The 235,107-nt window shown below is 39.7% G+C and overlaps 7 protein-coding genes and 1 long non-coding RNA gene across 12 annotated transcripts; 4 read left to right on the top strand and 4 right to left on the bottom strand.

Annotated features, from left to right (window-relative positions):
- Positions 1-27,252: 27,252 nt before the first annotated feature.
- Positions 27,253-88,801, bottom strand: tns3.2 (tensin 3, tandem duplicate 2). 2 transcript variants are annotated; one of them, XM_042513506.2, is made up of 27 exons: positions 88,659-88,801; positions 83,488-83,662; positions 82,179-82,229; positions 81,970-82,092; positions 81,811-81,875; positions 78,696-78,779; positions 77,348-77,460; positions 77,003-77,063; positions 76,839-76,914; positions 75,865-75,994; positions 75,570-75,635; positions 73,668-73,772; positions 66,806-67,756; positions 59,612-59,742; positions 58,215-58,323; positions 58,060-58,128; positions 37,530-37,686; positions 36,851-37,305; positions 35,358-35,441; positions 35,073-35,204; positions 34,514-34,609; positions 33,303-33,380; positions 31,827-31,904; positions 31,394-31,562; positions 31,243-31,311; positions 30,541-30,570; positions 27,253-29,670 (listed from the first exon to the last, which is right to left on the bottom strand). In XM_042513506.2, exons 2-27 carry the CDS (start codon positions 83,653-83,655, stop codon positions 29,529-29,531), a joined length of 3,792 nt encoding a protein of 1,263 aa, XP_042369440.2. In that variant the 5' UTR covers positions 83,656-83,662; positions 88,659-88,801; the 3' UTR covers positions 27,253-29,528. The 2 variants fall into 2 exon arrangements, with proteins under 2 accessions (XP_042369440.2, XP_042369452.2); XM_042513518.2 differs by lacking the exons at positions 82,179-82,229; positions 83,488-83,662; positions 88,659-88,801 and having other exon boundaries at positions 78,696-78,774; positions 81,970-82,026.
- Positions 88,802-91,706: 2,905 nt separating this feature from the next.
- Positions 91,707-116,595, top strand: LOC121963152 (PH domain leucine-rich repeat-containing protein phosphatase 1). Its single transcript, XM_042513482.2, has 17 exons — positions 91,707-93,689; positions 99,037-99,233; positions 100,745-100,870; positions 101,057-101,205; positions 103,802-103,948; positions 105,155-105,382; positions 105,600-105,802; positions 105,903-105,963; positions 106,067-106,162; positions 108,816-108,971; positions 109,093-109,293; positions 109,545-109,707; positions 111,327-111,457; positions 111,582-111,698; positions 112,287-112,481; positions 112,604-112,841; positions 113,767-116,595. Exons 1-17 carry the CDS (start codon positions 92,081-92,083, stop codon positions 114,946-114,948), a joined length of 5,199 nt encoding a protein of 1,732 aa, XP_042369416.2. The 5' UTR covers positions 91,707-92,080; the 3' UTR covers positions 114,949-116,595.
- A 450-nt stretch (positions 116,596-117,045) lies between these two features.
- On the bottom strand, positions 117,046-123,017 carry LOC121963162 (MARVEL domain-containing protein 3). 2 transcript variants are annotated; one of them, XM_042513497.2, is made up of 4 exons: positions 122,810-123,017; positions 122,267-122,372; positions 120,639-120,757; positions 117,046-118,449 (listed from the first exon to the last, which is right to left on the bottom strand). In XM_042513497.2, the coding sequence occupies exons 2-4, from the start codon at positions 122,365-122,367 to the stop codon at positions 117,791-117,793; spliced, it is 879 nt and encodes a 292-aa protein (XP_042369431.2). In that variant the 5' UTR covers positions 122,368-122,372; positions 122,810-123,017; the 3' UTR covers positions 117,046-117,790. The 2 variants fall into 2 exon arrangements, with proteins under 2 accessions (XP_042369431.2, XP_042369425.2); XM_042513491.2 differs by having other exon boundaries at positions 122,267-122,369; positions 122,810-123,016.
- A 1,203-nt stretch (positions 123,018-124,220) lies between these two features.
- Positions 124,221-128,329, top strand: c5h8orf82 (chromosome 5 C8orf82 homolog). Its single transcript, XM_042483626.2, has 3 exons — positions 124,221-124,686; positions 124,791-124,839; positions 125,756-128,329. The coding sequence occupies exons 1-3, from the start codon at positions 124,522-124,524 to the stop codon at positions 126,232-126,234; spliced, it is 693 nt and encodes a 230-aa protein (XP_042339560.2). The 5' UTR covers positions 124,221-124,521; the 3' UTR covers positions 126,235-128,329.
- Positions 128,330-129,273: 944 nt separating this feature from the next.
- Positions 129,274-144,056, top strand: naprt (nicotinate phosphoribosyltransferase). 2 transcript variants are annotated; one of them, XM_088077431.1, is made up of 14 exons: positions 129,274-129,354; positions 129,600-129,948; positions 132,260-132,387; positions 132,487-132,569; positions 134,266-134,396; positions 135,413-135,528; positions 137,411-137,607; positions 139,898-140,035; positions 140,160-140,244; positions 140,333-140,413; positions 140,504-140,606; positions 141,898-142,055; positions 143,376-143,483; positions 143,587-144,056. In XM_088077431.1, exons 2-14 carry the CDS (start codon positions 129,702-129,704, stop codon positions 143,671-143,673), a joined length of 1,662 nt encoding a protein of 553 aa, XP_087933557.1. In that variant the 5' UTR covers positions 129,274-129,354; positions 129,600-129,701; the 3' UTR covers positions 143,674-144,056. The 2 variants fall into 2 exon arrangements, with proteins under 2 accessions (XP_087933557.1, XP_042369399.1); XM_042513465.2 differs by having other exon boundaries at positions 129,278-129,354; positions 139,895-140,035.
- Positions 144,057-144,851: 795 nt separating this feature from the next.
- LOC121963117 (1-phosphatidylinositol 4,5-bisphosphate phosphodiesterase gamma-1-like) lies at positions 144,852-192,268 on the top strand. Of its 2 annotated transcripts, XM_088077429.1 has the most exons (33): positions 144,852-147,354; positions 149,154-150,522; positions 162,892-163,041; positions 164,232-164,325; positions 165,672-165,719; positions 167,345-167,429; positions 167,579-167,659; positions 169,490-169,524; positions 169,931-170,003; positions 170,084-170,179; positions 170,278-170,396; positions 171,135-171,220; positions 171,338-171,458; positions 172,310-172,478; positions 175,372-175,491; positions 175,574-175,681; positions 175,776-175,960; positions 176,571-176,771; positions 176,880-176,999; positions 177,135-177,318; positions 179,599-179,676; positions 180,898-181,001; positions 181,107-181,203; positions 181,310-181,376; positions 182,417-182,583; positions 183,435-183,531; positions 183,619-183,843; positions 184,393-184,538; positions 184,925-185,039; positions 185,150-185,311; positions 185,533-185,621; positions 188,773-188,957; positions 189,822-192,268. In XM_088077429.1, exons 2-33 carry the CDS (start codon positions 150,252-150,254, stop codon positions 189,880-189,882), a joined length of 3,939 nt encoding a protein of 1,312 aa, XP_087933555.1. In that variant the 5' UTR covers positions 144,852-147,354; positions 149,154-150,251; the 3' UTR covers positions 189,883-192,268. The 2 variants fall into 2 exon arrangements, with proteins under 2 accessions (XP_087933555.1, XP_087933556.1); XM_088077430.1 differs by lacking the exons at positions 144,852-147,354; positions 149,154-150,522; positions 162,892-163,041; ... (1 more) ...; positions 165,672-165,719; positions 169,490-169,524 and having other exon boundaries at positions 167,346-167,429.
- Positions 183,727-204,817, bottom strand: LOC148189513 (uncharacterized). The gene is made up of 5 exons (XR_015776575.1): positions 204,580-204,817; positions 188,737-188,981; positions 184,890-185,013; positions 184,399-184,543; positions 183,727-183,857 (listed from the first exon to the last, which is right to left on the bottom strand). It is a non-coding gene; the product is annotated as an uncharacterized LOC148189513 (long non-coding RNA).
- A 447-nt stretch (positions 204,818-205,264) lies between these two features.
- On the bottom strand, positions 205,265-233,603 carry LOC121962888 (plasma membrane calcium-transporting ATPase 1-like). The gene is made up of 20 exons (XM_088077428.1): positions 233,235-233,603; positions 229,518-229,755; positions 223,581-223,778; positions 222,019-222,276; positions 220,612-220,737; positions 219,814-219,942; positions 219,181-219,324; positions 217,305-217,519; positions 216,827-217,069; positions 215,395-215,636; positions 215,071-215,308; positions 213,482-213,661; positions 213,021-213,108; positions 212,083-212,189; positions 210,401-210,592; positions 210,081-210,294; positions 209,295-209,506; positions 209,093-209,200; positions 208,455-208,634; positions 205,265-206,267 (listed from the first exon to the last, which is right to left on the bottom strand). Exons 2-20 carry the CDS (start codon positions 229,663-229,665, stop codon positions 206,019-206,021), a joined length of 3,471 nt encoding a protein of 1,156 aa, XP_087933554.1. The 5' UTR covers positions 229,666-229,755; positions 233,235-233,603; the 3' UTR covers positions 205,265-206,018.
- Between the last annotated feature and the right edge of the window lie 1,504 nt (positions 233,604-235,107).

The following is a 235,107-nucleotide window of genomic DNA, read 5'->3' as shown; positions in this document are numbered from 1 at the left end:
GGTTCCCGATGGAGTCAGTGTGTCCAGCCAAAAATATCATAATTTGGTCTACATATCTTTTGTGACTGCATTCTGCTTGTTTGTGCTTGTCTTTTCCCATGGCTTCCTCCAGCTATGAATAATGCTCCCACTACCGCTCTAGTATGTTGCCGCATTTGGTTTGCAGCAACTCCAAATCTGTTTTCTGCCGTCTTGACCAGTAACAGGTCTACCTCATCGTCAGTCCAAGTGAAGAACTTGCCCTCTCTGTCATATTTTGGCTTCCACCAAACACTTTTGGTGTAGTACCCTTAGAATGAGTACATAACCTGTATGGACACGTACCTAAACCCTAGATTTCTTTAGCATTTCCACCTCAGAACAACTCTAAAATATCTAAAATAACTAACTAAAATATAGACGGGGTTGTTGTTTCTCACTGCTTCATTCAGCTCTTGCTGATGCAAAGGGTCTGCACCTATTTGATCACCCTTTGAAAATTTTCAGACATTTTCAGAACAAAACAAGAACAGGCTTCAGTCTTGATAGTCTCTGTCAAAATCCATGTTTAGAAAAAACAGGTTGTGCACTGAAGAGCAAGGCTGATGATTCTCTCTCAACCATCAACACACTGCAGTGTTTCCAGCTCCACCTGTACCTCAGCAGAGGGATGACAGTTGTATTGGTACCAGCCACAACTTTTTACAATAGAAATGCAAAAATAACTGTTCCAATAGAGTAGTAGAGTAGATTCTGCTCCTTGCACCAGTGCACGCATCCCCAGGTTACAAGATGGTCATGTGATATGTGTTTCAGGTGTGTTAGAATAGACAGAGACTAATTCTTAAATTGCGCTAAAACCTTTGTGAGTAAGGAGATTGTTTTCGTGTTAAAATATTGTTTTAAAATGCAAACGTACTGGTCTAGGTGTAACCTGAGTAAGACGAGACAGAGGTCGTCTGAAGATTTGCGAACTCTTCCACGGAATAACCTTCATATTCGGAGAAGTGTTAAGAGGGAACTTTTCAAGGAGAGGGTGACAATTTGCCAGTCACCCTTTCACGGCAAGCTGAGGGGGGTGAGAAGGGAAGTGTGACAGTTCTACCAAAGTGCTGACATGAGGCAAAGGAGGAGATTAATATGGTAGGAATGCAAAAAGGCCTCAAAATGTAAAAGATCCACCACGACTGAATGCCTGTGCCACTTCGACCCAACACCTCCCTGCCTCTGCATATCCACAGTAGACAGAACGTTTCAGGCATGCACACAAATGCCATGGACTGCTATAGAGAGTGGAGGAGGGCGACAAAGCAGGAGAGAGAGAGAGAAAGAACGCATAGGGGTTTCGACAGTGCCATTTATAAAGCATGGCCCTCTGCTTGCCTCATAAACTGTGCATTATTCTGGGAAAGCAGGAAACCGGCTGGACTTCAGGAGAGAAGGAGACAGAGTGAGAGAAAAGAAAAAAAACATATATAGCCCTTTTCTCTCTGTTCTCTGTCTTTCCAGCATTCCCTATATCATTCACCTTCAACGGCTTCAGAGTATTTCATAATCTCCTCTTTCCTAAACCTTCACAGGAGAGATAAGACACAAGAGTATAGCCATGACCTGTGATTGCAGTGCAGAAAAAAATACTGCAAAAAATGCTGTGCAATATAAAGTAATATCGTATAAAATGGCAATGGACATACAATTCAGGCCAATTTAATATTATCTAATCTCAAACTAGTAAAACTAAGAGACTCAAGATAAAAAAAAAATCCTTGAAACAAATATATCAGTGTTTTAAGTCAGCGCAGTCTAGTTTTTGAATGAATACCTCCTCTTACAAGTAATCACTTATATGTCAATTTCACACCCTGCTTTGTGTTGAATTTGCATGCTTTCATGGTGACAGAAGTACCTAAAACTGGAAAAAAATTCTAGGTTCATTGAAGTCATGGGAGTCCAGGAGCAAAATTATATCAAAACATTTGTTTACAGACTCTAACATAACTTGTTAAGCAAATTCCAGATCTCATTTATCCAGTTGTATGCTCAGTGTTTTTTGTCAAAACTGTAATATTTAAAGACTTTTTAAATTAACAGTGCAGGAGTTGGACTTGTCCATGCATGAGACTGTTTTTGTGTTTAAAAAAGTAAGTTTTTAATGACATTGCATGTGTAGGGGGAAGTACTGAGCATACCGTTGGATAAATAAGACTTGGATTATACTGAATGAGTTGTGTTTGACAATGATGTTTTGATATATTTTTTTTTGTTGTTTATGTGGAACCCTGTGACTTCTATCCATCATATATGTTCATCTTTTTTGGATTCTTTGTTGACCATGGAGGCATGCCAGAAAAAGAAAAGATATTTTGCTTGAACGCAGTGTAACACAGGGTGAATAATTGACATACAAATATATGACTGGGGATTGATATTTTAACTCTTAACTCAGATAGGTCTTAGATCTCAAAGGAGCTTGGGTGAAGCTGCTGCTCTTAAATGTTAAAAGTACAGTGAACAGCATCTGAGACCCCTCCCCCTCACACCTCTCTGGCTCAGAATTTAAGAGGGCTGTGTCCACAAATTTCTGTAACTTTATGAAACCGTCAGTCTGACAGTAATGTTCATTTCAAGCAGTGAGTGGACTTATAGAGTCCTTCCAGGAAAGACTGTCTAAAAATGTGCGCAGTTATCCCCATATTCTTGTTACTTGTCACGTCCCTCTCTATGACAGAAGACTTTTCCCTCCAACTTTGAGTGTGGCCGCTTGTAACAGCTGTAAAACCTTTTGCCTTGTGACGTATTGGGATGACCGGTTACTTTTTGAGTATGAACTAAGTTTAAGCAGGCTGCCATCCCAGCCCAGACCAGAATCAATAGCCGAAGTGTGGATAGATGGATGAAATGCCCTTTTGGCAGTGCAGAACCTTCTTAATGCCAAAAAATCTTCATCTTGTCAAACAATTATGCCGACTAAAGAAGTCCTAAAGGTCATGTTGTTTTCAGTTTTAGGCTCTTGAAAATTTTTAATACAGATACCATGACAACGAATGTAACTCAGTCAATGCTATCTTTGAGTACTTTTTTCAATACTCAAATTTTTAGTGATACATTGTGGTTGGAAAGTTAGTCTTTAGAATAAGTCTGACACCTAGCCTTGAAGCACTGATTGTATTTAGACAAAAATGACACCATATGATAGCAATTTTTAAATACATGGGAAAAATCGTAGCAATAAATTATCAAGAAATTCACTGTCACAGCCTAAATAATGAGATAATGGCAGGAAAAGAGAAAGGCAGCTGATCTCCTCTTCTTTTCCCGCTCCCTATCTTTCTCCCTCGTCTTCCCCCAGTGCACCAGGAGGTCTATGTTTAGACAGGATACAGTTCTCCAGGGCCAACATGGGTAAAGCTCTGTCTCGTCTCTGCACGGTGAATGTGTCAGTGGAGAGAGAGTTATAAGCCCTGCTCTCCCCGCCACCCCCACCTACTCCTTGGCAAGTGGCAGTCAGTCAGCTGATTTGTGCTGCTGAGGGGATTTGGTGTTCCACGTAGACTATTTAAAAGCACCAACACCCCCCCCACCCCCCACCCACCCTCTCTGTCTCTTTCTCTCTTGCTCTCTCTTATCCACTCCCTCACTTTTTCACTATCTTGTGCACTGGCTCTCTTAACACCTCATAACATACCCCTCACCCATTCCCCTCTCTACACTCCCTTCCCCCATCCCCCTTCTTTTCAATCTGTCTTTTCTCCTGCTCCCTCCTGCCTCCACACTACTGCTGCATTCATTCTCTCTACTGTATCTCTCTTTTGGTACAGTACTTCAGATTCATCACATCTTCTGATTGGGGTAATGGATGATTTTAAATGGCAGGTTTTTCTGTCGTGTGAAGGTGTGGGAATGAAGTTACGTTCAGTCTAGGATTCAACCAAATTATTATTGAAGACGCCCTTGAATCTAAAGGGCAATATAGATGGTTTCTCAGTGCCTTCTAAAGCTATCCGTATGACTCTTTCCACTTAAATGAGCATTTTATGATCTGCCAACTCCATGCTTAACGTCTGGTTGCATTTAAGAAACTAAATCCTCTTGGGGACAGTGAGAGAAGATGTTGAAAATAAACTAATGGTAGGAAAATGGTAAGAAGTGGCACATCAACCGCAGTCTCACTTGTCAAAGTCTCAAGTTTATTCACGAAAGTGCGACACATGTCGGCTACACACATCCACATGCATTGGTGAGATGCCAGAGGGATGGGGCTGCCACATAGTCAGCGCTTCAAGCAGTTTGGAGTTCCATGCCTTACCCAAGGGCACCTTGGCAGTGCCCAGGCAGTGAACTGGCACCTCTTTAGCTACCAGTCCACAATCACATAATGTGGTTCGTCCTGGACTTGAATGGGCAACCCTCTATTTCCTAAGCCAGCTCCCTACAAAGTAAGCCGCACAGAAGCAATAGTCAGTCAGCTGTAGTCTGGATGTGTCAATTCAGGAAGCACATTTGATAAAATTGCTGCTTTTCTGGACAAGTAACGCATGTTGATGCTAGGGAAGAACTCAGTGGCGTGTGCTGTTGATGTCAATCTGTTGGTGGGGTTTCATACATCACTCTGGACGAGAATATTACTGAGGACCCAAAGATGTACAGCATTGAGTATAAGCTCTAAAGATCTTCTGGATATATTTAATAGTTGTTCAGAGTTGGCATGTGCCAACTTTTGGATGGTATCACATGCAGTTGTCTGGCAGATGAAAATATCAATGGCCAAAATGTCCTTTGGGAAATATGCCAAATAAATAAAATAATTACACCTTAATATGATATTAAATAACTTAATATTGTGTGACCTATAACATGACAACTGAAATATAATTTCATATTATGCAGGCTAGGTTTTCGACCAACAGATCTATTTTTCCACAGTGTGTGTGTCTAGCTCTCCGTGACACATGCATGGCAGTGAAGGTCTCTTAGTGTGCTTGGTGTAGTTAGATGGGGGCATTACAGATCACGGTCTTCAGAATTACTTCCAAGACCACCACACTTCAGGTCTCCTGGAGGAACAGACCCAAGACACACTATACTTCACATTGGCAAGCCAGACGATGGACAGAAGGCTCCGGGTTTCACCAAGCCGGCCCCGAGCAGCAGGTTTGCAAGCCCTCGCCTCATGCTCTGTGGCTGGCTCAAGATCTGCATCAATAGTTTTGGTGTGGGGACTATTTTTTTCGCGAGCTGTGAGCAAATATGGCAGGAAAACACACAGGTAACTCACCCACTCACTCACTCACCCACTCACTCACATAACAGAGAGAGACTAACTTAATACATGTAATTAAAAAACAGCATAGTAGCAGAACTGTTTGCTTACCGGTGCAGAGGAGTGAGCTTCTGGTGTGAAGGGCCAGGCTGCTGCCAACCACAGACTTTAATAATAGTAGCTGGCGGCTGCGTGACAACATATTGGGGCGCCTCGGCGTCCAGTGTGGCACATGACATGTATACTAGCAATGCGAGGGAACATAATGTTGTGGCAGGTGTATTACTCAGTATTGAGTTTGGAGTTGTTTGGATGAGCAGTTCGCCAAAAAGCTGCAAGCAGCAATACTGGAGGCCAAGCAATTATCCCATTCTGGACCGGCACTATTTGTACTTGTCATGGTTCCTGCATCCTCCTCCCCCTCACTGCCAGTAAATTTCCACTCACCTTCCTCTGACCTGCTCTACCTGCAAGCCCCGCCCACTGCTGCAGCCTGCTCTCCCCACAGCTGCAGCTCATCAGCAATCAACCCGGTATTTAAGACACTCCAGCCCACACACTCATTGCCAGATCTGCCTCTGCAGCATGCATGTCTTTCCAGCAATCGCCAAACAGATTCTCCGTTGCCGACTTTGCCTGTCCCCGACCTGCTCTCCTCGCCTGACTCCTCGTGAACCTACCTGCCTTCTGTCCCCGACCACGTGCTCAGTTTCGGCATTCCGGAAATCTGACGGATTCCCTGGTAAAGACCTCTCTGCTCTGCTTCGACGATTCTCCTGCCTGATCCCTGCTGGTACTGTTGTTTCCGTGGACGGACTTCCCGGTAACCGAACCCCTGCCTGTCCTCGACCACTCCTCCGCTCGATCCCCGACAACGCTCACACACGTGTTGTCGGCTCGCGGAGCTACGGGGTTTCCTCATCACCAGCCACAGTGGGTACAAGCTTCGTGTCTTCGCTTCGTGTGATTCCCAGAGACATTGCTTGGGCTCACAGCCCGAAGAACGAACTCTCAGTCTGTACCCTGTTTACCATTCGTGTTGGTATTAATAAAGGTTATTACCAACTGCCAGTGAAGCGTACTGTACTGCATCTGGGTCCTCCATACAGCCGTTACAGTACGATCTGGCCAGAAATGGACCCAGCAGACTCCGGTGCTCCTCAGTCCCGCCTAGCCCGGGTTGAGGGAATGCTTCAACAGCACGAAGCACAACTCACCTCGAACGCGGCGGAGGCTCGCCAGTCTGCTTCAGCGCTGGAACGGGCGCTAACTCAGCTAGCCACGCAAGTACAACAGATGGCTACCACGCTGACTCAACACGCCGCTCCAGCTCCGGTTCCTGCCCAGCCCGTTCACGCTCCTACGTCATCATCCGTCGCCGCTCCCGAACCCCGGGTGGGGGCTCCTGAACGCTACAGTGGAGATCCTGAGGGTTGCAATCCGTTCCTTACAAACTGTTCGATCCTGTTTGCATTGCAACCCCACACCTTCGCCTCAGAAGCAGCCAGAGTTGCCTTCGCCATTAACCACCTCACGGGTCGAGCTCACCTATGGGGAACGGCAGAATGGGAGAGGGGCACGCCAGCCTGCTTGTCGTTTCATGCCTTCGCTGAGGAATTACGCAAGGTTTTTGGTCCGATTCCTGTGGGTCCAGACGCCACTGGGGGGCTCCTGAATCAACGCCAGGGTAATCGATCCGTTGCGGACTTCGCCATTGAGTTCCGTACGACGGCTCGCCTGAGTGATTGGAACCCAGCTGCCCAGTGTGACGCTTAACTGAACGGTCTCGCCCCATACATTAAAGATGAACTGGTTTCGTTTGATCTTCCGCATTCCCTAGACGGCTTGATCGAACTCACCACTCGTTTGGACAGACGAATCCTGGCGAGGAGAAGAGAACGGCTCCGGGAGGGGGAGACTCGTCGGACTCTTTCCATTCAGCCTGGTCCTTCTTCCGGTCCTCCCTCGAACCCCCGTACAGGGGACTGAGCCCATGCAGGTGGGTCGCACCCGGCTGACAGCTGAGGAGCGGGAGAGACAGCGTCGGGGCAACTTATGTCTGTACTGTGGTCAAGCCGGACACTTCATCTCCAGTTGTTCGGTAAAAGGGACGGACTCAGCAGTAAGAGGGGGCATTCTGTTGAGCCGATCCCAGAACTGCCCCCAATCCTCGTCCCCTGTTTCATGTCCAGCTCCGGCTCAAGGAGGGGCTCCACACCCTCGCCACGTTCATTGACTCTGGGGCTGATGTGAACCTAATTGACGAGGAGCTCGCTCGTCAATTGGGGGTGCAACAGGTCCCTCTACCTCGTCCAGTGCCGGCCAGTGCCTTGGACGGTCATCTGTTGGGAACCGTCACGCATCAGACCGCTCCCATCGCCATGCAGTTAGCGGGGAGACATCACGAGACCATCCAATTTCACGTTTTGAGGTCTCCGAACCTGCCCCTAATCCTGGGGTATCCCTGGCTTCGACGACATAACCCTCATATAGACTGGTCTACTGGTTCGATTCTGAATTGGAGCCCGTCATGTTATCAGCTCTGCCTTAAACGGCAGAGTGAACCCGCTCCATCCCCCAGTTCCGGTCCTTCCCCGGATGTTTCCATGGTGCCCCCTGAATACCACGACTTCAGGGAGGTATTCAATAAGTCAAGGGCGACTTCTCTTCCCCCTCACCGAGCCTATGACTGTGCCATCGACCTCCTTCCGGGTTCTACCCCACCCAAGGGACGTCTCTACTCCCTCTCCAGGCCAGAGAGGGAGGCTATGGAGACCTACATCAGAGACTCTCTGGCTTCTGGCATTATCCGGCCTTCCTCGTCTCCGGCTGGGGCCGGTTTCTTCTTCGTGGGGAAGAAGAATGGCTCCTTTCGGCCCTGCATCGACTACAGGGGTCTGAATGACATCACTATTAAAAACCGCTATCCCCTCCCTCTCATCGCCTCGGCCTTTGAACTGTTGCAAGGAGCCACTATCTTCACCAAACTGGATCTCCGCAACACATATCACCTGGTCCGAATCCGAGAGGGAGATGAGTGGAAGACGGCGTTCAACACACCCAATGGACATTATGAGTATCTCGTCATGCCATTTGGACTTACTAACGCCCCAGCGGTTTTCCAGGCTCTGATCAATGACGTGCTGAGAGACTATTTGAATAAGTTTGTTTTCGTTTACCTCGACGACATCCTGATTTTCTCCCAGTCCCGACAAGACCATGTTCATCATGTCCAGACAGTCCTGCAACACCTGTTACAGAATTCATTGTTCGTCAAGGCAGAGAAATGTGAATTCCACGCCGCCTCCTTCTCCTTCCTGGGCTACATCATTGGGCACAACCGGATGGAGATGGACCCTGCCAAAGTCTCTGCCATCGCCGCCTGACCTGTTCCCGACTCACGCAAACAACTACAGCGTTTCCTGGGCTTCGCTAATTTCTACCGAAGGTTCATCCGGGGCTACAGCACGGTGGCAGCTCCACTCTCCGCACTCACCTCATCCAAGACTCCGTTTCGCTGGTCCCCGGCCGCAGATGAGGCCTTCCAGCATTTGAAGAAACGCTTCAGCTCGGCACCCATCCTCCTCATCCCTGACCCCGATAAGCAGTTCGTGGTGGAAGTTGACGCCTCTGACGCTGGGGTAGGGGCCGTCCTTTCCCAACGCTCGGCCGAAGACGGGAAGTTGCATCCCTGTGCCTTCTTCTCCAGGCGACTTTCCCCAGCCGAGAGAAACTATGATATCGGGAACCGGGAGCTGCTGGCGGTGAAGCTGGACCTGGAGGAGTGGCGCCACTGGCTGGAGGGTACCCAGGTTCCATTCTTGGTTTGGACTGACCACAAGAACCTGGAATACATCAAGTCAGCCAAAAGACTGAATTCCCGCCAGGCCCGGTGGGCCCTGTTCTTTGCCCGGTTCCTCTTCACGCTCTCCTACAGACCTGGTTCCCGGAACGTCAAACCGGATGCGCTGTCCCGGCAGTTCCTGGTGGGGGAGGATGAGGAGGTTTCCCGTTCCGACAGCATTCTCCCTGCTTCCCGTCTCCTGGCCGCTCTCACCTGGGAGTTGGAGGAGCGGATCAAGACAGCACTGGAAGAACAGCCGGGTCCCAGCTCCTGCCCACAGGACCGTCTGTTTGTGCCACAAGAATTCAGGTCTGAAGTTCTGCAGTGGGCCCACGCATCCCATCTGACCTGTCACCCAGGGGTCGCTCGGACTAGGGAGGTCCTGCAGCGACGTTTTTGGTGGGCAACTCTGGACCAAGACACCAAACACTTTGTAAATGCCTGCCCGGTCTGCAACCAGAGTAAGACGTCTCGCCAAGCTCCTGCGGGCCTTCTGAAACCCCTTCCGGTCGCTCATCGCCCCTGGTCACACCTCTCCCTGGACTTTGTCACCGGTCTGCCACTGTCAGACGGCAACACTGCCATCCTGACGGTGGTGGACCGGTTCAGCAAGATGGCCCACTTCATCGCTCTGCCCAAGCTCCCCTCCGCTAAGGAGACTGCAGAACTGATGCTGCTCCACGTCTTCCGTCTGCACGGCCTGCCTACTGACGTGGTGTCGGATCGAGGGCCTCAGTTCACGTCTGCATTCTGGAAGGAATTTCTGCCGCCTACTGGGGGCGTCCACCAGCCTGTCTTCAGGATACCATCCCCAGTCCAACGGCCAGACAGAGCGGATGAACCAACATATGGAGACCACTCTTCGCTGCATGGCATCCAGCCAACCCGCCTCCTGGTCCTCCCAGCTCCTTTGGGTGGAATACGCCCATAACTCGTTGGTCAGTTCTGCCACCGGACTCACACCTTTCCAGTGTGCGTACAGTTTCCAGCCTCCCCTGTTCCCTGCCCAGGATTTGGAGACTGCTTACCCGTCTGTGGAGAACTTCATTCGTCGTTGCTGGCGAACCTGGTCTCAAGCCCGATCTGCACTCCTGAGAACCGCCACCCGTTACACCTCCTCAGCCAACCGCCGCTCCCAGGCCCCTCCATACCAGTGGGACAGAAAGTGTGGCTCTCCACCAAGGATCTTCCCCTGAGGGTGGAGTCCCGGAAGCTGGCTCCTAAGTTTGTTGGTCCCTTCCCGGTCGAGAAGGTGGTGAATGAGGTCGCGGTTCGCCTCAAGCTGCCCCGCTCCATGCGCATTCACCCGACCTTCCACGTCTCCAAGTTCAAGCCTGTCAGGGAGAGCTCTCTGCAGCCCGCCGCCCGGCCTCCTCCTCCTCCTCGCCTCATCGATGGCGCCCCGGCGTACACCGTTCGGCGCCTTCTTCGCTCTCGTCGCCGGGGACGTGGTCTGCAATACCTGGTGGACTGGGAGGGATACGGCCCGGAGGAGCGGTCCTGGGTCCCGGCTCGGCAGATCCTGGACGACCAGCTGATTAGGGACTTCCACCGTCACCATCCTGATCAGCCCTCCCGTGCCGCTCCTGAAGGTGGGTCTTCTGCCTCTGCTCCTCCTCCTTCTCCGGTTCCCGGTCCATCTGGTGTGGGGTCCTGCACGAGGGGTCTCGACTCGCCGATGAGGGTTGTTCCGTCTTCGGATGACGACAACGGCAACGACGACGATGACGACGACGACGACGACGTTGCTTCAATGGGGTTCGAGGAGTTCTAACCCTCCTCCTGGCCCCCTCCGCCCACCCGGTTTCTGTGGACTTGGTTTGGGACGTCATGGGCAGTCCCTTGAGGGGGGGGTTCTGTCATGGTTCCTGCATTCTCCTCCCCCTCACTGCCAGTAAATTTCCACTCACCTTCCTCTGACCTGCTCTACCTGCAAGCCCCGCCCACTGCTACAGCCTGCTCTCCCCACAGCTGCAGCTCATCAGCAATCAACCCGGTATTTAAGACACTCCAGCCCACACACTCATTGCCAGATCTGCCTCTGCAGCATGCATGTCTTTCCAGCACTCGCCAAACAGATTCTCCGTTGCCGACTTTGCCTGTCCCCGACCTGCTCTCCTCGCCTGACTCCTCGTGAACCTACCTGCCTTCTGTCCCCGACCACGTGCTCAGTTTCGGCATTCCGGAAATCTGACGGATTCCCTGGTAAAGACCTCTCTGCTCTGCTTCGACGATTCTCCTGCCTGATCCCTGCTGGTACTGTTGTTTCCGTGGACGGACTTCCCGGTAACCGAACCCCTGCCTGTCCTCGACCACTCCTCCGCTCGATCCCCGACAACGCTCACACACGTGTTGTTGGCTCGCGGAGCTACGGGGTTTCCTCGTCACCAGCCACAGTGGGTACAAGCTTCGTGTCTTCGCTTCGTGTGATTCCCAGAGACATTGCTTGGGCTCACAGCCCGAAGAACGAACTCTCAGTCTGTACCCTGTTTACCATTCGTGCTGGTATTAATAAAGGTTATTACCAACTGCCAGTGAAGCGTACTGTACTGCATCTGGGTCCTCCATACAGCCGTTACAGTACTGGCATTGCACCACTGATTAATTTCAATGAGGCCAGAGAGACCTTCACTACATCATGCAACCTAAAAACCTTGAAACTGGCTTATCTTTTGCCACAACACACTGTAATAAAACAATGTTCTGGTTGACAATAACATACATGCCAATTCACATTCCTGGTAGACTACTCTGTAGCATTATTGCTGTATTTCTACTGTTGCCTTGCAGTCTCCACAACTAAAGATCAAATAATTAGCGTCATAGTAACGTTCCAGAGTTATAGTAAACTCTGTGCAGTTATCTGATATCTTCAAAGTCATGGAGATACTACTCAAATCCTCCTCACACCCTGAATCATATCTAAAGTAATCTCCTCATCTGTACTTGTAGCAACATGCCCACACCAGCGTAGCCTCGGTGCTATTTTCGGTCTGACCATCCTCCAACAACATGACATTATTTTCACCTTTGTTACTGTTATTGGGTAATCATTCACATGACCTCAAGATGTTGCTTTCTCAGGAATACGCAAACCCAAGTCGTTACAAACTTTGGAACAAAAGACCAGTGCTATCATCCTTCTGATTAGGAGTTTAAATGTAGTCCCACTGCAATACTGTATGAATGTGTCATACGTTATTAGGCCATATTCTTCATAAAGTCATTAAGTTTACTTTGTTGTATTTTACACGATATAAAGCAAAGCTAACAGCAATGCTGTACGACTTTGCCAGATCACAAAACATACTTTGTCTAGTGTTAAGCAAACAGAGAAGTTCAACTTCTATTATATCATTATTAACAATCTCCACCTCCTCTGAAAAAAAGGGGAAAACAAGAAACCCCAGTTCACATATAAAAGTTCTTGTGGGCTCTGTTTAGTATCTTCATTGCCCTGACATGCAGTTATATTTTTAAAGGAGGTGCGTGTCAGCTCCTGTAGCATCCGCAACAATCTGATCCGGAAATATAGATTAGCTTTCAGATACAGAGATGCACATATCAAACTGATGCTGAGATACTATGAATGTGTTTGGATTTACATAGCAGGCATATATGCATGCACACAGACAAACTGACAAACACACACACACACACACACACACACACACACACACAGATATAGATACATCACACACACCGTAACACACACCCTTTCCAACCAGTGAGCGTAACCATTCAATACTGCAGGCTTTACATTCTGGATTCCTCTGTCAGCAGCGACTGCATTTACCCTGTTACATTCACAACGGAAACAAAAACATGGCCTTAGGACTTCATGGTAATATATAACGCAGGAGTGTGCCTCAGTGTGTGCATGTGTGTGTGTGTGTGTGTGTCTGTGTTTGCCCTCTCCTAATGCATGTTTATAGGTAGGTCTTTAAGGAAAAAGACAGAGTGAGTTATCTGTTATTTAGTTATTTAGTGCAGATTCCTCTGAGCAAGAAATGTAGAAAAACTAGGCTAAGAGGAGATACCAAAAATGGACTAAGAAAACAAGAGAAAATGAGTGGCAGAGGTAGATTAGCAACATGACCCAGCAGGGAATGAATGCCTAATACATATTGCACTGTTATTGGTCCCCTGAGGTTCAAACATTAGGCTTTTTTTTTTTTTTTTTTCTTTTTTTGCAAGTGACTCTTTTATTGGCTCATTAATAGTGAATAGCTCACTCCTTCCATCAACAAAGGATCCTTCTTAAATGCATTGAAAACTCAGGGTTATGGGCTCTGTATCCTTATATGGTGTGGAGCTGTGCAGGGGTGTGGTGAGGTTTATCTGCTTGTGTTTTGGCTACTGGCAAAAGCTTTCTGCATCTAACTCAAGTCACAAATTTGATTACTTCAGATTTGAAAGAACTGAAAAAAAACTCACTGACTCATGGCTTTTCTTGGACATGAGTCTCATGACTTGAAAGCTGTGATTTACTCCCCAAGCACAAAGAAGAATTTTGAGATAGTGCCAGCAGCATTCAGAGACTGAACAGTTGGGTAGATGAAAAAACTTACTCACATAATAATTACATTAGATACAAGAGTCAGATTTATTGGTCAATGTAAGTCCATAACTCAACTTCAGCTCTGGGTTAGGGATTTTTCACACCGAACTTGATTTATGCTTTTAATCAAGAAACTACAAATGACAAAGAAATTAATCAAAACAAGCTTTGCTTTTATTTTAGCAATTAAAAAAATTAACAAAGGCAAACTGAAAAATGTAGAGGGCTTCAAGCCAGTATTGCATATTGCAGTTTTTCATGTTGTACAGTTTTGTAGTTACAATATTATTGTTTGTATTGAAAATGACCAATTCTGAAATCATACAACTGTTGTTCAACATTAGTTCCATGTTGACAAATAATGTTATTAGTTGTGTTCAAATTACTGGACCATATGTTTGTTGTAGTGATCTTTTCATTTGTACAGATGAGGCAGGGCAACTTCAGCAAAATACTTGCAGCTTGGTATCACATACCTGAGGTTGGATAGTGTTCAGTGTGTGGATAAAGCCAGGCTTTTCCAAAGTATATATGGGCACCATATCTTTAGCAATATGCAGCGCAACTGCATCAGTAACACCGGATTTCCACCACTTGCATGTGCGTTGCGTTACGGCTCCGCTGTGGTTTTGCTCCGTGCTCCCTCATCCGTCAATCCCACCAGTTACGTTTTGAGTCCGGCACGGTGCAGCACTGCCGGATCAGCTGGATGGGCAGGACCGAGGAGTTCCCACAGCCATTACAGAGTCACGCACATTATATCGGTACAGAAGAAGATATAATAACTCCACTCATGTCGATTCACTCCCATAACTCCCAATAAGTTGCTCCACGCCATTTCCTTTCTACCGTTGTCCTTATAAAAGGATGTGTGGTGTCATAAATAATCTTGTGATTTTCCACCTCCCAAATTAGCTTCTCCTCATGCATGTTGCCGGCAATGACCTCCGTAAACCTCTGACCTGTTGAATCCAGGCCTGGATCAGCTTATTGTGACGTTTTATTCATGTAAGTGAAATACAATCAAACTTAAACACGGAGTGTTTTATTCTGAAAAGTAACTGGATGTTTTACTGTTGTATAGCTGTCTGATTTCCTGTCTGCTCTGTGTTAAATTCAGCTGAATTTATGCAAAGTGACCTGCCTTGCATATCTGATCCACAAGCCTCCAGACTGCCGGAGCTAAGACAGAGTCAATCCACAAGGCAGCGGAGCCAGTGGAAATTCACGAATTGACTAGAGTGTAATCTATTTGCTCCGTCTGCTGTGAAAGAGTAGGGCCGGACTGCACATGGATCAGGTCGAAATTCAGCGTAACAGCTTTGCAGCTGGTCACTTTCCTGTCATACAGGACACAGTGGGAAAATTATTTCACTAATGTCGGCTGCTTTTTACCCAAAGTTTGTGGGCTGACGCCGTCTTGTCCATCTTGAAGTGAGACACATTTCTCCCACTCTGCTGCATGTCTCTGTTTGAGATGTTGAAATAATTGGTCGTACTGCTGCATTTGGTTACAACAGCCTTTAAACAAATTTTGCAGCGGACTGTGGATGTCCGAAATCTGACACCGCAAAAACAAACTAGTTCCGAACAACTGACGAAACTGTTCCTTGTTTGGGAACATACTCTTTATCGTCATTAACACTTGTTGTAAACCACAAATTCGCATTAATTAACAAAATTGATTTTATCGCCCAGCCCTGCTCTCTATGTACACCTCTAGCTTCAGTTTTGGACATTTCAGTTTCTATATCAATTTCCACTCATTCCATGCCAAAGTGACTTTCAATATGAACTTGACTCAGAAACTACTTCAGGCATTTAGGCAACAAATCTACATGTTTTTACGTCTAGAGAAACGATCATGGCTTGGGTGAACAAAAATGTGTTTGTTTCAAGTATGTCATTTGACCACTATTTTATCTGACAACTGTGTCATGTGATGAATGGCCTGTAACTGTAACCTGTAATTACATAGTTTTAAAAACTCAAGTTGACTTTGAGTTTTGCTGAAGGCATGAAGAGTGGTCTCCTGCATGGGTTAAAGTTGTGTGTGTGTTATATACATCCAACACCTTTTCCTCCCACTCAGCCTGCTCGAACATCTTGCTTTTTGTATGACATTATTGCAGTGGAGGGGATTATTGGAATCAATTGAAAGCCTGATGCATCTCATACAGATGCTGTAGGGTTCTTTGTGAGTTGGTATCAGAAGCCGAGAGACACTAGAAACAGCTTCCCTGCTGCTGGAAGCACGTCTGATGAGACTGGTGAGAGTGAACCAAAACTGTAAATGTGTCAACGATCTTAAACAGTGGCCAAAAAGTAATAAATATTCTGTGGAACCACAGTGTTGGGAGATGATTCTCTGTGGGTTTGTTACTGTGAGCAGTGTCTTTCACATGAAATATTAATTAATTAATTAAAGTAAAGGCTTTAAGTTCTTTTCTTATGTCTTCCTTTTTTTCCCCCTTCCCTTTTGCCTCCTGTTTTTCCTATTTTTGTCACTCTTCCTTTATTTTCTTCTCTACTCTCTCTCCCTCATACCTTTTTCACCCCCTCCACTCTTCCTCACTCCTTTCCCCTTTCTTTTACTTCTTTCCCCAGTCTTCTCTATGCTCGAACTCTTTTAATCTTTTTTCCACTTTCGCCCGTTCTTCTCTTTGTTTATTTCCCCATCTTCCATTTCTCTCCCAATTCTCTTTCCATTTTCATCCCCTTCCCTTTCCCCATTTTTTCTCTTCTACTTCCCACTTCTGCATCACTTACCATCTCTTCTTCCTCAGTTTTCCTCCACCTTTTTTTCAAGTTCACACCATCTTATTCTCTCTTCTCGATTTCTTAGTCTCTTTCTGCCCTTCTTCTCTATTTGTCCCACTCCTTTTGAATTCACATTTTTGTCCATTCCTCTCTTCCCCTTCTTGCATTTTTCCTCCACTTTTCTCTGCATTTTCTTCCATTTTTATTCTCTGTTCTGACTTCCATATTCTTTTCTTCCCATTTTATTCCCACCCTGTTCTTCTCTTATCTATTGTTTCTCTCTTTTTCCCATTTTCAAACCTTCTTCTTCAAATGCTGAGGTCTGCCTTCTTCCACTTTTCCAATTTGTTCTATCTCCTGTTCTTTTTTCTTTTTCTTCTTCTTTAATGTACCTTACACTTCTCTGTCTGCCATTAATTTAGTGTGATTGTTGACTTCACGAAGGAATCTAAACATTTATTGCACACAACAATGCATTAATGGTAACTTTAAGATGTAAAGATAGTCTTTCCCCCACCTCCCTCCTTTTCTGTCTTTTGTTTTTGCCTCTCACTGTTTAACTGTGTGTGTGTGTGTGTGTGTGTGTGTGTGTGTGTGTGAGAGAGAGAGAGAGAGAGCCACTGCCTCCGTTCTCCATCGTTGTGCTGGGCAGAGCAGCTGAATAAGCTCATTGTCAGCCTGTGGAGAGTGCAGGTGCACCTCTTCTTCTTCACCTCCGACCCTCAGCCCTCGACCCCACAAAGCCCTTTGTGAACTCTATTTACTAGCGACTCCTATGAAACTGCAGTCCATTACCAACATCTCCTCTCTCCCTTTCTCTCCCCATTTTCTACTCCTCTCAAGAAACCAATTAGCGACAATACAAGTAGGTTAGACTCTCTATTCAGAGTGGGCATTGTTAAACACAATACCAGGAAGCATTGTGAGCTAACAATTACCAGCAATGGGGCAGTGTAGAGTGTCACTGACATTGTTGGGAGTTGCACAAGGCTGGGTTTGTTCCCAAAGAGGGAGTTAGACAGGGGTGGAGGAAGAGAGCGGAGGGGTTCCCAGGTACTGAATTAGCCCAAACTCCGCCCATGTGTCCCAGTCACACAAGACGCTTATCAGTGGCAGGGCTCAGGATACAGGAATGTGTCCCAAGAGGGTGTGTTGCTTTCTTTGGGTGTAGATGTTTATGTTAGAGGTAACCCTACCTGGATAGGATTGTGTGTGCATGCATGCATTCATATATTTGTGTTTGAATGAGTGTATGAGCTGAAGTGTGTGAATGTGCATCAGGTTACCTGTGTTTTTCTCTTCTCATCTTTTGTTTTTGGTGCAGAAATTGATTGGGCTTTGGATGCAGGTATGAGCACACAAAAAAAAGAGGTGTTGGCTCAGGGTCTTCCCCCGACCCTCTGGCCTTGAGTTCGAGACCTCAGGTCTGTAGCCCACGCTAATGCTAACAGCAGGCTAGTCGTCACGTGAGGGTTCTGCCCCCTCTGCCGCAAAGAGGTTTCACCCGGCTGGTGACTCCGTGCTAGAAGGTCACGACCAGAAGGTCAAGGGTTCAGCCATCATTGTTATCCTGCCCCCGCGCCTTCCACTACCAACACCCCAAACACACCCCTAAACACACCCCCAAACACACCCCCGCTGCAGAATGACATCATAGCACTCACAGCCAGGGAGTCTGGAGGAGGAGGGCCGGGCCAGCAGCGTGGAGACAGAGCCACTGACAGCTGACACTGGCTGGGCTCGGCCTGAATACTAACCTCTGTTTAGTAATGAGAAAAGTAAGAGGGCTGCGAGACGTGAGAAGGTGGATTCTCAGTAGAGGTCAGAGAGAGATGAGCTTTAATCCAGTAGCCTCATATAAGACTTTGTGAGACAAATTAGCCATTTCAGGAACACATCTGGTAATTATCATGGTAAACCTCAGTAAGCTCAACGCTCCAGAGCAGCTGACAGCAGAATAAGGACACACTCACGCCTGCAGTTTGTTTTCTTTGATCTGAATCATGCTTGAGGCCCGTCTCACAAGGCAGGATTATTAACATAGCTGGAACCCAGAGCAACTATTTTTACTTCAGAAAACTTAATTTAGAGTCTGAGGGAGTTTCGTAAATTATCTTGGTAATTTAGTAATGCTAAATCTAGTCAACCTAAATTTAGTTATCCTAAATTTGTGACATAAGACCCACTTTACATTAACTCTTTACAAAGTCATGTGGACAGGCAATCACTTTATCATTTAGGGGGTATTTTGGTGACCTGTTTGCTTGTACACCACATGACATTTCAAGAGGTATATGTAAACAAATTAACAAATCGTGCCTTAACTGTACTTAGCTTACATCTGATCTTCTTTCATGGTCACATAAGGAAAACCCTGCATCAGCTGAGACTGTAGCATAACAACTGCAACATGATGAATGACATGACAGCCGTGATCAGAGCATGTATGAGATCAGTTTATCAGTTTTATGGCTATATAATTCATAAGTGAAAAACAAAAATTCTGTACTCATGGTGATTATGATAGACAGTGGTAGTAGATTTTTTTTCTTTTACGTTCTTGAAATTAAAATCAATTACCTACAACACGAATGCGTGAATGACAGACTTTAGTTTAACTGCATCGTTCTGTCCAGATCCCTAAAACTGAACTAAAGAGTCTCTAAGCATCTGAACCTATCTTTACTTTCTCAATCCCCAAATCTATCGAGAGATAAGGAAGGCAAAACTCTGTGAGAATGGAACTTGACTCTACAGAGTGCTAGAGGCAAAATCTGAACATCTAGCCACAGATTAAAACATCAAAAAGTTTCCATGGTAAAGAATAATAAACATGCACCTCTGACATCAAATGCAAAGGAAAAGGTCATATTTGTAGTCTACTTATGTTTGATCAGATGTCTCCTGTTTTAAATCAATATTTGGTCAGTTTCAGACTACTTTATTTAAGAAATGCTCTCGCGGGCTGCTTATGCTCAGATGTCATGTTTACATTTGAGAACTCTGGCTCCTTTAGTTGTAGAAAAAAATGAACTCTGTTTTACCATATTAAAGAGAAATATTTTGTTTTGGTATACGCACCAAACCTCAAATATCATCAGTGCTCGGATTAAAAAATGTTGTAAATTAAATGCAGCCCTATTGCCAGGATCATGCGATGAACATCATCCTTCAATATGAACTACACTCACATAATACAATGTATCCTTATGTATTGGTTAACAAGGTATTGTACAAAATATATGCACAGGATTATATGATTTCTGATGAATTAGTGTCCCTGCTGCTTCGGTTAGGTAAAGGAAAAGACACTTGGTTGGGTGTCGTCACATAGCACATAAATGCAAAGTATTTAATGTAATGTCCTTAACGTAACGCACGTAACGTAACACACTCAACGTAAGATACTAGCCGAGGCATGATCAAGTTATGTGACTGCTATCATTACGTATCTATGTAACTTAAAATAACTCAACGCTGACCTTTGATCTCACACAGGACACAAACAGCCATCCTCTCGGTAAAAGTCCCTCATTTGTTTGACCCATCTACCACCGCGACTTTCCTCCCTGTGCAGACTTTGTCGGTCATTCACCGCTCTCTGTCTCCTCACTTTCTCCTTTTTTTCTCGCTTCATATGAGGGAGGACAGTTGGTAGTGCAAAGGTCACATGATCACAGCCTCCTGACTCACAATAACATTGGTTACATATGAATAATAGGGCATTACTATTCGTAGGTGTAAGTAATATCAGTGAATGAGAACAGCCTGCGAAATGTGTCTTGATTGTACCAGGAGACGGTGTGACAGTGGAGGCTTCTGGGGGTAATCAGATGCCTTTCGTTCCTTTGCTACCCACTTTCTCGTTACCCCTGGAAACCCATGGTTAAATCTGAGGGGTGTGACAGCAACATATTGCACAGATATTGGAGCCTCTTCACACTGGTGCCCATTGTGCAGCCATCCCAATCAACCCTGTTCTATTTCTGTCTGACCCTCTCATTCCATCTTTCCCTCCACTCACTTTGTTTGTTTTTTGTTCATTTTCTTTCTTCAGTTAATCACTTCATTGATTTCATTTGTTGATTAGACTCTGAGTCCCCCTCTATCCTGGCCCCCTGTTTAGGCTCTGCTTTCTTTACTTGACAGCAGACAGAAAGAAATCTGGGTCATGGCATCCAAAAACTCACGAGGTAGAAATGCTGAATGAGAACACTGATGGGGCAAAAAAAGAGAAAGAATGGAGCAGCAGAAAGTTGGACGCAGAGGGCCGAACGGCTAAGGCAATGAGTGTCTCTCTCCGCAGGAGACACACGTAGACTCACTACTTTGTTCCCACATTCTGTGAGGTTTTTAAGTGCACAGACAAATCCAAATAAAAGACAGGAAATAAAAGAGAAAAGGAGAAAGAATGAGGCTGAAACTGAAGATGGAAAAAAACATAGTTGAAACGTGAACCAGAGGTACGTCGAGTCTAATAAAACACTGTGGAGAGAGGCAGGAAACAGCACAAAGAGACACACAAAAATACTATTCCACTGACTTTCTTCACACAAAACAAAACTCACACAGCACGCTAACGTGTAAGCCATGTAGTTATTCAGGAGAGTTCCACTTTATTGCAGCTACTTTATTATTTTCATAGTTTGTTCTTCATCATTTCTGTAAGTGAAGTGCACCTGAAATGTTAGAAAAATTCCCTTCATGCACACACACACACACACACACACACACACACACACACACACACACACACATAAATTGGTGCACAACCACAGTAAGTACAGCAGGTGAGCCAGCAAGTGGTTCTGTAGATGTGATTGATGTTTACCACAGACAGTTTGGGTCATAATTCAGTTTTTATTTATTTCATTTAATCAGGCAGGTCGTTGAGAACAAATTCTTATTTACAAAGCAGTCGGGCAGACCTTTATACTCTCTTCCAAATAAGGTTGACTAACCCAGGTGTTTGTCTAAAACCATGATTGTCTGACAGACTTGTTTATGGTCCTGTATAATGTCCTCAGAAATGAACTCGGTGAGGACAATCTGAGGACAGAAGGGAATTAAGGTGAGACCCTCTTTATAATCAAACTTTAAGATTGTGTTATTGATTTTTTTGGCCACTTTGGGCACAAAATTGATATAATTGCATAAAGTCGATGTAGTGAATGTGTTGGCAAACTGTTGCTTATTCATACCTTTAAGCAGATGTGTGCCATTAACATTGATTTGGAGTTGGGTTTGCATCTATCTGATGAATTTAAGTCCAATATTCACATATTTTTAGCTCTTTTTTGGTCTCTACCAACTCCTAAAGGACATAGTTGTTTCTTTACTCCTAGCTTGCACTACACAGCTTTAACCTTGATTTTCCACTCACTATAATTTTAGGAGCTTCTCGGCAAAAGCCCCAGATTAGAGGCAAATCAGCATTGGCTAGGCACTCGAGTGCCATGTGTGAACAGTTTAAAGACACAAGCTGAGAGGCTTGCTGATGCATCGTAGACGGACCAAAGAGATCTAGCAGGCTACATATTTGGCCCTGTCGGAGACCTGTCAGCGAGTTACAGCCAATAAAAGGGCAAGACACGTGTTGAGGGGAAACCTGGCTGACACATCCATGATGCATCTACTTTATACATCCATGGAGTGGTTGCCTTCAACAGTAGAACTTTACTGTATAGCCCCTGTCCCACTGCACAAAAAAACCCACTAACACCTGCAAACATCCTGCTTTTTTATTTAATGGGAAAGGTGACAGTTGGCATTCACACTCGGGTCAAATGAGTCTGCGGAAGTCACAGGTTTTTATCATCAATTTGTGTAGTGTTAGCATTTCAGCGATCTGACAACTTCGAAAGTGCATGAACTGCCAAATGCTTAGCTGTGTTCACCAGCTGGTTTCCGACTGTGTCTGTGTGTTTGGTGCCGAGCAGGTGTTGTACAGTGGGTTAATCAGAACTTTTGTTTTCTGTAAAAAGTTCCTGCTGGAAACTTTGAGTGATTGCCATACAACCAAAAACACTGAGCTGAAAGACTCTAAAATGCTCCGCAGAGCTGAGGCAGCAATAATCCTCTGTGGGTTTGTCACTATGGGCAACACCTTCAACATCACACATAGTCATCTGATCCATCGCTAATATGGAAATATTGATGAAAGCAGCTTTAAGGAGGCAAAGATGGGTCCCCAAACACGTCTGCTTGCGCAGCTGAACGCACACTGAATCAGCAGAAGTGAGTCATCGCATTTAATTAGTGATGCAATGGCATGAGAGCCTACACACACACACACACGCACACACACACATAATCCCTCCCTCATTAGGTGTATTGTGGGGATGCTGATGTAATGCAAGTTAATCTGTTGGCCTCTGGTTGGCTCTGTGGCCCAGCGGGAGCTCTTTGTGTGGGACATTACCCCGGCCCCGCCCCCTGGAGACAGGTTCATTAAGACTGTCGCTGATACCCAAGTACCCAGGCCTTTTTTGTGTGTGTGTGTGTGTGTGTGTGTGTGTGTGTTTCAGTCAGTTATATCAGAGACAATGCAATGAAGAGGCCCGCCATAAAGGCACTGCTTTCTCAGCATGTGCTTGAGATCACGTAGGCCAGAAACCCTGATTGGTGTGCAAATGTGTTGGTGCGTGTGTGTGTGTTTTTTGTGTGTGGTAGGCCTACAGCATATATGTGTGTGTGAACTTTGTGAAAGTTGTTTGCCACACTCACAAACTATGTGAGTGTGTGAGTTTTTCATGCCGCGCTGTATTAAAACCATATTTCTGTGGTGCGTTCATGTTTCGCTGTTGTTGTAAGTGTCTAATACGAAAATCTGAAACAGTCTGTTTCTCTGTGATGTTAAGCAATGCTGATTTCCTGTGTGTGTAAGTACACATACAAGTGTATGTGTGTGTAAGGGGTCAGTGATATGTTTGTTAAGAAACAGTTAACTAACCACAGAGGAATGTCATTGGCTAAATATCTGACGAAATCCATCACTCACACAAAAATCCTGCAGATCCAATTACCATATAGCAGTCCTGGTCAATGGTCGAATACAATCAGAGATATTTTAATGTAAACTGTACAGGAATCTCCCATTTCTATCATTACACAGCACATTTTGTAAAGTGATCTAACTTAAATGTAGAGTAATACATTAACTCTGTCAAAAAAAGAGAGATTTTAAATGGCATGCCTTAAAAGAAAGCTATCAGTGAAAAGGTATAAAAGGTTTAATGGAATAAAAGGGTTTTTTTTCTCTCTTCCTTCTGCTTCATGTACTGAAGGTTAACTGTTGGAAATATCATCTTATCTGATTTTGTATCAGCTTGTCTCATCTCTTCATTGTAATATTTACACACAGAATTTTTTATTTAAATATTGAGGATGTATTTTGTACAAGGTCATATTTCATATACAAGGATTCCACTAAAATGTCAAGACATTTTTGGTGGGTTTGGCTGCACAGCATTAGTTTGCAAAAGTTTGAAAATGCTTTAAACCTCTGGATGCTCTTCTCTGTTGTATTTACTTTACGTTATATCTAACCTAATATCTTATCACTAAGTGCTCAGACCCCAGAGGTATTGACTCTAGTCACGACTTTGATCTAGTCTGACTTGAGTAACAAATTTTATGACGATTGATGACTCTGCTTGACGAAATTGAAAAATGACTTGCAACTCCACTTGGACTCGTGACATTACTTGGACTTAAGCTTTTTGACTTGAAAATACTCATTACTTTCCCCCAAGTCCCAAAATGCTAAAGTATTTTATTTGAAAAAAGTGTGCCTTAAATCAATTATTATCCCTTCATTCCCTAAATAAATTAAAATTAATTTTATTCAGTCCCAGCAAGTTGACACTTTATTCCCCTTATACACTTTATTTGAACCAATATGACAGCACCAAATCAAATTGCAGGAGAGAAACATGAAGCAGTAACATTACGTTACTGGGCAGCAGTTTGAAAAATGATGCCAACAATCATTTCATTTGTATACAAAAACTATGTGGTTGTCTACAAAAAATCAATTGCAGTATGCAAACATGCGGGCCAGTAATCACAGACAGAGGCGCAAGAATTGCTAACAAAGTTGTTTAACTAGTAAGTACAAATTTTAAAAAGCATTCATGATTTGTCAAGACTTACTGTATGATAAATATGTTGTTAGAATGGCATTACAATTGGTGAAGACATTATTTGTTTAGGACTTGAAACTCAAAGCTTAGGAGTTCAACATTTACTTAATATACATTTATATGTGGCAGCTTATCACGATCAAAACATCTGCCGGCACAGATAGATTTTCTATTTTGAGGGCCAGACTGTTCATTAGGAACCTTATTAGAATATATATACAGTTTGGTTTTGCAGTGCAGCTCACTCTTAGAGTACAGAGTGTGCTGTTGTCACAAATGAAGCAGCAGAATGGTAGGCGCATTGAAAGTGAAAGTTAACTGTTCATTGTGCTTGGTCTAAAAGTTTAGTTTCTATTGATCTGATCAGCTCTGACTCCATCAACTGATCAATTATCCATGCCGCTACTTAAAAAAAAACAACAAAAAACTTGAATTGTGAATGAATTTCAACTGTGCTGCGTTTTTGGACCAGCAAATACATACACATTTAAAGAGGGGGCACAGAATGTTTAAACAAAGGGACACATGCACACAACATACCCCCCTCCCACCAAAATTAATGCATGCACATGGGGCTTTCAAACACAGGTAAATCCATTAAATATAGGTTATACACTGCATTCCCACTGCCAGTGAACATACCCCTGGACCACACGAGTCTGCCTTTCTTTCAGCTTTTGTGTGTGTAAGTTGTTTTGTTGGTGTGTCTGTGTGACGTCACAGACAGGCAGGAGATAAGGTAAACAGACTGCTGCAGGAACAGAGATATTCAGTGGTTTCTTCTCTTTATATATCTCTTACTCTTTCAGTGTCTATCAAACTCAGTGTAGATGTATTTGGATCGGTGTTTTAGCGTTGTTTAGGAGGCAGTGGAGGGTAATTAGTGATGTTGCTTCATTGCATCTTGCTAGTTAAAGAGCTGAAATTACAGCATTCACCCAGGCATGTTCCCATCAATGCTGATGCTGAACCAGAGGTGATTAAAACTCATGACTACTGCAGAGTCATTTGACTTGGGTGTAAATGCCGATAGTACACATTCTTATTGCATGAAAAAGCCAGATGTTAGCAGGTGTTATCGTTTTTTGGTGCAGTGGGAATGAAGCTAGAGATTTTAATTTTGTAGGGAACATTGGATTTGGGACTTGACTTGCAAAACAATGACTTAGACCCACCTCTGTCCTAACTTGAGGAAAAATATTGATACCACAGTGCAAAAAATACTCCATTACAATTAATGGCCTGCGTTCAGACCTTTGAATTTGCCTGTTCTACTGAATTTGAGCTGACTGATTCTGAAAGATGGAAACTGTTGAAACGCAAGCTGTTGGAGACAATTTTGTTTGATATCAATTAAACCTTTTCCCTCTAAAGTGTAGTGAGGAAGTACAACGTAAGGAATTAATCAAGTACCAGTGCCTCAAAGTTCCTCTCCAGTAGTACATGAGAAACAATAAACAGTATAATTAGTGATGGCACTAATTTCTACCGCTATATATCATCATACCTCTAAAAGCTCACTGCATACTAACCATATTTGGCGCAGTAACGGAGCACCACATGACAAATAAAAGAAAATCACTACGTTTGTCGGCCGGATCGCAGTCAGCCCTGCAGGCTGTGTCCCTTCAGCCCACCAAATTAAAAATAGGAGAGGGATTATTTGTGGGCTAGTGTGGTTTTAGTGTGTGAGATGGAGTGTGTGTTTGCTCCCCTGTGCAGCCAGAGCAGCAGCGCACTTAGCATGGGCTTTAAATAGCTAACTCAAATAAAGTGAGAGGAGGCCGGGGATCAGAGGCTGAGAGGGACTCTGTGAGGGAGGCATTCCCAAACGGAAGCCAGCCTTTGGATTTCCAAACAGCATTCGGAGCGAGCAATGCCAGGAATGTGATGTCGTCCAGCAGCAGCGGCGGCGGCGGCGGCTGTGAAAACCGCCGGGCCACCAGGTGCTGGTGGGCCGCCTGACAGGAAGTACAGCAGGAAGTGCAAGCAGAGGTCCAGCTAGGGGACAAAATGGCGGCAGGTGACTCAGCAGAAAGACAACAGGAGCCAAACTGGAGGTTGCCTCTGAGAGCAGACTCTCTCTCAGGCCTTTCTGAGCTTCTATCAAGCCTGAAAATCTGTGAATCACTGAAAAGGGAAGACGACTCCCCCTCCGAAAGAGCCTCATTCTCATCGACTAACCGCTCTTCCACACTTTGCCTCCTTTTTTACACACTGTGTTAAATTTCTATTCTTTCTCATCCTTTTTACCTTTTGACGGCCTTCTTTGTGTGCAGGCTGTGGGAAAGTTTCCCGTAATGGTGAGGTCATCCACCACCGACAAACCCCCCACCTCCATCACCCCCACCCCCCACGCAGACACACACACCATCACTACACCCCCCTCCACCCTCCATGCTGTTCCCCCTTTCTCCAGGCCAGGCAGGACTGCAGGACTGGGAAGTGTCCCCACGTCTCTGTCCCACTTCCAGTTCCTTAGCTCTCTCCACTGAGACCAAAAACCTGAATAGAGCCTCATTCAAAACTGCTATCTGATGATCTGGCCTCTAAAAAAAGTCTCCACCAGCACACAGAGGCTGGAGACAGAAAGATCAGCAGATCTCGGAGGCACCTGGAGGCCTATCAGTCATTCAGAGCAGCTTTTTCTGTCATGTGCTCCAATGCTTTCTTTCCCAAACACACACACATACACGAGCTTGGACACACTTTGACATTGCCAAGTTTATTCAAGAGGGTGGTTCTTCCTGCATGTGGGGACCTGCTCAGCTCCATCTGTAACTGTTTGTTGGTATAAAACTTGTGTGAGAAGCAAGAAGGAAGAGAAGAGCTGAAAATCTCACACATATCATTCAGGAAACTGATATTTGTGAAATACCATTAGTTCTGTGCATTCTAGTGAGAGCTCAACTCATCCGGACTCGGATTCAGTTTACAGCATGAAATTTGGTGGCTGATTACTGCCATCTATTGGGCACACTGTAAATCACAACATCAAAATTTAAAGGGTCAGTTCAACCCAAAAATCACTCCTTCACCTCCTGCTTATCCAGACATGTATATAGCTTTTTGGTTATTTGTCAAGGTTTTGAAATATCTACATTACAATTACATGACTTATTATAAAAACATTCAACAAAAAGTCTGCTGTGTACCCAAAGTCTAATATATCTGCTTCCTCTTTGCCATTCAGCTCATTCAAAAACTATTGAAACACTTCAGTCAGCCAATGGGTTACATGTTCATTCAATACCATGAACACACACACACTGCAGTTTATTTTAACTCAATCCCACACACCATCCTGCTGCCCCAAATAGTCACTAGAGCACCAAATGTGGATTAATCTACTGCTGAAAATAGTCCACAACAAATGCACTATGTTTGAGTAACATTTGCTAGAAACTACAGCACCCAGTGGTTTTGGAAATTTAAGAAATTGACATTAAAGAACAAATAAAACAGATTTCTGGTAGAAATCTCATGTTGATATGTCAAAACCTGGACAAATATTCTTGAATTTGGATCCTACATGGATAGTATGGATTGTATACATTACCTCCATTGTTAATCATTTTTGCTTTAGTCCTAAAGTTTAGTCCTGAGTGCTTGTGAGAAATGCCGCATGATGCAAATGAGTGGTAATACTGTGTCACTGTGACTGTGACAATACTGCCTTATTTGGAGGTCTTGTGCAGAGTATGGGGAGGACTTGTGTGTGTGATATCGGCACATTTTTTTCTGTGGGTTACAAATCAACATTAAAAAACAGATTAGAAAATAAATTATTTTTTGTTTTGGGACGTTGGCGCACCAAAGCTTTAATAAGACGTCAGAATTAGAGATATCTCTAACTGATCAATGCTCATTTACAAATCAATGAAACAACATGACTTTAATGACTAGAGGAGAGGAGCTGGGAATGGAAAAGAATGCTTATCTAGACTGAAAGTTTGACATCTCTTACAGTGACTGTATTTAATATCTTTTCAGAGCAAATCAGAATGACGTATTCATGACACGTTAACTGTACATCAATCTGTATTGAAGTTACTGTAAAAGGAACATATTGACATCTATATTAGTAATACAACACATATACATGGGCAGTTTATGTGGTATCTGGTATGTGAAATACTACAACAACATGTGACATAATTGTACAGTTTCTGAGGTTCACTGCCTTTAATCCTAATGTACAGTATGTTAATATACAAAAATATATGACAAGTATATTTGGGAAAAAGAAAGACTTTTACACATCTGTAAAAAGGGATAAATACTATAAACACAACACAATAAATCCATCTTAAGTACAAGGCAACCACATCATTGGCTTTGTTATGTGACAACATTGTAGATTTTGTTTTCACTCATAAAAATGCACCTGTATTTTGCACAAAAGAAATGTTGAACCTGATTTGCACATTTTTACTGAAAACAGAAGTTTTTGAAATTATGCTTTAAAATATGAGTTCATGTTCAGAATTTTAGATATTCTCCAGTTTGAATCAGAGTAAATATGTTGTATTTTTCGGCTGTGACCACTAGCAACAGGCAAAGTCAAAGTGTAATATGGTATATTTAGGGTAAGTTTGAACATACAGGTCAGTTTAAGGTCAAAATCTGGTGGTCAAAATCTGATTTTCTCTCTAAATTCTCCAGAAAAAGTGATTAGGATTTTATAAAAATTTTATTTAAAAAACCCCAAAAAGCCCAAGGATGCATCTTTAAGTAGTTTCAGCCTCCTGCTGAGAAGTTTAACTTTATACGTGACAGTCTGGGCTCCCTCTGATGGCTGCATCCTGCAGTGCAGTCAGTACAAAATACACAAGTTTATTTTGCAGGATAGAGCACACAACTGGGTGCTGGAGTGTGTGGGAAATAGTTTTTGGCTCTTGGGAGAGCAAGTTGTTGATGTTGGGGTTGGAAGTTGATCCGCCATCCATTTTCTTTATTCTGCATTGAGTCTGTTTCTCCTTACTTCTTATGTGACCCAATCATGACTTTTGAGACAAAGTTGACGATAGCGCTTGCCGGCTGCTCGGGGTCATGCTCAGCAAACAGATGGCACATGTTTTCAGTCTCACTCTGTGATTTCCTGGCTACAAATCCAAAGATCCTGGACGAAAGGGACAGAGACAGACAGGAATAATCATACAAGAGAAGGGAGATTTTAGAGCTTAACAACAGTTTGCAAATTACAAACTTGAGTAGGTAGTTGAGTGTGTTGTGTAAGTTCTGTTTCCTTTTTAACTGATATTTTTTTTTTGTGGCATAAAAAAAAAGTCTCAGACCACACTTGTAGCAAAATTCACTTCTCCATTGTCAAACAATATTCTCAATATGCTGCATCAATGTATTTTAGCTGTGCTAAGACTACATTTGGAGCACTCTTGTTGTACCACAGATGGCAACATCCAGTGGCCTTTGTTGCATTCTCCATCTCTATCCCTATCTTGATCCTCTCATCTTAAGTTATCCCTCTACTTAACTATCTTAACTCTATATGTCCCCAAGTTATGACAGATATCAGGAGCTTTTAAGGGGAACACTTTTAAATTTGCTACAAAATCTTGGCAGCATAGAAAAATACTGTAATTGAAGTGCATTCAAACTAACCATACTTCATGAGGAAAGGAATCACCATTTTTTTTCAACTGTGCAGATGGAAAGTTGAAATTAAAAGACAGATTTTGGATGGATGATAACTTCAAGGCCCCATACATTTACAGTATTCATAGTCTTTTTTTAAAAACGATATAATAGTGATATGTATTGCATCAACTCATTGCATGATAATTCTTTCTTCTTGCAGTCCTTGAGAAGACTTAAGACTATGCACTATTAGTGTTGTCAATGTGAATTATGATGCAATTTGTGTCAGCAACTTTTTGACTGATTTAGAAAAATAGGAATATGATTAACCATAACAAAGTGTGAATAGAGCAATGAACAAAACAAGACTTGCAGCAAAGCAAAGGGGACTTACTTTGCAGTAGACCCGCTGCCTCTTGTCCATCTGTTTGGGACAGAATAAAAAAACAAAGTTGTCATATCATTATAAGGCATCACATACATATTTGTACATCACATATATACACTTATATCACATATAATGTAAATGTATACATAACAGTCTCTCCTCTTTTTAAAATATGGTGAAAGCAGGACAAGTATGTATAAAATAATAACATACAGGATTCCAATTTTAGCACTGCAATCATCCTATAGTGTATCATAAAATATGTATTAATTGTATCACAACTCCTCTATAGACTTTTTGTGTTTTTCTGTTGTTGTTTTTTTCATTTTTCATTTAATTTCATTTTTTTCATTTTTCATTAGAGAACAATCACCGAGACAGACAGGTTGAGACTAATACTATTGAACAAACATTTTCACATCAGGTTTCTTATTGCCGATGAATGTCTCATATATTCAACAATTCAGTATATCTGAAAATAGATATTCTTGACTGTAAATTACCTTTTTTCTGTAACTGTTTGTCATGTTGTAGGAGAGGCCATCAGCTAATCACATTGTTTCTTATGTCTCTGTGTGTCTTTTAATTTTGCTTTTATTAAAAAAAAAAAAAACAAATTAGGAGGACTGTACAGCCTAAGTGGAGACATTCTCTCACCAGTGTTTTCTATTAGAATATACACAAATATTACTAATATGTGATACTCACTTCCTGCCCTGTGGGTCCAGAGAACAGAAGATGACAGTGTTGACAGCGTAGTGTCTCCTGAAGAACAACCTGCAGGAACAAACAGTCTGTGGGAACATGTTGACTAATGTGTGTATGTGTGTGTTTGGACTGCACATGTTTGAACACTTACTTTCTCTGGTTGTCAGTGAGCGTGATTCCCTGTGCCGACACTTTGAAGTGGACGACGGTGCACGCCGGTGGGGGGTCCATAGAGAGCGTCTGCGTGGTCGCCTTCTGAACCGCCTGATGTCCCGTTAAAGACTCCAGCTCGACAGAGCCCAGGTACCACACATTACACGCTGCACAGTAACACATAAAAAAAAGGGTCAACAACACTTTAACACAAAATGAAAATTTAAGATATCTACTTATTTTGTTTGCAAAGTTTAAACTGAGCTTTTTGTGTAATTTGTCACAGATATAAACTTCATTGGGGTTGTAAATGACGCAGAGTTTGTGAACATAATAGATAAATGTGCAGTACACGCACACACACACACACACACACACACAGGTCAAACAAACACACAGATTTGTGTACATATTTGGTATCTGTCCAGTACCTGCTCCCTGTTTGAGGAGCTCAGCTGCTGAGTTTGTTGCCGTCTGTGCAGACGAGTCATTCAGTTCCTCCACTGGGTCTGCAAGCAAAAACACACAGTTTGTTAGCCTGCATGTAATTATACTTCATATGAAGACTCTACACTAAAATATTTGGTTGTCATTGTAATCCAACATTATTAATACTTCTGATGGAGGCCAGTATTATATAGTTGTGTCAGTCCCAAAACCAAAATTTTACTTAAAAAAATACCATGGTGCTATTAATATATTTTCCAAAATAAAAGAAAGAAAGAAAACTTCTTAGAGGCATTGGTGAGGTGTGCAGAGACTCTTCAGGTGACATACTTAAATGTCCTAAACAGGGGTTGAAGTAATAATTTACATTTATTCTTGTTACTGTATCATGCATAGTTTAAAAAAACTCTTTGTCATATTTTTATTTATTACTAATCTATTTATGTGTCTGCATGTTACTGTATGTTATACTATGTGTGCACAGCAAGCTGTTCAAACAAATTGCCCCTAGCAGGATTAATGAAGTTGTCTGAATCTGGATCAATTACTGATGTAATGCATCACCCGCTGAGCACACTATGTGAACAAAACCAAACATACTCACAAGGAACGACAAGTGCATGAGTCTAACATGCTAACATGCCAAAATGCTCATGTTGAATCCTCCAGCTATGACTTCTGAGTTGACTGAGGAACAGTTCCTTTTAATGAGGTGTGTGAGGCCTTTAGTTAAGTAATACTGGGACAGAGAGGCTCAGTGGACTGCTTATATTTGCAGATTGCGGAGGACGTCATGGTGCACGAGAATCACAGGGTGATGTTCACACTGGTGAGTACAAAACCCTTTGTCGACTAGAAATGCAGCATTGCGTGTATTACAGTACATGGTGTGTACACGCTGTGCAGGCAGTCTTTTTGCATGATATGAGTGTTTGTGGCTGAAGTTTCTGTGGAGTTCATATTGTTGTTGTTGTTGTTGATGTTGTAGTCGCCTTGGAGATGCTTTATTGATTCTATAAAATGTGTCAGGTCATTCAATTTACTGTTTGTGGCTTAATAATGCTTGTTGCGCCTGCCGTGGTGTCCATAGCATTTTTAGTTTTTCTTATTCTTTTATGGTTAGTTCTTGTGAGGCTGCAGGTGAGGTGGTTGTATCTTTATAATTAATAGATTGATCAGTTGCATGCACAGGCTGCAAAGGGCTGTCTATTGAAAAAAAATAATGTTTTGGACATAATAAGCTCCTGTTGCTGATATTAATTCAGGAGTACATATGTGGGCATTAATGCAATGATGCTGACACACAAAAAATAAGAACTCAAAGGTTGATGACTGAGTTTTGATTGATTCTAGGGTCTACCTCTGATGCTGTTTCAAACACGCATAAACGCACACGCACACACAAACGCACGCACGCACACACGCACGCACGCACACACACACACACACACACAATTTACCTCTGTCAGGCAGGATGAGTTTACAGGGCAGAGCTAGCGGGGTGATGGAGTGCTGACACACCAGAGCTGTGAGACTTCCTATCAGGAAAAAATTTAAAAAATGTATTCATAACGAACATTTCACAAACAAACAGCTACAGCATCCAGACTGATGCTGAGTGGAGCCAGATGCACCTCATTCCACTGACCAGTAGATGGTGGCACAGTTAACACATTATAATCCTGGGATACTGCACTTTATTAACCTTAGTGGTCCTCACCGTGGACAATTAACAGATGGATATGAGGAAGCTACGTGCTTTCTGGACTGATTTAAAATGCTGAATACAGTACTTAAAATGTTAATCTCAGTTTAAGAATTAGATTATACCTAGATTATGAACATCCTGGACCTGGAACCATTAGTTTTATTTATTTTTTTTATACTATTTTGTACATTTCTTCCACTACAATTTAGACAGACATATAGTTCTTTTTACTCCTCAACATTGTCCCTGCAATGCTTTATTTTACAAGTCAATAACTTCCTGATAAGACAGACCTGTGAAATAAAGCATCGTTCCTCTGACATAAGTCATATCTACTTACTATGCTGATAAACATTTTATAACACGTGAGATAAGTTTGTTAAATTGTGGTGCATTTCAGAAGATTAAATTACTAATTATTTACTATAATTATTACTATAATAATTAATTACTAATGAATTATTTTTACTTGTAATCTCCTGGACCAGTTTCCAAATCAGAATACTGCTTACATTCATTTTACTTTGGCAAGTTGAAACTGTTTAGGGTTTATTGCTTCCAGCTCTTACTTACTTGTATTTTCAACTTGACTGACAGGGCACGCCACTGTAATTACCAAAACAAGACTGTCTGATAAAGTATATCAGTGTTTTATTGTGTATGATGCTCTGAAGAGGTGATATGATCACATTCTGCTATAATACTCATAACAACTGTTTTTTTTTTTTTGGGCAATACTTGAATTACAGTATCATTGCAGCCAGTTTTTTTTATCCATAAGCAGCTTCTCAAATGAATCCCTAGAAAACCTACAATATCCCAATCCATGTTCATATCACGATACCAATTTACATATGTGTACATTTCTTTTTAGAAATGTGTAGATTTAGTAATTAGATAAATCAGCACCAAAAAGAGTGATAAATGACCTAAAACACTATTATAAAGTTTTAATAATCTCACCAAAGTATGGCTCGTTGGGGCAGCCCTTGAGACGAACTCCTTTCTGCGTGCACTCTATCAGGAAGTGTCTGACCAGCTCATTGGACAGGTCCCCTACTGCAGATACAGAGAAAATATCAATATATTTTAGTATATTTTGTACATATATGTCATTACTGACTGGTAGATTGAACTTTTTGGAGACTTAAACATGACAAAAATGTGTCTATCCCCTTGAACTATCTTTGTGTCAGTGGAACAGAAATTGAATTTAAGAGAAAATCAAAGTGCAGAAATAAAATGCAGTAATTGACATTTTATGACCTATAAAACAGTGTGTTTTTATTGAGCTCCATTTAAGTAGGAGGAGCTTTTTTGTGTTCTACTTGTAGATGTTAAAAGGTGTTGGTCAGACCTTTTGGAACTTTTGATGATGATTCACAGAGTTTGAGTAGCTATAAAAATTGTGTAGAAATCACCACCAGAGGCATGACATATTTTCTATTCATGTAAGGCAGATTCTGTAAAACAGCTTGTTGCAGGGATCATAGCCAGGAAACACTTGACATTTTCAGCCTACCTTTCTTACTCTGTTGTATCACAGACGGAGGAGGCGTAGCCACCTTCATAGCCAATCCATACGCCCCACGAAATGAATGACTGTCTCTGACAATGAAGGAGCCGGGCTCTTTGTCCTTCAGCACTGCGATGGCTGTTCAGTAGGTCAACAGCGGGGAGGGAACACAGATAAGCTAAAGTTAGAAACATCATGTTCATACTGTACAAGGAGCAGAGCTTTGCACAAGGGCTGCACTATGTGCCTGTAAGTGTCTGTTAGGCTCTCCTGTCCAACACTAATATTTACCTTGGTCTCTAGAGATGTCGGGCTTGTACCAGAACTTGGACGTGTCCTGAACAAACTTCACAGTGTCTTGCTTACTGCCAAAGTCTGCGAAACATAGATTAAGACTCAGGTCTCAGGCTTTCTCAGCTTTGGCTCAAATACGAAAAGACAAGGCAGGAAAAAAAAAAAGAGAGAGAGAGAGAGAAACTTGTTTAAGGGTTAGCACACCCAAATGACAACTAAAGTATTATTACTCAACCTTATTTATATCCAGTTTTTATTTGTGGTTCTAAAGGATTGAGGAAAAAAAAAAAACTATACTTGATGATGATCGATAATCTACAGTTGCAGGCAGTATGATGGAATATTAGGTTATTCTCAAACAGTAAATGTTATGTTCCAAAATACTAAAAACCATTTCATGTAATATCAAAACTTGACACTCAAAATGTAAACCTTTTCGAAAAATAGAGCGTTACTACTTAGTCACGTGTGACTTTTTTCTTGTAAAAACTATTACTTTATGCTAATAATGTTTCTTTTTCTTTTTCCCTTTTTAAATCACAGCTTTCTTCTCAAAATTTCAGACATGTTTTATTGCCAAACATCCCTTCAATACAAGAAATACAGTCTTTTTTTTTTGTCCATGGTATTGAGATTTTGTTTCATTATTAGATGTTGAGAGCAACAGACTTAGTTTAGAAGTGCGACAGTCTGCGTCCATGTAGAAGGGAAGGTGGATGAGTCAAACAAACACAGGAGAACAACACTGGCTTCAGCCTTTGAGCCAGTCAAAGTCTTGAGTTCAGTAACACACCGCTGACTTTTTAGCTGCATTTGTGATACCAAAGACCCCCTCTGCAACAAGATGCAATAAAAAAGGCTGTCCCCAGCGTCACTATAGTAACATCGGACTCATATTGTGCTGCTCCAGCAGCACAATAAGATGAAGTCAGCAAAATGTATTTGCAGCAACTTGCTTGTGACTCATTTTTGTTCTCACCTTAAATAAAGTCTATGGACTGCCAGCACAATAAGTTCTGGAAAAAGAAAGTCCTTATTTAAAGTCCTTAACTACTAGTGTAGTTAGAAGTTCTTGGTAAGAACTGAATTATTTTCATGGTCTGATAATTGGAAAAATTGACTGGCTTTCTATTAGTTTGATAACATTTCTGTGGAAACATTGTGGCGTTCAGAAAAAACAGCACGCTCTCTACAAGAATGGGAAAGTTAGCTGAATTTGCTTGATTTAATTGATTGGTATCACTGGCCATTTAGGCCAAGGCTAGAGATTGCTTGGTGAGGTTTTTCTTTGTTAAATAAAGGTTAAATTATTTCTTAAAATTATGAATGCACTGGATAATGAAATATTTGTGGGACTTAAGAGTGACCCTGGAACCAGATCAGTGCTTTTTGATGTTTTGGTAAGCTGGCTATTTATAAGAAAGAGATGGAAAAAATATTTGTGCCATTGACAGAAAAGGGAAGAGAACAGTCTGGGATAGTCAGTGTACCTGCTCCGGGCGACGGGGCCCCACTGAGTCCTCTGAGAGGGTCGGGGGTCATGGAGGATGAGAAAGGGATGCTGATACTGCTGCCACTGTGAGGGCTTGAAAACCCACTTAAAGAGGGGGAGCGGGAGCCAAGCTCTCCCACCTCAACCCCTCTCCTCTTCTCAGGCAGCAGTGGAGGGAGGCCCCCGTCTCCCCCGAGGTTCAGACTCCCAAGGCCCTCCATGGCTTCCAGCAGGCTGTGCTCCAGGCCACCATTCCCCAATAACAACGAGGACAAGTCTGTGCTGTCTGTCTCTCTGCGGTCCCCCACACCTCCACCCAGGCCTCTCAGAGCCCCCCGGGGAGAGCTGTGGGCATTGGGAGTGTTGAGGGAAAGAGGAGGTGAGGGCTGGGGGGGATACGGGGAGTTCAGGGAGTTTGGAGTCCGGTCGTGCCACACAGGGGGCGGAGTGGAGCTGCAGAACAGAGACAAAGAGACAAAACATTGTGTTTTGTTTGTCCAAGTTCTGTGTGACGGGAGAGGGTGCATGCAGTACAGAAGTCTTGTTTTTACATTATTGTGGCCACAGTTTTTTTCAGATATTGTAGGAGTAATACAGCATGCAGCCCATTAGAAAACCAGTACATGATACACCATTGTAAGCAGAGGCAGAAGCAGACCACACGTGTGTGTTTGTACCTGTCTGTGTGAGGGAGGGGGCTGTCTGATGACATGGAGCACATGGAGCCAAAGATCCTCTGACAGGAAGCAGGAGTGACCGACACTTCTGATCTGAACAGTTCTCCCTCTGTGGAGCCGCCAGCGTGGTTCATGCTGTCTAGGAAACTCCGGGAATCTGAAAGAAAGAGGCAAGTTCTCAAATCTCGCTCTCAAATACTCAACCAGATGTAATATAAAAACCCTAGGATGAGACTTTGTTCCATAAGCTATAATAACTGCCTACTAACTTACGTGTTTACTTTCTCTTGGACTCGACCTTTGTGGGGATTATAAAACTATCAGCTGATTTAAAAGACGAAATAAGGTTGATTGAGGGGCACTGGCGAAAAAAATAAAAGGTACCAGATTAATTTCTAGAATGTATGGCAGCCCATATGGCATGGCATCATAATTTCTTCATTTTAAGGCCACTCTAAAGGGCACTTCATCACACATTGAACCATTGGAAGGGCAGCCTATCATGTTTTATCTACCATAGGACACCCAGGGTACTTTTGCTGCTTGTTCAAACATTCAAGAAATAATTCCTGGTAGAAAGTGGAAGTTTTTGTCAACAAGGAAATTGAAGTACATTGCAAACCTTATCCTTTATCCTTTACACCATATTTTCTCATCTCATGTCTGCCTCTTGTCTGCAGCTTTAAAGTGTCAGAGTGCTAGGACTATTTTCATAGCAGTACTTTAATAAATATTTTTAAAATATTTTTAAAATATTTTTTTTCCAACTTCTTTATCAAAATCTAGAAATGTCTTTCCCCAAAAGAGGCCCTAAACCCTTGCTGTGTGTTATAAAATGTATTTATGTCCACAGTCTAGATCAGTCTGAATCATTCACAGCTAATAATAGAGTGTAGTAATTTGTCATCTCAAAGGTACCAAAGATATATTTGTTGTCAGCCATGTCCCTGCGCCTCAGACAGCCTGAGTCTACCACTGGAGGCACTAGTAGCTGTATATATTTGATTTTTGGACGGAGCTAGGCTAGCTGTTTCCAACGAACTTCAGTCTTTATGCTAAGCTAGGTCGCTGCTACAGTTCCATAGTTTAAGAACAGACATGACAATGGAATCTGACTAATAATTTCATTAATAATAAATAATTTCTTCTTTAAGCTTACATTAGACTGCAGGAAAGCAGAGATTGACAGCGGAAAAAAGGAGCAGAGGTGTGTGTGTGTGTGTGTGTGTGTGTGTGTGTGTGTGTGTGTGTGTGTGTGTGTGTGTGTGTGTGTGAGTGTGACATAGGAAGGAGGGCACTCCAAACATCCCAACATGACATCCTGACATTCTGACAACACAGTGTGTCATTCAGCAAACACAAGGGCAGGCCTCCTCAGGCCACAGACGGGCCTGTGAAGTACGATGAGTCACCGTGTAAAGAGTCAATCATTATAAAGAGCTCCTTGTTTCGGCCGGCTTGCTACCTCCCCTCCCCCTGCCTCCCCCTCCTCTCTTCCGCTCCTTCGCTCCATTCAGGCACACAGAGATGGAGGAATTCAGAGTTTGGTTGCGATCATATTGGACAAGCTGCATCATCTCGAGGGGATTATATAATCGCACGTGTACTGTTAATGATTTTGAGGGATGCTTGAGTGTTTGCATGATGCACCAGTGACACAAATACACACATATTGTATGTCCTGTGGATGTGTGACAGGAAGTGTATCGAATACAGTACACCTTTTGAGTATTTCACTTCAGTATTTCTGTTTTATGCCACTTTTTACTTCTACTCAACTACATTTCTCAGTGAAAATTGTACTTTTTACTACACATTTTTAGTAGAAACATATTATAAAGTAGGTACTTGTCAGTTTGCAGATTAAGATTTTCCATATGTATCCCATGCTCCCATGCATGTTGTTATAGACTAAATGGCAGTTTACAGTATAAAATAATTAAAATTAGCTCCACTTTGACTAACAAGATTAAAATGTTGTATAGATGTTCATGATCATATAATAACATAAGATATGATATAAAGCATGGTAAGGGGGCACTCTACTTAACAATAGGAGTGCAACAATACATGTATTTGTATTGAAGCTTTTGGTACAAGGCTTTTGGTTGGGCACCAGTGTTCTGTATAGAACCGAATGGTGAATTTTTTCATACTTTTGATATTTAACAACAATCTGTGCTAAATATTTAAATGCTAACATTCTGAACATTTTACTGATAAGTCCCCCAAAAGCCCCAGATTCAGTGTGTGTCAGTAGTAGTGCTGACCCAAATGCTTTGAAGTTTCGAAATTTTTATTGTTGCCACGGCAATTGATGTCCAAGTCAGTATTAAAATGCTTCATTTATATCATGCATTATCCCAAAGAACGAAAATAAGCCATAAATAGAAAAAGAATACTCTAACATTATTCACTGTGCATCAACATTTATTATACCCACTTAATCTCATATCAAGACTTTAAACTTGTGATGGTTTTGTGACTCTGACTCTCTCAGCTAACATCAGTCATCAGCAGTCCAGCAATGAAACTGGTACAGTCTGACTATACGTGACAGGCTTAAAGATATGTCAAAGAGAAATTTGTCAAAAAAGTTCAGGAATAGTTTCAAAATTGACCAAGATGACCCCAAAAAAGTCAAGTGCCAGATACACCAGGGGAATCAGGGCATCTACATCGAACTTAGCAAATCACCTGAAAACCATGAGAAACACCTTAGCCATGTTGCAAAGTAAAAGTATCCCTTTTTCTAGCTATAATTTGTGGCTAATGTTACTGTGACCTGCATGCAAATAAAGTTGCTAATTGACGCATTATTTTTTGTGCATCGATTGAAATCTAATGCTTCAAAAAGTCAAACCTATGTCCTGATCTTTCATTAACCCCCACCTCTCTGAAGCTTTGATTAATTGCAGATATTTCTCTACTAAGGCTTTGATACCCAACACTGCTATTAGGTCATTTGAAACAATTAAGTCCAATATCAATTTACTCTTGGGCGGCCCCGTCATTATTGTCTCATTTGTTTTAATGTGAGACTTTTACTTGTAATGAAGTACATTTTTATTGTTGTCTTGGTACAATTATTTAAGTAAATGATCTGAAAACATCCACTGCCGCTGGTCAAGGGTTCAGTGTTTAACTTGACTTTCCCACAGCTGAATGTTTCCCACGCACATTTCTATAGTGCCTACATTATGCACGGTGTATCAGATGTCTGTAAGTGTGAAGTTGCTGGCAGCTGCTGTAAGCAAAACTCATTAAACAAACTGAAATCATGTTTTGTTTCAATTTATAGGAATGCACAATATACTGATCAGTTTAACAGTAAATGTAGAATATAACTTACTCTTACTCAAGATATGAGGATACTTGTACTTAGCTTGAGTATTTCCGTTTTTGTTTTTCTGCTACAATATGGTTGAAATTTCGTTAAAAAATTTTTCTTTTGAGCACTTTATTACATTTCTTTGATTTAATTTGGCTGAAGTTACACTGAAAATTCAAGTGTTTACATACAAAACATTTGATAAGTGTATAAAATATTACTATTTGCTGAATGTTAAATGGTTAGTTTATCTTTGCTTTGGTCAGCTACAACATTGAAATGCTGCTTAAAAATAATTTAACACTCAGAAAGAAGCCGTCCTCAAGAATGTGTACTTTTGCTTTCGTATGCAATACTTTCTACACTTCTATGCTTTTGAATCTACTCTATCTCTGTTGGACAATACTTTCTAAAAAAAAAATGAAGTGCTATTAGTATCTTTATTATGCCTGGTATATTATATTGTTTGGGATTTTATGCATTAAAATAGTGCATTTTCATTTATTTCAGTAATTTTGGTTGATATCAAACTTTGTCATATATAAAAACTTTATTGATGATTGATTTGTCCGTTTGGTGCCATCTGATATCTTGCATAGTGTGACACACAGGCACAACTTGGACACTCAACTTGAACTCTTCAAGTTAAAGGGGTTAGAGATCACAAGCACAGCGCAGATTATATTGTGGTCTGCCTTTCATTGGACATAAACCTCTCATCACTGGCACACAGACACGTACACATACACAGCTCAGGAAACAAAGATAATCCATAGTTATAGTTGTTGTTTCTGCTTGAAGCAAACAAACACAAACTGAAGGGACAACACAGAGGATTCGTCAAACATTCCCACAGTCCCTGTCAGTTTTTCTCCCTCGGGATGATTCCCAGAAAGCAGCCAAGGTTCATCTCTCTCTGTTCCCACGGCTGACTCTCCTCGCTGTGGTTTGTCACATCTGCTGCTCTGCAGCTCATCCCGACTCATCCAGCTTAATTACAGAGCAGCCCAAACTGTGGCAACACCAGCTGACCCCACTCTGACCTCTGACCTCAGACCAGACTCTGCTCTATGAGGCTCTGCTGGCCGTTATTACACCCTGATACACCTTTCACCTCCTGTATCCATGCTGCACAGTATCCATAGCTACTCACTTTCAGCCAGACTTTTATTAATGAAAAAGCGTTGAGAGAGACAACAGTCTGTGTCTGCTGTTAAGCACATTTGGCAACAGAAGTAAATATTCTTAATGCCCAAATTATTAAGAAATCAACTGCAAAATTTTCCTTTCAAAATTTGGACTCTTTCCATTCAAAGTAAAAGCTTTCTCTCTCTAAAACTCTATTTGGTAAAACTGTTAATGTGCTACAATGAGGGCTGGGTATTAAAGCTATTACTTATTAGTTACCAAGTTAAATGCACTTGTGGCACAGAATAAACAAAAAAAAGTAATATCGGATAAACAGTAATCTTTTTTAATACATATAACATATGTCTTGGAAACAATAAATCATTTGTTGATGCCTCCGAACGAGTCACAGTAATAACTCATGTCAGCTCTTATAATGCCAAATGTAGGCATTAAAGCTTGGTTAGGGTTGGAGAAAAATAATTGATTGGGTTAGAAATAAACTCTATTGTCTGCCTGCCACTATGACTGGTGGATTCAAAAATCCGTCAGCCACTCAATAGATCACTGTTTTTTTTTTTTTTTGGCTGGTGAGTGAAGCAAATATTTATATATAGTAGCTGGTGCTAACTTTCAACACTGATAATATAAGTAGTTATGGGAAGCTTTGTCTGCCTGGTGACAAAATAAATACTTGGCTAAAGTTAGAGAGCGATTGTGGTTAAAGGAAACAGACATTGGCTATCAGTTAGAAACTATAAAACAAACAACGGCCTCTCGTGTTGATTCATCCAACCACCTCTACCCGTCCCTCTAAAATAATGTCACACTACCTTCTCATGTTTTTTTGTGATGGACACGACTCATAATGCTTATGGCTGTGAGAGGATGTAATCACTATTAGGTATTTGCTGAAATAGGTGATACTGATAATGTTTGTGGGAGGACAATCTAATCCAGGTACTACAGGAGAAACAGCCTTTTGGATAACTCTGGCACTGTTAGAGTAATGTTTATTCATATATACGCTCCAAAATGTCTGATTTATATCATAAATTTGGCAATTTTAGATTATTTCATTCTGGCAAAGCACTTGTAAGGCTTATTGTGTTAAGACCATCCTCCGCCCTTTTCCACTAATTTAGAGCAGCTTATTTTGAACTGTTCGGAGCATTTCAAACAAAAAATAAATTGGTTTGGAACCTGAAAAGTTGGTTTCCAGCGAGAACCAAAAAATAGGTTTACCAAGTGTTGCATTGGTGGGCATAGGTATTATTACAATTTATGCCCTCCTCTTTTTCTAGCCGTTTACAGTATATCCACCTATCAGCCAAAAAGCCATAGAAAAATATAGGTGAGTATACCCAATTCCTTGTCAGTGAGCTACCTATCTACTTAGTAGTACACCCACCTCATCATCTACCACCACACCACTGGGATTTCCTTGATCTGAAGTGTGAATAGTGATGGGATCAGTGGGTATGTTATATTCTACAGGTTGGAAAGAGAAGATGCTGAAGGCTACAACAGAAAGATTGGTTGAAAAATGACTGGGGGAAAAAGGAGTAATAATAGTTGATTCATGCTCAGTTTTGGATAAAAACAAATGTCTGTAATAAAAAGAACAGAAGTTTGCAGTGCGATCCGCTGTCTTGCTACTGATGTTTACTCCTGTTGTGCATTGTGCAACACATTTCATTGATGACACATTCTTGATTACAATGGTTATGTTCAGCCTGGTGGAAATGCAAGCTTTTTTTCACTAGACAGGAGCGAGGTTCCAAGAATCCTGAACCAAAGCAGTTCAAGAACCAGAGCTAATTTGGTGGAAAAAGGAGTGCTAGAGATGTTCGGCTTTTGTTGTTTAATTCAAGAAAAAGGAGTCTCAGTATTCTGACTTAGTTAGTTTATGAACTACCAGTCCCTTTTTCATTCCATATACAAACCAGTGTATACTGCATTTTTGTGTGTGTTGTTTTTAGTTTAGTGGAGCAAGACGTACATGAACATGACAGCAGACTAATAAAAACATACCTGATAAACTTCAGCATGTATTATTTTCTAAACATTTTTAGTGTATTCACCCTTTAGTTTTTTCAACAGTGTTTTTCTGTCCATTGTTTTCTTCTCACTTGCGCAGCTCTGAGTAAGCACAAAGCCTCTATAGTTTGGGTCGAACCGTGCAAAACCAATTCCAGATGGCACAGACCCATGTGGGCATGACTGCCAACCTCCACCAGCCAATAGCCCCTCAAAAGAAAATATAACACACACATAACACACTCACACAGATGCACACACAATTTCCTGATCACAAGAGTGTGAAGCTTTATGGCGCAGATTGAAACTGCATGCATACCTTCATGCTTGGTACGGAGATAATCCCATTAATCAATAAAACCACAGCGAGGGTATCTGGAGCTAATATTTCTCTTGATGTTTCCCAACTCAAAGAGCACGCTGGTTGTTGCATAAGCAGAATAATATGAAAAGCAAGGCAGAGAAGAAAAAAAACAGATAAAGAGAAATGCAGAAAGATGAGAAACATACAGTTGTCACATGTGGGTGCAGTTTGTGTGTTGTGTTGTGACAAAGGAACACTTTTCCTTGTCTCTCTTTATGTCTTCCACTCACGCATCCAAACATTTACTCTCTGTGCAGCATCGCATTAGGCAGAAGGGTGAGCCTACACACATGCATAAACACAGTGATGCATGGGGAGTTATGCAGGACAACAGTGGGTTTGCAGACTCCCTGCTGACCACAGGAATGTGAGTGCAAGCACTTTGCGCGCACACACACACACACACACACACACACACACACACACACACACACACACACACACACACACACACACACACACACACACACACACACACAAACACACGGAGTGGCTGCCAGGTCTGAAGGTCTACGGCGTGTTACAGCTGTTCACAGCGATCACAAGCTGCAGCTTCTCAGGGGGATGAAGGGAAAAGGGAGTGAAAGAGAGGAAACAGCAACACAGTGATGGGGAAGACACCTGCTGTGATCTTTGAGGCCCACTGAGAATCCATATTATTGAGTAACAATGATTATATTTTCAAAAAGTATTCAGGCTAAAATAAAATGCTTGTTACATGAAAATTCCAGATTTCAACTAAATTGTACGAGATGGATCATTCATGATACTGGACTGTGATTGTTTGAAAAATCTTTATACTTGATAGGTTTGCATATGACATGCTGAGATCAAGATTATATACAGACACGATAAACTGATTGGTGTCCTTTTAAAACTGTAAAAGTAATATCCTAGTATCAGACATTTGAGTAAAAAACAAACTAACAAAATCCAGGATTATGGATACAAGTTTGGGTAACTAAACTCAAAGGACGGTTGCAGGAAACTGAGTGGCGATATTTTCGGTCATAGCAGTGAGGACTCAAGTTCCAGGTGTGTAAAACTGGTGCAGAGTAAAGATATCTGGCACAATTTCGCCTCTGTCCAGCATGCACGGTTAGGGAAAATTGTCTGTAGAGATTAAAACTCACAATAAAGTTGTACTTTAAACTATAGTTCTGCTAGAGTATTGACTTCTGAAGCTCATGCTGTTAAATGAAACGTTTCTAATCAATATCTGATCAATAAAATCATCTGCAAGTGTGTTAAAACTGCATTAATTAATTAATTTCTGGCCAGAAGAACACCTCAAACATCTGAAAAACACAAACTCTAACGTAGTATTTACTTGCAGTTGTTATAACTAACATGTTAGCTAGAAGTTACAGTTCCAGCAGGCAGGGCAACATCATGATTCCATTGGACTTAAATCTGTCCACCTGACAAACACAAGTCCAATAACCACTCTCCTGTTTGCTCTGGTTTGGTCTCCACCAGCTCTTGAGCAAAATTTCTTGTTGGCAGCTTATATACCGTTGGCCTGATGAAAGACCAGATACATAAGAAATGTGAAGTAAGACTCAAAGAGGCCAAAGAGCCATAGAGCTTTCACATCTGAGATCCACGTACACTTGACCTCAAAGTCCAAGTTGCTTTGTGAGTGTAAACACTGTGTACAGTACCCAGGCACGGTTCGTAAGTCCAGTCCACTTAAATGGATGGTCTTCTCTAGAATGGTTCATGTCTACGCTGCTGTGGTTGACATCAGGCATAAAAACTAGCTGTACCAAAACACAGAAATGGAGAAAGGCCATCTGCATGTGCGCGCAGCATGCACCAACCTTAAGCTGTGAACTGCAAGGCCCTGGGTGATAAAGTAGGCAAAAGAGTCGTTCTTGACGTAGTATGCATGACGCAAAGGTTGATTCCATTGCATGGGTTTGGGATTTTGTGCTTTTAAAAAAGTGTGACAACATAATCAAATGTCACATGGATGATGATGCAAGAGTACTCGGGTATGGAACAACATTACTTATGCAAAAGTGTCGCGGGGGTGGAGGGAGGGTTCAAATGAAATTGGGCACCATACAACGCAATCGCAATCGTACCTTATATGAAAATGGCCTTAATGCCCTTGGTTCATCCCTGTGAGTGACCCTCTTCACATAACTGGTAGTTATTTAATCCTTTGATGATAAAATATTAATTAGAAGAGCTTTAGGAATAATTGAGTGATTTCTGCCAAAGGACGTGCAGCTCTCTCCTTGGTATGACTTGGCGCTGCATCACAATGCGATCAGTTGTCTTCCGACTCCCTCCCTCCTTCAGTAAAAATCAATCAGCCTCAGACCCTACTGTGTCTTTCCTCCTCCTCCTATTCAGAAACAGAGCACTTTTTCTATAGAAGAGGACAAACTAGTAGGCGGTCTTCTGTAAATCAGATTCCTCTGCCCTTTCTGGGTGCGTAGACAGACAGCTTTATCGTCTCAGTCAAGTAGCAGAGGAGAAAGTTGCGAGCCAGCTGAGGAGGGAGTGAAAAATAACAATGCTACAAATAAGTAAAGGGAGAGAAACAGGGTAACGGCAGCCAAGGTGTGTTCAAAGAAAAAGTTATGGGAGATCACAGAGGTGTTTATTGGTGTCTGAAGTATTCTGACAATGAGCTGATGACTATAAAATGCAGTCTGAGACGGTTTGACGTACAAATAGTATCTGACTCTCTTAGTTCATCACACAGCCTGTCAGAATTCAGGATCAGATGTGGAGGTATGAAGCTTTCCTCAAGCTCAAAATAAATATCAGAGTGTTTTTCACGTCTGAAGGAAGTCTGAACTGCAAAGAAATGTCCCCGATATTTGATCATGTTTTGAAGCAGAAGTGAAATTCCTCAGACTTCACCCATCTGGGGAAGTGATCATGGATCATAAGTAATTCTCCTGGTGGGTCTATACATGTTGGTTGTTATAACATGGCGCTGTGCTGCAGGAATAACTTATTGTTCTGGAAAGTTCTTTACACATTAGGCTCAACCCCAGGCTCTATCCATTATATTATTGACCACAAAGATTGGTTTTGTTTTCATGTCTACTGTGTAACCATCAAAGATAACCTACCTAGGTTAGAGCTGAAAAAGTGCAGATACAAAGTCAAATATTTTAGACATCAAGCTGCGATTTAACAGGATTTCAATAGCTATATTTTGACCTAGTTAGGAGCTGCTTTATACTGTTCAAATAACATCTTCATCTAATCTCAACGTCTTCCTCGCTTTAGTTTTAATCAAGACACTCAGACCAAATCAGTGTTTACTGGGAGAGGCATCATGTCTATTTGTCCACAGCTCACATGCCATCAGGTCACTGACTCCATGTTCCTGAACTTGATGGCACTGTGTTTTATGCAGATATATTTATTGATCCAGGGTTCTGTATCCAAGAGTAGCAAAACTATATCAAAACACTAATTTACAAGCTCTCACACAACTCGTTCAGTGTAATGAAAGTCTAATTTTTCCAGGTGTGCGCTCAGTATATCTCAAACAGACAGCTTTTGCTGACGGCAAACTGAAAGAACTTATGTGTGTTCTCTTTAGAACCAGACTCCACTGACAAAAATGGCGGTTTTATTATTATTAAATTTATTATTATTATTCCTCATTAGTTAGCTTGTTTGTGTTATAGTATCACTCTGGTGTTTCAAAGGGTAACTTCCACTTTAATAAAGTTGTACAATAACACAAATGAAGTACCTATCTAAGCAGTGGTACACCAGCAGCTCCTTGTTCAGAGAGGTAAATGTTTTTGTCAATAACATCTGGCTTTGAAGAGAAAATAGAAAAGTTTTCATTCCTCACAGTTTCATGTTGGTAAGGGCTGTCAGTTTGGGCAGAATTGAGCATTAGACTGGATGAATGAGACTTAAACTGCATGATTTATGTGAGAGTCCATAGACAGAAGTTTTTATACGGTTTTGCCATTGTTAAACACGGCCCCCTCTAATTTCAATTAATCAAGAATTATATCTATTTTCACAAATTCAATACAACACATGGTGATTAACTGATATACAAATGTTCTTTTGGGGGGTGAAGAATTCCTTTATTACTCATGAATACTCCTTGAAAAATGTAATGTAACAGCTTTAAACAATAAGCACCACAGCTCCTGATTTAACTGAAATTGGTGTCAGCAGAAAAAATAAATATGTCACTTGTTATATTGATTGCTTAAAGGATAACAAACAACCTCCTCAACAAGAAATGAACTAATATGACTGAATGAAAGAAGTGACATGTATAACTTAACGATTCTGCTTTCCTGCAACTCTAGAACAGAACATGCCCCATGGTCTGTGTACAGACTCCACACAGTCATGTTTCTTGCCATGTTGTTGTAAATGGGCTGTAGAAATACCAGACACCATTACATCATTACATGATGCTCTGGTACATGTCACACAGGCTGGGCTTGTGACACCACAGACCACTTGTTGATTAATTCTGAGGAACAAAATCCTTCTTTCTTTCCACTTTGGTCTCTGCACTGGCCCTCTTGTCCACTGTGTTGTCAACATTTTCCGTCCTTGTGTCTTAGAGTTTCTGCCTCTTTGCCCTTAATTTCCTGCACTGCTGTGAAAGCCAAAATGTTTCTTGCACAGCGGAAGTCTGTACAGCATCTCAGAGCAGCACTCCCTAATAAATTTGTCCCTGAGGAAATTATCAATTTTCCCCAAACTCGTAGGTAGCAGCTAATCAACTTCAAGCTTCAGCCTGCTTTCAACACTGTCCAAACATTCCTGTTGTGTTTGGGGCTGCATGTATTTTGTTATCGACAAATCTGCCAGTCAGCCTAAATTAAACCAGAATCGTTTGGTCTATAAGATATTAATATGCAGGGAGGAAGGCAAACAGCAGTTCGGTAATGCTTCCTTTAACAATTTTGTAATTTTGCAAGTTGTAGTGTTTTGAAAAGACCTGTGTAGGATAATGCTAATTCAAGGAAAATTTTATTCTAATATCTGATCCACTCAAAACCAAGTAAATATCAATTTATTAATTACTGATTATTTGTACATTTGTTCTTTATATGTTCTGTGGTAAATTTTGTGCTTGCCTGTTGACAAATTTCACATTTTTACATGAAACCCATGATTGCGTGATTGAAGTATTTCACTGATATAAAGAGGGTACTCACAGAAAACTAGGCTGTCTATACTGTAGAAAAGAAAGACACAAATATGTTTGAAATTTGTGCAACATGACTAGAGAGAAAAAGAGGAAAAGGGCTGTAGGATTCACTTTTGCTTAAGAGGTAGAAAACCTACAACTACCAAAATGCACTGCACTGTACCAAACCAATAAATGCTCACGCTGGTGGGTGATGTAACGTGCACTTGTGCGTTTGAGAGTATGGTGGCCAGTGGCAAACAAACGATCTCGTATTATGATTAATCAGTAGGCTAAGATATGTTTCTGAACACGTGTGAGGTGAGAAATAATCAAATCAGTAACAGAATCTTGGTTTATATGTGATCAGAGCTGCTTAGTTTTATTGTTTGATGTTAGTTTTTTTCTGCCTCTGTTTTCACTGTGCAGCTAAGCAGGGCACTAAAATAATAGGCAGTAACTTCCTATAATCTTGATATATTTCATCAACACTGCCTTGTTCAACTGTTTGATTGGATTTGTGGCTGTGGTTTTAACATATTTGGTGAACAATACAAAAATACTAAAGCACAGGCTGTAGTTTGAGCAACAGCCCGAGAGCCAGAGAAACTACACTGATAACAATGCTGTCTGGAGGTAGAAAATATACCTTTAAAAACTCCAAAGATTATGCCAGCAATTAATTTGGATTAATCACTTGAAATTGAATTTAACACTGTGTTATTTTCACATATTAATAATACCAGTTCAAAATACTATATCCAAGAACTGGTGGCTGTTGCTCAGGTGGAACAGCGGGTTGTGATTTGATTAGAAAATTGACGATTCAATCCCTGGCTCCACCAGTCAACATGTTTAAGCATTTCTGGCAAGATACTGAATCCCAAATTCCTCCGGATGGTGGTTCCATTGGTGTGAGTATGTTTGAATGGTTAAAAACTAAGTAGCAGGTGAAATCTTGTACAGTAGCCTCGGCCTCCACTGTATGAATGCGTGTGTGAAGGAGTGAATGTGACTCGTAGTGTGAAAGTGCTGAGTTGGTCGCTTGAGTGGTCAAACAAGTAGAAAAGTGCTATATGAATGCAGGTCCTTTTACCATTTTACCAACTGTTATTGAAATTAGAGGTTAAGTAGCTAAGCGTCAAAGGTGTTGCTGGTTTTGTCAGACAAAGACAGAAATGCAGCAAATTTTCACAGATGAGAAGCTAGAGCTAGAGAGTGTTGGTTTGATGAATGACTTCAATAATTGCTGATCATGTTTCTGTCGATGACAAAGTAATTGTTTCTGCTCTCATTGTGTTTACTCTCTGCAAACCACATGTCTTCAGCAGGGCATATTTCAGCATATAAGTGTAAAGGCTGAGGAATTTTTCTTGATATAAATGGCAACAAGCACAAAAATCAGTTTGTTCGTTGCTGTGCTCAATTATTCCAGTTTCAGCACATGTGGAAAATATGTGCTGGACTTCCGAAGCTGTTTTTATACAAAACTTTTGCAAAAGTTTGGAACCATTTAACTTGTGGCTCAGCAAGATGTTGTTTTATCGTGTATTACATGTGGGGAAGCAGTAAGCACCCCAACAAACAAAAAACCCAACAAAATCTTCAAATACTTTTTTAGTTCAGCTCGGGTCAATAGTGCAGAGAAAAGGGGGGAAACGGCCTCCATCGGTTAACCACCAATACATCAGCCTTCCATGCCTGCACCAGGGAGGCCAAAATAGCCTTTTAAAGGATGAGATCATGAACACAGCAGTGGAACAAACCATGTCATCATCCCACCAAGTGTGAGATGTCAGAGCGGCTGCAGATACTGCTGTCTAGAGCAACAATAAAAAAGTATTTTCATGCACAAAAAGACAGAGAGAAGACGTTTGGAGAAGGAGTTGTGTTTGCAAAAATTCCAGAAGCTGTCTGCAAATACCAACTGCCTGGAGGAGAGAGGGGAAGTTTTTTCTGTACATGTGTGCCCTCCTTAAAATTCCCGGGGGGGTGGGGGGGGTGGGGGGGCAGAGGCAGAGATAACGCTGTATAAACAAGAGAGAGAATGAGCAGAAAACAGAGAGAAAAACAATTGCTGAGAGACAGACAAACAGTGAAGAATGATAGGAGAAAAGGAGAAGATGTTCATAAAGTGCTTGGAAAGATTTAACACACGAGAAAAATCATTCAGTCACACAAAGCTCTCTGACAAATGTGGATGCTCGTACATACCGAGAGACGCAGTCATGATGTGACACCCTCTGAAGTATCACTTCTTCACCTTCCTGTTCCGAATTCTCTATCTCTCTGCGGTATGCTCTGCCTCCCAGCGTAAATGAAACTCTCCCTGTAACCAGAATCTCCTCCTCTCCTCTTTTTCTACAAAGCAATCTGGGCTCGACTCGCTGAAGGTTTTTTTTTTCTTCTCAGGGGCTGGATCGTTTCACTGCCATGCCCAATTCCTTTCGTCCCCAGATGGAAAAAAAAGCTCCCCGTTTGTTCCTGGCTTGTTGTGACACAGCTCGACTTCTGGGTTTGTATGGAGGGAGGGACAAGAGGTAGAGAATGTCTCCCTCCCCTCCATACATGCCTCCATACCCTCCCTCCTCTTCCTCTTGCTGACCACTGAGCATTGTTTCTGCTGGGCCACTGTGAGCACTTTCCCCCAATCAGAATGGATTCCAGTGAGGTCAGAGGTCACATGTGGCCTTTTATGGACCAGAGAGGATGAGGAGGAGGTGGTGTTTTGATGGTGGGGGGGTTGATTTGGGGGTTAGGGCATGTGTGTCCACTCCCACCATCTGCTCGCCACAAACACAGAGACAAAGGCATGCAGACACACACTGACCGTGTCTCCTGCCATGTGTCTAATCTTAGCACATCATAAATTACACCATAAAGCTCTTGATTGAATTGTGTTGAGTTTACTTTTGTCTCAGTGGAAGCATGTGCTGCGTGCCTTATTTTAACCTCCATGTCACAGGAAATGAGCCCTGTCCATCTGTGGCGCTCATTTATTAGTTTTATGAGCCAAAGTATTTGCTTAGGTAGTTACAGGACAGTTCTTAAATATTACAAATGTAAACAAAAACCTCTAAAAGCATCAGAAAAAGATAAAAACTTACAGCAGGTTGTTGTCTAGTGTTTGTCCTTGCATTAAAGGAACAGATTGTCATTATTGGAGATATTTTTTATTTAACCTGGTCTCACTACAAACTACGACCCTTTAGAGTATCTGGAGTATGAGAGCATAAGGCCTTTTTGGACACTTGGAGCAACTGCCGTAGTATAAAGGACGAGAAAGACTGCATAGGGCACTGTTCGTGTCCCGTGTGAAACCGAATGTCAATTGAGCAGAACGTTCTCACAAACTGTTTGTATGTTTTCCTATGAAAACCAATGCACCCACATTCGTACATACCCCACATATTTTGAAAGGCTACAATCATGTGACCAATGCGCTGACGGGAGGAACAAGGGAACAAGGGAAAAAAATCCAGACATTTCCGTGGAACTTTTACCTGGAGGTGCGTGTTCAGAACTGTGTGAACTTTGATTCAAGGTACCGCCTTGCCATGTTTCTTTTCCTAAACCTAATTACAGGATTGACCTAATCACCATACCTTCATGATTTTATGTTAATTACGCAGCTGTACATTAAGTACATAACATCTTTAGTGGGCCTCTATTTGTCAGATATCATATGAACCATTGTGTGTGCATTTTCGTAAGATATCATACAAACCGTTCTATTAGAATACGTTGTATCACATGATGTTAGTAACAAACGTACTTATTTGAAGCCATGATCTGTTTCTTTTTTTTTAACAGAACCGTGTGCATTTGTTGACTGAACCTCTGAGAGTAAACCTTGAAAGTTTCTGTACCTACATTCTAGTTCATTTTAAAACACGGGACTATGGATTTAACAAGCGAAAACTGTAATTTTTTGTAAAACCTGAGGTAAATTTTGAAAAACAGTGCATATAATTGGGGTAAATTAACATTCTGTCCCTTAGCCTCCAAAACTGATGCTAGAGGGGTACATACAAGTTGAGTGAGTGAGAATGTGCTGGATTATTCACATGATGAGTAGAACAGTACCACAATCCGACCTGTTCAGCATAAAGCTGGAGCTTGCAAATGGTCAGCATAGCTTGGTATTAAGTATGGAAACATGGAAGCAGCTAGCCTTGCTCTGTCAAACTGTAACAAAATGCTTACGAATGAGTATGTTATAACTTGTATGATGTGCAAATCCGCAGCACATAGCTGGTTGATGAATTTCCTTGTCTTTTGCACAAAGCCATGCTAGCTGTTTCCAGTCTTTATGCTAGTCTATTCTAGTCGGCTGCTGGCTCGGGCTTAATATCTATCAGACAAACGAGGTGTTGATATTCTCATTCCATTTCTCAAAAGAAGTTTCAATTTTAGAGCAGCTTTAACTCAATGTGTTAACAACTGGGTCACTAATTCTGTCTAATGGTATTTACCACTTAGACTATAGAACATCTCTCTGTTCAGGATCAATAACGGCACTTTAGATGCATCGTGTCTCTCTCATTCATCATTGACAACAACCCAATCATCTGGAGAGGTTTCCCCGTCCTCCCTGTCCACTCCCACGTACTTTCTCCTGACCTTTGACCCCTAAGGTTCAGACAGTCAAGTGTTTGTCTGAAGTGACCATCTGCGTCTGCTGAACCTCAGCTCATAACAACATCTACATTCCTCTGGCTGAAACCTACTTCCGCTGCCTGAGAGCTTCTGTGTATACCACTGTTTATTTTGATTGGACCACAATTACACAAAGGAAATGTTATTGCGTAACATTTTAGAGCTGCGCTTTGCCATCATGAGGAAATTAAAGCACACAAGCACAGAGACAGAAGCAGAGTTCATCTCTGGGTTGATGCATAACAGAATACTGTAATGGCTTTGCAGAGGCTAAAGTAAAAGATGTAAAGGATGTCATCAATCTGATGCCACTGGGGAGAAACTTTGTATAATAAGTATAATTTTGCTGGTTTCTATGTTTCTTTTTTTGGTGGATGGATTTCTCTGCTTTTCACTGGTTTCTTTGAGTTTTTGAGCTCATGAAATCATTTTGAAACCAAAAGATTACCCCAGAACTACAGTGACATCAAATGTCATGTTTGTCACACAACAGCTTGAAGACATTGAGTTTATGAGACATTCCTGAAATTTTTTAAAGTGATTCCTGTAAGCACAGACATGATGTTTTTTTATGGTAAAAAAAAAAGAAAAGAAAAACAAAACTAGAGGTCTTACTGAGATACATTTGGTGGAAAAGTGTAGTTGGATCCTACTTTATATCGAAAAATAGGTTTTGAAATGCTGAATGAAACCATGCTTATATGTAAAATACTATAAAATGACCAGGAAATGGGAAAGAAGTTGCTCTCATGACGGACCCAAAGAACCTTTTACAAACCTTTCAGTGTTCTTGTTTTGGTTTTATAGCCCACATCTTAACTGTTTTAGTTCATTCTCACTGCTCTCATCAACCACATTGCCAGCCACAGCTTTAGTAAAAAGCTGTTAAACCCCACTGTACATTACAAGCTCAGCACCAAACATCAGACGGATACAGTTAGAGACCAGCTGAACACAGTGGAGCATTTAGTAGGTAAAGAGACTTAACAATTGATGAAAAATATTTAGCAGGATGTATAAATGTGCAACGAAATTGCCAACTTAACAAGCTGATAGTAAACCAGCGTTATGTTTGCTACTTGTTCTGGTGCCTCAAAAAGGACAAAAATAATGAAGCAGATCAGCCAGCAGACACTGAATGAGTGTTGTGCTTTTATCACTGTACTGTAAGCTAGTCAGCATGGATGTATTAAAAGGAGCTAGATACAGAGAGCTGTTCAGTAGCTAATTAAGAAAAAACACTCTTTTTCGTGGTATGAAAGTATCTGGATCTTCCGCGACACCAGGCCCATGAGGCATGGGCACAAGAGACTTATGGCGGCTGGGTGTGTCTAGGCAGGGTAACTTCTGTTGGCAGAGTGACTGACTTACAGTTAAGCGCTTTGCTAGCACGGATGGCAGTCAAAAAAAACATATGTGGTTCTTTCAGACGTTCCAAAAGCTCCAAAAGAGACTCACAAAAATGTATCCAGTGATTTACAAGTGTCTCTTTCCCAATGTAAGTCACTGGGAAAAAGTCAAAAACCCAGTTTTAATCTAGATTTATGAGTTTTTTTTACCTACATGTTTGGCCTACATCGCCCATTCAATACCTTACTGAAATAATGTAATATTTGTTGATTGCCATAGGAGCACCTCTCACAATAACCAGCACACACAACATAGCAGGATCCCAGAATGCCCAGCGTGATTAGCCTGGTGATAACACAGTGGAAAACAGCTGTAAGGCTCAGCATGCTGACTGAATGCTCCGCTGTTGTTTTGGAGCAGCATGCTGCAGCCCTTAGTAATCACTCCCCACATTACAGTAGCCTCGGGTCAAACTGTGATTACAATAATGACTCTAAACATTAAATTAAAATAATTTAAATGGGAAATCTGACTGTTCTGTCCTGACGTGGCAAATTGTTTCCCAGACAATCATCTGCCTTTAACGTGGGAAACAGGAAGCTCTCGTCTGCCCCCCAAACTGGGGGAGAGCTCCAGATATTCTGTGCCCTTTGTTAATTCTTCTGTCCATCCAGCAGAGAGAAAGAATCAGGTGTTTTTTCTGTACACAAGGAATAATGACTCTTTCATCAGCTCCTTCTCCATCCTGCCGCCGCTCTGTTCTGACAAACATGTTTACAATAAACAGGCAGAACTGCCCTTTAAAAGAATCTGCTCACTCTGCCATACAGAGCAAAATGCCATTGTAAATACCACTTTTGGTTTATTATCATTAAATGGATGAAAACATGCTGAGAAATACTGTGCGGTTATTTACTGTTGACAAAAAAACTGAGAATGGTGGGTTTGACTCACAAATATGGACTGATATCAGTTCTGATATCAACATTTAGACCATAACATTTAAAGAAAACAAGCTTGACTTGATTAACATCTACGCACCCCTTAAATAAAGGACCTGGGATGCTCTTCTTGAAGCAGAGATTTAGACTCCAGGTGCAACAGACTAAAGCATTGTTGAGTAAAATCACTTTGTACTCTATTGATTCATTTGCACCTTCTGTGTTAACCTGCGGCAAGCCTAATTTCTCATGCAAGACAATTATTGAACTGAACTGAAGCATTGAGAACAACCCTGTGCACCATTTATCGTTCAGCATTTGCAGTGGTGCGTCTATTTGTCATTAACATATAGACATACTGTAGAAGCAGGGATGGGAGTCTCTCAAGGTACCTCATGATTAGACTCCGGTTCAGAGGATTATGATGCAATTATAAAATGATTAGTGATGCATCTTGATACATCACTAATCATTTCTTACGACACATGGTTTTCTCTCATTCATTCATTCATTCATTTTATTGTTAAGGAAAATACACACTGATCAGCATTTACATAAACGTGCCAGATCATTTTTTCAACTGTAGTCCTTTAACAGGATGTTTTGAAACCTATAAAATGATCAAATTCACATAACATCGACAGCAACAGCAACAACAACAAACAGGAACTCCCAAGACAGAACACAAGCCATGCGCAGCAACAAGGAACAGTAGAACGCCAGTAAAAAACATAGCAGCAAAACACAGCAACAACATATAGCATTTTAGCACAAATAGCCATGAAGCAATGCTGTGACTAGTTGCTACTTTCTAAACAGTATTTGTAATGAAAGAAATTAAACAGAGACTGATTAAATGATTTTTGACTGTTTCACTCTGGCCATTGACACGTATGATATATTGTCTTTCCTCAGCAGGGAAGCCCAAAACATTTGTAACTACAACAGGAACATGACAGCCACTGAGATCAGATATGAGACACAACCACTGAAGGACACTTATGTTTTTTGACACTACAGTAAATTCCTTCTGCAGCTGTGTGGTACATATCTCCTCAGGCAGGATGTCCCGGCAACAAAAGACCCTCCCCTCTCCTCCCGTTCCCTCCCAGAACAGGATGTGAGTGGACATCCTGCCTGCAGTGCTCTCTTCCTCTCTAACCGTTAACTATTATTAGCGGACGTCCAGTATCAGCTGTCCCTATATGGACCTGAAAGGATTTCCCAATCCATTTTATCAACACCTCCAACCACTTTTTACCTATAGCCTAAAAATAACAAACAAGCCATCTGTGTGCTTCTCTGCCAGGCATGAGTTACCACAAACAGAGCCATGCCCACATATCCAGCCAATGGCAACAAAGGTCAGGCCAGGTGTGTGTATGTGTGTCCATGTGTGTGTGTGCATGTGTGTGTGTGTGTGTGTTTGGTATATTGTGCCAAAAGGACATTCCAGCCAGCCCTTGAACCCTGTCCGGCTGCAATCAGGACCTGGTGTGTTTGGGTTTAAACTCTAGTGCCCTTGCCAGTCACACATGTATATGGTCACACACACACTTGGGAAAGCGTACCTTTTGTCCAGCTGTGTTGGTCCCACTGCCCATCAGTCCTGAGCTGAGAAAACTCTGAGAAATTTTTCACTGGGAAGAGAAGGCCGACGCTGATAAGATTCCAAAATGCAGACACACCCACATCAAGAAGTATCCATTTTGACGTTATCTCTTACCATAGGGCGTCGGAGGAGACACGGGGAAGGCCGGAGTGGGAGGGACGATGTCCGAGCTATCTGTGTGTCTTCGATAGTCCACGCTGTTGGTTTTGTAGAGATGCCCATGCTTTCAAAGTAAATGACAGAATTAAAAAAATAAAACGAAAGAAAATAAGGGGAAAAGTCAATAGCATGTTTTTAAAGGGTAACACGCCCACACACACCAGCAGACATCAGTCTTGTGATCTGTGTGTGGCTACAGCTTGTGTTTTGGTGTAAACAGTTGGCCTATTCATGCCACCCAGCCATGAGAGTGAGTGCAAGAGTAGAAACCTCAAGTCTTAAAAAAAAGAAAAGACAGCAAGAGAGAGAGAGAAAAAGAGGAAAGTAGAAAAAAAATCTTCAGAGATGCAAACTTGATGCAGAGTTACAACTTCATTTCATTAGAGTGTTTTCACTGTGTTGTAAGCCCCGGTGTTTACATTTTTATTTTATGTGTGTACCTTTGAAATGTTGACTAAGGAGAAATGTGGACCCTGTGGTTGGACCAGTTGGGAACTACTGGTATGATCTGATCAGGGCTGTCAACAAGACCACTTCACCCAAGTGACAGAGACACATTTTTTCTACGATCTTTAAAGCGGCAAACTACTGTGATTTTAGGCATCATGCTTGCATTGCAGAAGCAAAAAAGGCACATCAGATATGACATGTAACACAGCAGCATCGGCTTCTACTGTGATGAACAACATACCTGTCGGCAGTGCTTTGTAAACACTAGTAATGGCATTGTCATGGAAATAACAATCATTTACCAACCCTCATAAAGCAGCTGGTCTTGTCCTCTGCTCAGAGGGAAAGGAGCTCCTGAATCTCATTGTTTTACATTTTTACAGAATCTGCGGACATTTTTGGCTGCTGTTCTTCTTTGAGTTACAGTAGCTGGTAACCGCTGCTGAACTTCAAAATGGCAGTCAACAAACCAATGGGTGACATTACGGTAGTACATTCATTATTTATACAGTCCATGGTCTCTCCTCAACTCCTGAGGGAAGTACCTGTCTCTTTAGCTGCTAACAGCTCCACTATATTCACCAGCTAGTCTCTAAAAGTGTCTCTCTGCTATTTGGTGCTGAGCAGGTAGTACTCGGAGGGTTCTAAAAACAGGGAACGACGCTCTGAGAACAGTGAGAGTGAACCAAAGCAGTAAAGCTGTGGGCTCTACAGCTTAAAAGTGAGCTGAAGTTGTGACGTGAAGCTGCATATCCATGTGATAATTCTGCTTTAGGTTCATGAGTGATGATGATTTCACATTATGAGAGTATTAGTGCGAAAGCTTCTTGCAGAATGGGTTAAGTTTGACTACCAGTGGTAACAGTGTCCGTCTGTGAGCTGAACGAGGAAACTGTGTTTACCTGAGATGGTGAGAAGGAGGGACTATAGGCTGGAGAGCCTCTGAAGCTCTGAGCACCACCCCCTCTCCATCCTGGACTATGGAGACCAGCGTAGTCGGTCACATCACTGACCTGCATCTGCTGCTTCCAACCTGAGATAATGAGAGGGGTGAGGGTGGGGGGAGCAGGAGCGTGGGAGGCAGATAAGGAGTGTCAGACAGTCAGACAGATTATGATCTGAAATATAATCAACCAAAGTATAAAACTCAGTCAAGCGTGCTGCTATGAAATTAAATATCCACAAAGTTATGTCTATTCTGGTTAGAAAAACAACAACATAACATGAAATGTTATCCACACTTTGTCATGACCAGATGGCAATAAAAGGTGATGACATGGTTCATGTTTGGCGTGTTTGTCTCTGTCAAAAGCGACAATCAGTGTGTTTATCATCAGCGTGCAGCTCCTGTCATCAGAGCAGACACTGTGTGACTAAGCAAGACCTGTAAAAACATCAAGACTGCTTGTCAGAACAAACATCTGTTGGAACAATCAGTCTTTCTTTTTTCAGATGTGAGTTCTATGTAATTGTCTTAAAAAATATTCATAAAGCATCCAAGCTCCATCAGTTTATTTTAGCCTATTGCATCAATATCTGATTATATGTCTATAAATATATAATAAGAATGTTTTTTAAAATACAACATAATTTGTACAGTCACATTATTATACTATCCACTGACTATGGTCCTAGTCTCTAGTTCTTTGCGTTACTCTTCCCCCATAGCAACCAAGTAATGCTTTTACAACCAAAATCTGTGTTGAAATCTGTGACATTGTTCTTCAAAGTAAAAGGCAGTGTACATTCCCTCATGAGAAGCTGCAGCCTTTCACGACATGTAAAAACCGATAACATTTGACCCCATGCAGGGTTTGCAAAGAGGGAGCACTAGTAGTAGTATTAGAATACAGTGTTGAGATATTCTTTCACTTTTCACTGCCTCTGCCACATGACAATAGCTACCAGGTCAAGCAAGTGCAGCTCTGGATCTTTGTCTTGGCTGTTGGTGGAAGTAGAAACTGAGAGGCAGACAAGTTTCTCTCTTCAAACAGTGATTTGTGGGGTTTGAATGGGGTTGGAACTCTTGAAGGGGCTCCTACAGTAAATGGAAAAAGCCCAAAGATGTCTATAGAGCTCCTTTCACTAATGCAGTCTATCTCTAAAACGTTCAGGAACATTTCCTGCATGTGTGAATGGCAACAGGGATTGATATTCAGAGAAATCGGTACCATCACTTTCCCACCTCACGACCTGGGAAAATACAAAGGATAATGCCAGTGCAACTGTGTTGTGAACGAAAGCAGTAACATAGCAAGAACAAGCACATGAAGTGTTACATACCAAGCAAACCAATCACAAGACTCTACTAAATCGGCAACTTGTTTACAATTAAGCACTTAGGTCAGTGCTTTTTTGAGGGGATTTCACAAAAAAACATTACTTGTCACACAATCTTGTTGAATATTAAGTACGTTCCTAGAACACTGGCTCCAGACAAAACTGGCTCCTTGCTGCTGTGTTGCTGAAAATAATAAGAGCCGTCTTCAGCCGTGTATATGTACAAACCGGTTTTGCCCAATCTTTTCTTTCTTCTGTTGAGTTTTACGGCGGTCAATAAGACCCAGACTGACCAAATTGACATCCAATAACAGCGACGAAGGCCAACTGTTGCCTCACCTCACATCACCTGTGTTTTGGCCAAAAATTGTACTTAAACACACCGCAAAGACTACAGCCAACGAGCATGTATGTACTGCGTCTGCCTGAGAGAAAATAACTCAATACACTAGGTGGCAGAAGCCTGTGTTTGCCATTCAAAAACTGGAAGACCAAGAGGTTGGATTCAAGAAGCTAGTTAGCCAGTTAGTACATTAACAACACAACCCGATGTTTGAAGAGTAAACTATATGTTTTTTGTTTTAAACATGCTGAATCATCCAAAAAGCCTGACAAAATCAAATTACTGTCATCAGTGCAATACAAACTATTCAAAAACTACAGGACAGACACTTGCCAACTGTTGACAAGACTACTGTTTTTTGGTGTGTCTGTTTGACGTCGTGGACAGGCTGGAGAACAGTTAAATAGTAGAGAGCAGCATTGACTGAGGTTTGTGAAAACTTCAGGGTGGTAACTTCTCTTTCTTATTCAGTCTCTCTTTCAAACTTGGTGAAGACTACTTTGGATCGGTGTTTTAGCGCTGTTTAGGAGGAGACGGACAGTAATTAGTTGTGGCATATCATTGCATCTCTCCCGGGGTGTTGTGTTTCCATCACTGCCAATCAGAGTCAGAGGTGATAAATATTTGACCTGGGTGTGAATGCCAATTGTACACTTTCCCATTGTATTAAAAAGCCAGATGTTTTTGTGCAGTTGAAATAATAAGGGTCCAAGAATTTATTGGAAACCATATGAAATAGGCTTAAGATACTTTTTGTTTGTCTCATTATTCTTCTACCATGAGTGAACTGTTGTAGGGTCATCATGGAAGAAACATTGAAAAAATGTGTAAAACTCTCGACAGTGAAGGGAAATTGTTTTTCAATCAACCTGTTGTTTCTTTTTTTCACCTCTACAAGGCAACCGTGAACATGTTAGCAAATTAGCTTGCTAGCTGGGGTGTTAGCTCAGCTACCCACGTCAGCCATGAGTCTATCCCAGCTTGCAGATAGTAGCAGTTTTGTTACTCTTGGAGTGAACCAAGTTTGGTGACATTGACCAGTTACAATAATTTTTTAAGCCCAAATAATACTGATAATTTGGCAACACTGGGGCTGACTTTGTATTGATATATACACAGGGAACTCATACGAGTAATTTAGTTACATAGACCTTTTTTGTTCTTTAACTCAGCTAGAATATATTACAGTGCTGCAGCCTTTGAGGAATGTGGAAACACCAAAAACACACCACAGTCTGGGGTGTGTGTCATGATAGAGATTGACCATATATGGGACCACACTCCATTGTGCATATCAACCATAAACAGCTCTGTGGAACGCTGTGAGCTCAGCTTTCACTGCGAGCATCCATCATCTCAGACTCACATGAAAGGCCAGGCTAGCCCAACTGAAACTAATCCAGTTCCTCTCCTACACCAGAGGGCCTGCTGAGGGTGCTTCCACAGAGTTCTTTTTCTTTTTTTTTACAGTGTCGAGTATCACTTGATCCCCACTGTATTTGTGAGGAGGCTATTCTCTTTTGAAGACTGCAACTCCACAGATGATGAGAGGGAGAAGGAGAGCATGATGCAAACACACTGGAGAGCAAAGTGTTGTGTCAAACTTCAAAAGCATTCCTGATCGCTGACAAAATCCTGCCTCAAAACGTCGCACGGAAAAACACACGTTACAAACAGCAACTTCAACATATACACACACACACACACACACACACACACACAGTAACTAGTGAAATGTTAGCGTTACCACTTCCAGTATGCCCTCGGGAAACATCCCCCTGACAAACGCACTGACCTACATACATGCAAACACACATGCTCCATTTCCTGCGCTCAAATTCCACGATCAGCAGAAGAGCCCCACTGACCTGAGGCTGCACAAAAACACAGTGTCAGAGGTTAAATGTCAGCAGTAATGTAACCTTGCGTGGCACTTGGCCGCGGGTCAAAGATAACCACAGCAGAGATCCTTACAGACGGGATTCAGGAGCTGTCACACCCGCTCTCGACTGCGGGAAGCTCCCATGCGAATCATCGGGCCACTCCACGGTTAGCTTTGATGGAACAGCTGCTCTGTAGGCAAAGAGCTGGGAAGTGATGACATCACTCGTACACCTATGACCCGCAGTCCTCAAACAGAAAATGAATCAGTGGTGGAGGTCGTAGCAGAAATGTGCCTCTTCCTCCTGGGTGCATCCCAGTGGATGTGAGAGGCAGTAAATCTGTCATGTGTGCCAGCAGGGGGAGAAGAAAGAGTGAAGAAGAAGTAAAGCTGACACGCATGGGTCAAAAAAACAGGCGTCATCACTGGGACATGTTCTGGTTTTTAACTATGGGACAAAGTCAGTGGTTTGACTTAAACGGGCTTCATTTGCTGCTCTGTTTCACTTTTTTCAACATTATTGTCTCTGTGTTGGATTGCTTCGCTATAGGGGTGTCTTTATGTACTAGTATTGAAGATTACCGTGATATTTTAAAATGAAATTATGATACTGTGTTTATCATACACATATAATAATATCATTTAAATAATTATGCACTTCTTGAACCGTTTCCTTGTCTTTAAATTCTCTCCCCAACGCAATCTGATTGCCTTTTTAACCATCCATTCAGTGTAATTGTTCTGTTTTTTGTACGATTTTGTACAGCTTGGTTACAGAATCTCTCTCCACCTCTCTACTTGAGCATAATTCTTTTGCCAAAAAAAATAGAGACAAACTCACAATAAAAAAAGTTAGAGATACATTTGGCAAAAGTTTTTTTTCTTTTTCTATAGATATTGCGATAATATTGTTATCATGAGCTCTTTTTTGGGTTTAGGGAGGATAATGGGCCATTGCCAAGTCAAACAGCCAAAGTACAACTCAGCCATTAGTGTGAGCACACTTCATCACATTTTGTCTTTCACTGATTCCAGTCTAATAGTTTATAAAATTATAAAAAGTTTAGTCAAAATGCAAAGTGAAAAGGCTTAGAAATATACAAATAAATTACCGTCTTGACTCTTCTTGTATACGAGATCTTACAGTAGTATTAATAGCCGTAGAAATGTATGTTCATCTTTGTTTTGTTGATCATTTCTAAACTCAAACCAAAAATCATGTGCAGTGGAAGCTGAATTTTATACTTCGAAACCCCTCCTCTACCTTATTTATATTTTCATTAACTTTTACACACAGGGACATAAATAGTTGTTGAATTAGTGAAACACACACAGGCACCCGGCAATTGTTCTTGCCCTACTCCACATTCAAAAAATAAAAATAGATTGTATTATGTAGACTGAGATAGATATCAGATATCTGACTGTCATTGATGATGGCTGAGTTGTTTAAGCAGGCATGTTGGAGACAGTTCTGTAGAAAATAGGGTGCGGTTATCTAATCGTAAACTGTAAACTGTGAGCCAACCTACTGATTGTCTTCAACCTTTTTTACAACTGTGAAGTTTCAGTTTGTGGCAGACTGCAGATCGACGGGTGTCAATACTTTTAAAATCAGTTGTTGTTTTGCATCTCTTGGAGATAATGTTGTGTCTTTTTAGGTTCTTTTAAGTGACTTTATAGTGTACTATGTATAGTGTATAGTTTACTGTGTGTCTTATATGCGATTTTTGCCTGTTTTTGTGGGGTTTTTTGTGTCCTCTGCATCTCTTTGTAGTCGTTTTGAGTCCCTTCCTGGTTGGTACCTATCAATTTGAGTGACATTTTGAAGGTGAAGGTCAGGGGGGGCATTGACTCTTTGGGCCACAGTTAACCACCCTATGAGCGTTTCTGTTGATAGAGAAGTTTGATAGAGCAGAAACATTGTTTTTTGGCTGCAAACTTTTGGCTAAATTAAATTTTAAATGGATTTGCATTACAGTACTGGTATTTCCCACTTTGCATCATTACATATGGGACACCCCAAGGCCTACATCTATAAAACTATTCTATCGTGAATCTCTTGTTATGAGTTAGGATTTGGCTCTATCTTTGTAACCATTAAGTTCAACTTTAACTTTTACAACTTCATTTTATTCGTCAGGATTTGAACTTTTCTGTTATAGTTTAATCAGAAGTTACACAGTAGATTGTAGATCTAAATCTGCTCATAAAGCTTTTGTAGTATTACTATATCTCCCTTTAATTTCACAGTGCTTAACATCCTTGTCTGAATCTTTGCTGATGAGATGTAACTCATTTAATCCCATTCAGCTGCTTGGAAACTGGAGATTCTGTAATTATGTCGGTGGATTATGTTATGATGGGTTTTCCTCAGTTTCTTTGTCTGATTGGTCCGTCTTCACACATACTTTACTTATGTCACCGTTTCTTCCACTTTTGTGCAATTCCATTCAAAACAAGACAGATTGGAGTTCAAACACATCTTGTGTAGGGACCAGCTTACATCAGCAGGAATATCCATCACCTGTTTAATCAAATACTTCCACCCTTTCAGCAAACAAGGTGCACTCAAACAAACACACCTTCTGTCACAGACCCACATGTATTCCTGTCCCTCAGGTGGAGATTTCCACAATCAGGCAGAGCTTCAGTCCTTCAGTCTGGGTTATAAATGGTTCTCTGTACAGGCTGAGCTGAATTCCACAATATAACAAGTCCAACCTGCGAGCTTCATCTGCCCGCCGGCCTGTTGACACACATGTATTTTTTTTAGTGTGGCATTTCAGCCAGTGCTAATGTCACAGTGGACTGTTTTATGTCTGAGTACAAGCAGAAGTGTGTAAAGGTACTGTTAGAATTCACTAAAGGGTCAGTTTACCCAAAATACATACATTTTAGTAATAGCTGTATTTAGCAAGGTAGCTTTAAGTGCTGAGGTTTTGAAATATCAGCTTCTGAAATATCTGTGTCTGCAGAGTCTACAGCCCTGCTCGCAGCTCTGTGAGTCTTTACTTGGTGTAGGAGGGCTTTGAGCTCATGGTTTAGCAGGTGCAATGCTCTCAGTTTGGTACTTTAGCAAACTAACATTTGCTAACTAGCACTAAACACAAAGTACAGTTGAGGCCAATGGGAATGATGTTCATTTTGCCAGAATTTGGTCATAAACAAAAGTATTGATATCCAATAGTTGTTGAGTAATCTCACTCAACACTTGAAATGTCAACCTCATGCTGTCTATCTTTGCCAGCAACATCAAAGACAGACAGCAGTGAAGCCAGCATATTTTCACATCCAGCTTGTTAAATTAAGGGTTTATTTTGAACAGTTCAATTAGTGATTATTGGAACAATGGAAAGACTAAAAAAGATGGTGAGTTTAATTTTGTTTCTGTTGATTTTGAATGTGGTGTTATTAGTAATTAAGCCGGTCTTAGTTGAGTGAAAGGGAAAAACTTGAAATAAGAAGTACCGTTGCATTTTGCTGTTTAATAAGGGAAATAGATGTAGGAATATTTTCTTTCATTTGAGCTTTTAAATAGACGTTGCCCAAGCTTAGGTGTGGTACCTCATCTACTTTATTTAGTCTTACCTGACTTATGGGTATTTCCCTTGTGGCTGAGGCCGTTGGTGTGCAGGGAGGCGGAGCGAGTCAGGGGGGCACAGCGGGTAGGAACGGGAACAAAGGTGGGGTCCAGATCCAGAATCAGCTGGTTAAGCTGCTCTATGGACTCGTCAATGTCTGTGGTTAACGATGACAAATCCTCCTCTTGGCAAGACGATGTGTGTGTCATATCACCAGACTGTACATTGTGCGGAAAATCTGCAGCATTCTGTGTGCCGTCCTCGTCCACCAGCCCTCTCTGCACCGCTTCCCTGCTACTCAGTCCTCGAGTTGGCGTGTCAGGAGCTGTCAGAGGTGGCGGCCTCTGTTTCCTCACCCTGTTCAGCCTCTCCTCCCCATCAGATTGAAGGTGGATATCGGTGACAACATCAACCATCTGCTGCTGCTGCACCCAGGAGTGTGTGGAGTACTCAGTGTGGGCTAATCTCTGCGTTTCAGGCAGGTTTTCAGAGGACAGGGAGCAGATACTGCTCGAGCTCGGTAGGTCTGAAGGAATAGCTGCTACACCATCTACCTCATCCTCATCATCTAATATATCAGTTTCCCTCTCGCTGGACGAAGCCTCTCCATTGATGGTGTGTCCCAGTCCAGACTCATCTCCAGTCATCTCCCCCTCCCCTCCACTGGATGCAGCAAGCTCAGTCATGACCTCCAGTAGAGGCTGAGCAATCTCAAAGTCCACCCCAGGGAGCAGCCTCCCTGCCTGGGCACTCTTGTCCCGTGCAGCCCCTCTCCTCTGTCCGGCTCCGGTCCGCCCCTGTGAGGTAACAGACAGACCTGAGTCACTGCTGGCGGACGGTGCTCGCTCACTGCAGCCGGGGCTGCCGACGCTTGGATGGAATGAAGCTCCTTCCTCTTTATTCTTTGTCCTCACTCTGTACAAGCTGCCATTTCCAGGGTCAGGGACATGAGGTGGAGCTGTGGAGACAAAATCAGTGAGGTCACCTTAAGGATTATATGTTGACAGAACAGGGAAAACAGATGACCTGTTGAAGCAAGGATGTCGGTTTGCTTTCAGAAGTGAGGAGGAGATGATGAAATCAGAGATTTTTCAACCACGAGGAAACTTTTTATATTTGAGGAGAGAAAATGTTGTATTTGCAGCACTGTCCTTTTCTGCCTGATCTCCTACTGATATTCAATGCTAGTTTCCTTTTAGTATTTTTAGAGTATTAAATTGAACATTTTCAAGCTTGCATCACAAGATTAACTAGGGCTTCAGCTAACTTGCTTTGTAGATTTCATTATCCAACATTTTCTTGATTAATCAATTAATTGTGATCTCTTACATTGTCAAGATCACATTTAATTGATCTTGACAATGTAAGAGGAGACTGAAAACTACTCCAAAATATTCAATGTACAATCAAGAAAACCATAAACTACTGAGAAAGACAGTGAATATTCACAGTTAATAAGCTGAAACCAGATAATTTTTACTTAAAAAATTTAAATAGTATTTCAAAAATAGTCAAAGATGCAATTTTATTTTAATCAACTATTCATTTAACAGAATAATTGGGTCAGCACAAATCCATAATTGCTCCGATGACGTTTGCAGTAGTTCCACCAATCTGAGCTTTACAGCATGGTGCATGTAAAACCCAAGGCAAAAGCTTTCACAAATCACAAAGTGTAGTGCTGTGACCTCATGGTAACAACTGAAGATGATAGAAAGGAGCATATCAACATTTTATGTATCTGGACTATGGCAGCTGCACCGAGAACCATGCTTAGAGACATTTTAGTGAGTAAATCAAAGTTAGACTGTAAAATTTGGACTTAAAGCAGCAATTACACCCTTGGATTGAACATATTTTCACTCCATATGACTCCATACCTGCACCACTATTGTACATGATTCACTGTGACAGACACACACACCCGCACACACCACCTGTTGGATCACTGCCACCCCTCCAGACACACTCAATGAAGATAACACAGAGCCCCTTTGTGTGGGCTGGCGGATATATACGTGTGTAGCTGTGTATATGTGTGTGTCACGCAAAGGACGTGTCTGTCAAAGACGTGTACCTGAGGTCAGATAGAGCTGATTGCATGCACACGCACGCACGCATGCACGCATGCACGCACACACACACACACACACACACACACACACACACACACACACACATTTTTGTGTACTTAAATTGTCTGAAGCAACAATATAGCATATTTCTAACATTATCTAAGTTTTACAGGAGGTTTGAAACATACTTGATCTGAAACATTCAGTCAATTAATCAGTTAGTCAATTATCAGAAATCATCAACTTCATACAGAGTGGACTTATTGTTCAAGTCATTATTTCAAGCAAAAATGCCAAATAATGTGAGGATTTGCTTCAGTAACGAACTTATCTTTTTTCTATTTTCAGATATTTTATAGACCAGCTATTAATCTAATAATGAATACAGTCCATAGCTGCACTCCTAAAAACATACCAGAGGATAATGTACTAGAACTAAACAAGCAAGTTCTTATCTGATACTGGTTGTTACATTCAGATGAGATAAGAGACCGGTTCGCACAGTGACTGCAACAATACATACAGTGCATACCACAGCTGTATGAGCACAGCCTCTTAAGTCCAGAGAGGCAATAAAACTCAAATACCAGACAGGCATGATAAAACCTCACAGCTGGCCTCACACACACACACAGATGCACAGAGCACATTCACACACTGATAAACACCCTGTATAATTTTCACACTACTGTATGAATTTCAGTAAAAAGACACAAACAAGCATCAGAAAGCAGCTTAGTTAATCACTCACCGGCAGTCAGGGGTAAACTTTCACTGTCCCCACTGTGGACTAGAAACAGGATGGAAGTGCTTGCTGAAACCTCCCTTCGGAGTGTCAGAGAGAGAGGAAAAGAGAACCAGATGACAAGCTGAAAGGAAACAGGGGGCAAGGACGAGGACAGAATGAAAAGGATGAGGGGACAGATAGAAGGAGAAAGGCAGGCTGAAATGAGAGCTCAGCTGAAGTTGCTCCTCTGCTGTCGTCCTCTCAGGCTGCCACAGGAAGACAAGCAAAGAACATTCTTTCTCTTAAGGTGCTAACAGCCCCCCTGTGTCATCCCCCCTCCTACTCTCTCTTCCCCCTCTCTCATCTCACTCCTTCCTCGCCTGCTCTTTCCCTGCACTACGAATCCCCGCCTTCGCCGTCACTACAAAATATGCCGTGCTATCCCTCCTCCTCTTTCCTCCCTCCTCCTGCATCCTGTCCCGGCTGACACAGGTAGCTAATGCTGTGCACAGAGCGTGCACTCATGCATTTTTATGTCTGAGGGCAAAGGAAAGGGGTAGAAGGGTAGATCATTCACCAGACTGCATGCGAGCACATATATCTGCACAGGTGGAAAAGTTTGTGCAACACACATAATGCACTTTCAAGAACAGAAACACAAAGCACAAGGACCTTGAGCCGGCCAAATATGGAGAGGGGAATGTAAACATGGGGGCGGGCTCTGGAGAGACTTGAGTGCTGAAGGGGGATGGGGACATATTGGACAAATTGCAACCTGCAACTTGAACCTGAAAGCAACATGCTTCAGCTAGAAAACAGGTGACCAGATAAAGAGGGAGAGAGAAAAGGAGAGTAAAAGAAGATGGAGAGATAGAAGCAGTGGAGGGGAGGGCTGTGAGAGGGCCGACAGGGTAAAGTAGAACCACCTGTGGTTGAAAACAACATTCTTGCAACTGGCTGCATTGCTGACTGGCTGGCACCCTCATTATGCTCATGTGCATGCGTGTGTGCTGGCGGTTAAATGTAATAGCCGTGTGTGTGTCAGCGTTCATGTGAGCGTCTGTGTAAATGTGCGTTTACATGCCACTTTTCTGCGTTTCTCCCCCCACTGATCGGTCCAGCTAAATTACATGGCTGGCAGAGCAGATTTAGCAACGGCATAAAACAGCTGGAACTGAAACCTCAACCGCCGGTTTAAAGGATTGTTTCAGCTGTCTGGGTGTATGTTTTTCTGTTGGTGTTTTTCTGTGTGTGAATGGTTATTCTAACTCAAAGGAAACTCTCTGACAAACAACCGCCTCCAAATACACAGGTCTGGCCTGGCTGCTGTCTAGATGATTGCCGTTACGCCCGTTCCTAGGAACGTCGTTGTGACCACAACAGTTGTAAGCTGTCACTCTGATGACTGGACAATTACCCACAGCACTGACCACAGCCAAGGCCAAAGTCTAAACACACTGTCCTTAGAGACTGGATCTGCGCCCACAGAGGGATACCTCTGAAAAGCAGCCAAAAATATATTTACTGACTTGGACAGTTGGGGGCAGACAAGCTCCATGAAAAGCTTAAAAAAACTCTACACAAAAACAAGAGGGCTGTTGTTTAGAGAAACAGAGCCTTCTATTTCTACACGAATTAACCAACAATGAACTTATCTCACACATTTATACTTGGCACTCTGCTGCTCCTTCTCCACAGACAGAGTGTCCAGAGTATGCTCTGCTGCTCCGAGAGTGTGAATAACCGAGCGGTACATTCCAAAAAAGCTCTGGATTTGTGAATGGTCCTGTTTGTGCCCGAGTGCGCTCCAGCACACGGAGTATTTTCAAAGGCACCAGCTCACCAGCCATTTTTTTTTTTTTTACGTAGACAATGAGGTTTTCGTATTCATGTTAACTTTGTCTGTCCGCTGTTTTGGGTAGTGTACGGTTAGTGTATCAGAGCTGGCCTGCTCAAAACAGCTGCCCATAAACACTGAGACTGAACCAAACAGTGAAGCCTTGGACACACTTTCTAAGTTGAATGTCCATAGACAGCTGTGGCCATGTACTGGTCATGCAGACACACATGTAGTATCACTAGGCTGATTTACAGATTTGTGAAAAACTTAAGTGATATCTTCAAAATGTAAGTAAAACACAATTGCAAGATGACTGCATTTCCATTAAGTGATGTCACGAGACTTTTCCTCTCCCGATAACATTCCAAGAAGTATGGTGGAAGCGGCCATGTTTCAGGGATTTCTGGTAGGTGATAGTCCACACCTTCATAGAGGAACTGTGGATTCAAAACTTCAGGACGATCTGCTCAACATTTGAAGAGTTATGTGATGCAATAACAGCTCTTCTAGCTCCTGCTGCATCGTGCCCGAGGGAGCCAGTTCCTACGGACAAGCGCATAGCCATAGCATCATGTGACCTATAAATGCCAAAAAATTGGTTTCCATTGCAGTTTTGCGAAAATATGGCTTTTTTTAAGCACCTGAAATACCTCCTAATGTTAGTGTAAAAACTTTTTTGTGATACTTTTTTTCAAAATTGAAGTGTTTCCATTAGGCGTATTTTATTCTCAATTTCAATTTGCACTATTTTAGGGTTAATGGAAACCTCCCTACTTATTCTACTGAAGATTCACATTGGTCTGACTTTCTACGTATGTGAATTTCTCCATCCAGATAACATCCTGATTGTCCTAATTGTCTTTGTATTCCTCTAAAATTTTATTAAAATAAAGTGGATAAGAGCAGATCTCCTTGCACAACCTCCCTTAAGAACAAGCATCCAATGTGTGGGATCTTTTCAGCAAACCAGCTAGAGGTGCATACTCAACCAACTGGACTGAAACGTTGAGCAATGGACTTTATTTTGTAACTGGAGTATGCACAGTCAGTACGCTTACTATGTGTACAATCCATGAGGTCACAAATTTTGGGCTGCATGTGGATGTCTGTCTAGGGGTTCCTGTGCAGACCCTGGTGGACATTGGTGGATGAAGAGATTTACATTACGTGGATCAAAACGGACCATCTGGGACTCACAGACCAAAAAGATGAGCTGAAAGAGGCTAAAAAGCTCTGCTGAGCTGCAGAGAAGATTATAATTCTCTGTGGGTTCAGCACTTAGAGCGACTAATTTTACATCACATGCAGTCTTTTGGTCCAAAATACTGGTTAGTGGAACTTTAAAGAAATGTACCCATTATTTAGCATGTTTTCTCCAATTTATTCCTAGATTTTTTTTATAAATATGTGTCAATGACAATTTGAAGAATAAAGGTAACACCTGCATATTTATCCAAGCCACACAAGTTTATTTCAGACGTTGTGATCCTGCTTGGATCTTCGACAGGTCAAATGATTCTGTCAAGCATTGTCTGAAATATACTTGTGTGGAATAGAGTAAGTGTGCAGGCTTTACCTTTTTTCCTCATGCATGTTTTGTGGTAGCCTTGCACCAACATGATGTGCTTAGAACTACGTTTTTTCAAATTGTGAAAAAAATGTGAAAGCCATCACTCATATCGATGAACCTACAAAGAATTATCATCCCTCGGCTTTATGTAGCTTTACAGTGAGCAAAGAGCTCTCTCTCAGCTGTCATTGCAATTGCCATCAAACCCACAACTTTACTGTTTTGGTTCATTCTCTCGTGACTTAGTTTCTGAGCCTAGTGGAGCATTTAGCAGCCACAGAGCCAGATAAATATCCCTGAGGAGTGGATGGAGATGGAAACTCTGTTGTTCAAGAAATGAAACCCAAAACAACAATGATTTGGTCTTTTAAAAGTCAGAACTAGTCAGACCTGGACTGGCATTCTACTTTTCCTAAGAATGCCATGGAAACAGAATAAAGGTCAGCATTATGCAAGAGCAGAGTGGACGTCTCCTGCAATCTGCTGCGTATTCAAATATATTGTTGTCCTTTTAAATCCTGTCTATTAATTAAGTTAGACACAAAACAGGAATCCACAACAAAGGAAAAGAAAGTGAAGAGGGAAAAACAGATAAACAAGTATTTTAAAAAATAAAGGGAGGGAACTCCTGGTGAAAAATATTTAAATGCACCTCACCTGTTTCACACAAAGATGCGTCTCCATATGAATCTCGTCTGACCAAAGGGTCCAGGGTGTCATAGTCCACCGTCACGCAGTGGCCGTTGTGCCACAGCTCTCTGCCTGCATATGGAAATGACAAACAGAGCAGCAGACAAAGACGCAGCACTGGTCAGGAGTCAGTTCAACGACAACAAACACACGCACACACACACACACGCGCACACACACACACGCAACACCAGCTGATTCCAGATCTCATTTCAGATTTGATTTCAGAAATAATATGAGCTTTAATTATGGTTTTGCCTCTACTTGTCTGTCTGTGTGTGTGTGTGTGTCCTGGTTTTCCCTCCTGTGTGTTTACCCATGTACAGTATCTGCAATCTGAATTCCTGTCAGATGTGTGTGTGTGATAACTCCTCATATTGCTTCCTGTCAAGCACTGTAGAATCTGTGTGTGTTGAGGGCCGGTTTGACCATCACACCCTGGTCCTGGTGTCCAACACTGCCCCCATCTGGGTGACTGGTGTTGAACTTGATGAATATAATAATTTTGTGTGTGTGTGTGTGTGTGTGTGTGTGTGTGTGTGTGTGTGTGTGCGTGTGTGTGTGTGTGTGTGTGTGTGTGCGCGCGTGTGCGCAGGTGCAACACTTGAAACAGCCATTTCTGTCTCTTCTGCTCGGATTAGAAGACACAATGCTGCTTGCAGCTTGAAGTATTTTTCCATCTTTTGCACAATTAATGAATATTAGATACATTGAAAAGCAATGTATTTTATGTCTCCATCTGCTGATGGGCCATCACGATAAGAGTTTGCACAATATGATGTTAATTCTACTACAGAAGAGACTCGATGATCACTAAAATAAGATGGCGATAAAGCTGGATGTGTCAATGTTGGTATCAGTTACCGACCAAATGTGTTGTTTTTATATTGGCATAACAGATATCCTAACCAATCCCACTCCTGTTGCCTAAACCTAGTCAGTCCAACAAATGAAGGCAACATGTAGCGACTTATAGGGAGAGTAGAGCAGGTCATTCCTCTTAGAATTCGCCAATGTGCAGACAGAGTGAGTCCTCTTCCACTGAGTCTGCCACGTTGTTCTACAGTAGCCCAGAAATCACAGATCAAACACTGGTGCTAGATGAGGCCAACTGAGTTTTCACATCAGCCACACATCTGGCACATATTAAGTTTCAGTCGACTGCAATTTGCAACCTCATGGACAGATGCAACACAGTCCTACACTGGACCTTTAGCACTGACAATTTCCAACCACACATCTTTGTGTTTGTTGTCACTATAGCAGCTCAAGAGACAGCAATATCAGTCTGTTTGTCCAGATTGAAATACCTCAGCAACTATTGGATGGATTGCAATGAAACCTGGTTCAGACATTCATTGTCCAGAGAGGATTAATCATTATGACTTAACTGACATTTCATCTAACGCAACCCTGAAGTCAAAATGTTAATCCAATACTTTGGTTTATGATTAAATCCCTGTAAAACTAATAACATTCCCATCAGCCTCAGCTGTCCTTTGTGTGTTGTGCAAATTAGCAAATGTTAGCATGCTAACACAGATAGTCTAGATAATGATTATATCTGCCAGTCATCAGCGTTACTGTTGCCATTGTGAACATGTTAGCATGCTGATGCTGTGCACAACTGCAGCTCTGCACAGACCTGCAGAGCTGCACACTTAATCCTGTTTCAAGTATCAAAACTTGAACCCATATACTGTGGATCCTGGATCAAAGCATGACAAAGCCACCTGCAAACATCTGAAACACATTTTCACCTGCATATTTGTTTTTTTATCCAGTTCACTGTAGTTTTGTTTGACAGTGTCTTATGTTTATGCATCGACAGTTTGCTGTGGAAAAAATCCTTTGTTGGAGAAAGTCTACCTGTAATCTTCTCAGGGCTGTCAGAAAGTAACAACTCTACTTTTCCATCTTCTGGGAACCGTGGATCTGGAATATTAACAAAAAAAGATAGTTGGCGGTTAACTTGCCACACTGGACAGATTTCCATGTGTACTTCACACCTGCATCAGCACGCACTGATAAAGGGTCCAAGGTTAGTTTAGGCAGGTCATATTTACATTGGAGAAAGATTTATCAGTTACAGATTAAGGTGGATATTGCAGCAGAGAGTGATAGTGGCAGAGACAGCAGTTGGCAGCGTTAAGGTTATAAATACCTTCACTGGCACAGTCGAGCTCCGCCTTACAGAAGGTGAGGTTGTGTCCGTGTACGAGACCTGTATGAAACTGGAGACGGAAGACGACCTGCCGGCTGGCTGACCGGCTGTTTTTATCATAACACACCACCTAAAATCAGAGGAAAGTGACACACTGTCCTGCACATGCTGCTCTAAACTGATTCACTCGAATCTAAGTTTTGCTGTTGCGCACTTATAGCGTATTAAAGCAAAATATATTCAGATATAACCACTTCCTGTCAATTTGTTTTATGAATGAGAACTGTTGGAACTGTTATTTTGATTCATTTATATTTTATTATATGTTAAGGATTTGTTTTTTGTTTTTTTAAATCTGTCAGAACTGAATGATTTTCATTAATTTTCCTGGAAAGAATGATACAATTTGGTACTAATAATATATATTTTTTAAAAAGACAGTAATCTGTTTGTACACTTAATTATTTAATTCCAATTCATATCATCTTTTAATCAGTTATCAAAAGTGGAAGCTTTTAAATAAGCATATATGATGCATAGTTTACAATAATAAAGAGAATAATTTGGTAATATTTGGTTTTAATTGGAGCTCCTCTTTCAAGGAAATACATATTTTTTGTGAGGTGGTCTTACAGGGACAGGCACCAAAATGAGCGTTTCAGATAGAGTGAAATAGGTGATAGGTGAATACAGGTATAATCAAGCAGACAGTGTGAGAAAAATACGCTTTTTCTTTTTTCACATTAAAGCATGTTAACATTCTCTGGTAGAAACCACAAATAGATCATGAACCTGAAAATAAGTATAATATGGGACCTTTCAAACATATTTTCAGTTCCCTAAATTAAGCTAATTATAATGGTTCCAGGTAATGAATAATTCATATCTATGACATATATAACAGTGATAGATATTATCTTTATTTACAAACCTCAATGATGATAAAGAACATAAGAATGTCCATCAGCACTCACCATGATGTCCCCTTTGAGCAGCTGAGCCGGCTGGAGCACAAAGTAGAGGCGGCCTGTCTGGGCTGCATTGACATGGCTGTCATGGATATAAACACACATTACACACTGTTTTGTCTTCTGAATAACATCCTGCCCTGTGTACACATTAATATGCGATTTCTTACTAGACTGCTGATGTGCAAACAGCTTGTAGACTCTGGTAGACTCTGAGGAAGAGGCAACATGCTGGGGAGAGGAAGAGTGTCATCACAAAAGAGAGCATGCTTTGTGAAAAAATAAATTTTGCAGCATGCCCGTATAGCAGAGCTGTTGACTTAAGCATCGAGGCTGACTTGAATCAGAGGACTTTTTAGATCCTGGAATGTGTTTTAAATTGTAAGCAGCATCTTTCTTCTTCCTTAATAAGATAAAACAAATACAGTATCTGCCCTGTGGAGGGTTTCTACAACAGCCAGCTGCTATTTATCCACTTAGCTTCCTCTAATTCAGATCAGACATCTGCTGCTTACCTCCATCTGGTCTTATTTTGGGAAGACCGTGAAGAACAACACAAAGGAGGAAAGACGGAGAGGGACACATCTTCAGTCCTCCCTTTAACATGCTGCCCAGCATCCACACATACCTGGAGAGCACAGAGAAGCATATTTACTGTTGTATTCCTCCCAACATAAATATCTCAAATCACTTGACAACTGGTTTAAATTGTACTTTTCACTGAGTGTCACTGAGTACGTTTACATGATGTTAGAAAAAGTCAAATTATTGAGTTTGTCCCACTAAAACTGGACTTTTAAAATATTTGCAAACATTTATTGACACGTATGACAGAAATTATACTGAATGGAATTTCTCAAAGTCGGACCAACACACCCAGATAATGTGATTGGAGTTCGATTTCCTCCGCCACGTAAACACCTGTATCAGACATTTACTTGACTAGGTGTTCTGCGCATGCTTCTTGTCGCTGCAATAGGGAATGTTGGTTATTTATGAGGGGGGAAGGGTGCTGCAAAGTGGCATTAAAAGGCATTTAAAACAAACAAGCACTGAGGAGGGACTTATGTTTTTAATTTTGGTTTAGATAAGGGACATACAACTTTAAAGGTAGTATTTATATTTATTTTAATTTAAAAAGTTACACTCCAGTCACCCCCCCTCCTCTGATAAATTAAATACAGCCCCACAACAGAGGCATGGAAGCTAAGTGACGTCCCGCTTTGGACAGGGCTGCAGCAAAAAATATTTTAGCTGCCTTAAAAAAAACAATATTAGTTTAAGAGAACACAATATTTGAATATATATATATATATACACCATCTCCCCCATCAACCTCAACATCTCTGTAATCAGCGAAGGCAGAGTTTGCTTAGCGCTGTTTGATTTTGATTATATGGAAGTAGTGAGGCGGTTTTCTACCCCAAAGTTATTTCAAATAAACAGTTATGATTGTGATTCAGTCACCACCGACTGTATAAATAATGTAGGTTTATTGCAACTTGCTGAAAGAGGGCATATCTCCACCTGCTGTGGTGGAGTTAGACATATTTTCATCAATAAATAGATTTCCCCCTCAGTGCTTGTATACTGGAACAAGGACAGCAGTCCAGTTAAATGGCCTAATGGAGCTCTAACTGTAGCTCGACTAAACTGTGCACGTGAACGTACTTTCACATCCTTATTGCATATTTATCATAGGGACTATTTCTCAGGAGGATACATCAGGTGATTAGTGCAGTCTGAGGTCAGACACACAGTCACAGCAGATCCCTCGGTCTACATTAGAGATCAGAGGCTTTGAACTGAACCGGAGTTGACCTTTGACCTGTAGTGATCCCACTCAATCAACCCCGTTCTTACCGTTTTTGCGAGGGGGTCATCAGAGCGGACAGCTTGTCATTGTAGAACCTCCTCATGGCAAAGTGGTCGAGAGAAAGGTCTGCACTGAGAGAGAGGCAGATATTCAGATGGTGACGCATCTAACACTCCTCAGTTCACCGAAATTTAACGGGACAGTGTTTTCTGGTTTATCTGAAGAGTTAGACCGTTTTATTTTTGTGTTGTGAGGTTTTGAGATATCCATCTCAAGATTTGTGCCTGACTGGTGGACCAGTCATCAGACACTACAGACTAAACATCTACAGAGCTTTGATTTACTAATAAAGGTGGTGTGATATGATCAAAAGCACTAGACCCTGTGATGAGATTGTTTTCACAACCAAAGAGTTGTTCTTAGAATAGTTAGTGGAGACCCCAGAGTTTCTGTGATACTTGGTGAATTATGTCTAGGTGCTTTGCATTGCACTATTTTATCATTTTTTGAACCTATGATGGACAGTTTTGAAAATGATCAGAATTAATGCAGCATTGATTTTAAAAGAAGTGTTTAAAAAGAAAAAAGAAGAAACAGAATGGAATAAAAACAATGTGTTAACTAAAAATCAATGCAGCAAAACCTGAGATTTGATCTTTTTTCATTCTCTACATTCATCTTCCTTGATAAAACCTGCTGCCTACATTACCCACAATGCAACTCTATGTCAGACAGCCCAGTCAGAGATTTGTGTGTGTTAAGCTAGTGGTGGATAATGTAGCCTGTATCCTGCAGCAGAGAAAAGGAACTACAGAGGTCTGCTAGGATCACTTCTTTTTTCTAGCTCCATATGTCCAGATCCAGTTTTCATTTTTTATATTGGTAGTCGTCTTGTTTTGAGGACATTTATCAGACTTCACACAGCTCCCTCTGGAGCCACAAAAGGCTTTACATCACACTTTCCACATATGCAGCAGCACTCCAACACCTGGAAACTTTAGTGTTTAAAACTGATGGAAAAAGTAAATGCTTTTTGGCACATTGAGTATATCTGGGATGACAATTGCATTTAAAAGGGATGAACTCCTTTTTGGTCTTTTACTTTCAAAACATACAAATATAAAACAGGATAATTATTTGGAAAACTGAGTGTAGCTGCTAGAAAAACAAATATAAGGAAATTATTTAAGAAAGATGCCCCATCCATAGAGAACTGGCATGATATAATTTGTGAAATGTTTTGAAATGGAAAGATTTACCTTTTCAATGAGGCTCCAGGAAAGTAAATTTGGGGAAAAAAATGGAAAAAATGGAAAATGTATATTTCCCCATAACTCCTTTCTTTTGTTCTTTTGAACCCACAGCTGCTGTGGCGAAGACAACACCTCTGTACATGAGGTGCCCACTCTACCAACTTTCTCTCTATTTTTATTTATCTCAAATGCAAAACACCCGATGTTCTATGTTTGTTTTGTTTATTGTGTAATTACATTGTTAAAAAAAACCAAAAAAACGTTCACTTTGTAAACATATGTAGCTGACAGTGATTATGTGACTGTTGCTAGTAAGTTGGTAGTAAGTTTATTTTCTAAATAAAGAAAAAAAAGTCAAACTGCTAAAGGGCCTTTTCAAAGAGTCAAAAACATTCCTGTAATAACTGTTCTCACTGTGTTCTGGGGATTACCCAAAGTGACTAGGACGTTGTTTCTTCAAAAAATATGCTGCTTTTGATATCTTTGAATGCATACTTTGGTGATTTTTAGTCATTTGTTTCATAAAAATATGGGTAGTATGTGAAAATGAAATGTGGTAATCTTCCCTCCATTTAACCAGCATCCTGATCTATCTGCTAATCTCCCAACTCAAATCTGCTAGATGATGTGAAACGCAGATTTTCACTGGCTCTAGATCTGTTTCTCAAACTACACATCATACCTCTGCACACAAAGAGTATATAAGCAGATCGAGAGAGATGCCCCTCTCTCTTTCTCTTTCTCTAAAACTCAGACCAAAATCAGATCATGTAACATTTCAACTCAGTTTCAAGTATTTGTGTCTTTCTACTGCTTAGACGGTCTAGTTTTATGAAAAGATCACGTTTCCAGCAGTGAAATACTTCTAAGCGTTGCTCTTCAATGCACTACTAACAGTATTCTGTTTATATCCATTCTTTTAGACGGCAGCAGAAATCTTACAGACAGAACCCCAAATAAAAAACAAAGCTATCTGCATGACTTGATACCACCAGAACAAAGTAAGTAAATATGGTTTTCTTCAATCATTTTGTAACCTTAAAAAAACATGTCAGATTTACACTCACTCACAAACCTTTGCATACCTGCATCTTCTAACACAAGCACGTCCTGTACAAGAGCAATGCTCACAATCAGATATTTCTCAACACTGAGTCAGCTGTTCAGACATTAGCATGCGCACACACACACACACACACACACACACACACACACACACACACACACACACACACACACACACACACAAACACGTGCACACAACAGCGTGGAAGTTGACCTGATCTTCCTCTTTTCTGTATTTCAGTCATTGGACACAGATTTACCTCACTCTGACCTTTCCCTTCATATCACCATTAGACGTGTAAATGAGGATGTGGTTTCATAACTCACATTCAAACCATAAAACTGATGATAACTAGCCGCATAAACTGTAAAGGCGGCAATGTTTGCTCTGAAAATGTTTTGCACCAAAATGCATGAGGTGTTTTCTTGGCCCTCACTCTGTCAAGCAGCTAAATTAAGAATAAATGAATTCACTGGTGTTCCATACCAACAGGATCCCTGCCTGAAAATCAAATAACAGTGTAGTTCAAAGTCTCTTTAGCTGTCCTGCCCTTTGGCTGCTGGAGACTAACTGTAGATCAGCCTCTCGTCACTCTATTGTTCTGTCTCTGCTCTTTGATCGCAATCACGTCCAACGGTTAACAGTTTCTTTAGGATTCTGTCTTTGGAAACCAGAGATATCAGAGCTAAATTTAACTGCAGTATAGCTGTTGACATATCTGGACCAAATGCAAGATAGACCGGCAGACAATGACACCGTTATCTTATGGGGACATTGTGCAAAATACAGAATATTAAATATTACACATGCTTTTTGAACAAAGTCACATGGCATCAGTGTTACCTGGCTGACATGTTGCTGAAGTGGATGTAAGAAGCCAGCAGAACTCCGAGCCGCCCTCTGCCTCCCTGTGGACGAGGACCACAGAAGCAGAACTCTCATAATTACAGACAATAGATTTAATAACTTGACAGTATGTGCAGAGGGGTCAGTGAAGTTTACCCTGCAGTGAAACACCAGGACGTGCTTCGGATGCGTTTGCAGCCAGTTCTTCATCGTCGTGCACACATTGAAGATATGATCCAGATTAGGAGCCAAGAGATGCACCCAACCTGTGTCCAATACCTGAGAGACAAACCAGACACACTGTAACATACCTCACAATGCAGCATTTAACCTCTAAAATTGGTGCTTTGGTTCACTGTCCTTACCTTGAGGTTCATTCGGGTGAGAGTGTCATTCTTCTGTGAGAGGTTGATGAGCTGAGGAGGGAAAGACAAATTGTTTTTATTAAAATATATCATTATCTAAAAGACTAAAATGCAAATGGGACTGAACAGATGGTGGGTGTAAACCAGGAAGTTAGATTTAGTTATTTGGGTTTAGCTATTTTTATGACTTTAAGTCAAATTAAAATCAATTTTTTTCTGAATGATGTAGCAAATCCCTCTAATGATGTTAAAGTTCAAGGTACTGAAAAATAAATCTTAAAAAAAAAATCAGAGCACTGCAAGGGTCAGGGAAGTGTATGTGAAGCACTAAGTTTTTTTTGTTTGTTTTTTTAAATCAACCCTCATCGCACGATATTGTTCATTTCTAGTTCCATACTTATTTGGGGGTGATGTGGCGAAATACTCTGCATATGAAACAAAAACTGATTTTCATACTACACATAGCCCTAATAATTGTTTAAAAAAATTTCTAAATTAAAACCAATGATTCCTATTTTTAAATTAAGTCTAAAGCCTAAAAATTAAGTGTTTGGGGAGATTTTATCAAGTATAATTTTCAAAATAAATAAATGAAAAGAAAAGAGTTTTTTCCTATCCAGACTCTAATGATAGAGTGCCATGTGCTGCACAAAGTGTAAAGAAAGAGACAAATATGTTATTTTTAGGCCTGGTGTAATAACACTTGACTTAACATGACGTTGATCACAAGGATGTTTAAAATGACAGAAAAAGATTTTTTAGGAATGTGCTGTTTAAGACACGAAGGCTAAGGAGTCCAAATGAAAAAACAACCGTGTATATTGTACTGTACCTAAATACAATTTTGAGGTACTTGTTCTTGGCATAATTCCATTTGATGCTGCTTTAATAATTCTACTCAGCTTCATTTCAGAGGGAAATATTATAGGTTTTACACTACATGTATTTTAAAACTTGAGGTTGGGTACTTTGTGGACTTAAATTATTGAAACAAAACATAATCAAAAAATAAATTTTAATGTATAACTGTAGAGGAAATTACCGTGCACTATAAAATAGTTAGAATAATCCCACATTTAGGAATTGCAAAATTCTACTGATATGCAACAATAGATTTAATCCAATAACATAATAGAAAATATTCTGAAATGGGCCATTCTGTGTCTTGAGTATTTTTATTTTGTTAACTTAATTATATTTCAATGCTAATACTTTTACTTCATTCGTGACTTTTAATTGTAACACAGTATTCCTGTGTTGTGGTATTATTACTTTAGGACTCTATTCCCCCTCTGTGTCTTCGTCTCACCATGTAGTGGTGTCCATGTTTGGACTGCAGCATGAGGATAATCTCATGCAGGTTCTGCAGGTAGATCTGCTCCGGACACTCAGAGGGGCAGAATATGGTGATGATGCGTTCAGTGATGTAGGTCAGATCGATTCGCTGCGCTTCCTCCATGACTAATCTCGGTAACATGGGCACCCTACAGGAAGTGAAAAGCAGGGTGGCTCAGAATGAAAGTCAAGGAAATTTCAGGGAAGTGAGGATTTTCACTGCAGGTCAGCAGATGTTTACAGAGCATTTATCGGAGCTTTGTGCCGTATCAGCTAAAACTCCCGAGGGAGGTTGGTCTTTCTGGCCCTCACCGATATGCGAGTTCAAATCCAGTCAGCCTTAATTTAATCCACAAATCCTTTTACGGGATGTGGTGCTATAACAAAGTGGGGTCAAGGCCAAAACAAAATGCGGAACTGAACCAAAAGCTGAGTCACTGGAAAGCTTCATTAAGCATGTGACTGGAAGAGAGGTAATGATGAGTCACAGTGAAAAGATGCTGCCCAAAAACCAGATCCTGACCTCATTACTCATCAGCACAAACACACTGACACACACTGACACACACTGACACACAGACGCACACAGAGACAGAAAATACTGATGTCATATGACTCTAACGTTTTGCTTCGGTTTATTTTTAGCTTTATGCTTTGATGATCCTGTAATTTGAGAAAAAGGAAATATTCTACTTTCAAAGTCGTTTTCTGATTTGGTTTTTCTAAAGTTTCGACTACAAACTAAGTTCTGCCTGTTTACTGTGCTGCCTCATGATTAAGTTATGGTCTGTTTTTATGTTAAAGGAGTTGGAGAGGTCATTAAGTCATGGCCATTCGGGGTTTTAAGACCCCCCAAATTGATAATTTTATCACTGGTACGAGATGAGAGTCGTGTTTTCTCTTGCTGGAACTTGGTGAAAAGTTGTTTTTACATACATATTATCCCTATTGTCTGAGACAATGGTTCTCAAAAGGGAGTCTGGGGACTCCCAGGGGCCCTTGAGGGGCCAGTCACTACATTGTTTAGTCGCTAGAGTTGGTTTATTAACAATGTTGGCATGAAATAAGCACGGCAGAAATGTAAGATAAGTCAGACCACTGTGTAGATCTTGTAATATTACAGATACCGCTGGAAATTACAGTAGAAATGAACTGTTTTGCTAATTTTAGCCTTCATATCTCCTCAATGGCAATTAATTGCTAGTTGTCTCCTTGGAAGTGATTGTTGCTGTTGGCGTTGCCTCACAGTGATTCTGTCCACACATTTTCTGTTTCAGAACTGAGAACACTACATGAGACTAAAGCTCATTTAGGGTTCAAAAAAGAAAACAAATATTCTGTGCCTCCTCAAAACTAGGCTTTCATTCATTATGTATGGAGCGGCTAGAGTGACCTAGATGAGATATAAAAATATATACAAATGTAATAAACAAGATACATAATAGATAAAATAATAGATATTGATATATAAACTGTAAACAGCGAGCAACCTCTTGTTTAAAGGCTCTTAGCATTAAAAATGAAGCTCATCTTATTTGTAGCTTCCATGTTGTTTCCACTTTACGACCTCAAAGCTCATGAACACAACAAAGTCGGATAAATGACTTCCCAACTTGGAAACTCCTTCTGACACACACACATGATCGCAGCATTCATATTTGATGACATCAAAAATTAGAGACTTACTTCTCTGGTTTCTACCTTTGAGAGAGACTCGCTCTAAATCTACCTGTTCTTGAAAATACCCTCTCACATGTGATAGTATTTTAGGATACTGTTATTTTTACCATGTGACTCAAAGTCCTGAAGACCTAAAGAATGTGATCTTTTGCCACATTCCTCTGTGGAGCATGAAGTGGATAATTCAGTGGTATCTGGGCTCTGTGTTACAGCATACGGACTAGGGCAATTACACACATGTTTGTGCATGTCTATGGGAGCGAGTGCACAAAGAGCTGCGGGTAACCTCGCCTTCACCCTGACCATGTGACCACAGCAGAGTAAACACTGATACGACCATTTTCCCCAGAGCAACGTACGAGAATAAGCTGCTGGGAACGTCTGCAGCCTGAATGAAAACACACTGCCAACAGCTTCAGCGGTGCCACACGTCGCTGCAGTACTGTCCTTTAATAGAAGTAGATTCATGGTGTCTGTGGCCCATTTTTGGGTGCTGATCAGTGAACCAAATACTATAATTTGTTCATCTGTATATTTTATGGTGCAAGTCGTTTGTTAGCAAGACTACAGGCACACACACTTAGTCAGAGGTCCATCCATATTTTTAAAAAAATGCTTTTTACTATATCTATTGATTCAATTACTAATGGAAGATATGAGTGAATTAAACTAAATTACATTTTTCTTTCATTTATTGATCATGAAACCAACATACTTAAAATATGACATACAGCAGATTTTACATTTTAGTGTACAAAAACTTGGTTCACTCACTGGGGCAGTCACTTGTACAAGTACAAAGTATGGTGCCCTGTTTTGCAAGTTTATTTTGCATCCCCAGTGTTTAAAGTTACTGTACTGTAATGTACCCAAGGTTACTGGTTCCCAACCTTGGGGTCCTGAACCCCTTTAGTGGTCGCCAAAGCCTTACAGAGGGTCACAAGGCATTTTTTATTTTAATGAGTGTAAGATTTTTTTTTTTTTAAATATACCGTAGTCCAGAATCTCAGCATTGTATTAATTTCTGTAAAGAACACTAAATGAAATAGTTATGTTTAAAGCTTGGATCATCATCAATAGTAGTAGAAGTACACAGTTAAAGCAACCAAAGAGCTAATAGAATAATGGCAAAGCCTTAGGGATAACTAAATAAGTTATAAAAAAAACACCAAATTTGTCAAAAAAGAAGCCTAATAAGTATATGTGATTATTTTTTGTTTTCTTTTCAACATAATACAGACAGAAAGTTGTATAAAAAAAAGTTCCTAACAATTTCAGGAAAAATCATTTCTGACACAATTTTCACAGTAAATAATCTGCTCGAAATTAATCTAAATAACTAGCTTTACACAAATTTACTGCAGTCTGTGCATTCACGATTTGGATTACTAGTACAGTTTATCAGTTGTTCTGTACTTTTGTTGTTAATATGGAGAACATCATTTGAAATATCCATTAAGTAAGTTACACAGTCAGGAGTTGTTAGTTTACTCGATCACAACAAATTTGTTCCCTTAAGGAAAAAGTTTGGGAATCACCTATAAACAACTGTTTACTTATGACTTGTGAGGGAGGCCCACAGAGAGGTGGGCCCTCAAACAATATTTTTGTCAGAAAACAGGTGCCATTTGCTTCATAATAAATTGCCTTTAAAAAAGAATAATAATAATCAAATCAAACTTTGTTATGTTCCACTTTTCATACAATTTGATTGCTTCACAGAGCAGGAATAAAATAGCACTGAAAAGGTAACAAGTAAGTAGCGATTACAGCAATAAATGATAAAATGCTTAGAATAAACAAAACAACAAATAAACACACGGGATAAAAAAAAAACTCATTAGCAATCTATTAAAAAACTTGTCATAAATATATGAGCAATGATGATATCTGCGTAACCTGTATGTTAGTGTTATAACATGATAAGATTACACAGTAACTAGTTTAGGCACATAACTGTTGTCATTATAGCGTGCACAGGGGCTTTTAGAACTACTTTACGCCCTCATGCTGCTGACTTTACTAGCTATACTTTTAAGTTGAGGCTGTACTGGGACCAGTTTGTGACTACCACCTATATGTGGTGGTTTAAATGGTGCACATCTGGGGCCCAGGCCTGTTGTTGGTCCATGTGTGAAAAGTGTCCTTTGAATCCAAACACGCCTGCTCCTGTACTAGTGTTTGTGATGTGTCCTTGCAGAAAGCAGTTGACAGGGCCGGGCAAACACTCTTAATGAGTGACTACCCTCCAATTATGTATTTCTGCTCTGTTTTTTCTACATTTTTAGACTTGCTGCAATCTAAATTTGTAAGCGCTCCGCCTGAGGAACCAAAACAAACGGAAGTGAGTGACTTAACCACACACACACACACACACACACACACACACACACACACACACACACACACACACACACACGTTGCTATAGGGAGAGCTGCTTAGAAAAGTCCTTGAGCTCAGACTTGCCATATCTAATTATAGTCTCTATTTCCCATTTTAAAGGGAGGGATTCTGAAATGGATTAGCCATCTTTGTTTCTTTCCTTTCTCTCCTTTTGGCACAAGTTGAAAAACATCCCTTTGCCTTCTTAAAGGCGGCAGGAATAAAGCCACCAGATTGTCGCTAATTCAACTGACAGATTCTTTGAAATTGAAAGTGTTTGTCCAAATTACCAGAAGTGAAATTGACAGCGACACCTCACTGTGACCAGCTCTTGTTTTACTTTTCATGCTCCACTTTCCATTTCTTCTTCTCTGCTTTTTCCTGAATGCTTTTTATTAGGGCAGTAAACTAATCTCCCTTTAGTCCATCTGATCCCCACAGAGACTCCTTATTGAGTTATACAATCTTATTTCTTGATAAATACGGTAAATAAAGCCTGCCAGCAGGGTGAGGTAATTTTATTTTATTCTACTTGTTTCAAGGATATCTCCATCAATTAGCACTCTGTCTAATTAGTATCAAATTCATGTCGCTTGATTCAAGGCGAGTTCATTTGCATTGGTAATAAATGTGATTATCACACCCGCACTGGCGGGGTTTTTCACTCGCCCTGAGAAAAGTAGGCTTTTAAGACTTAATGCAAGATTAAATGACCTCTTCAAATGGACTGAGTCCCAGAGGAAACACATCTCCTGGGGCTCAGTGTCTTAATGTGTCAGTGGGCTAATCTGGCCCTCCCAGTGCATCTGCAGGGAAGCACTTTTCACTATTAATCCCCCCGAGATTTACCGTCCATCACATGCTCCTTTGTTTACTGAAAGTGCTGCTCTGTAATAACATTTGGACCAGCACCAGCGCACATTAACATTCACAGAAGCATAATGTCCCACATCAATGATCATTGAGCTGGCCATGCTGGAAAGTGAAAAGCCTCATGGGAGCAGATTTACTGTAGTTTACTATAAACCAGCTCTCCTGAATCAAAGACAGTAAACATTTCAGACGACATGAATTGGTCTTACCTTTGCTGCTGCTGCTATAAACAAGAAAATCACATGAATATGAAGGCTGATGAGTGAAAGTCTGACTGTAGAAACTGAGGTGGAGACTTGACAGGGGGAGGGAGGAAGAGAAAGAGAGCAAGAGAGAGAGCATGATCAACTATACAATCACAGCGAAGGTTGCACTTTGCCCTCTGTTGGACTGCAGTGTGACAGCAGTATGCCCTGGTGCGCATGTGAGGTGACAAAGACTGAGACGGTTATAACTCACTGATACCTCTCTCTTTTTTCAACAATCATTAGCACACACAAGAGCTGATTAAACTTAATCTGTGCTACAGTGAAGCCTTAAAACACAGAGATTTGACCAACTCTCTCAAAGACGCACAGATTCATGGCTTTTACTGTAAATCAAAGACCCTGATCTGATAAGAGACACTGAATTATCTGAATGATTTATTATATTATTGTGATAAAAAGCATAAAACTTGAGTATTTCCATTACCTGCTCTTTTATAACTTCAGGTAGTAGGGAGTGTTGTTTTTATATGAATTAGGAAGCGCAATTTATATATAAAAAGTCAGATATTTTACATTAATATCACCATGACCCTCTATACATTTAAGTTTCTCAAAAAGTAAGAGATCAGCTATGAGAAATTTTTAATATATAGAATTATGCAACACTGACAGGGATCATTTTGCTACATTATGAATACTTTTACTTTTCATGGGCGTACTTCAGGTACATTTAGACTATGTCTACTTTAGTAACATAGTGAATGCAGGTAATCCAGTATTTTTTATACTGGTTTGTTGCTACTTTTTATTAAGTAGAGGCACTTAATGCTATTTCTACTACTGTCTAGTCAAGAGTGAAATAATAGATAGTTCCTGAATTACACCTTAGGTGGTGGTGATAAAGCCTGTATACCACAAGGTGGCGCCAGAAGACGAGTTAAAACTACTCTGTTTCCTTTTTTTAAAACAAGAAATAAACTGTGAAGTAAATTATCAGGCTAGTTTCATTGTATGAATGTACAAGTTAGAATAAATTATTAAGTTATCAAACATAGTCTTAGTTTAGACTGCGAGTGTACAGTTAAAACGTGGCCGGTTGAGGTAAATAATAAAGTAATGTAACTGCACTTTATGTTGCCTTCACGGGCTCATTCAAGCTCGTACTTTGTGGCTTCTGCAATTGAAAAAGATAACTGCTCGCGCTCTCTTTCATGTGCTTTGTGGGGAAAAGATCTCGAAGGCGTTTGTGCTTACTTACAAGAACTGTGTCGAATCTCCTCTTTCTTATATTTATTGAAATATTTAAATAGATATTGCAGTACACAATATTTTACTTTTAACTTCACCACGTTAATTTGACAGAATTGGCTACTACAAAGGCTACATTACACATTTTTTACACAAAAAATATACAAATCGTTGGTAAAAATATATGTATTTTTTATGTTTTAAATAAGTTGTACTTCTCAACAGTTCGTACACTCAAGCACAGCTGAAACAAACAAATGACAGAACATTAAATGGCATTTTTTTTTTTTTTTTGATAATCAGACATTTATTTTTCATGTAAAAACATACAGTGGTTCCAGCTTCATGAATAGAAAGATTTGCTGCTCTTCTTTTTAAATATAGTATTTTTTGCTATAGCTGTAACTGTAACTGTAACTGTACTGGAAGTACAGTTTAATCATTATACTTTGGCCACATAGCCTATTTTGCCTAAATAAGATTTTTAGGCTACTGCTTGTTATTTTGTTTTAGTATTGCGTGAGTACATTTCCTTCAGGAGACTAAAAGATCTGACAGTGATAAAAGTATTTTCCTCTTTAAATAATAGCAGTATTACAGCGTAGAAATAGGCCACTCTGTTACAAGTAAAATCCTGCATTCATATTCAAAGTACAACAGTTTTAGCATTAGTAGGCCCTACTCATTATCCAGAATGGCCAACCTCAGAACTATAAATGTCACATTATTGGATTATAACTACTAATTATTGCATAAATTGTTCATTATTTTAATGGTGCCGCTTGTTAAGGTGGAGCTAGTTCAGACTACTTTATTAGCCGAGTAATATTTTGTCATTTTGTTATCTGCAAAGTGACTTAAGCTATCAAATAAATATAATGTAGCTCCCTTAACCCTTTGAAACATTTTCTTGTGCTGCATTCAGATACCTTTTTTAAATTAGTTAGAAAAAAGGGAGGGTGGTTAGTAATATATATATATATATATATATATATATATATATATATATATATATATATATATATATATATATATATATATATATATATATATATATTTTAAACTAGGAATAATATCCAGAAAACTATATTTATTAATTGCTTAATTGCTATGATATTAGAATTAATAAATATGTGGATCTTATGTAACATGAAAGAAGAATTAAAACTTATTTGTATGAAGAGTTTTCATCATCCTTTTGGGGTAATTTTTTCTTTTTCTTTTTTTTAGGTTTCTGTTTTTGCTTATTTTCAGGTCATTTTTTGTAGTAACTTTTTTCACTGACTTTTTCTATTTTTTTGGTCCATGTCTTGTTAACTATAAACTATCTATAAATATCAAAATTACATATTTAAATTCATGTTCCAAAATTATCATAATTTTAAGCACATTTTCCAGGGTATTTCTCTTATCCTGAACCTTATCTTTCTTCTTTTTACTCAATTTCCGTTAATTGGGTTGTACATTTTACTAATTTCTTGCTAATTTTGGGGTCATTTATTCGTTGCTTATTGTCTTCTTCCATGTTGCCCAGGTTTCAAAGGGTTAATTACACTTCACCACCGGGATCTGAGTGATTCCACCATGACAGGCTAATACTGTCACCTTACTACCAAATACGATGAATTTACCGCCGGTTTTCTTGCTCTCTGAACCAAATAATAAACACCGGGGGAATTCGCCCTTTCCTGGTTGTCTTAACCACGTTGAGAAGTCCCCCCACACCCCGTCGATGTACACACCTACACAAATTCCGAGCTTTCGGGAGCACCTGAAGGCGTCATAATTCATATCCAATGAGACCCCGCCCTGTCCACCGTGTCCTGCTGACCGTCACTCTCATCTGTCTGTACAGTTGCTGTCGCGCCTTCTCGCGCTAGCCTCCATGGCGACCAACTAGAAAAAGAAGCGTTTTGTCATCTCGACCAGCCAGTTAGCTCCTGTAAACGAGCTAACGGGCGTGTTACGAAATGGGATGATGTAGCGGGGCAACTCCTTGGACGAACCGCGCAATACTTTAGCATGCTAAGCTAACGCGGAGCCGTGTTCAACATTTGCCAGGAGAAACCAGCCAGCGACCAGAGCGAGCTAACGGCTGTAAGCTAACGGAGGCTAGCATTCACCTGCAGGCTGTTCTTGCTAACTAACTGGCGCCGCCGCTGCTAGCTAACAGGATGGAAAGTGTGAAAGAAAACGACTCTGGGGCGGCTTCAACTTCATCAACACCGCAGGGGGTACTCGAGTCTGGCAGTGACAGTAATACCGTCAAGCCAAGTGGATTACCACCGCTGTCTGCGGGGAAGAGACCCTCAATCGGGGAGGATGACGGTGGAGGCGCAGAGGCGAAACTCTTCGGGAAGGGACTCGCAGCCACCTCCCTTCTCCAGATTGCGATAAGGAACGGGATCTATCAAAACCAAGTTGCCAACGCTATCGGCGGCGCGGCCAAAAATATGAACATTCCCGCCGTGAAAACAGCCAACATTTACAGCCTGACATCGGTCAACAGCACTACTTCTGTCAACTCTTTGCTGAGCAGGAGACGACAGAGACACAAGAGGAATCTCTCGCTGGGGGCTCCGCCGACCAGCAGCTCCCCCTGCGTGTCCTCTGCTGAGACAGCCAGCCCCGCTCCCTCCGTGTCGCCGCTGAGCACCCTCAGCCTGGATAGAAAGACTTTTCTTCGGCAGAAACAGTCAAAACAGCTCCAGGCCTCGGATAAAACATGGGTGAGATCGGACCTCCGGCGGGGGTGCATTCACGTCCACGACTGGCTCACGCCCTCCTACCCGCGCCCGGTGCTCTGCACAGTGGACACCACTGCCTCAGAGGTAGCCAGTAAGCTGGAAGGGAGCAAAGCTGGGGCTGTGTTGAGAATTAACTACAAAACTGCTGCTGTTGTTGACTTAAAAGATAATTGTAAAGATAGTAATGGGCATGCTGATGAAATCAAATGTCCTAGTGATAGTGTGGATGTCAAAAACCCCAAATCAGAGGAGAATGGACACACAAAACAGTATTATCCTGATACTAAGCTGTCCTCTAACTTGTTGGATGATAAAACTGCAAGTAACTCCTCATCTGAAGTTTATCTGAATGATATTGGGATGGATTTGAGCCTGAGTATGGCTGACTGTTATGGAGTCTACTCAGGCTCAGATATGGAGAGCAGCACCTGTGAGGACTTCAGTCCAGGTGGACCCAGAAGCACAGAGCTCCGAGACTCCCTCAGTGAAGGCCAGGGTTTGGGCACAGACTCCTCCATGGTGAGCCCAAACTGTGACAGTGCCACAGAGGGACCTGATCCATTTGAGAGCTCCTCAGATGAAGTAGACCTCACCTCCTCTCCGACACATTCAAGCGGCAACTCTGCCACAGACCTGCCCACCACAGACCCCTGCAGTGGTTCCAGCCAAGCGACAACCACCCTGGATGACACTGAGGCTGGGGCTGGTGATAATGTGGATTCCCCCAAATTAATCAAACCTCCTTCTAAATGCCCCAGCAGCTCTCAGACTCGGCCCCTGTCCAGCCAAGCATCTGTCCAGCCTGACCCTGAGATCCCAGGGGGGAGCAGAGGATGGCCCGAGCCCATCAATACTAGTCCGACCCCGGCTCTTTTCCTCCAGCTGCATGGTGGAGCAGTGCAGCGGCTGAAAGATGATGAGAGGCCACTTCAGATATTAAATGAGTACCTCACTAATCTGGGGTTTGAAGACCCATGGAGAGTGCAGGGGGAGGGGATGAACCCAGAAATTGGCTGCCTGATTCGCTTCTATTTTGGTGAGTACTTTGTCGAAAATATATAAAAATCCAAATTAAAATTTTTTTTTACAGGTTGTTGATGATTTATTTCTAAAGAAAGATCTGCCAGCATGTACTGTATGTTTTTAAACAATAAGAACATTTCTCTCTTTTCCAATCACACTGTATCTTAGCTGTCAGAGAGCCACTGGCTGCTAGTTACACCATGCCACTTTAGTTGTGCTCGTCCTGTCTCTGCTCAGTCATTGTTCATCCATTCTCAGTGTACCGTGAGCGCTGTCATTGTGTTTGGTCAGTCGGACTGTTAAACAAGTGTATTCAATTGTCCCCATGGGACAATACCCAGTGTTTTGCCTGTAAACCCACCCAACCCTTTCTGTGTGTAGTCCTGTGGGGAGACACATCTGGAGGTAACAGGTGTGCTCTGCTCTTTGGGCACACCAGCCACCAATCATACGGTGTTGTGGGTTCTGTTTCCCTCCTGCTGTTGTTGTTGATGTTGTTGTTATTGATAAAGATCATGTTTTGCTGACAAGCAGAGTAAGAGGATGGAAAACAGCCATGATCTCCTTTGGGATTAGCACAACTGGATATTGTTTTTGACCTTGTTTTTCACACCATGAGTAAAGTGGGTATAAAGAGGCGTGGGGTGATGATGAAGAAAGAAACAGGGAATCATATTTACTAAAATTAATTTTAAGTTCATGTTATCACATTGTCAGTCCTTTTTTAAATATGCTTTAAGTGCCGTTTTTCAGTTTGCTTTTAAGAGCATTCAAGAACACATCTTTCTTTCATTTTTCTTTCTTCATACAACATGAAACACACAATAAAACACACCAGTACTCCACATAAGAGATGGTTCAGATTTTTTGGAGTGTGGTTGTATAAGGTACTTATCAATAGTCAGTGTATTACCTCCAGTAGATGTCAGTTTTCATGCCCCCAGTTTGTAGAATCAGGCTGAAGTCTGACACAGAAGCCAAGCAATCAACTGCTGTGGATGGGGGCCAGCAACAAAATGTATTTTAGCCAACTAAAAAAAGTATCACCTAAAACAAACAATATTAGTTTAAGTGTACACTATTTTTAGAGTATTTTTACTGTTTTACCTTCCTACCAGACAGCCCATTTTGACAGTGAAGCTGTTAACGTGTTCAGTTCCCCATCTATGCCCTTGTCAAAGCCACCAGACTCCACTGACAAAAATAATAATTTTAGCTTGGTGAACACAGGCGCTGCTAGTCTGTCGCTGCAGCGATCAGTCAGTTAGTGTTTTTGTGTGACTTTGGTGAACTGACCAGACTAACCTAAACATGCCAAACATAACCTTAACATGCCAAAGTCACACAAAAAAACAACTGATGGATCAAGGCCATGGCAGAACAGCAGCTCTTGTGTTCAGTGATGTTAAAAAATTGTTTTTCCTCAATGGAGTCTGGCTTTGAAGACAGCAATGCAACAGCTTTATTTTTTTCAGTTGACAATCACTGTCTGATATTAAGATAAAGCAATGAAAATACTATCAATAAAGTGTACACACACTAAAATGTGTTTTGTTGCTGACCTCTCCACAGCATTAAATTGCATAGCCTCCATGTCAGACTCCAGCCTGCTTAACCAAACTGGGGGCGTGCCGACCAACATCTACTGTTTGTAATATACTCTCTATGGATAAGTATCCCATACAACCCCACTTTGAAAAATCTGAACTTTCCCTTTAACCTAGAGATCCACTAAAGAAGTTGTGCTACCCTAAAAGAGAGCTGGGCAAATTCCCCTGCCTCCTTCCCCCCACTACACTCTTGGCTCTCACAGTAACATGACAGAGGAACAAAGCATGACGTAGAGTTAGGCCACTGAAAGCAGGGGCCCTTCCAGCTACTGCAGACAAACACGCAGCCGTGAAACAAGCAGTGAGAGGCTGGTGCGACAGGAAAGTGGAAGTGCTGCTGGCATGACGGGGACAATTACAGAGGAGAAGTGGTGTGATGATGAGAAGTGACTTGGCGTTGGCAACATAAGAAATTTCAAGTTAAATTGGAATAATTTACCACAAATCCCTACTTGTTTTGGCTTGTGAGCCTTTTAAAAACAAAGCAAAGTTGGCTCTGGAACCCCTTTTTGACTGATTCATTTATTTCCATACTGTTATTTTAGAGGCCTGGAGAAGTAAAACAATTTTACAAGAAAAAAAATCCTTCACACTGCCCTGTCCTCTTGGAGTGTGTAATTGTTTATAATTTTTGTTGCTGTTCAGAACCACAGGAGTTTGACTCAGCATTATCCCTCTGGTAAAATGCACGCTACCAAATATTCTCTTTCTCTTTTGCTATCTCTCTATTGCGCACACACACACACACACACACATGCACAAACACAGTGCTGACAGTAAGAGAAAAGTGACCTCAGTGGAACTCATATTTCACCTCCTCAGTGTTTCAGATCTCATTGAGACAGTCACAGCAGCAGACTCCTCTTCAGCTCAGAACTGCAGTACCCAGAGGTCACTGCTTTACTCCACAAGGTTAAATACTCCCCCAGCAAACGTGTCAGATACTGGTGCCCAGCACTCACTAAATACCCGCAAGCTATGAAGACCAGCATCTTATTTTGTCCTCAGAGTGTGGACATCACACAACACCACACCAGCTGCACGGCTCAGTGATGCTGCTGTTTAAGAGCTGAGATTTCAGCCGAAATCCAAAACACTGCTTCCAGCAGAGTCTTGTAACCGCTGGACTGCTGGACTTTCGGTGCATGTAGGGACACCGGGCTTGTCAGGGACAAGATGCATCAAAAAGTTTTGTCGAACAGGAAATTGCTTTCGGCTGCTTGATGAGAGACAGGATGTTCCCCAGTCAGAGAAATGGCCGGACGGAAAAGGGCATGTATGAGTGTGTATATTAACACACTATGTCACGCCTGCACCGCCCAGGAAAGGGTGGACCCCCACAATTCACAGAGCACATTATTGTTTAGTTTAAAATGGGCTGTGTTTGAACGAACATTGATCAGCTCCATCAGTACGTTTATGTCACACGTATTCAATCGTTAGCCTCATGCATTTCTCATAAAAGACACCACAACTGATTTTGAACATTAATAATGTATGAAAATGTAGAACTGTATTGAGACTTTTTATGAATATGATCAGACTTGTTGGTGTTTATAACCACCAGATCTAAGTTTATCATGAATTGTTCTGCCTCATATCTTTATTTATATTAACTGACATCATCAGCGTCTGTACTGTCAGGACTCCCTGTTCCTGCTGGAACCAAGGATACATACAGAACTTCAGTTTTTTTATGTGGGCAGATCCTTCATCTTTGAATTAATTACAAAAAGCTCTGAAATTATGGATGGCAGTCACCCAAAATGATTTTAAACACCAGCAGAGCTGAAACGATTAGTTGATGGACTATTTTGGTAATGAATTAGGGCCTAATGGATTCATTTATTTAAGCAAAAATGCCAAATACTTTTATGTCCAGCTTCTCAAATGCCAGGTTTTGCTGCTCTTCTCTGTAACAGTAAATTTGGACTGTTTTGGACTGTTGGTCGCATTAAAGCAGCAACTCAAATATGTAAACTTGGGACTTTTTACAATCATAGTGAGTGTGTTTTACATTTTCTTACAATTAACTATCAAACTGATGAATTGATTAATGGAAAAAATAATCAGCAGAATATTCACTAAACAAAGTAATCTTTATTTGTATGAGTTGTTGGAGTTGGAGGAAAATTGATACAGCATAGTATTGCAATATTTTACGTAGCAATATCGTATCAATTCACACACACCACGTATAACTTTTTTATTATATAAATTATTAATTTTACTAATACAAAGTAAAGTTTTGGCAGCATACTAGAAAAATAAATCTATTGTTTTTTCAGTCCATTAGGTACAGTTTGCTATGATATACTGTAAGTGATTGAACTGAGATAAACAGACTGAAAACTTTGTCGTATATGATTAAACAAATGTTAACAAAGTTTTCCTTTGGTGACGGAATTTGTAGTTGAAGAAAGGTAATGACCAGAATATAAGTATGCAATACTAAACAATATTATTCTATTCAATATTGTATTGTGACTTAAAAATTGCGATAATATCATATCATGAGACCTCTGGTGATTCCCATCCCTAATGAGTTGTAGACATTTTAAAGACCATAATAATAATAAAATAACTTTTTTTGTATAGCGTTGTTTTTAAACCAAAGTTACTAAGTACTTCACAAAACCAAACCATACATTACAAGAGCTGGACGGTGCAGTAGATATAACAAATATATTTTTCTGGAAACTGTGCGCTTTAATGACTCGCTTTTTTCCTGACTTTTCTGTGTGGTAGCGATATCTTTAGATCCCAGTGAATAAAGCAATGAAATCCAGGTGGTTTGGGCTTTGGTTGCTTTTTCTGAAACTTAACTTTGCAGGATGTAAGCATGTTTTTCCAGCATGTCTTTTTTTTTTTTTTTTACAAAAGAATCACAATTTCTCAAATATTAAATGTTCAAACAGATACAGCTGTATGGTAACTTTGCCTAAATAAAATAGAATCCAAAACGTTCAAAATTCAGATTTAGATCTGGAGCTCTCTGAATTCTCGGCATCTGACCAAGCGTTCAGTGTCTGCTCTCTGTACTTGTAGCGTTGAAGCTGGATAGCCAGCCCTCAGGAGCTGGTAAGTCCCAGTAAAACCTAAGTGACGCTTTGTGTAAGTCACTGGAGGAGGCGTCCGGGAGGATCAAGGTGCTGGTGTTATAAGACGTTACATAACAAGCTAATCTGATTTCAGGCCTCTCAGTGGCTCACACTCTTCATGTGTCTCCCTTTCTCCTGTTCTCCGCTGTGTGATCACTAGAGCTGAGAATGAAAAGCACCGACCGGAAAACCCAGTTTTATAAGACACTGTACATCATCAGTCTGTTATAGTTTGTTTCACTGTGTCTAAACACGCAAGGCGATGAAGGGGAACACCCCGCCTGGCGTTTCAGGCCAATCTCCCGCTCTGCCCTGCGACGGTAGCTGAACTGTGGCTGCTTTTTGTGTCAGCAAGGGGTTAATGTAACAAATCACGCCTGAGTGACTGCTCGCTCTCGCGGCCTGCACGCTATTAGCTACAATTCACTTACATAACCACATAGCTCTCAGTCACTCTACACTTTCTGAACGAGACATCCAGTGTGAGCGAGTTCATTCACAAAATCCCAGACAGCTAAAAATAACATCTTCTATTGTGCAAAAAGGCCATTATGAAACATAAAAATCAGTGTCTATGATGAGAGCTCCACTAATGATCATCAGCCGTCTCACTCAGTCTCATGTAACAAGGTTCTTTCTCTCTCTTCAGGCAAGCCCCGGAGTGTGGGTGGCTCTGAGCGAGTGCAGCTTTCTGGGGTGTTCAACGTGCGGAAAGGGAAGCTGGCACTGCCGGTGAACCGCTGGTCGAAGCGTCAGGTCACACTGAGTGGAACCTGCCTCATTGTCTCCTCTGTGAAACACGCCCACACTGGCAAGATGCACATCCTCCCTCTCATAGGTGGAAAGGTACTTTCTCAAGTGTGTTCATGTCTTTTATTTGTTTGATTAGTTTCCTGGCTTGGTACCTGTTTATCAGCCTGTTGGTGTGTCCACATGGAATCTGGCAGACGGCAAACCGTATGTCATTTCAGTGAACAAGAGCAGGACGGTAAAATTAGGCGAGGTCGGCAGAAGATACCAGCAACAGCCACGGTAGACAGCGTTGCCGTCCTAAGTTGAAAAATGTTTTAACTTTTTGCCATCCTCTCTCTTTTGTCATATGAATTTACCGGACTGTTTTAGCTGTTCTGTGATTTGCCTTTACCCATTTATGCTGCATTTCACACCAGATGTGAAACAGCATAAGCGTGCCTTCTTTATCTTATTGTTATTATTATTATAGCTACAGTATCGCCGAGTGGCTGTTGAAGTGTCACTCAAACATGACCGTACCGTAACGTAGTCACAGGGTCTGCGTTTCTGCTATTTTCCACAAAGCACCTCGACTGAACATCAACTAAAATTTGTATTTGGTCATAAAAATGTTGACACTCATGATCAATGTCTGAGCTCCATTTTAACATCTCATTTTGCCGCCCTGTTGCATCCCTGTGTGCACTGCAGTTTACATAAAGCTAGCACAGGGTCAGCTAACTAAGCTAAATAATGCAGTGCGGCAGCTAAAAACAAACCATTGAGCAGCTGACTCTTTACTGCATGGACTTGGAGCGCTGAAAAAAGATGAAGTCAGTTCAACTTTTGTTTGTAGAGCATCACTTTTGTCGGCAGCAACAAGTGTAGCGCATCTCTTTGCAGCATCATGTCATAGCTTCCATTGAAAATGAAATGTAGCCTGTTGCTGTGTTGCTCGTAGCATGAACGCAACATCTGTCATTATATCCACATTGCTGATGATTATTCATCAAAAATCTCAATGTGTAAATTAACCCTATAATATTGTTGCAGTATAGTCTTTATGTATTTCATCAAAAAATACTACTGCTGTACCATCACACGTGTATGGCAAGTCAGAACAGAAATGCTTAGTTTTGGGAGGGACTGAAATGAATTTGTAGAGTGCATCTTTATCCTAAAATAAAAGGCGTCGCACAACTCTATAGTAATGTATAGGCCACATTGCTGTTTAGTGGAGACCACAGAATCCCTGGACACCACTCCAGTGAAGACTAGATACAAGTAGCTGAATATTTTTGATGAACAAAACATGGTATATTTAGAAGAACTGGGCAACGTGTTTTAATTTAGGATATTTTTAATCGAATCTCACACTCATCTGCACCTCAGTGTGTGTGTGTGTGTGTGTGTGCATTGTCAAAGATTGAATAACTTTAACCACCTCAAAAACTTGCCTTATGCCATTTGCAAAAGAGATAAAAACAAGAATTTTTGTATCATTAAATATTTTGGGGAAAGACAGAGGGTCAGAGATGGAGAAGATGACATATTTTTGAAACCTCAGTCATTTATTGGTTTTAAGAAAAGATGCCAAAGAAGCTACAACATGTTTTATGCTGCAGGTGGAGGAGGTAAGGAGACACAGCCACTGCCTGGCTTTCAGCTCAGCTGGTCCTCAGAGTCAGACCTACTACATCAGCTACGACTCCTACACAGAGCACCTCCGCTGGCACCGGACGGCTTCAAAGGTACTTGAAGTGTAATTTGCATGTATCTGTGTCCACAGTTACACTGTTTGCTTCTGTAATCAGATTTTATTGGCACATAAATTCAAGTTTGATTCATCTTGATGATGATGGTGGGATTTTACATGTCTCAACTGCCTCTTGTGGTTGCTCATCATGCTGTCCTGTCCTTCCTCTCCTCTTTGTCAGATTGCGTCCCAGAGGATAAACTCGGTCGACCTGTCCTGCTGCAGCCTGGAGGAGCTGCCCGCTCAGCTCTTTTACAGCCAGGACCTCACACACCTCAATCTCAAAAACAACTTCATGTCGCTGCACAAAGGTGTTCCAGCACTCACCAGGTGAGTTTCTGTCACCAAACACCATCCTGTGTGTTTTGGAACAATGCAGCAGGAGGAGACGATCGTTGAAAAGCGTGTTTTCCTCTTTGTCGTTCCCTCCTTTGGATATCCCTCGGTGTTTTTGCTGTCTTGGGGAGCAAGCATATGATCTAAAGAGGAAGCAGCTTAGATCAAATTACAGATGACGTGTGTGCGGGCGGCTGTGTGGTTTGGATGATTAAAAGAGACCTACACCGGTGATGAGAGAGCTGACATCCAGCCACCTGACCTCGGGGACCGAGGGCTCGTCCAATTTGTCATTGGTCATAATGTCATTTTCAGTGTAAGAGAATGTCTTTGTGTCTGTGCAGTTATTCACCTTCATCAGTCATCTGCTACAGGATGAGTGCCCCGTCAAAATAGAATAGGTATGCTTCACTAACAACTTTTAACATCAGCATCTGAGCAACATAAGAATGAAATTGGAGCCAGACCTACAAATAAGATGAGCAGTATCTGTCATTTCTACATCTTTATTTTTCACAAATCTTTTGGAAAGAACAGAACCCACAATGCGGAAGTCTGTCTGTCAGTACTTTTTGACTTCCCTACCCTGTTTGTGGCTCTAAACCCCAAGCCAATCGGTTCCTTCCTAAGATGTAAATCCTTAAACATGGGTTATAATTATATACTTTGATTTCAATAGCATATATGCTGGGGACTATTTTCAGCAGCATATTAATACACATTTAACAGTGAGTATTTCTGGCAGCAGGACAAAGTATGTGGAGTAAGTATTTGTTTGTAGGATCAGTTTGTTTTTTTTTTGTTTTTTTTTTATTGTAGACCAAGAGGAGTGTTGTTTAAAAAGGCACTAAATCCCGAAACCGCTTTCTTGCAGTCGAAAGGCAGTATAAATGGGTATTTAGTAGTGTTGTTGATTAATCCAGGTCCAACTGTTGACAAGTATTAAAACTTTACATATTGTGTAGGGTTCAACCGATATTGGTTTTTCAGGGCCGATACGGATACAGGTTATTAGTAGATAATGAGACCAATAACCAATATCTGGAACAAATTTGCATTTATAATAAAAATAAAAATCTCTCTATCAAGATTAAGAATTTGGAATGTAACAAACTCCAACACAAGACTTTGTTTAAATTCCTTTAGCAAATGTTTTGATTAAAACTGAAACTTTCAACATCAGATACAGCAAGTTCCCAGCAACTTTTTCAGTCAAGTGAGAATTTAAACAAAAAATGAATAAATAAAAAGAACGAGGTTTTACAAAGGAAGGGTTCCTCCCATGCTGATACTTTCTTTGCACTTTTTAATTAATTAGTTTCATCAGTGATTATTAAAATAAAATACTGATACAGTAATCGACAAAATGCCAAATATCGGTCTCAATAATTGGCCAAGCCATTAATCTGTCAACCTCTATTCTGCATACTGATGCCCTCTCTGGCAGCTAGAAATGATGATGATGTAAATTTAAAAAAAAAGTATGGCAGAGCTTTCCAAGCCATTTTTGTGCCTCCGTCCTGGTTTAACAGCCTTGTGGCTGAAGTAAAAATCCTTTACTGAAAAGCTGTGTGTCCCTTACTTGTGCAAAATTGAATTTAAAGTAGTAGTGTGTAAGATTTAGTGACATATAAATTCTACACACTTTTCCTTCAGTAGCACAAGACTTGATACAGACTGACACTTAATTACTGGACACTCGTGAACTCCTGTTTGCGTTTCCACGTAATATTAATCATTTTTAGATAAAGTCCAGTATTGTTGTCCAAACACAATGTATATACACAGGTGTGGTTGCCGAGATAATTGCAAGATGAGCATCATTTATGTGAGCATCAAGCTTTGTATTTCATTAAACTGATATGTTATTTGCCCCAAAGAAGCAATGCAATGTTTGTCATGTCTCAATCATGTTTTTTCGTCCTTTTTGCTTCTGCTGAAATATTCCCCTTACAGCAATTTCTCTCTCCCTCTTACTTTGGCTCCTTTGTAGCTACTCAGAAGAAGATTATGCTGAAGCCGGACATTTACTTGATGATATACTGTGATTATACGCTGCTATTGTTCCTCCGTAAACACACGCTTCCCAGGCAGTGTTTTTGAGGAATTTGTTTTTCCCGTGCCGAGCCTGTGACTTTCCCTCGGAAGGACGTGGGTCCGGCTCAGCCTTTCACCTCGACCCTTCCGTGAACTGGATTAGACTAGCAGGGAAAGCCAGGAGGAACACGCGCACGCACGCGCACACACACACACACACAAACACAGATGTTCCTACCTGAACCCCATGCTGCATTGTTATGGTGAAACCTTTTAGTCGTGTAAACATTTACCTTTAAATAGCGCGTGTACTGTAAGCATTATGGAGCTGCATCCTTGAGACCTTGCACAGGCTTCCTCTCATAATTTTCCTTGTTTATGAGATGGGCGTTATGTGACTAAAAAAGTTTTTCACAGTGTTAGTTTTTCAATTCAGTAGAAGGCTAAAGTCTGATTATAGCACTGAGAGATTAACATCTTTGTCCTTCTTTGTCTACCCCTTTTCTTCCTGTCCCCTCCCCCTTTCCCCCTCGTTCTCTCTAACTCTCTCTAGGTTTTGTAAACTGAGAAGCCTCAGTCTGTCAAATAACGCTCTGTCAGACTTTCCCCTGGCCTTGTGTGACATCACCTCGCTTACTGAGCTGAACTTGTCTGGGAACCGTCTCTCGGCTCTGCCTGCAGAAGTTGGAACCATGCACAAGTAAGTGTGCAGAAAGAGAAACGATGACCGCTGGGGCTGCTGCTATAATGATAACGGCGCTGATAATGATGATGATAATTTGCCAGATATTTGCCCTAAAGCAGAAAGTATCCTCTGTGACCTGTACTTTGCTGACATCAGATGGGAGCTGTTGTCATTGTGGCTCCATCAATGCAGATTAATCCCTCTCTGTATTAAGTGAACAACTGGCTGTGCACCAGACTTGTGTCCTGACGGTGCAGAGGTTTTGTGCAGGTGATCAGAGTGCAGAGTCATGCTGATGCTATCCCCGCATGACAGGGTATTTGGGGTCAAGCACTCAGTTATTGTGTGCACCAGCAAACTGTGTGTAGTTACGCACTGTTTAGATGTACTGTGATTTTAAACATGTCCCTTTACAGTATTCAACATTTAGACCTCAACTCTGAGTTTCATGGATAATTTTGTTTGTCTCCTTGCCAGCGATAGTCGTGGCCAGGGGCATTATGTTTTTGGGTTGTTCGTCTGTTGCACACTTTAGGGAATTTCTTTATATTTGGCACTAATGTCTTCTTGGACCTACAAACTGGGTTTGTAATTAAAGGTCAAGCTCACTGTGACGTTTTGTCAGTGTTGCCAACATGGCAATTTTTCCGATAGATTTAGCAACTTTCAGACCATCTCAGTGATTTTATTTCTAAAAAGCGACAGACAATGTCACCAATATGCAAATGAGCACATGATGTCATCTGGCAACCTGTAGCGATTTTGGAACTAGTTCTGGCTACTGTCATCAGAAAAGAGTTGGAAACATTGCCTTATGTCTGTCTCATTCTTGTGAATGAGATATCTAAAGAAGGCCTTGAGGAAGTTTAGTCAAATTTGGCAAATAACATCCACTTTGACTCAACGATGTTCTGATTGGATTTTGGTGGTCACACGTCAAAGTTTAAGGTCACTGTGACCGCACCTGTCTCATTCTTGTGAGTGTGATATCTCAAGAACACCTTGAAGCTGTGCTGATTGTATATATCTGCTGAGAGGAAGCTTTCTGTGAAGCATCCATGTTTTCAAAGACATGGATTTAAACTGTATGTAAAAGTGCAACTTGACTGGTGGGCTGAAGCAAACAATCACGAGTCGGCTATTCTAGAACAGATTCTAAGAACAGATTAATGTTGAGCACTTTCTGCCGTCCATCATCCTGTGTTCTCTTGTTGTGTTCAGCCTGCAGACTCTTCTCCTGGATGGTAACTTCCTGAGCTGTCTGCCCATGGAGTTGGGCTCTCTGGAGGGCCTGACCTACCTCGGCTTGTCCTTCAACTGTTTCAGCTGCGTCCCCCCTGTCCTAGAGAAGCTCAGAGGCTTGGAGAGACTGTGTCTGGCAGGGAACCAGCTTTCTGTCCTGGATATGGCCGGACTGCAGTGGCTGCCTGCTCGCCACATAGATCTCAGGTAAACATATCCTCAAGGACTTCCGGACATTTTTAGACATAACACAGGAACAATGCAGATCAGAAATCCAACACTTCCCAAGATACTGCGGGGAAAATCTGCTATGTGTTTCTGCATCACTGCCTGTTTTTGTCCTGTGGATTTGGAAATCTTAATCCCAAAGTTCAAAAAGTTCTTTCTACCCTCTTTCCTTATGTTTATTTGCTCTCTTGTACAGACTGAACAGGCTTCAAAAGGTGACAGCGGGAGACTCGGAGCAGCTGGTCCACATAGTCCAGCTGGACCTGAGGGACACTGGGTTACAGGAGCTGGATGTCAGGCCTCTCTGTAGGCTGGAGCTCCTCCGCTGCGACAGGAACACTCTCTCTCTCCTCAGAGTCAGTGGCCACGCCCTCAAGAGCCTGCATGCTGCACACAACGGTACTAACATTTATTATGTGCTATATAAACAGGTTAATGTCTGGCGCTATATATACATCCAGACACAGATTATAAAGAATTATGCATGTTGTGTTTGTAGAGCTGAAGCTGCTGGAGGTGCAGCCGGTGCCAGAGAATCTGACTGTTCTGGATTTGTCCTGGTATGAAGACTCTATGAATACTTAACTGTCCTATTTGCTGTGGAGAAAAGAAGGCTATGTTCTTGTTCTAAGCTGCATGCTGACTGTATTTGTTTTATTAAAGGAACAAGCTGGGATGTGTCCCCGCCTGGGTGTGTGAGAGCAGCAGACTGGAAGTGCTGGACATCAACCATAACTCTGTTACAGAGCTGCCTATACAGTGAGCATCACACAAACACCTGCTGCATGGATACGTTTTTCACAAATACACTGTGTTCTTAAAATACAGACGGAAAGGGAGGTAGCTGCTTGGATGTAAGAGTTAACATTTGAATGGGTAATATAGCACAAAATTAAAGATTAAGGTGCTGTGTACAACCCTTAATGGAAAATAGATGGGTGAAAAAAAGATTAGGGAGAAAAAATAAAAAAGATAGGTGAAATAAAAAACTGTGAAGGAAAGAAAAAGATTGGTGAAAAAAACACATTTTGTAGACAAAAATCGCTTGGTGAAAAAAGATGGTAAAAAAAGGGGGTTGATGGGTAAAAAAAAAGTTTAGGGAAAAAAGCAATCAATGAGTGAAAAAAGATAGGGGGAAAACAAACAAGTGACAAAAACGGGGGGGGGGGTAAAAAAGAGGTGATAATAAAGAGAGAAATAAGATGGGTTAAAAAATGGGAAGAAAAAAATAGATGGTTGAAAATATCTGGATGAAATAAACAATAAATACTTTGCGTTTAACCAGAAAAATTGCGTTACTTCGCAAAACTTCTGCATTATTCCAGAGAAGTATTCTGAGTCTCTGCACACCTGCTGCAGCAGCACAACATCCAAAGGTCTTGATGAAGGTGAATATAGCTGAGATCAGCAGGTTTGGTGACTATTAAATACACTCAGCCAGTCACGACCATGGTCTCATAACTGTGAAACAGCTGTGCCCCCCTTAAACATGATAAGGAGCTTTGCAAACGGAAAGTTGTACCTCAGGAAAAGTCTGAAGGGTTCAAAGCGTCACGACATGAACACACATAACCACACATCACCACACATCCTCCACACCCAAAGACAGATGGAGTATGATTACAATAATTCTAATGTATCTCGCCTTGGATATGGTCGCATAGTTTAGTTACTAATGTTACACACCAGTGTTTGCAATGCAGTGTCTTTCAATGATAAAACATGAGACTTAAGTTTGTGAAAAAAAGAAGAATGGGAAAGATGAGCCCTGGTAATGAGATGTCTCCATAAAAAAGCAGAATTGTGAGCTCTAACTGACCAGTTTGATGTGTGTAGAGCTGTCAGGCAATTTAATGAAAATAAAGCACATGAAACGGCCGTGTGTCAGTCAGAATAACGGCCATACCCTCAAACATGATTACTAAACTATGTGACCGTGTATGAGGTGAGATACACTACAATTATCGCTGTCAAACTCCATCTGTCTTTGGATACACAGTTGTGGTGATGTGCATTCATGTTGATGCTCTGAACCATTAAGTCATTTCCTGAGATAGGCTCAAATTTTGAGTTTGTGAAGCTTGCTATCACGTTTAAAGGTGGCACAGCTGTTTAAGAGCTATGAGATGAATTATGTGACTTGCTGATAGAGTATGTAATAATAACCACACCCCCTGATCTAGGCAATTTTGACATTCACCAAGCCCTCTGCATGTTGTGCTGCTGCAGGGAGTGTGCAGGGAGACCCAACATTTCTCGGCACAACGCAAAAGTTCATCAGGAGACAACCAAAGAATATATCTTTTCTTCACCCATCTATTTTTCTCTCCCACATTGTTTCTTTTTTTTTTTACCTGTCTAGTTTTCCCCCATGATCTTTTAGAGGCTTTGTAGCATTTAGAATATTATTATAGCAGCAAAAAATGTTCATCTGCAAAGATAAAGTGGAGTAATGGCATCCTGAGCAAAAAATGAAGTCTCTCTCCCTCTCTCTCTGTGTTTGAGCGTCTTTGTTCTGCCTGCTGGCTTGTCTGGCTGTGTGTGCATGTTACTGCATTTTCCCTCATCATGTTCTGCCTAGCCCAAAACATGCTAAGGGAAAAAAAAATTACATCCTGCTAGCTAGCACACTGCTGTCACACTGCTGACATTGTGTTAGCCTCCTCCTTAATTTCAAAGAGGTTACTGCGTTGGTAAAGTTTTAGTACTGATGGAGGGGAGTGAGACGGGAAAAAACATGTGCTTCTCCAGCAGCAAAGTTTAACTTAACCACACTTCAACAGCAACACACGGCAATGTTAAGCAGAAACAATTGAATTCAATTCAATTAAAAAAATAAGAGAACAAAAAAGAAGACACTTTATAAAAAATGTATAATTTATTAATCAAAAGGGAAAGTTTTAATGTGAAACATTGTTTTAAGAGGCAGGATCATTTTAGAGTAGACTGACTTACAATAGGCTAAAAACACTATACACATAGATATTTTAACTCTAAATATGTATATTATTCCAAAAAAATTCTTCTGTACCTGTGGCAACACGCCCACTCCAGTGCAGTGCTATTTTCAGTATGTGTACAGCCTTTGGCAGCAACTAAAAACATGTACTGTTGCCATCAAAGACAATTTGATCTTTGCTATAGATGACTGTAGTCCTACAACTACTTCTTCTCTATAAGAGGCACAAAATGTAATTTCAACTCAAGGTCAAGCATTTCTTTCAGTCTTCATCTAGGCAGCCATGATTCTCAAGTAACATCAACTCATTGTTCCTTAGTGGAAGATTGGGCCATTATGACATATTAACACATGAAATAGTCCTCTGTGTCCTCATCGGGGTAAAACAGAGTTCACTCTGACAGATTACACACAGAGAGGCTGAGCTGGCTGTGTTGTCTCTGTGTTGTGTAGGCTGCTGTCCAGTGGGAGCCTGAGAAAACTGCTGGCAGGCTGGAACCAAGTGTGCCGGCTGGCTGAGAGGCTGGAGAGGTCACAGCTCGAGGTCCTGGACCTCCAACACAACCATCTGACTGAGCTCCCACACAACCTGTTCATCAAAGCACAGAGGTACACACTACAACACAATATCCTTCCACTCGCTTTGGTTTTCTTTGCACATTTGTGCCCTCATCTTTCTTTCATTTGTTCAAGTACTAAGTTTGTATTCTCTCCTGGGATTTCATCACAGCTTGAGATACTTAAATGCATCTGCAAATAAGCTGGAGAACCTCCCAGCAGCCAGCCTATCAGAGGACAGCTTCAGCAGCCTGGAGGAGCTCTATGTCACCAATAACAGCCTGACAGACAAGTGCGTCCCTCTGCTGACTGGACATGGACACCTCAGGGTGCTTCACCTCGCCTACAACCAGCTGCAGACCTTTACTGCCAGGTAAAATACTGAATTGCATGTGAACTGTGCTCACTAAAGAGTAAATCCAAACTATAGTCAAGTGGCTGATTCATACCTTGAATTTTGCTGCATTGAAGGACAAATAAAAAACAAGAAACAGAAAAAAATCACAGCCTTGGGTCAGAGTCAGGTTTAAGCCACAAGCGAGATGAGTTTGATAAATGTGGTTCCCTAAAAATAAAGTTTGCAGTGGCAGTGTCCCAAAATAACAGTACCTCTGCCTCCTGCAGTAAACTGGCACGACTGGAGCAGCTGGAGGAGCTGGACCTAAGCGGCAACAGACTGAGGGCCGTGCCCACCACCATCCTCAGCTGTCAGCGTATGCACACACTCTCCGCCCACTCCAACTGCATCAACGCGTTCCCCGAGGTGCTCCAGCTGCCTGAGATCAAGGTTAGTCTGCTAGACGCAGGTATTTTGGGCTCTGTTTCCTTTCATTCATTTAGCTGTTCTTTCTTCTTGACACACAAAACAACCACATGCACTCCTTTTCACAGAAGCAGAATTTGCTTTTGTCCTAGTTAGATACCTTGTGGAATTAGTTTGGGAAATAAAGGATGAAAGTCAGCATTATTCTACTGAGATGACAGAAAGCGTGCTCCTTCTGTCCCTCTTTATCTCGCTTTCTGTCTGCCTACCTCTGTGTTCATCGTTATTGGGTTGGGCCAGATCAGGAAATCCTTTGTAATCTCCTCGTAACTCTCTAATCTCTGCCTACCCAAATGACGGTTCCATTCTCCTGTCTGTGTAGGAGTGTGTGTAAAATAAGGGTGGCCTCGTAAACCACTCAGACATGCATCATGATTCTGTATCAGTGCACAAAACGCCTGTCAGAATTTTAAAAAAGCTTCTTTGTGAGCTAGTCTTCTGAGCTTTTATGTCAAACAAAACCTCTGAGAAAGGGAAATCAAAAGGTCTGATGCAAATATGTAGTCATGCTTGAATTAAAATCAAATTTATTAACAAGTTAAAATGACCTTTGGTCTCTCTATCTGTGCTTGGTGCTCAAGGCCAATTTTGTCAGCTGTTGTTTTATTTAGTCTAGCCCTGTGTTAAATGTCCTTGCTAGTTTTCGTCATACTTAGCAAATCTCAACCTGTTTTTTTTTAGTTTTAGTTGACTTAAAGCCTGTGTTTTTTAGTTTCATTTTAGTCTTTTTCATTTTAGTCCAAAAGCTGAACTTTTTGGCATAGTTTAAGTGAATGAAAACTGTAGACTGTTGATATTGTCTCCTTTTTTGTCAGTCAAAATATAGAGATTTAAGTAAATTTTTGTTGTTGTTTAAACCCCATCTTAGTCTCTCTTTTTCTTTCTTTAACAAAATTTAATGTAGATACACATAGTCAGAGTAAGTGTTTAATGATGTTCGTCTCGTCATCGTCACATCTTGGTCATGGAAGAAAAATTGCTAAGTCCCTTCCCCACTGCACAAAAAAACCCCATCAGCTAACATGGTTTTATAATGTAGTGGGAAAGGTAACAATCGGCATCCACTCTCAGGTCAGATGACTCTGCAGTAGTCATGGGTATTTATCAGTGCCGACTACAATCAGCTTCATTGCTAATACAACACCCTAGTGACTGCGCTAATTTTAGCCTCTTTGTCGGTGAGATACAGTGATAGGACATCACAAATTACCGTTCGTGCTAGAACTTGCAGCTAGAATCTTTCCAAATTTAATTTTGATTTAATTTTTTGAGTTTTAGAGAGAAACTGAATAAGTAAGAGAAATGAAAAAGAAGTACATTATACCGTAACATTTTTACTGGCCTCCATGCTGCTTACTAACTTGTGTTCTGGTCTGTATTTGGTGTTGAATGAAACACACACACACAGAAAGGAATACTTGTCTGCTTCAGAGCTGTGTACACAGCTCTGGTGTACTGGCAATCTATTGCCGATATTTAGTTTTTTTTTCCATGTTTCAAAGAACCCTGCGTACACGCTCTGATTTTGGTGGAAAAGTGATATCAGTGTTGGTTAATGAAATGCACTGGTTGTGCTTTCGCAGTGTGTCGACTTGAGCTGCAATGAGCTGACTGAGGTGACTCTGCCAGAGACTCTTCCTCCGAAGCTTCAGGAGCTGGACCTGACCGGGAATCCTCGCCTCAACCTGGACCACAAGAGCCTGGAGCTCCTCAAGTATGAACCTCAAAGATCCTGCAGTGATGATAATGACAGTAATAAACAGTCTGTGGAAAATATATGTGCTATTGACTCATGAAACCAACTAGCTAACCCTTTTTTCTTTTCCTCCTCTCTGCAGTAATATCAAATGTTTCAGGGTGGATCCATCTCCTTCAGCTCCATGTGTGAGTGAGAGCCACGGGGCCCCTGCAGTGTGGAGCCACGGCTACACGGAGGCCTCTGGAGTCAAAAACAAGTCAGTCCTCCTCCCTCTTTTTCTGTTTTATTCATCTGAATTAATGTCATTTATGGATCTCTTAAAGTCTATAAAAATATAATTAAGAAAGTGAGTAAAATTTCTTTTGATTATTAAACACATTTCCAAACCACAGGTGCATCATGCTTTCAGAAAATTTCACAAAAAAACGTAATAGTAATGAGAAACAGAATTTTTATAAAAGCATAAAAAACCAACTTTAAAATAAATTAAAGAAATGCCAGTCTACACAAATATACATTTTCTAAATTGTTCAAAACACCAACTCAGCTGATCTGGCTGCTTACTGCTGAATATTGCATTCTTATTGTTGTTATAGCAAGTTTTCTGCCTGGACAGCAAAGATTTAAACACTTTTGGTCAGCAGATCTGTTTTGGTGCAGATGTGACTGATGAAACTGTGGTTAATAAAATGCTTTTGTCTTTAACCGTGAACATTATGCAGGATCTCGATCAATTGTCCCTGGAGGATATGGAGTTTGATGTTTGATGTTTTTCTAAATTTCTTGTCAGAATTGTCATTACACTGAGATCGCTTGTTGATGTTGTTGTTGTTGTTGTCCTCAGGCTGTGTGTGGCTGCTCTGGCCCTGGACAGCTTCTGTGGGATTCGTGAAGCTCTGTATGGAGTTTTCGACGGAGACAAAAACGTGGAGGTGCCTTACCTGCTGCAGTGCACCATGGGAGACGTGCTAGCAGAGGAGCTGCACAGAGGCCAGAGGCAGGAAGATTATATGACCAACACTTTCCTCACCATGCAACGGTAAACAAACAGCTCATACGAGTCACAAAGAAGCCAAACAATCACTCCTGAACACTTCCCCAGGCTGCTGCAGCGACTGTTCACACCGGCTCACTCAGTGTTTCCGTGTTGCTCTCCTGCAGGAAACTGGGCACAGCAGGCCAGAGGATGGGTGGCTCTGCAGCACTGTGTCACATCAGACATGATCCGGTGGCTCCTGGCGAGCACGGCGGCTGCTTCACCCTGAAGGCTGCCAACGTGGGCAAGTGCCAGGCTGTTTTGTGCCGCGACGGTAAAGCTATGCAACTGTCCACCACACACACCGTCAAAGAGGAGCCGGAGTACCAGAGGGTCCGGCAGCATAACGCCATCATCACCGAGGTAAAGACAGAGTCATGTTTAGGTGTTGTTGATCGTAATGTGTGTGCTCTGGAACAATGAGTTGATTTATAGATTTGCCGATTGACAGCAGGCAAATCAAATGGTGATAATCAATGAATCCTTTAAGTTATTTATAAAGCAAAAGGATTCAGAAAGTCTTTTTTTTCAGCCTCTTAAATGTGATTTGTGGCTCTTCTCTGTTCTCTGTCATTGGAAATTAGGGCTGCAAAATCTATTGTTAAAAAAAAGTTATCGCAATATCAATTTGTGCAAGAATCACATTGTGAAAGACTTTGAGATAGTTGAAAGAGAGTATCAATAGAAAACTGCACGTTGAAAATGTAACTTTTCTACTTTATTGTTTCTAACACTTGAATGTGTTAGAAAAAATTGTATGTTTTTTTTTAATTAACAAGTAGTTTATATTGTAGCAGTAGACCTAAAGCAGCAAAAACGCAAAACTAAGTACACTTAATATGTTTATTTATCCAAAGTAATGTCATTGCTAGATTCAACAACTTTATTGCATGTTTTCCTCATCTTGTGCAGCTCTATTGTAAATTGATTATCTCTGGATTTTGTACTTTTGGTCAATTTGAAGACATTACCTTGATCTCTGAGGAGCTGTGATAACTTTTTTTTAATTGTGGGGGGATATTTTCTAGACTACACAACTACAAGTTTAATTTTAAAAGTAATTTAAAATAAATAGATTAAATTAAATTCTGTTAATGAATATATTAGGGTTGAAATTTACAATTATTTTCACTATTTCTGGACATTTTATAGACTTAATTAATAATCCATAAATCAAACAAACAGTTGCCACATTAATCGATTTGTCATTTATGGATGGAGTTTGTGTACATTTGAGGTTTTGTCTGAAAAAAACGACATAACAGCTCTTTGTCCTTGTCCTCTGCAGGATAACAAAGTGAGCGGTGTAACAGACTCCACCAGAATTATGGGTTACTCCTTCCTGTGCCCGTCTGTGACCCCCAGACCCCACGTCTCCACAGTGACTCTCACCCCGCAGGACGAGTTCTTCCTCCTGGGCAGCCGGGGCTTGTGGGACATGTTGTCTCCCAGCGAGGCGGTAGAGGCGGTCAGGAACGTACCAGACGCTCTGGCTGCAGCTAAAAAGCTGGTGACTCTGGCTCAGAGCTACGGCTGCTCCGACAGCCTCAGCGCCGTCGTCGTCCAGCTCAGCATCACAGAAGACTGCTGCTGTTTCTGCGAGCCGCCGCCTCCCCCTCCCAGCCCTGGCCTGGGCGCACACACCAGCACACACCCCTACTCAGCAAGCGGTGACGGCGGCATACCGCTGCCGCCGGCCTCCTCAGGAACAGTGAGCGAGCTGAGCAGTGAGTTCAGTACGTCTGAAATGAGCAGCGAGGTGGGATCGACGGCGTCCTCAGAGGAGCCGCCGCCTCACACCGAGCCCCTGACGTCCCACCTGAACCTGCCAGGGCGAGCCGGCGTGCGGAGACCGGCCTGCGGAGGTGGAAGCTTCCACAGACAGTTCTCCGGCGCTCTGTCTGACAACGGGGTCGACAGCGAGGACGAGGAGCCCATCGCTGGCGTATTCTCTAATGGCAGCCGTGTAGAGGTGGAGGCTGACGTCCACTGTCTGCGCCGCCATGACTGCTCCGCAACCCAAACACACACTCAACCAAGCACAAACATCCCTCCCGCCATCGCTCAGCATCACCAGCCTTCACCTCTTCCCTTCGCCTCCCCGTCTCCTTCCCCCGTCCCTCCTTCCTCTCCCTGCCTCAGCGGGGAGGCTCAGTCAGGGACTCTGGGACGCCGGGCTCGAGCTAACGGCTCCGTCGCCTGCCAAGGAAGGAACCAGGACCTCATAGAGGAGGCGGCTGATGCCCCTGTCAGGAAGCTGGGGGGCTACTTCAATGCTCCTGCCCAGCCGGACCCCGATGACCAGCTCATCATCCCGCCAGAGCTGGAGGAGGAAGTCCGGCAGATCATCCAGCAGCAGCAGCAGCAGCAGCAGCAGCAGCAGCAGCAGCAAGAACAAATTCAAACACACAACCAGCAGCAAGCACACAGCTACCAGAAACCTGCAGACTATTTTGTCACACCCCTTTAACTTCTGCCCAGCTTTTCAGCAGCCGGTTTCAACTTCTTATCTTGGATTTCAGATGGAGAACTGTGAAATCAGGACGGTCGGTCTTGCACGGCTCCCTCCAAAACCCTCAGAGTAATCTGAAGACGCTTCTGGACCAGAGAGACTGTGTTTTGTTACCTACTTTATTTTCTACTGTTAACTCTATGCCCCTTGAAACGCAATGCAATTTTTATAACACTTTATGTTGATTAAATCTTCACATGTAATTGATTTTTACCATATCTTTCATTTGGAGAAGCACTTTGACTGCTTTTAATTAGACTATTGAGTCTGTATGTAAAAATGGTACTTTGAGACATGGACCATTGTGTTTTTGTGTTGTAGCAGGCGTTTCCTGTTTGTTTCGCGGCTGACAGCCTTACATTTGTCGGAGTTAGTAGAGCTGTTAAACTAACTCCTAGGAGTTTAATACTTTAAAGTGACCTAGTCACTAAAGTGTACTAATATTCTCTGAGAGAAAAGATGATTATGTCAAAAGGCTGATATTCCAGGTTCGTGTTCTCGGGGGTGTGCAGAGTTCAGAGTGGTGCTGCAGTGGTGAGTAAATGCTGAACGGGGGCGGGGGGGTCCTACAGTTATTACCAGCTCAATGAATGTTCTCAGAACAGTGTTACAGACTTCTCGATAATGGCAAATCGCACAAGAGAGCTACTTTTGCTATATAATAAATTAAAGTTTTCAGATAACCACAATACATTGACTTTGACTTCTTGTGGAGGGTGGACACTTACAAGTAAAAGATAATCTGTGCAGCCATCTGTTAGACTTTGTCAAGAGCTTTTAAAGGCTTTGTTGTGATGTTGCTATGCTGATAGTTTGGGATTTTTTTGTGACGAGTTACACATTTGCAATTGAAACATCTCTCCCCAGCACAGTGGAGGTCAATGCAATTTTTTTGTTTTTGGTGCTCAAGACACTGAAACATCACATTTGATTTTCTCAAGGCAACGCAAGAAAATCCCAAGATCTGGCTAATCTGGCCTGTTTTTTTCACATATGTAAAAAAGTTGTTTAAGTTCTCTGCTTTTTGTATGAATATTCATTGGCTTTTTTTAAGATAAGATGACTTGCAGCAAAGCGCTTCGCTTGGACTCAAACCTGCCGCTGCTGCAGCAAGGACACAGCATTTGTACATGGAGTGCACACTCTACCAGGTGAGCTACTAGGTGCTCCAGTTCTCTGCTTTTAGTGTGACAATCAAAATTCTATTCAAGAGCTGAAACAATTTGTAGATAAAATGCATTTTAAGGAATTGTTAATTGTTCAAGCCGTTTTCAATTTCTGATTCCAGCCTCTCAAATGTGAGTATTTACTGCTTTTTCCTATTTTGTATCATTGTGAATTGAATCCTTTTTAGGAATTTAGACTTGTTTTTTTTACTGTTTTGGCACCAAATGATTAACAATAATTTTCTAATTAATTTAACAATCTTTTCTCTCTCTCTTTTATTTTTTTCTGTTTGTTTGATATAGAGAATGTCAAAATTCCAAAGCTGATTCCTTCAAAAAGCTTTTTGTGTCTGATTGATAATGAAAATAATCATAAATTGCTAGAACACATTACGGTAAAGCTGCATCACTGCTTACCATTAAACATTTGTACAGTGGGTGAACTGACCCTTTTCAAAATCTTAAAAAAGAAAATGTCCATACTTAAGACATACACATCACCAAGCAACAGGCCTGCCTTTCCTCCAGCTAAGGTCACATTGTCTTATTAGTGCTGCTGTGATACAATCACTGCATTGTGTTATCCGAAATGGTAAAATTAGAACTTGGGTTATTACCTCACACGAGAGAATTTCTTTTGTTAGTAATTAAGTCCCCGATTGCACAGTCCAGCAGTTACGTCACTGCTGTGCCCTCTGTGTATGTGTGGCCCATTGTGAGACAGCAGAGACAGGAGGGGGGACATACAGCAGTGATGTCATGGCTGGCAGGAAGCCTCTGAAGGGGACAGAGAGCGAACATAACAGCAGTGTTGTATTGAGTTCAGGTGCCCCCTGTAGGCTGTTTTGTTTATCACACTTGTAATTGTAAACAACAGTCTTCAATAGAATCACATTGATGGAGGTTTAATTGGAGTAGATACATTCTTATACAGGTTCAGTATCAAAAACTTTGCATTATAAAATCACACTTTGATATAAAAGCACATTAATTATACTAGTATCCATGTTAAAAACATTTACATAAATCCCTGCTATAGTTCACACAGTATAATCCAACATACAAACAGTTGAAATTAAATCTTCCTAGACTGGACTTGTATCACAAAGACAGTTCAACTTCATGGCTCTCTGAGATAAAACGGTGATATCCAGCAGCAGCAAACACTGCTGTTTAGCCAGATAAAATATACAAATTAAAAATCAAACAACTAGATTGAGATACAGTGTGGTACCAAAAAGTTATATTAAAATTTTACTCTGTGTGTGTGTGTGTGTGTAGTTTTGTCCCGACAAACATTTTAGTTTGCAGTTATTGTCTCTTAGAGTGCAGAAAGCTTAAAAACTCATGTTATCCTGAACTGCAGTGCTGGAAGAAGGGTTTAAAATCAATAATAGTTACAGTAAACTCACTACTGTTATCCAGGTCAGGATCCTGTTGGAAAAATGACTCCATTTTTCAGTGATCTGACTGGTCAGTGGGTAATCTGATGCTCCCAGGTTAGCTGTGCAGCATAGGTTTCCATGGTGATCTACCCTGGTTAAAAGTGAGCAAGCTTCCTGGTACCAGAGGACCTCAGTCACATTAGTAACCCACTGCTCTTTATGTGATACAGGCCCCTGATGTCCATTCTCTCACACTGAGGTGGTTTCAGCCCTCAGCGGGGCCCTCTGTGGGTTGGCTCTGGCTCGCTGTTTCTCTGCTTCTCTGCGTTTCCGCTCCTCCAGGTAGCGCCTCACCCCTCGGATCGTCTGGAAGGTGAGCACCGTGCCGGCGGTGTACAGGATGGCCGTGATGAGACCAAAAAGAGCCACGGCGGCATCCGCCCCGCTCACATCGCAGTTCATCCAGGTGTAGCCGTTCCTGGCGTACAGCCTCTCGCGCTGCTGACACACATCTGTGGCGTTGACCCCGATGACAAAGTGCAGGTAGAGCCCCACGGCCACCACGTACGCCACCGCTCCCACTGCCTGAAACACCAGCGCTCCGTACAGAAGCTTCCTGGACATCAGGTGGGGCGGTTTGTTCCCAGCGACCACAAACAGCAGCGAGAGGACCCCCAAGGTCAGGCTGAAGGCGATGCCACCGTAGATGCCCGGCGCCCTCATCTGGCTGTACTGCATGTCCAGGTCTCGTACCTGCTGCAGCTCAGTGCCCTGCAGGTTAAAGTTGGAGTTGATGTTGAAGCCGCCCAGTCCGCCCATGGAAGACATGCCTGACGTCACCATCTGAGCTGCAACCACGCAGATCAGGACCAGGCTGTTTGTCAGAACAGCGCAGATCAGCACGATGCCTGAAACAGGTGAAATCACAAATTCAGATCGAGATGCAATGTGTTATTGTCCCCTTCATAAACCTTAGTCTGCTTAGTGTACAAAATGTGTTCCTTCACTGCCATGGTGTACACAAAAAAGAAAAAAAACAAGTGTGAAAAACAAGAATGCCTACAAAAGTAAAATACACCATAATACAGTAAACTAATTCCTCTCTATACTGCCCACTTGTGGTCTAATTACAGCAAAGCAAGCCTGCGTAAAATTCAGGTAGCTTACAATGATGCTTTGAGACTTCTGAGGAGACCACGTTGGTGTAGCGCCAGCGAGATGTTCGTGTCTGCAGGTCTTAATACACTGCAAGCCTGGTTGAGAAATTTGATGTATAAATTTATAGGTCGGCTGAACAACTCAGAACTGTATAATCATGGCTTTGACAAGCGTCAAATTGAGCACTACACGCTATATGTCCAGGATATGGAAGCATTGGTATCGTCGTCTCCTCTGTGGTCATTGACTTTTTTAAATTGTTTTCTAAGTGATCTGTACATATTGAATTGGGGATTTTTTTTTTTTTTTTAATCTTTTTTTATTAAGTGATCTTATTGCATTGTGGATATGTTGTGTATGGTACTTCTATGTGTCTTTTATTATCTTTTGTATGTATTGTCTTGCTCTTATCTGGACCATTGAGTCTGTAATAAAGTTTCTTCTTCTTATTATTATTATTATAATTATGGGAGTTTCAAGAATCTTGTGTTCACTGCATCCATCCACCCCAGTGAGAATTGCTCATCAATCATTACTAACTAGTCTGTCCTAGGAGGGATTACCAACAGGACGAATTGGACAACAGCCTGTGGGCCCCACAGCACCAAGTGTTTACTGTACCATACAGCACTGCTGCAGATTTTTGTGGAAATGTGCAAAATGTATTTACAATATTAACAAAGGCAGTCTTCCTTGAGGCCCTTTAAGTTTGATATGTGCATCCTTAAAGGGGCAGTTCATCCTAAAATCAAAAATACAAATATTTCCTCTTCACTGTAGTGCTATTTATCCATCTAGATTGTTTTGGTGCAGAGTACTGGTGATTTTGCCCATAGGGACGTCTGGCTTCTCTCCAATAAAATGGAACTAGATGCCACTCAGCTTGTGGCGCTCACAGTGCCAAAAACAACAACAAAACACATTTTATAAACTCAACAGCAATGTCTCTTTCCAGAACTAAAAACCTGGTTACTCAAGATAATCCAAAGACGTCATTGTATGGATAGTTTCAAGTTAAAACTATTTTCATTACACTTATCTTTTGTGAGTTGGTCATGATTTCTGTAAAGAGACATTGCTGCTGAGTTGTTGAAATGTGTTTTTTGACACTTTGAGCACCACAAGCCCATTGCCATCTAGTTCCATTAAATTAGAGAGAAGGCCGATATCTCCAACTCTCACCAAAACAATCTAGATTAATAAATAGCACTACAGGTAAAAGGAGAAATATATGTTTTTAATTTGAGGGTGAACTGTCTCTCCAATAATTCCCTAAATGTATGTTCTTTTTTTATATATAGGTGGTGATTTGTGCCTAATGTATCAGTGCTAATGTTAACCATTATATGGTCATGTTTGCATTTGTAGGGTTACAAATAATTTTGTTCATAAAAAGTTGTTCTATTAGTTTATCATTTCATAAAATGTCCAAAAAAATGCAAAAATGCCTGTCACAAGTCCCCTTAGCCCAACATGATGCCTTCAAATGCAGTGATCTGTCTGTTTAAAAATCCAAGACCCAAATTTATTGCATTCACAATGGCATAACAGAGACTAAAGCCAGAGGTCCTAACATTTGAGAAGCTGCAAACAAAAATCTCAAATGACTTCAGCAACCAAATAAAATGTCTTGTTATTAACATTCCTAAAGGATGGACTCTTTATGTAGAACTGAGCAGAAGCATGCGATTAATCAATTAGACTCAGATATCAGGTTATCAGCTCTCTCCTTTACCAAAGGGACATGTTACTATGCCAAAGTCTAAACTGTGAGAAAAGAGGCCTGTAAACACCAGAAAACCGGTCTGTCCAGTCTTCCCAGAAGGAAGGAGTGCGCTACAGTGAGACTGAAACCAAAGTCCGCCCTGTGACGCAGCAGCTTCTATTGAGAGCCTTCATTTGATTGGACACAGATACTTCCACTGTGATGCTGGCTTACCTCTCCTGGAGCAAATGTGTGTGCATTTGGACTCATGGTGCTCCACTCGGGGGACTTCTCGCGCATGTTTGGGAGGGGAGTCGGCTTCTCTGGGGTAGTACGGGGGTCGAGAGGAAGACCTGGGACACAGAGACACATACATAATAACACTAAGGAAGTTATCTACCATTTATGTTTCCAGCACACTTTCACTGATATAGAAAATGTGGACACTTGCTGCTACTGTAGCACTGAACCTCTCAATGTTTTTGTTTTACGCTGAGAAGTTATTTTTATTCAGATGTAAATACTTGTGAAATATTAGCTTCCTAAAAGAAAATGGTCAAAACCCCTAAGCGACTTTTTTGCTTTTCCGATTTCAAATTTTACAGTAACATTGTCGGTAAAATTAAGTTAAGTTAAGAGTAAAAATTATACTAAAACTTGACATAACTTTGTAGTTGCTTAATGAGTCCAATTTATACAGTAGTTAGATTATCACAAGTTGGAGTGTAACAGTATCTAACACATAAATCACCCCAAACATATTAGACATTCAAGGAAGTAGATAAATGAAATACAATAAGACAGTTGTAAGATAATGAACTGCGGTTATAAAGTATATGAGAATATTGGCTTAACTGATGATACCCTGTACAATGTCCCCTGCAATAATAGGCTGACAGTGTGCCGTGGTCAGGGATTGAGCTTGTTTAGGTCAAAATAGAAACAAATATACATTGATATAAAAACTATTTAAGCAGGCTATTATCAGGCTCCTGGTGAATGATTCCTGGCCTAATGTAAATAGTTATAATGTTTAATTGTATAGAGGTTTCTCTGTCTTTATGGGCATATTTATCTAACCTGTAGGGACTGTTTGGTTCTTTTTTATGCACTTTTCATTCCTCATTTGTTTTAATAATTTTGACTGTGTTCATGCATATGGCATACATTTTGGCAATATAGGGGTTTTTTTTAACATGGAATTTTCAGCTCAGCGCCAACATTGAGTCTAAAATTCAATGTGGAAACAAAATTGTTACATTCATACTGTTGGGGTGCCCCATTGTAACCCATTTAAACTGCAATTTTTGAAAGCTATCAAAGCATAAAACATGCACTGTATTATATCTGTGTGTCATTCTGGGCTTTTCCTATGGAATTTGTAATTTTTACCATTTTCCAAATAATGACATCTTTTCTTTTAAACATTTTTTGGCATATAGAGCAAATACATGCTATTTCCAATAGGTGCACTGTCACAATCAAAGTTGCTGCAAATAATTGACATATATCAGGCTGCAATAATAATAATAATAATAATAAATCTACTAAGCCTGTACTATATTGAAAATAATTAGTTTTTTCTCTCTTTTTTTCCATTAAAACATAGTGACATCATGACAAAAACTGTAATGCGTAATATATAATAATTTTTAAAGCTTGATTTTTAAATGCTAAATATTAAAACTATTCAAGAATAACCAATTCAAAAAAATGAGAAAAGATTATTAAAAGCAGAGAGTTAAAAAAAACCCCACTGACATCCATTTATTTATGACCTCAGGTCACAGGTGAAATAAAAAATTAAACTACTGAAGAAACAGCTGACTGTCTTCATCTTCACAGACAGCACGTGAACACACCTGTCGGGGGATGACCGCCTGTCATCGTGGGAGTCCCGGTAGTGTCGGTGGTCTCCGTTTCTCTCCCGGTGTCCCCGGTTTGAACGGGGCGGCTGACTCATACCTGCTGACCGAAACCGAAAAGGTTTGGACACAAAACTGACCTTTGAACAGTTTAGAAACTTACCGCGTAAACAGTTCTGCTGTATAAAGGTGTTTTACGAATATTATCGTAGTTTTTAACGTTAATTTCAAATAACAGACGGAGCGCGAGCGCCGTAAACGCCAAGACAATAACGCTTAAGGCGTATGCAAGTATCACAATTTAAGTGTATTTTTGTTGAAAAACATACTTTTGTTTGCAACGAAGGCCTCTAAATTTAATGTCGAGCAACACCGGAGAAGGTCTGAACTTTTAATAGTGGTCAAAAAAGGGAAACATGGCTCCTTTCCTCCTCCGTAGCCTTTATGGTATGTAAACGTTAGCTTGTGAAATTAGCCTAAACAGGTTTGTCTGGCTAATGAAGTGTTCATTCGACCCCAAGTTATCAAAGATAAACTTACTGTGAATATGTGTCGATGAAAGCACTCCAAAGTCCGACTATAACGCCATTTTTCAATCGCTTTACTATCCAGGTACGAACAGCTCCACCCTACCTGAGGGAGGGGTAGGAAGAGGAGGAGGAGGAGGAGGAAGAGGAGGAGAAGGGGGAGGAAGAGGCTTCAGGGTCAGGTAGATGGATGTGTCCTCTGCTCACAGCTGGAGCTTCACAAATGAGGATTTTTTTGGCTGAAGTTCAAGTCATTACCAGCTCCTGTGAATCAGCCGCTTTGTGTGTTGTCAGTGTCCAACTGTGAAGCCAAAGAGGCCTCTGTTTATACTCTGTTTTAGGGGGTGTTGGCCTTTTAACATGAGCAGAAGCCTGTCTGTCTGTCTGTGTGTGTCTGTGTGTCTGTCTGTGTGTGTGTTGTGGAGGAATGTTGTTGTTTATGTGCTTCTTTTGTCAGCCAAGAAATGTACATGCAGCTCCCTGAAGAGCCCTGTTGTGTTCACTCAACAGTATTAACATCTCTCTGCTTGGGATCACACATTCCAAGTTTTATTACACAATGTGTGGGCTGCTCACACTGTTTATGGCTCATGGATTCATATACGTTTGTTGAAAACAAACTATGAGCTGCAACCATCGAGCGATTAGTCAAATAATTGGTCCACTAATTGTTGAAGTCATTATTTAAGCAAGAATACCAAACCATTTGCTAGTTGCAGCCTCTCTGATGTGAGGAGTTGATGCTTTCTCTGTCTTAGCAGTATAAGATGATATAAGCTTTGATTGTTAAGCATGAGGGGTCATACATTTGTTTTTTGCAGCAAAAGGTCAGAAACAAGTACAGATAAACAGAAAAAGCAAAAAATAAATAATAGGTACATAAAGCTCAAATAAAACTAGATGTGAAAATTGAAACTATAAAATGCATTTGAAGACAAGAATTACAAGGTAAAAGTGACATTGTGAGATTAATGATAACAGACTCAGTTAGTATCTAACAAGATAGATATTCAAGGATGGAAGATCAAACAGGTCTCCAGGGAACATAGAGGCCCAGGGGGCCAAGGATTCATATATATTTTGTACACAAGACTCAGTCAAAGGTCCTGATCCAAGTCTTTTAATTTTTTTGTTTTTTTCTCCCTACATTAAACTCAGTAAAGCAATTAGATACATTTAAATTTAGATATATGTTTGACTGCTGAATAGCTCGGTTTAAATACAATATAACCTGCAAGTTGTTTTTGTGTGCTTTTTTTTATCTGTGAAGAGGGATTGTCAGTGTTGGTCAGCTTTAGCAGCAGTTTGTCTCTGCTATAGATAAATGTTAATTAAGTGTGTTGAAAAAAAACGGGAAAGAAGGGCACCTAATTCAGTTCTGCACGTACTTAATCTTTAACATTTATTTTCAAATATAACCCTACTCGTAACCATTTTATTCATACGCAAAGATGAATTGAAATAAGAGCTTATATACGTTTTCTATAAATATTTTTCAGCTCTGCTTTTTTTGTTTATGCATGGTGCAGTGCACGTATTCTCCACTAGGGGGCAGCAGCTAAAAACTGACAATGTTGCTTTAACAGAATACTTCCGGGTTATAGCTCTGTAAACAATAACATGAGGGCAAAGCTGGCATAGTGTAACTTTACCAACACGCCAGTCGTCCTCTGGGTTTCTACGTTTACTCCGGGACATTATTACCGTCCGTGCTCCTGTCCGGTCATGTTGTTCCTCCGGGCAGCGGCTCTCAGCCGCAGAGGTCTGACCGCTCTGCCCTGCCTGCCCGCCGGCTGCACCACCTCCAGAACTACCGCCACATACACCCAGGGCCAGAGTCCGGAACCACGTATCCGAGAATACTTCTACTATATTGACCACCAAGGACAGGTGAGAGTGTGGAAACTGACACCAAACAAAACCTTCAGAAATATAGTAATTACACAATCGATGATCATGCTAGCATGACATGTAATTGTGTGCTTCTCTTACAGCTTTTCCTCGATGACACGAAAGTGAAGAACTTTGTAACCTGCTTCAAAGGTAAACATGCACTCAACACACACTCAACCCATAAAGAGCTTACAAGTCAGTCCAAATTTATCCTCTCTGGAAATTGAATATCCCCAAATTACCTCCACATTATAGAGCAGAACTCAAGTATTTGAGTATATCTCAACACCCCAAAGGAACAGTCTGACAGTATTACAAGCTTTGTAAATATGTATATGCATATAGAAGCAAGAAGAGACGATTTACATTTTAATAGATAGAAGCATAGCAGGATAAATCCTCTGTCATCCACCCGTTCCTCCCCACCTCTGCACATTATCTACAGAAACCTGGAATATTACAGGCTATAGCATCAGGTTTCTTGTGTGGTGATTTGGTAAAACTTGAATTTACTTAGCAATATTCATTATGTAATCAGAATAACATAACATAGTTGAGGTTTTTAAAACTGGATCTTGCTCTCTCTCAAAGATAAGGTTGTCAATTTTCTTTATTGTTGTTATGTTCAACAGATTCCATAAAAAAGACTAAAACCAAAGATGTGTCAGTCCATCTCTAAACATTCAATGAATGAAACAACTGCCAATACCTCAAATAATAATAATGATAATAATAATAATAGTAATAGATAGGAATTATATAGCGCTTTTCTAGGTACTCAAAGACACTTTACATGAAATGCAAAATAGAAAATACAGAATACTGAAAAATGCTTACATGAACAGAGCAGATATTAATATTAAAAGGCATGGCAGTTCAGATTTTGGGAGGCAGTGGAAGACAGGCATTGAAGGCTTTTGCGAAAAGTTGGGTTCTGAGTTTATATCAAACATATTTATCATCCTACTAATTACTAACAATAGAGCAAAACTAAAATTGTTATTGTATGATATTTCTCTTGCTCTATTACTCAGCAGCCTTGTCATCCCTGTTTCTTTATTACCAGACAAACAGTTCCTGGTCTTCTTCTTCAATCGGCTGCGCGCAAATCAGAGCGGCCGTTATGAGGAGGACTTCCCCTTCTTGTCCCTGTGTGGCAGGGAGAGGAACTTCCTGCGCTGCGATGACCGTCCTGTGGTCTTCACCCACCTGTTGCCTGGAATCATGGGAGATCAGGAGCTGCTGTCGTACTGCGGCGGGGCAGAGAAGCTGTCCGCTCCGTTCCGCCCAGAGGCGCTGTACATGCATCCTGTCACAGGACGGGTTTACCACCCCTGCTCAGAGCGCGGGGGCGGTGTGGGTTTGGTCAGGTCAGCCCTGGCCATCGAGCTTAGCCCGTTTTTTGTTTATGCTTCAGAGCACGGCCAATCGGGACAGCCTACACACTTTGTCTGGAAAGGGCAGAAGCACTTGCTGACCAATGAGCTTGCAGGATGTTTCCTCGCTGTAGAGGATGGCAGCGGGGAACAGGGAGAACTTGGATAATGACCACAATTGGAGAAAGATGTACCTTAGATTTTGAAATGCTGCCCACATACACCATCAGTGTCCTATAGAGTCAGTGGGAAAAGATGACCACATTCTCACCACTTTGATGGCAGTGTGACTGATACTGTTTGAAGCCTGAGCTGATGTGTCCTAACCTAATTTAAGTGATGTGTGAGAGGTAGACTGTCATATTCACTGGCGATGCAGTGAGTTCCTGACTTTTTTTTTTTTTTTAACTTTTCACCTGTTAAACAAAGCATCCTCTCTCACTATTACAAGTTGCAGTTCAAGCAAGTTTTCCCTTTAGATTCCTTGGATTCATTTGAATCATATTTATCTGAAGAGCTATCCAGTGTGTCACAATGAAAAAAAGAAAAAGATTATTGCACTGTAATTGAATGTAACAGAAATATATCTTTTTCAATTTCTTTTCTCATTAATTGTCTCAATTATGACTATATTTATCATCCTGACCCCTAGGTTAGAGAGGCTACCGCTAAGGCAACTGAGTGACGGTAAGAGGCTGAAAGCTGCTCTTATGTATTCGCTAATATGTTAGGACACATTCGAGATGAGAACAACGCACATTTATTCCGTTTCATTTTCCTCACTGCTGTGCTTTAAGCTCAGACTGTGTTTGCATTTGTAAAGATTAAAGTTCAGACTCAGATAAAACCTTAATTAAAGTTCTAGTGTGTAGGATTTATGGGGATGTATTTGCAGAAATGCAATATATTATTCATATCTTTATTACATTAATTTATAAACACCTGAAACTAAGAATTTTTGAGTTTTCATAATCATAGAATTAGTTGTTGAAATCTACATATAGAGCAGAACCCCCTCATGATGGCAGAAAGAGATGTAAATAAATACAGTATTGTAGGCAAGGCCCCATTTATTTCCATGAAGGTTGCTCTGTGGTGCATGAAGCTAAAAAAGTTTAATTTCCATACGTAAACTTACCCAGTCTTCAACTTTACCCAAGCACCACTGGGCCGATAGAGCAGGTGCACTAGGCTAAAATTCCACTTTAACCCTGTTTTGACATAAATGAGGGGAAAATGATTTAATCGTGCAGCTCTTACAGACTTTAAAAATGTTATCGGACCAGATGGATCAAATCTCAGGAGTAAAACGAGTCATTTCACAGGGGTCATAAGACTTACAAAAATATATCCACTGATTTTTCTATGGGAAAGCACCATAGACTGTAAATAAAGATGGACGATGCGCCACCGCTTACCCCCGCTATGCTGAAGTGAGGTTAACAGCTGTCACAGCTGTCAATCATGGTGGAAAAGCCCCCTTTTGTATAATTTAATAACTAATTAAAACCAAACATATCATGAAAACAAATACTTGAACAAACACCAGGGTGATGAGAACTACCTTCAGTGACAGAGACCATCTTTGGGAAAATTTATTTGCCGTGTACTTTGACTTTTTAGTTCAGCCTATGACCATTCAGTAACACGGAGGGAAGGGTCTTAGGACCTGTACTGCAGTCAGACACCAGGGGGCGATCCAGATTCAATAACCTCATTTTGGGGGAACCGTCATGTCGTCCATCTTTATATACAGTCCATGGAAAGAACCAGGAACCAGGAAGCTGTTGCACGGTTTGGCACTTCCGCCATGTTGTTTCTACAGTAGCACAGAACAAACAATCCAAACACTGGCTGTAGACAGGGCGATTTGGGTTTATGCGTTGTTCACCTACATGTTTGGCACATGGGAGAAATTTCAGTTGGTGGCATTCTGCAGCCTGAACACTAGATGCCATTAAATCCTACACACTAGATCTTTAACCCTAAGTAAAAAGTAGATAATATTGGCAAATTTGATTAAAAAATACAGCAGTTCCTTGGCACATTGAGTGTGCCATTGACATCTTCTAAGAAGCATTTTAGAATAAATTAGTGAATGTACACAGGCAGATCCATCGTTATCAAAGTAACATAATATGAATGTCTTGTTTGCTTTTTTGTTATGTACCATTCTTGACAAGAACTGTTTTAGCAGAAATTGTGACTACCCTCTTTCTGAAATTAACAAAATACATTTACTCAAATATAGTTCTTTGCCTTAATGTGCATTTATATTTGCATTGTGTGCTGTTGTATACTTCAACTCAAACACATGTATCTGACTTATGTTGTCACCTTGCAATTGAGTTCCAAAACTCAAAACTCCAAATGCATCTTTCTCATAAACTTATCTACATTAAAAAAAACATGTAAAGGGCCATCATCATCTTCATACCAAAGTTCATTTATTTACAAGTTGTTTGTACGTTTACTACACTGTAAAATCTGACAGGTCGATTTTATTTAAGACTTTTGGTTTAAAAAAATATTAGTCTTAATTTATGTGTACTTTATGTCTATTTAAGTTTACTTAAAAGTTTGCTACTGAAAAATGACAAGTTTCAACCAATTATTCTAGATTTTAGAAACTTTAGTAAAGTAAGTTTGTGCTACATATCTGTATGCTGCTAGTTGCAAAGTAGTCAATCAAATTTGCATTTTCTTAAACATGTTAACAAAACAGAACTCACAGATCTCCTAACTTCATCATTGGCAAAATCCTCTTGGCCCTGATCAAGTTATGTCAGAATAAATGTGTTTAGTGAGCTTGCTAACACTTATATATTATAAGAACAAGATAACTCCTCCTGTCATTTTTAGGTTCTGTTTTGTTAACACATTTAAGAAAATACAAATGTGATTGCCTACTTTGCACCCAGCAGAATAAAGATATGTTGCATAAACTTTGTTTACTGAAGTAGCTTAAACTCAGAAAGATTGATTTATTAAACTTCCCATTTTTAAGCTGCAACAACTTCACAAAAGTAGCTATATACAGCTACATTTTGAGTAAAGGTAACAATGAGATATAAAGTAAACAAACATAAATTAAGATATTACTTTTTCTTGCCAATCAGTTTCTTATATTATTTTAAGTAAGATCAACTTGTCAGATTTCACAGTGTACATTACAGTTTGACTGCAAGGTTTACATTTTTTACAGGATACAGAGTAAAAGTTTTGAGTCCACCTTCAGTCTCTCTGCCAGAATATCACAAGGCAACATAGGCAACCGTCCATGGAAAAGGTAAAAGAAATCATAAATGTAATCTAAATTAATTATAAATCTAAATTGAGTTACACCAATCAGTTGGGTGAATCGACCCTTTTCCGCTTCTTTTGAACACGTGATGGTCTGAATACGCTAAAGTACGACATATTAGGTTATAAATATCACACCATCTATTAAAATATTTTCATCGCTACAGGTAACATATGAAACTGGAAATGCAGCATTTATCATCCAACACACTTAACGCCTTGTGCCTTCAGGTTATTTGCCTCTCCGTGAGTGAAGGAGTCAGTGGGGCTTCGGAGGACTCCAAGTCCCAGAGATCTCGGCTCTAGTGAACCTGGGACCAGGGCTTGAATAACATGGCAGCGCCGTCCGGCAACACATGCGGGCTAATGGAGCGGTCTATTCGGGATCGGGTGCCGCCGCTGCTGACGGACCTGTACCAGTTCACCATGGCGTACGCGTACTGGCGGACCGGGCGGCACCAGGAGCCCGCCGTGTTCGAGCTGTTCTTCAGGGACAACCCGTTCAGCGGCGGCTTCTCGCTGTTCGCCGGGCTGCACGACTGTCTGCTCTTCCTGCGCAGCTTTCGCTTCACAGACGAAGGTGAGGAAGTTTATACGGACTTAATTTCATCATTTAAATTTTTAAAAGCACCAAATTTGACTCGTAAAACTAATATAATGACCGAGGTAATTTTTTCATCATCAGATCGGTTTGTCATTGGTTTCATCCGGACTAATTTTACGCATACCGCTGAGGTTGCGCAATATTCCACCGTGCGACCCCTGAGACTTTCAATGATACTTTGTGAATGCTGGTGAAGTAGTTAAATGAGCTTTGACGTTTAGCTCTGAACTTTGGCACACTACCCGTAATCTCTAGTAAACTATAAGGATCAGCACATGAGGCAACGCACTGCATACCAAGAAAGTTACTAAAACACTGCCTGTTCTCATGTAACTGGCTCAAGTTCATAGATGCGATTCAAAAAGAGAGTATGAAATAGATGGAACGAGATCCACTTCAACCAAAATGTTACTTAGACACCGATACATCAGTTTTCAGTGGAAGACGATATTGTATTGCATTACTAATCACGAATTTTACACTTTTTAGAGACAGTGTTTGACATTAATTATATCTACCCATAGCAGTCAAGCAACTGCTTCTGCTCCACTATGACAACACTACTTGCACAACGACAACACCACTTGCATAAGCCACACATATCTACAGTACAATGGTGGCAATAATAATGGCAATTTTTATATTTTATCTATCTTTATATACATTTTTAATATAACATTTAATTCATGATTGTAATTACATTTGTTAATGGTTTTGAACTGTGGTGTGTGTGGTTGCCTGTTGAATATATTTAATGTTGAACATATTTTATATTTTGATAAACTATTGCCATGCAAAATATCACAATGCCATACTGTATCAATTTCCCCCCCACCCCTACTAGTCAGTAATTATAATATGCACTGGTGGGGACAGATCCTCATGTGTCCCCTCCAGTGCATATTATAATATTTTAGAGGAAAATGTTGTACATTTTACTTCACTACATTTATTTGACACTTACTACTTTTTACATTAAAAAACACATGATATGCTAATGATGCAGTACTACAAAGTTTATCTACTCAGTAGTATATTCAGTATCTAAAATTTGCTCTATATTGATGACCTACAACTTTAAAATGCTCTCACATGCATATGTCGCAGATAAAAAAAATCTATAAGACTTTGAAGGAGTTGTTCTGCACAATGAATACTTCTACTTCAGCTACACTTTTGCTGTTAATACTTCTGCAGTTTTACTGATATTAACAGTAACATTTTTAATTCAGGAAGTTTACTTGTAATGTAGTATTTTGAAACTGTGTGTTGATTCTTTTCCTGAAGTAAAGTATCTGAGTATTCTTCCTCCACTGTCAGTACAGTGGTGAAAGTGTAGGGTCCATGAATGCAGCACAGGCAAAGCTCTCTATGAGTTCTTTTTTTCCACAGCAGCAGTTTGTGACTGACAGGGTGGATAATAGATCTGTTGATCCGTTCACAGCTGATCAAATCAGATCAACAGATAAGGAGCAGCTGCTCCAAGTGAATGCAAAATTTAAAAAAAAAATTAGAATGAGCAGTTAAGTTTGACTGTCAGTGCACCTGACATTCTGCTGCTCCAGCTGTTCCCACAGTATGCTCTGTGCTCAGAGAGGTGAAATGCATAACCTAATGGTATATATATTTCAAAAGTGCTCCTAATAAATGGTCCAGCTCCAAAAATAGAAAATCTATTTGTGGTCGCATTTTTTTTTATTTTGGCAAGCAGCGACAAGTAAATGAATATGTGGGAAGCCCTGTCAGTATTATTAACCTTGTCAGTATATCTCTCAAGAGCATTTCTTTGCAAAATTAGTACTTTGGGTTTGATAGTTTTAGGTATTTTTACTGATGTAGGATTTTGAATGAAGGACTTATACATGTATTGGAGTATTTTTTACATATTTTTTTGCTACTTTTCTTTAATACTTCTGGTGGTGTGCAGTAAAAAGTAAAAAACTCAGGTAAAATACCAGTACTTACACTGTACTTGTGTAAAGTAATACAAGGTTAGTACACACTTTCAGTGGCTACACTCTCACATGTTAAGTCTAAACGTCATGACTGTCACACCACTGGAGTCTGTGGAAGGATGCCAAATTAGATTATCTTTACAGTAAGTTATTAGATTTAGCTCTGTTATTGTAATTGAGTGTGTGCGTGTGGTGGGTCAGGACATGTGAGGGCACATGGAGGACACACACACTTGTGTAAGAGCACGTGTGGTGTAGAATGAAGGGTGTCCTCTGCTGCTGCTGACAGGTTTCCAGCTGTCATGTTAACCTTGTGTTTTTCTTGGATCCAGATGTGGAGTTCCTGCGCTCTGTCATGCCCCCAGCCACCGACCCCGCCTTCTTCCAGTTCCTGCGAGACCTGGACTGCTCCGGCGTCACACTCCGCTCTGTCCCAGAGGGCACTGTGGTGTTTGCCAGGGTGAGCTGCAGGGTGAAACCGAAGGTCAAAGGTCAAATACAGGGTTCTCTAGGGGAGTCAGAGGGAGTAACTTGTGATACATATCTAAAACATCTGCAGGTGCCTCTGATGGAGGTGGCAGGTCCGCTGGCTGTGGTTCAGCTGCTGGAGACCAGTTTACTGTGTCTGGTCAACTACGCCAGGTAACAACACACTGACACACTCTGGGGGGTGGAAAGGGTCACAAAGGACAAGACACATACATAATGCTTGTGCGATTGTTTATTAGTCTTTTCAGAGGTTGTAGCACGCTCGTTTTTGAAGCTAATGAGAAGGTAGTGGTATCATGTGAAACTAACAATACATCCCCTGAATGCCCAAAGGTCTCTAGTTTGAAGTTATGAAGTGTCAAGGATATTGATTTGATGTTGGTGTATACAGGTTGAGTATGTGTGTGTGTGTGTGTGTGTGTGTGTGTATAAGTAATCTGACATTCAGAATCTCTAACTGATGTAATCTTACCCATAATGATCATTTTGGTTATTTTTAAAATACTGTTAATCCTTTCCCCACCGGGGTTGCCAACTCCCACGCATCTGCCATATGTCTCACGCTCTCACACTGAGAAAAATCTCCCGTCAAAACATTGAGACAGCAGAAGTGTTGAACAATCATGTAATGCAGTGAATGACTTTGACTGTAGAATACAGCTGAGTATTTGACAACCGAGCGGCGTTTCATTATCACGAATCAAACAGCTGATGGTTTGACAGCAGCGCAGTGATGCAATAATAATGAGATCAGGGTGAGTGACGTGCTGAGCATAACCGGGTCACCGCCATGGGACTCCAGAACGGGTCAGCAGGGTCAGTGCGATAGAGTTAGTTGTGTTTCGTTCTGTAGTTATAGATGTAAAATTTTAACAACTTTTTTTTCCAAGTTCTTTCAAGATCAAGTTTTTTTAAATGGCCATCCTACAATAAAATGGCTTCTATGAGAACGAATATCATCAAGAGTTTGAGCTTTTCAGTCATACCCAATTTATGCAATCCCATGACTGTTTAAGGATCCCACTATACTGCTACATTCACCAAACATTATGCCATTATAACAATAGAGTTATAACGTTCACTTAGCATTAGCTCCCTAACTTTGTTAATATCAGCTCCAACTTACTGTTCTTTGTACGAGAACAAGAATGATACCAAAATCTTTGGTATCATTTTTTGAAAACTCAGTAAAATATTGTTTCTTCTTGATGGTTCTCTCCTACATGTTGACTGAATGTTGTCAGATTGGTTCAAACAAAGTGGATCTGGGTAATTAAGTGTCGACTTACTGGGAATGAAAAGTGTTGCTGTTGATTCAGGAAATCAAGGGAAATTATTTGACTTGTGGCAGAGTAAATAGCATACTTTAAATTCTTTTTGCTTGGGAAAAGGTATCAAGTGTTTTCAAGACAAAAGGCTCAAGTCCAAGTGAAGTCACAAGTCATTGGCAATAAAGTACAAATTGGGATGCAAGTCTTTTTTGATTTGGACAAGTCGCATAGTTAACAAATTTATGACTTGAAACTGAGTCCACACTTCTGACTGGCACCAATAGATTCCTTAGGTTTCATGATACCAGTACCTTGACACCAGTTTATGAGTAAGCAGAAGAGCCAGCACAGCCTCTTAAAGATGTTAAGCTGGCAGAGATAGCTGGCATGATGTGTGTCTCAGTTACACACGTGCAGTTACAGGATGTGCAAACTTGAGTACACATACATATGTGAGACATTTAGTATATAATCACACAAGTATGACCATACCCACACACATACACACACATGCACACAGAGCTCCACCGTGAGACATAAAGCAGCCTATTTCTGTTCTGTCTCCTCTCTGTGGTCAGTCTGGTGTGCAGTAATGCCGCCCGTTTCCGCCTGGCGGCCGGCCCCAGAAGGAAGCTGCTGGAGATGGGCCTCAGGAGGGCTCAAGGACCAGATGGAGGGCTCACTGCCTCACGATACACACACATTGGAGGTGAATGTTGTGTGGCCTGTCAAACATTCATGTTGTAACATGATTGTGACACACTGTGTACAGCTCTTCTCCACATTTGTGGCAAGTAGCTTCCTTATATCATTAATACAAAACAGCAAAAAGCCAGGTGATTTGAAACAGATGATTTGCAGGAAACTATTTTTCTAAATGCTCCATACTGAAAATTATTCAAGTGTGTTGCTGCTGACCAGTGGTGTGTCCAGACTTTTTTTTTTTTTACTGGGGTGGCACTGACTTATGCAGGGGTGGCATGAAGTACGAGAATTACTGCAAGCACACACATCATCACAGCTTTAATTAGTTTAGTTTAAAAAATAAATAGACCTACCAATCGCAGCACAGCAAACTGACACCACACTGATGTAGAATAAAGCTGCCATACTTTATTTAAGAAATTGTTCCTCCAAAAGTAATTGGTACGATAGCAAGTATGCAGTGCCAATAAAGTTTAAAGTGACAAAAACAGCCTGTGTGAACAAAGTTTATAAAAGTTGTATCAATTTATTTATAAAGTTACTCTGGCTTGATACTAATCTGGCACATCACTGCCTCTCAGGTTTAAAACTGAATTGTACCCATAAACAAAAATTCACTTTACTCATTATACAATACAAAGTGACTGAGCAGACAGTGAATCATTATGGGGTGGCAATGTGAGTGGCCAGTCAGATTTCAGGGGTGGTCTGTGCCACTCCAGGCCACTCCCTAGACACACCCCTTCCTCTGAAATGTATTCTGATTATGTGTCTTGCTAATGTAGACACACCCACACTGATGAAAAATGAAAGTATCAGATTTAAAGGTCTATTGCAGTTTGTAATTTTCCATGAACGTACATGTGAAAAGAAAGCAGGTGAAATCCAGCCCTCCTCTCCTCACCTGTGTTCCTCTCTCACTGCTGTATTTGTGGGCGTGCTCAGTGTGGGCACACTGTGCACATGTAAAGAGGCGAGTCCTTTGTTTCACACAGCCTGACACTAGAATCTGTCTTTCAGGTTTTGACCTCACCAGTAACGTTCAGGCTGGTTTCCTGTTTGGAATCCCTGTCGCAGGGACCATGGCGCACTCATACGTCACTTCCTTTACCTCCCTGGAGGAGGTCTGGCCACAAGTGAGTATATGCTCTCTCCTCCAATCAGCCTTAAAGGACCACACAGGGAACTTGATTAGATTGTGGATTAATTTCATTCATCCCAGTGCACATTTGATCGTCCTTGTTTCTTTATCAGATGTGTTGTTATGTTATTGTTGGAGAATGGAACAAACCACTGCAGAGAGACGGGTTCAGTTCCCAAAAGCATTACCTCATGTACAGCCATGTAGTTCAATAAACATAAATCACTAGTGTGAAGCCACTAGGGGGATTATGTCCTTGTGACTCCTACAATTAGGTGGTTAAACACAGTGCAAGTGATGTAATACGCATACATAGAAAGATTAGGTCCGTGGCGTGAGCTAAGCTTATCGTTAATACGTCGTCATATAATTCATAATAGAAGTTCCGCCTTGCCCTTTTACGCCTCAGTGAGTGCAGTTACAGTTTTACAGCCATGTTTGTCCACTCTCATGTGGCCACCATGACAGCTGACATTGCTTAAAACGTTGCCGCAAAGAAGCTACAAATTCTAAAACATGGATGCTTCACACACATCTTTCCCTTTGCAGCACAAAAGAGCTATACAGCACAGTCTCAGGCTGGACACCCAAGATTAGTGTCACCAGTTCAGGGTCTGACCAAATGTCCTGTCCTTTTCTTGAGTTATGACGTTGAGTAATGGCCAGAAAAGTGATTTTGCAAAACATCATGATGTCACAGTGAACGTGGCCTTTAACCTTTTAAATATAAAATATCATGTCATTATTTCATCCTTTTTGACAATTGTGAGCAATTTTGTCAAATCATTTTTGGCCATAATTCTTGAGCTTTGGCCAAAAGAATGTTGTTTTTTTTTGTTTATTTGTTTGTTTTTAGGTGACAGTGACCTTGACCTTTAACCACCACATTCCATTCGATTCATTCTAGAGTCCCAGTGGACATTTATGCCAAATTTTAAGAAATTCCTTTACTCCCTTGTGCATAAGAATGAGACAGACACACGGTCACAGTGACCTGAACATTTTTGGAGAACATTATGATGTCACAGTGAAGATGACCTTTGACTTTTTGGCCTAAAAAAGGTCAGCACTTTTTTTTTCATATTAGACATTATGTGAAATGAAAAATGTGTTTTGGACCAACAAATTCTAATCAGTTTATTCTTAGGTCCAAGTGGACCAAATTTGAGGAAGTTCCCTAAATACTTCCTTTGGGGTTCACAAGAATGAGACAGACATAAGGTCAAATTGACCTTTCACTGGTGGTGGAAGGCACAATAATTTGGATAACAACAGAGTAATTCAAGCTACAGACCACTACACATTGTATACTCATTAAATATCTCCAAAAAATCTTTAAATGCCTTTAAGTGTCATTTACAGACAGAGTTAGTTATTTGGTTTGTAAGTTTGGAACCTAATTTTGGCTTCACCATTTACAACATGACATACTGTGTTTTGAAACAGACACACACAAAAAAATCGACACAACTAATGTTAAATTTGAGCACACAGTGGCATAGTGTCAACTCTTGATGAGTAATGTCTGTAGCAGATTGAGTCTCATCAGCCTCTGAAGAAAATCAGTGGCTCAAAAATTTAATTTCAGTGATAATGTGAAAAAGAAGGAGCTGGAAGCAGCATCTGTGTTTCAGGCATGTTATCAGCAGTGACAAGGAATACATTACAGGGAAACTGGCTGGGAAGAAAAAAAGTGGGAACATGTTAATCAGAAGTGCTGCAGTTCTAATACTCCTGTGCTGAAAACTCTGTGCATCCAAAGATGATCTGACACCTGAGAATTCACAGCTCGTATGTACGCAATGCTTTTATATGTAAAACTTGATTTGACGTGATACATCATGAACAATATGCCCCTGCTTTATGTTTCCATGCAGACTCTTGTGGCGGTGAACGGGGACCCGGATCCAGTTGACTTCATTTCATTGACCAAAGGCTGGTTGAGTCAAGTGTGTAAGCTTCTGGGCGCAGAGCCTGGGAAGATCCGAGAGGGCGAGCTGGCTTCCTTCTTGTCCTATGCCATTGCATACCCTCAGAACTTCCTCCCTGTGATCGACAGCTACAGCGTTGGCTGGTAACTAGTGCTTTTATGTTTTATGCTAAGGGCTATGTATTAGGCTTTTATCATGTGACTGATGACAAGCAACATCCCACTTTCTGTAGAATCACATGATAGTATAAGACTCCAGTAATATGATCACACAAAGCAGAAGGTGCATCCAAACACATAAAACAAATAAAACAAAACACCATTAAAAATGCACACAATTTACATTATACAATAGTGCAATACAATAGGGCAGGTAGGAGCAATAAATTATATAAATACTGAAAATATGATAAAAGAGAGCACATCTTACAAAATAGTAGTTTTCCCTAATACAAAGAGGCACAGGGACAGCAGCCAAGCAGCACCCCTAATCCTATATACATCTAGGTCATAGGTGTATTATTTGCCCACTTTCAAACTTATTCAATAATATTTACATTGCACTGTGTGGAAAATTATCAGGTGCATTTACCTCAGTACTGTACTTTAACTTTTAAACTTTAGGGATGCAGCTCAAAGTGCTTCACAATAAAAAGTGGAACATAAAAGAAAAAAAGCCAAGATTAGACAATCAAAAGACAAACGCTGTTAAACAAGATATAAAAGTCAAAGTAAAAAGTACAGAGAACACTAAGAATAGTAAAAATGAGCAACCTCACCACTAGATGTCACTAAATCCTTCACAATGTTGCTTTAAGTAGAATTTTAAACTTTAATTTGTAATGGACAGCAGAAAAAATACTCTGTTACAAGATTAAGCCCTGCATTAATTTTTTAAAACTTAAATAAAGTATAAAAATATTAGCATTAATATGTGCTTAAAGCACCAAAAGTAAGTACTCGTCATACAGAATGGTCCATCAAAAAAAAAAAAAAAAATCAAATTAAAAATCATTACATTACAGGATTATAATTTTGATTATATACTTTATATACTTATGAGTAGTATTAGTTGTGTTAAATGTAGTGGAAAAAGTAGTACAATATTTAACTAACTATTTAACTTTAAGTCGTGAAGTAGAAGTATAAATTAACATAAAATGGGTATACTTAAGTAAAATTCAAGTACTGCTAAATTGCACTTATGTACAGTAAATGTACTCACCATCACTAACAATGGAGTATTTTTATACTGTTGTATTGGTACTTTTGCTAAAGTAGAGGATAAAAGTTCTTCTTCCACTTCCAGCGCTGTATTAATTATTTGAAAACAAGATAATCATAAGAATATTCCTATTCTATTGATAATAAGAAGAACGTATAAATATACCATATAAGTCCTTATTTGTTACAGCAGAAGTACAATGTGCTAATTTTACCAGCAGGTGTCACTACTGTGCGCTGAGTTAATCAGGTTTGGAGTGATTACTCTGTTAAGAACAGAGAACAGAGTAATCTAAGAATATTATTTAATGGAAAGCCTCAGTTCTAGTGGTCACTGCACTGATGTTCTTTGTGTTTTATAATGTCACAGTTACAGACTGTACTTCATCCATGGCTGCAACTTTTGAATGTTTTAATTTTTTTAATTGAGTAATCTGTAAAACTTAATTTATATAGCACCTTTAAAAATAGAGTTTACAAAGTGCTTTGACAAACAAGGCAAAGCAGAAGCAAGAGGGATTTCTTGCAGACGCGACATAGCTTAGTTATAAGAGCCAAACAATGATGCTGATCTAAGGCTAGATAAAATTTTAAGTAGAATTAAACAAGAGAGAAACGATGAACAACCATACCAATAAAAGTAAATATAATTCAAAGAATATTCGCAGTAAACACAGAAATAATAACATTAATAATAGAATTAAAAACACGGTCAAGACAGTATAAAAGAATAAATTAAAAGACAAACTAAAATAGATTCATTAAACTAGATGAAATCACTTAAAAGCAAATCTATAAAAATTTGTAATTCTGCAGCCTTATCCCCTCAGGCAGGTTGTTCCAAAGCTGAGGGGCCTTGATGGCAAAAGCATGGTCACCTTTAGATTTAAGCCTCGACTTTGGAATGACCTGAAGGGCCCCACCTGAGGGTCTAAGGCTGCAAACTGGCTCATATAGAGACAAAATTTCTGTTACTTAAGTTGGGGCCAGACCCAAACCAGCTTTAAAATTGATCAGTAAAATCTTAAAAGCAATTCTAAAATAAACAAGGAGCAAATGTAGGGAAGCCAAGATTTGGGGTGATTTGATGTCATGTGTTCAAACCTAAGGCGACTTGTTGTCCATGCTCATATAATGAAGTGTTTGTGTGTGTGTGTGTGTGTGTGTGTGTGTGTGTGTGTGTGTGTGTGTGTGTGTGTGATTTCAGTAGCGGTCTGTTGAACTTCTGCGCTGTGGCCCTGGCGCTGTGTGAGCTTGGTTACAGGCCTGTAGGAATCCGTCTGGACAGCGGGGACCTCTGCAGGCAGTCAGTGGACGTCCGCCGCGTCTTCAGACTCTGTAGCAAGCAGTGAGTGAGGCGCCATGTTGCATGAGTGCATCAGCATGTCTTAATGACCTACACTGAGAGCATACGTTAGTCCTCCAATGGCGTGATTGTCTTTTGTGCCTTCTCGCATGCTTCATCTTTACAGTTTCTCCATCCCTGCCTTTGACTCGCTGATCATCGTTGGGACCAACAACATCACAGAGCAAAGCATGGCTGAGCTCAACAAGAAGGTAGACTGTGACTGAATATGTGGATGAAGAACAAGACAACTTTTCAAAAACTTTTCCCTGATGTCCTGTGTCTTTATCATTGTTTCAGGAGAATGAGATTGATGCTGTTGGTGTTGGAACACATCTGGTCACCTGCACACAACAACCCTCGCTGGGCTGTGTGTATAAGGTAAAGTGTTAAGTAATAGTTCTGTTAGATGTCTTTCCAGACATCCTGAACTCACTTCTCTTATCATGTTAACATGTGTATGTGCATCAGCTGGTGGAAGTGAGGGGGAACCCCAGGATGAAGATCAGTGAGGACCCAGAGAAGAGCACTGTCCCTGGGAGGAAAGCTGTCTACAGGCTAGTCGACACTGAGGGTGAGAATCCATCTTCACCACCCCCTTTAACCCATTTCAGGCACACTTATTTCTCTCTGTGTTTTCACCATCTTACTTGACTTTGGCTGCTTTTAAATTGCAGAGAATTTCTCTCTTAAGAGCTACAGCATGGCAATGCCTGTTTAGGACTCTTATGTTAAACAAGTTGCGGATGATTTAATGATACTCCTTAAGACCACTGTGGTCGCCATTCTTTTAATGTCTCTGGTTGTAATAGTCCATAGTTTGCAATCTTTTGATTCAATAAGCGGGACTGCTTTATTTCAGTATTGGATTTTTATGTGATCTATGCATCGATCAGATAAAGTATTGTATTTTTTCAGGAATGTATTTGCTGGATTAACCAAAACAGACATCACATCTGCTGATTTATCCATTAATATTAGCATGGCAATAACTGTAAGGCTGTCAGGTCATTGTTTGCAGTCTTGCAGTTTAATGACAGGGACTGCTTTATGGCAATATTTGATTTTATAGGATCTTTTCATCAGTTAAATGAAGCACTTTGGCTTTTTTCAGGAATTTAATTTGCTGGATTACCCCCAAACAGGCATCCCATCCGTTGATTTTATAAATTAATAATTATTAGTTATTTTGCTATTTTTTTTATTATATTCAGAGAAAATAATTAGGGCAGTCAGTGTTATTCCTGTCTTTAAAGAACGAAAATGGATTTTATGGGTATCAATGAGTCTCCCCTTTACAGACATGCCCACTTTTTGCTAGTCCCAATTCAGTTTTTTGCTGTCATTTGCATTCCTAATCAAGACAATCTGGTAAGAATTTCTTTACCCTGTTGATATGGATGCTAAAACTGTCTTGTAAGGCAAAATAATGGGACGTTAAACATGCAAATAAAAAAGCAATTAATAGCAATTAACTATTGAAATTATCTGACTAACTGGGATTTAGAGAATTAATTATTTGACAGCCTTAAAAATAAAGTATCCATATCTTCCCAATGTGATGCTGATGTCAGCATTTGAGCTGAACTAAAGTACAGGTTAGACTGATGAACGTTTAGCCATCTCTGACAATGTGGAGCTGAGCCCAGCAAGTTCAGATGTCCTAAAAACATCCCCATTCAATAAAAAACCCTTGTTATTTAGCCAGTAACCTATTTGTTACAGTGTCTCATTATTTTCTTCACAAGAATCGTGAATGCACGGATAGAAAAGTTTGGTTTCCTGCTGTGTAATGAGCGTTACAGCCTCACTGGGCTGCTTGTGTGCCTGTGAACTTATTCACAGCCTTTTTTTCTCTCCTGCAGGCCATCCTTTTCTGGACCTGGTGTGCCTCGCTGTGGAGCCTCCTCCAGAGGCAGGAGTCTCTCTGAGCTGTTATCCTCTGGGCTGTGATAACTCTTGTGTCTCAGTGGTTCCAGCTCAGGTCACCTGTCTGCGGCAGGAAGTGTTTACCAAAGGAAAGGTTAGGATGATCTATGACTGCTCAAAAAGTTAGTAGACTAGATGCTGTTATGTGACATTTGTTGTGTCCTTGTCATCATTACATTTCATATTTTTGGGTCATCATTTAAACAAAGTCTGGTGAAATTTACACCAGTAGTGGGCTGGAAGTCTGTCTAAAGTGTGTATTATGTCCCTTGTGGACTTGATATATTGGACAGCAGTAAGGACTCTGGACTTCATGGAGAGGACACACCCATAAGTCTGCAATTTTGGATTCAGCCCCCGTCTCTTCCTCTATGCTTACACCATGACCCACATCTGAAAGCAGCATCTTCATCATCTTTAAGGCTGTTGTGTGGGGTTTTAGAGAGGCATTATGGGGAGTGACGGAAAAATGCACATACACAGTCCCGTACCATCTTAAAAACAATCAAGGAGAAAGCACGAAAAAGATCAATTTCTTCTGTGTGGTCCTTAAAAACAAAACAATTACACCAAATTTAGGCCAGTAGCTAATAGTTAAGAACAGAAATAGGATAAAAAAAGGTAGAATCTAAAGGAAATTAATTTGTCAGAGCAAACCAAATTTCAGGCCAAACCTTTTTTTGTTGTGTTTTGTTTTGTCTTTTTTTGTTTGTTCTCTTAAATTTGTACATGTTGTTTCTGTGACCTTAAAGGATCCGGGAAGGTTGATGAGTGTTAGGGTCCCCTCTAGGATCAGGGAACTGGAGTGCTGAAACTCCAGTTCTGGGATTTATTTAGGTTAGGGTATGTGTGTTTTAGGTCACAATACCATGTTTTTCTCCTCCTCCTCCTCCTCCCCCTCCTCCTTCTTCTTCTATGTTTTTCTTTCACGTTTTTTTAAAGAAACGTTTCATTTATGGTTCATCTGTTAATGTTTAACAGCAAAAGTGTGGTTTTGTGCAAAGTGTTAGATCAACATGCACAAATCTGTGTACACGTTTTGTGCAGGTTTGCATATATTTTTGTATACCTCACTTTGTTATGCTGATACAAATATGTTTATGTTTCTCAAAAATGACAAAATAAACAATAGAAATTTTAAAAAGTTCAAGAAATAACTCGACAAGTATTGCAGTTAGAGCAAATCAGTTTGCTCAGCATGTGAAATAACAATAAACCACAGTTACTACAATAACATTGCTGACGTCTATCACACTTTAAAACTTAAAAACACTTAAAAACCATCAAGAATCCCACTAAATAAAAACAGAGATTTGTTGTTTTAGATGACATTAAATGGAAAAAACTTTGCAATATTGTAGGATTCTACAGTGTAGGAGTTAAGTCTTAAAAATGTGTCTCCCACTCTTTCTAGGTCACACACCCTCTGTGCAGTGCTGCAGAAACTAGAGCAAAGGTCCAGAGCTCCCTCCAGACTCTGCACCCTCGACACAAGAGGCTGCAGGAGCCAGACTCTTACACAGTGAGCTCCACACACAAACAGATCCACACTGGATACATAAATACAGAATCAATTCAGAATACGAACTACACTCGATCTTATCTTTGACATTATCTCCCACCAGGTGGCGCTGTCAGAGAAACTCCATAAGCTGATCACAGAGATTCGAAAAGGAAGCTCCAACACCAGCAACTTTCTTTTAGCCAACTAAATCTAATGCTGTTCTGTTTTTATGTGTTTGTACTGACACTCTTCTCCAAAGTGCCTCACGGTGAAAGACGTGCATTCGTTGGTAGAGCAGCATACTAATGAAGCCAAACAGTGTTAACACTGTTCTCTCCAAATACAGGATAACACATATGGGTCATGTCTCATGTCATTCAAAAATAATGTCCATAACCGGGCTGAAATTAACAGAACATGACTTTGTACTTTGGGAAGCCCAGCAGGGATTGAAAGGAGCAAAGGAAAACACAGCGTCCATCTAACTTGATGATTTTTTTTTGCTGCTCTAAACTATATTTCTCAAGCACAGTCTGTCACACAGATCAATGTAGGTGTCAAAATAAGCTAATAAAAGGCTCTTTGACCTTTTTCCCCCCTCTCTTTTTTAGGTTTAGGTGTGTAATTCAAATGTAAGTAAAAGAGAGGCCCCATTGCTAAACAGTTTTTTTTTTTTTTTTTTAAAGTAATCTGTTAATTCTATTAAATTAATCAATACAAACAAAAAAATTATGCTTGACAATAATTAAAACTAGGTCTGTAATTTTTTTCGATTGTTGTAAAAGTTTTTTTTTTTAAATCAGTAATGAGTGAAACGGTCTTGACCTCAGAAACAAAAGTAGTTTGTGCTAAACTAGTTTAGTTTAGTTTGGTCATTTTTACAACTTGTAAAACTCAAATACACAAGTAAGTATACAAAAAATAAACAATAAGGCATTGCTTTTATAGCTTTGAAAACCGAAAGATAAAAGCAAAAACAACCCAAATTAGAAAACAAAACAAAAAAGAGGACTGAAAAGGTGTAGGCTGAAGCCTTAGTTTATTACACCTACCCTTTTTGAATTAATTTTGTTTTTCCTTTTTGTCAATTCCCTTTGAATTTTACAATACAATAAGAGAAAGTAACAGAAATTAAGTATATATACATTATATAGTCCTATATTCTGCCCCAAAAAATCTAAAATGCTATAACAAACATATTAGCTGTCTGTGAGATTTACTCCAAGAAAAAAAGGTAGCAGGTAGACGCTGAGTTACGGCGTGTACCCACCAAACGCGATGAAAAATGATCGCGCCTCAAGATTACATACAAAGTCAATGCAAAGACGCGATTTGACGCGTCATTTTGCCGGGCGACGCGATGGACGCGATTGCGCGGTGCTCGCGTCCAACGCTCGAGTTGAAATAATTGAACTTTTGCGGCATCGTCGCGTGAAGACGTGCCACGACAGCCTATCAGCGTTGAGATCGTCATCGACGTGCTGACGTATGGACGTCCTGGTGTTCCCTCGCAAAATCTAATCAGATGCATTAGATCAAAATCTAATGCAGCGATCGTGGTTATCTCAGGCATGGTCAACGAGAGAATGAAATGGCAGAAGAAATGTTGTTGTTTGGGCGGGCTCGACGCGCGGCGCGATTTTGTCGTGCGTCGAGTCCCATTTTGGGGTTTTTGTACGAGCGTCAAAACTGGAGCGTCCGGCGCGACGCGATTTCATTTGAGGCGCGATGAAATAATTTTCATCGCGTTTGGTGGGTACACAGGCGCGTTTGGTGGGTACACAGGGTTAGGATTTGTAAGTTAAGTAATGTCTGTGATTGCCTGGGTAAGAAAGGCCCATGTTTTGAATTATGGATTGTCTGAATAACACAAACTGCTTTTAATTTATAATTCAAACCCTCAAATCATGTATGTGAACCTGAAAAAAAAGAAATTGCAGATCAAATCTTAAATTAATTTATCAATATTAAGCACTGTATATATCCCAAAAATGCAATGTTTGTCTTCTGTCTTCATTCTTCTTCCTCCAACTCGTTGATAGCTGTGGCCAGAGGCATTATGTTTTTGGATGTCCATCCTTAATTACAGTGATATGTTCAATTCCAGTGAGTGCGAAATCTCAAGAATGTGTAGAGTGAACTTTGTAAAATTTGGCAAAAACGGTCAACAATGAGCTCATTAGATGTTAAAGGTCAAAGGTCACTGTGACTATGTGTTTGTCTCTTTGTCATGAATGTTTTATCTCAAGAAGGATTGAAGGGATATCTTTGCATTTGGAAGAGACATCCACTTGGACTCAAGAGTGAACAGAGAATTTGGAGGTTAAAGGTCTCTATGACATCACAAAACAGGTTTTTGACCAAAACTTTAGAATTACAGCCAAAAATGTATTGCAAAATTGCTCCCAAATGTGTAATTGGATAGAATAATGACTTGATTATGTTTTATATCCAAAAGGTTAAAGTTCAACCTCATTGTGATATAGTATTCTGCAAAAACACTTTACTGGCCATTACACAATGTCATAACATAAATGTATAGATCTTCTGTGTTGCCAGGTTGAAGATGTGTGTTTTAGATTTGTTTTTAGCATTGTGTCATGGCTACATATGAGTCTGGATGGACATGGATGTTTATTGTAAATGTAACTTGATTGGCTCAGACAGGCATACAACCACAAGGGGTTAATTCTAGTTCAGCTTCTAATTTTTTGCCCCCCAGTAGGTTGTAGTGCAGCTGTTGCTCTGCTACTTTGAGAAAATGGAATAGTTGCACTTCACATTCTGCAGTTGAATCCATATTAATACATATTATTTTTGACATTTTATTACATTTTAACCCATTGAAACCTCAGCAAACTGTTCTGATTTCTGTCAAAAACATAACATGACATGGCCCAAAAACTGGGCCTCTCTCTCCCCTTCTTTAAAACAAATGTTTAGGTGAAAATGTATCGCAGTTTGTAGGACATTTAATGCCAAGTTGGTCATTTCCTTTTTACCTGTTTTCAGAAGAAATCAAAGTAATATGCTCAGTTTTCAAAGGTTTAAACACTCGTAAAAGGCGTCTTAAAACAGCACAAGAAAACTGCTGTCCATCCAGGTTTCAAAGGGTTAAACCACTTCCAATACTACAACTATACTGTGTGATTTTCAGCCTATGTTTGTATCACAGTCACAGATTTAAAACTTGTCAAATTTGGAAACCTCCTTTGGTAGAGCACAACTGAAATTGTAATATATCAGTCTGCAAAAAAGTTGCACAAATAATTTGGGAGAAATGAAAACAAAATTCTGACTCATTGCAGCAGTCAGATTGTAATGCAAGCTGATAAAAATGCTCTTGTTTTTTTTTAATAGCCAGGATTTTGCCACTTAGCATCAAACAAACGTAGTCCATCAGAATATCTTTTAAAAGTGTCTACTATCACATGAAACTAAATGGTATTTTTGAACTGGTTCAATGCTATACCGTAACTGATTCAGTTTTCAACAGACTGTTCCAGGAGCTTTTCTTTATCTTTTAAAACTCTTTTACCAACTGTATTTTGAGTGTAGTTGTGTATTTACTTTAGTACTGTTTGTGTTTGACTTAGTTTGGACTTGAGATCTGGCTCAATGATTGACTGAAGAGTTACACACTCCTCTTGATCCTCTCTCCCCGCTCTGTCATGAAAACTCTTCTCTACAACACTCTCTCCACCCTCCCTTCCTCTCAGCTTTAGGACATGCAAAAAGAGTTTCCTTGAATTCTGATTGGCTGCCTGCTGACCAGTGGTAGTAGACGTGCAGATACTCCCAGCGCCACATATGGAGCTGATTAGACATGAAGAGGCTGTGATGTCATTCTCCATCGTCTCATCTCACTGAGGTGGACGACACACTGAAGGTGAATCTCACACAGTTCACACTCAGAGGCTGCAGCTGCTGATTTATAAGGAGACATACTTTAGAAGTAAAAGAAGAGATTAAAAATGTAAACATTATCAGTTACGAGAAAATGGCTTTGTCTCCCATATTTTACTTAAAAGTAAAATTACAAATGTATTGTCAGAAAAATATACTGATTAAAAAAAAAAACACTCATTATGGCCCTTTATAGTGTTCAATTACAGTGGTGGACTCAGTGGTGGTGTCTTACAGGGCAAAAAATAAATGGAAAGAGCACCAGCTGCATGCGGTGAGGCACCAGCATGTAGAAAAGCATATGGCATGGTGAAGATGAAGCTAATTTTAACTACTGAATATAGCTGATTAATGTTCTCCTCATTTGCAAAGAAACTATAGCTGTCTAAATAAATGTTGTGGGTTAAGAATGGCAATATTTAAAATTACAAAGGGGGAAATAATGATTATTTTCATGATACCTTTTGCTTCATCAGTTAGGATTTTTGATCATTGGATTGTTTTAGTCTAAAATATTTCTAAAAATGACAAAGAAAGATTTCCTTTGGAAGTACAGAGAGCTAAACTACCTCCTTGATTTGAACAACAGTACAAAACCCAATACATATCAAATTTACCATGGTGTAAAAGTGATCAGCTCTGGACTTTTTGCCTGATAAATGATTAAAACAACAATAAGTTAACTTGTTTGCTCATCAACTATTTAACTAATGGCTTCGGCACTACAATAGCTCCCTTTGAAATGTATTGGAGAATAAGTATCATATAGTTCAAAAATGCAAAAATTCAAGTAAAGTACAACACCACTTCAGTGAAATTGTATTAAAGCACAGTCTGATTAGTTTTATTGCGTCACTGCATCCCACAATTTAAGAATTCGTAATATATAAATAATCATGCCACAATGTGTGGGATTACTGAAGTCTAGACTTTTCTACACAAATTGATAAGGATAATCCATTATATTTGGAAGAGACTCACAAATTTGTCAACAGATTGATGTATTTATGGTATTTATTAGGCCTAAGTGTATTCTGGGATTATGGAGAGGTTTGAGCTTAACTTTCTATTTCTGAGGACACTGGTTTTGAGCTGTCATTGACCTTTCCATTTGTTTAAATTTTAAATTCCACAGTTAATATTGTTGTTATTATTATCATCATTATTTCAGTGTTAGAGTTTGTTATTGACTTTGGAAATTTTGTCAAAAAACAAACAAACCACTACTTTTACAACTACTAATAGCAATAATAATATTTTTTTTTTTAAAAAAAGGAAAAAAGGGTCTACACTCAACACTCTGGATTTTTTTGGCCCCCTAGCTGGGGTGTAGTACAGCTGTTGCCCCACCACTCTGAGGAAATTGAATATTTGCACTTCACATTCTATGGTTGAAATTCATATTAATTAAATGCTGGAAGATACACTCATCACCAGTATACAGTGCCTTAAGTCCTGAAAGGTTACATGTATTTTTGTGTGTGTGTGTGTGCAAAAGTGTTATTATTATTATTATTATCATTATTATATCATCACTGATGTTTTTGTTTTATTCCTATTTTTATTATTTTTTAAAAAATCATTATTATTATAAAAAAAGTATCCTCTTATATTCTTTAAAGTTAAACGAGCACAAACAAATACTAAATAAGGGGATAAAACTTGTCAAACTCAATCACTGTAGTTTGCCTGTTGAGTAAATCATTTGTTGTTGCAACTGATGACCGTCTGCCACGTTGTGACCTTTGCCCTTTGAACCCCACTTGACCTCTTGACCTGCAGAGCTTCAGGCATTCCCTCCACCGGAGCTGCAGATCTCCTGGAGACCCGCGGAGGTCGCTCTGCTCTCTGGCTCCTCTCCTTCTCTGGTTCTCGGCTCCGCTCGGCTCCCACTTTCCCTCCTCTCCCCTCCCCTCATCCTCCCTCAGATATACTACAGCACGGAGAGAGAAAAAATCTGATCAAGCTTTTCCGGTCTGCTAGCCCTAATTTCCTCTCAAGACCTCTGGCGTTGGCAGAGAGGGAGCGATCCTGGTGGAAGAGCAGCGAGGAGAAACCGTGTACCGCCACAACCCCGCACGCCTCTGTACGGTTGCTCCTGCGTAGGATAATGCATCATGTCCTCGGTGTGCTGAGCCCGGGAAGGAGCAGTGTGTGAGGGGGGAGCAGAATGGTTCGGCGGATCGGAGCGCGGCCGCTCCGTCCTCTGCCGTCCGCGCGTCTCTCCGTGTCCGTGAAGCCGCCACACAGCGCCCGCAGATGCCCGTCCAACTCCCCGCCGACCAGCTGCACTCAAGCCCGACTCGTCATTACATAAGTCGGCGTATTTGTCGCTGGCACTGAATTAATTTCCCCCCAAAGCAGGAGTGTGAGATATCGTATTTGCCGCCCCAGCAGCAGGATCAGCGAGCGGCAGTAGCAGGCGGCGACGCTTCGGCGGTGTCGGCGGCTCCCCGAGCCGGATTTAAAGCCGGTCTGAGCTGCCTTTGCTGTCGTGGACTGAAGGACCAGCAGGAGGACACATAAAGGGTGGAAACCTGAGCACAGCGGCGATGCGAGCTCACTCCGAGAGGATTTCACTGGTGTGCTGCCAGAAGCATCTGGAAAGGATAACACAGGGATACACTCCCCCTCCAGAGGAGCAGAGGGTAATTCACATCTCAGACATTTCACTGTTGCAGCTCTGTGGCTCTCAGCTAATGTGAAGTTGGTTCAATCACACTGGCACTTAAAACCTCCGCTGGCAAAATTTAGCCTCACAAGATTTCCTCTTGGCACCAGTGATTTTGGATAACTGGTGCATCCAATAAGTGATTAAAGGACAAGCATCCAGCACAGACCAGTAATCCTGCAAGGTTTCCTGGTAGCTATGCAGTGAAGATGTGTGCAGCCAGGTTCAGCGGCTGCCTCAATGGCTGTGCTGAGGACGCTGCCGGTGGAGCCGCGGGGGCTGCTGGTCTAGTCACAGCCTCCAGGATGCTGGACTGGACAGAGGCCGGTCCCCGCATCCTCCACAGCCTGGAGATGGGGACCGTTATGACCGTTTTCTACCAGAAGAAGTCCCAGAGGCCAGAGAGGAGAACGTTCCAGATAAGACAGGACATGCGGCAGATAGTGTGGAGCAGAAACCCGGACAAAATTGAAGGAGAAGGTGAGTGTTGTTATAAAAGTATAATGGGTCTTCTGGGTACCTATTCTGTCCTGTTCATACACAGAAGACAACTACAGTACATGACATCTGTGATGTCTCAGTCACATGCATCACATACACTTGTTTTCCTTCTTCACATCATTTACATTGTGTGCCGCTCACAGATTCTGTATCAGAAGATGCTGAAATGTCAGCTGAAGCTGAAGTATCAGAGAACATGCTGACAAGTACAGAACAGAACACCAGGGACAGTTTTTCTTCTGCGTGTGCAGCTTTTAAAGCGGTGGTTCCCAACCTTTTGGCTCTTGACCCTTTAAAATAAAGTCAAGGGCTGGTGTGACCAAAGAGAGATGTTCCCTCTCTCTCGTTTCATTTGAAGGAATTTTTGAATGCTGAACTACAAGTATTTCAGCATGAAAAAACAAAGTAGTATCTGGTGACCTCAGGTTGAGAACCACTTAATCCAAGTGTCAGTTAACCAAATTTACTAAAAGACATGCTTTTGCACTTCCAACTAGAGGTGTCTTTCTATACAGGTTTTGTCTCTCTCTGCTGAGATTTTAGGTTTTTGTTCCCTGAAACTTCCGAGTGCTTCCCAGGTTAATGGAAGTGAATAGAAGTTTGGTTTGTATTATTTTAGATTAAAAATGGAACCTCAAAGTTCATAGCATCATCTTTTTGTAGAAAGTGTTCTGGTGTCTTTAAGACATCCACAGACCTCAATCTTAAATCGGGACTATTTATTCATTAGGGAATAGATTTTGTCAAAACTTTTCACATTTGCGCCTTTTCCCTCAGCATGGAGCCAGTTCTGTTCCGGTTCCTGCACCTGATTTTGAATGGTTCTTAGCATTCTGACCAAAAATAAATTGGTTCAGAAACTGAAAAGTTGGTCCTCAGCTGGAACCAGCAAATAATAGGTTTTCCTTGACCTGAACTTTGACACTTGATGACATCAGTGAGCATGTCAAAATTGACAGGTTGGAAAGAGAGGATGTAGAAGTCCTGTGAGAAACTGTTGGGGAAAAAGAAGATCTTACAGTGGTGTCAGTAACAGCTGGTTCATGCTTTTTTGGAGGGTTAAAACAAATATCTGTAACAGCAAAGCATACCTTTGTTGGTAATCAATGTAATCCAAGATTTTTCCTCCAGTGTTTACTGTTGTTGTGCATTGTGTAACACCCTCTGTTGATAACACATTCGTAATTACAAGGGTTCTGCGCTCAACTGTTGGAAACACAGGCTGGTTTGCTACATAGCGCCAAGGTTCCAAGAATACTGAATGTAACCGGTTCAAGAGCCAGAGCTGATTTGGTGGACATTTCAGATGATTATGTCTCAAAATATCAACGCATAAATTAAAAGTTGCCTTCATTGCTAGACAGCATTTGGGGTCTGTGAAAAAAAAACAAAGTCTTTTGGTGAACCGACCCTCTAAAACATAAAAGCGCATGACTGCATTTCAAACCTCAGTACTCTTGTTAAGTGTCAAAAAGTCTTGATTTAAAACTATTTTGTCAAAATGCTATTTCCAATGTCATGAGTTAACTTTTAGTATTAAAAAAGGGGAATTTTCTGGTATAAAAACTCAGGTGTCATTTTTTTTTTTAAGCTTTTTAGTTTGCCATCTATCTCTTATCCTGGCGATTTCAACCCTGATTTCAACATTGGATAACAATTTTTAACTGACCGGAATTGCTACAAAGTTTGGGTGTGCTTCCCACTGCTGCTGTGAGTGGATGCTGATGAAGATGGTGCTGGTGTTGGCTGTGCTGCAGCAGCTGACAGTTTTTTTAAACGCGAAGACAGTAGAAGGTATGCATTTAGGTTTAATGTGATGCACAGTGTTGTTGTGCTTGGCCAAGGAGGTTGTGTTCTTCTTGGCTCGGTCTAATACCTTTTGGCTGGCAATCCGAGTGTATTTAAAAACTTTATTGGACATTCAGTGTATGCAGACCAGTGATTGGACTTAAATGATGTGACTCGACTCAGCTGTAATGTTATCTTATAGAACCCACGGAACTCGATAGCAGCATTGATAATCTCAAACGTGATAGATTTCTGGCTTTTGAAAAAAGCAGAACCGGGTCCTCAATTGAACGCGTTTTTGCCCCCCCTGCACATCCATCTTGACCCCAGCTTGCTGCTGAGGTGCTGTCATGGCCGCCTCAGCGGACAGACGCATCACGACCCTGTGACCCCTGCTTCCTCCATGTCGGCCTACCAGTAACTCTGCAGACAGAGTAGCATGCTGCTGCCACATGGACCCTGAGTCCAACCCCGAGCTTCCTGTCCGTCTGCCTGACACGCCGCCTGACTGACTGACTGCCGGTGGGCTGAGGCGGCAGTGGCAGCCTGCTGGAGTGGAGTCAAGTGGCAGTGGTAAACTTAAAGCGGCAGGTTGTTGTGAATCGGCCTGTCGGAGCACCGCTCTGCCTGTCTGGGTGTGGAGGCTATTGTCTGCGCCCTGGATTTTGTGGCCTGGGGGAGGATTTGTTACAGTGTCTGTTAGCACCGAGGAAACTTATGGCATTCACAACTGGCATGATAGAGTTTCCTTCTGTCTGCCATGTGTTATTCTAACTCTCAGACTTTGTAGTAGCAGCCTGTAAAAAAAAAAAAGAAAGGAAAAAGACTACTCCTCTGTGAGATAGGAATATGTTTACTGCTGTCAGGTTTGTTTTTCCATCATCGCCATGATAAAGGTGATTCTTTTTGCGATGAAAACAGAGCAAAACCACCTTTATAGTTGGACAACATCTGCAGAGAAAACAAACAAATACAGAAAACGCTGCAAGTTGCACTAAACAACTGAGCTGAAAGACGAAGTTTCCAGGGGACACTAAAAACTGATGAACACACCCTAACACATGAGTTGTTGCCAGTTAGAAGCTGAACTATACTGTTATACAGACATAACCCTTACCTTATGCAAAGTCATAAACTGTGCATAATTCATCTGTTTATTAAAATCTGGATGCTAGTAATCAGTTGAAAATCAAGCACCTATGCAAAAAATATCTGCAGTCCATAAATTAATCAGAATTATTAGCCCAAAGTAAACTTAATTTTTTAACCTTGCAGGTAGTCAAAAATTGTAGAAGCAACTCATGTGTCCAGGTGAGTTTTTCAGTTCCTGTCATCTGAGAATCTATTTGAGTTTCAGTTCTTCTGTGTGACTTTTAGCGTTTCTGTATTTTAAGAGTGTTTTTGTATTTGCAGCATGTTTCTTTATTTTGCTGTGTGTTCTTATGTGCAGCGTGTTTTTTTTTATTTTCAGAGTGTTTTAGTATTTGCATTTCTTTTTTTTAGTGCAATATATTTTTGTATTTGAGACGTGTTTTAGTTTTTGCATTATGTACCTGTATTTGCAGTGTGTGTACTTATTTGAAGCGTGTTTTTGTAGTTTAAGCATGTTAATAATTTTGCAGGGTGTTCCTGAATGTGCAGTGCGCATTTGTATTCAAAGTGCGTTTTTTTGTATTTTCTACACATTTTAGTATTCGCAGCATTTGCAGTATGCAGTGCATTTTTGTATTTGAGGATGTTTTTTCCCCCCTATGAACCTGAATTTGCATCGTGTTTACTTATGTGGAGGGTGCTTTTGTATTTGCAGTGTGTTTTTTTATTGTTAGTGTGCGTTTCTGTTTGCAGCATGTTTATTTTTGCAGCATGTTCTTATATGTGCAGCATGCATGTGTATTTGCAGGGTGTTTTTGTATTTTAAAAGCACTTTAGTATTTGCAGCATATTTCTTTATTTGCAGTGTATTTCTGTTGCAGTGCAATTTTGTAGTTGCAGTCCTTTTTTTGTATTTATGAGCAATTTTGTATTTGCAGTGCATACCTGGAGCATTCTTTTGTATTTGCAGTGCGTTTTTGTATTTAAAAAGCATTTTTGTATTTGCAGCGCTTACTAGTTTTTACAGCATATGTTTTTATTTGCGACATGTTTCCGTATTTGCGGCGTATTTAGTATTTGCTGCATGCCTTTTTTATTGCAGTACATGTCTGTTGCAGAGCATTTTTGTATTTGCAGTGCGTTTTTGCATTTAAAAGCATGTCTGTATTTGCAGTGCATATCTGTTTTTGCTGCATGTTTTTATTTGTGTAATGTTTCTCTATTTGTTTTTTCTATTTGCGGCATGCTCTTTTTATATTCACTGCGTTTCCAGTGCGTTTCTGAATATGATGTCAGATTAAGGAAGATATTTTCTTCTTTTTCTGGTGTTTTATCTATTTGCATATGTGTTACAGTGTGCTGTGCTCTCAGGGCCACTGCAGTTTTCTTTTCTTTTCCACCTCCTGTAACCCCATCCCCCCCGTCACTCTTTGAAAGCTCAGAGATTAATGGCAGCTGCACACATGTAGGTGTTGTTTCTGTTCAGGGAGCCTTGTCAATTATTTATCCATAATCATAAACCACATAAATGGCGCCTTCGCTAATCCAGGGGACACCAACTACATGTTTGAGCTTGCATGAAATCACAGTGAAAACCTGCACTGCTCAATCAGACCAAATCTCCACCATCCCAAAACGGTGAAAACACTGCTTTCACACACACACATAGACATTTTCATAACCCACAAACGGCCCTTTACGAACGTCCTCCCTCTGGACAAACCTCCAGTACATTCCAGGAACTCAGTGGGTCTCTCCTTCACTTTATCTCCCACAGCTCTATCTCTCAGCTACCCACTTTTCCTCCCTCCTCCTCCTCCTCTCTATTTTCCTCCTCCAGCTGTCCTCTCCCAGTTTCCTTCCCCCACACTTCCACCTAAACACCCGTCTCATTTTCAAGACCATTTCACTTTCTCTGTTTTCCTTCACTTTCATTCTGATTTTAAGGTCATTCATTTGATTCTTTTGCTCTCAGAAATCTCACTTGTACTTCACTTTGTCTCCTCTCACCTCCCCCTTCTCTCCTGCTTTTCCTTCCTTTGTTTTTGTTGCCTCCTATTTTTTTTTCCTACTGTTTTCTTTAAAATAAAGTTTCTCCCTCAGCTTTGCTGTTTTTCTTTGAGATGAGCGCCTTGGCAAACAGTGGAGGTATTAAATCCTGAGGCACAGGAAGTGTGGGGTTATCAGGGAGTGTCCCGCTTCCTGTCTCAGATTGAAAGACTGGCTGGTTGCAAGAAAACAAAAGGTCCAGCATCTTCTGCAGGAAGCAGAGACATGGACCACTAATGAGGCGCTAGTGTGGTGGTTTGCAAGATGGAATAATTTAAAGCGTGATTAAGACTGCATCAGTGTTTGCAACTTTTAGCAACTGCAGTTCATAAAAAAGGCAGCTTTGTATCAAAACAATGTGGGTAGCATGTGTAGGTGAACTGTTTTAAACCAGTGCCTTGATACTGCTTCCTGCTCAGTGAAAATGAGTCCAAAAAATATGGAAAGGGGAGAAGCAGGAGCTTTTATTGGTCTGATGCAGCACAGTGCATTCTGGTAGTTGTAGGTTTTCTACCTCTTGAGCAAAAATGTCCCTTTTCTCTGTTTTCTCTGGTCATGCAGCATTAACTTAAAAGGTGTTTTTGTCTTTCTTCTGCGTAGATAGTCTAGTTGTATTAAAAGGCCATCCCTCCAGCAGTAAACTACTTCTTAAAAGACTCAAATGCATAAACTTCCCTTGGATTCAATCTTCTTTTGCTCAAATATGCAGCCATTCTTGAATTGACACTAATCCGGTTAGGACTGTCCCTTATTCAAAACCTCAAGTTCTGATGTAGGAAGTTTACAGAAAATTTCATGATTTCATCTGTTGTGTAAAGAGGCTGCAAATTTTGAACTGACAAACCTGTTGCTCAAGTGTCCGAAGACGTCTCCTCCCTGTTAGCTGTGTGGTGTGGAGTAAAGTCTGTGTTGTTAGCATGATCTGACACAGCAGCAGTGGCTAACCTCCAACACCGAGCCATTAAATAATTCTGAAAACTCACACCGAAACTGCTTAAATCTGTGGTCAAACTGACTGACTGACTGACTGACTGACTGACTGTGGTTAGTAATCATTACCCTTGAGGTGCCAACAGTTAGCCCTGTCACTGTGAATGGTCCTAGTCTGGATGGACTTTCACAGTTGTCCCTGGCACGGCGCTCACACTCTTGCAGCAGCAGCTACAACCCATACACACTATATTGTGCTGAAGTCGAACGTGGTGTATTTGACAGATTCAGCAGTGCAACGTGACGAGAAAAAAGATTTGAAGTTTTGGCTATACTTTACGCCACTCCTTTTGCAATATGGTTGTCATATCTATTGACAAAGTGCTCTATTGGTATCACTTTAAGGGTTCTGACATTGGTACTGGTATCATAATATTTATATGATACCCAGCCCAACTTCTCATATTCAAACAAAAATTTGAATTTTGAATAAAAAGTGACAGCCCCAATCCCAGTGTAGAATCAGTTAGTTGTTGATACTCTTGTTGATGCTAATCCGCCTCTGTGCTGACCCCTTTCTATTTATCTGCAACTTCATTTCACTACTTTTCGATCAGCATCTCCTTCTGTCCATTCATTTTATGACCTGCACAGCAGCTTATTTTTCATTCTCCCATCATTTGCTTCGCTGCCATTTATAATCTCCAAGTAGACCTCTGCCATCTGGAAGGGAGTGATGTCACCAGCTGTACCAGGAACAGTTTGTTTCACTGGAAATGCACTGCAATTATCCTCGGCTGGTGGTTTCAGGTCAGCAGTGCACACAGCTCGTGGTGTGTTCAGGGAACTTTCATTCAGTCCAAGCACTGAGAACTGACTGAGAAAAGAAAATTTAGTTACCGTCACAGAACAGAGTGATAACAGTATGTTTTCTTTCTAGGATTCTGTGCATAGTGTGTGATTCTCTGATGTGTCTCCAGTTGGCTCAGTGTGTTGACACCCCTCACCTCTTCCTCCTGTTACATTCATCAAAGTTTACATCAAACCGTCTCTTTAGTGTGTGTGTGCGTGTGTGTGTGTGTGTGTGTGTGTGTGCGTGTGTGTGTGTGTGTGGCTTTATCACAGCCATGTTTACAGCCTGGACCAGGATTAAAGGCCACAGTGGGAGGAATCATGCGTTGTGTGTGTGTGTGTGTGTGTGTGTGTGTGTGTGTGTGTGTGTGTGTGTGTGTGTGTGTGTACCTATTGGTGAGTGTTGTGGAATAAGATGGGCTGGGTGTGTGTCCAATGTCCAAACTAAATGGCAGGAAGTAATAAAGGGAAAGACCAAAGAAAAACAAATAGCAGGTTCTGGGGTATTTTTAATATCAGTTTGGGAGAAAAATGACTCGACTTAGACAGTGAAGCACTTTTTACTTGGATACATTACTGGTGTAGACGTGATACCTGAGTTTCAGTACCAATACTCAAACTTTTTTATGATTTTCTTTAAAGTCTTTAATTCAACACAACCTCTCAAATACCTAATAGCTCAACGAAAAACAGCCATGAAAGAACTATAGTCTAAAACTACCAAAATCATTGAGCTGTAAGGTTCCATTGAAAACAGCAGCTTTTGAGAAATATGTGTTATTTCCGACACCACATCTGCAGTTGTTATTGTTAATAAGTTGGATGGAGTTTGGAACAGGTGTTGTGCCGCTTTTTTCCCAGATGCTCATTGGTCAAATGGTCAGCTAGAGGGGTCTTTCTGATGAGTAAGAGTCAGAGAGAGTAAGAATAAGGCTGGTACAGACATAGAAACATAGATACTGTGTTCCAGGTTTGCACATTAGACCTCTGATGTATGTGATACATCATGTGTGTAGATTATTACACACGTGTGTAATGTCTCTGAAATGTAGTGGAAGTATGAAGTTAGATGAAGTTGCATGAAATTTAGAGTAGCAGACAATGCAAGTACTCAAGTAGAGTGCCAGTACCTCAGACTTGTACTAAAGTACTGGACTTGCATAAATGTACTTTGTTACCCCGCATCAGTGGATGTTGCTTGTTCATAAGTCAGAGCCTGCATGTCCCAGTGTTGTGGCTATTCACAAGATGACTGTTTTGTCATGGAGCTGATTAGATTGCGTCCAGTAGCTGAATGTAATTCAAACAAGTAACCATTATCATGTTCACTTTCTGATGTTTATAACAAAACAAATTTCATGCTGTTAACTAGTAGATCTTAACTAGTTAACTAGTGGATCTTAACTCCCCCAATATGGCGCCCACACAGACGGATCGCAGCAAGCTTAGAGCTGCGGCCAATGAGGTATCTACGTTTCTATATCTATGCATCCAAAGACCAAAACCAACAATGTCATAGCCCATTTCTCAGTGCTCTGACTTCCTGCCAATGGCTTTCAGCCCTGAACCAGCAACCACTACACATAAGTGAAATGAACACAGGTGATTATTTGCTGTTATTACCTGATCGCTGCCTTTTTAGAAAGTCCGGATCTCACTTTTGTGCTGTTATTGGCTGGCTGGGGGCTGCACACCACTGCCCAGAGGTTTCAGGCCAAAAACTACCTGATACAGCATAATAAGGGGAAAATAAGAAAAATCAGGCAGAGGGCAGAGTCTTTGCAGAGAAATCATGCCACACACTCCCAGTGGATCATAAGTGATGCCTGAGAAGGATTCATTTTGTTTGCAGTTTGTTTGGAAACAAACAAAAATCAAGTTATTTTAGTTCTTCCTTATAAATATGTCCTAACATGCTCTGTGCGTCAGCGAACAGGCTAATAATGTGTTGTTTGCTTGGAAAACTGTTCCCCCTGACATTGTTTGGTAAAGCTGCGTGCACCTCAAAGCTTTAAAGCCCTCATCCATCCTAAGGCTCGATTAGGGCTCTGTGCGCTTCCTAAATGTTGTTGTCACTTGTAGTTTATTTCACAAGAGTATTCTTCGCTGTGTGTTAGGAAGAGGTATGAGTCTACATTGTGTTTTATGGAAAATCTTGCATGTTATGCATTCAAAAATGGCGATCTATAGTTTTGCTTCTAAAAATAAGGTTCCATAATCTTCTAAAACAGCTTCTCACTGTAGTTTTTTTTATCAAACAAACGAAAGGAAATAGTGCCTTGTTAAGGACTATTTTCAGTGGAAGATTATTCCATATTTGGTGCTGTAGTGTGTATTTGTGGCAGCAGGACGGTGTGTGCGGGACTGACTCAAAATAAATAAATGTGTGTATTCATAGTGATGAATGAAGACGTTACAAAGTGCAACAGTGAGGCTCACTGATGCATGTCTCATGGTTTTTTGATTTGGTACAAACAGAATAATTGTTTGTAGTAAATCATTGTTAGTTTTGCTTTTTTTAAGTCATGAAGTGTTGACAATAAGAATATCTTTTAATGTTTCAGGCAGTGACGCTGCGTTCATGTGATGTTGAATGATCGGAATAACAACTTTCCCAATGAATGGCCTCTCGTGTCAACCCGGCAACTCTGAGATGATTTTTTAACATGCGTCGCTGACTTGACATCATAAATGCATAAACATGGGGGCAAAAGTCAATTTTTGGTCAGCGGTAAGAAACTTTATTATTAATTTGCGTATTAAATATCAATTTTTGATCACATGTGTAATATGGAATTAATGTTAACTGCTGTCCATGTTTACAACATTATGTTTTTCAACATAAACCCTAAAGACAAGTCAGGTAAAGCTGTTTTCAAGCTATATTTTAGTGGTTTAAAATACGAGTCTTTGAAATCATGGTTCACCTTATCCGTTTCCTTTGCTCTTCATTGTCATAAATAAACTGGAAACAGCCATCAACCTGTTGTTTAAGCGCTCTTAGCATTGAAATGCAACCCATCTTCTTTGTAGCTTCCTCATTGTTACCGCTTTACAACCTCAAAGTACGTGAACACAACAAAGTCAGAAAACTGACATCACATGAACGCAGCATTATTGTATTGGAATATTTTGGGTTTGTTGCAGAATTTTCCTTTAAAATCTTTAAAAAAGCAGGTCATCTGTGGGTAAGAACTTCGATTCAGTTACGTGTTCTTTGCTGCGCTCAGCTCTGAATCCCCCCTCCTGATGAATTATGGACACATTTCCATCTGAAGATAAAGGACTTCTCTCTTAATCTCATGCCAAACGTGCTCCCTGTCATCTCCACATGCAGGAGGCTCAGATAGGAACCAGATTTTCTCCTCTCGGCCGTTTGATTCAGGATTATATACGACATGCTGAGGACTGCTCGCTTTGGCCCGATAAAGACCAGCAACAGACTCTGATTATCGTGTCCTCTGTGTCCCCTGTTGTCAACCTGTTGAGTAGATCACTTTGTCTAAGTGGGAAGTTTTGATATCAAAAGTCTCTGTCCTCTCTTCTTTACCCTTTTTTTATTTTGCTGAAGGAAAATAGCATCCAGGCTTACAAGAGTGATATTCAGTTCCATTGTATGTGTGTGTGTGTGTGTGTGTGTGTGTGTGTGTGTGTGTGCGCGCGCACGTGTGAACGTGTGCGTGCGTGTGTGCTATAGTAGGCCTGTGTTTGGTGTGTCAGTGCCAGAGCATCTATGAGTGTACGTTTATGTGTGTTTGCACAAGACATCTGCTATGTCAATAAGCCGGGGTTTTCTTAGTGGGTGTGTCGACTGCTGCAAGTGTCAAACTGGAGTCCAGAGTTTACATCAGACTCTGTGGTCTCTTGCCTCACTCGGCCACTCTGTTAACCCTTAGTTCTCAGTTATGTATGCTCATTAAATGTAGAAATAAGTGGACAGACTCAGCCACAAACGCAAATCATGACCTTTAAATGTTTTTTACAGTAAGAGGCTAATTACCAAAAGAAAATCTGGATTTCTGCTGTAATTCTGCAAATAAAAAAACCTAATCAGACAAACCCCTTAGAAACTCCCTTAGAAGATGCCTTCATTATTCCATAATCGTGTTGTGTGTAATACACTTTCAACCAGCCTTGTATCATTTCAAAAACTCAATATCTCAAGAACACCATGAGTTGAATTTGTTCAAATTTTACACAAACATTTACTTGTGCACATTGATAAACTGATACAATGGTTATTGGTCAAAGATCAAGGTTATTGCTGTGACGCTGTCTGTCTCAGTCTTGTAAACCCAATATCTTCAGAAAACCTTGAGGGGATTTTTGTTTTTCCTCCCAAATTTGGCACAAATGTTCACTTGAACTCAAGGAAAAAGTGATTAAACTTTGGTGGTCAGAGACCTTGTCAGTCTCAGTCTTGTGAACGCTATATCTATAACACCTTGAGGAAATTTCTTTAAATATGGCACAAACATGCGAGTAGACTCACGGATGAGCTGATCTTTTGTGGTCAAAGGTCAAAGTCAGAGTGACTATGCATTCTTGTGAATGCCATATCTCAAGAAAACCTTGAGAGAATTCCTTCAGATTTGACACAAACATTCACTTGAACTCAGCAATGAGCTGATTAGAATTTGGTGGTCAAAGGTCAAGGTCACACTGGCCTCGCATTAGTCTCATTCTTTTAATTGCGATAACTCGAGAACATCTTAAGGGAATTTCCTCACATTTCGCACAAATGTTTGAGTGGACTCAAGTATGAACTAAGTAGATTTTGGTGGTCAAAGGTCAAGGTTATGGTGACCTTGCATTCGTCTCATTCTCTTGAAAGCCATATTTCAAGAACAGGTTGAAAGTATTTCTTCAAATTTGACACAAACATTCATTAGTATACAGTGATGAGCTGATTAGAATTTCAGTTTTTTAATTCTTTTTATGAGGTTGATTCTTTAAGAAAATGTGATTTGCATGTAGAGTTCTGTCACACAAACAATTATTGTATCTCTCAGATCCATTTTAAATTTAGTTTGACAAAATTTGCAAATATATCACAAATGCAGAATTAGCAGACGTGACTGCAGAGCTTCAGGCACAACTACAGCTGAATTAAAAACTGGTGCCATGTGTTAGTGAAGGTGATGATGGTAAACAAATGACAAACCCAGTCAATCACTCAAACTTTAAATGAATAAATAAAAATGTGTCAGTCATCTTATAATGTATACAGTCTATTCACAGCCCCCCCCCAAATTTAAAGTCTCCATCCTCTGAGTTCAAGAGACGTCTGAGCTTTAGACGTCTGAGTTACTTTCAGGGATTTAATGTATGTGAAGGGAAAGTTACAAAAAGTGGCTTTTTGTTTGGCTCCTGTCGCTAAAAAACCTCTGCAGACTTTCGGAGCATCCTGCCACCGACAGCTGAAATGTTTGTGTGTCTGTTTTTGGCTCTGTGGTGGACACACACACACACACACACACACACACACACACACACAACAGTACATTTGTTGAGTTCTCGGGCAGCAGAATTCTGTGCATTTGGCAGGGAAATGAACAACGTGCCAAACTGTGATTTATGGTTGTGCATATTTGTGTTCATGCAATACTATCCTTCCTTCCTTCCTTCCTCCTCCAGTCGACATACGAGAGATCCGGGAGCTGCGGTTGGGGAAGGGCTCCCGTGATTTTGAGCGCTACCCGGAGGAGGCCCGGAAACTGGACTCCGCCCACTGCTTCATCGTGCTCTACGGCCTGGAGTTTCGCCTGCGGACTCTCAGTGTCGCTGGTTAGTGTGTGTGTGTGTGTGTGTGTGTGTGTGTGTGTGTGTGTGTGTGTGTGTGTGTGTGTGTGTGTGTGTGTGTGTGTGTGTGTGTGTGTGTGTGTGTGTGTGTGAGAGAGAGAGAGTACTGTTGATTTAGTACCTTATCTGCTAATGTGGTGATTTTAAATCTGTTGACATTTTGTCCTCTTATCACTCTCATAATATATTTCCATTAAACACAGAGTTTTATGTAATTTGAAGCATCTTTTAAATTACAATGAGCACCAACAAAGTAAGAACACTTCCTGGATACGAGCAAAAATAAGAAAAAATTTATTTGTATATAATTTCTTGCGTGAGGCCTAATAATTTGAATCTCCGACTTTCTAGAGGCAGTCCTATCCGAGAGTTTTACATTCCCATAAAAACACCCACAGAAAAAAAATCCTCTTCTTTCACCAGTTTCATAGCTGTACTGTTTATATGTGTGTGTATATGTGTATGTATGTGTACCCTGAGAAATGACTTGATAGAACTATCAAAGGTCATTGCAGGAGTGAATTTTTTGTGAGGGAATTTTCGTTTGTTTTCTCTTAGCAAACAGCTGAAATCAGCTGAACAATCTTCATTTCTTCAAAGTTAGAAATATTCCTGCACCGTCATTGAAATAAAATATTTAGTCCTCTTGGTCTGAGATAGAGACAGGAATGAGTTTATATGCATTAAAGTCCGAAACGAGGCTGAGACCTTCAAAAAGTGGTCTGGAGACTAAGACTAATCTGGAGTTTTACAATACTGATCTTGTTAACACCTGTCACATATTACAGTCTGGCGCTTTGGTTCAAATTACTCTTCAATTCCGCAGATTATTTTCATCATTCAAATAACATGGTTCAGATCATCTGGAAAAAAAAAAACAGTTTGTCTTATTTCTGACCTGTCTGACCGTCTGACTTTGTTGTCATGATGTTTTAATGTTTCCAGATTTCATGTTTTACTTTGATGACTCATCATAACTCAAAAAAAGTAATGGAAAAATTCTACAAAAAAAGACCCAACTTTCAATAAGTTTGAATAAGAATTAAAATAGGCTTTTAAATAAACATTTATTTCAGCCCCTCATTCCCTAAACTTGAAATCTGACATTTGAATGAGTACAAGTTGCAAAATACTTTTCTGTCTTTCTTGTATCGTCTTTCTTTGTGTCTTTGCAGCCTTCAGCGAGGAGGAGGTCAACATGTGGATCACTGGTCTTAACTGGCTGATGATTGACACTCAGAGAGCACCTGCACCACAGCAGATAGACAGGTGTGTGTCGGTGTTTATGTAGTCATACCTTAAAGGAATACTCCACTGAATATTAAGTCTGTTGATTATCAAACATTCACCTCTGGCAGGCTTGAAAGAGTGATCTCAGTCTGCATCTTGCTCCCTGTACTGAAACTAATCTAATATTTGAGTAGTTGACTGACAGAAAATGAATTGACAACAACTTTGATAAAAGCAGTTCTTTTAAGTATCACTGAGCTATTTATTTGTGTGTATAAATAATTAAAACGTCCCTCCACCCTCTGTATGTGTGATTGAGTGATATCTAATTGCATGAAAAGAAGTAGAGACCTGGACGGCAAAGGGAGGTGCTGGTCGCAGGAAAAGACAAATATTTGTTTTAGGATGAAAATATTTACTCCAGATGAATGTGCGGAGGCAGTTTTGGCTTCTGTGGTGCGAGCGGGAGAACAGAGGGTGGCTGTCGACATAATGCGAGCGGTATATGTTTGGAGATCGTCAGAGGAAATGAAATAGCTAATTTAGTGTGTTTATGACAGTTGTGTAAACTGTAGATTCATCAGTTTTCACTGAGTCTGACAAACAGAGACTCTGTATCCACCTACAATACAGTTCATTTTATAGATCTAGTCATGCTGAATTGAAAAATTTAAATCAGTGATGCGATTAATTCCACAACATTCAAGTTTTTAAGAGGCTGAGTTTTAAAGCATGATACTGCTATCAACGAAATCTAAAAGACCCGAGGAAGACAGTGGTACCAACCAAGTCATGCTAGGAAAGACTCTTTAAAAATTAGGCTAAATTTTAACAATGGAAAAACAGTATGGCCATTTCACAGGGGTTCCTTGACCTCTGATCTCAAGATATCTGAATGAAAATGGATTTTCTGGGTACCACTGAGTCTCCCCTCTACAGACCTGCCCACTTTATGCTAGTTCTATGATATTTTTTGCTGTCATTTAATTCCTAATCAAGACAGTTTATTAAAAATTGCTTCACCTTGTCAATATGGATTTCAAAACTGTTTTCTAATGCAAAATAATGGAATTGAAAACATACGAAATTAACCGTAGAACCGTAGAAATTCTGCAATTAATCACAATTTTAAAACTTAATCATTTGACAGCCCTAGTAATAAGTATACAAACCAAGAACAAACCCTGGGGATATGTATTCTGATTTCTCAGCAAAAATGTATTCAAATTTTCCAGCAGTTAAGTGCATTTCAGTTGTCAGTGATCAGATGCATTTTCCTAAGGAAATATGGTGACTTCCATATTTAATCTCAGTCGGACAGTTTGGTTCCATTAATAATGGCTCTTTAACGCTCATGTTTTCTCTCCCCATCCCTCCCTCTGTAGGTGGCTGAGGAAACAGTTTGAAGCCATGGACAGGAACCACGAGGGCAGGTGGGTTACTCTCCGCAAACATGTTAACACCCAATCAGAGCTTTCACAGCGGCCTGTGATGGATGCTTATTGGCCGGTCGGTCGCAGCAGGTGGAACGTGGAGGTGAAACCAGATCCAGATGTCATCAAAGAGCGCGTTACACTGCCGTCAGGGGTGCGCCCTGACCTTAACCTCCACACACATCCACACCCCGAGGCTCCACACATCACACACAGACACACACACACACACATACATACTCTTTCTGTGTTTGTTTCTCTCACGTACTCGCAGTAATAAGTACAGGCTTCTGTTTGGGTGGAAGCTGCTCCAGGACAAACAGCCTGCCATCGCCTGATAAGGAAGCAGGACGTGATGCGATGGGCTGGGAGAGGGCAACTTCCTGTCTCCTGTGAAAATAGTAACAGTAACAGTAGCCAGACAGAGGGAAGCGGGTGGAGAGATGAATCAGACCTGGCAGTGACGGCGGTCATTGACCCCAAAGGATCCTCTTGAGTGCGTTGACCTGGATTATTTTTCGGTTTCTATCTGCTCGTCTCGCGTCCTTCCTCATTCTGCTTCTGATGGCTGATGATTGCATGTGTTTTGCTAATCAGTGAAAGTGATAATCCATCTGTTGTTTGTCCTAGAAAAAAAGGTGTTCAGGTAAAGAAATCAGCCACTCCACAGAAGCAGCTGCAACAACTTGTGTGCAAATGTACTCTTTTATTGATGAAAACAGTCTAACCACAAGGTCTGTTTATTAGCTGGAGCTTTTCATCATCAACATAGAGAGCGTTTACCCAGCTGTTGTGGAATTGTTATGTTAAATTTCCATTTTTTTAAGCATTTTAAGTAGGGATGCCAAGATCAATTAGCCGATATTTAGTGAAAAACAGTTATTGGGAGATTAAGATGAATGCTTTCTTGTGGTCAATTGTGACGGGGGGAGAAAGTATCCGTACCTCACAACACTGAGATCGCTCCATACTTTGTCCCTTCTTTATGCGTCCTTTGCTTTTTACACAGATGTGTGATTTAAATAGCATGCAGGCATCGCAGAACCAAAAGAGGCAAAACAAGTGTGACTTTTAAGAGGAGAAAGGTAGCGCCTGCACACTTACACCATGCCACACAAGTTTATTTAAGACATTTTGATCCTGCTTGGATCTTTATCAGGTCAAATATTTGGCCTGATGAAGAACCAAGCAGGATTGAAACGTCTTAAATAATAATAATAATAATAATAACAATAATAATGTTAACTTTTTTCATATAGCACATTTTAGAACCAGTTTGCAAAATGCTTTGACAGACAAAACAAAAGCAGAAATGGGAAATATAGGCAATAAAACAACACAAAGCCCAACAGTGAGCACAAGCGAGACGAAATTAAGGTAAATAATACAAATAGACCAAAAGCAATAAAACCACAAATAAAATAAATAAAACATGAATAAAACAAATAAAACAAGTGAAAATAAACAAAAGGAAATATAAAAAAGAAATGAAAAGACAACGTCACATAAAAGCAAGGCTATAAAAATGGGTTGTAGAATCCTGATGGTAATGTCTAAACCAAACGGCGCCATCTCCTGGTCCTTTAATATTCTAATGTGTCTTTCCTCTCTTGTCTCCTCTCCAGCATCACAGTGAAGGATGTGAAAGCTCTCCTGCCTCAGATCAACTACAGAGTTCCCAACATGCGTTTTCTCAAAGACAAGCTGCAGGTCAGAGCTGCATATCTGATAAGTCTGGTCAATTTATGTAAATGCCTTTCACCTGCAACTCCTGTGCTTCTTTGAATGTCCTTTCCTGGATGTTGGGACCACAGCTCTGTCTCAAGTCACACTAACTCTAACTCTCTCTGCTCACACAGGAGGTGGAGGCCAGGAATGACGTGTCCTACCCCAACTTCTCACAGCTCTACAGAACGCTGATGTTTGATGCACAGAAGAGCGTGAGTGTCAGTTTTGGGTTTTGCACACAATCGTACACACTCACAGAGTCGTGGAAGAAGTACTCAAATCCTTTACTTATTTAAAAGCAGCTGTCTCACAACAGAAGAATTCTCCATTACAAGTATCCCACTGAAAAATGCTTAACTTGATGTCTAAGCCAGAGTTAAAGAACCACATAAAAGTGTTGCTGCAAGTTATATTTTGCTGACCACATTTAAATACATGCTTTGTAATTTTTTAAAAATTCAAATGCATTTTCTGTTCTAGTCAGTCTTTGCTCTCTATTTTTGTCCCACAGAACATCAAAATCAAATAGGAGACTCTTGGAAATAGATAAAATTGTTTGACCTCTCACAGGCTTCGAGGCTGCATTCATTTATGTCTAAGTTGCATTTTCTTTGCAGAGTAAAACAGAGCAGACTGGACAGTGAAACTCAATTTGCAGTTAAACTACATTACCGAGCAGCTATGATGTAACTTGATGTAACTGCCGACTTGATGTATGATTTATGCAACTCAAGCAAGTTTCAAGAGTTTGTTGATATTATTATTTTGGAAAGAAACGAATGGAAAACAAGATCTGAAAATCTCAATGGGGCATGGTTAAGTTGGACTTTAAAGGCATACTTCACCCCACAAATGCCTATTCTATAACAAGTACACAAATGAAGTCATGGGGGTCCACTTTAAACTATATTAAAACGTCTGTTTACACACTCTGACACAAAGTTTAAAGTGGACCCCCATGACTTCATTTCATCAAGATTTTTTTTCCATTTATGGATTCTTCTTTCACCATGGATGCATGCAAGAAAAACAATTTCCTTCTGGTATTCAATGTAACAGTGGGTTTGTCATAGATACACAAATAGTCAGCTAGAAGGTTAAGTTTTTAAGTATGTATGATTTGCAGTAAAAAAAAAAAGGAAAATTTGCAAAAACCCAAAAATGGGCAATTTAATAAAATAGTTTGGGGGTTAGATACTAAGATCTATCAAATCTAAAAATTCTCTAAACGTCATATTCTATTGTGGCATCAGACTACAACAACGTGCTGTTTACCCAAATTTAGTTTGGAAATACTGGATACATCAGCAGTATTTTACCATCCTGTCTCATAATTTTTGTACAGTCTGAACCTGCAGCCCAGCCACTAACGTCAGCCAGAGATAGAAAAAAATTCAATTTTTTAGAAATTATTTTTAACACCTATTATCACAAATCACATTTGCCTCAGAGGGCTTTACAGCGCACGACATCCATCTGTCCATGGACCCTCACAGCAACTAAGGATAAACTCCCATCAAAAAACCTTTAACAGGGAAAAAAACATTAGAAGGCGAAGCAGCTTTATTTATATTGGACAGACAGACAGTTCTTACAACAGGGCAATTCAAAGTGCTTCACAGAGCAATGAAATATAAAAACATAGTAAAAGATACACATTTACAATAAAGGAATAAAAATCAATAACTAAATGATTTAAAATAAAAAATCACCATTAAAAATAGCAAAAGTGCAGACAAGAGGTGCAAAGATGAAATGATGATTTAAAATCATGTACAAACCAGAGCAGACAGTGAAGGAAGAGCTCCTGAGGAGGACTCCTTCTTCCAGGATGGACAGATGTCCAATAGTTGTTGTAAAGAACAGTACAATTACAGCAGAGATGGAGTAAAAATAGAAAAGTGAAGCTAATTTACATGCGTTCACACTCCAGTACTGTATTTGAGTACTTCTGCACTCACACCACGCTCACTTTGCTGTTTATGCTTCACCTGGCTCCCTCCCACCTGTCTGTCACCTGGCCCCTCCCCTTCTGTCCCCAGATTATTGAGCAGCTGGAGCTCTCCTTCCCTCTGCGGTGAGTCCCTTCACACCCACCACCTCCTCTTCCTCTGTGTCCACTCCCTCCACTTCACGTCTCTCACTGTTGACCTGTCCATTTTCTCTTTAAAACACACCTAACTTATCAGGACCTTACGGGAGGTTTGGCTTTCAGTAATGTGAAACATTTCCATGTGTTTCTGCTGTTTGAATGTTTTTCTCTCTTTTTTTGTGTTGGCTCATTGTGAGCATTTTCGTAATGATATGGAGCATTAACTTTAAAAGTGGCATAATTACATTTGGTATAGGTGGAGCAGTAAGTTTAGCTGCCAGACAGATATTTGTGTGTTAATGTATGACATCTATTGTTTCATTCAGCTGAACTTTTCTTTAACTTTCCCCCTCTCTGCTGTCTGACATCTTGAAAACCGTTGTGCTTGTAGGAATGTTGACAGACCGGAGCTTTGTCAGATCTCCCTCTACGACTTCCAGAAGTTTTTACAGATGGACCAGAAGGTACTGAGCACAGTCAGCGCCACACACAGAAAATGCTCTCTCAAAAAACTGCTTTGTGCTCACTCCTTTATCCGTCTCAGGAGTCCTGGGCGTCAGATCTGAGTCGTGTCAGAGAGTTCCTCACGGGGTACATGAGGGGCGCACCGCAGCCTGAGCCCATGCTACAGCTTGATGAGGTGAAACATTAGTAACACACAAATGTGCACAAAAGCAAAATAAATTAGATATTTTTTTTCTGCCCGCACGGTCTGATGATGTAACTTTATGTTCCTAGTTCCTCACATTCCTGTTTTCGAAAGAAAACTCTGTGTGTGACCCTCGACTCTCACCTGTTGTTGCTGATGACATGAAAAGGCCGCTGTCTCAGTACTGGATCTCGTCCTCACACAACACGTACGTCTCAACATTTGTGTCTCAAATGTCCCTAAATGTTCATCTGTTTGTCTCAGGAATCCCCATACTGTATGAGAAGACATTGTTGTATTTAAAGGAATACTTAGACCCCCCAAATGACCATTTGTCTATCAATTACTTGCCCCATGTTACACTGATTTCATGAAGGGAACTGCTTTTCTCACATGGCTCAATGGTGGATGAGGAGTCCAAAAAGGAGAAGAATTGAAGTAAAAGGGGCCCTCATATAACAACAGCAAAACTATAACAGAACATCTCATTTCTTTTTTTTGTGATCAAATTTTTATATAGTTTTGTGCAACAATAATAAATCATATATACATAGCTGCAACTCATTCACATGTACCCATATGTTTTTGTGGGCATTGACACTCCAGAAGAAGACTAACCTCCTGTCCAACCTGAAAAAAAGACAAATAATGTCTGATTCTAGCTTTTCAAACATAATTTTGTTGCTTCTCTTGATTTTATATCATGATAAATGCATGTTTCACTTTTCCTTTAACAGTTTTTGTATATACTTATTAAAGATGAAATAACTGAGCTACAGTATTTATTGACAGTGAAAACTATCAGTAATGCACTGAATTGAATGCACTGAAATGAATTTACATTAAAATCTACCTCTCAGTAAATATCAAAAGTCCTTTAATCGTATTATTCTTTTTTTTTAACACCTCTGCTCTTGTGAACTTGTTTCCATGTTCTTGTTCTCAGCTACCTGACAGGTGACCAGTTTTCCAGTGAATCGTCTCTAGAAGCCTACGCTCGCTGCCTCAGGATGGGCTGCCGCTGCATCGAACGTAAGATTCTCTAAATTTGAATTTGGACTCAAAAAGAAAATGGAAATGAAAATATTTGCCTCAAGCAGAGATCCACTGGGCTTTTAACAAATCTGTGTTCTCTGTTTTTTTTGTTAGTGGACTGCTGGGATGGACCTGACGACCTGCCAATCATCTACCATGGCCACACATTGACCTCTAAGATCAAATTCCTGGATGTGCTGCACACCATCAAAGAACACGCCTTCGTCACTTCAGAGTGAGTGGATTACGAGGGCGTTCATTTCAGCATCAGCCTGCTGGTGGAAAATTGAAATCTGTTCAGATTTATTTATTTTTTAATGTTTTGAGAGGGTAGTGATAAGTGTTAACTGGGTTTGTGATGATGCTGATGCTTTCTTAAAAGAACAGTTCATCCAGAAATAAAAATTCAGTCAATGTCTACTCAACCTCATGCCAATGGAAAGTTGGGTGATTTTTTTGGTCCTCAAAACACAGCTGGAAGTTTACAGGGAGAAGATCTTGCACTCAGCTTCCATACACATATTGCAAATGATGACCAGGATTCAAACGTTTAAAAAATACATTATAAAACCACAAAATGTCTCCATACTGCTGTGTCCTGAAGCCCTGACGAGCCAAGTATGGGTGTCGCATTCACGTATATGTTGACTTGCATGAGACCAGTCGATGGCTTCCGGTATCTGCACGCCAGTGTTAACATGCTACCTGGAAGCCTCCCCACAGAGAGAAAGAGAGACTTGTGGCTTTAGCAGCAAGCAACAAGACCTTGTTAGATTTAAAACTACTGTGTGTGAGGGAGGCCTCCAGGTAGCATGTAAGCTCTTGTTGATCTTGTATGAGCGCACATACTTGAACGTGGCCCCTAAATACCAGGAGCTACAGACTACAACAAGGCTAAAGCATTTGCAGAAAGCAGTAATTTGACATGTTACATGGATGTTTTTCAGAAATGTCATCAATAACACCAAGGAGAAAAAACAACTTCTCCATCGGTGGATTTGGAAAAACTCGCAGATTTCTTTCAGACAGAAAAGCAGATTTCTTTAGTCCTTCATAGATTCATCTCCTGCTGTTGTGTCTGTGCAGGTATCCTGTGATCCTGTCCATCGAGGACCACTGCAGTGTAGTCCAACAGAGAAACATGGCCACTCACTTTAAGAAGGTGTTTGGAGATCTGCTGCTCACCAAGCCAATCGATAACAACGCAGAGGAGCTCCCCTCACCGTACCAGCTCCGCAGGAAGATCCTCATCAAGGTACCCTGTCAATCACACGCCGACCTCTGTGGCTGAAGGTTTCAGGCCTGTTTGCACTTTTGACCACAGCCAGCACCACTGACGGGAACGTCAGGGCTAGAGCATGAGATTTAGGGAGGTCACATCTGTGGGTCACCACCACAACCCTCCTTCTATGCAAGGGGTCAAATTGACCCATATCAGTGTTTAATGTCTCTACATTAATGATTGACATCTGTTTTCTTTTCTCTTCTTTTTTTTGCTTCAGGGTAGACTTAATGCTTCATGTCCAAGACATTAAGAGGGACATCCTTGAGATGACAAATTTAGAGGGGAGGCACATGTCAGGGGACAGTTAGAAAGACTTGCAACTTGCAGGCCCACTTTGAGTTGCTCATTTTGGACAATATATCCTTATACAATATATTCTTGGTCGTAAGTCACCTATTCGCATGGGTAAAGCCCCTCCACACTAAAAAAGTGCAGGCTTTGTGTCGTGTGCAAAGACTCGAGCACATGGTCAAGACTGGAGACATGACACCAAAAAAGGCATAAAGAAGAACTTTTGCAGTAGTAAAATTGATGTACTGTTAAATAAACAATGTTGAATAATAAAACTATGAGATAAAATAGTGTTTAAGTGATTTGGGGGGAAATGAATGAAGGATTAAAAGTAAAAGTGTCCATGCAAAAAGGTTTAAATACATTTATAAATAAAAAATAATTAAAATAATTAAAAGGGAAAGCAGGAATACTTCATACATACTCAGTCATTCATTCAAGCATTTATTTAGGACTTGGGGAATCAACTGAGAGAGACCCTCATTTTCAATTATGCTGACCATGAGCAAAGACATTTAAAACATTTAACTGATACTTTTATTTAACCACAATTCAGTAAAAACAAGGATACCAGGCTCAGACTGAGATATTAAAACACTTACGTGGTCCATTTTATTTTTTGTAACAAGCCAGTCGTTAGGCCTGGTCATCTGAGGCTTCAGCCCTGAATGTTTTAGGAATTTAATAGTGTGTAATTTCTTGCATGAGTTACAGCCGTCTAATGCAGCCCTCAAAAACACAAGTGTCATTCAGCTCTCATTGAAGCAGTGCATTTTGTGATCGCGTGCTTAGAGAGCGGTACTCACTTCAATGTTGCAGCTCGTAAAGGTGGAGCTTCTTTTAAATGCGTTATATACTGCCGGCTATTTTAATCTATGATTATACATTGTTTTTGATGAGTTCAGTATACTCTGTATTAAATTTTGAATGCAACGATAGAGTAAAAAGAATAATATTTTCCAGTGAGATGTAGAGGAATATTATTACGTAGCTCAAAATAAACACTTAAGAACAAGCACTTCAAAATCATTTTAAGGGTAGCAGTTGCAATATTTTTAACATTACAAGTCATAATTTATCTGAAAAAAACAAAACGGTTTTTAACAGTAAATATGATGCCAGAGTGCATATAAAAAGCATTAAAATAGAATTTGTTCATTAAAAAAATTCCTAGGGTAGGACCCCTCTATAGAGTTCTGGGCTAAGCCCCCGATGTTCTCATATCCTAGAAACGCCCCTATAATAAGCTTCTTAGATTTAAATGCATCAAGCCCAAGCCTTTTCTCAGCTTAAAAGAATGCAGAGCAGGTTTGCAGAGAGACAGCAGCCGAGCGCAACGTTCGATGGCGCGGGCTCAGCGAGGGGAGGGGGCCGGAAATAAAGATGGACTTTATGCATTTTTTATTTATTATTAATTTATAATAGATCCATGATTTTTTTTTGATATTGTTAAAAAGATGGTTAAAATCCTATTTTAAAACACGGACAGACACTAGACTGCTGCTTGGTGGGTCATTTGTGTGAACTACAACATTGAGGACATACGGGTGTTTGCACAGCAGGATCTGTTGGATGATGTCACCAAGTTTGGCACCTTTTATGCAATGAGTTAACAGCACTTTTAGAGGTAATATATCTCAAGACAACAACAGTCAGATATATAGAAGTGTGCAGTGGAGGCTTGGTGTCAGAAGAAGAGTTAACAAGACAGAAATTCACAAACTAAATCTTATGAACAACTGAGATCAGCCACAAATTACAGCGTTAACTGCCAAAGTAAATATCACAGCACCATCTCACAAGTCATAGAAATTACATGAATAACATAACATGACATAAATGAATGAATAAATAATAAATAAATGAATAAATAACCTTTTGAAACCTGGAGTGACGTCACTTTCCAAAAGACTTTTCCATGAGCAAATTGGTACAATTTTTTTTAAAAACATGGGAAAATGCAATGAGAAAAAATGTACAAAATGTTCCACAATTTGCATGAGTAGACTTTGAAAATTAGTTTTCAAAAAACAATGGAAAAAAGAAATAAAAAGTTAGCTAAAAACTTATAATGATCAAAATTACATATTTAAAGTTATGTTCTAAATTTATTGTGATTGATGATTAAAGCACTTTTTACAAGTGATTTTACTTTTTTTAGTCCCATTTTTTTCTTTCTGTTCCTTTTCTTATTTTTTGCTACTTTTCAGGTTTTTTTCTTGTACTTTTCACTTTTTTTTTCGCTATTTTGTGGGTCTTCTGCCATTGCTCATTGCCTTACTCCAATGTTTTTGAAAGTAATTAAGCCAATTTGTTCAGGTTTCAAAGGGTTCATATGCAGTCGGGCATCATTTACTTTACTGTTAAACATATACCAATACTGTCTCTGTGGTTGTCTGAACATTGATGTAAACTTTTCTCCAACCTGTTTCTCTTTGCAGGACACAAACAAAGGAAGCACGCGGTATAAAGAATGAATAAGAGTCTTTTTAGTTTAGGGCTTAATAGTTGCATGCATGCAGTAAAATGCTCCCGTATTGAACAGTTTGTTTCTTTCATCACTGTGTTACAGCACAAGAAACTGGTGGAGGGCACGCTTTATGAGGAGGTGACATCAGCCAGCTACTCCGAAAACGACATCAGCAACTCTCTGAAGAACGGCATCCTTTACCTGGAGGACCCCATCGACCACGTGAGTGTGTCCAAACGCTGAGGCATCAAACACACAGGCAGTGTAGCGCGTTACTAAAATGTGTCTTTTGTGTGATTTACAGACGTGGACTCCACATTATTTTGTCCTGACCAGTAACAAGATTTACTACTCAGAGGAGACGTCTCACTACCAGACAGCTGATGAAGAGGAGGAAGATGAAGGAAAAGATGTAGGGAGATGATTAAAAATAAAACGGGAAGTATTATCAGGTAAAGATGATGCTGAGTTTTTATTTTTTCCTTGTCTTTCCTGTAATCGCCCAGGAGTGTAACAACAACGATCAGCACTGTGCTGAGCGCTGGTTTCATGGGAAGCTGGGCGGAGGGCGTGATGGTCGACAGGTGGCTGAGAAGCTCCTGCAGGAGTACTGCGAGGGCGGGGCTAAAGATGGCACCTTCCTGGTCCGGGAGAGTGAGACGTTTGTTGGAGACTACACCCTCTCGTTCTGGTCAGTTACACCACACAGTTTCCTCTTTCTTCTTTGTTTTTCAGTGGAGGAGAGAAAAGAGAGAAACAAGAATTAGAGCAGTGGATCCCAACCTTTTTCCTTAACCCTTTGAGCCCTGATCAAATTAGATTTCTTCTGTAAACACAGAGAGAAGGTAACGAGCAACTTAAGAAATGACACAAAAAGTTGGGAAAATTAAAAATGATTAAAAACTTAGAAAATTAGCAAAAAGTTAAAAAAACAAAAAAACAAAAAGCAAAACAAAACAAAGGAACAATGAAATTACCTGAAAGTTTTAAAAATACAAATAATATATATGAATATATTAATCATAAATATAGTTTTCTTGACATTTTCTCAATTAAAATTAAAATTATAAAAATGTTTTTTTTCTAATTTTCTTAATATGTTTTAGCAGTTTCTTGCTTATTGCTTATTGCTAAACAACAAAAAAAACACTTTTCTCAAGGTTCAAAAGTTTAAATGAAGTGAAAGGTGTTTGAATGCTGCACAAGAAAACTAATGCTGTCAGATTCTTCTTCTAATCATTAATATTATTATTAGGACAGATTATCATTGCCAGTCACACTATCTGTCTGTCGTCCTCCAGGCGCTCCGGTCGAGTCCAGCACTGCAGGATTCATTCACGTCAGGAGTCCGGCTCCACCCGCTTCTACCTGACTGATAACCTGGTGTTTGAAAGCTTGTACCGCCTCATCTGCCACTACAGAGACACTCCTCTGCGCTGCAACGAGTTTGAGATGAGGCTGGGCAGCCCTGTGCCTCAGCCCAACGCACACGAGAGCAGAGAGTGAGTGATCGGTGTCTGCAGAGGTGGCACACTTCTCTTTTGATTTGTATGAAACTGGAGGTCAAAACATGAATCAAGCACTGAATAAAGTAGTATTATGTTCTCTAGGTGGTTCCACTCCAGTCTGTCTCGCGTTCAGGCTGAACACATGCTGATGCGTGTCCCCAGAGACGGAGCTTTCTTGGTGCGAAAACGCAGCGAACACAACTCCTACGCCATCTCCTTCAGGTAGAAAACCAGCACACACTGAGGGACAATCACAAGATGACAGCATTCACTTATCTGGTCTGAGAGTTTCTGTTTTAAAAGCACCACAGAGAAAATAGTTCTGTGCCTACTTTTCTTTCTCTGTGCATCTTGCAGAGCGGAGGGGAAGATCAAACACTGTCGTATCCAGCAGGAAGGCCGTCTCTTCATGTTGGGCAGTTCAGCAGAGTTTGAGAGTCTGGTCGACCTCGTGAGCCACTATGAGAAACATCCTCTGTACCGCAAGATGAGGCTCCGCTACCCCATCAACGAGGACACTCTGGACCGCATGGGCACTACGGTGAGTCACACACTGCTCCACAATCACATATTACCAGTTCACGTCACTGCTGTCACTTTCACACAGCATCCGGTGGTTTTCACTTATTTCAATACTATGAGGCAGTCAGCTAACTTGACTTGAAATCTGGTTTTATTGTTGGCGTTAAGGGCAGCAAGTAATAGCTTATATTCAACCCTTAGGGCCAACGTTAATATTACACACTAGTGTATTGCTCAGTGCACTAAATACGCTTTTATACGCTTACTAAATCAAGCTTTAAATAATACTACATATTAATACTATTTCCTACCTTTATTGAGTTAATTGTTCAGTCAACACCAGTCCTAATCATAAATATAAGATATTCATTAATTTTCAGAATTTTAACCCTTTAAATGGCAGGTTTTGTCATGATGCCTTTATGTTTTTAGATCACAGCCTGGGATATGTCAATAATTTGCAGCAACATTAATTGTGACAGTACACTCAGTGGAAATAGCATGTATTCTCTCCATATGCCAAATATGGTAAAAGAATGACGTCGTCTGGTGGGAAATAATTAAAAAAAGGGCAAAAGCCTAGAATGACACCCAAAAATAATACTGTGCATGTTTTTCTGCTTCGATGGCTGTGGGATCAAAAATGTCAGTTTAAATGGCTTTCAGTGTTGCTTTTTTTCACCTAACAGTCTGAATGTAACAACTTTGTTTGCACAGTGTATTTTAAACCTATTGTAAGAGCTCTGTTGGAAGTTCCAATATAATAAATACAAAATCTTCCCAAAATGTATGCCATATGCATGAACACAGCCAAAATGATCAAAAAATTAAGGGTGAAAAGCGTGTAAAATGTGTCAAACAGTCCAGGGTTAATACAAATTGATGGATTTATGGTTTTATTTTTTTATTTTTTTATCAACTGGTCAATTTAAAAGAAAGAAATAAATTAAAATCAACAACTATATTGATAATTGATTATCATTTCGGTCATTTTTTAAATTAAAAATGTCAAACATTTTCTGTTCGTAGCTTCCTAAACATGAGAATTTGCTGCTTTGCATTGTAATTTATGCCAGTAAATGAAGAGTCTTCAGATTTTGGACATTCTGTTGAAAAAATGAAGCCTTTTGAAGACATCACTTGGGGCTCTGGCAAATTGTAATTAGCGTTTTTTCATCAATTTTTTTCACATTTAATAGACTAAACAATAATAATCAATAATCGAATAATAAAAATAACTGTTAGCTGTAGCCCTAAATATCTGTCAAGCCCTGAAATAATAATCATCGTATTTTTCTAAAGTCCAAAGCAGCCTCTGCAAATTAGCTGTTTTTGTTCAACCAGTGAATGTTTGGCCTATTTGCTCTAAAAAATGCATAATGAATTATTTATCTTGTTGTTGATTGATTTTGTGGGTTTTTCAAAATCAATCTGTGCCTTAAAATGAATTCTGAGGCATTTATAATTTTGCAGAGATTAAAATCTTACGTTTTCATTGTGATGGCTAATATTATTCAAATGTTTTGTTTTCTGAAAGGTCTTTTATTTTTTATTTATAATAATAAAAAATAGCAATAATAGCTATTTATATATATATATAAATATATATATATATATATATATATATATATATATATATATATATATATATATATATATATATACATATATACATATACATACATACATATACACACACACACACACACACACACACACACACATATATATATATATGACCTCTCACACAAGAAAGTGCTTTACAATAAGGGCATCATAATCACTGAGTGCTTCACATAAATGAACAGAAAACTGGACAACAGTTCAATATAAAAAGATATTTAAAACAATAAGAAGACATAATAGCTCAATATTAGCAAATCCATAAATCTTAATATAACGAACACAACCATTAATTATAAAATCAAATAAGATACATTTTAAAAATCCTGCAGCTGTGACGTGTAAAAAGCAAGAATTTCAGACTTGTTTTGGGAAAGTCAGAGTTAGTTAAATGCGTAAGTGTAAAAATAAGTTTTCAGTATTCTTTTAAAAATAATTAGCAGTATTTCTCTGTGAAATGCAAAAAATGGAAACCAGTGGCTGACTGGAAAGTAGAAAATGTGAAACATTACAGGAATATGATGTATATAGCTGTAAACCTTACCTGCCCCTCAAAAATGTTCTGACTGGTAGACAAATGCTCTTGTATTATGTGTATTCAGAACCATTTCAGCGTTATAGGTTTAATAGCATCAGTAATCACTGAAGTAAGTATTATTTGTTGTTTGTTTGTCAGGAGCTGGACTACGGAGCGCTGTATGAGGTCCGCACTCCTCATTTCTACGTAGAAGCTAATAAGATGCCCACAGCACGGGTAAGTGAGACTGATTGTACTCTGGACATCCAGTTTAATCAGTGCATGATTAGTCAATCATAATATCATTTAGTAAACGATTAGCAGGTTTGATTACTCTCAGAGCTAATATGGGTAGACTTTTTTTTATAACCATCAGCAGTAAAAAGCACACAACCCATAGGTACAGTAAATATTTACGTCCTTTTCAACATTGTATTCTGAAAGAAGTTGCTAATGAGATTAACCCTTTGAATGAATTGTTTTGCTGTATTTAGACTCCTCTCAAAAGCATTTAAACTTCTGAAACTTGAGCCAGTTTGATTTCTTTCAGCAACATAGGGGGAAAGGCAAACTGCAATTTGGCAAGAAATGTCCTACAAAATGCAAAAAAAAAAAAAAATGTTCAAGGTGAAAAAAAGAGAGATAGAAAATCATCCAAAAAATAAGGAAATATATAAAAAAAACTATAGTTCTAATTATTATAATTCTTTAATAAACTTTCTTTTTTCTTTGTTTTTGTTTTTTTTCCTTTCTGTTTTTTTCTTTTATTTCCTAGATAATTTTCTTGTTTTTATTCATTTTTGGGTAATTTCTCGTTGAGATGCTCATTGCCTCTTACTATGTTTTTAAATGAGATCAAGCTAATTTTCTCAGGTTTTAAAGGGTTAAAGGATTATTAATAAAATTACTTATACTAAAGAAAAAAGTTAAGTTTCGCTGCTCTAAGACAGTCTTGTGTCTCCAGTTTTTGTGCTTTCAGATTAGTTAAAAGGACACAAAAATGAGGCAAGATACACGAGGAAGAAAGGGACAAAATCAGTTTTAAATGAGTAAAAATTAGTTTAAAAATACCTAAAAAAAAATGAGGAAAATGTACAGAAAACTATATTTTTAATAATAATAAATTTATATTTAAAATAATGTTACAGAAAAAAATACAATATATTAAATAAATAACATTTTTCAGCACTTTCTAGGCCATATTTTCAGCCATTTTCTTTCTCATAACTTTTTTGCTTTTTTTTTTTTGCTTATTACTGAACCATGTCTTGTTGAGTTGAAGTTGCCCTCTCACCATGTTTTACAGAAGAATCAAACCAATGTGCTCAGCTTTCAAATCACCTCAAGTCTCTATGTATTGAATTTTAATCCTCCTGATTTTGGCGCCCCCAGTGGTCATATGTAAAACTACATGGTAGCAGACAGACTGATGGTGTCTCTTGCTGGTGTGTGTTTCAGTGTACGGTCAAAGCTCTGTACGACTATCGCGCTCAGAGGGAAGACGAGCTCTGCTTCCCCAAACAGGCGCTCATCGTCAATGTGGATAAGCAGGAGGGCGGCTGGTGAGTGACGGCCAGCGGACCTCCTAACTTCCTGTGTGTCTGTTACACCGCATTGTCTCCTCCACACCGAGAACAGCTTGTCATGAACCTGTGTTGTGTGTTTAGGTGGCGAGGTGACTACGGAGGAAAGAAACAGCTGTGGTTTCCTGCAAACTACGTGGAGGAGGTTCCCAGTTCTCCCACCAGAGAGCTGGACGAGGCAGTGAGTTCAGACTCTTACACGAAGCTTTAGAAATTCAGATGATCAATTTACTCTTCCAATCATAATCAGTCATCATCTTTTAATCTTTTTACTTGTGTTGTGTCAGTCCACAGAGAACAGTCCTCTTGGAACATTCCTCAAGGGCTTCATTGACATGCCCACCTGCCACGTTGGTGAGTCCCATAAACACAGTATTTTGAGTCAGGTGATTAGGGAGGGACTCATCAGATTTCCTCTGAAACTATGTTTTTACACTTTTTAAATTTACTTAAAAGTCTGATGTAAAGAATTTGAATCAGTTCAACCTAGAAATCCTACCAAAAACAGCAAACTGTGTAAAAGCAAATAGAAAGTCTCTTTCAATTCTCGCAACTGTAAAACAATCTATAAAAAGTCAAGAAAATAATTAAAATGAATGACATTGATAAGTTAAAATAATTCATACAGTTCACTAAACAGTGAAATGACACAGTCACGTGATGCCCTGAGGTCCCAAAAAGACTTTTTTCCATTGACAGTGCCAGTCATCCTGGGATTATCTGAGTTATTTCCTATGAGGTAGTTGAACCATTTTGGTTTCATGTGCCTCTGAGCAACTTCAAGGAAGAAACGGAGTCCTACATTCAACAATACTGTATATCCAGTTCATCCATGGTCAGATTGTAAAGATAAATCTGAGGGGTCAAGAGATGTTAGTTATAGTTTAAGAGAAAGCATAAAACAACAGTAGTATTTAAAAATAACAGACATTTATTTCAAATTGTATAAATACTCTTTCACATTTAGTCAGTACACTGCAATTTCCCGAATATTCTTAATCTTAATCCAACCATCTTCTTGACCTTCAATGTACTTGCTGGTATATTTCGCTTTCAGAAGACACTTAGTCACATTTTTTCCCTGTATTTACAAATTCTACCTATATTAAAAAAAACACAAACTAGCAACTTTATTTGTAACTGTAGTTCATGAAATCATTTAGTATTTTAGTAGTTTACAGTCATTTAGAGATTTTATAATATTGAGATATATATCGTGTATAGTGATATATCTTAAAAATAGTGTAATGATATTTTAAAGCCCAGCCCTATCAGCAAATGGGCTTAACACTGCCATATAATTATTCAATACTCTAACTGTCAAAAACAGCTGCCTCCTCACACCAAACTCTCCTTGACACTTCACCTCCTCTCCCCTCCATCTATCTCTCCAGTGGTGCACAAAGATGGGAAGAACTCGCGGCCTTACGTGTTCACCATCCACTCCCAGCAGCTGACTTCCCACCCGGTGCAGACCCTGGACGCGGCAGCTGACAGTCTGGAGGACCTGACCAGCTGGGTCAGCAAGATCAGAGAGGCCACACAGAACGCCGATGCACGGGTCAGTGTCACTGAAGTTTTACAAACAAAATCACAGGGTTTCATTTCCTAATGGCAAAACTCTGACTTTAAAACTTCCAAATATTGGTTATAAACAAATCTAAAGATTAATTTCACATTGAATTCTAACAAAGTTTTGAACAAATGCTAAAAATTTAAACGCCTTTTCATGACTGTAGTGCTCAAACTTAGTTGTTAGAGAAGTCAGTCTGAAGTGAATTGAATGTGAAATATGATTACATGAATACAATGTGAATACACTTAATAGTATTGAAAGGAAATCAGTTTATTATTTCACAGAAAGACAGTACATTCCTTTCTGACAGGAAATCACTGAATCCTCTGAGACCTGAGTCAACATCATTTTTCTTGTGCTGCATTCAGACAACTTTCAAAAACTTGTTAGATTTCTTTTGAAAACACAGGGAAAAAGGCAACAGGGGAAAAAAAGGGACAAGAAAATCACCCCAAAAATGTTTTATTAGGGGGATTATTAGAAAATTATCATAAAAAATAAGGGAAAATGTCCAGAAAACTATATTAATATAATAATTCTATATTCAAGATTATGTTACAGAAAACCATATAATTATATATATAAAATAAATATGTTTGTTTGTTTTTTAATTTTCAGTCCTGTTTTTACATCATTTTCTTATACGTTGCCTTCTCACGTTTTTGAAAGAAAGCAAACCATTTGCTCAGGTTTTAAAGGGTTCAAATGAAATATTTGTCAGTATCATTAATTTTGAATATAAAAAGGGTTTAAATGTGCCGCAAGTCATCCATCAGCCCCTTGTCTGGCAGATTATTTGACTCAATGGTATGGTTGGCTTGTGTCCATGGTAACAGATGCAGGAGGAGAAGCAGATGGAGAGGAGGAAGAAGATTGCAGTGGAGCTGTCTGAGCTCGTGGTCTACTGCAGACCTGTCCCCTTCAACGAAGACAGTAAGGATCAACCTGTTTTGTCTTCTACTCTCACCTCACTGTTTAACCATTATTGTGTGTAACTTTTTGCTTTGCTGCCACTTCCAGAGATCGGGACAGAGAGGGCATGTTACCGGGACATGTCCTCCTTCCCGGAGACAAAGGCAGAGAAGTTTGCAACGCGTAGCAAAGGGAAACGCTTCCTGCAGTACAACCGCCGTCAGCTTTCCAGAGTTTATCCCCGAGGACAAAGGCTGGACTCATCCAACTACGACCCGCTGCCCATGTGGCTCTGTGGCTCCCAGCTCGTCGCACTCAATTTCCAGACTCCAGGTCAGTTTACAAATCTAGATGTAGGTGAATGTTTAGTGAGATTAAAGTACAAAGACTTCATAGAAACAAATTTTCCACAGTGTTTTCACACAGATAGGGAGTTTATTTTCATCACATATCACAGATCACATATACATATATATGTGTGTGTGCGCACACATATATATGTATATATGATCAGTTGACAGCTCTGTTTCTCCCTTTACCCGAGTGTCCAAGTCATACGGCTGCACATCTGATGATACAGCCACAAAGTCGATCATCTATGTTTGGCCTAGGATGGTACCAAGTACAATAATACATCTCCTTATGGTCGAACATGGTGTTTATTATAAACAATCGACAAAACCCCAAGCATGCCGTTCCTCACAGGGTTTGCCCGACTGTATCTATTTGGTACAGCTCCACCTCCCACACAAACTCCGGCTCCTTCCCCACCAGAGAAGTGACGTCCGTGTCCCCAGAGCTAGTCTGCAAAGGCAGGGTCAGCACAGCAGTTACCTATCCCCTGCCTAACATGAGTGTAACTGTGTGTTTGTGTGTGTGTAGACAAACCCATGCAGCTGAACCAGGCCTTTTTCATGCTCGGAGGTTGCAGTGGCTTCGTTCCCCAGCCTGATGTGATGAGAGACGACTCCTTTGACCCCTTTGACAAGGACACCTTACATGTGGAGCCAATCACCATCCAGTTACAGGTCAGCTTGATCATAGAGAGAACACACGAAAAAACAACTTCTCAGTCTGATTAGAACTAGTACTTTCCATGAAGACCACATCTCTAATGCATTATGATGGCATTCATAGTGAATTATAATGCATTAATAATGCTTTATGAATCCACTCATTAACACACATAATGCTCACTGATGCACACATCAGTAGTCATAAACCATTATAGATCTGACTCATAATGATTTATAGGTGGACAGGGTCTTATGGATATTCTTGACTTGAGGTTGCTGGGGCATTCTACCTCTATATTATAACAAATCAAGAATATCCATAAGACCCTGTCCACAACATTTTTTGTTGTGGTGTTGTTGTACCTGCTTTTCACGTTCTTCCGCTGTTCCTGGATCAGGTGCTGGGAGCCCGTCATCTGCCTAAAAATGGCCGCAGCATTGTGTGCCCCTTTGTGGAGGTGGAGATCTGTGGAGCTGATTACGACAGCTGCAAATGCAAGACAGATGTTGTAGGTGAGACAGCTGGTGTCTCCTGATCACAGTGGTGTAAAATCAACACATGCTTGATTTCCATTCATGCTTTTAAAAGCCCTAATGTACTAACTGTCTCCTCTTCCTCCCAGCTGATAACGGTCTGAATCCTGTGTGGGTGCAGAAGCAGTTTGTGTTTGACATCCACAACCCCACCTTCTCCTTTCTGCGCTTCACTGTTTATGAGGAGGACATGTTCAGTGATCCCAACTTCCTGGCACAGGCGACCTACCCCGTCCGCCTGCTGCGAACAGGTCGGTGAATAACTCAGACTGACATTAGGTGCTTCTGCCCAACCCATGTTCACAATGAATTATGATTAATGCCATAGCTTAAGCATGTTTATAAAAACCAACAACTTTAGTTGTTGGTCTGAGGAAGAGGCCAGCACTAAGGCTTAGCTTTTCAAAAACACACTGAGTACCAAGAAATATTGTTCAACCTGTTGATATAAATGCATCTTGTGTGTTTTCAGGCTACAGAAGCATCCCTCTGAAGAACAGCTACAGTGAGGAGCTGGAGTTGGCATCACTTCTGGTCCACATAGAGATTGTCAATGCAAAGGTAGACACTATTTTTTTTGTTTTTATGAGCATTTATGCACAAGTAGGGAGAGAGTAGGGTTGGGTACCAAAAAAGGTCCAAATTACATTAAAGAGAAAGTTAAGGATTTTTGAAGTGAGGTTGTATGAGATACTTCTATATAGTCAGTGCATTTCATGCTTGTTGAGAGGTTGAGGATAGTCTTAAAGGGGTCAAAGAGCTCCAAAAAACGCTTATAGTTTAAAGAACAACTTAATTAGACCAATGCATTTCGGTTTGTCATTTTACACACAGAAATGTGTAGATCTAATAAAGTTGATCTTTAAACTACAAGTGTTGCTAAAACTCTTTGACCTTTTTAAGACTTTCTTCATTCTCTGAGCACCTTGGAAGCTGGTGAAGTTGTGCCAGTAACCCCCACTCTGCCTCTGAGAGCTCGAGGGTGTAAGGCAAACTTTCCTGAAAATGGACAATAAAGTACCGTCTCATCTATCTTATCTTACATACAGTAGCTGGTGGTCACACACTCCTGGTTTGCAGAAACAGACGGGGTGTGCACCCCACAGGGGCTGATATCAAAACATATTTAGCCACTTTAAATATAGCGTCCACTTAGACTGATACTGTTTTTTTTAAGTAGGTCTTTTTTTAGAGTACTGTCACCCCTTACCTCACCATCACACAGCCTTTTCCTTTGTCGCTACATTTCTCAGCCGCTGCCAGTCAGCTGTTCGGGTCAGAAAGTGTGTTAGCTATTACGTGATCTGACTGAAACAAAACTTCATGGTAAAAACACTCTAAATACAGTGTCCAGTTAACATGACGTCGCACCGACCGCTAGCTACTGTATCTAACACACTGACTTTACATATAAGTGTCTCATACAGCCTCACTGCAAAAATCCTGAACTATCCCTTTAACACTAACAAGTACCAATTCATGTTAAATCTATCTTTGAAGCAGGCAATGAGCTTCCCAGTGAGCCAAAACTATCACTTCAGTGCAGATATGCTGCAATAATGTCAGTGTTTGGTCTATATTCTTTTTTTATATTAATTCAGTAATTATCTAGTTTTGAATGATCAATTCACAGCATTGTGATTTTTCATACAGGGTTACCAGGGGAGGCCCAGAAGCGGTTAAGAAAATAAGCAAAAAAGGAGCAACCGCAACTACTTAGTGATACTGTTTTGATTTGTCAATCACCTTTCGTCCACTCTGCAAGGCGAGAGCCTAAAAGACATTCAGATCAGTCCCTTAGCCCTGCAGAAGGTAGAAAAATAAAAGACCCAAACTCTCTCAATTGTACATGACTTGTTTTGGTGTCGTCAATGTAAGCTGATATATCACAAAGTGTCATTCCACTTCTATTTTACCCCCTGAAGCCTCCCGCACTCACACACACACCAGGTGTTTTTGATGCATCCGAGAAGGTTCGGGATTTACGTTCAAAATACATGGAACACGAATGAGGTTTCATCATGTCTCTCACAGCATGCCCGCAGCAGCATCCGTCCTGATCATCTGAAGCTGTCGCTCTGACCACACAGGCTATGCTTGTCCACACGGTCGTGTATTTTTACCTCGGTGTGATTCCCTGCCATTTCCTTAAGATATATATATATAGATAGGTATCTATCTATCTATCCATTTATATCTATCTAGATAGATAGATATATAAATATATAGATCTGTAGATAAGCCTAGACTATTTTTTAACGCTACTAGTTGATGTTCAGAAGGTTAAAAATGGTGAAATATTGTGTGTATAGTTTGATAAAACTAGATATTGAACAAGATGACGTCATGTAGTATGCAACAGACCAACTCATCCTAAGCTGTAGCTTGTAACACTCCTGAACCCAAAGAAAAACAGACTCAATAGGTATCAAATAGTTAGAAAACCTTGAGTTCAACACAGTACAAATATCTACAGATGAAATAAAACTACTGAATGTGATATTACACCAGTGAATGGTATGCAAAATTATCTGTTTTCAAAACATTAGTCAATGATGGAGTAATTTTACATCTGTCTGAAATTATAAGTATTAGTTTCACATAAACAAGTTTCAACAAAATTGGAATAATCCGTTCTATGAAAATCTACAGCAAAAGTATAATAAAAAAGTGTGGTTTTTGGCTCTGTGGCTATATTTAGCAAGATCTGTAGCACCCAGTTTTTATGCAGGATGGAATAACTTATAGATGTAATAAAACTATATTTATACTACACATCATAGACATTTAGTTGTAAGAAAGTCAAAACAAGTGGACATCTACATTTTTGAAAATGACAGATTCTTTGTTCTGGTAAAAAGTGACTTCCTGTTATTTATCTGATTACTGTGACCATTTAGAGACAGCTGTTTAAGTAAAAACATGTTGCCAAGTTTCCTTAGGGTCTCTTGGATGTTCAGAACAAGTTTCAACCCAATCCAGTAAAAAATGAGTGATTGGTGAGGTTTAGAGTACACATACAGAGCTCTAAAAGCCAACATTGAAAATGTTTAACTTAGACTATAAAAGTATTTAGAGTAAAGCTGCAGGAATTTACAGTCATGTGAATTTAAGAGAAGTTTCCCCATTTTGTTTTTTTTTTTCTTCAATAAAATCCATGACATGAAGTGGATAAAGTTCTGGGTTTTGGGTGAGATGGCATGGAATGACCCCGAGGTAAAAAAATACACAAGAGCTGTGCAACGAGTGTGTGGACAATCATGGCTTCTGTGGTCAGTGTAGCAGCTTCAGATGATTAGGGACGGATGTGAACCTCGCCCATGTTCCATGTATGTTGACCATGAGCCCTGAACCCTCCCGGACTCAACTGCCATCACCTGGTGTGTGCATGAGTGCGAGAGGCTGCAGTTCAAATAGAAATGGACCAGCACTTTGCGCTGCGGCTCCTCTCAGCAGCTGTCCATGTGTTAAACATCATAATGAATACCTCATTGTACAAGAGGCACTGCAACGTAGCAGAGCGACTTTGTGGATGGTTTTATGTCATTACATTCAAATAAATCTTTGAAATCAATGCATGCTGTTGTTAAAACGTTAATCATTTCAGCACCACGTAATAAATAGATGCTAGAGGTAGAGGGCAAGAGTGAGAGAGAGATGGTAAGAGGTAACTCACTGCGTTGGTATTCTCTGTCCTCCGCTGTGGCTGCAGGAGGAAGACGATGAGAACATGTACATGTCCATCCAACGGCTGCGTGATCGAACCAGCGAGCTGTCCAACCAGGTGTCCCTCCTGGAGAGGTCGGGCTCTGGGGATCTCAGCTACCAGCAGAGTCTGGAGGAGCTCAGAGCGGCTCAGGACCAGCTGAGTGAGCTGGTGGAGGCTCGAAACCGCAGGTGACTGATCACACACCCCGAACACTGAGAAGAAAGCATATTGAAGACACCTGTTTCATTTTCATGTGTTTTTAATGTATTATTATGTTTGTTTGTAGCTGAAAAACGACAAGTTGATCCAACAGAATTTTAATGAAAAATTAAGATCAAATATTTCTGGTTCCAATTTCTTTATTGTGAGGATTAGCTGTTTATATTGTTGTAGGTTATTTGTGTTTTGGACTGTTAGTTGGACCAAACACGCTGTGTTTGATGTTTTTGTGGAGCTGCAACTTATAATTATTGTTTAACTGTTTTCTTGGTTGATTGTTTAATTTATATAGTGTCAGCAAATATCAAAAACACCCATCACAAGCTCCCAGAGTCCAAGAGGACATCTTGGACTGTCGTGTTTTATCCAACAAACAGTCCAAAATCCCAAAGAATTTCAGTTAACATATTAATATTTGCGAGGCAGGGATGATAGGAATAGATTTCTGTGAATTTTTCAGCAAATCATTTACCAGTTTAATTTTGTCTATGGTGTTTATAATGCATATAGAATAATATAGTTTATAAGGCATAACTTTATTTTAGTATTTTTTATCATCATTATTTTTATTATTAGTGTATTTATTAGAGTAGTGCTACCTCAAATTGTGGAATAAACAAGTAGACATTTTTTAAACTTAATGAAATTTATTCTAAGTTTATCCATCTTGCTCTTTACAGGTTAATAAACCTAAATAAGATTTTTTTCTCATCTGAAGACTTACAAAAATGTCCATAAACACATGCATGAGTTGACACTGCATGAGAGCACACAGCCATACACACAGCAGGACCCTTCACACACTAAACGGTAATTCTCTGATGCTTCTCCAGGCTGATGGAGAAGAAGAGGCGGGAGAAGCTGAGGCAGCAGGTGGCAGCAAAGCGAAGCTAGACCTGCAGTCCAGCAGAGGGCGCTACACTCACACAAATGGTGCCTGACACTCGCTGCCACCAGAGCTGTGCCGCGGCAGCCTGCAGAGACAACATGTTCCTACAGCAGCGACATGCAATCCACTCATAACTGGAATTTAAAACACCTTCTGCCACAGTCACATGTGAGAGTTCATAGAACCGAGCTGAGCAGCAGAACAAAAAGTGACAAATAAGCATCTCATGGACTAAAAAGTGAAACCTCACAAATACTAAGCTATAAAAACAATCATGGACTTACGACTGAAACACAGTGAGAGCAAACTGGAGATGAGTTTCTCCTGATTTCTCCAAACAGGAAGAGTGAAGCGTCCAGGGATGGACTGTGAACTTCACTGTCTTAATTGAAGCTGAAACAATTTGATTCATTAAATGATCAGCAGAATATTAATCATTTGTCATTTCTAAACAAACATTTTCAACATTTGCTGCTTTTCTCTGAGTTGCATACATAGATAATTTTGGGGTTTTGGACTATTGGACAGCCAGAGCAAACTACTTGAAGACGCCAGTTTGAACTTTAAGAAATATTTGAGGTCCAGTGTGTAGGATATAGAGTCCAGTGTGTAGGATATAGAGTATATACTGGCAGAAATTTCATTTAATAGGTCTGCCATGTTTGTACCGGAGAACAGAACAGACAAACCAAACACTGGGTCTAGACAGGGCCATTCGCATTTTCACGTTGGCTAGATGTCCTAAGCACCGCTTCTTTAAAAAACTGTGTGACATTTTATCACCCAAACAATTAGTTGATTAATCAAGAAAATAATCATTAGTTGCAGTTGTAATCATGATGGGTAGGTGCGGTTGAGTTTTATACAATTAATGAAGTGAATATTAGGTAATTGTTATGAGTGTTGGGCAGGTCAGTTGCCACTACAACATGAAGTCAAAAATAAATCTTAAAATTGACACTTAAAGCATATCTGGTCAATTTTCACAACCAAACAATAACAATATCCAACATGATAATGAGAGGAAAAAAAACATGCTAAGAAAGGATCAATTTCTTTGTCCTGTGATCAGCCCAGTTTTTTAGGCCTGTTTGCTCCTTAAAACCTTTAAAAAGTGGAACTTTTTAGTGCAGATGGCAGTCCAGTGCGCCTTGAAGCTCATCAGGTTCACTCTTACTGTGTTTTGGTCTTTAGTAAGAAAAACAGGATATAAGGGAGAAGAAAACTCAGGTTACACAAGTGGATGGAATAAAAAAATTATACGGATGGAAAAAAGGGAGCAGTGGGCACATGTAGCAAAAAAGTTAATATCATGTATGTGCCTTTGATGTTTTGCGCTTTGTGGAGTATAATTACTCTAAGAAAACTATCTACAACTGGAATAGCGACCCTTTAAGGGAAAACTACGAACAAACTGGAGGAATGGCACAGACCACTCATGAAATGGGTTAAAAGGGATTCAAAGACTAAAGTCTGTTCCTCCTAACTAAGACCAAGTCTCTTTTTTTTTCTTTTTTTGTTTTTTGGGCAACCACACAAACTCTGACCCCACGGTGCACGAGGGGCTCCTGACAAACATATTCCTGTTCTAATTGGGAGAGCACAAACTGGACTAACAATTCCTCACTAAACCACACAGAGAAGATCTTTTCACACTTCTTCAAAGGGCTCTGAATATATATCTATACTACCTTCAAAGAGGCGCGACAACAACGAGCAGGGGGGGGCAGAGGAAGACCACAACCTCACAGCACCCCCTGGATGTCACCTGTGCAGGAGCTCAGGTGTGTTCCTGTCAGTTGGACACACGCACGACAAACAAGGGCTATTACAGGAAACTAGCAAAGCACTCTTTTACTTCTTGCCTCACATCTGAACCATACAACCAGGATCAGTTCCTACCATCTGGCTCTAATCAACAGATGTTGCTCAACTGGTCCTGGATCTGCCAAAAAGCGGCTTCAATCTGACCTACTGCATGGCTTCATATCTAATAACGCCCCCTCCCCACCTCTGTAGCTACTTTTCCATCATCCTCCTGTTTAATTTCTCATTGTATATAACTTTTTATTTATCCAGCAGGCGTAGATCCTGTTTTAATAGATGAAAGAACATAGAAGAACGATAATGGACTTCAGATTGAAGATAACTTTATGTAGAAATTCATGTTGTGTCCCTTTAAATGTCTCCATAGACACACCCCTGTCTTACCCCCTTTGCTGCAGTTGCACTGGGTGGGGACTTCTATGCAAACATCATCGTCTTGGCATACAGCCATCGTGTTTTAGGCAAGTTGTGTTTTCTCTCCGTATCTACGCTAACTGTCCAGTATTATTACCCTGCATTACAAATCCTGTGTGAGTTTCCATTTAATAAAGCTCTTTCGTGTAACTGCTGTGTGCAGCTGTCCTTTTGAAACGTATTGGATCAACGCCAGCAGAAAGGAGTTTTTAAAAACAATTTCTTTAGAAACAGATGGACAGCAAATTTTATTTTTTTTATGACAGGGTTGAATGGTATCATGGATTTTTCAACTTCTACCTTATTTTTCATGCTATACTTTAATTTTGTTCGCATATTTTTTAGGCCTATTTTGAGCGACATACTATGCTATGAGGTTTTAGTCATATTTTGGACGACATACTATACTATGAATTTTTTGTCATATTTTGGAATACATACTATACTATGACTTTTATCACATTTTCCCAAACATACCATAGTATGACCTTTTTCTGTTGCATTTTCAACAACATACTATACTATGACTTTCTTGTCATATTTTCAACAGCATACTATTTTCTGATTTTTTTTTTTGTCATATTTTGGAAGACATACTATACTGTGACTTTTTTGTCATATTTTTGCCAACATACTATAGTATGAATTTCTTGTCATTTTTTGGACCACATACTATACTATGACTTTTTTGTCATATTTTCATCGAAATACTGTAGTATGATTTTTTTTGTCATATTTTGGATGACATACTTTTTTGTTATATTTCTGTAGTATGACTTTTTTGTCGTATCTTTGGATGACGTACTATAGTATTACTTTTTTGTCATATTGTGGACGACATACTATACTCTGACTTTTCTGTCATGTACTAAACTATGGAAGACATACTATACTATGACTTTTTTTCATATTTTGGACAACATAATATACAATAACTTTCATATTTTTGCCAGTGTATTTATGGAAGGAGGGGCGGGCGTTGTGTTTTGTTTCACCTGTCATCTGTGGTGTCTTTCTAATATCTGAAGTTTTTACTGGTCAGTGAATGCAGTGCAGCAGGCAGAGTTGTTTTTATCTCCATCGTTTATAATTGATCTGTTGATACATTCACATGTAGTCCAAAATATGCCTGTGAGGCAACATTCATAGTATAGAATGTTGTCCAATAAATTGCCAAAAAAGTTATAGTATAGGTTGTCTTCCAAAAAATGTACAAAATGTCATAGTATAGCATATCGTTCAAATTATGACAAAAGTCATACTATAGTATGTCCAAGAAAATATGACAAAAAAGTCATACTATAGTATCTCTTTCAAAATATAACAAAAAGTCATACTATAGTATGTCCAAGAAAATATGACAAAAAAGTCATACTATAGTATGTCAACGAAAATATGACAAAAAAAGTCATGGTATAATATGTCTTCAAAATATGACAAAACGTCATAGTATAGTATGTGGTCCTAAAATGACAAAAAAGTCAAACAATAGTATGTCATCCAAAATATGACCAAAAAGTTACAGTATAGTATGTGGTCCAAAATATGACAAACAAGTCATAGTATGTCTTTAAAAATTTGACAGTAAAGTCAAAGTATAGTATATCATCCAAATTGACAAGAAAGTCATACTAGAGTATATAGACGAAAATATGACAAAAAAGTCATAGTATAGTATGTCGTCCAAAATATGACAAAAGTCATACTATAGTATATCGACGAAAATATGACAAAAAAGTCATACTATAGTAGTACTATAGTAGTAGAAAGTATAATATGTCTTCAAAAATTTGACAAAAAAGTCATAGTATAGTTTAACCTTCCAAACTATGACATGAATTCATACTATAGTATGTCGGCAGAAAAATAACTAAAAAGTCATAGTACAGTGTGTCCTTAAAAATAAAACAAGAAAGTCATACTAAAGTACGTTGGCAAAAATATGAAAAAAAAGTCATACAATAGTACGTCATCCAAAATATGACAAAAAAGGAACAGTATAGTATGTCTTCCAAACCTATGACAACAAAGTCATAGTATATAATGTCATCAAAAGTATGATAAAAAAGTCATAATATTTTATGTCATACTAAAGTACAGTCATACAATAGTATGTCGTCCAAAATATGATAAAAAAAAAAGTCATGCCATAGTATGTAGTCCAAAAAAATGACAAGAAAGTCATACTATTGTACATTGTCCATAATATGACAAAAAAGTCATTGTATAGTATGATGTCAAAAATATGACAAAAATGTCATACCATAGTATATTGACGAAAAATCTGACAAAAAAGTCATAGTATAGTATGTCGTCCACAATATGACAAAAAAGTCATACTATAGTACGTCATCCAAAGATACGACAAAAAAGTCATACTACAGAAATATAACAAAAAAGTATGTCATCCAAAATATGACAAAAAAAATCATACTACAGTATTTCGATGAAAATATGACAAAAAAGTCATAGTATAGTATGTGGTCCAAAAAATGACAAGAAATTCATACTATAGTATGTTGGCAAAAATATGAAAAAAAAGTCATACAATAGTATGTTGTCCAAAATATGACAAAAAAAGTCACAGTGTAGTATGTCTTCCAAAATATGACAAAAAAATCTGAAAATAGTATGCTGTTGAAAATATGGCAAGAAAGTCATAGTATAGTATGTTATTGAAAATGCAACAGAAAAAGTCATACTATGGTATGTTTGGGAAAATGTGATAAAAGTCATAGTATAGTATGTCTTCCAAAATAATCAAAAAAAGTCATACTATAGTATGTCCAAGAAAATATGACAAAAAAGTCATACTATAGTATCTCTTTCAAAATATAACAAAAAAGTCATACTATAGTATCTCTTTCAAAATATAACACAAAAGTCATACTATAGTATGTCCAAGAAAATATGACAAAAAAGTCATACTATAGTATGTCCAAGAAAATATCACAAAAAAAGTCATGGTATAGTATGTCTTCAAAATACGACAAAAAGTCATAGTATAGTATGTGGTCCTAAAATGACAAAAAAGTCAAAGTATAGTATATCGTCCAAATTATGACAAGAAAGTCATACTAGAGTATATAGACGAAAATATGACAAAAAAGTCATAGTATAGTATGTCGTCCAAAATATGACAAAAGTCATACTATAGTATATCGACGAAAATATGACAAAAAAGTCATACTATAGTATGCCGTCCAAAATATGACAAAAAAGTCATACAATAGTATGCCGTCCAAAATATGACAAAAAAGCCATAGTATAGTATGTCTTCCAAAATATGACAAAAAAGAGAAAGTATAATATGTCTTCAAAAATTTGACAAAAAAAGTCATAGTATAGTTTAACCTTCCAAATTATGACATGAATTCATACTATAGTATGTCGGCAGAAAAATAACTAAAAAGTCATAGTACAGTGTGTCCTTAAAAATAAAACAAGAAAGTCATACTAAAGTACGTTGGCAAAAATATGAAAAAAAAGTCATACAATAGTATGTCATCCAAAATATGACAAAAAAGGAACAGTATGTCTTCCAAACCTATGACAACAAAGTCATAGTATATAATGTCATCAAATGTATGATAAAAAAGTCATAACATAGTATGTCGTCCAAAATATGACAAAAAGTCATAATATTTTATGTCGTCCAAAATATGCCTAAAAAGTCATGCCATAGTATGTAGTCCAAAAAAATGACAAGAAAGTCATACTATTGTACGTTGTCCATAATATGACAAAAAAGTCATTGTATAGTATGATGTCAAAAATATGACAAAAGTGTCATACGATAGTATATTAACGAAAAATCTGACAATAAAATTAATAGTATAGTATGTCGTCCACAATATGACAAAAAAGTCATACTATAGTACGTCATCCAAAGATAGGACAAAAAAGTCATACTACAGAAATATAACAAAAAAGTATGTCATCCAAAATATGATACAGTATTACTACAGTATTTCGATGAAAATATGACAAAAAAGTCATAGTAAAGTATGTTGTCCAAAATATGACAAAAAAGTCATACTACAGTATGTCTTCCAAAATATGACAAAAAAAGTCATAGTATAGTATGTGGTCCAAAAAATGAAAGAAAAGTCATACAATAGTATGTCGTCCAAAATATGACCAAAAATGTCACAGTATAGTATGTCTTTCAAACCTACGACAACAAAGTCTTAGTATAGAATGTCGTTCAAAATATGATAAAAAAGTCATAACATCGTAGGTCGTCCAAAAAATGAAAAAAAGTCTTGCTATTGTATGTCATCAAAAATATGCCTAAAAAAATTACAAGAAAGTCATATTATAGTAGGCTGTCCGAAATATATAATAATAGTATGTTGTCCAAATATGACAAAAAGTCATACTATAGTATTTCAACAAAAATATGACAAAAAAGTCATACTATAGTATTTCAATGAAAATATGACAAAAAAGTCATTGTATAGTATGTCGTCCAAAATATGACAAAAATGTCATACTATAGTTTGTCTGCGAATATATGGAAAAAAAAGTCATGGTATAGTATGTGGTCAAAAATATGATAAAAAAGTCATAGTATAGTATGTTGTCCAAATATATGACAAAAAATATACAACAGTATGTATGTAAGTATAATATGTCTTCAAAAATTTGACAAAAAAAGTCATAGTACAGCATAACCTTCCAAATTATGACATGAATTCATACTATAGTATGTTGGCAAAAATATGACTAAAAAGTCATAGTACAGTATGTCCTTAAAAAAAAAAAAAAGTCATACTAAAGTACAGTCATACAATAGTATGTCGTCCAAAATATGATAAAAAAAAAGTCATACCATAGTATGTAGTCCAAAAAAATTACAAAAAAGTCATACTATAGTATGTCATCCAAAGATATGACAAAAAAAGTCATACTATACTATGTCAACGAAAATATAACAAAAAAGTAATAGTATAGTATATCATCCAAAATATGACAAAAAAAATCATACTATAGTATTTCAATGAAAAAATTACAAAAAAGTAATAGTAAAGTATGTGGTCAAAAATGTGACAAAAAAGTCATAGTATAGTATGTCTTCCAAAATATGAAAAAATGTCATAGTATAGTATGTCGACGAAAATATGTCAATAAAAATAAATTAAAAGTCATAGTATAGAATGTCGTGCAAAGTATGATAAGTCATAACAAAGTATGTCGTCCAAAATATGAGAAAAAGTCATATTGTAGTATGTCTTCCAAATATGACAAAAAAGTCATAGCATAGTATGTGGTCCTAAAAATGACAAAAAAAGTTAAACAATAGTATGTTGTCCAAAATATGACAAAAAAGTCAAAGTATAGTATATCATCCAAATTATGACAAGAAAGTCATACTACAGTATGTCGTCTAAAATATGACAAAAAAGCCATAGTATAGTATAACGTCCAAATCATGACAAGACTTCATACTATAGTATGTCGGCAAAAATATGACTAAAAAGTCACAGTACAGTATGTCCTTAAAAATATAACACAAAGTCATGCTGAAGTACGTTGGCAAAAATATGAAAAAAAAAGTCATAACATAGTATGTCGTCCAAAATATGCCTAAAAAGTCATGCCATAGTTTGTAGTCCAAAAAAATGACAATAAAGTCATACTATAGTACGTTGTCCAAAATATGACAAAAAAGTCATTGTATAGTATGATGTCCAAATATGACAAAAAAGTCATACGATAGTATATCGACGAAAAGTATGTCAAAAAAGTAATAGTATAGTATGTCGTCCAAAATATGACAAAAAAGTCATACTATAGTATGTCGTCCAAAATATGACAAAAATGTCATAGTATAGTATATCGTTGAAAATATGAAAAAAAGGTCATACTATAGTTTGTCTGCGAATATATGACAAAAACGTCATAGTATAGTATGTGGTCAAAAACATGATAAAAAGTCAGAGTATAATATGTTGTCCACCAATGACAAAAAATATACAATAGTATGTTGTCAAAAACATGATAAAAAGTCAAAGTGTAGTACGTTGTCCAAAATATGACAAAAAAGTCATACTACAGTATGTCAATGAAAATATAAAAAAAATAGGAATAGTATAGTATGTCACACAAAATATCACAAAAAAATCATACTATAGTATGTCAACGAAAATATAACAAAAAAGTAATAGTAAAAGTATGTCATCCAAAATATCACAAAAGTCATGCTATAGTATGTCGACGAAAATATGACAAAAAAATCACACTTTAGTATCTCTTCCAAAATATAACACAAGAGTCAAAGTAAAGTATGTCGAAGAAAATATGGTAAATATGGTAATAATAAAAAAGTAATAGTATAGTGTGTCGTCCAAAATATGACAAAAAAGTTATACTATAGTGTGTTGTCCAAAATATGACAAAAATGTCATACTATAGTTTGTCTGCGAATATATGACAAAAAAAGTCATACTATAGTATGTGTTTGAAAATGTGACAAAAAAGTCATACTATAGTATGTAAAAAAGTCGTAGTATAGTATGTCGTCCAAAATCTGATGAAAACCACGGAAAAAAAGCATGTCGAGACACGTCATAGAATACAATGTTGAAGAAGTGGCCAAAAACATACTAATATAGCATGTTGAAAAAATGACTGAAAACGCCATACTACAGTATGTCCACAAATGTCATAATAAGTCCAAAAAACAGCTGAAAACCACATTAAAAAGCATGTCAAGAGACTTCATAGTATAGAATGTTGAACTAACAGTAAAAAACATCATAATACAGCATGTTGAAAAAACATTCAAAAAATGGCATACTATAGTACAGTGAAAAATGTCGAAATATGACATGACCAAAAACCAACTGAAAACCACATTAAATAACATACAGCATGTTGAGACAAATCATAGTATAGAATGTTGAACAAACGGCCAAAAACATCATAATATAGCAATATAAAAAGCAAAATAAAGCATGTTGAAAAAATGACCGAAAATGTCAAAGTATAGTATGTCAAAATATGTCAAAATACGATATGTCCAAAAAACAGCTGAAAACCTCATGAAATAGCATGTCAAGACACGTCATAGTATAAAAATGTTGAACAAATGGCCCGAAACATCATAATATAGCAAGTCAAAACATCATACTATAATATGGCAAAAAATGGCAAAATATCACGTCCAAAAAACAGCTGCTGAGACACATCATAGTCTAGAATGTTGAACAAATGTCCAAAAAATTCACAATATAGCATGTCCCAAAAAACTACCAAAAATACCATACTATAGTATGGCGAAAAATTTTTAAAACTATGAAATGTCCAAACAACAGCTGAAAACCACATAACATATCATGTCAAGACACGTCATAGTACAGAATGTCGAAAAAATTGTAAAATAAACAAATCCAAATATAATATGTCAAAAAATGACCGAAAACATCGTAGTGTAGTATGTTGAAAAATGTCAAAATATGACATGTCAAAAACCAGCTGAAAACCTCATGAAATAGCATGTCAAGACACGTCTTAGTATAGACTGTCCAAAAAAACTAAAAAAAAATGTAATATAGCATGTCGAAAAAATGACCAAAAACACCATACTATAGTATGGCAAAAAATGTCAAAATAATATATGTCAAAAAAGCGGCTGAAAACAACATCAAATAGCACGTGATAGTATAGAATGTTAAACAAACGGCCAAAAACATCATAATATAGCATGTCTAAAAAACGACGGAAAAAACGGCACGCTATAGTATGGCGAGAAATGTCAAAACACGACGTCCAAAAAACAGCGGAAAACCACATAAAAAAGCATGTCGAGACATGCCATAGTATAGAATGTTGAACAAATGGCCACAAACATCATAATATAGCATATCGAAAAAATGACTGAAAAGGCCATACTATAGTATGAGGAAAATGTCAAAATATGACGTCCAGAAAACAGCTGAATACCACATCAAATAGCATGTTGAGACACATCATAGTATAAAAATGTTGAACCAACGTCCAAAAACATCATAATACAGCATGTTGAAAAAACGGCTAAAAACGTCATAGTGTAGTATGTCAACATGTCAAAAAATGACATGTCCAAAAAACATCCTAAAACCTCATAAAATAGCATGTCGAGACATGTCATAGTATAGACTGTTGAACAAATGTTCAAAAACATCATATTATAGCATATTGAAAAAACACCAAAAAACGCCATACGATAGTATGCTGAAAAATGTCAAAATATGACATGACCAGAAAAACCAATGAAAACCACACAAAATACCATGTCGAGACACGTATAGTATGACAGTATAGAATGTTTAAAAAACATCCAAAAACATCATAATATAGCATGTCGAAAAAATGGCCGAAGACGTCACAGTGAATTGTTCAACATACTATACTATGAGGTCTTCGGTCATTTTTTCAACATCCTATTTTATGTGGTATTTTATGTGGTTATGAAATGTCCAAAAACAGCTGAAAACCACATAAAATAGCTTGTCGAGACATGTCATAGTATAGAATGTCGAACGAACTGCCAAAAACATCATAATATAGCATGTTGGAAAAAAATCCCGAAAACGCAATACTACAGTATGTGGAAAAATGTCAAAATATGACTTGTCCAAAAAACATCTGAAAACCACATACAGTAGAATGCTGAGACACATCAAAGTATTAAATGTTGAACAAACGTTTAAAATCATCATAATACGACCAAAATTTGGTCCAAAATGTCCAAAAACAACTGACACTGAAAAGGTCACAGTATATCATGATTCAGTCATACTATGACTACCATTGTTGGACATTTTTCGACATGCTATATCGTGATGTTTTGACAGTTTTTTTGTCATTCTATACTATGACGTATCTTGACATGCTATTGTATGTGGTTGTCAGCTGTTTTTTTGGACGTCATATTTTGAAATTTTTCCACACACTATGACACTATGACATTTTCTGTCATTTTTGACATATTATACAATGACCTTTAATGGTCATTTTTGATGACATACTATACTATGATGTTTTTGTGCCTTTCTGGGTCATTTTTGATGACATAATACTATGACTTTTTTGGCATATTTTTGACAACATATCATACTTTGACTTTTTTTTCATATTTTGGACGACATATTATTTTAAGACTTTTAAATCATTTTTGGAAAACATAGTATATTATGACTTTCTTGGCATATTTCGGGGTACATACAATAATATGACGATTTAGACATATTTTTCACAACATACTATTGCATGACTTTTGGGGCATATTTTGGACAACATACTTTACTATGAGTTTTTAAGGCATCTTTTTGAAACATACTATAATTTGACTTTTAAGGCTCATTTTGGACAACATGCTATACTATGACTAATTAGGCATATTTTGAGAAGATAATATACTCTAACTTCTTTGCATATTTTGGACAAAATACTACACTGTGAGTTTTTAGTTATATTTTTGAAGACATTCTTCACTATTACGTCTTTGTTTATGTTTTCTATGACATCCTGTAGTATGACGTTACATGGCATATGTTGGGGAACATATTATAACATTACTTTTTTGGATGTTCTGGATCCTATAGTATCTTTTTTAGGCATATTTTGGACGATATACTCTACTATGACTTTTTAAGCATACTTTGGATGACATATTATACTAGGATTTTTTGGTATATTTTGGACAACATACCATACCATTACTTTTTTGTAATATTTTGAACGCCATTCTATAGTGTCACTTATTTGTCATACTTTGGACGATATACTTTAACGTGACCTTTTTTTCATGTTTTGGAAATTATATTAAACCTTGACTTTTTTGTCATATTTTGGACCACACAGTTTACTATGACACTGTTGTCTAATTTTGGACGACATATTACAGTATGACATTTTAGTGATTTTTGGACGACATACTATAATATTATAGTATGTATGTTGTTCTTTTGATAACATACTATGCTATTACATTTTTTATGAGCTTTTGGCCCATAATTTGCACTCTGACATTTCTTTGATTTTTTGGACGACATACTATACTATGACTTTGTTGTCACATTTTGATGACTATTCAATGGCGTTTTTGTGATTTTTTGGATGAAACAGTATACAATGATTTATTTTCAGATTTTGGACCACATGTGATACTATGATATTTTACTAATATTGTGGACATCATGTTATACTTTTTTACTTTTTTTCATATAGTAAACAAAAAATATCACTATAAGGTCTTTGAGATGTAATACTATGCTATGATGTTTTGTGATGTTTTTGGAAAACATACTATACTATGACTATTTTGGCATATTTTGGATGACATGCTATGATTTTGGTATCTTAGTTTTGACGACAATACTATGACTTTTTTTTCATATTTTGGATGACATATTACATGCTAAATTTTTAGGACAACTTTGGATAACATAACATAATATTATTTTTGTGTCACATTTTGGACAACATACTATAGTATGACTTTTCAGTCATATGTTGGACATGTACTTTACTATGACTTTTTTTCTGTTTTTTTGGACATACTATATTTTTACTGAATTTTCGATTTTTCAACATACTATACTGACTTTTTTTAAATCACATATTATTATACTTTCTTTTATGAAAAATGACAAAATTAATTAAAACTTTACAGTATATTTGGCTTTTTTAAATCAATTCTTCCATAACATACTATTACTTTTTTATTACTATTTTTTAAACTTTCTTTTTGACATACTATACTGTTACTTTTGTAAAATACTTTTCAATATACTGACATTTTTACGACTTTTTTACTTCAAAATATCCTATGAGTTCTTTAGTACTATTTTATGACATGATTTGTCATTAATATCACTTTAAAATCATTTTAAAATACATACTTTACCTACTAACTATTTAATAATTTTTCTTTACATCATATAATACTATGACTTTTCCATAACTTTTTTTCTTTTATGACAGTTGATTATATGAAAATTTAAAATAATTTTTAAGACTTATATACTATGGCTTTTTTTCTTTTTTTTTTCTACAACATACTACACCATAAAAAAAACTTTTTTTACAACATATTAAGCTTTGATTTATTTCTATTTTTCTTGGCATAAAATGCTATGACATCTGTACTATTTTGTTCTGTTACATAATACTACGACTTTTAATTACTTTTTAAGGACGTACTACATCATACGTTCCCACAACTTTTTGTTTTACTTTTTTACAGTATATGATAATATTGCATTTTTTATTATTGTTTTTACGACATAATATATTTTTATGACTTAATTATAACGTATTATCCCTTTTCATGTTAACATTACAGTATGACATCTTCATGACTTTTAGATGTCATTCTCAAACTTTTTAACGTCATAGTATATTATGACCTTCATTATTTTGACATAACACAAAATACAATGAAATCTTTATGACTTACAATGAAGTATGACTTTTTTATGACGCTTTTTCTTTTTTTTTTTTTTTTTTACTTTATCCTATATTTAGACTTTTTAAATAACTTTTCACAACATATGGTAAAATAGTTTTTATAATTATTTGTCACACTGCAGTGCCCATTCAAAAGATGGTAACGGGCTGATCTGTCTGTGGCATTGCTGCTGAAGCTTTCTCAACACTGGCTTGTAAATAAAATATTAAATCATCTCTCAATTTAACTCATTGTACCCAAAACAAAACTCACAAAAGGACCCTAAAGCACTTCAATATTCATTGGTATACTTTTTACTTATCGTTTAACCTATTTCTACTCCTACTTCAGAGGAAAATATTTTACTACAATATTTACTTGACAGAAGCATGTTATTGAACATGTTTTGGATTCAAATTTAAAATTACTCAAATTACTCACAGAATATAACAATACGATGCATTGTTTGTAATTCAACTAATAGGCATTGATATTAGAACTGTGAACTACATTGTGCCTTCTCTGCTTCATATTGTCCACCAGTAATGTGTAAATAGTCTATTATACAGCTCTGTATATAGTCAGAGCTCCTTTATGTCTGATTAAATTATGTAGAAACTGGACAGAGTTGACAAAAATCTAGGACACATCTTTAATCAGCCAACATTTTCATAAATTGAAAACAATAGCCTATATTTTAAAACAAAAATAAAACATTACAGTACGTTTACAAGTATGTAAGGTGAAAGCAGATCGAAATATTATTTTTCCATATTTTTTTAAATTATATTTCACCCCAAAAACAAATTCATTGTGTTGTCAAGTTATAGTTTTTGTTTGTGTTTTTTTGGACATGATTTGTCACAATTCTCAAGAATGGGTGAACGCATGAACGTATACTTATATCTACACTAATTTGATTATATACTGTCGTGGCTTCTTCTATATGTCTTCTAAAAGCCGCTTTAGACGCCTTGTGTATAAAGAAATTGCCGTTTTTACTGTTAAATACTGTTTTACTCACCGTTGTGTTGACTTGGCTGGCTTCGTTAGGCTGGCTTGAAGTCCGAAGGCTCGTGTTGTCGTAAATATAAATCGATGTTGTTCACACACAGTTATCAAAAAGTATACAGGCCTTTGCAAACTTAAAACTTACAAATAAATAATGTCCCGACGACTCAAATAAAAGCAAATGTAAACGTTTAAGTAAACTATAAACATTAAACGGTTGAAATTGCGCTTTCGTCGGCGTCTTTCCTCCAAATTACACTTACCTGGGACACTGATTGGCTGGAGCACCGTGGGAATTGTAGTCCATTCACTTTGTGAGCGCTACAGAGACCACCGCTGGATGGCGTCATCGTTTTACTATTAAACAAATGAAACAAGCAAAGCCACAATGTATGTACTGACACTTATAGCTACACTACTTATTACTGTTTACACAATCTAGTTAGATGCAATTTGTTGGTATTTTCGCACGCAATGACAGTAATGTTTAATATAAATGTGATATAATCTAGTGCTTCTGAAGCCACACCATAAGCAGAAAAAATAATCTGTTCTACATCTGAGATCATCATGTGATAAATTGCAGGTAACCATAGCAACAGGACTGACATAAACATACATAATTTATCTGGACTCTTGTTTTATTGTTTAAACACCAGATTCTAAACATCAGTGAGTAATGATAATGGTAATGACAATTAAACTCTAGAAATAAGAAGGAAAATATTGTTACATTTTATGATCAGTTGAGTGACTAAAGTGTCCATGCTAACACAAAATAGTAACAATAATAAAACCTTTTATCTTTCAGATATTGGTTAACTCATTTTGACTTTTCTGAATGGTTAATGTATTTAATAATTAAAATTAAAATTAAAATTCATAGAAAAATGCAAAGTGTGAAAATTTTCCTCTAACATTACAATAAAGGTATCAGTATGTTGGATCCATAAAAAGAGATAGTTTTTGTTGCATATGTTTTGGACCCATTACTTTTTATCAATATTAATAAACAGTCAATATGAATATTTTCCCCAAGTGCAAATATATCTTCAAATCCTCAACTTTTTTCATCAAGTAATAAAAGAAAAACTGAGTTCTGATTGATGTGAGGATCTAAGGGCAGAGGGATGTCTTACGCTGTAAAGCCCTCTGTGGCAAACTGTGTTTTGTGAAAATGGGCTTGACTTGACTTGAAAATAGACATATTATTTAGTTAAAATCTGTACATTTACTCATTACTGTACCTAAACACAACTCTCAGGTACTATACGCAAGTGCTTGCAATTTAAGCAACTTTAGCTGTAGTGTCTGGTCACAAAGCAGATTTAGAATATTATTGCAAAGTATAATCGACTAATAAATTGACATATTATAGAAAGATGAAATTGTATTGATCCATTGATGAAATTCATAAGCTACCCCGAAGAATATAAAGTCATTAAAATGAGCTCAAACTTCAGCAGATGAGTTGAGCGGGACCACACCAGGCAGTGTGATGAATGATGCCATGAGGGAGTTTCGCTTGACTGGATCATCGTCCTCGAACTCGACCTCATCAGTCAGAGGGATTTCAGGCACGGAGTCTTTGATGCAAAACTCAGGGTGGCTCATGAAGTTGTGGATGGAGCTGAGGGACTTGGGTGTCTCCAGACTTGGGTAGGTTGACACGCTGTTTCTGAAGGCGTTCACAGCACGGATCTAAAAGATGAGGGACAACCGTCAACTTAGGGTTTAATGTTAAAGGAATATTCTGGTGTTATGTTATTTTTTTCATCTTGGTCTTAATCTCAACTGTGTTGCTCACTCTGATATATATAATAAAGTTTACCAAGAAATCATTTCAGACATTTGGCTTTTGGTCCAAACTGTAGAGCTGAACGTTAGTCTTTGTCAGTTGATTTCATGGAGGTTGTAAGTGGCCACCGGAGCTATCGCTGTTATGCTTTATTGAGGTTCCGGGTTTGAGCCGCGTGCCCTGGAACCAGTATAAATTAAGCAGATGCGCTCTCACACACCAGGTTTCCCTCATCGTAATTAGGCTTGCCTCACGTCCAAAAAGAAGAGCAGCTTGGTAGGTAGCAATTTCTCTCTACTGTGCTAAATTTTAAGGTGTTTTCAAAGGCAATGCACTAAATGAAATGTTTGTTTGTCATGGAGTGCAGTCATGTCGGGTCGAGTCTGTTCGGGTTTCGGGAAGTACAAGTACTGGTCGACAGTCAAAAGTTTGCACCCTTGGTAGGCGAAGCAAGGTATGTCACGTTGTTATATTGTATTTATGGGAAGAGACGCTGCAATAGTTTGGGACAATGTAATAAGATTATTGGTACAGTTTTAAGTAAAAAAGTTGACGTGTTTTGTGAGTGGGTCTGTGTGTGTGTGTGTGTGTGTGTGTGTGTGATTGTGTGCAGGAGTGAGTGTTTCTCTTTTAATATTGAATACTGTGATGGGTGAATATGTATAAATTATTTAAATTGAATTGTACAAGGGGCTGATTGTTTCCTATATGTTTTTGTTATAGTTTCACGTGTTGTAGTTTGCGTGTGTGTGTATTTTTCTGTCCACAGCTAATCTGGTGGACCAATCAGCCTAGTAGTATTTTGTGCACAATTCTGACCGTACACTTCAGGACCTCTCTCGGTTGTGGTGATTTACAATTGTTGAAAAACCTGTTTCATTGAATGTTTCACACCAGACACACCGCCTTACGGTTGTATGCCTATGCACACCAGTCAAGTTGCACATATTTTCTATCCATGCCTGTGAAAACATGGATGCTTCACATACAGAAGATCTATACATTCAGCAGTTTCAAGGTGGACACCCAAGACTGTTGAGTTATAGCCAAAAACATGTCGTATGATGTCACCATGACCATGACCTTCGAACACCACATTGTAATTAATTCATTCTTGAGTTAAAGTGAATGTTTGTGCTTAATTTGAGTAAACTCCCTCAAGGCCATCTTCAGATATTACCTTCATAAAAATAAGACGGATGCAAGATCACGGTGACCTAGACCATTGAACATGAAATTCTAATCATCTTATCGTTGAGTCCAAGTAAATGTTTGTGTCAAATTTGAAGAAATTCCCTCAAGGTGTTCTTGGATATCACTTTCACAAGAATAAAACAAATGTAAGGCCACCGTGACCTTACATGTGACCACCAAGACCTACTCACTCTATCCTTCCGTCAACTCAAAAGTTTGTTCTAAATTTGAAGTAATTTCCTAAAGGTGTTCTTGAGATATCGCGTTCACAAGAATGAGACTGATGAGGTCACAGTGAGAGGCACTGTTGAGATGTCACGCTCCCAAGTAAGTGTCGGATGGATGGATGGATGGATGGATGGATGGATGGATGTACGAAAACATAACGCTTCAGCATATGGCAAATTTTGATCTCATTTTTAACTTGAGCATCTGCAGATTAATTCCACACCCAATATGTGGTGATCCATTAAAGTCAAGATAGGAAATCAATAAGTGACTTATCTCCACCTCAATCTTGACTGTATGGCAGCTGGGAAGGGACAATTCATTTTCAACAAATCCTCTGCCTCACAAATGAAAACGTACAGCAGTGAGCTGCAGAAAAGGCAGCCGGTTGATTCCAAATAAGTCCCTCTGCCATCAGTAGTTTATCTACTGGATTACTTCTATTATACTTTTGTTTGGACTCTGGAATAAATATTTGAAATAACTTAAGTAAAACTGAAGGATATGCAGCTTCAGGAGGCTCAACCTGCTTTTCTCAACATGTGCTGTTTAGTCACATCTCCTGAATCTCTTCAACTGAGACAGAGAGTCCAGACATAATGTATGAAGTACTTCTGATCTGATTCTGATTTTCAGAGTGGACACTGTCATGAGAAAAGAAACAACACCTGCGTTGAGACGCGTTTGAAGCCGCGGCACCAGAGAACCTGGCCCCTCTTCAGCTCCATCTCAGCGTGGTTGGTCTTGTCCAGGTCCTTCACCTCCTGGTCAGGGGTCTCCTCCAGCTGCGTGGGGCGACCTTGCATTTTCAGGAACTTCAGCCAGCAGGTGGGGACACTGGACACGAGCTGAGAGGTAGACCGACACAAACAGGACACGCCAGTCAGACCCGACAGCAGCACAGAGATTATTTTCTAATGATGATTGTCGTTATTTCTAATGGTTCGTTTAATACGTACATTCGACTATATTGTCATTTTAATTTGCTGTGGATGTTAAGTCTCTGTCTTACTCACATCGCTCCTACTTTTTAGTTGTTTTGAGTCACTGTTAAAGCCTTCTAGGAAAGACGGAATTATGCCCATCATGCTGTTGGAAGGCATTACATTTGAAACCTCTAGTCCCCAAATACTACTTTCTGGACTCAGGAGGTTCGGCACTGATCAACAGCAAATTATTGGAGCTTCAGTAGTTAACGGTTTCACCATCGTACACTTCACGGAGGGAGGATGATGGGGGCGAAATAGAATCCCGAGCCAACACTTTCAGCGTTTCAGGTGAGAATCCGGTGTGGCAAGTGTCTCACCTGTCCCCAAATTAGACTGCCTAGTCCCAGGAGGAAACACCACAGCCACTGCTGGACATCCAGACTCACACAGCTGAACGGTTTTCCACCAAACTGCACGATGATGATCTACAGGAGGAACGAGAGATGGCATCACGCAGGGAATCCTTTCACACTTTACATGGTGAGGCTGGGCAGGTGTGACGGTGTCATCACAGGTTACCTGCGTGAGGAGGGTTCCCAGGAGGATGGAGCAGAAGATGGGGTTTCTGAAGACGCCCTCAAACACGTTCCTCTCGCCGTGAATTTTGCGTGCATTCAGCTCATTAAAGATCTGCATCAGGACAAACGTGTTGAACACTATGGTGTAGTGCTCAGTGGGCGGGGCATGGAGCGGGGCGTTCCTGCCGCTGTTGATGTTCAGCAGCTTCTCCCCTGTGAGAGGAAGAGTCAAAGACTACTGAGCAGCTGTAGAAATTGCCTAATCTCTCTATGTTTTTTACATTTAATTTAATTCATTTACACACTGATAATGAATTAATAAGTTAGTGGATGGAAATTATATATTTTTAAATTTTTTTTTACACAGTATCTTTAACCTTTTGAAACCTGGATCAACATTGCTTTTCTGTGTTAAGATGCCTTTCAAAGAATTTAACCTTACGAACCCTGAACAAAAAAACAGAGCAACTCAATCAATGAGCAGATCGGCAAAGTTAAAGCTGGGGAAGAATGTCCCAAAAACTATATTTAGAATTAAATCATTATGTATTTAACATTACTTTACTTAATCATTATTATGAGCAGTAATATTTAAGCACTTTTTCTTTTTTCAGGTCATTTCCTTGTTTCCCGTTGTTGTTGTTTTACTTTTTTACTTTTTTTTTTTTTTTTACTTTTTCAGTTAATTTTCTTGCATTTTCTACTTTTTTTTCAGAAGCAAATTTTCTGAGGTTCCATAGGGTAAAGTAGGAATGTTCTGTTAAGTGTTTGAGACCATGAGACTGACCATAGAAGAGCAGGGTGAAGATCACGGTGAGCTGGTATATGGCATGTCCCAGGATGTTCTTCATCATGGTGCGAGAAATAAGTGGCTTTTGGCGACCGTACGGGTTCCTGAGCAGCAGTGCCTCAGTTGGCGGCTCAGTGGCGAGAGCAAGTGAAGCGAAGGTGTCCATTATCAGGTTGACCCACAACATTTGGACGGCTTTTAATGGTGAGTCCTGTGAACACACACAAAGATCTCCTGTCAGTGTCTGTTAGAGGAGAAACCACAGGTACCCTCTATTAGGGCTGGACGCTGTGTCAGCCGTGTGTGGTGGCTCTGACCTGGGTTATACAGGCTCCGGTGAATGCCACGATGACGGCGACCACGTTCACTGTCAGTTGGAATTGCAGGAACTTAGCGATGCTGTCGTACACATTCCTGCCCCACATCACAGCCTTCACAATACTACTGAAGTTGTCATCTGTGAGGATGATGTCTGACGCCTCCTTTGCCACATCTGTTCCTGCGATGCCCTGCACAACACACAGCACAGTGTCAGGACTTCAATCGACATGTGAAGGATGCTGAAAACAACATCTGTCATTGGTGCAACACATCTTTCAGGATCACAAGTCTCAGCGGATCCCCACATGTCCTGACACTCGGTCATAGACTTTATAGCTCCCCAAAAGTGAAGCCAAAACATGTTAGTGAATGGGCCATGGGTCTAACTGAAAACTCAGATTTCAGGCTGTTGTTTGTACTAGTGCTCATGTTTCATAGAATTTTTAATCAGTTGTTTGATGCTATTAAAAAAAGGGTTTAATGTCATGATTTTATGTCAGTGGGCTTACGATTGATTGGAACTCGATGCTGCTGAGATTGCTACTGTGCAGACTCTGGCTCCAAATTACATCACCAATGCAAGATGACAGCATCCATATCTGGGACATTTTGGCTTTGTTTTCGTATAGTGGGGTGAAGTGCAGACATGTTTCACATCTTTATATGCAGTCATTGCACTGGATACATTGAGGGAAATTATCAATATTTATATCAATTAAAACTTTCTAACAAAAAAAATTAAATTAAATTATATAACACGCAGAGAAAATATTTAAATCTTTAGCTGTAGAATAATTGATTGTTTTTCCTTTAACCTGGCTGCACTGAATTAGAACCTGATACAAACATGAAAAAAAACATCAGAATAACCTGTAGGTTTTAGCAGGTGGGATTAAAACTGAGCACAACAGGAGTTTAGTGTTTATTTGGACATTAATTCTGTTTCTGATATCTATATTTTCTTATATATTATCTTTTCAGATCAACTCACAAAAATAAGTTCATTGATTAATGCAGGGTTCATACACATTTTTACCAATACATTTTCAAGCTCAAACATTATCTGGAATGACCCTCGACAGTACATAACAGATTTTTAAAATAAATATTATTTTAGTAAATAATGGATTCAGAACAGGATTAGGATCAGGTGGAGGCATGTCAAATATTTTTTAAGCACTTGGGGGTATTTTGACTTAGGGTAGAGGCATACAACTTTAAATGGCTGTATATTGTATTAATTTTACCACTTATTTTTTTAGAAACCTTTTATTTGAAACATTTAGCCTTTTCTTCATTAAAATTTTAGGTGATCTTTGAAGAAAAGATGTCTTCAAAAAGCAAAAACACATTTTTTATCATATCTAAAAACTGTAAAACCAGAAGTTGTCTTTAGACTGTTACATTTCCAACAGTCCTTGAACACATTGTGTGTTATCAGACAGGTTTTGAAACTGATTTCAGTGACTTTCAGGGTATGATTAGTTTTCCAAATCTTTTCCAGGCCTGGAGATTACTTTTTTGGATCTCCATGACTTTTACATGCTTTTTTCATAACCGTATGAACCCTGTTAATAAAGATTTTATCTTTTATATGTTGATTACTATATTAACTGTTCTATCAATAACTGTGTAAAATGGTACAAAGCAGTGTGATAACATCAGCTACAATTATTACCATGGCGAAGCCAACGTCTGCTTTCTTGAGGGCCGGCCCGTCATTTGTCCCATCTCCAGTTACCGCCACAACCTGCCTCTGCTCCAGCACAGTGCTGTCAATGATACCTGAGATGGTGACAGACAGACAAACAGCTCAGACACATTTATGGAACATAAAGCTGAGGCCTAACTCTGACTGCCTTTAAAATTCACTAAAATACAGTTTACCTTCATTTTGTTTTAATGGTTATATGGTATGGTAGTGTTTTAATTGCTATCAGTGCATGTGCAGTCACATTGGGTCTTATTTACTAATATGTGCTTAGAAATGTTCTTACTCTGTGCACAAAATGTCTGACTGCGCATGGCTGACCAGAGCCACTTTCTTTATGTACGTCTAACATTTTAGTGCGGAGCCTACATCCAGCGTGACCTGGGTCTGCCTCTCTCATGAGTCATGTATTATATTTGTCGTTTGAAAGCCATACGTTAATAAACACACAGTTCCAAGTATTTGCTGTTAAACTAGCCCTCGCGAACTTACGGAAGTCCTAAAAGGGCATCTTTCTATACATTTTATTTTCTCTGTTTTCTTGTGAAAGCAACATATCTCTGGGTGAAAACAGGCTTCGTTTTCCTGGGATAATGAGATACATTAATCAGTTATCACAAGAAAACCAGCTTTGTTCTCCTGAGATGAAGGCATAAATAAGTAGTGATCACGAGAAAATGAAGAAAATAAAAAGTATAGAAAGACGTCCTTTTAAGGCTTCTGTATTGACTTAACTTGTTAGTAAGCAATTCCTACCACTAACCAGCTGCGCATGGGCATCCTGCTCACATATAAACTGTGCTGCACAAATCATTCTCCTTTGCCTTGCCAGTCTCAATCCGCCCTGTCTGTCTAACTTTTACGTCTGACTGACTGACGCCCTGACCTGGTAAAGTGTGTCTAACCTTTGACCAGAGTGTGCTTATCCGTCGGAGATGATCTGGCGAGGACTCTCAGCTTTGGCCAGATCTCATCCATTCTCTCTTGCTCTATCTGCACAAAGAGAGAAACGACATAAATATGAAATGTTAGTCGCAAAACATGAATTTCAATCAGTTTATTGAGCAGAGAACTAGAGCTACTAGTGTCCCCTAAACAAGTGTTGTGTGCCCCTTCGAAAGCTCACAACAGAATCAGAGGGTTTTGCAGGAAGATATCAGAGGCATGAAATAAATAAGAAATAAAACCATGAGTCAAAATCATCTATTTTCAGACCTTTCAGAATCTGTATATATTGCCAGTAGGAGCTAAAAAAAATGAGAATATCACAGAATCATTAAATCTAGAATGTTAAATTTTCAGTGGACTTAAGGTCTGGTTTCCGATGGACACTGGTGTCCTTTGGTCTAGTCTGTGTTTGTCTGACCTCTCCCAGCTTATTACGGATCCGTTGATTAAATTCTTTGCCCTCCATACAGAGAAAATCGTCTCCAGGTTGCAGGATGCCACATTTGGTGGCGATGGCTCGGGCAGTATTGATGTTATCTCCAGTCACCATACGGACAGTGATCCCGGCCCGCTGGCACTTCCTGATGGCTTCTGGTACCTGATGAGAACAACAGAAGAACAAAAAATCTTTTATTTTTGTCAAAATGGTTTCTTTTTATAAGCTCATTGCTATCAAGTGTTTCCGAAAAAACTCTCTTCTTTAACAGAATGTGTCTGACTGACATCTCCTGCAGTCACCTCTGGAACTCCTAAATATCAGCACAGAGATGCTTCATTAAAATATGGCCATGGTTTAGAATTTACAAAAAAGCCTCATGAAGTACTTTTAGATCAAACACTACAGAGTCTTAGGTCGCATTTACACCTGAGCTGTTTCCTCCACTTTAAACGGACCAGAGTTTGTTTATTCAGATAGTTCAGTTCGTTTGGGGTGGTGTGAAAGCAAAATCTAACTCTGGTCCGCTTAAAAACAGGGGTCTCGGTCCACTTCCAAATGAACCCTGTTGCGGTTTGTTTGTAGTGTGAATGACAACGAACCAACCACATACTTTATAATAGGAAATGTGATTTTAGTAGGCTTTCTACAGCTGAATCAATAATAAATCCATCTGCTGATCATGAAATATTTCTGCGATCTCATAGTTGATCCTGGTAAAGGCCAGTGCCGCCACCACGGGCAAGCGCATCAGCACAGCAGCGTGGGCACAATATTATCCGTTATTAAAACAGTCAAATGCCTCTGCTGAGCGAAGTTAAGCTTATCAAAACACTAGGATGGGAATGTCTAACTGGCCTCTCTATCATCAGTGACACTGCAGAACTCTGTCCTATAATGACCTGATAAATGATCTCTCAGCAGATGATGCATACGTGTGTCTCTAGCAGCCGCTGAAAAATGTCTGTTTTATAGTTCCTCTGTAGTGGAACATATATACAGAGTTTATAAAGTTTTGTGATTTATCTTCTGTAATGTGTGAGTAGAACAATGAAGCAAGTATGATCGCGCACCCACAGCGACCCTGATAATGTTATTGATTTGCAGTCTAATAATAGCCGCCTACTAATGCTTACTATCAGTTTCATCATTTCTTTATGAGCTCTTTGCAATACTAGAGAATGTAAATATAAACTTGCTTTAAGCATTTAAGTGCTGCATGGACTTCTGTCAGTCACATAATTTGATTTCCCCACACGGGCCCTGATGGTGCAGGATGACAAACGCAAAAACTGTCCAATTAACAGTCACCTGCCAGTCAACAGAACCTCATGTTTACTCCTCTTCGTTTGTTTGACAAAGTGCAGTGTGAAAGCGAACCAAACCAACTTCACCACCCCAGTAGAACCGAGTCCCTAGACTATTATGTGTGAAAACAACCCTAAAATAAGAACGGATGATATTGTTTCAAAGAACCCAGTGTTTTGTGAGGGGTGACTTGCACTGTGTGTTTTTGCTGAGGCTGGCTGGTTGCCTCTGTGTGTCTGTTTGTAAAGACAGGACTGACATACCTCAGGTCGTACAGGGTCCTCAATGCCAACCACGGCAATGCAGGTAAGGCTGGTGAGGATGTTGGCCTCATCATCCCAGTCAGGCTCTCCGTCAGTGGAGGGGAAGTCTCTGCAGGCAAGGCAGATGGTCCTTAAGCCCTCAGATGCCATCGGCTCAATCACTTTCTTCACCAAGTCATCTCGATTCTGCGGTTTGAAGGCTCTGGCCTGGCCCTTTGCATTCAGAATCCTATTGCACCTTGAACCACAGCAAAGAGTCATGTGATCATCGTCCAACTGAGCACAGAGCTGTGTAGACAACAGCAGTAAACCTACTAAACCTACTTCCTGAGCAGGATCTCTGAGGCCCCCTTAACAAACATTCGGTAGCTGCCATCACGGGACCTTAGCACGGTGCTCATGGACTTCCTCACAGAGTTGAAAGTGTAGACCTTGTACAGTTTCTCCTCTGGGAATTTGTTGCGAATTATCTGGTAATCTTGTTGCAGATCAAGGGAGAATCCCAGTAAGGCACATTCTGTCTTGTTTCCAATCTGGCGAGGCAGCCCGCCCTCCTTCTCTGGAGGCTACAGGAAGCAGCAGCACAGAGGAGGTCAAACCACAGAACCAATTTTAGTTTATAATGACAAATTAACTTCTTTACATAGTGTGGAACTGAACTCACACCTGCAGCAGCACATAAAAATGACATAACTTTTACAGCAACAACAAGAAACAACTTCCAACAAACAGCAAACTGGTAACAGTGTTCAGTCTTCAAGGTTAAATAACAACAAGGATATGTTTTTCTTCTGTATTTTGTTGAACAAAGGTATAAGATTGTATTTATAGCTTTTTTGGCTCCTTAGCGTTCCATCATATTTTAAAATTACTCTGCCCTAAACAACCTGTGCAACAGGGCTTACGCCAATGCTTCTAAACTTTGATCATTGCCATGGTAATAATCCATGCCCAAATCAGTATTCAAATGCTATGGTTTTTTTTGTTTTTTTTTTAAATATACTTACAGTACATGCTAAGGCTCAGCAATATGGCTTACAAATAATATTGCTTCATTTTAAGACAATACACACAATATATACATTAATATTTTGAGATCTCCTCTAAACTACCGTAGACTACTAAAGTCCAACATTTTTAAATGTACAGTTAAAATAAGGTCAAATGAAGCAGCTCCTGTCATAATACAGTTTTAATTAAGTACTGGTACCATTGGCGCTTTTATTTTGAAGTACATTGATGTGAATTTGAAGCTTCTGGTCAACAGTTAGATGTTAGCTGTTAGCAGAAAGCTAAACTGTTGCCGCTGTGCTGTTAGACTTGAGGATTGATTCATTGTGAGCTGGAAACAACTTGAGGCCTAATTTATTGTGATGGTGATATAAAAAACACTATATTCATGTAATGTGACTGGGAGTGTTACAATCATCGCCCTGAAGAAAGCAGTTTGAAATCCATGTTGACTCTGACCTGCACTCAATATCTCTGTCAACAGAAGCAGCCCTCTCTCAGCAGGAGAAGAGAAAGTATTAGACCGCCGTACGCGACAACCAGGCCCCCAGGAAGTGCTCTGGGCATTGAAGCCAATTTTTAAACAATGCTGTATCATGTTTGTATGTGCTCTGATCTGTGCAGTGAATCCAGGAGGCAGTGATCACATGAGTCCTGAGCTGCTACAGCAGCTCTCCAACCCAACCTGCTGTCTCAGGCTTAATTCACAGAGCCTCCTGAACGGACGGCTATCTTTACTACTCACCATAACCTTGCTGGTATAGGCGCAGTTGACCCCGATGCCAATGACAAGCAGGTCCAGAACTGTGGCAGGAATCTGGTCTGGTTGTGGCAACTTTTTGTAGTAGTGTTCTGCAATGTAGGCCTGCACCACCGTCATGCGGTTCATGGTGAGTGTGCCGGTCTTGTCTGAACAGATGGCCGTTGCGTTGCCCATCGTCTCGCAAGCATCCAGGTGGCGTACCAGGTTGTTGTCCTTCATCATTTTCTGTAAAAAGAGGAAAGCAGAATTAGCTGAGTCTGGGCACTTTTTTTTTTTAATTCACTAAAAACATTTACAAAATGAAAAGTGTTTGATCCAGGACTATCTGCAGGGGGAAATGGGCCTAAACAATTCTGTAAAAACTGTACACCCACTGAGATTGCGTTCTGGCTGGCCAGCTGTAGATAGAGTGTATATGTACATAGAAATGGGCTGTGTAATGCTTTATATACATACAGACCTTGACCGAATAGGCCAGGGCGATGGTGACAGCCAGAGGGAGACCTTCAGGCACAGCCACCACCAACACAGTCACACCAATAATGAGGAACTTGACCAAGAACTGCATGTAGATGGGCAGACACTCTTTGGAAAAAGGGACCCCCTGAATCAAGAAGGTGTCAATCAGGAAGCGAGTGATGAGGATGATGACAGTGAGAGCTGACATGAATAAACCTAAAGACAGACAAAGAAAGAGAAGCAGCTGTAAACCTGATAATGTACAGTGTTTAACCCTCAGATGAGGTCTACATCACGCAGTGCTTTTAAATGCACATGAATAATCCGCTTATTAACAGGTTATTGGAGCATCTTGTTTATGTTCTTTGAGCATATAAACACTATATCCTGTTTACAGAAACCAGGATAAGACTTTATCCTGTTTATGGGAAACCCGAATCTGCAAGGTGGAGTACTCCAAAAAAAATCAAGATAAAGAGAGGCAGTAAGAGTGCTTCTGGCATCCCTAAAAACACAAGTGCTCATGGAAGGGAATACTTCAAAAAAAGGAGGACCTTATGACCACAAAACAGGCACTTTGGATGGTTTGAAAAGCATATAAATTTGTTAAATTCATAGGGCCAGAAACATTAAAAATACACCAATGCTTATCAGCTTGCGCCTTCTTCAGGGTGCAGCGACATACTTTGGCATGTGTATATTTTATCCTGTTTATTGAGGGCTGCTGACTATGTTGACTTTTTTGCAGGGGCAGCTTTTAAAATGGTTACATGGTAACAGCAATGTCAGCTGTTAGAGCTGAGTGTTTCTGTAATGAAAGAGTTTGAATATAGTGTATAGCATACCTTATGTGACTTCCGTCAGCCCAGTCCATCAGTTGTGGACAAGGATGAAAATTAACTTTTTTGTCAACCTGCCACTTTGACTGGTGTATTACAAAATATAACAAGCCATTTAACAGATTACCATTGTTTTTGTGGCTAGTAAGTGAGGCAAATCAAGCAGCCACTTGCATATTTTACCAGCCAGTTATGGCTGCCCTGGTTGTGGAAGTGCTCAGCTATTTGGATGGCTTCCTCCTGGCTTGGGAGTTTTATGAAGTTGCTCACTTACTTAACCACACCGTGACAAAAACATATATTCAAGTTTCTTGACTGTTACTTCTGTGATCCCCAGACTTGTTATCAACTACTCTTCACAGCTGCCCAGTTTGTACAACACTATAGCAACTCTCACTGGTAATGGAACTGGTGCTTATACTGATTCCTCCAGTCTTATTAACAGCTCAACTGTGTCTCAGAGCTAATAGAAGAAGCCCTGTTCAAGCAGAAATTTTTTATCCACTCAGAATTAGTGAACTGCATCATGACAACTCTCTCTCTCACCAGCTATGGCTGCAGATCTTCATCCACTGCTCCCTTCTGTTTGCGCAGTGGCAGTGAAAGTGCCAGGCAGACACCAGTCGAAGTGGAAGACCTGTTTAAAATTTCCTGCCGCTCTCGTCTCCCATTGTTGGTGATCAGGTGAAGGAGCCAGGTCCGCAACACTTTGCTGGTATTTAATAGTACTAAGCCCATTAAAGTGAATGTGGATTCATTTAAAGCCAGTGCTAAGTTTATTTTAAGTGCAGCACTAACAGGATGGCAGATTAACTGTTACAAAATTGCACATAAAATGCAGTCAGCAGCAACTGGGAGACTAGCATTTATCATGTATATGGGGAATATGAATAACCTGATTTCTCTGTGCTCGCATCAAAACTAAATCCCAAATATAACCATAACCGCGATGAGCCTTATAAACAGGTTATTCATTTGCATGTAAATGCACCGACTTTGACATTCACACTCATCATTTATCTGATTCTCTGTTTGTACCTGCTTTGCCGATCTGTAAAGTCAGTTTGGTCAGCTTCCCTTGGAGGACTGACTTCTCCTTCTTTGGTGGGTTTTTCTTCTTCTCTGCTTCTCCATCACTGGTGATCGGTTCCATCTCCACCGTGGCTCCATCCTTGTTGTCGCCTACAGAGGACACATAAGCTCAGTGAAACCCTTCAGGTGTTTGGACACAAAACATCCAAAGTGCTTCTGCTGATACTTCAAGTCAAGTTAGTTTTATTGTCAAGGGTCTATAAACATTCCCAATTTAAAGCCAGTCATCAAATAATTGCTGAGTATTTAGTAATAGACAGGTGAAAAGTGGTGCTACAGCAACCAAAATTCCCTCTGTGCATCCATAAAGGCTTCTCGTCTTATTTTAATATAGAAGTGTAACTGCCCTTTGAGACAGGCGAGTGATAAAAAAAACTACCACTTTAAAAAATGCGGTTGATGTGGACTGACCTTCAGAAGTTTTATGACCTTTAGAACAACAGACACGCATTTGTTGGAGCGAAAAATAAACTCTGTTCAACTTCAAGGGGGATATCTCAGTGTAGTCTACCAATGTCAACTTTGATTAAACCAGGCAAGCAGCATTGTGTTCCTTTTGAAAGGAAACAAATTCCTTACCTTTCTTCTCTTCCTCCTCAGCATCATCTTCCTCACAAGCACCAAGCAGTGAGAAGATGATTCCAGTCTGAGAGTTCAGACCTACAGCAGTAACCACCATCTTGCCAGAGCCTTCCATTACATGGGTACCTGAGAGAGAGAGAGAGAGAGAGAGAGAGAGAGAGAGAGAGAGATTTTACTATAACAGGAGCTGTTGACAGATTTACTGCAAGCACATAGAAAGACCAGTGTGAAAAAAGAAAACCTGTTTTTTATTATGGTGGGAGAGGGGTATTATTAAAACTTTTAAACTTTTACAGTGTCTGTATGTTGCATTGTGGAGCTTCCATGTTGTTTTCCATTACCCTCCATGTCCCTCTTATCTTTAACACTACATTTGTTAGCCAGTGTTTCCCAAAGAATCACACATTGTACTTGTGGCGGTATCTGTCCTTTTTAAATTGTTGATTTAAAAATTATGAATTTTTAAATCAACAATTACCATTTTTTTGGGAACTCTCCCTAAAATAATGACCATGAAATAGACTTTTGTTTCACAGAAACAAAAGTCTAGCCAATAGCCTTGTTTCACATTGAGTTACAACATCAAATATTTTCATTTAGTGTTTTTGGTTCAAAGTTGTACTATTTCTGTGTAGAAAGGGGTTTTCTGTCTGTAGGTGTGTAAAATCAGAGAAATCGTCAGATTTAAGATTTGAAAATCAGCAGCACAAACTGCCTGCTAAGAGCTGACTGTGACCGCTTCGCTCACGTTGAACTTGGCTGTAATTTGACATGAATGGAGGACAGTTAATGCACCTGATAGCAACATGGGGTCTTTGTCAACGCTCTTCTTGACATGATCTGACTCTCCGGTCAGAGAGCTCTCATCGATCTTCAGATCGTTGGCCTGGATCAGGATGCCATCAGCAGGGACGAGGTCACCTGGAACACCAATATATGCATATACAGAATTAAAAATAATATTTATTAGAAAGAATATCAGAATTATATAAGCATTACATTTAAATTGAAATGAACCTTTTTCTACACTTATTTTTATACTGAAAATGTTTTTATAATTCAAGATCAAAACTTGAACTTTCACTTTAAAATCTTTTTTTTTTCTTTTCAAATTAACACACCTTTTGGCCTTCATCTGGCTGCACACAAATGCAGGAAGATTTTCAGTTTGGCGCGTAAACCCTGGAAATCTGCCACGCAGGTGGGTAAATATTTGTACCAAAATAGTCATGCATACTGAACAAAAACACTTGTTTTTGCTGCTATTTTTTCATAGGTTTAACTTAAGGATCTAACACCATGTCTTAACTTACTACATTAAAACTTAAATAATTTCCTATAGAGCTGTCCTAACTGCCTGTGAGTGATTCAGCAGGGCAGGGAGATAATAAAGAAACGTACCAGATCGTTAACAAAATATCACACGTCGCCAGCCACAGAAAATAAATTTGATGCTATGAAAGGTGACGCATGGAAGAGTATTGTAACAATGTCATGACACACAACACAATTCTATAACTTTTTCTAAATCCATATTTTTTCTAGCCCTGAAAAAAAGACTGGGAAATTCCATGACCTGTTTTGGTTTTCTGTAATTGTTCCAAGTTGCTGCTAGTGCACAATCGTTCTTATTTTAATAACAAATGAATAAGTAACAATTCAGGACATTTATATGTATGTGTTGATTTGTTTATGTTTTACAAAGTTAGGAAAAAATGTTTAAGTCAAGCCTGATGCCTTTCGTGTCTTCCACATGGTGGGGTATACAGTTTATTAATTCAACAATGGTATTGGATCAGTATCGGGTATCGACTCATATGCAAAGGCCAGGTATCGGTATCGATACTGAAAAAGTCAGATCGGTGCATCTCTATTTATGTATGGAGTTCATTCCACCACTCTGGGACCAGAACTTAACTTTTGATAGTTACAAAAGAAATAAATATAGAGAAATTTGAGAAATACATGAAGAAAATAAAGAAATAAATATATACATGTCTACTAAAAACTCGTTTTCATTGAACAAAAGATGCCAGAGTTGCAGAGGAGATTGGAAGTCAGTTCAGTTTCAGTGAATGACAACTTTTGAGTGTCTGTGCGTTGGACACATTTCCGTGAGTACAAAGGTTTGATATCCAACCCCATCACTTTCAGCCAAAGCTAAGCTCTTTTCAAGAAAGTGCATGCTTTTGATTTTCTCACCATATTTGACTTGTGCGATGTCTCCAACGACGATCTCTGAGACTTTGATCTGGGTCACCTGCCCACTTCGGACTACGGTGAACTTCTGTTCCTGCTCAATGCGGCTCTGGAGCCCACGGAACTGCTTCTCTTTGCTCCAGTCATTGAAAGCAGTAACGATTACTACGCAGATCACCGAAAGAAGGATGGCAGCGCCTTCAATCCATCCAGTCTCCCCCTCACCCTCCTCCTCCACGCCACCAGCCACTGTGCCACAGTCTGAACAGAGACAAAATAGACAGGAGTGTTACGTTTTCTGAATGTGTTCCCTGGCTTCATCACACTCACACAGTGCAGCCTGACAGGACGTGACCTCTGACCCTCCTCTGCAGGAGGATTCAGGTTCCCCAGAACAAGTCTTTTGGAGGACGTGGCACACTGCTACTGTTCTTAAAGTGGCTGCCTAAATTAACATTATGTCCCATCAGTGTAATTGTTCTCAGTTTTGCAGGTATGGCTCATAAAAAACAGTCATTACTTTAATGTTGCAAAGCGAGTTTGCCAGGCAAGTGATGTGGACAGGTGAAACGGTGAGATTTAATCATTCTAGGCAGGTAAAATGTAATAATTCATATTACTGATGAGATTCGGCAAATTTATCAGGTCTGAAAGTAACTGCTGCTCAACCTCAATAAGCGGAAGGGGCTGTTGTTGAAGAGGAGCAGCAGAGAGCAGGGAGAGACGAGGAGGAGACCAGGCGAGGAATAGATTCAGCTGCAGTGTCGTTAGGTGTGTATTAACGGAAAGCCGACTTTTACATGATTTTAACAACACTTTTTATTAATCTTCTCAGATCTAACACAGAGCCAGTGATTTTGACCTACAATGGCTCGAAAAATTCACCTGGCTCAGACACAACGAGAAAGAATGAAGAACAGGAGGCTGAAATGTTCTGCCTCTGGCTGTGAACTGTGTTAAAATAACTTTAAAGCAACTACCCTATAATGGGGCCACATTTCGGTGATGTCTAAATTCCTTTTATTTTATTATGTGAACTATTTTTACTTTTACTTAAAAAAAATGCTGTTTTAAAGGGATAGTTCACATCTTTAGCACTAACTGTAAGTTAGTATATATATTTTTTAGAATTACACTTTTAAATAAAAAGATATACTTATTGAAAAGAAGAAAGAAAACTTTGCCATCTTTTTGAGTTTTATAAACCTAACCGATTAGCTTAAAGTATCTAAAATTGTGGTAAACTGGCATGAATTTAAAATGTTATGGAAAAGATTTTTTCTGTGGCACCTACCACCACCCTTTTCAGCGCCAGGAAATACCCTGTTATTCAATGCAATTTCATACTAGTAAGGGGTCCCTCTCCCTAAGGGGTCCTTGGCCGAAAAACTTCTGAAAACGTCTGGGTGAACATATTCTGACAACTGTGCTAACGTCTCAACATAATGCCCCTCTAAACAAGCAGCAAGATGCCTACACAGGTTCATGATAATCAAAGTTGTGGTGATATACGTATCAGAAGAAAAAAGCTAAAGCTTTCATTTGAGTGACTGTGACAAACTCACGCTGTCTGTTGCCATCGGGGGGTCGGTAGAAAGACAGGCCAAGGGAAACAATGGCTGCCACCTGCAGGACGATGAGCGTGACATCCTGCAGGGCTTCCCATACTAATTGTATGAAGGTTTTGGGCTTTTTAGGAGGGATGAGGTTCTGTCCGAACTCTTTTTTTCTCCTGGCAATGTCCTCTGAGCTTCCGTTTAAACCTGCAACAGGAGACACAGAGACAACATCAGAGACCAGTCCTCCTCTGACCCTCGTGTACACCATAACCTGAGTTTATAAGTAACATCTAAACATCCACTGATTCAAGTTAATGCTTAATCCTAAACTATTCATATATTTTAACTCTTAAGAACAACATTTGTAAGTCATGAGTGATTGAATATTTGTGTTCATTAACAAACATAAAGTCATAAAAATTAGGTTTGCACTTGCAGGATGAATTTGGGTCAAACATATCATATTAAACTGAACCCCTTCTTAATCCCAAACATCCTCTGGTGGCTCCAACATTACAAACTTGTATAGTTTGTCCAACCACATGGATGTTTGTTTTCAAATTCAGGGTAATTTCAGTGTAATTTCAAACTGTGTAAGCGTGAGCCCATATTCATCTTCTACAGTCTAATAACTACACTGAAAACAGACTCAATAATACCTAAATTAAAAAAAATTGACTATGGGTTCAACTAATTTATGCATTGTACGGCTTATTTGTGAAATTTTACTCTGTCAAGTCATTTTTCAACACATTACAGTCAGTTGAACACACATTTCTCTCCAAAGTCCTCACTGCACAGCATGCCTCATCATTGTGCGTGAATCTCATCACTGTGCGATTTTCATATCACTGTTTTAAAATTGTGCGTAAATCCCTCGCTCTCTGCAAGAGGCGGATTTACATTTTTCTCCTCCTTGTTTTGCTCACTCGCCTAGTTTGGTCGGAACAATGGGCCTCATTTACTAATATGTGCGTAGAAACTAGTGCTGGGCATAGATGAATTTTTTTAATCTAGATTAATCTCACTGCAATCCTGTAGTTAATCTAGATTAATCTAGATTAAAATTATAGATTTGAATTTTGCCAAAGACATTCAAAATAATATCTATCTATCTAAATGATGAAAATGCATCACAAAATGCTTGAGAAAGCTGTTCTACTATAATATTTGGTAAAGAAAAATAATGTTCCATAAGATTTACTTTGGTGTTTAACTTTTTTTTATTTTGTTAAACACAGACATTTAGGAACACAGGTTCTGTCTCCATGTGGAAAAAGCTTTTTCCTGCTAACTGGAATGAACAGCAGAGGGCGCAGCCTCTGATAACATGACCCTAACTGAACTGTGGGCCTACATTAGAGGTCATGAAAAAGACCATTAACAGTCAAAAGCTTTGTGGAACGGCTTGGGCCTAAACTTTTTTTTTTTTTTGCCTTTATTTAGAAATTTACATAACAATATAGGGATAGTTATACAAAACTTGGCTAGGAAATAATCAATCAATGGTGGAAATTAGCAACCAAATATAATCATGAAAACAAAGGAGGAGTCATATTGAAAATCAGATAAGAATAAAAAGAACAAAGGCAAAAGTAAAATAAACAAAAAGAGACACAAAGGAGCAAGGTATTAGGTATTAGAAGAGCAAGGATCGAGAGATAAATGTATATATTTTGTCAGTCTTATGAGTCTTTCTTTTCATCACTTTTAGAGACTTAAAGTAATTGGCAAAGTTACATAAGAACACTGTGAGAGAGGGAAGGCTTCCATTCCATTTACAAGTATGAATATGATATTTACCCATAATAATCACAAGATTAACAATGTCAGAAATGTTCACGTCCAGATTATCCATAAAATAAATCATATCGTTGTAAGTAAATGGGGGTATGTTGTCTATTTTCAAGGATAACCAATTATGGACTTCGGACCAGAACATAGTGACACAGGGACATTCAAAAAATAGATGAACAATAGTTTCAGCCTCAGAAGAGCAAAAGACACATGGATCAACAGCAATTTTAAATCTTCTGTGCAGAAAATCACCGGCAGGGTATATCCTTGATACTATTTTAAAGTGAGTTTCCTTTACTTTGGGAGCAACAGGGGAAGATATATAGAAGGAGAGGGCCTGTCTCTTTAAGGAGATCTCTATATTGTCTTGAATTGAGGATGAATTAAAGTCACCAAAATTGTTTGTTTAAAAATCAGACTTATCAATTTACTGTTACATTTTCCATCCAACAAAATTGACATTTCCAATCTTTAGAGTGGGCAGAAAGGGTGTAACTGAAGAAAATTGCATACTATTGTGTATCAGTTGAATTAAAGGAGTAGGAATTGCTTTGCAAATTTTTTCATATTCTCTTCTTGGAATAACAATATTATATTTTGTGGGTGAAGTCCCTCATAGGAGTATAGGTGTCCGCTTGATTTCAGTAGATCACATACAAACATTAACCCACTATTAAAACCAATCAGATTTAAATATGGATTTTTTGTTAATGGTAATGGCCCTGTTATTCCAGCAAGAGTTGTGTGGTGAAAATTAGGTAAACATCATCTTCCAACTGTAGTGCTTGTTTGTGGAAATTTGATAGTTTTACAGGAATTTTTGACACATCAAAGTCACATTTCAGCAAGAAATCAATTCCTCCAACCTTATTAAAAATTTGGTTAGGAATGTGGTACCATATAGAATGGGATTGAGACATACAATCTTTCAACCATTTGATTCTAAAGGATGCAATTACAGATTCAAATTCCATGGCTTTCAAGTCCCCATTAGTATAGTCTCTAACCAGTTGTGATTTACGGAGATAATGAGTCTTGTTCTTCCATATAAACTTGAATATAACAGAGTTAGCATATTTAATCATTTTTGGAGAAGTGTGCAGGAATGGCAAGCGTAATAAGTCTTGAAAGACCCTCTGTTTTGGACAGGAGGATCCTACCCAGTATAGATAAGTCCCGTAAAGCCAATGATTTAACACCTTTTGTAATTGCTTTCACTCTGGGATTGATATTCAAATCTTCTATCATGCACATTTTTAGTAATTACTAGGCCAAGGTATTTGACCTCGTTTTTAATTGGGATATTGGCTATGCTATTTAGATTGCTGCCATGAACAGCCAGGAGTTCACATTTTTGAAGATTTAAAGTCAAACCGGAAGCTTTCGAGAAAAAACCTATTTTATCAATCACTTTTGAGACCATAATATTATTTCTTAAGAAAAGTGCCGTGTCATCCGCAAACTGGCTTATTATGAATTCTTTCCCTAGTATTTCTATACCTTTAATTTCAGGGGAATTTTTAAGATATATTGCCATCAGCTCTGCAGCTAAAATAAATAACAGGGGGCTGATTGGGCACCCCTGCCGAATACCTCTTTTGACTGGGAACCTTGCTGTGAAGCCATGGCTGAGAGATACACAACTGTTTATATCATTATAAAGCATACGAATAACATTACAGAAGGTTGAGCCAAAACCAAATACTTCTAAGGTTTTAAATAGAAAGGGGTGTTCTATCGTATCAAAGGCTTTGAAGAAGTCTAAAAATAAAATGAGGCTATCGTCTGGGATCAGTGAGTTATAGTCAAGCATATCTAAGATTAGTCGGGTATGGTTATGAATATGCCTCCCTTTAATAAATGCGGATTGTGTTTCGTCAATTATCTTAGTAAGTCCTGTTTTGAGTCTATTAGCATAGACGTGAGCTAAAAGCTTGTAGTCTACACAGAGGAGTGTAATAGGCCTCCAATTATCCAAAGACAGTTTGTCTCTGTTCGGTTTTGGTATAACCGTGATAACGCCTTGTTTCATAGTAGGTGACAGACTAGACTTATCTAAGCATTCTTTAAAGGCATCGTGAATCAGACCCTGAATATCAGTCCAGAAATGTTTAAAAAACTCTGTTGTGAGGCCGGCTTGAGCCTAATCACTCCAGTCACTCAGGCAGACCAGCTTCCGCCTTGTTCACGCCCCCTCCGCGTGAACAAGGCGGAAGGTAGGTATACATCCGCGCTTAAACAACAAAATGAAATTGGTGCCTTGCTCACTGTATAGACCCAACTTAGTGAATAGTTTATCGCGCGATAAGGAAATTATCGCGCGATAAGAATCCCGCGTTAACGCAGCACGTTAACGCCGTTAACGGCCCAGCACTAGTAGAAACATTATCACTGTGTGCAGAAAATAAATGTGCCTGCAAAACTTCCGTTGTATTTGTGACAGATGTGCACCAGCTGATTTTGTTCTTACCTCTGTGTGTATAATGTCAGAATCATTCAAAACTGCCTACTGTCTGCAGTCAGCATACTGACCCGCCCCCATTTCTCCTTATGAGGAAATCTGTTTGCTCAGAGGTGTATCATGGAGAAAGAGGTGAAATTGTTTTTATGCACATATTAAAGCCACACATACCAGTTCTCTTTTTCAAAAATGTCGTCTCTTATGCGCTCTCACCTGAAGTCACAGGCTGCAGTCTGTCCCATCAATGATAAATATTACATCTTAACACCAGCTTGGAGGTGGATCAGAATCTAATACCCTGCATGCCTGTTAAAAGGTGACCAATTCGCCAGTTGGCTTCAAATGAACATACAGTAAGTGAAATTTCTCTAAAACTGGGACACTCAGTTTTCATAGCTAAATTTTTAAAATGAAAAACTAATGAGGATGAAAGGACTGTGTCAATGAGCAGAGCCCCTGTGTGTGTGTGTGTGTGTGTGTGTGTGTGTGTGTGTGTGTGTGTGTGTGTGTGTGCGTGTGTGTGTGTGTGTGTGTGTGTGTGTGGCAGAGCTGACCCCGCCCCTCGGACATGCAGTGGGTCGCAGGCTCAGACTCTCCTCTGGACCGAAGTGCAAAAATGGATCATCAAATTGTTGCAAATTAGAAATGGAGTTGGTGAGATAAAATCTGTAAAGATAAAGTTTATGTAACCTAAATAAACAAGACGTGTTTTCTTAAAATCCCCAATACTAATAGCAGAAACGTTAATGTCGGAGCCAATCAATACTCTTTAACAACGCGGCACCAGGATCCACTTAATACCGGGTTTCAGAATTCAGCCCCCTCGGTGCTTGCATTCAATTAAGGTCTATGCAGAAAACCTGCACATGCACAGGTACGTTGAGGTAAAGGAGATGAGAGCTATCACAGCCTTTTGGAGAGGTGGGGGAACTCTGTCTCCACAGACAACCAAAAGCACGGAAGTGACACTTCAATTATCTTTTGTTTCAACTCCAAATTACAGTTCAGCTGAATAGGGCCTCCTCCACCCATTATTTTTGTTTTTTTCCAGGTGTATTTTGTCTGACCTCGTGCCTCCTCTGAAGCGCTCTGGCGGCCCTTAGGGGAGGTGCACCCCATACTTTAAAAAACGCTGTTCGAGGGGGAATGCAAGTTTCCAAAGATCCCAAATCCATTGGGCCATACTTTGGTAAATGTTTTTAAAATGATATAGGATTCATGTAGAATGTTTCCATCTCCTAACTTGGAAAATTGGAACATAAACATTATACAGAGTGTCATTCAGAAAAAAATGCTACTTTAAACCAGATTTAAAGAAATGCTTTCTTAACAACAAAATAGAAACTGATACATGTGGTAACTGACAGATCTTTTGTGATAGGCTTGAAAACTGTTGTAAATGATATTACAAAATCAGATTGTGACATCACACTGTGTCATTAATGTTTTATGATCTGTTTAATCTCCTGACACACCCTTTCTTATTGCTTCATTACATACCTAAGTGAATCTGACTGAAAACACCAAACTACGTACACTGGAGCATCAGACTGCCTGTGGTTGAACTTAAACTTAGTTTTACATTTGCATATCTTGTGCTGGCAGTAAGCCCTGTTGTTTTAGAAAGACACTGTCAGTGACAAATGCAAACTGAACAAAGACTCAGAGTTTCACAACATATTTACCTTTCACAGGTGACGTTCTCAATCTAGCACACAATCCTTTGATGTCTCCATAGCTTTGCTCGATCTTTGCCACAGACTCTGCTCCTCTCAGCCCCATAAGAGTGCGCAGCTCCTGTAATGAGCAGTGGAACTCTGCGTTTATGGCCATGTCGCCTTCCTCTAGGACTCGACTGAGGTCTCCCAGAAAGACAAAGACTCAGTGGTCAGTCCAAGATATGTCCTGACAGGGATTTTGTGACTGTAGATGAGATAAAGACAGATAGATCAGGTTATTTCATAGGTCTCAAGAGACAACTAATCAGAAACTCAAGGGTTTACCACATTCATTTATTTGTGATGACCAGCCAGGATAACATTGGCCATATAGATTTTCATAAACTTGTGATCTTATTTCCTGCAATAATACAAAATCCAATGGATAATTTGCATATCCTTTTTTTTTAACTTTCAGGTCAGCCTAGAACTGGGCTGTGTTCAAACCTGTCAAAACATTGCAAAACCTTTATTTAAAAAAAAATCGGTGGTAAGTTGAACACCATTTTGTGTTACGCAGGAGCACTGCCTCTTAATTTGGCTGTGTTTAATTCAGTTCAGTTTAAAGGGCTTTTTGGCAAGAGAAACATGTTTCAATAGCAAGTGTGAAATATAACCAAAACTTCTAAGTATAATAAGTACAGGTCTACTAGACAATTATTTCTATACACTGTATACATGTCATTCAATCCTGAAATCATAGCGAAATGGTGCAAAATGTTCCGACTGAACATGCCCCTGAGCAGCAATGATGCTGGCTGACATCAGGTGGTACACACACAAGTGTATTAGAGCATATAGAGATACAGAAGGATTACCTAAATACATACATAAGTTAGCACTTTGTTTACACACTGAGCTAGCACCCACACATTAAAACTCACTCTACCAAAGTAGTTTAAGGGTTGGACAGCTCAGGCATGGAAAAGCCACACTCACCAGTCCATTCAAGCTCTGATTCATGCAGCCATACAAAGCCAAGATTGATACAAATTTCTAATATACATTTCAGTCTTGTACACATTTAACTGCCTGTTAAAACTCAGATTTGCAAGGATCCAGAGACTGTCTTAAATAAATAAATCTCATAATGAACATTTAGGTCTGTGAGGTAAACCTGATTGATTCATTCTGGATGAACTGTTTCACTCAACACTGGGCAAACTGACCTGGGAAAAAGCTCACCTGTCTGTACAGTGTATTTGTTTGTGATTCCACCCAGTGGTCACACATTGCACACAGCACACACTGGCCACCGTACATCTAGGAAAATCTCTCATCCCTTGCATTTTACTTTTCGAGGAAAACCATCTGTCTAACACATTTTAATGTCTATCAACTAGTGAGTGCTAAAACCAAGAGCTGGCTGATTTTTGGAGACCTCTGATAACAACAGCTAAACAACTGCTGACTGTAAACATATGAGGGTATCAGATTTAGCAATGATCTGAACATAATCAGTTGCCTAAAAGATCCAGGTTTCTGACCACATTTCAACAGTGACATAAGGATAACACTCAAAAAACAAATTGTAATTGGCAGACATAACATACCAGACACACAAAGCAAAGTACACATTCCTGTCAAGTATCATTACATAGCAGTCATGGAGGTCATCATCAACTTAAACAACAACAACAACAACAACAACAACAACAACAACAACAACAACAACAAAACACCATATGCAACTATTTGATCATTTTTTTTTACAACATGCACCAAAATTAAAACATCTTGTTTTCAGTTAGATTCATCTATAACAATAACTTCAGGCAAAATAATGTGTGTATTGTCTTCTTGGGTAGTACAGTACACACACACACACACACACACACACACACACACACATATATGAGTAAAAATAAATAAGTAAATAAAAAAAGAAGACCACAACTTGCAATGCAGTTTAAAAATCTTTTTTCTTCTCTCCTTTAACTCAGATTTTCGCGGTTTTTTTTTTTATCCCAATGCTAAGAAGAGTTATGATTTTCGTAAAAACACAATGCAATTAAACTAATTAAACGGCTCTGCTATGGCTGTAGACCTTTTCATAGCTATTCTGTTGCTGTGGCAACGGCTTTGGTCCCTGTTTACTTCCAGTGAGCTACTGCATAAACAAACATTCCACCTGGAAATACACTTAGACCCATTTAGGATGTTTATGTTGTCATGTTTGAAAAGGTCTATTACCTACTCACCCACGGCTTTTTGCTAACGGCTGAGCAGGAGTTTCGAAGTCATGGTATTTTTTTAATTTAACCAAATAAACTAAATGAACTAGCTAACAATAGCTAATGGTATTTAACGTTCATTCTCTGAACTGTAGCTAACGTTACCATTAGCATCACTTTAGCATCGGAAAATGATATCTCTCTGGTTAACATTCACTAAACACTGGAGATAATATTTTTCTTTTGCCTAGTGCTGATAAAACGTAAGTAATTTAGTTGCCTCTGAAAATAAAAAAGTCATGATGTCATGAAATTTAACTAGCTTTACAACAAAGTAACTTTATGCTAATGTTAGATTAACGTTTGGACAAAGTAACTTGGTGCTAATGTTAGATTAACGTTTGCTATATAAAATAACCTCACCAAAGTCATTGCCGTTGGGTGTCGCCCTTTGATTAACGCTGTTCAACTATCTCATCTTTCTAATCTTATACTTCTTACCTAAATTATTCACAAAAAACATTGATTTTGCAAAGTTTTGTATATTCTTACCTTTGACGTTGTTCCAACCGATAAAAGTAGTTGAAATGATTTGAAGTTAAACTGTTCTTGGCACTATTATTTTTTTCTTGACATGACCCGCCCTACTTTGCATTACTCTGCCTCTGATTGGCTTACCCTGACATTCTTACGCTGACCCTAACCAATCACACATCCTAACTACGGATGGCAACGAGTACTAGCCAATCAGAGGGAGAGGGGGGAAAAATAATAACATCCGCACAAGCACGAGGACAAACCGTTTGTTGCCAATGAAACCAAAACACAATTGTGATTATTAAAAAACTACTATAATTCATTCAAAACAATAAACAATTTTACATTCACTACATAGCCTTCTGAGACAATTTCGCTTGAGTGAATACTGTTAGTTATGTCAAACATCTGGTATTTTAAAGTCAGCCCTGATATTGTCCCTGGTGGACATATCAAAAACGCACACATAAAAGGAACTGACCGTTAAAAAAATGCTTTTAGTTGCTTCCCTTGTTCACAGCCACTAATGCCTACTAGTTGAGCAGTAGTTTCAAGTTACAGCATTTTTTTTAACTTAACATTATAACCTAACTGAACTGGGAATATGGTAACTAACGGTTATTAACATTCTTTTTTTTTTTTTTTAACTATAGCTAACGTTAGCATTAGCCTAATTTGAAATGGGAAAAATGTATTTCTTTGGCAAAAATTCACTCAAAACCCGAGGGCATATATTTAATTAGCCTAGTGTCGATAAAGCATGAGTAATTTATGACTGTCATGAAATTTAACATTAGCTTCTTCACATTGCGAACACTGTTAAAGGAAATGTCAGGCTAATGTTTGATTAGCCACTATTGTCAGGTGGCGCCCTTTGGATGGTGTTGTTGCACGATTTTAAGTAACTATTCTTAATATTTGTCTAAATTCATCTGAAAAACATACATTTTTGCAAAACCATGTATATTCTTACCTTTGACGTTATTTTACCCAATGAAAGTTGTCTAAACGACTCCAGTGGCATAACTTAAAATCTTCAAAGCACTTCTTTGTTTTTGTTATGCATGACCCGCCCTACTATGCATTGCTCAGCCTCTGATTGGCTTATCCTGACATTCTTACGTTAACTCTAACCAATCGCATTCCCCAACTTCAGACACAACAAGTACTCATGGGTACTAACCAGAGCCCTTTAAGAGAGAGTCGTGTTATCTCTATTCACTCCAATGGACCGTTTTTTTTTTCAAAGATGGCGGATCATGGAGAGCCTCAATAATTCCCGGAAGTAGCATTAATTGCTAGTGGCGCAATGGAGTTACAGCAGGAAGACGATTTGTGATGGGCTTTAACAGGATAAGAAGTCTAAAGAATTGTTTTTCATATTATCAGCATATTTTAGCTAAATTAGCATGTCCATTAAAGCATGATGTTAGATTATCTGCTGCCAAATTAATAGATTTACGAAGCAATAACGGACATGCTAATGGAGTAAGATAACGTGAGTGGACTGTACTGTACTGAACACATTTCCTTAGCCGCTAACAGCCTGTTAATTTAAAATATCCAGCTCTTGAGTAGATTCATCTAAGATTGGGTAGTCAAAGGGGAGAAAGTCTTGTGTGATTTATAGTATAGCTCAGCTTTGTTAAAGACAATATTGTGCTTGATAGCAGACTGCTATTTTGTGATATATTAGTATTGATATGGATTAAGAGTGCATATTTGAGACTAATGAATAATGTAAAAACATTACTGTTAACGGAAAAGTAATTTGAGAGTGAGTGTTTTAAGCTTTGTGATTCTGTTGACTCCATTTGTTTTTATCATGTTTCAGATGAGCTGATTTTCCATTGATGGCAAAGGGAGGAACCTGAATGAGGTCACAGGGTAAGCCGTTTAGAAAAATGAAACACACTAGGCTTAATGGGGAATTATTCTTAATACTGAAATTGTTACACTACTGTATTATATTATTTTTTATTAAGTTGTTATATATGTAATCCTGTTATTGTATATTGGTAATTTACAATAGGAGCACTGGGTGCTGGAGGCTAAAAAAACTCTCTAAAAAACTATTTCGAAGCAGTATATTAAGCTATATTAATGCAGTTCATTAACATATAAATCCAGTAGAGGGCAATATTACACAGCCTGATGAAGGCTCTCTGGAGCACAGATCTGACAATTCATGCATTCACATGCAGCAGTTTACACTTTGTATTAAAATAACTCTTTTATATACACATATATAGACACACATATATATTATATTTAATTTATATGTTTCATGTTTTACAATATATTTTATTATTTGTATTTTAATCATATTTAACCCTTACTTAGCACTCAGTCACTTTTTTCTGTCGCTTCTGACTCTTGAGCTGCTGAAATGTGTTAATCTCCTGAGTGTGAAATTAATCAGTCTAATCTAACCCTGGCTGTTAACATCAATCTTCAAATATAAGCATGTTTTACTTTAAAAAACAATATAATAATGAAACTACATACGATGCACTTTGTGTATATTGTAAATCAATGCAGTTATTGACTGCTATTTAGCGAAAATTGGAGTTTTGTCTCTCCATATAATGTATTCAAATGGCCCGCCAGACACTTCCGGGGAACTATTCAAAGCTTTCAGGTATCAAGTGATACCTGAGCATTTTGAACTTCTGTTGTCAGTACTCTGTTTATTCTAGTCAAGCAGAGAGTAGAGGAGAAAAAATATTAAAATCCGCACATGCACGAGAACGACAAACCAACCGTTTGTTGACAATGAAACCAAGCATATTTTTCTATAAATGAATAAATACCACTACTACTCGTTCATGACAATAATAATTTTA

This window comes from Plectropomus leopardus, chromosome 5 (assembly GCF_026936395.1).
Source record: "Plectropomus leopardus strain MGB_pleo_1.0 chromosome 5, ASM2693639v1, whole genome shotgun sequence".
Lineage (NCBI taxonomy): Eukaryota > Metazoa > Chordata > Actinopteri > Perciformes > Serranidae > Plectropomus > Plectropomus leopardus.
Note: the sequence above shows the minus strand (reverse complement) of the source record. Positions and strands in the feature narration are given on the sequence as shown.

Coding starts and splice junctions, on each gene's coding strand:
- naprt (XM_042513465.2), top strand. CDS start 129,702: ATGGCAGCGCCGTCCGGCAACACATGCGGGCTAATGGAGCGGTCTATT. Junction 132,388..132,486: donor GCACTGTGGTGTTTGCCAGG/GTGAGCTGCAGG, acceptor AAACATCTGCAG/GTGCCTCTGATGGAGGTGGC. Junction 140,245..140,332: donor TGGCTGAGCTCAACAAGAAG/GTAGACTGTGAC, acceptor TCATTGTTTCAG/GAGAATGAGATTGATGCTGT.
- tns3.2 (XM_042513506.2), bottom strand. CDS start 83,655: ATGTTACCGAGATTAGTCATGGAGGAAGCGCAGCGAATCGATCTGACC. Junction 77,461..78,695: donor ATGACCCCCTCGCAAAAACG/GTAAGAACGGGG, acceptor TGTGCTCTCCAG/GTATGTGTGGATGCTGGGCA. Junction 35,442..36,850: donor GGCCCCGTCGCCCGGAGCAG/GTACACTGACTA, acceptor TATGTTTCGCAG/ACTTTGGCAGTAAGCAAGAC.
- LOC121963117 (XM_088077429.1), top strand. CDS start 150,252: ATGTGTGCAGCCAGGTTCAGCGGCTGCCTCAATGGCTGTGCTGAGGAC. Junction 181,204..181,309: donor CCAGAGAGCTGGACGAGGCA/GTGAGTTCAGAC, acceptor GTGTTGTGTCAG/TCCACAGAGAACAGTCCTCT. Junction 185,622..188,772: donor TAGAGATTGTCAATGCAAAG/GTAGACACTATT, acceptor CTGTGGCTGCAG/GAGGAAGACGATGAGAACAT.
- c5h8orf82 (XM_042483626.2), top strand. CDS start 124,522: ATGTTGTTCCTCCGGGCAGCGGCTCTCAGCCGCAGAGGTCTGACCGCT. Junction 124,687..124,790: donor ATATTGACCACCAAGGACAG/GTGAGAGTGTGG, acceptor CTTCTCTTACAG/CTTTTCCTCGATGACACGAA. Junction 124,840..125,755: donor CTTTGTAACCTGCTTCAAAG/GTAAACATGCAC, acceptor CTTTATTACCAG/ACAAACAGTTCCTGGTCTTC.
- LOC121963162 (XM_042513497.2), bottom strand. CDS start 122,367: ATGAGTCAGCCGCCCCGTTCAAACCGGGGACACCGGGAGAGAAACGGA. Junction 120,758..122,266: donor AGGCGGTCATCCCCCGACAG/GTGTGTTCACGT, acceptor TCTGTGTCCCAG/GTCTTCCTCTCGACCCCCGT. Junction 118,450..120,638: donor ACACATTTGCTCCAGGAGAG/GTAAGCCAGCAT, acceptor CACCTGTTTCAG/GCATCGTGCTGATCTGCGCT.
- LOC121963152 (XM_042513482.2), top strand. CDS start 92,081: ATGGAAAGTGTGAAAGAAAACGACTCTGGGGCGGCTTCAACTTCATCA. Junction 103,949..105,154: donor GAAGTTGGAACCATGCACAA/GTAAGTGTGCAG, acceptor TGTTGTGTTCAG/CCTGCAGACTCTTCTCCTGG. Junction 106,163..108,815: donor GTTACAGAGCTGCCTATACA/GTGAGCATCACA, acceptor TGTGTTGTGTAG/GCTGCTGTCCAGTGGGAGCC.
- LOC121962888 (XM_088077428.1), bottom strand. CDS start 229,665: ATGGCCATAAACGCAGAGTTCCACTGCTCATTACAGGAGCTGCGCACT. Junction 219,325..219,813: donor TGAGGAGGAAGAGAAGAAAG/GTAAGGAATTTG, acceptor TGTCCTCTGTAG/GCGACAACAAGGATGGAGCC. Junction 206,268..208,454: donor TCAAACGCGTCTCAACGCAG/GTGTTGTTTCTT, acceptor CTCATCTTTTAG/ATCCGTGCTGTGAACGCCTT.